This window comes from Castor canadensis, chromosome 6, assembly GCF_047511655.1.
Source record: "Castor canadensis chromosome 6, mCasCan1.hap1v2, whole genome shotgun sequence".
Classification (NCBI taxonomy): Eukaryota; Metazoa; Chordata; class Mammalia; order Rodentia; family Castoridae; genus Castor; species Castor canadensis.
In genome coordinates this window covers 26622236-26826127 of record NC_133391.1, presented here as the reverse complement: position 1 = coordinate 26826127, position 203892 = coordinate 26622236, and the positions used below count along the sequence as shown (strand labels likewise).

Here is a 203892-nt window from a genome sequence, read left to right as displayed (position 1 = left end):
TACATCTCATTTGAAGAACAAACCAAATTGCTTAGACTATCACATTTGCTCTCACTTTAGGAGATGTTTGGACTTGCTTCTTACTTTGTAATTAACCTTTATATTTCTTGTTTGTTATGGTTCTTTACATTAATTTTAGTTAGCTTTCAAATGCTTTGTAGCTAAAGCTTCAAAATACTTTCATTTACTATATATCATCATACATAGAAATGTGTGAAAATTGGGAAGTATGATAGGAAGTGAAATTGCTAATAAAGAATTTTTGGCATTGTGCAACCTTTATTTCACCTATAAGAAACTAACCAAAACTAAATAAATGAATGTACAACATGATTTAGACATGGATGAAATCAAAGATTAGCTTTCCACAAAGGGAAGAAAATCCAAGTGTTAAGTACAAATTCTCTGTGAAGAGAAATAATAACTCCAAATTATTGTCATAGAATTCCCCACAAACTCACATCAACACAATGGAAATCATATTCAAAAAGCAGAAGACACATAAGAAAATTAGTCACCTGAGTGCCCACAGAATAAACAGATAATTAGATTTATGAGGCAAAAAGGCCAATTAACCATGATGTAGCTGTTAAAAGAAACAGAAAATAAAAGTGTAAATAAAAGACTGACTGAAATGAGTAGGCATATATGAGAAAGAATCTATCAGAACTTTTGGAAAGGAAAAATATAGTTGCTGAAATTTGAAACTCCATGAACTAGAACACATTAAACACAACTGCAAAGAATAATGTAAGATGGATACAAAGAAAGGATCTAGTGGCACATGGGGGTGGGAGGAGATATAAAATAAGTGTTAAGAGATAGGGAATATAGAATATTGCAATATATCTATTCAGAATCTCAGAATGAGACTGTCGAAGGAATGCAATAGAGGTGAGAGGTGAAGAAACAATAGCTGATAATAGTCCAAAATTCATTTAGGACATGACTCCATAAGGACAGGAAGTAGTGGCATGTATGTATATCAAGTAGAATACCTAAAAAGAAAGCTAGATAGGAAGGTACAACACACACACACACACACACACACACACACACGCATGCATACACACAAGAGACATGAAAGTAGATACAAAATAATACATACGACAGCGAAAATGCCACACACCAGAGGAAATATCAATCTTAAAAGCATCAAGAGAGGAAAGCAAAATTATTTACAAAGGAGAAATAAGTAGATGAAAGAATTCTCAACAGCAACAATGGCAGCCAAAAGTCACTGGAATATCTTCAAAATGCTGAGTGAAATTTACTGTTAATCTCTGATTCCAAATCCAGAAAAATTATATTTCCAGAACAAAAATGGAATCGAGACATTTTTACATAATCAATACCTTTTTTTTCTGACACTTTCAATAGATGAACTTTTAACGCATACTTGCAAAGGAAAAAAGATGGCTCACTAGGAAATTCCAGGGTGCAGGACAAATGATGACCAACATGGTTAGCATTTTGTTAATATGAAGAAACCTACTCTGTATAATATAATGATAACAATAAATAACAATAAATTTCTGGAATTAAAGACACATTTAAATACTAGACAATAACATACAAATCAGGCTACAGATGATCAGAGTTAAACTGTTCTGAGGTTCGTATGTTGTTTTGAGAAGTCTAAGGCATTAATTTTAAAAATCCTCAAGTAAAATATCCACAGCAAGGTTTCTAGAGCAACTAACCATGAAGTGCTTACTATGTCTAAATACTTTCTATTAATTTACTCAGTTAAACCCCCACAAGGATCGCTGATAATCAGTTCACACACACACACACACACACACACACACACACACACACACACACACACAAAGTCATAGAGCAAGTATATGGTGAAGATTGCATTTGGACCCAATCAGCCTGACTCCAGAGGATAGGACTTTGACATTATGTTTTATAGTACCTTAAAGACTCTAAAAGAATAGAAACAGGATGTAGAAATTCCAAATTAGTCGAAAAAGGGAAAGAAATGAATGAACAAACAAGCATTAACAGGTACAGCTGAGTGGTAGAACACTTGCTTAGCATGCACGAAGTCCTGGGTTTAACCTCCAAAAAGCAAAAAAAGAAGAAATTAAAACAGTTGATCATCCTTCCTACCTTGTGCATTAAAAGTGAGGGGGCTTACAAATACAAATAGAAAGGTGGAAGTAAAGACTGAAAGACTGAAGGGGGAACATTTGAGTGTGTAAATAATCACAATCTAAATAGTCTGAACTCTCCTGTTAAAAAGACAAAGTAGGTTTTTTTTTTCCTTTTAATATAGCTATATGTGCCAATAATGAGCAGGCTGAGACAGAAATTAGGAAATAATCCTACCCACAATAGCCTCAAAAAATACGTAGAAATAAAGCTAAGCAAGGATGTGAAAGGCCTTTGTAGTGAAAACTGCAGAACACTGAAGAAATTGGAGAAGACACCAGAAGACAGAAAAACCTCCCAAATTCATGGTCAGCAGAACCAACATTGTGAAAAAGGGTATACTCCCAAAAGCAATCTACAGATTCAACACAATTCCTATGTCAATGGAATAGCATAGAAGTCCCAAACATAAACCCATACTGCCATTGTCATCTGAATTTTGACAAAGGTTCAAAAAACCACACTGGGAAGAAAGACAGCCTATTCAACAAATGATGCTGGGAAAAAGGATATCCACACATTGAAGACTGAAACTAGATCCCTCTACTTTCTATAAAAAAAATTCAAACTGGATCAAAGATCTTAATGTAAGACCTACAGTCTTCAAGCTACTACAGTAAAAATAGGGAAACACTTAAAAACATAGCATAGGCAAAAACTTTTGTATCAGACTCCAGCAGCTCAAGAAGTAATGGCAAGAATTGACAAATTGGATTGCATCAAGTTAAAAGGTTTCTGTGCATCAAAGGAAACTATTTTATCCCTACAGAATGGGATAAAATCTTTGCCAGTTATTTATCTGACAAGGGATTAATATATAAAGAGCTAAAAAAAAAAAAAACTGAGTGTGGTCACTCATGCCTGTAATTCCAGTGCTTGGGCAGGAGGATTCTGACTTCAAGGCCAGCCTGGGATACATAGGGAAGGTTTGCATCAAAAAAAAAAAAAGCTCAAACATTAAATATTAAAAGAATAAGTATTCCAATTAAGAAGAGGGCAAACAAATTGGATAGGACGTTCTCAAAAGAAGAAAAACAAATGGCAATAAATACATGAAGAAGTATGCAACATCTGTAGCCATAAAGGATATGTAAATTAAAATGATATTGAGATTCCATCTCACCCCATCAGAATGGCTGTCATCAGGAAACAAGCAACAACAAATGCTGGTGAGGATTCAGGGAAAATGAACCCTTATACTTCTTTGGTGGGAAAGTAAATTAGCATAGCCACTATGGAAAGCAGTATGAAAGTTCCTCAAAAAAACTGAAACTAGAACTACCATATGATCCTGCTATGCCACTCCAGGGCATCTACCCAAACGAAAGTCAGCCACATACAGTAGAAATATCTGCACACCCATGTTTATTGCAGCTCCATTCACAATAGCAAAGCAATGGAATCAGCCCAGGTGCCCATCAACCAATGACTTGATTAAAATATTTACATATATATACATATCTGTAATTTATATATATGTTTATATATAATGTTTATATCTATCTAATGAAGTGTTATTCACCCATAAAGATGAATGAAATCATGACATTAGCAGAGAAATGAATAGAACTAAAGACTACCATATTAAGTTAAATAAACCAGATTCACAAAGACAGATGCATATTTTCTCTCCTATGTAGAATGTAGACATATATGTCTACATATATATAATTATTATATAATATATATTACAACATGACTATAAAAGGGGGAGCTAGGAGAGGGGAAGGGGGAAAGGAGAGGATGATAAGGTGTAACTATGATGGAAATACATTTTGTATATATGTATGAAAATAGCATAATGAAACCCATTAAAATTTGTAAAAGAAAACAAGGGGAGAAGAAAGAGTAAGAAAGGGGGAGAATATGATAAAAAATACCTTATATATGTATAGAAACATCACAGTAATGTACACAATAAAAATATATAGCTATATACTATTTACAAACAAAAGGATGAGGCAAAATTAAGGTACATCAATTATATAATATTTAAAAAGATTAGTATAGATATATTGACATCACACTCCATGGAATTAAAGATTTATAAAAGCATTATGGTGGATAGAAGCACTAAACGATGATAAAAATCTATAAGGAGCAATTAATAAATCCATCAATGTGGTGAGAATGTTTCAATACCTATCCAACTATTGAAAACATTTCTATCATCTATCTCCCTCCCTCTCCCACCCCCTCTCCATATATATTTATATATGTGTATATATATATGTATGTATGAGTATATAAGTATATTTCTATAAATGACATATATTAATTAGAGAAAACACAATCTCATCAAACCCATGGGAAATATTTATACATATTTTGAAAGACTTATATCATCTGGACCAGGGGTTGACAAATTTTTTTCTGTAACAGGCCATATAGTAAATACCTTAGCTTTGCAGCAGTGGTCTCTGTTACAGCCATTCACTTCCACCAGTGTATAGCTCAAAGCAAACATAGACAATATATAAGCAAATGACCAAAGTCCCTTGCTTTATTTAGACATGTGAATTTGAATTTTATGTAAATCTCACACATCAAGGTATTAAGCTTCATATCTTTCACCCATTTAAAATGTGCCAACCATTGTTAGCTTGCCAGATACAGGGAAACAGGTGGCAGGCTAGGTTGGCCCACAGGCAGTGGTTTACCAACCCCTAACCTAGACTCACCTCTGATTATAAGGCAATAAAGTTAGAAATCAATAGTAGACTATTTTATTTTTATTGTCTTGCAGTGCTGGGGACAAATCTAGGGAAATTTTTTTTTTTAAGATTTAAGTGTAAAATTAAATTTTAAATGATGGTACATTTCTGAAGATTTCTTTAAACAAAAGAGATGTACAAATAACTCAGGGATCAAAGATGAAATCATTACAAAAACTTTAAAATACTTAGAACTCTAAGACAAATAAATTACAGTATATTCAGATAACAGAATATTCTATAGCAGTGAACCCAAGGAAGCAACAGCTAGGTTCCGCCATGTAGATTATACTTAGAAATATAAACTTGAGTGAAAAAAGTCACAGAACTTAGGTGCAATAAGATACCCTTTCTACAAAGCTTAGAAATAAGCAAAAGCAAATGATATATTATTTTAGGTCATGCATCTTTGTCAATAACTTGTTTGCAAACAAAGAAATATTTATCATAATATTCAGGATCATGGTAACTTTTGAGAGCCAAGAGGCAGTGGTATGGGGAAACTAACAGAGATAAATTGCCATGGTATTTGAAGGCAGCTCAGAGGTGCTTGTCTTAATTACTATCCTTGTTCCTCCAGGAAGAAAAGATTGTGAAATTCCATATGGCAGGGAGGACCTTAATGCAGGGAGACAGCTACTGCTAGGGAAAGCCTGGATAAGACAGAATGACAGAAGAAGGACAAGGCAATTGTTACCCTAATTCATGGTCAACCATGATCCAGTCATGTCCTCTTACTTACCTGGACTGAAGTCATAGGAATTCCTCTTTGCCTGCTATCCCAGACCTTGATAAACTGGTGCTAAAGCACTGCTTTTTCAATAGGACCACAGATAATCTCCTTCTAATTTTAAATGTGGACATCTATTTTTATGACAAAGTTTATTTCCTCTGGAAATTGTAGTGCTTCTGTAGAATTGAGGGAAATGTAATTTTTGAATCTGAGAGCTATTGATCCATATGCTAGTAACACCTGAATATTCTTTAAAATGCAAAAGAGATGTCATTTGTACTGTTTTTAAGATAATAGTGCTGTTTATTCCATACAACTTCCAAAGCTGCTATTGAAAGCAGCATTTATCCCATTATTTACAGCTTTTCCTAAGCAAGCTAGATCCTACTTGAATCTAAACCAGAAAGCAGATGAGAATCAAAGTGAAATAATAGCCAGGTGCCTGTGTCTCACACCTGTAATCCCATCTATTTGGGAGGGTAAGATTGGGAGGATTGCATTTTAGGGCCATCCTGGACCCACAGTTGTTCATGGTATGCCCATCTCCAAAATAACAAGAGCAAAAGGGATTGGAAGTGTGGCTCAAGTTCTGAGTTCAAAGAGCAGTACCACCACCACCACCCCCCAAAAAATAATACCAGTGGGAAGAACTAGAAAAAGTTCAAAAGTTCTCGTATCTTAAATTATAGCATAGCCATACATTAATTCTATCTCACAATTGCAAAGAATGATGTAGTGACATTAACTACTAACCAGCATAGGCAACAAGATATATGTATAGCTGTTGATGGGGAGAAAATAGGCAAGTTGCAATATACCAGATAGCATAATGTGCAAAAAACCAATAATAATAGCTTGAGCAATATAAGTCAACATTTTACTAGCATTTTTATGGCGGTGGGGGGGAGAGTAACATTGTAAATTAGGAGTTACAATCACTATTTCAACTGATATCTTTCTAAAGTATTTGAGTTTTCAAACTATGGACTTACATTATTTTGTAGCAGAGAAGCTGTAACAGTAATATTTTTGTATCTATTGTGAGTTTGTGTGGTTCTGAATTTTTACTCCTACTGGAACTCAGGCAGTTTTTTTTTTTTAATAAACGTCCTCTTTATTTTACCAAATATAATTTATCAGTTAAGTTGACATTTGTCAATTCAGTTATAGTAACTATAAATAATTCTCTTAAGACACAGTTCTGTAACTTTTGAAGTATACGAGAGTAAACCAATATTGCTCCTTGCAGCCAGGCAGTTGGTGCAATCAAGAGGAAAGAAACAAACCTTTCATTGCAGTAACTTCATTTTCCTTCCCTCTCAACCCACAGTCCTCCTCTGCTCACACACTCCTCGAGCCTAAGGTACACCAACTTTTCTAGGCAAAGGAGGAGGGTCACTCCGGTCTCCAGGACAGACTGGCCAAACTCCACACAAGAGGATGGGGTGAGTGGCTGGGAAAGGGGTGGCTGGGGATCACAGGGGCACAGCCTCGGTGTTTGGTGCCTGTACAAGAGTCTGTGTGCAAGTATTTTGAGGTGGAGGGAAAGATGAAAGGAGGTGAGAGAGACAAGCAGAAACAAGCCCAGGTTGGTGTTAATGAACTCGGCTGGACAGAACTCCGACTACATAACCTCTACGATTCCTTCCTATTCTAAGGTTCTATGATTCCAGAGATGGCCTGGGAGAAAATGGAACAGGAGAAAAGTTTTTGGAGGTTCAAGACGAAGCTTCCCAGGATAGGCTTGGTGTTGGTAGAAACAGGGCATTACCCACACCTTCCCTTGCAGGCAGAGACTTTAAAGTACACAGGGGAACTACTGATGAATGGATGAAGAAAATGTGGTATCTATACACAATGGAATTTTATGCAGCCATGAAGAAGAATGAAATGTTATCATTTGCTGGTAAATGGATGGAATTGGAGAACATCATTCTGAGTGAGGTTAGCCTGGCCCAAAAGACCAAAAATCGTTATGTTCTCCCTCATTTGCAGACATTTGATCAAGGGCAAACACAACAAGGGGATTGGACTTTGATCACATGATAAAGCGAGAGCACACATAGGTAAGACACCTAAAAAACTAGATAGCATTTGTTGCCCTCAATGCAGAGAAACTAAAGCAGATACTTTAAAGCAACTGAAGCTAATAGGAGAAGGGATCAGGAACTAGAGAACAGGTTAGATCAAGAAGAATTAACTTAGAAGGTAACACACACACACAGGAAATCAATGTGAGTCAACTCCCTGTATAGCTATTCTTATCTCAATTAGCAAAAACCCTTGTTCCTTCCTATTATTGCTTATACTCTCTCTTCAACAAAATTAGAGATAAGGGCAAAATAGTTTCTGCCGGGTAACGAGGGGGTGGGGGGGAGAGGGAGGGGGTGGGGGAAGGGGGGAGAAATGACCCAAACATTGTATGCACATATGAATAAAATAAAAGTAAAGTACACAGAGGAGGGCTTATGGGGAGGTTCCTAACAGACAGGTTAGTAAAAGCCTGCATTCCAATGCCCATATTTGCATCTTGGAGTGTGGACAGCTTTCTGAGCTGTTTGGAGTAATGTATGGGGAAGAGGCAGAGGCTCCAGTTTTCTCCCAATTTTCTGTTAGGCAGAGAGATGTAGAAACATCCAGTTGAGGTCCAGCTTGCTGGTTGTAAATCCTCTTTGGGGTGTATGGTGAGGAGTTTAGGGACAAAAACACTGGTTGAGCAATGGGGCTGATAGTTCAAGCTGCGGTCATCACAGCAAAGTTAAGTTCTGGAGGGAGAACAAGGCAGTACCTTGCTTGGTGAAGTAGCAAAATACCTACAATGAGAGAACTTTCTCTGCCAGACTGAAAGGGGCACATGGCCTCTGAAACCTGGGGAATGAAGTGAGGTTGGAGCTGTGATTCCTTACCACTGGCTATCCAGTGCCAGCACAGTACCCCTAATACATAGTAGGTACCCAATAAATATTGCTCAGTGAATGTCTCAGACCATGCCTGCAGAAGAGCTCATCTTGGGGAGGCTGCATATTTGTTGAATGAGTGAATGAATGATGAATGTCTGCAGGCAGGAGCCAAGAGAGAGGAGAACTGACCTCCATGGCACAATAGGAGTGCTTTTAGGAAGTGATAGAGGCCAAGGTGACCACGTGATGTGTATTAAGGAGAAACAGAAGCAATACACTAAAACACTCCTGGTTGCCTCAACCTCCAAGACATTCTCCACATGTTCTCATTTTGTCCCTACTCTTGGAACTCCACCTGGCAAGCTCTGAGGGAAAAGGGAGTGCTCAGAGACAAAGAGAGGAGGGTTGATTGTTTTCAATGTCCCTTTCTAAAGTCTAAAGTCGCAATATTTTGTAACTTTGGGTTGGCTGAGATAGAAAAACTGTAGACTATTTTTAAATTTCTCTCGGATGTGCTCATTGGTATTGCAAACACAGACTCTGTTTCCTTTCGCTGGCACCCAAACTTTCTTCATTGACAGCAGAATGCTCAGGAGGCAGAAAACAAAACAAAAACAAAACAAAATTCCCAATAAGAATTTAGAAGGTTTCAAAAAGCAGATACACATCTATGAATAACTACCTCACTCAGATATGCCTAGTGCACAAGGTAACTTCAACAATTTCAAAGATAATTTTCCTGATCATAGTGCACAAATCCAAGTTGTGGCAGACAAACGCAAATATATCCTCCAGACTCCAAGTACAAGTTCACCTGAAAGGACTCAAAAATATGTACACAGGGGTACACATCCTGAAAATCTCTAAGGTATACAAAAACTCTTGACTTTCCAAATACACTGAAGTTTCCCCTCCCTTTAATGAACAGTTTTAAAATGGAAAGTTGTCAAAGCATGTTCACATGCTCTCATCTTCTGAAGTACAGAATTTCATATCTTATCAGTCATATTACAGCATTCATTAGAGCATTCATGGCTCTGCTGTATAGATACACAAACTCCCATCCAAAAATCTTGAACGTGATTTTTAAATTTTTGTTTAAAGGTAATCTATGCTTGGACTATGCTTTCATCACACCCTCAGCAGGGTCTGTAATTAGCACATTATTTCTGCAGCAAACCACATTCACACAAATTAAAAGCATAAGCAGCCTCACACCACATCAGATAAACTTGCTGGCAAAACTGGTCAAGTCAAATTAGGCTTTTCTACCGAGTAGAATTTGAAAGCAAGAAAACCAACAAAACAAAAAGTTGGGTTTTTTTTAAATGTCATTTGATTCAACATTGCAGATGATCTATCTTTCAGCTGTACAGCTGCTAGCAGAGTCTAAGGGGTAACTGAGTTGTTTGTCCTGGTCATTGAAGCCCTGGATGGCTATCATTTTGTATGTTTAATGGCTGCTTCTTGAAGTCGTTCTGCCTCCTCTGTGCAGTTAGGCATCCTACCATCCATGTTGTCACTGAGACTTTTTCTACACCTTTCCAGCCCTAATAATTCATTACTTCTACTGTGACTGAAAAGAGAGATAATGCAATTATTATAATCATGTATGAAATTAAAATAGGCACCCACAAGTTGTTGTATGGTAAGATACATAAAATTTGCTCACATTTTTTATAACACCTATTTCCATGACTTTAGAGGCTTTTATTGTTGTTTGCTAATGGCTTTCACCTGCAGTCACATTTCTTGAGATTATTATCTTTAAAAAAGTAACTCCAACTTCCTGCTCTAGAAGAGCGAGAAAAAAATGTATCATTTCCTTTTGTAAATATCTCCTACTTTCAGGGAAGGATATTTGGTAAAACCATGTTATTCCTAATATAGTCATAAATAACAAGATGTAAAGCTTATTCACCCTTACACATAAAAAATAGGTCATGACAATAAAATAGTATTTTAAAAAGTACAACCCCAGGATGACATTAGTAAACAATCACAGTCAGTTGCCATCATTTTTCTTCTCTGCTCAACTTAGTCCCTTCCATATTCTTCCCAATACAAGGATTTATCCTTGCTCATTAGTGCTCCCAGCATGAGCCTCCCACACCTCGGATTTGTACAGCTCTTTCGTGGCAGTTCACACTTACCACTACAATACACAAGAAATCTGGGGAGCAGGAAGAGGGCACTGCTGGAAATCAACACAGGGGCATCCATGACCCACAGTTTCAGGAGGCACAGCTGGTAAAAACTCCAATTGCAAATGCTAAGAGAACAAGGCAATAAAAGTCCTAGTCCAGAAGAGAGAACCCAGAAACCTGCCCAGGTGAGTCAAGCACTCTCTGAAGCATGTTAAGGCCTCTGAGTCACCCATTCAGCCAGGTATCTGCCTAGTATGGGGACAGACCCTGGGGATATAAAAAGGAGAACGAGATGAGCCGTGCCCTTGAGGGCATTCAGTTAAGCAATTAGACCTAAACAAATCAGGACACCATGTTGTAACACCACCTGTACTATCAGGCACCATCAGAAAAAGCAGGGCCAACTCTGCTGTGCAAATCAGGAGCGACCTCACAGATAACTCACTCTGCTGCTTTCACTTTGTGCCTTCCAAGTTCCTCCAGCACTCTGGAACGTTCCACTACAGCCTCTTATTAGCACTTGCTGCCTCCTTGCCCTGGATCGCCCTTCTTCCAGAAACCTAAATGGCTCCCTCCCTCACCTTATTTGAGTCTCAGCTTAACCACTACCTCACCAAAAGTCTTCATATTTAAACTGTGTTCCCATAATACACACACACACACACACACACACACACCCCTCTCGTTACTTCTCTCCCTCTCTCCCCCAATTTTATTACATTGAATTTTTCCCCCACAGCACTTATCACAATCCACACATCTTGTATAATAATGTATTGCCTGTTTCCCTCATGTAAATTCTGTGAGAGCAGCGATTTGTCAGTGTTATTTATTATTATATCCCCAGTGCTGGGCAGAGCTGAGTGAATCAATGAATGAATGAGGGGAAATTTGAGCCAAGTTATGTAGCAGTTTGTCAAGGGAATGAGCAGGGGGCAGGGATGGGCACAGATGTACAGAGGCACAGGGATTTAAAAAAATCCAAGGCAACTTTAAAGGAATTTAAAGAGGGAAATGAAATGATCTGTACCTGGCACACAGTGGATTTAAGTAAAATGTTATGAAATAAGTAAGTGAATGAGTGAATAAATGCTTGAATTGATGATCAGGATTGTGCTTTGGAAATGGAAGATAGGAGTAGAAACAACTTTAGAAGTTAGTGTTTCATAGAGAGAAAATCACTTTGGCCTGAACTGGGAAGGTGGAAAGAGAGAAGGCACGTGTGAGAAGCCCGTAGACTTGCCACCTGACAGAATGTGCAGGAGTCAATGTTGGAAGAGGATGCTGATCTGAGAATCCAGATGGGTGACAGGGCATTGAGTATGGGGTCACACCAGGTTTGGTGAAACTGGGCTGCAGTAGGCAGATCATCCACCCCATGTGGGACATTTGTGGATGGAAGGACTTTTGTTATAGGCACAGAAAATTCAAAGATAGCTGAAGGTGTAGACCTAGCAAAAAGTCAAGACAGAAGATAGGATTGGAATAGTCCAGATGCCTTCTCTTCAAAATTATATATAAAAATAAGAAGACAAAAATGCCAAGCCCATTTAAGAAGCCAAGAGCAGAGCGGGAAAAAGGAAATTGTACAGAAAACTAAAAAGTAGCTAATAGGGTGATAATGAAGCAAGTTAGTAATAGGGAAAGTACCCAAGCCAGGTCATGCAGAACAGGTGGCCTCCTAACAGAGCAGCTCACAGGGAATAGGTGAACTAGTTCTACTGAGAACTGCCCGAAAATGCCCCTTTTGAAATAGCATTTTCATCTGGACCCAAACTGGGGCAGGTGCATAAGGCACATGTGCAGTCAGTTACCAAAAACCACATCTACGAACCACCCAAATCTCCTCCCCTTGCTGTATAAATATCCATCCAAACCAAGGTACCAGCACTGTTGAGCTATAAATGCTGCTCTTAAGCCACCCTACTCAGAGCCCACTCGCTCCCTTCCTTGGGGAGTGTACTTCCCTGCTTTCACTCTCTCACTCTCAGCAAAACTCTGCTATTACTTTGCAATCCATGCATCTTCATCCAGTTCTTTGTTTGGGATGCTAAGGACCGAGGTCTTCTGGAACCACCACCAGTAACAATAAGAGGAAAAGAGGATATGTGAGTCCCATAACACACACCATGCATCTTGCTCACCATGGAAGCCCCAGTGTCCTGGCACATAGCAGTGACTCAAATTCTTGTAAATAAAACGGAATTAGGAGGGCTGGCAGAGTGGCTCGAGTGGTAGAGTACCTGCTTACCAAGTGTGAAGCCCTGAGTTTGAAACCCCAGTGCTATCACAAAAAAAAAGAACCAAAAGGAATTAGAGAAAGAAAGAAGGAAGGAGAAAGAAAGAAAAAGAGAGAGGGAAAGAAAGAAAGAAGGAAGGAAGGAGGGAAGGAAAGAGGGAGGAACAGAAGGAAACTTGGAAATGACTAACAGTAACATTACAAAGATATCAAGAAAGATAACACAAAGAATTCAAACTGCCCCTTATTAGGGGATTATAATTGATTTTACATGGCATATATTATTCAATTTTCACAACAACTCAGCAAAGGAAGGGTTGTTATTAGCATCCCCACTTTACAGATGAGAAAATGAGGCACAAAGAGGGGATCATGCTGTGTCAGGGTTACACAGGAAGTCAATGAAAGAAGCAAGATTTTACAGCCCAGCCACCCTGCTTCAAAGCCCTTGTTAGTGCAGAGGAATGACTATGTTTTGTGAGGGAGCTGGCCAGAGCCAGGTGAGTGGCAGCACGCTGAGGCCAGAAGGTGAAGGGAAGGGGAGAAAAAAGTGGAGAGAACCAATGTAGAATACAGGCCCAAGGATCCTCTCTGAGAAGAGAGGATGGAGGAGTGGCTGGAAGGAGAGGAGTGACAGAAGCTGTTTGTGTTTTTAATGAGCAAGTCTGGAGGATGTGGACCGAATAGATTCTGTTTACATCACACTCCAGAATTGCTAAGGAAAAACCAGAGGGTTGGATGAAAAGATATGCAAGTTCCTTCCAACACAGATTCCACTACTCTACAACTTAGAAATTCTTGCTCAGGGGAGCCAGATGGAAGGTTGCACTTGATAAAATGAGCTGGAGAAAAAAATCATTCAGAGCACTTTTAAATAGAAACCTAAGGGCCTATTGATTCTAATTCCTTTAAAATTCATGAGCTTTTAATGCCTTCCCATTCTGTTCTGTAACATTTTTTTATCCTTAGAGAAATCTGAAGTTTTTTATTGTCTTTAGACTTGGCCTAATGACTCATTTCTGCTTTCCTTTCTCAAGTGAGGAGGAAAGGTGTCAAGGTCTCACAGTAGCTCATGCCTATAATCCCAGCTATGAGGGAAGCATAGGTAGGATGACCATGTTCAAGGCTGGCCCCAGGCAAAAACCAGGAGACCCTACCTGAAATATAACTAAGCAAAAGATGGCTGGGGGTGTGGCTCAAGTGGTAGAGTACCTGCTTAGCAAGCCCTGAGTTAAAAAAACCCAGTACAACCAAAAAAAAAAGGGGGATGTCAAAGTGATCTGGGTTTATATTCCTTTTCTCCATTGCCTTTTGCCCTCTGTAATCTGCCCCTCCTTTCACAGAGGGAGAAAAATTAAGTGCAGGGAGTAATAAAAAGTCACCATGTTTCTTTCAGGATATGTCCTAAACTAATAAAATCACTTGTGCTGCTTCCTGAAATTATCTTAGTATGGTTTGAAAGACATCAGCATTTCTTCTAACCTGAAATCTTCCCCTTATGCTAAACTTCATTCCTCCTTGTCCTATAAGCAACTGCAACAGATGCGTCACTCTCGGAAATTCCACCGGAACTACATTTTTCCTTCTACAGCACTGTGAGAAGCCCTTTCCCAGCATACATCCTCCAATTCCATGTATTTTTCATGTTTTTGCACATCTCTCTTTCCAGCTGTTCCTTTTCCAAGCCACACAATGTCAATTTTCAAATATCCATCAGTAGGACTTAGGATGGGGTAAAATTGGCAGAGAGAGACAGACAGACAGAGACAGAGAGACAGAGAGAGACAGAGAGAACTCTTTTTTTTTTTTTCCTAGCTTTGGGGTATATTTTCATACTTACCAGAATTGGCATAAATTGGCATAAACCCAATTCTGGAAGTTACACTTGGAAGATATGTCTCAAAAGAAATTAGAAAGCTCCTCACTTGGCAAATCTTTACTCCATGTACATTTCTGTTTTGGGCAGTCCTCCACATTGTAGACAAATACCATTATCTCTTAGATAAATGCAAATAATTGTCATGGAAAGAGCTTTATTTTCTTCTCTAAAGTATTGTATCTTTCTAGCTCACAATTTCCTATAGCAGAGTGATAATTAAAATGATTCAAGTTCAAAGGCATTCTTTTTTAAAATTCCTGATGAGCTAACTTCAGACAAGAATGAATACACAGAAATGGCGACGATATCGTTAAGTGGATCAGGTTCTAATGTGAATAAGAGTTGAAAATAAGATGTGTCTACCTCATATCAATAATTGATTCTATTCACATTTTCCCTCACACGTGTGAATCAAAATCCCAGCATTCATAATCACAGTTATTTCAGCAGACATGTGTGCCAAGCTGCAAGGAACAGACCCATACCAGGATAACACCTCATTAGAAAGAGACCTAAAACATTTTGTGCCAGCAGATACTTCCCTAGACGTAGCAGAAGCCTCGATATCTCCAAATCAAAATAATGATTTGCGCCTTCATCTTCACAGGATGTGCTTTTAAAACCATAAAACATTTCAGACACTCAGCAGTGTTCTGAAGCAGCCTACATCTTCAGTTTTCAAATATTGACAACTCTGATGATTATCAAGTAAGCATTCCTCCATTTCGCTTTTGGGAAAATTATTTTTACATTATTTGTTACAATAAGAAATCATCTCTGTTTTAAACTAGAAAGATGTTTCATTGGAAAAGTTTTCAATTTTCAAGAAATTAGTCCTATCAAATATGGAAAATTTTGCTTAAAATAATTCATTGACTAATGCAAACTTTTTGTCTATTAACAGGTCTCTGTTCAAGCCAGATGTGGTATTTCACACCTGTAGTCCCCGTTGATGGAGAGGCTGAGGAAAAATCACTTGGCCGGGGGGAGGTTAGGGCCATCTAAGGCAACATAATGACTGTGCATCTAAATAACAGAAATAAAATTATATCTATTTTATGAAGACTAAAAAAAGCTAGAATATGTAGCTTATGCCATCTAATAGTTAAATTCGTCTGTATGTGAGATTCATTTGTAAAAGGAAATTTTTCTTTACTGAGTTTTGAATAGAACCATTTCCTGTATTCCTGGGGCACAATAGTTTCTAGTTTTTTGACAAGACTTATCTCCTAGAGCCTTTGAGACTCTTTCCAAATGGTCAGTGGGAAGAAACTTCCCTTTATTTTTTTTTGAGCAAAAAAGCCAGAATGACTCTCAGGCTGCCCTGCTCCATCCTGACCTCCTGTCCTTCCCCACTCTTAACTCCCAGGAGTCCTGCCAAAGATTACCAACTGGTTTTAATCCAACTTCAACTTTTTATCTGAGGACTTGGAAGGCACCCTAGACTTTTAAAACTTCTTTCTCTTGCTTTATAAAACACAAGATAAAAAGATTATTATAAAATATTGACATTCAAACATTTAAATGGCTTTAGCCATGCTGTTTTTGGCATAATCCTCTAGGGAACTGTTCCCAAAGCACTTCAAGAAATGCAGAATTTTCTAGAAATGGATTTGGACTGTATGCAATAGACATAAGAAAACCATGTTTTCCCGCTAAGGTGGAAAACATCTGTTTTGCTGATGGACCTGATTCTACTTTAACAGAGTAACTTTCCAGATGTTTAGAAAACTCTAAACAATTGCATCCTTTCTGATCTGCTCTAGCTCAAAATTGATTTGCTACAAAAACACATAGGTCTGCGACATAAATGCAAGTAGTAATATTTATCTTAACCAGTCTGTAACACCTAAATATTTTAAGATGGCCTTGGATTAATGGTATTCCACAGATTCTTGTCTTTCTAAAGCATGTGTACAGATATGTATACACAGTCTGTTGGAAGGGGATACAATGTTAATAGAAAATTACTCCTAATCTTCTTAGCATAAATAACTGCTACATATGGGTGATTTATGCTCATTGGTTATTTTCCCAGCTTTTTCATTAATTTAAATTAAATAGTGCTCCAGCAGTATATAAGCATACCCAGCCCATATATAATTCTTCTTCTTTTTTTTTTTTAAGGACTCCAAATAGCATGAAAATTACTTTATACACTTTTTTTTTCAATCATGCCAACTTCTAGTTTCTACTCTAGCTATTTCTTCCTAGTGATTCTCTCTTGCTGTTTTGTTATTATTGTTCATTTCCTTAATTTAAAGACTATTTTAATTTTGTTCTTTTAGGGTCACCTGCCAAATAATGCATCATATCTTTTTTTCTGCCTTACTACACCTGCTGATTTCACTATGTGAGCTTTAGTCCAACCTGTTTAGATCTAAACCTTCTATGTTTTTGTTCTGTTTATGGTTTATTTGATTGGTTTGTGGTGCTGGGTATCAGGTCTTGGGCCTTGTACATGCTTGACAGTCCACCACTGAGCTATGTCCCCATAGCTCAAGTGTTCTGCTCAAACTTCCCCCTCCTTCCTTACACCATCATAAGGAGATCATATTCCCATGTCTACTCTGATCCAGAAAAATGGATGTTTGAAAAGGAAATTCTAAATAGAACAAAGCAAGACTATTATGCATTAAAGTGCCTGGTGTACTCTCCTTATGATTATTTTCCAGACTTTTGTATATTTTTCTATTTGACATAAGTTCCTAAACACCAAGAATTTGTTCCTTTAGATGCTAAAGTTGGTCAATCATTTTTAATAAGTACACTTTTGTAGATTACATCCTGTTTTCCTTTGTTATTACCTGTGCCTAAAATAGAAAACTTGTCATGCATTTAATTCTCATTTATTACAAAAGTCTCACATTTGCTTGGATTTGAGGAGCATTGTGTCCCAGGAACTGTGCTAAGTTAATACAGGTAGATATGTAAAATAGCATATATTTATGTTTATTTTATGAAATCTCAAGAACTCTATGTAGTAGCTATTATTACCTCCATATTACAATTGACAAAACAGAAATTCAGGGAGGGAGGGAGGAAGAGAAATAATTTAGATAAATTTACATAGGTAAAAGGTTATTAATTATTTAGCTCCAAAGCTAAACAAATAAATAACATGAAAGATAAACATAAGCCATTCTAACTCCTTTCTTTCCCATTTTTCTCCATTGTGACTACTTCTAAGGAAAACTTTAAAATAAAATGGATCTTCAGTAAATCTTCAATTTTCCCTCCAAACCTAACTTTTGGTGGTCAAACACTTACAGAAGCTCTACTTTGGACACCTCTCTCATCCAGGATGTATAACTAGATATCCTCAAGCCACACTAAATTCTGATTCTCCCTTCATCAAATCTTGCATCTTGTTGCTACATAATTCTTGAGTTTTCTTTTGATTAGCTAACTACTTTCCCCTAACACTGAAAAGCCAAAAGAATCTCAAAGAAATACCTATCCACAATTTTATGGGCAAAACATCTCTTCACCTAATGTCATCAAAAGGCTTGGACTGAAACAGAAGCATGGGGCAACTTCTCAGTAGGAATCTGGTGTCCACTTCCAATCAGAGTGCCCTGGGCTATGCTGCCTCACCTGTACTTTCTAAGATTAATCTCAGTTAAGGTAAACAAATGGCTTCAAGTTTTTCTTACATTAATTTCTATGTTGAAGCCAGAATTATTACTATAATGAATGGTAGGGTCCAAACATGAAAAGTAAGTTAATTATTATTGTCTATTCATACATGCACCAAAGATATAATCTTCCTTGGAAATTATAATGTCTACACTTCTGTAGCTTACATACTTTGACTTAATAATTAACTCATTAAACAAACAGTTATTATCTACTGAATAGAAGGCTACTGATAGTATAGAGATTATAATCATTTATATAAATGATTAAAAGTTAAAGTGTATGAGATGTTGTCAAAAATAAAAAGATATTTCAAGCTATCAGAATAGAGAAAGACTATGAGTAACTGGAGCATTAATGATAATTTTGACATATTAATGCTTATATTTAATCCTATATTTTACTTACAGAAACAATAACCAAATCCATGTGGTTTGTTCAGGCACTGTGTAGGCTGTTTATAGCATGGTAAAATGGATTCTAATTGCTTTTTTCTGCGTCAAAATACTCTATTACAACTTGTTTAAACAATAGTGAGATATTTCACTCCAAAAGATGTCCGAAGATAGGCATTTCATGAGTAAGGAAAAGGGTGTGGCAATCTCATAAAAGACAGAGATTTTTCCCACAATTTCCTTTTGCCACTTTCATGATCACATCTACAATCTGGTACTCATACAAAAACTCCAAAAAAGGTAAAGGAGCTATTCTCTTCAGGAGTCTTTCCCTGTTACAAGGAAGGAAATCATTTCCAAATGTCCCCAGCTAATTTCCCCAAGTCTCTCTCACCAGATTTGATTCACACACCAGTACCTGGAATAATCAATAATGGTGGGAAGTAGGATTGCCCCTCTCCTCTATGGTGACCATGGCAGACACTGATCCTCACTATCCCCCAAGACCTCGATATAAATAAGCAGTATGCTTGCATTGATGACAGAAGTTTCAAATTACCACTTCCTGCACAACTATTACAATAATTTTCTATTTGTCAGCGATGACCAAAATAATTTTCTATTTGTCAGTGGATGACCAAAGTCTCATCCAAAAGCTATCTTAATCTTATGTTGGAGGCCAAGAAACAATAAGCATTTCATAGAAGGAAACAGTGATTAACTAAGGTAATGTTGTGCTTTGATTCCTTGTTGTTTGGCTCCATCTGTGATCCTAAAATTTTGCTGAGTCAGTGGGTTCCAAATGGGAACTCCAGAATGAAAACTAGCCCACATGACATCATTACTGGGGTGTCAGATCAAAGTTCACCAACAGTGGAATTAAATTAACACCCCAGCCTCTGAAAACATGTACAGTCAATGTAGCACTCAATTTGTATTTACTGTGGTAATTTCTTCTTTTGTAGTTTTTCCCTCCCCCCACCCCACGTAATGCAATTACAACAGGTTTCACCTTTCTAGTTCCTTTATGTAGATGAAGCCCATCCTATTGCTTCATCTTTGTCTCCTCCATTCACCCCCCTCCTTCCCACAAGTATCTCCCCCCCTCCGTTCCACCACTGTACCTATTTTACAGTCCTGTCTTTCATTATTAATTTCAAAGTCAAGGTTCAAAGGGGTTTCTCACTGTATCCCAGCTGTGAGTATGCTTTACTTTGGTCAGTTCACCCCCGTCTCTGACTCTCCCTTACCCCTTCTCTCCCACCCCACATTGTTCATCAGCTTTCAATACAGACCTCTATGTTCTCTACCTGTGCAGATGGGAAGTATTTCAATTTTATTGATGCTCTATCATTCTCTTTTCTTTTCCCTCCTCCATGGAGTTCCATAGTGTGCTTCCACTATTGCTTACATACTCTGCCCATAGATGTGTGTCCAATCATGTGTGCTTTTGTGTATACATTTGTCTTTTGGATCTCTCTTCCATGTATGAAAGAAAACATGTGGCCTTTGTCTTTCTGAACCTGGCTTAACATGATGTCCTCCAATTCCATCCATTTACCGTCAAACTACATGGCATCATTTTTCCTTATGGCTGAATAAAACTCTATTGTAATATATATATATATATATATATCACTATATAGATAGATTACAATAGATTACAATAGATATATATTGTGTATGTGTGTGTATATATATATGCATATATATATATATATATATATAGTGGTAATTTCTCATACTATTATCTGTTACAATAGATATATATTGTATATATATATATATATATATATATAGTTGCAATTTCTTATACTGTTATCTTTACACCCAGAGTCTAACTTTCACTTGACTAAGACCAGACATTAAAGAGGTAACTCTATCATTTTCTATGTGTTATGAGAGAACTGTTTTGTTTTGTTTTTTCTAGGCAGGTGCTCTACCACTTGGATAACACACCTATCCCCTTTTGCTTTAGTTGGGTCTTGCATTTTTGCCCAGGGATGGCCTTGGACTGAGATCTTCCTACCTATGCTTCCCTCATAGTTGGGATTACAGGCCTGTACCAACACACACAATTTTTTTGTAGGGATGGGGTTTTGCTAACTTTTTGCTCAGGCAGGCCTTGAACTGTCATCCTCCAGATCTCTGCCTCCCAAGTAGATAGGATAGCAGGCTTGAGCCACTATACCCAGCCAAGAGAACTATTTTAATAATTAAAAAGTATAAAAAAATTGTTTTTATGTTATTTTGGGACCACTGAAATCTTAATACAAATATTTTATTTAAAGTTCTTCATTTACACTGTGATATTTCTGAAACTATATTTCAATCAACTTCTACCCCACTACAAACCACCCAAAACTTAGTAACTTTAAACAACAGTAGTCATTTATTTTGCTCATGAATCTGCGATTTGAGCAATGCTTGGTAGGGGAGGCGAATGTCACTTCCTCCACAGCATCATTTAAGGCAGCTCCACTTCCTCGAGGGCTCACTGACATTTGACATAGTTAGTTTCTTAATCAGTTGGGCTACTATAACAAAAACATCACAGATTGGATGGTTCTAACATGTATTTCTCATAGTTCTGAAGACTACAAGTCTGAGATCAGAGGGCCAGCATGTCAGGTTCACGGCAAAGGCCCTCTCCCTGGTTAACAGATATCTGCCCTCTTCTATCTTTACACAGTAGAGAGAAAGACACCAAACTCTTCCCTTCTCATCAATGTACAAATCCCATCGTGAGGCTCCATCCTCATAACCTAATGTCCCAAAGACTCCATCTCCAAATCATCACATTGGGGTTGGGACTCTAAGATATGGATTGGGGGTGGGAGGACTCAAACATTCAGTCCATAGTAGCTCATGAGTTGCAAACTCAGCCAGGGCTGTTGGCTGGGTACTTGGCTCTTTCCCCACCCCGTAAGCTTCTTCACATGAACCTCACCACAAGCATGCTTGGGTTGCCTCACAATATGGCAGTTGGTTCCAGAAGCATGTATTCCAATAGGAAGATGAAAGCATCAGGGTCTTCAGGCTTGGGCCCAGAACTTATCACAGCATCAATCCTGCTAATATTCTCAGTTGAGCAGTCAGGTAGACCCTGTCCAGACTTAAACAAATAGACATGAATTCCTCCTTTGCTTGAGAAGAGTGTCACAAAAATTTGGCAATATTTAATCTCCACAGGCGAAAAGAAGATTTGGTTCTATTTTCAAAGTTTATTCCAATGGAAATGCTGTGTTTTCATAATATAATACAGCCAAATCCTGAACCTTACCAGTTTTGTAAGTCAAAACCTCAATGAAAGTATATCAGAGTTCAAGGATAAACATTAAAATAATTTTCATCCTTGCAAATGTTCTAGATGAAAGCCTTAATTAGAAACATCAGTACTGCCTAAAGCTAAATTTAATACTTTACATTTTATAAATGTGAGTGTTGCATATTATTTTCGCTATTTATTTCATTTAGGATTTAGGTATCAGAAAGTCATAACTTGACTTATTTGTCTTTAAGGTTAATTGGAATGCTTTTCTGTTTGGGTTCTGAGATTAATAACAAATTCTAATTATAGAACAATAATTTTTCTAAGTCTTTTTTTATGATATCACTTTACCCTTATACTGAGAAAGATATTTTATCACACTTTTATGGACAACAAAGTCTTGGTATGGTAAATAATTTTTTTCATGATTACTGAAGATATTAGCAACAGAGTCATGACTGAAGTTTAGTGTTTAACTCATGTTTTTCAACTCAGAAAGCTGGCCAGAACAAATTCTCCCCAGGAAACAATACTGGCGTCATATTTAATAAGGCAATAAAGAAATGTTCTTTGCTATAGTTCTTCATTTTGATTAAATTATTCTTAATTAGCAATTGGTGTTTTCTTTTTCAAAAGCAGAATTTTAATTCTCCATCTGCTAAATAGCCTTAGATTGTGTTTTGAAAATGTAGCATAAAAGTAAACTAGAATAGGGAATTTTTCTTTATAGAGTTCAATGGAACATAGAAGATAACTTCTGGGAATAAAGAAATAAGAGTTTTTATTATACAGAGAGAGACTAGTACTAACTCAATATATAAGACACACTAAGATAGTTTTCAATTAGCTTCATTTTATGAGGATGATGTGCTTGGATTTTATAGAAATTGAAAGATTTCATGCTACCGCAAATGACAAATCTTATGGGGTTTTCTATTTATCATTATGCTGCTGAAAAGGAGGAAGCCAGTTGATTTCTTTGATTTGTGAGGAAACTCTGTGTTCTCTAGTTTTACAGGCATCATTAATATTGCTTGTCAGTTACTGTTCGGCAACAGTGTGCAAGGTTAGGCAAGAACAGTCAAGGCAATGAAGTGAGAGGATACCCCAGCAGTGCTGGTGTCTGTCCTTCCACCTACGAGCTAGTCAGAGTTCCTGGTGCCATCAGCTAGAGGGCTACTTCCTCCTCAAAGGTTCTAACGACACCATTTGGTTTTCTACCTAGCCTTTATTTTATCTATCCAATGACTTCTTCACCTTCTCACGCTCTTATGTCCTCTTTCTACCAAGAGAGTACAGGTGCTCTGTAGCATGTGGCTCCTGTTATAATTCTACATTATCATAATTTTACTGTAAGTCTACATTTCCTGGTTATGGTTCTTACTATTTGTATCTCTGGTCAAAACTTCTCACTGAGAGCCAGGCATGGTGGATCACACTGTAATCCCAACTATTTGGGAGGCAGAGGCAGGAGGATGGAAAGTTCCAAACCAGCCTGGCCAAAAGTAGCTAGGTGCAAAACAAGATAAAAACAAAAGGACTAGAGATGTGACTCAAGTGGTAGAGCACTTGTGTGTTCAACTGTCAACACTGAAAAAAAAAAAAAAACACAGAAAACTTCTCACTGAGTTCCATACCTTTAAGCCAACTTTCTCCCTATGTATTCTGTAGGAATGACAAACTCCTCAACCCCCAAATTAGAATCACCATTCTTCCTAACTCATTGAGAGTGGCTCCCCTTCACCTCTCTCCATTAAGTGCCTGTGCCTCATCAATTCCACCTTGACATATCCTCCTGTTTGCCCATCCTTTCATCTTCATCACCACTAAGATAGTTCAGGCCTGCTCTTAGCTCCTCCTCCAGGTTGTGTAAAGTTCTCTTTTCATGTTGAATCACTGGCAGCTTAATTCTGAGCCATCCCTAAGATGCCAAATGTCTGAACCAAAAATACTAATAAGATGGTGTAAGATGACACTGATCAAGTGTCAGCCTTCATTGGCTTGAGAGTAATAAACTCTCCATGATGTGATGGTTGCTTTCATCTTTATTGTTATCTTCCTCCACTGATTCCCTGAAATGATTCATAATTTCCTGAAAGATCCATATTTTGCTCGTTGCACATACATACCTCTTAAGTGAACTGCTTTCTCTTCTATTCATTGGTATAGAGAGTCTCTGCTTGCCAAGATCTAGTGCAAACATGACCTTCTCTTTGAAGCTCTCACCTTTCCTACTCTGCTGCCAGGTTGATTGCTCCCTGCATTGTGCTAGGAATTGTGCCTAAATCAAACAAAACTTTTGTAATTGCACTAACAATAATTATCCTTTATATGTCTTTCTTTTGTAGAAAAGAATGAGTGTTTCGAGAGCAGACACCATGACTTACTTACCAGGAACATCTACTTGCAGGACCCTCCACAAAAACCTGCTGATGAAGCTGTGTAGAATAACTGAAAGAAAAACGTGAAAATAAGCTACATTAAATATAGAATGCTTGTTAATTTCTAAAATTATGTTTAGAATGTAAGAATCACAGGATACTCTTGACAGAGAAAAGGCTTAAATTCAAATATCTAGTAAAAGTAGTAATTGGAAATCCATTCACAGTAAAAACAAAACTTGTCTACTGGGTTTTAATGCTCAGTGCCAGATGCTACCCTACATAACAATTAAAGCTAGAAACTTGCAGGAAAAAATGTTCTGGAAAAAACGAAAACCAAAATAATCGATATTCCAAACAATTGTAGAGGCAGGAGACACAGCAAATTGTTTGCCATGGTATACAAGCTCAATACTCATAAAATAGTAATACAGAACTATGTGAAACAAAGAAAATAACCCAGTAGGAGAAGATGAGCCAAAATTATAGATTATAATATTAGCAGTGACACTAGAAGTGTCCAGGCCCTGTGCTGGAACTCTCTATATATTAATTACTTCATTCTGTCCTCACAATAATCTTGCAGTTAGATACTATTACTATTTATCCCACTTTACAGATGATGAGTTTAAATCTTATAAGGGTTAATTTAATTAAATTGTCAAGGTCATATAGTCTGGTAAGTGACTGAACCAGGTTGCAAGGTTTGAGTTGGGAGGAGATGTTCTTATATATTACACTGAAACAGACAGTTCCTAACTGTATTTCTCCAGTAAAGACAAATTAGGGGTCACATCAAAAACCAAACTCCATATAATAGTAATTATAATAGTAAACTATTATAGTAATTATAATAGTTGAATGAGACTAAATTTTGCAACTATACTCTTGGGATCATGAATCCAACAGGTGGGAGTGGTGTTTTCCTGGGAAATGTGTTTCCCCTCTTGATCATCAATCCACTCAACAAACCTCAGGTCCACATCTGAGAATGGTCAACAAGCCATAGTTAGAGACAGGAGAAGAGATAAGTTCTTTTATCTCTTGGACTAGGAAGTGGCTGATTTTTGTCTCCCAATAAAGGAACACTTGAAATGGTTTTGGTGGAATTGATAAATTGCCCTTGGTACATAGATTTAGTCAAGGCATCTGCCTGACCAAAGAAGGGGACTGGAATAGGAGTATAGGAAGAAGCTGTCATTAATTCTCAGGGTTGTATACTCCTTCTACAAGTTAAGAAATTTCAGTGAGATCCCAGTAAAAGTTACAGTCTGCTTTTACCAGCTTGGCGAGGAGTTAAAAGGAATTAGAAACAAGTCTATGGTCTTGCTTAGGGCAGAGCAAAAGAGGAGGAAAGGTATGGAGGTAATAAAACAGTGAACAGGGAAGGCAACTATGCCCTGCAAAGCAGATGTCTCTTGAGAGTTGATGGCAACAGAACAGTGCTGTAGATACAAAGTAGAGAAGGCTGGATTCAATCAATTAATAAATGATGCATTTGAGAACAGCTGCCACACAGACCATGGCATATAAATGTTTGTAATTATGGTGGACATAAGTTGATCATTGTGAATAAATATAACCCTACTGTCACAGGATGTTGAGATTTAGATCACCAAATCACATTACTTGTATTAATGGATTGGTTTTGTATCTCCTTGATGTCTTCAAAAGGAAGCTCCAATTTTTTTGCACGTTACAAACAAGGCCATTCGTGAAAGGCCCCATTGCCTTGTCCTCTCTCACTAGTCTTCTGCCCCACCCCCTCCTTTCCTCTGGCTCCCCCTGCTGTGGTTTTAGGAGATTCACATGTGATTTTTCTTTTGTGAGAAGCCATGTATGCTGGAGGCTAGGTCTTCCAATAATTTGCAAGCCAATTCGATTAAAATTGCAATTAGCAAGGCCAGCAGAAAAGACTTAAGAAGAAAAATTTGATAATATGTTATTTTCCTTCCTCAGTTACATTCATTCACGTTATTACTGATCCTTTCATGTATGATATGAATTAAATCAATCACCCTTATAGAGATGACATTTGTTGTTTCCAACATGTATTAAAGAATATTTATTTTCACATGTTTACCGATTTTCTTAAAATGAAACATTTCCGGTGCTGCTTTTTTTCTCTTTTTAAATTACAATTATTAATGCCTATTAATTGTATGTATTAATGGGTTTCAGCGTGACATTTCTATGCATGCATGTATATTGCTTTGGTCGTATCCACCCTTCTAACTACTCTCTCTTACATTCCCCTCTTTCCCCTTTCCCCCTCTGGACCTGATATCATTCCCTAGTAATCACTCAATCACTCTACACTTGCAGGTCTTTATTTTTTTAATTCTAGTTTCCACATACAAGTGAAAACACAGGATACTTTCTGCATTTGACTTATTTCACTCAATGTAATAGCCTCTAGTTCGATTCATTTTCCTACAAATAACGTAATTTTATTCTTCAGTGTGGCTGAATAATACTCCATTAGGTATATATACCATCTTTTCAATGTCTGTTCATCAGTTGACAAGCACCTAGGCTGATCCCACAGATTGCTATTATGAACAGTGAAGTGATAAACATGGATGTGCAGGTGTCTCTGCTGAATGCTGACTTTTGAGTATATACTTTGAGTATATACCCGAGTGGAATAGTTGGACCATATGGTAGTTCTTTCTAGTTTTCTGAGGAAGCTCTGTACTGTTTCCCTAGGTCTGTAGTAATTTACATTCCTACCAACAACGTGTAAAGCTTCCTTGCTCCACACAAGCATTTGTCGTTTTGAGTTTTTTTCTTTCTTTCTTTTTTTTTTTTTTCAATGGTACTAGCTTTTGAATTCAGGGCCTTGTGCTTGTTAGGAAAGTTCTCTACTGCTTGAGCCAGACCACCAGCCCTTTTTACTTTTAAGTTGTTTTTCAGATAAGGTCTCATGTCTACAGCCATACCACCCTGAACGCACCCGATCTCATCAGATAAGGTCTCACATATTTTGCCCAGGAAGGCCTCAGATAGCACTCCTCCTACCTACGCCTCTATGTAGCTATGATTTCAGATGTGCACCATCATACCCAGCTTATTTGCTGAGATGGGAGTTCCCTAACTTTTTGCCTGGGATAGCTTTGAACCAAAATACTTCTGATGCCTACCTCCTGAGTAACTGGGATTATAAACCTGAGTCTCTTTGCCTGGCTTAATTTTTTGTTAATAGCCATCTGACTAGTGTAAGATGGAATTTCAGTGTAGATTTGATTTGGATTTCTCTGATAGCTAAAGATGTTGAACATTTTATTGCATATTTATTGGGCATTTGGATTTGTTCTTTTGAAAAGTGTCTATTCAGGTCATTTGTCCATTTATTGACAGGATTACTTATTCTTTTTTTTGTTAACTTTTTTGAATTCTTGAAATATTCTGGAACATTGGTCCTCTGTCAAATATATGGCTGACAAAGATTCTCTCCCATTTTGTAGGCTTTCTTTTCACTCTGTTGATCACTTCCTTTGCTGTGCAGAAGCTTTTCAACTTGGTATAATCCATATGTTCATTCTTGCTTTTACTTCCTGAGTTAATAGAGCCCTATTCAGAAAGTCTTTACTGATCCCTATAAATATTTCCCCTACTCTTTCCTGGAGTATTTTCAAACTTTCAGGTCTTACATAAGCTCTAAGATCCATTTGGAATTGATTTTTGTACAAGGTGAGCAAAAGGAATTTAGTTTTAGTTTTCTACATGTGGATATTCAGTTTTCCCAGCACCATTTGTTAGAGGTTATCTTTTCTTCAACATATGTTTATGGTACCTTGATGTGGAATCCATTGGCTATAGATTACAGGTTATTTCTGTGTCCTCTATTTGCTTTATTCTATTAGTTTTCATGTCTGCTTTTGGGCCAATACAATGCTGTTATTGTGACTATGGTTCTGTAGTATAATTTGAAGTCAAATATTGTGATACCTCCAGCATTGCTCTTTTTGCTCAGGATTGCTTTGCTTATTCTGGGTCTTTTGTGCCTCCTTATGAACGTGGATTGTTTTTCTTAGCTCTATAAAGAATGTCATTGGTATTTTGATGGCACTGCATTGATCTGAAGATCACTTTCAGTAGTATGGCCATTTTAACAATATTAATTCTCCCTATCCATGAACACAGGAGGTCTTTCCATTTTTGAGTGTCTTATTCAATTACTTTCTTCAGTGTTTTATAATTTTCATTATAGAGGTCTTTCAACTCCTTAGTTGTATTTCTAAGTTTTTTTTTTTTTTTTAGGCTATTGTGAATCCAGTGGTTTTCCTGGTTTCTTTTTCAGTGAGTTCATGATTGGTATAAAGGAAACCTACTGATTTTGTATGTTGATTTTATATCCTGCTATTTTCCTGAATTGGTTTATCAGTTCTAAGGTCTTTTGGTGAAGTCTTTAGAGTTTTCTAACAGTAGCATAACATCATGTGCAAGTCGGAGGAGTCACTTTCAGACCAAATCCTCATACTGGATTTAAATCTCCTGCAGCTGGACCTGCTGGTCTGTTGTTGCCTTTGAGGTTGCTTGCACTCTCCTGGTCCTGACACCATCCTGTTCGACCACCCCTGGAGAGCCAGGGTAGAGCTTCTGCCCTGCTTCCTACTTTTCTGTGAATTGCCTTTCTGCTTCTCCATGCTTTGTAGGGTTCTCATGACCACTTTTTTGATTCCCAGAGCTCTTCCTCTCCTCGGATATACAGGAATATATTTTCTCATTGTTGCCCTAACTCTTCTCATTTGCAGAGTTTCTGGAAGGATACTTCCGTTCTGCCATCTTACGCTAGAACTCTGATCCAGGTGTTCTCCCTGCCCCCCCACCTTATCTCCTGCTCAAAAAAACAAAGTGCACTTTCCCCTTAATTAAAATAAGGCTGAATGAGAGTACTTCAGGAAACAGATTTGATTAGTTTTCCACTTCATACTGATGGTGTCCTCAACACAGCTCTTTATAAATAGGTCTTTCAGGGTCATGTAAGTTTCTAGAACTGTCATTCTATCTTTGGAGATAAAGAATGTATTGAAGTGATCCTTAACTTAATTATGAAATTTCATCAACCTTTAAACAAATTTGAATTATAGCACTCTGTAGTAGAGATTGGGTTTAAATTATCAAGGGAAAATACTCACCACTTTGTCTGTTGTATCCAATTCTACTGTTCTGCTAGTATTTCTCTGCATAATAATGATTATGGATGGCTCATCAATCATGTACTTCCACACCCTTTCCTTCTAATTCAAAATGATGTTTTATGTAGCTACATTAACAATCTTATAACAATTTTCTCTTTACCACTAATCGAATAAATAGTCTTGCTGCACTTTTACACCAAATCTGTATCTGAAAAACTATTACATTATTATTCTTTTTTTTTAACATTCACTCATGTCAGTGTTAATAGACTTTGTATGACATCAGACTCCATATTAATATTTAATTTGGAATGGTTGTTTTAAGATTTTTCTTTTTCATTGTAAAATATTTCATACATTTGAGAAGGCGTAGAGGTGATTATCATATGAAAACAAGCATATCATTAGTCATCAGAGAAATGTAAATCAAAACCCACAATGAAGAACACTTCCTACTCAATAGGATGTCTGTAACCAAAAAGACAGACAGTAACGCTTGTTGGTGAAGACGTGAAGAATTTAGAACCCTTCATATTATTCATGAAAATGTAAAATGATGCTCCTATTTTGTAAAACAGTTTGGCAGATCCTCAAAATGTTACACTTTGAGTCATCAGGTGATCTAGTTACTCTACTTCTAAGTGATGTAAACATATGTAAACAAAAGAACTTGTACACAACTATTCATAGCAGCACTGTTTATAATAGCCAAAAGTGGAACAATCCAAACATCCATCAACTGATGAATGAATAAATAAAATAATGTATCAAAAACTGTAATATTATTTTGGTGAAAAAGGAACTCTGTATTGATACATGCTACGACACGGATCAATCCTGAAAGCATTATGTTAGGTGAAAGAAGCCCATCAAGAAAAACCTCATGTCGTATGACTCCATTTATATAAACAGCCCAAACTAGGTAGATCCACAGAGACAGAAAGTAGATGAATAGTTGCTTGGGGTTGTATAGTGTTACAAGAAACTGGATAGGACTGTTGGTGGGTATGTGCGAGGTTTCCTTTCAGGATAACGAAACTGTTCTGCAATGAATTTTGGTGAGAGTTGTACAAATTCATGAATATACTAAAACCTATTGAACTTTACTATTTAAATTGGGGAATATGTATGCTATGTGAACTATATTTCAATAAAACTGCTGAAAAATAAAAGGAAAAATTAAAAAAAAACCACTGCTTCATTATATAAAGAATATGTAGCAGACACTCATTAAAATATCTCCGAGGTTTCTCTACATAATTATGTAAGGTGTGTGTAGCAGACGCCCATTAAAATGCCTTCAAGTTTAGAAATAGAAGCCAGTCTCACAAAGACAAGTATTCCATGTTTCTCTCATATGTGGAATGGAGGGGGGGAACAAGAGAGTAAAAGTAGGACTATTTGGAATATGGAAGAGAGGATAAGAAAGAAAATAGAGGGGATGAATATGATTAGAGTACATTATATGCATGGATGGAAATGTCATAGTGAAAACCCTTACCCTGTACAATTATTATGCACTAACAGAAAACATGTTGTTCTGCCTTTAAGGAGGAAAAATATATTTTGGCTTACTGTTTCCAAGGTTTCCTGGTTGCTTGGCCCTTTTGCTTTGGGCCTATGACAAGGCAGTATGTTGAGGTGGGGTGTGCATGATGGAGTAAATATTCTCACCTTGTGATCACTGGGGAGCAGAGAAGGGAGGAGAGAAGAAGGGGCCAGCATCTCAATGTACTCTTCAAGGCCACGCCCCGATGACCTACCTCCTCCAACTAGTCCCACCTCCTAAAGTTTCCACCACCTCCCAGTAGTACCACCAGCTGGGGACCAAGCCCTTCAACACATAACTTTTAGGGGACATTTAACACCTAAACCATAATATGCTATAATGAAAAAATAGCATTCACAGCTTGCTTTTTATACTTTGCATGGTATTTAAAATGTTTAAATTTGTCCATGGAAACACACATAGATTTAGTTTATCTACTTAAATTCTGTATAGTATTCCATTGAACTAAAAGTACACAATTAATATCTATTATAGTAGTGATGAAAATTTATGTCCTTTCCAAACTTTCATTACTTACAAAATACTGGGAAAATATTCCCTGGACATGTTTTGAAGGGCACATCTGCAAATACTTATCTAAAGTATACACCTGAAATTGAATATTTCTGGGTTAGAAGTTACGATTAATTTAAATAAAGTTTAAGTTTAATTACAAAACATGTTTGGGAATGCTATCTCCTTCCACCCTGGTCATCTCTTTGTATCATCATTTCAAATTTTTGTCAATCTGATGATGGTGAAATAATATCACATTTTAATTTTATTTTCTTGAATTCAAGTGAGATTGCCTTTTCATGTATTGATTGGTTTTTGAGTATTCTTTGTGTAGTTTTCTCCCCCTTATCTTTTCAAGGATTCTTCATATATTCCACACAATAATCCTTTGTTACTTATATGTGTTTTAACAGCCTTTCCCAATTTTGCTTTATAATTGAGTTTTTAAATAACATCTTTATCAGATTCAGACTGTAAGTTTTTATGTCATTAAACTCAATGCATTTCCTGATTGCCAGTGCTTTTAGTGACATGAACATACTCTGCTCTATATTTCTAAACATTTTAAGGTTTTGATTATCACATATAGACCTTAATCTACTGATTTTGTTATTGTTTGACATAGAGAAATATTTTTATCCTTTTCTTCAAATGGCCATTCTTAGCTGGGCACCTGTGACTTGTAATCCTAGCTACTTGAGAGTCTGGGATCCAGAAGATCACAATCCCAAGCCAACCCATGCCAAAAAGTTAGCAAGACCCTATCTCAACCAGTAGCTGGGTGCAGTGTGCAGCTGTCACCCTGGCTATGGTGGGAAGCTTAAAATAAGAAGTTCGGAGTCTAGGCTGGTTAGAGCCAAAAGCAAGTCCTTGTCTCCAAAATAAACAAAGCAAAAATGGCTGGAGGCTGACAAATGAATTAAGAAAATGTGGTATTTATACACAATGGAATTTTATGCAGCCATGAAGAAGAACGAAATGTTATCATTTGCTGGTAAATGGATGGAATTGGAGAACATCATTCTGAGTGAGGTTAGCCTGGCCCAAAAGACCAAAAATTGTATGTTCTCCCTCATATGAGGACATTAGATCAAGGGCAAACACAAGCGGATTGGACTTTGATCACATGATAAAGCAAGAGCAAACTTGGAAGGTATGAGGATAGGTAAGACACCCAAAAAACTAGATAGCATTTGTTGCCTTTAATGCAGAGAAACTAAAGCAGATACTTCAAAGCGACAGAGGCCAATAGGAAAAGGGGACCAGGAACTAGAGAAAATGTTAGTTCGGGAAGAATTAACTTAGAAGGTAACAAACATGCACAGGAAATCAATGCAAGTCAACTCCCTGTATAGCTATCCTTATCTCAACCAGCAAAAACCCTTGTTCCTTCCTATTATTGCTTATACTCTCTCTTCAACAAAATTAGAGATAAGGGCAAAATACTTTCTGCCTGGTAGCGAGGGGGTTGGGGGGGAGAGGGAATGGGAGGGGGGAAGGGGGTAGAAATGACCCAAACATTGTATGCACATATGAATAAAAGAAAAAAATGGCTGGAGGTGTGGCTTGAGAGTATCTATCTTGCAAACACAAACCCCTGAGTTCAAACCCCAGCAGTGCCAAAAAAAAAAAGGCAGGCTACTTGTCTCAGAACACATTCCCTAGTGGTTTATAACTATTTATATATAAAGTCTCCTGTGTGAACTTTTGTCTATTTCTGCATTATTTATTCTTCACCCTTAATCTATTTGTCTTTTCTTATGTTAATATAATAATGTTCTATTACTATATCATACGAGCCTCTAGCTTGCTATTTTTGTACCCTATCACTATTGCATTGACCAAGCATTTTTGAGGCAGAATACTTGGAGAAATAAATTTCTCAAGATGATAAGATGTTGGCGTTGACTCTGGAATGTTATTTGGATTAATTCACAGTAGTACCTGTTAGCGATATGTGTAGCTATCTAAAAATGTTTGGAAAATGGACAGTGGCTATGATTTGAGTTTACAGAGAAAATTAACTGGATTTTACCATATCTACTAGGTAGAGAGATTTTCATCTGGAGTTGCACACAACTCCATTAAAACACATGTGCTATGAGAGACACATGGAACCCTTTTTCAGGCTTTTAGATATAATATAAAATGGTATATCCATGCAAAAAGAATTTAAAGGCAAAATTCAATTCTAAGATACTAGCACAAATTAATTATAATATGAATATCTATGGTATATAGTAAACATGGATATATTTCTATGAGACAGGAATTTCTTCTTGGATTCTTGGCAAGTAGAAAATGTTATCATTGGGTTACTTTTTTTTGGGTGGGGTGGGTGGTACTAGGATTTGAACTCAGGGCCTGAAGTTTGCTAGGCAGGCACTCTTACCACTTGAGTCATTCCACCAGTCCTTAAACATGCAAATATTTTCTACCTTTAAGTGTTTCCACAAAACATCTCTGAATAAGGAGCCAGAGATATAGCTCAGTGGGTTTGCCTACCATGCTGGAGTCCCTATGTCCCATTCCAGCATTACAAACAAAATAAAATAGACTGAAATACACAAATAGAAAAATTAAGGACATGAGAAAATCTTAACTACTAATTAGAATCAGTTACATTGAACATTTTACCCCTGAGTTCTTTTTTGTTTTGTTTTGTTTGTAGCATTGGTGTTTGAACTCAGGGCCTTTTGCTTGCTAGGCAGGTGCTGTACCACTTGAGTCACTCCATCTGCCCTACTCCTGAGTTCTTGAAAATTGTCTATGGGAAAATTTCATATGAATACTACATCATTAATTAAAGCCTAACATTTCTCAAGATGATTTTCCCATGTGAATTTCCCTTTTGAGATTCCTTATTTCTGTCATATGTACAATTGTCTTTATATTTTTCCAGTTTCAAAGTCTTGTTATCATGATTTCTTTTACCTCTAGAACTCTATCTGTTGTACAATGACTCCCTACCCCAAAGACATCCCAGAACCTATAAAGATGCTATGTTATATAGCAAAGGGGAATTACAGTTGTCAAACAACTGGTCTTAAAATAAGGAAATTATTCTAGATGTATGAGTTGGCCCAATGTAGTGACAAAGGTCCTTTATGTGAGGAAGATAGAGACAGAAGTCGGTGTGAGAGTGATGCAGCTTCAGAAAGACTCAACAAGGTATTTCTGGCTATGAAGATGAAATAGACCCGTGAACTGAGGAATGGTGCAGCCTAAGAGCAAGGAAGCAGATCCTCCCCTACAGTCTCTAGAAGGAAGACAGCTGAATCGAGACAACTTGATTTTAGCCCAGTGAACTTCTGACCATCCAGCATGGAAAGATAACATATTTTCATTGTTCTAAACCATCAAGTTTGTGGCAATTTGTTAAAGCAACTACAGGAGACTAAATACAATACAATCACTCATCATATCTTCATTGTTCATACTTTACACTAACTCTCACTTGTCTTCTTCATCTCTACTTCAAAAGGCAGTATCTAGTTTGGATCTTCATTTGTTAGCTCCTGGATGTTATAATAGATTCCTAAGAATTAAGGATATAGTTTTATATCATACATCAGGAGACCTTTCTTTTAATCTGCCTCTGCTATTAATTAGTTTATAAACTCAGGAAATCTGCCTGCCGACTTTCTTTATCCTCCTCTCTGGATACACGCACACACACACACACACAATCAGAAATGGAGCAAATGAACAAGATGACTATTAAATTACATTTTAGATATTGTTATGTCCATTGCATAATCTGCTTTTTACTTCTGCAAATCTTCAATCCATCCTATACATCAATCCAGAATTCTTAAAATCTGCATGGTATAAATCACACTGTTACAGAGAAGCTCGCATTGGCTTTTTATTGCTTAGAAATTAAATAAGTTTCTACAAAAGACCTTTTACAACTTTGACACTGCCTCATGTTTCTGTGACACTTTTTTCTTTGCCAGAATTTCCTCCTCACATCAGCAAAGCATGTCTTCTTGTTCATACCTCACACACATTCTGTTCAGTCTTCTTCTTTCCTCTAATATTCACCCCACTCTTATTTAGTTATCAGAGCCCTGCATTTTTTTGTAAGAGGCCAAGTACCTGCCACTGCCTGTGCTGTCTTACTTCTCCCCTACAATCACTGCCTACATTTGGTTTTTCAAATTAAATCATCACAAGAACTGCCAGACATGGTGACACATCCCTGTAATCTCAGCACTTGAGAGGCTGAGGCAACCAGATTGAGTTTGAGGCCAGTCTCAAACTTGGTCTTAAAAAAAGAAACAAACATTATCATGAGAATTTACAGGATTGAGGATGGTAAAGGAACAATAGAAGAGACATAAGGGAAAAGAACAACTTGTTCAAAGGGGTAAAGCTTTGCCTTTCAAGTTTCTGGAGGAAGTAGAAAATGAATATGCTTAGAACTGACCCAGTACTACTGCATTATTAGTTCTCCATTTGTGGTTATGTCTTTCTTTCTTCCCTCCCTCCCTCCCTCCCCCCTTCTTTCCTTCCCTCCTTCCTTCCTTCTCCCCTCTCTCTGTTTCTCATGAGCCCTTAATGACAGTCATTTCTGATATTTCTATTTATCCCCCATCACTTAGGAAAACTTTTATGTCTTGACAACAAAAGCTACTCACTTGTTTGCTCTGTGTTGCAATACACAAATGATAACAAGATTAACATCCCAAATCGAGTTTCAGCTTTCACAATTCATAAGGATGTCAAATTTTTAATGAGAATTTAATCAATGAACTCATCAGTCACATGTTTACTTAAAGCCCACTTGGGTTCAGTATATGTTAGCTAAATTATTCCCTGATGTTGGACCATGTAGACTCTCACCTCATCTCCCTCATTTCTTGGCTTTCAAAGCCAGCCTTCTTAGCAGCACATTTTTGGTATGTGCCAAACATGACTCATCCATCTTGAATTTCTCTTGTTTCTGGGAAGGCTCTTCTCCTACTAGCAGTCCAAAGCCAACTTCATTGCTAACTGTACAGTCACAACCATATGTCCAGGGCAGGCAGCTTAGCATAGCAAGACAGTGGCCTTGAATGAATTCAAGAAGTGACTCATTATCCAGGAAAGCAATGTTTGTCTTTCTCTCTCTCTCCCTCTCTCTTCCCTCTCCCTCCTTCCCTCCCCATTTCTTCCTCTGTTCCTTCCTTCTTCTGTTCCTTCCTTCCTCCTTCCCTCCCTCTTTCTTCTTTTTTCTTTCTTTATGTCTTTCTTTCCTTTCTCTCTCTTTCTTTCTTTCATTCATGCTGGGACTCTAACTCAGGGCATTGCTCATGCCAGGCAAGCATTCTACCACTAAGCTACATCCCTGCCCCATTAAGGGTAATAGAAAGTAATCTAAAAATTGATTACACCTTATGAGAAACTTACAGAGTTCTTTAACTAACTCACAATAGTATTTAGTTGGATTCTTTGCCTGAAAATGTGTCCAAACCAACTATTCAGCCAATATTTGCAGTTCTGACTACACCATCATATCCATGGGGGACTCCATAACTTTATCATTGTATTCTGAAATCAGAAGGATTTCTGTATGATAAGTTTGCACTTCTACATTACAGGATACCAATAGCAGAGTTGTTATGATGGAGGTGAGCGCTTGGCTTCTGTCTGGGGTAACGATTTTAATCCCAAGGGAACCTTAAATCTTGGTCTGATGTCTCAGAGTGAAAATCGAACACAGTAATTTCAAGAATTGTTATATGTAGCTAAGTACTTAAATCCTTCTAATGTTATTCTCTTTTTATAGCTTTTTCTTTTCTAGTTTTCTCTTTTCTTTTTTCCTCCATTTTTAAATTTATTTCCACGTACATATTGCAGCAACTGTCAGAGTATGCAGATGCCTCCTTCTTTGGCTGATTCGTGACATACCTTTTCTCAAATATAACCTGATAAGGGCACTGTATTAGAAATATCATTCACTCTTCTTTCTTAGTCATATATTTAAAAAATTTTTCAAACATCCTGTATCTTTCTCATACAAATTCCTTTGCCTTGTCAATGTTTTTCTTGCTCACTCAGAACATACATTCCTATGTGACATTATAAAACTGGTTAAGAAAATTATGGTCTCAAAATTCAAAAACCATGATTATATCTTGGACCTAATATACTGCTAGCCAGTTATTTCTATAAAATCTATCTATCTATCTATCTGTCTATCTATCTATCTCCATAAAAATGCATTACCATCCTTAAGCCATGCATTGTATATGGATATAGCCACAGTCAGACATATAAATTAACTATTGCTACACAGCCACAATTTCTTGCATCTCTATTTTCTCACAATCTCTCTCCCTCTTCTCTCTCCTTCTTAATCGTGGTTATCACCATCGGGACCCTGGCACACTGCGTTATTGATTATTGTGCCCAACAGTATCTTCAACAGCATATGGATTCAGTGTTTTACCATAATGAACAGAACTGCAACTTACAGAACAGTGCAAATTATTCTTTTATAGGATGTTATCTCGCTTGATATAGAATAAGGCTTATATTGTTTTCAGAAAGTCCTCTTTCTTCTAAGAATACTCAATTCTTTTTTATTTTTTTATTCCTTGGTAATGCTCTACTCTCTTCATGACATGCTTGCTCTCTCTTGAGAAAGCACAAGTAACTTGATAGCTCCTTACAATCCCTCCTGGAAATAGGCTTGGCTATTTAAGAAGCTTTACAGCAAAGCAAGTACAAGACAAGTAAACCTCTCAAAGCAAAATTTCAATACACAATCATGCTGTAAAGAACTAGAACTGCTAGAGGCATGGGTCAAGTGGTAGAGCACCAGACTAGTAAGCACAAAAAAACCCTCTAAAAAACAAAAGAACTAGAGCTGAAGATAGAAATAAAGAAGCCATACAACCATCTCCTACCACAAATATATTAAAGCTACCTGTATATGAAAGATGAACATCTCCAGAGTCATCAAACCCTGTCCAAGGTAACTCAGGCTACATAGTCCCCTGGCAAAACTGACTGGCCTTGTGTTTTCATGCCTAAATGGGACAAGAAAGATCCCTGAAAGGGAGTCAATTGCCTGTGATGTTTTGAAAAACTCAGTCTGCCTTTATGCCAGCAGTATAGCTCCCGGGATATAGGCAAAATCTGAATAATAAATGAGATATTAATAAAGAAGATATGAATAACAATGGAAAGATAGAGTATAAAATGAAAATGTGGACAAGAGCATTGTCAACTTCAAAGTAATATTGACAGTGGTTCAGAAGGAGTAAAACAACCTAAAATGAAATCCCACAACCAAGAAGAATCCTAATCTCAGAGCCACAACCTAGGGCTCTTGCTAGAGAGGCAGTCTGCTAATAGGTCTGAAGAGTCCCTGCAAAGCTAGCAGGGTATGTTGGCTCATGCCTGTAATCTCAGCTACTTTTGGAGGCAGAGGTAGGAGAACCATGATGCAAAGCCAACCCAGGCAAAGTTAGCAAGACCCTATCTCAAAAACAAACTAAAAATGAGATGGGGTCTTGGCTTAAGTGGTAGATTACTTGACTAGCAAGAGCAGGGCCCTCAGTTCAATCTTCAGTACCACAAAAGAAGGAGGAGAAGAAGGAGAACATGGTCCTTACTGGTCTTTACTTGGTCTATTTTTCACAGTTATGTATGCATCAAGCAACCTTGGAGTGATGAGGTAATGTCTTCTCCTGAATAAAGAACAGCTTTGTCACTCTTGACTCTGAAAGTATCAAATTCCTCAAGCACAGTGTTCCTGTCTCCAGTGTGTGTGTGGGTATCCATATAGGCCTCCCTTTGTTATCCTCACAGATTTTAGGATTTGTGGGAAAGCTGGCATAAGCAAACATGAAACTCATGCTGCCTGTTAGGTCACAAGTGACAAAGCCCTTTGTCTCTGACTCAAGTCCTGTATCTTTTGCCAGCATCCATGATAGCAAGAGGGTCACCATTAGCTTAAAAGTAGAGTTAAAATACTATACCATTCACCCCATACCAGCTCTGTCCCTAGAACTCACAACAGTATGCTGCAAAGAAGGATCACTCAATTTGCTAAATGCATTCCTTACTTTAAAAAATATTTGAATTTGGTTTACCTTACTGTTAACTTCATTTATGATCACCAAATTAGTTCAATCACAAGTCATATCATATATTACCTATTAAAAGCTTGTGCTGGATGTCCACTGCTCAAACAAATAAAATAGAATTAATGAGATTTCCATCAAGAAATGCTTCTAATGATGTCTAAACATTCATCAAATCAGATGTCAATAAGTTTCATAGACTATTTAAGAAAAAGCTACAAAATCTTGTGCTACATATAATGTTTTTATTTCATGTGTATAATATCAAAGCTAGCCACATAGTGAATAGTAATTAATAAAAGAATGAAAAAAGATGTCTCACCATTAATTTTTCAGTGTACTCAGAACAGGATCCAGGCCAGAGACCTTGGGAAAATAAGGAACTCAATTTTCTCCTTCATTCTAGGGAAGGCATTGATCCCTTCTGAGGTTCTGAGTTTTGGTGAAACCTCAAAAGTTCTGAGGAAACCTCAATTTCATCTCTCACTTGTGTTTGCAATTGATTTACCAATAGGACAAATAAACTCTGATTAGTGATACCTTTTAACAGAATCATTATCCATATATACACTAAAAGATAAAACATTTTAGACTTGAAACGTCATTTGAAGGATGAGTTTTGTGCACCAGGCTGCATGCTATATCTTTCCACAGAAATGATGATACATAATCTCTTAGCAACACAGGGCCAGTGTTAAGTCCTTGTAACTAGCTCATTGTGTTTTTCTCAATATGTCATCCTTTTTTGCATGTGGGTTCCATACCTTTCTAAATACTGAGTAATTTGTGGGAAGGTTAACCTTTTTCTTTTTTTTTTCCTGGTGACAGGTTTTAAATTTGTTTAACTGAAATAGAGAACTTCTTCATTTCAAACAATGTAAAACTGTAAGGTTCCAGCAGTGGCATAACACAGGAGCAAAACTTCTGTGAGCAAAATGGATCGTCAGTGGTTAATCTAAATCTTTAAAAATGATGATTGCCTTAAAATGATCTTAGTGAATAATATTCTCCAGATGTCAAACTGTATTAAAGATGAAAAGTACTTTATTACAAAGAGAGCAAAATGGGACCCTGTAGATAACCTCATTACACTTTTTACCACTAGTCTTTCTCCAAACAATTCAACTCACACAGGATTCTGGGGCCTTAGGATTTAAGACTATTACAGCCATTAAAATCTCATCTTTATAAATGAGTGTCAAAGAAGCCATTTAAATTATTCAAATCATTACATTAGGCTTAAAAAATGTCCTTTGAAGAAGAAAAAGAAACATAGAGATATATAAATATTTCTAGCATCCAATAACAATGCAAGACTTCTTACATGTATATCTTATGCCATCACATAACCAATTTAACAACCATTATGCAGATTTGCCTCACTTAAGCTCTGAAACAGAATTTTTTCAAAGATGATCAATGATCTCACGACAAGCAAATAAAATTGTCTTTCTTTGTCTTCATTTTTAAAGCATGTTATACGATTGGTAGTCACACCTGCTTTCTTGAATATTCTTTCTACATTTAGAATTCATTGTAATCATCTCTTCACTAGTCTGTCTCCAGTGGACACTGGTGGACTGAATCAGATCCTTGATGGTATTCATTTTATTTTATGATGTTTTGTGCAGTGCTGTGGATGAAGCCCCAGAGCCACACATATGAGAGGCAAATTCTCTACCACTGAACTATAATCCCAGCTCTGTTTCTTATTCTTTAAGTAAACAGAGCATCCCTGATCTACCATCCCTGATGGTTTGAAAAAGCAATATGCATTCAGTAGAAACTACTCTTTGAATTTTGATTTTTTTTCCAGGCTAGCTATAGTTGGTACCATAGTCTCCCATGATTCTGGGTAGCATCTCAAGCTGCAGCCCTTAGTCAGCCATGGGATCCCCAGGAGAAACAACACAGTGCAATGTGCTGCTAAGTATAATGTTGGGTAGGTGCTATGGTTTGAATATGTGCTCCCAAACTTTATGTGTTGTACTCCTAATCCCCAATATGATGGCATTAGGAGGTGAGGCTTAGTGACAGGTGATTAGATCAGAGGGGTTGAACTCTTCTGAATGTATTAACAATTTTGTTTTCTGAGTAATCTGGGTTGTCATAGGACTGGATAAGTTACTGGGAGAGATTATTATAAAGTGAGGTCATCTTTCATGGTTTTTTCCTCTCTGCACACATCCACCTGCTTTTCCGTTTTCCTCCATGAGTTGAAGCACCTTGAGGCCCTCACCAGATGTGGCCACCTGAGGTAAGACTTCCCAGACTCCAGAATCAGGAGCCAAAATAAATCTCTTTTTTTTTTTTAAAAGTAAAGTAACCAATCTCAGGTATTCTGTTATAACAACAACAAAAAATGGTCCAAGATAGTAAGTTAGGTGTATTAAATGCATTTCCAACTTTTGTTATTTTTAAGTAGCAATGGGTTTATTGTGACATAATCACATCATAAGTCAAGAAGCACCCATCTTTGTATAATTTTGCTTAAGTTCTTAGAACATTTTAAATTACTAATAAATGTAGTTTGGATAAGTAAATTAGTAGCCCCTTATATTCAATCCTCAACTTAGAGCTCTTTTACCACTATACCTACTTCTTTGGCTTTCATTCAATTATATCTGTCACCCATCCACTCCCTCTGGATCTTGGATTGTTCAGCTCCAACAGATTGCTGGATATTCCTCTTTGGATTCTCTACAAGTTCATTATTGCAACATGCATAAAATTAAATTCTCAAATTCAGCTCATCTTTGAAATACAGCAAATTTAAAAGGTATTTGCTGAACACCTCTATGTACAAAGCACTGGACTAGGCAATGCCAGTGCTATGTACAGAAGTGAATTGGTCTTTGTCATCACAAAGTTTACAGACCAGGAAAAGAAGAGAACACTTACAAATTATAACCTAGGGAGGACTGAAAGATTGGAACTATCGTACAGGCACTAACTCTTTGGGAAGCTTGAAGGTTTCATCTTGAGCAAGATATGAGCTTCAAAAGAAATTCTTTAGTATATTTTTGCTCCATGTTTACTCCAGAATCATCCATTGGTTCTTCACCATTGGCCTCAATTCCCTAATTACATACAAAATTGTGGCACAATTATTGGCCCATGACCTCCTTTCTCATTTGCTTTACCATCTTTGGATTTAACATGGAGAGGTAGACTATGTATTTCTCTTACCTCTGGGCTCTAACTTGTGATCCCAGGACTCTGGCATCCTGGTTGCCTTCTATGCTCCCAAGCTACCTCAAGTTGCTTTTAAATTTGGAAGACGCATGTTAAGAGAAAGCTAAAAAATCAAATTTCATGAAATACTTTACAAAAGAATTGATTTAAATGTTAAAGAATGAATTTGACTTTAATAGTTCAATAGAGTGGGAAAATTAAAGTACAGGAACTCATATGAGTAAAGACATGAGAGAAAACCTAAGGGCAGAAAGATAGGATAGAGTAATTTGTGCTTAGGTCTATTTGGTTTCCAGCTTCTTATTCTACTCACAAGTAAACCCACTGAACCAACATTATCTTTATACTCAAAGACCAATCCTGACATTAGGGAAAAGGAATAATATTGTGCCAGAAAAGGGGAGTTTGGAGATGGAAAAGAGAGTAAATGTATAGTGAAATAAAGCAAAAAATGCCTTGGGGGTGGCATGCTATGTTGGTCCATGGACTGCTCTACTACCGGAAGCCTAAAGACTAAAGCAAGTGCGCATGCTCTCTTCTCCTTGGCATTGCCCTGACATTGTTGCTGTGCCAATTTCTTCCTGCTGCTACTGTCACCCCCACTACACTCCTAAGGCCCTTTTCATCCCAGCTATGGTCATGGATTGTTTCAATCCAACTGTGTGCTACAGAGGTGAACAGACAGGGTAGAGGAATATCATAGCATTAAGGAAGGAAAAATGAAATGTTTTTTAAATAAGGTAGAATTTGCCTTGAGCTTTGAAAAAAAGGCAGGGGGAGTAAGTTTTTAAAGGCAGAGAAGTTTTATAAAGGAGAGCTTTGTGAGTTTGAAAAAAAATGTCAACTATGGAATTACAAAGTATGTTTGGGAGTCATACAATTTTTAGCAGGTGATAAGGATTCATTCAAAGAACTACTGACATTATGTTTGTCTTGGAGCTAAATATCTATTTAAATTTCATGACAAAAAAGAAGAATTAACATAAACAATAGCCTTTATAAAGTTGGAATAATTTCTCTTTTCTTCCCTCTTGAAAAGAGTTGAGTGAGAATTGTCTTCAACTCAACATACATTGAGACATTTCTTCTTTATAGGGTTTTTACAGAGAAAAGTAAGGCACACTTGTAACTAGAATAGGCAAAATAAAGACATTTATCACCGTGATTCAAAACCCAGCAGATACAGCCAATGCAGTGACTTTGGAAGGCAGCAGTGTGGTCTTTTTCATAGGGACACAGCCAGTCCATATAGAGCCTTTTTGTGAGTGAGAAAAAGATACTTGGTTTAGTTTGGATCTGAAATGTCCCCCAAAGATCCAGGTATTAAAAGCTTAGACCTCAGCTTTGTGCTGTTGGGAGGTGGTAAAAACTTTAAGAGGTGGGGCCTACTGGAAGGTCTTCTTGTCTTTGACGGGAATAGTGGGCCCCAGCCCCTTCTTCTTCCTCTTCTTTACTTCCTGACTATGATGTAAGTGGTTTTGTTCTACCACACCATACCACACATTCCACCATAATATGCCCCCATACCCCCAAAATAACAGGGTCAATTGATCATGGGCTGAAAACCCCCCAAACTGTGAGTCAAGATAAAACTTTGATCCTTTTAAGTTATTATCTCAGGTATTTGTTACAGTTACAGAGAATGGACTAATGAAATTTCTTCATTCATACACAGGCTCTGATAGGCATACAAATCAGCAAGCTAAGTATGAATTGACCTTTCTCCTCAATCACCTAAAAGCCAGGAAGCCCTCAGGTTTAGGAAATCTAGCTAGATTTAAAGTGAATATGTGAATGGATCATCCTTCTCTCCAGACTAACAAGAGGACAGACAGAGAATTCAAGGGATATTTCTAGTCTATTTTCTGGTGCAAAAAGATATAAGTCTGGATTCACTATTCCCCTGCCTATTTCTCTTGTTTTCTTGAGATTGCATTAGTTGTAGCCTTGAGTGTTTAAAAAGATCAAATCCATTTATTTAACGTCTCAATCAATACTGGTCCCAGCATTATCCAAAGAACAGATTCTCCGTAGGCTGTGTTGACTATGGTTTTCAGGAGTTCAAGGAAAATTTATGAGTACAATTATGTTGTCATTATTAAGGAAACACATTCAAGATGTACTAAAATAGCTGAAAAGAAGTATAGTTCCCTAATTTATGCACACAGATGAGCCTGAATTTACTAGATAAAGAATTTATAGTTTGGGGAGGTAGATTTCAGCTTGTAAGAATTTCTATCCTTCAACTCACTCTAATAGCTAGCTGGTTATAGAAAGCTGGTATTGAGAAACTCTGAAAGATGATAATGTCATAAATATTGAATTACAAAATTCAATTACTGACTTTCTCAACTAATAATATTGGCTTGTATGATTTAATTCAATTTATAAATAGTCATTTAAAATATATTCTCCTGTTACACATAGTAAAATATGACTTTGTAGGAAGGTTATAAAATAGGATGCAGCTACATATAAACAATGCTTTGTACTCACAATAGTAGGAATCAAATGTACTTTTCAGCATTCATAGTTGTCAGATAAGGTAAAGCATTTTATATTTTATGACATTGTTTAACTACATGGAAAATTGTTATTCTGTATTGTTGTCTGTGATACTCATTTGCAATTATATGTAAACCTACCCACATTTTTTTAGGTTGTAAACTACTGAAAAAATTCATGTTAGGGTTTTATGTTATGCTATGACATTGATCACACTTCACATGTTGGCATTTCCCCTCTATGTTTCAAATGGCTTAATCTCTATTACCTTAACATCTATTAGACAAATGAGAACAATAACCTCATAATTACTAGATTGAACAAATTCTTTGCTACTCTCTTCCTAATACAGATCCTTCATTTTGTTCTCCATTCTATCTTGTGACTAGATTAAGATAAGTCCTAAAAGCAAATTTGTGCTCAAAATATTTCCCATTCTTGGATGTGTCTTTTGGTGTTCTCTCTACCTCATCAAATACTACCTCTAATTCAAACCTAGCTCCAGCCTCTCTGACTAGTCTTCCCGTGTTCCCAATCTGTCCTCTCTCCTTTGAATTCTCATACACGTTGTTTACTTAATTTTGATGTCATCCTATCCTATGTTGTCTAATATGTCTGAGCCTTGTTTCCCTGTCAATTCTATAAATCTCAGATAGGAAATGAGCCTTATCACGTTTTGTTCCTGTATAGAGCTTGGGTAGAGCTAAGCAGAGAATTGGTGCTACTCAATTTAATTCAGCAAATTTGAGTCCCTTTCCCTCCAACATACAATGGGGTAAGTTCCCAGGATGTCATTTCTCTTCTACCACTACAAAACATATACATATATCATGTCACCACTTACTAGATTTGATCATCCCTTAACCATAGTCTACCACTCAACCTCAGCTAAAGAAGGAGATACATATAATTAAAATGTGTCAAAGGAAATTTAATTATGATTCACTTTCCTCAAGAAACTGATTATTACTGGGCAGGAAATTAAGTGTTTGAGAAAGTATAGCCAGCACCAAGATGTGTGAACACAGACTAATTATGGACTGCTTCACCAAATCCATGAAAAGGAACATGAAGCTCTTGAAGTTGAAGAGACTGGATGCCTATCACAAATCTTCACATTAAGAAAAAATCATATCTGGAGGACATTGTGTGAGGTTAAATAAGCGAGGCATAGAAGGGCATATGCTAGATGATTTCACTTATAAGAGGTATGTAAAATGGTCAACTCATAGTAGCAAAGAGTAGAATGATGGTTGGAAGGGCCTGGGGGAGGGGAAAATGGGGACCTGTTGCTCTGTGGGAATCAAGTTTCAGTTATGCAAGATGAGTAAATTCTAGAGATCTGCTGTACAATGTAGTGCCTATAACTAACGAGATGGCATTTTGCACTTAAAAATTTGTTAAGAGAGTAGATTTCCTGATAATTATTATCTTATTTTGGGGGAGACTTGGATTTGAACTCAGGGCTTTGTGCTTACAAAGTAGGCACTCTGTCACTTGAGCCACACCTCCAGTCAATAATTACTTTTAAAATACACACGAAAAGACAGAAAAACTTTTGTAGATGATAGCTATATTTTGTACTTTTACTGTAGTCATGGAATTCCAGGTGTATAGAAATGTACAAACTCATCAGATTGAATACATTAAACATGTAGCTTTTTAAAATCTCAATTATACCTCAATACAGTCATTAGAAGCATATAAAAAAAGAAAAAAAATAGAATGACACACAGGATTAAGTACAGATGATATAAATTTATGAATAACAGATGAAACATGGATCACCATGAAGTTAATAATATATAGTAAAAACAATGTCTATATGGCAGCCTTCATTTTATTTTTTTTTACTTGTTTCATTATTCATATGTGCATACAAGGTTTGGGTCATTTCTCCCCCCTGCCCCCACCCCCTCTCTTACCACCCACTCCGTCCCCTCCCTCTGCCTCCCACCCCCTCAATACCCAGCAGAAACTATTTTGCCCTTATCTCTAATTTTGTTGAAGAGAGAGTATAAGCAATAATAGGAAGGAACAAGGGTTTTTGCTAGCTTAGATAAGGATAGCTATACAGGGAGTTGACTCACATTAATTTCCTGTGCGTGTGTGTTACCTTCTAGGTTAATTCTTTTTGATCTAACCTTTTCTCTAGTTCCTGGACCCCTTCTCCGATTGGCCTCAGTTGCTTTTAAGGTACCTGCTTTAGTTTCTCTGTGTTAAGGGCAACAAATGCTAACTAATTTTTTAGGTGTATACCTATCCTCATATCTCCTTTGTGTGCTCTCGCTTTTATCATGTGCTCAATGTCCAATCCCCTTGTTGTGTTTGCCCTTGATCTAATGTCCAAGTATGAGAGAGAACATATGATTTTTGGTCTTTTGGGCCAGGCTAACCTCACTCAGAATGATGTTCTCCAATTCCATCCATTTACCAGCAAATGATAACATTTCATTCTTCTTCATGGCAGCATAAAATTCCATTGTGTATAGATACCACATTTTCTTGATCCATTCGTCAGTAGTGGGGCATCTTGGCTGTTTCCATAACTTGGCTACTGTGAATAGTGCCGCAATAAACATGGGTGTGCAGGTGCCTCTGGAGTAACCTGTGTCACATTCTTTTGGGTATATCCCCAAGAGTGGTATTGCTGGATCAAATGGTAGATCAATGTTTAGCTTTTTAAGTAGCCTCCAAATTTTATTTCAGAGTGGTTGTACTAGTTTACATTCCCACCAACAGTGTATGAGAGTTCCTTTTTCCCTGCATCCTCGCCAACACCTGTTGTTCGTGGTGTTGCTAATGATGGTTATTCTAACAGGGGTGAGGTGGAATCTTAGTGTGGTTTTAATTTGCATTTCCTTTATTGCTAGAGATGGTGAGCATTTTTTCATGTGTTTTCTGGCCATTTGAATTTCTTCTTTTGAGAAAGTTCTGTTTAGTTCACTTGCCCATTTCTTTATTGGTTCATTTGTTTTAGGAGAATTTAGTTTTTTAAGTTCCCTATATATTCTGGTTATCAGTCCTTTGTCTGATGTGTAGCTGGCAAATATTTTCTCCCACTCTGTGGGTTTCTCTTCAGTTTAGAGACCATTTCTTTTGATGAACAGAAACTTTTTAGTTTTATGAGGTCCCATTTATCTATGCTATCTCTTAGTTGCTGTGCTGCTGGGGTTTCGTTGAGAAAATTCTTACCTATACCTACTAACTCCAGAGTATTTCTTACTCTTTCCTCTATCAACTTTAGAGTTTGTGGTCTGATATTAAGATCCTTGATCCGCTTTGAGATAATATTGGTATAGGGTGATATACATGGATCTAGTTTCAGTTTTTTGCAGACTGCTAACCAGTTTTCCCAGCAGTTTTTGTTGAAGAGGCTGCTATTTCTCCATCGTATACTTTTAGCTCCTTTGTCAAAGACAAGTTGGTTATAGTTGTGTGGCTTCATATCTGGGTCCTTTATTCTGTTCCACTGGTCTTCATGTCTGTTTTTGTGCCAGTACCATGCTGTTTTTATCGTTATTGCTTTGTAATACAGTTTGAAGTCAGGTATTGTGATACCTCCAGCCTTGTTCTTTTGACTGAGTATTATCTTGGCTATTCATGGCCTCTTGTGTTTCCATATGAATTTCACAGTAGATTTTTCAATCTCTTTAATGAATGTCATTGGAATTTTGATGGGAATTGCATTAAATATGTAGATTACTTTGGGGAGTATCGACATTTTTACTATGTTGATTCTACCAATCCATGAGCATGGGAGATCTCTCCACTTTCTATAGTCTTCCTCAATCTCTTTCTTCAGAAGTTTATAGTTTTCCTTGTAGAGGTCATTCACATCTTCTGTTAGGTTTACACCTAGGTATTTGATTTTTTTTTTGAGGCTATTGTAACTGGAATTGTTTTCATACATGCTTTTTTCGTTTGCTCATTGTTAGTGTATAGAAATGCTAATGATTTTTCTATGTTGATTTTATATTCTGCTACCTTGCTAGAGCTATTGATGATGTCTAGAAGCTTCTGAGTAGAGTTTTTTTGGGTCTTTAAGGTATAGGATGATGTCATCTGCAAATAGGGATATTTTGACAGTTTCTTTACCTATTTGTATTCCTTTTATTCCTTCTTCTTGCCTAATTGCTCTGGCTAGGAATTCCAGTACTATGTTGAATAGGAGTGGAGATAGTGGGCATCCTTGTCTGGTTCCTGATTTTAGAGGGAATGGTTTCAGTTTTTCTCTGTTAAGTATAATGCTGGCTGTAGGTTTGTCATATATAGCTTTTATAATGTTGAGGTACTTTCCTTCTATTCCTAGTTTTCTTAGAGCTTTTATCATGAAATGGTGTTGGATCTTTTCAAAGGCTTTTTCTGCATCTATTGAGATGATCAAGTGGTTTTTGTCTTTGCTTCTGTTAATGTGGTTTATTACGTTTATTGGTTTTCATATGTTGAACCACCCCTGCATTCCTGGGATGAAGCCTACTTGGTCGTGGTGAATAATCTTTTTGATGTGTTGTTGAATTCTGTTTGCCATTATTTTGTTGAGGATTTTTGCATCAATGTTCATTAAGGAGATTGGCCTATAGTTCTCCTTTTTGGAGGTGTCTTTGCCTGGTTTTGGGATAAGTGTAATACTGGCTTCATAAAATGTGTTTGGCAGTTTTCCTTCCCTTTCTATTTTGTGGAACAGTTTAAGGAGGGTTGGTATCAGTTCTTCTTTAAAGGTCTGATAGAATTCAGCAGAGAATCCATCAGGTCCTGGACTTTTCTTTTTGGGGAGACTCTTGATTGCTGCTTCAATTTCATTTTGTGTTATAGATCTATTCAGGTGATTAATTTCCTCTTGGTTCAGTTTTGGATGATCATATGTATCTAGAAATCTGTTCATTTCTTTAAGATTTTCAAATTTATTTGAATATAGGTTCTCGAAGTAGTCTCTGATGATTTCCTGGACTTCCATGGTGTTTGTTATTATCTTCCCTTTTGCATTTCTGATTCTACTAATTTGGGTTGTTTCTCTCCTCATTTTAGTCAGGTTTGCCAGGGGTCTATCGATCTTGTTTATTTTTTCAAAGAACCAACTTTTTGTTTCATTAATTCTTTGTATGGTTTTTTTGGTTTCTATTTCATTGATTTCAGCTCTTATTTTTATTATTTCTCTCCTTCTATTTGTTTTGGGATTTGCTTGTTCTTGTTTTTCTAGGAGTTTGAGATGTATCATTAGGTGACTGAGTTGGGATCTTTCAGTCTTTGTAATATATGCACTCATGGCTATAAACTTTCCTCTCAGGACTGCCTTAGCTGTGTCCCATAGGTTCCAGTAGGTTGTGTTTTCATTTTCATTGACTTCCAGGAACTTTTTAATTTCCTCTTTTATTTAATTGATGATCCATTGTTCATTAAGTAATGAATTTAGTTTCCAGCTCTTTGCATGTTTTTTGTCTTTACTTTTGTTGTTGAGTTCTACTTTTACTGCATTGTGATCAGATAGTATGCACAGTATAATTTCTATTTTCTTATATTTGCTGAGGCTTGCTTTGTGCCCTAGGATATGATCTATTTTGGAGAATGTTCCATGGGCTGCTAAGAAGAATGTATATTGTGTAGAAGTTGGATGAAATGTTCTGTAGACATCAAGTAGGTCCATTTGATCTATGGCATATTTTAGATCTTGGATTTCTTTATGGATTTTTTGTTTGGATGACCTATCTATTGATGATAATGGGGTGTTAAAGTCTCCCACAACCACTGTGTTGGCGTTAATATATGTTTTTAGGTCTTTCAGGGTATGTTTGATGAAATTGGGTGTGTTGACATTGGGTGCATACAGGTTGATGATTATTATTTCCTTTTGGTCTATTTCCCCTTTTATTAGTATGGAATGTCCTTCTTTATCTCGTTTGATCAATGTAGGTTTGAAGTCTACTTTGTGTCAGAGATAAGTATTGCTACTCCTGCCTGTTTTCGGGGGCTATTGGCTTGACAAATCTTCTTCCAACCTTTCATCCTAAGCCTATGCTTATTTCTGTCAGTGTGATGGGTCTCCTGTAAGCAACAAATTGTTGGATCTTCCTTTTTAATCCATTTCGTCAAACGGTGCCTTTTGATGGGTGAATTAAGTCCGTTAATATTAAGTGTTAGTACTGATAGATATGTGGTGATTCCTGTCATTTAGTTGTCTTAGTTGTTTGAAGGTTTGATTGTGTGTACCTAAGTTGAGGTTACTCTGTACTTTCTTGCTTTTTCTTTTCCTGTGGTTTGGTGATGCCTGTCTTTTCATGGTTAAGTTGGGTTTCACTTTCTACGTGCAGAATCCCTTGAAGAATCTTTTGTAGTGGTGGCTTTGTGGTCACATATTGTTTTAGTTTCTGCTTATCATGGAAGACTTTTATTGCTCCATCTATTTTGAATGATAGCTTTGCTGGGTAGAGTATCCTGGGGTTGAAGTTATTTTCATTCAGTGCCCGGAAGATCTCACCCCACGCTCTTCTTGCTTTTAATGTTTCTGTTGAGAAGTCTGCTGTGATTTTAATGGGTTTACCTTTGTATGTTACTTGTTTTTTCTCTCTTACAGCCTTCAATATTCTTTCCCTAGTTTCTGAGCTTGTTGTTTTAATGATAATATGCTGTGGGGTAGTTCTATTTTGATCTGGTCTGTTTGGTGTCCTGGAGGCCTCTTGCATCTGTATGGGAATATCTTTCTCTAGATTTGGGAAATTTTCTGTTATTATTTTGTTGAATATATTACACATTCCCTTTGCTTGCACCTCTTCTCCTTCTTCGATGCCCATGATTCTCAAGTTTGGTCTTTTGATGGAGTCGGTGAGTTCTTGCATTTTCTTTTCACAGGTCTTGAGTTGTTTAATTAATAGTTCTTCGGTTTTTCCTTTGATTACCATTTCATCTTCATGTTCTGAGATTCTGCCTTCCGTTTGTTCTATTCTGCTGGATTGGCCTTCCGTTTTGTTTTGCAGTTCTGTTTCGTTCTTTTTTCTGAGGTTATCCATATCCTAGGTGGTTTCCTCTTTAATGCTGTCTATTTTTGTCTTAAGTTCATTTATCTGTTAATTCATTGTGTTCTCTGTTTCACTTTGGTGTTTATACAGTGCTTCTATGGTTTCCTTTATTTCTTCTTTTGCTTTTTCAAATTCTCTATTTCTGTTGTCTTGGAATTTCTTGAGTGTCTCCTGTACATTTTGGTTGACCCTATCCAGTATCATCTCTATAAAATTCTCATTGAGTACTTGTAGTATGTCTTCTTTTAAATTATTCTTGTGGGCATCATTGGGTTCTTTGGCATAGTTTATCTTCATTTTCTTGGAGTCTGGATCTGAGTATCTGTTTTCTTCATTTCCCTCTGGTTCTTGTACTAATTTTTTGCTGTGGGGAAACTGGTTTCCCTGTTTTTTCTGTCTTCCTGTCATTGTCCTTGGTGTTGTTACTGTCCCTGGACTGTGTGCAATTAAGTATTTTCTAGCTTGTAATAATAACAGTGGTAAGATTTAGAATGGAAGGGTAAGAGGAGATGGAAAGCAAGAAGTTAAAGAAAAGGGAAAAACACATAAACAGACAAGTAGGAGAAAACGAAACAAGGAATCAAACAAGAAAGTTACAAAAGTATAAACAGGGAGCATTAGTGTACTAATCGACAGTAAGCTTGTCCGCGTCTTCCCAAGCTGTCTGGGCACGGGTGACTGGAGGCCCGGGGGCCCTCCTGGTTTCTCCGTTAACTTGAATTGGAGATGCTCTATGCTGGCTGGAGGTGTGGAGGGGTCAAAGTTTTGCGTCTTCTCGGTGGTTTTGCCTGCAAGGTGTGTCTCCAGTGTCTCTCCAAGAGTTCACATAGGAGGCACACTTTCTGCTTCCTCCCTCTAGCCACCATCTTGGAAAAAAACCTCGCTTTTTCTTTTTAAACCTTGATAGTCTCACTGAGGTCCCTTCTGTTTCTCACCAGTATGACACAGTGATACTGGAAATGGCCAACAATATCTGAGCTATGCTGAGAAGTCTCAAGGGGTAACTTCAGAAGAGCACCACCTGTATGAAGTGCTTCTTAAAATGCAGAAGCTACAGACTCTGAACTCAAGATCCTGCTTCCCAGTTTACCCGGCCGCTGCTCGGCCACTCTGACTGCGAGCCGCAGCCATCCCCAGCCAGGGCTTTCCATTACGCCTCCTCGCTGCCACCTCGGTCCAGCCCCTGCGGGCCGCTCAGTGAAGAGGAGGAGGAGCTGGCAGGCTTCATTTTAAATGATGTCACCTTAATCCTCATGTTTACCCTTTCCTGTAGTAGAATCATTTTCATTTTACAGAGGAGGAAACTGAAGCACAGAAAGGTAAAGGTGCACAGTTAGTCCATGACAGAGCTAGGAGTCAAACTTAAGCAACCTGGTATGAGCTCTGGAGTTTGAAGACATGATATTCCTTGTTTGTTTGTTTAAGACAGGATCTCACCATATAGCCCAAGCAGGCCTTAAGCTCACAGTCTTCCTGCCTCAGCCCCTCAAGTACTGGGATCAAAGATGTGTGCCAACCTGCCCAGCTCAGGCTACTCTCTTAATCATTGTGTTAACAATTTGGTGGTAGCTACTGCTCATTCAGCATCCATAAGATTGCCCAGGCAATGTCCAACTCACAAAGCTATAACTCACTGAAAACCACTCTGAACTAAATTCTTCCACATTTCTTTTTACAGCAGACATATTATAAGATGCCCCTAGTTAGTGACATGCTTGTATAAACCCTTTCCATTGAATATGGGAAGGAAACTGGAACTTCTTAGTGGCCAAGAGAGTATGGCAAAGGGGTGAGAATGCCATGCTCTGATCAGCTTATGTGGCATTTAGATTCAGTCTGAGCAGACTGGAGAAGGACTCTCTTTCTGGCCTTCAGAGACAAGCAACTATGCTATGAACTTCCTCTCAAGAGGGTTATATGGCAGGGAGCTGTACTTGCCCTAGACAGGTGAGTGGCTTTCAACCAACAACCAACAAAAATACATAGCTTGCAATCATTGCTAATGACTTAGATGAGTTTGGAAGCAAATTCTCCCCCAGTCAAGCCATATGAAAACAGCCTCTTGGATGCCTTGAAGACTTATGTGACTGTTGAGAGGGAAAATTCTAAGATGCTCCCCAAGAGTCTCACCCTCTAGTAAACACAAATCTTCCCTCAAGGAGAACCTATGGAAGGAATGACTGGGGCATTCCTTGAGGGATAGGAAATGTGAGGAATATTTGACACAAGGGAGATTCATCATTGCTGGCTTGAAGGTAGTGGAGGTTGTGTGATGAAGAATGCAAGAAGTCTCTATGAGCTGAGGGCAGCCTGCATGGAAACACAGCTCTCACTTTTATAACTACAGGAATGAGGCTCTGCTAGGCAAAGGACCTTGAGGTCCAACACACACAAAAAGCTGGTTGGCACCTTGATTTTAGCTATTTGAGATCCTGAACACAGAATCCAGTCACACTGTGTGCAGACTTTGGTCTAATGAGGTAATAAGTAGGTGCTGTTTCCAGTTGCTAAGTTTGGGGTACATTATTTGGTTTTTCACAGCCGTAGAAAATGAATACACTTTTCACATTTGTAATTGACATAGGCTACCATTTCAATGAAATAAAAGTGAAAGTACCCAGTATAGAGCCTGGAATCTAAAAGATACTAAATATTTGTGGGACTTGTTTCCTACTGAGCCTCTGCAACACAGAATTGCTTCTATCATTGTCAAACTGATTAAGTGACATTTGTAGGTAAAAATATTCACATTCAAGACAAGTGAAAAATACTATGCAGTAGTCTAAGTAATCTATTAAACTAGAACACAAATGTTTTATTGCTCATGTATGAGAATTCAGGAATCAAAACAGAAAAGTAATTCAGCTTTATCAGCATGTCTTAGAACAGGAGTGAAAAGAACTGAAGTTACCAGCTTGGCTTGTGAATGACAGAAATTTAACATTTCAATTGTATCCTGCAATATTTTAAATGATTCTACAATATTGTTATTTCTTCAGCTTCCCAGCCTTTCACTTACTAAAGTGCAAGAATAATGAGATCATGGGAAAGGTTTCAACAAATTGTCTCATAACTGAGTCATAAAACTTGGCAGCTGTGAATCTGTCATGTATATAACGTGATTTCTGGGTGGAGAATTCAAATGCTTAAATTTTGGCCTGTGTGTCACAGATAATTTCAGCATCAGCTCCAAGGTTTTGGGATACATTCCAAGGTGTGTCTCGTCTGAAATTTAGAAATCCTCCTGCAGTTTAAAGCTTCTTACTTTCAGCTTTAAAGAAGTCATGCATCAAATTGATACAATTTGAAATGTGTTTGACCCTGGAGATGGTTTCACATTATTTGTGAAAATAAATGATTTTTGCACACATGCTTAATGGTCTATGTGTTTTATTGATTCTACACAACCCATCCCCATCCTTTTACAATTACAGTGATTTTATAGACCAGTAGGTCTAACAGGAAATGATTAGTCCCATGGTTCTTGAAATTTTTAGCTGATCTTGACCATTTCAAATCCCAAGTATTATGACTGAACTGAGTATATTTAAATTTAATTTTTGAGAGCAGAGAAAGAGCCAGCATACTACAGGCTGATTTCATCAGAGTTACAACTGACATTTGAGCATGAAAGAAAGGTACTTTATGTAGGAAAGAGTCCTTTTTTTTTTTCAGGAGCACATTATAGCAATGAACAAAGGGACTTTATCAAGTTTAAGTTTGTGCTAGAAAGAGGCAAGGTAAGGTAGAATGTTCCAGAACTCTTACTCATGAAAAAAAAATTTTTATGTTTTCTATGGAGATAAACTTGCACTTTATAAAATAAAGTAAATTTCTGAAGCAGTGGCCTGTTTTAGATTGTGAACTTATCATAATTCAAATTTAATTTTTGTAAGCAGATACATTCGCCTTGAATGGAAAAACAAACAGTTTGGTATTCAGATAATATCAAACAAATGTTATCTACCTTTTTTCTTTTTTTACTTTTAAAGATCAACTGCATTTGCCATTCAAATCTCTAGTTCTGCCTTTAGAAGTTCCTCTCTGTTCTGCAAGGCATTATTCTGCTTCAGAAAGGTGAAGATTCAGTTTCTTGCTTTAAAAAAATTTTATCTTCAGATTGTGACTGGTCCTGTACTAAACTCAGTTTACAAACTGAACATTTTATACCAATGCCTGCCCCAAAAAGCTAGTTCATACTTCGATACAGAGAATATAAGAAAACTCTTGCCGTTGGGGGGTTTGGGGGGGTTGGGAGGGTTGGGGGGGTTCCAATTCTGAGAAATCATTTCCTGTTAGGATGACCTATTGGTCCCCAAGACCACTCTCTAATTCTAGAGGGATGTATATGAGTTTTGTACAATCAGCAAAATATGGAACTTACACTGCATCAAGAGACTTTATATATTGGAAAAATAGAAGATTCTGGAAAAGCTCCTCCATGTATAGTATGACAGTTAAGAGATTCTGAAAGCTCAAAAGAAATGACTGGAAGAGAAGAATGATGACTCAAGCTATGAAAAGATAAACCCAGTTAAAGTATTAAAAACAAGCCTCCCTGGGTTCTCCAATTATCTCTTAAATTGAATTTCTTCTATTTGCTTTGTAAGTCTCATTACTTTTCTACCTCTCAGATCAGCAAACAGAATTTATTATCTTCTCTAAAGCACCACCCTTTAACTATCCAGAGCAACCTGGAGCTCCCTCTCTCTCCCTGCCTGTGGGCAGTCAATCACCAAATTCTATTGCTGGAAGCTTCCAGACACTTGACAGATCCCTCCCCCCTCGCTTCATTACCACTGGCTTTAGGACAAACTCTAATCCATCTTGTCTGAAACACTGAACAGCCTCCTCTAATTGATCTCCCTGCCCCTACCATCCAAATGCCTTCCCTCCCCATACTCCCACCAGTTTCCATTCTGCCAGATGATCTAAAATTCAAGTCTTATCTTTCCATTTCCTTGAGTGATTTCCCATCGTAAAAACAAAATCTGAAGTCTTTTGCACGACATGAAAAGTGTTCCTGATTTGACTTCTACAGGCTCCACTAGCTTCTTGTTCCATACTTGGATGACTTTCCTATAAACTTTTCTCTTAGCCTCTGTTACCTTTTCTCCCTTGTCTGTTCCATCTCTACTTTTCCTTCTTTTTGTTCTGTCAATCCCATTTCTTTCCCTCATCCATCTGCAAATTAATGTGAAAATACAGAGCCTGCCCTCAGGAATCCTGCAACCCAGTGGAGTTCAGAGGGGTGTAAGAGCAGGTTGCATTTGAATGTAAAGCAAGCAAGAGTTGTATGGGACTGTGCTGTGGGGGTTCAGAGAGGGAAGCAAAACTAGGGTTTATGCATTGCATCTGCTGTAACAGTGGTTTTCTTAGAAAAAATGAAAAACTACAGACCACAGAGCTGACCCAATATAATACTTAAGCTACTCCTTGAACATCTGTATTTAAATGTATTAATACTATAAACATAACAGTATTGTTTACTTAGTCCTTGTTACAGCATGGATAAGTGACTGTATTTATTTACTCCTTCACTGTTTTTTGCTGGGTATTAGTATTCAGTAAGTACTGGCTTCATGTATAAACATAATGTTAAAATTTATGTGTTTTATATTTTGTTCTGATTCATTCTTTCCTTCTTTGCTTCCTTCCTTCCTTCCCTTTCTTTCAAAGTACTGGAGTTTGAACTAGGAACCATGTGCTTGCCACAAGGTAGCCACCTACCAGAGCCATAGCCCCAGCCCTTTTTACTTTCATTATTTTTTAAATAGCATGTTGTGTGTTTTTGCCCTGGTCAGTCTGGATTGCTGTCCTCCTATTCACACTTCCCATTATATAGCTGGGATGACAGGCTTATGTCACCATGTCCAGTTTATTAGTGGAGATGGGGTCTCATGAACTCTTTTGCCCAGTCTGACCTCAATCGCTGCCTCCCAAGTAGCTAGGATTACAGGCTTGTGTCACCATGCCCTGCTTCTTCAATAAGTCAGCCACATTTATTTCATATTGTGGCATGGTTTTTAAAGTACTCACTGAAGTCTATGGTGGCATTTGCTGTACCGCATTGTGAGATCTCCAATTAATTTCTGAATAGTTGCCTGTTACATATCAGTATTCAGTGACAAGAGGACATTTCTTTTGATATTTGTAATTTTCATTTGTCAAGGCTAAAGGTTAAAAGCTTTTCATGTTCAAAATATATGCCCTCTGTGGGGAGCAGATTATGAGAAGCCTATGAGGACTGGACACAAGACACTCTTCACAATGTTCTGTAGGCTGAGTTTGGCACAGTCCCAGCCACAGAAACAGGCTACAGGAAGTTATTTATGTTCAGAGAACGCAAGTTTCTCCTGTTACAATGTCACGCCCCTCCCCAAGAACTGCCACTCCACCCTGTTTACCACTGTATATAAAAGACCTGCTGAAGGAGGATGCGAGGGGTTCTTTTTGGCTTTTGGCTTTTGGCTTTTTGATGTGGGAGGCTTTGGAAGGGAAAAGGATTGCTGAAGGGAAAAGGATTTCTGAGGGGAAAAGGATTGCTGAAGGGAAAATGAATTGCTGAAGGGGAATTGCTAGCAAGTCTGAGGGCCAAGATTTTAAGAAAGGTAAAGAGAGAACATGGGACAGTGCAAGTCTGGGGCAAATACTTTAAGAGAGATAATGCTAAAGAAAAGCTAAGAGAAAACATGGGACAGAGCGAGTCTAAGGAAAGAGACTATAAAGAACAGAAAAGAAGACTTTAAAAGCAAGGTTTTAAGGAAAGACTTTAGAAGCAAGGTTTTGAAGAACTGTAAAGGAGTAAAGCCTTAAAGAATAAAGATAGAGAAAAGAAGCAGAGTAAATGAAGAGAATAATAGAGAAAAGGATTAAGTGAGTGTTGTGCATCTCCACCCGAGTGCCCAACATACCTGATCCCACTTTCTGTCTGTCTGTCTATCCTGTGTCCTCTCTGCATCTCCCGTCTCTGCCTAGTTAGCCCCAGTTAGGTTCAGTAATAACCAGGAGCGAGAAAAAGCTCCGTCCAGCCCTCTGGTGTATTTACATGAATCAAATAGTACATTTTCCCTCACATGGCCAATTTCAACACATGTTTGATAATGTGCCTTCATCCCTACTTCCATTACACAAATTTCATTAAAAACAGAAGATATATTTTCTACACCAGCAAATGTCAGCTAATAGAATTCTTCCATTTAGGGGATTAGGGCTAAATCCTAACTTTACAGTTGAGTTGGACTATGATGGATGATTTTAAGTAACACAGATAGGACTGAGTGAGGAAAGATAGGTCTGTGAGGAAATTTCATGAAGGCAGGAAAGTTCAGAGCATAATTGTGTACCTGCTGCAATTCAGGAAGGCTACAATCTGTGTATAAAAAGAATTTTGGGTGATAAAACTGAAAAGCTCTATTGGAGTAAGGTCATGGAGGTCCTGAACGACAGACTATGGATATAGAAGTTTATTTTGTAAAAAGAAAATTCAGAGCTACAGAGCTTTTTTTTTTTTTTTTTTTTTTTTTTTTTTTTACAGAATAGAAATAATATCACCAAAGTCGCCCTTCAAAAAAGATTAACCTGGCAACAGAATTTTAAATGAATTAGGAGAGAGCTGGAGGTGGAAGACTCCCGCAGAGAGGTCAGCAGTGCAGACAATGTACCATAAAGGACATGAGAATCTAAATAGAGCAGTTGCACTGATAGCACACAGGAGGAGCAGAAGGAAAAGATGGGCAGAAATGGAGTCAACAGAATTTTTTAGTTATTTGGATCTGGAAGGCAAAGGAGAGAAGAGATAAACCGTGGCCTTGTACTGGAGAGAATGGTGACCTGTGCATTAGGACAGAATGAGTATGTCCACTTCAGGATGTGTTAGGGTCCGAGAATCCTATTCCTCCAAGAGACAGAGAGTCACGCGTGAATGTAATCAACAAAGCAGAGTTTATTGAGCTGGCAAGCCAGGGTCAAGCTCCCACACAGACACACAGGTCCGATTGGGCAGACAAGACCCCGAGCCTCTTTAGGGAAGATCTTATATAGGCCCCTACTGGCCGTTACAGCAAAAGCCCGCACAGTACATAGCCAATGAGTTTGTAACACCACATACATTTCCAGCCTATCCATTTAAGAGTACATTACTTCTTAGCCTATAGATTCAAGGGTCAGTATTCATGCACACGGTTATATTTAGCAAGCAAGCAGGGCACATCTTGCACGTACTTCTAGTCGTCTTTCGCAATCTGCTCACATTCCTTACATTCTACCTGCCCCCATCCTGTTTATCTTATCCTGCACGGGGCATCCTGTGCTGGCTTTACTGGTTTCTGCTATGGGGATCTGCTGGGGCAAAGGGCACATCCTTTCATTCCCCAGTTTTCTTTGGGCTATATTGAGGAATTATTCTCAAGGGGATGAAGAGCCTGGCATTGTTGGTGAAGGACCAGAAGTTGGACAGTGTTAATTCAGTTTTTGATGAAAGTCACAAGTTGGTTTAGAATACAAGGTCCTATTGTTAGAGTAGAGACTGATTGTCGCACACGCCGCAAGGTAAAAAGGGCTCCTGGATGATTTGTTTTGTAGAGTCTGACTCCCCAGGATTTACCCAATTTCCAATTTGTCGCCTTTTTTTCTAAATCAGTGAAATTTATCATAATGGGATTACAATTGGGGGGAGTTGGGCATCCCTTATTTATAGGTCTAGGTTGGTGGTATGTAATACCAGATTGAGAGACTCTACTTAACTGAATAAGGTTACCGAGGTCCAGTTTGCTGAAGTTTGAGTTTGAAGGAATTGTCCTTGTGGTGGGACACCCTTCTTGTTGGCAGGAAGTCTTCCTTCACAGCTACCGGGTCCGCCAGTCTGATGTGGGTGTAGTGGACCCAGGTGATGATCCCATTCTAGGAGGGCTGTGGAGCATCTGGGGTGTTTTTGTTTTCGGAGCATCCCGTATCAGCCGGAGCTTGAGTGGATTTGTGGGATGCTGTTGTGCAGTCTAATTTCCCTGCTCCTCCTGAGGACATGCCCGTCTCACATGGGAGTGGTGTACCCATGGTGCAATTCCATTGACCTTGAGGGCGGTGGGGGTAGTAAGCAGTACAACATTAAGGTCCTTTTATCTAGGCTCTAGGGTTTTGGACTGATGCCTTTTAACCCATACCATGTTACCCGGGACTATGCCATGTTCCGGAGTTGGGACCCTCTCAGTAGTATGGTACGCTTGAATTAAGGGCCATATTTGTTGTTGCACCTTAGCTAGAGCCTGTAGCATAGTCAGGTAATTTGGGGCCAGATTACCTAGTCCCAGGCTTAAGGTCCTTTGAATGATGGGGAGTGGAGCCCCATAAAGGATCTCAAAGGGGGTTAGCCCGTGGACATAAGGGGAGTTTCGGACTCAGAAGATGGCCAAGGGAAGGAGTGTCACCCAATCACCGCCAGTCTCCAGGGCCAATTTGGCTAAAGTCTCCTTTAGTGTCCTATTCATCCTTTTTATTTGCCCTGAGCTCTGGGGGTTATATTCACAATGTAGTTTTCAATTGGCCCCCATAGCCTGGGCTAGTCCCTGCAGGACTTTACTAACGAAAGCCGGACTGTTATCTGACCCAATTGCCTCAGGCACCCCGTACCTGGGTATGATTTTTTCTAGTAAGGCTTTTGCCACTACCTGACTCGTCTCCCTCTTTGTAGGAAATACCTCCACCCAGCCTGAAAAGGTATCTATGAACACTAGCAAATATTTGTACCCAAACTTCTCAGGTTTTACTTCGGTAAAATTTACTTTCCAGCTTTTTTTCGGGGCCCTCCCCCGTTCCCGAATACCTGTGTGGTGTCCCTCCCTTCGTCCTGGTTTTATAGCTGTACAGCTAGCACAATCCTCCACAATTTGACGGATGGCCGCGGTCTGGTTCGGAAATCGGAGTTGTGCAGATGTCAGTAAGTCTAGCAACTTTCTCCGCCCCAAGTGGGTGGACTTATGTAAGTTAGCTAACAGGAATCGGCTGAGTTTTTTGGGCAGGATTAGCTTGCCTTTTAAGTCGCTTTTCCATTTATCCTCCCTTTTTTTAGTGAGGGAGTGGGCTCTCATCCAAGTGAAATCCTCTGAGGAGTACTCTGGTTGGGGAGGTAGCGAAGGGAGCTCGGGGACAGGCACATCTATAGCCGCAACCATGGAGGGACTCACCATTGCTGTTCTCCTAGCTTTTTGATCCGCCCTGTTGTTACCGACAGCTTCCAGAGTCTTGGCAGACTGATGGCCTGGGACATACATCACTGCCACTGCCTTTGGTTTTTTTCAGTGCTATTAATAGACGCTGGACTTCGGCCAGGTTTTTTAAGCCTTTTCCTTCTGCTGTGCAAAATCCCCTTTCACGATAGATGGCTCCGTGGACGTGGATGGTACCGAAAGCATAGCGGCTATCGGTGTAGATATTGACTTGTTCTTTTTTTTGGCCCTTTCCAGGGCCTCGGCCAAGGCAATTAATTTTGCCTTTTGGGCTGAGGTTCCAGGTGGGAGGGCGCTGCTCCATACCGTGTTTTTTTTTTTGGTCGACCACTGCTGCCCCTGCCCTTCGGACTCTATTTTGGACAAAACTGCTTTCATCAGTGTACAAGTTTAATTTACAGCCGGACAGTGGGGTGTCCTTTAGATCAACCCATACCTGGGTAACTTCGGAGAGGAACTCCTTGCAGTCATGGACAGGTGTCTGTAGTTCCGGGTTGGGCAACAGGGTGGCAGGGTTCAGAGTTACGGGATCTGTGAAGGTGATCCGAGGGGAATCCAGCAAGAGCCCCTGGTAGTGGGTGAGCCTGGCATTCATCATCCATTTCCCAGGGGGTTGTTTAAGGACTCCCTCCACCGGGTGAGGGGCCGTGACCCGGAGGGCCTGTCTAAAGGTTAATTTGTCTGCTTCTCTCACTAACATGGCAACGGCCGCTATGATGCGGAGGCAGGGGGGCCATCCTGATGCTACTGCATCTAATTTTTTGGAAAGATATGCCACGGGTCTCTTCCAGGGACCTAACTGTTGGGCCAGGACTCCTTTGGCTACCCCCTTTTTTTTATCAACAAACAGAGTGAACAATTTTGTGGGGTCTGGTAGGGTCAAGGCAGGGGCCTGGAGAAGGGCGGCCTTTAGCTGGTCAAAGGCCCGCTGTTGTTCCTCTCCCCACCTCCAATCCGGAGCCTCTTTGGTGGCCTCATATAGGGGTCTGGCTATCTCCGCAAATCCCGGAATCCAGAGTCTACAGAACCCTGTGGAGCCAAGGAACTCTCTCACTCCCTTTTTTTTGGAGTTTTCCTTGTGGTAAAGACCTTCTCTGTTATCTGTAACATTTTCCTAATGGTTATCTCCCCTAAGTTTTTCTGTTTATTGAGTTTTCTCCTAATGTCTGGAGCTGCCTGATTAATGAATGAGAATACCACAGCAGACCGGTGGATCTCCGCCTCGGGGTCAATAGGGGTGTACTGATGGTATGCCTCATAGAGGCGCTCTAAGAAACTGGCCAGGCTTTTATTTTCCCCTTGGACAACTGCCTTTACCTTTGCAAAGTTGGTGGGCCTCCTAGCGGCCGCTCGGAGACCTGCCATAAGAGTCTGGCGGTAGATTTGGAGACGCTCCCTACCTTCTGCGGTCCCGAAATCCCAATCAGGGTGGCGTAGGGGGAAGGCCCAGTCTATGGCCGGTTGGAGGGTGTGGGTCTCCCGTTGTCCCCCAAGACGTTCTTTTTAGCTTCGTGGAGGATGCGCTCCCGCTCCTCCGTCGTAAAAAGAGTATTGAGCAGCTGGTGACAGTCGTCCCATGTGGGGCGGTGTGTATGCATGACGGACTCCAGGAGATCTATGAGACACTTAGGGTCTTCTGAAAAGGGTGGGTTTTGTGTCCTCCAGTTATATAGATCACTGGAGGAGAAGGGCCAGTACTGAAACTGTTGCCCCCACTCCCGGTCCTCCTTGGCCTACCGTCTGGACTGGAAATGTGGGGACAGTTTCCTCCCCATGTGTTGATGAGGAGGGCCCATCTTCTCCCTCCCTTTTCCGTACCCCTCGGGGGCGGAGTCTTTAACCCATTCCTCCTCCGGCTGTCGGTCCTGTTGAGGAGGATGAGGAAATTTCCTCCTCTGGAGCACTGGCCTGACCAGGGGGAGTCATGTATGGGGGCAGCCGATCTTCCTCTACCCCCGCGAGGGATGGATAAAGGGGGAAACTCTCTGGTAAGACCGGGGGTGGTAAAGAGGGTGTCCTATTTTGAGGACTGGCCAGGGAGGGAAGGGGAGGTTTCTCTTCCTCTTTTATGACCAAGGCAGGCGTGACTGGGGTTTTAGCCCCGGGAGCCGAACTGGAGGGGTGAGTCAGAAAAGCTGTTAACCAAGGGGGAGGGTTCCCCACTAAATCTTCCCAAACCAAAATGTAGGGGACCTGATCTGGGTGGCCTTGATTGCCTGGTCGGAAAACGACAGCCTTGACCTTAGTGATCAGGTCTAGGGAGAGGGAACCTTGAATGGGCCATCCGACTCCGAAGGTGGGCCATTCTGCAGAACAAAGGGTGTCGAACTTACCTTTCTTAATGACCAGACCCGCATTTAATGCCTTTTTTTGACTTCTGGAAAGGGAGAGAGAATCAAAGACTTTGGGGTTGCTTGTCCCTGTCCCATTGTGGGATGAGAAGCAACCACCAGGAGAGATAGAACAAAAAGGGTGAAAGCAACAATAACTGCACACACACAGAACACTCTCCACCACTCACTTGGACCAGTCCTTCTCTCACGCTGGTGTGCACCCCATTCAATCTCCTCACCATCCAATTTGGATATCAGGCCAAAAGGCGTCCACTTGACGGGTGGTCGGTCGACTAGTTCAATTAGTTCTTCACCTGGTGCCAGGATTCCTGAAATGCTCGAGCCCAAATGAGAGGAAAGCCTCTCCCAGCAGGACCTCGTGGTCCCCTTAACGAGATTCCCAGAATGAATCTCCCCGGGGATTGGCCAAATCCCCACCACGGCCCAAACGGGAACAATCATCTACCAATTAGTTCCCTCCAAATGAGAATCTCGGACTCTCCCAATGCCTAGGACTTGGAATCACCTCTGCTTTCTCGTGGACGGTCTGCCTTCTCGAAAAAGGGGATCTTGGTGGAACCTCCAAATGTTAGGGTCCGAGAATCCTATTCCTCTGAGAGACAGAGAGTCACACGTGAATGCAATCAACAAAGCAGAGTTTATTGAGCTGGCAAGCCAGGGTCAAGCTCCCACGCAGACACACAGGTCCGATTGGGCAGACAAGACCCCGAGCCTCTTTAGGGAAGATCTTATATAGGCCCCTACCAGCCGTTACAGCAAAAGCCCGCACAGTACATAGCCAATGAGTTTGTAACACCACATACATTTCCAGCCTATCCATTTAAGAGTACATTACTTCTTAGCCTATAGATTCAAGGGTCAGTATTCGCGCACACGGTTACATTTAGCAAGCAAGCAGGACACATCTTGCACGTACTTCTAGTCATCTTTCGCAATCTGCTCACATTCCTCACATTCTACCTGCCCCCATCCTGTTTATCTTATCCTGCACGGGGCATCCTGTGCTGGCTTTACTGGTTTCTGCTATGGGGATCCTCTGGGGCAAAGGGCACATCCTTTCAGATGCACGCCATCACTTGAGGTGGGGTGTCAGCTGATACACAGATTGAACTCTCGAGTAGGCCATTCAGAGTTTAGGAGCAGAAATCAAGAAGGAGGCCAAGTCTGGAAATGTGATTTAGTGGTTGTGGCAGCCACGTGCATGTGCCTAACAAACAAACTTCCTGCTCCAGAGCAAGGAATTAACTGAGAGCCCCAGGCATTGGACTTTAAACTCACCTTAGCTTTTTCAGCTGAGGATGTGAAACTACAGACAGCTTCTTGCCCTGACTACTTGCAGTGGAATACTAATGCTGATCATTTCCCAAGCAGACAAAGAAATTTGCTGCTGGTCAACTTCAGCTGCAAGACTCACCAGTACCCCTGCTGAACCTCCTGCTGACCATACTGCAGTTTAGCAGACTTCCATCCAACCTTTCTCTTTCTCCTCTTCCCCCTCTTCTGGTCCTCCTGTTTTTGGTGATACTGAGGTTTGAACTCAAGACTGCATGCTTATTAGGCAGGCATGCTAACACTTGAGCCACACTCCAGTCCTTTTTGCTCTGGTTACTCTGGACATAGGGTCTCACTTTTTGTCCAAGCTGCCCCGGGCAAAACTATGACCCTCCTACTTTATACTTCCTGCTGTTGCTGGGATGATGGGCGAGCTCCACCATGACCAGTTTTTTCCATTGAGATGGAGTTTCGAAAACTCCCTCCCTAGGCTGGGAGGGAAATGAAATTACAATTCTCCTTTCTCCAGATCTCAGCCTCTCAAGTAGCTAGGATTGCAGGTATGAACCACAGGTGCCCAACCTCTCTTTTATCCAATCTTTTCTTATTATCTACTTCACTTGGGTTCAGACTTACCTATCTCTCAGTTGTCTCTAGCTACTCTCCATTTTTAAAAAAATCATAGCCATTCCATATCAGCCATAAAATCATTTAATGCTGTCTTAGTTTCCACTTTGCACAGCACCTAGATTCACACAAGAGTTATTTGAAAAGAGGTGATCAATATTCCATATGCCGTTTTGTGTATTGGAATTAATATTCAAAATCAATCTTGAATCATTAAAGCAGTTAGAGTACTGAATTTGATCATACATTATAAAATCAGGTTTAGTAGAGTATGTCTTTAAGTGAGAATGTTTTTCGTGTATGTTTAAAAGGTTACTTTAAATGAAATATTTGGAAAGTTATAAGAAATACTAGTGGATAGATATATTTAACCTCCAGTAAATATTCAGAGTTAAGAAACATTGAGTTGGAATTACAGATAAGAGTGACCATAACACAATGTAAAAATCTATAAAGCAAACACTATCTTTCATTTTCCAGCTCCTCAGAAAGATGTGGGCTGTTCTTTGGCACTCGTCAACTAGTCTTTAAGACTTTAAACATTAATAGTTCCAGTATTTAAAAATAAATTCTGGAGCTCGGGATGTAGCTCAGTGGTATAGCATTTGCCTACCATGTTCAATGGTCAACCCCAGCATGGCAATAATAATAATAAATTCTGCTGATACATATAAAAACAACAAAACCCACTATCTGACTGACTACCCATTATAGCATATTGCAATAAATTGAGCCAACACTACTCCTTTTATTGTTGGCAGAAAACACTTTTAAGATTTCTCTTACTTCATTGTTACAAAAGAAAATTCATGCTCTCTAAAAAGGTATAACTTAGAATCCATCAGAACAAAATGGCTTAATCAGTATTAGACTATCATCTGAATCATTCAAGCAATTATAGTTTTCAAGTTTATTGACATGAGTTTTCTAAAATTCAATGTAAAGGCAAGAACTTTTGCTTTGCTGCTAGAGATATGGTAGGGTATGTCTTCAGAGGTTAGAATTTATCATTAAAGAAAAAAATTGTATGGAAAAAACTTCACTCAAAGGACTTGCGTTTCTTTCCATTCCTGGGGATTGTTTACTTTCTTTTTTTTATTAGGCTGTGGTTTAGAAACCTAATATGTTGTTAACTCTGCCTCCATTGGATGCCTTTCACTCAGGAGACTAACAAACAATGTTAGCAGGAACATCTGTGGATCTTTTGAAAGGCAGCCAATGATGTGGAGTTCCCTTGGCCAGACAAGTCATGGGATTGGAGCCTAGTCCGGGACTAAACTTAAAGACAAAGAGATTAGTTCTGACATCTCAAATGGAACACATGGGGAAATGCGAGACTTAGAAAAATTAATATTGTCTAATTTTTTTTACAGTTAAAGTGAATAGAAAGTTAGGATTATGGCTAGCTAGAAAGGTCTAAAATGACATATGTGTAATAAAAATAAAAGAATGAATTATTTTGTGAAAGGCTTGGATCATATAAAACTGACTGGAGAAAAGACTATTTATTCTGGTACTGCTCAAACATGATGGTTCACTAGCTATAGAACATATAAACATATTTGATAGTGAAACTTTTAACTGCTTTTAGAAATAATGCATCCCTCACTAGTTCAGACAACCTTTGGATATTGAGGATTCCCTCTCTGTAACATTTCGCATTTCAGTTCTTTTCTGGTTTGTCTTATTCCTTTGGTGACTCAATCAGAAGTCTTCAAAAGTTTCCCACTGACTCTTCAATTCCCTGAAAATTTTGATTCCTTGTGCTGTTATATTGATTTGTTGATAGTAATTGCTCCCACAGCTTCGATCTGTCTGTATGTATTTCATGTGCCCATTCATTCTTCTGTTTCTGTCTTGCTCTCTGCCATTCTAACTCCTATATCCCAAAACTTACCCCAACCACTTACTTAGACAATTCTTTTTAATATATTAAAAAAATCAGCTTTATTCATTGAAACAGAGTTCATCTATAGTTTGAATAAAACAATTCTATGTTTTTAGTATGCTCACTGGTCAAAATTCACATTAAAGACATTCAAGATACAGTTTTTTGCTACCTGATGTAATGATGTATGTGGGAGGTGTGCTTTTTTTCAATGTTTAAGACTGAGGCTGATCATCTAGCAAATATGGATTTATAATAAACTTATGTTGTTTCAGGGAGGAGTTTTGACATTTTCTCAGAAATCTGTAAAGATTTCTTTATTTCTGTCATATTAAACAAGACTTTTAACTATTAACCATGTGAGGTAAGGCAAACCTGTAATCCCAGCCATGTGAGAGGCAGAGGTGGAATGAAAGTGGTCCAAGGTTGGCCCTGAGAAAAACCACAAGACCCTATCTGAAAAGCAAACTAAAACGAAAGGGATGGGGGTGTGGATCAAATGGTAACATACTTACCTAGCAAACACAAAGCCCTGAGTTCAAACCCTAATACCATAACCCCCCTGCCAAAAGGCTTCTAAACATTGATGCTATGAAGATCATCAGTACTAATAAATGGGCATTATCTTTCTCCTTAATGTATAATTTGTAAAGTAATTTATTGAAAAATTCAAGATGTTCCTTTGTTTCTACTCTACTGCATAAGAGTATCACCCTGAACAACTGTGTGACTTGCCACACTGTTATATGTCAACCACACTTCATTGTCCTTAGTCCACCATGGAAGAGCTGATATGAATGATGCTGACGTCACACAGAAGGTCCTCTCATAGACCTGATTAAGCCACAACTAGTCACAAGCTATCACAGAATCAGTAGGAATAAAGAATGCAAAAAAGCACACATTGAATATAATATACCTCTCCAATTTAATCTCCTGCTCATTTTAAATGTATAAGTAAATGACGTCATTATTTTGACTTTGGGTTTTTCTCTATAAAATACTCTGAGTAATGTCTAAAGAGTAAGTGTCTTGCTAGTTTCTATTATGAATCCTGTGATATTCATTAAGACCTCATTAGGGGAGGGCAGGGTACTGCGGTTCACATCTGTAATCCAGCTACTTGGGAGGCAGAGAAAGAAAGATCATGGTTTGAGGACAGCTGGGCAATGTTAGCAAGAAGCTCTCTCAAAATCAAGCTAAGCGTGACACCATATATGTATATGTATATACACACATATATAGTCCCCACTACTCAGGAGGTGGAGATAAGAGGATCGTGGGTTGAGGCTAGCCTGGGAAAAAGTATCAAATCCTATGTGAAAACAAACTAAAAGCAAAAGTGCCACCAATAATAAGAAAACTATTTTGTTTATTTGTTTGTTTTTTGAGACAGGGTCTATGTAACCCCTTGCTGGCCTCAAAATCTCTTTTTGTCCAGGCTGCTCTTGAACTTATGATCCTCATGCCTCAGCCTCATGAGAACTTGAATTACAGTCATGATCCACCACATGTGGAAGACCTCATTTTCGATGAAGTAACTTTTCACACTCATTCCATCTGTAATTTTTTCATTACAAACTCTCTGGTGTTTTCCAAGGTGTTTATTTTGGACTAAGATCTTTCCACATTCATTACATTTGTACTCTTTAGTGTTAAATAAAGTTTGAATGCAGCTAAAGGTGTAGGTGTTCTTCACAGGGTCTTTTCCTAGTATACATTCTCCTATATACAGCAAGGTCTGTGGTATAAGAAAGACAGTGCGCTGCTCGAACATATGTGAATTTTGTTCTCTAATATGAAGACTCACGTGACTTTCAGACTTCATGTTTTAATAGAGTTCTTTTTATAGTCATTATGTTGTAGAACTTCTGTTCTTTATGAATTTTTTGATGCTTGAGTACTGGTGAAAGACTGCTGTGTCCTTTATATTTGTAGGGTTTCTCTTCAGTGGGGATTCTCTTATTTTGATGAAGATTTGACCACTTGTTAAAGAATTTCCCATATTGTTTAAATGTGTAACTTGTTTTCTCCATTATGATTTTTCTGATGCTAAAGAAGGTTTGAACACTTATTAAAGGTTTTGACACATCATCTTCATTTGTAGGGGTTTTTTCCCAGTAGAAACACTGTCATGTTGAATAATACATGAGCACTATTTAAAGGCACAGTCACATTCTTTACACTTGTAGGGCTTCTCTTTACCATGATGTTCTGATATTGAATAAGATGGAAAGACTCATTAAATGTTTTGCCGTGTGTTCTGCTCTTCAAAGGTTTCTCCCCAGTATGAATTACCTAGTGTTTATTTAGAGTTGACTAAAGACATTCCAATTTTTCTAAAGTTTTTTCCCGTATGAATTTTCTGATGTTTAGTGATATTTGAGAAGAGGTTGAATGTTTTACCACATTCATTACATTTGTGAATGAATGTGATATATCTTTGATCATAAATTTTGACTTTGATGAAGATTGTCACATGTGTTACATTTGTAATCACTATGTGCATTATAACATACTTTCTGCCCTTGGCCTCACCTATCTTTTCCCAGTTTTTCTCAAGTGTAAATTTCCAAGGCTACATATTTTCTCAGTCTCAGTTTTTGGAATATATCTTGTTCTGATGAAAGATCTTTTGGAGTAGGAATTTTGGAGTTGGCTGATCTGGCTTTGTTTCTAGATGATTTAGTTTTGTTGCAGATTTTCTTTTGCATGTCAGGGAAGGAGCTGAGAGAGCTCTGGATCTATGGCAACCTTGGCATCAAAGCCAATTCCCTTGTATTTTGTAGCATCTCCTTTTGCCTATTCTACTGAAATATGGGATTTATCCAAGTTCACAGTCCTCACGTCAGCTCTGTGAATTAAACCATTATGATGTTGGATCATGAAGGTAAGATAAGAAGGAAGTGGACTTCAGGCAATGAGTCCATGCATGCATTCAGAGGTCCACCTGGAAGAGAAACATGAAATGCCAACAAACCTCAATCATGCTAAGGGTTAGATAAGTTTTTGAGCTATTGTTAGATCTAATTATATTCTCAGTGTGTTGCTGCTGTGCTGTTATGCATATAATTTATTTCTCACTATAGTTGTGAACTTTTAAAAGATAGTATAAGACTGTGACTTGGCTCAAGTGCTAGAGCACTTGCCTAGCAAGTATGAGGTCCTGAATTCCTTCCTCAGTACTACCAAAAAAGTTATATATGTTGGATTTTTATAGTACACACATATAAAACCAATTTGATTTTATTTTTATTCTGATAATATATATTATTTCTACATTTCTATTTTTCTTTGAGATGGGGGTCTTATTTTGTTAAACTCTCTATCCTCCTGCCTCAGCCTTCTGAGGAGCTAGAATTCCAGGTGTGTACCACTGTAATTAGCAACTCTTCTCTCTCTCTTTCTCTCTCTCTCTCTCTCTTGTAGTACTGGGATTTGAACTCAGGGCCTCATACTTACTAGGCAAGCACTCTACCACTTGAGCCACTCCACCAGCCCTAGCTCATCTCCTTTTGCTCCTCACATCTAACAAAAATAAAATCTTATCAACATAGACAGATACCTCCTTCTTAATTTCTTCTCTTCCCCTGTATTCTTAGGTACTTCATATTCATCTCGTCCTGTTTTTTCACAATTTCTTTTATGTCAATTTTGATGACATCTCTCCTATGCAATCCTCAAATACCAAGGCTCCTTGGAAACTTTTCTAAGTTTTCTTTGTTCACATACTCTTCTTGCTTGAGACAGTTTTTCTTCTCTTGTAGCTTTTATTATCTTGTACATGAATGTACAAATTTCAAAACATGGCTGAAAATTCCTTAATACTTTAACACTGTCAAAAGTGTTAGAATTCTGGTAATATCTGCACAGGAAATGTTTAATTCCTTTATATTCACTGGCTACCACTTTCAGGAGAGCTCTTTTCTAAAGTAATGCTTCGATGTAATTAATAGGTCATTGTATAAGTTATCTATTGCCTCACAGAAACCATGCCACAACATGGGGACTTTAAACAATAGCAATCACTTATTTTGCACATAAATGTGCTTAGGTAGATGGCTTATCTCTGCTGGGTGGTTCAATTGGAGGATAGAGGGTCCACTTTCAATACGGATCATATATATGCCTGGCAAGTTGATACTGGCCATTGAGTGGGAGATCAGTATCACTGGGGTCAGGGGACTCAGTCCCTTTTTACAAGGTTGCTCCATTGACTTCTTAGGCATCATCCCAGTCACTGTTCTAATACTAAACTTTCCAAAACAACAAACCACCGTGCATGCTGTTTTTATGGCCTTCTCTTACTTGAAGCAGTCACAATGGCTTGTGTGGGCTCAAGGGAACACTACCTCTTGGGTGGTGGCAAGGTTGTAGAAGAACATATGGATAAGAGATCCCACTGCAGCTGCCTTTTAAAAACCACAATCTCCTTCAGTGACTAAAGCACCAAGTCACTATCTATAGGTTAATTCTGGATCATTGCATGATCCAAAAGGCAAGTCACATGCCTCTTCAGTTCTAGTCAGAGCAATTTTTTGTCCATCTCTCCCCAGATGTTTAATGGTAATAGAAAATTACTTTGATTTTCTACATAAGAATAGCAAATGTACTGCATTAATAAGTATATATACTCATACATATGTATCTATACGTATACTCATTTTGGGTAAATTCTCATTGAAAATCAAATCTATGCCCCTGTTAGTCAATCAGTATGTCATTTTCCCTACAGTTTTTGAAGAAGCAAGCAAACAAAAATTCTCCAACATGACTTCAGAGAATGAATACTATATAAGTGAGATGGTCAAATAGATAATCTTACTCAGTTTACGTTCTTTCCATGAGGTGATCAGTTTTTAGAAGTGGGTATCAATTTCCTAGAATATGAACTGTGCTCCTCAGTTTATTCTGTTGAAGAGTAAGTTTTAAAATATTAGAAAGAATTACCATCAGCAACTATTGAATCAAGAACCAGTGACGCTTAAAAATTAATACACAATGTTTCCTTCTCAAAATTGGGTGTAGCTTTATCTTGAACTCAGCATGACTACCAAAATCCAGCGGAATACAGTTTTCAGGATCATCTATAACAGGCAGAAAATAACAAATCAACATGAGACATTCCCAGGGTCACAAAAATTTTACTGTTTCATAAAAGACAAAAGAAAGGAAAACATGTTATTTTGCTATTCTCTTCCAAATACAAATTATTTAAAATATCATTTTGTTTTTTCCCAAAAAAGTATTCAGTGACTAAAACTCACACAATCAGGTTCCCACTAAGTCCAGCTGCCTGGGTTGTGGATCCTTTGATGGCTCTGTGAGTTTAGGGACTTGCTGTTTTTAGCTTGGTGGTCTAGGGAAATAATTTAAAAACCACTTTGCTTCCCTTTTTTTGTTTCAGTATGCATTTACTCCATGATACCAATTTTAGAGAAAACAAATCAAATAAAATTCTTCAAATGGTAAGCCAAGATATTTATGATGTACTTTATCCTAAACTTTATACACTCTTAAGTTTGTGAGCTATAAGATTTCTCTCATAGATTTAAATGTTTTTATTATGTGCAGGTATTTTGGGAACAATACTACGAATACGAATTATGTGGTGAGAGTTGTTTACTTGATATACAGCACACAAAAAATGAGTTGGACACTGAAAAACACTGCCAGTAAACTGATTATCTTACTTAGGTACATGAGTTCCATACTTAGATGCAGTGGGTTCAAATCCTAGCTTACCTAGGATTCTCATTGTGAAATGAGAATGTTTAAAAATATCTACCTTGTAGAGTTGGCAGAATTAAATGAAAGAATTCCTTTAAATCCTGTTTGCACAGTGCTGGCATTAAACAGGACTTGGTGGCTATGACTCATTGTTATTACTGTCAAGTTCAACTACCACTTCCTCTTGAAGCCAGTCTCCCAAATCTTTCCAAATATTTCAGGAAAAACTGTCCTTTTCTTTCGGTAACACTTCAACACTTTGTTCATACCTCCCTTACAATGTGTCTGTTATGGATTTTGCTTGGTATATAACTATGTCTTTTTCATTGAAGACTGGGCTTCTTTTTTTTCTTGGTGGTACTGGGGTTTGAACTCGGGCCTCATGCTTGCTAGGCAGGTGCTCTACCACTTGGGCCATTCCACAAGCACAAGAGTGGGCTTTTGAGGGCAGGGACATTTTGTCTGCATCTTGTGTCTTCTTCAGCACATTTCCCAAAACCTAATGTCGTGTTTGTACACACTGGACTTGAAATGAATGTTTAAGTTAAAGAGACAGGCTCATTCTCATCCTTCAAGGCTCATGTCAAAAGTCACTTCTCTGCTAAGGTGGTCTAAAACAGCTTCCCTACCCCTTCCAGAAAGTAACTCTGTGAACTTATTGTTTTATTTCTTTCACAGTCCATGTTTGGAAATTATTTAATAAACACAGTCCCTTTCTTACATCCTTTGCCTGTGCCATTGCAGATTACCATGCCAGAGAGCCCTGACTGCAGACATAAGCCCAAATGAATTTCCAAACTAATCATGTCAGGAGGAAGGAAAGCCTTAAGCAGCTGCTGAAGCCAGGATCGAAAAAGAGCTAGGGAGCCTTCAGTCTACCTGGATGGTTTTCAACAAATTCTGCTTACATGGAGGGGGTCTGTTAAATAATGTGCCCCAGGGATGCACTGCTTCTTACTAAACATAATGAAAGATTAGGTCTGGCTCACTAGAAAATAGCAAGGAAAACACAACTTTTGAATGATGCAAACAAACATTTGAATTAACTTTATGGGATATAATACAGGAGATAGTCTTCCACTTGGCTTATTCCCAAATATGTCTCCGAGTCTGACGAATGACCTCGTGCCTTGAAACTGATCCAAAAGATCTATACAGTCTGTGGTAGACATAACCTGATAATCTCCACAGAAGAAGAGTTTCTTGTTCTTTTACAGCTTGGAGATTATAGGCATCTCCACCAATGATATCAAGTACGGCATATATCAAGGTTTAGCCAGGAAGTAAATCATTTTTGGCATAAAACCGTGACCTCATTGTTAAAGAAATTACATGGGTTATGTCATAGTATGAAAGTATCAATTTAATTTCTTGTTAAAATAAAAATCTTGACTCTCTCAAAGTCTACATTCAATCCATCAGCATATTTTGTCAGATCCTGACTCTTTCTCACCACCTCCCCTGCTATTATTTTGATCCAAATTTCCATCATTTGTCCTACAATGCTTAATAGCCTCCTGTGTTGCTGAGTCAATCTCAGATCATCTCAGTCTTTTGTTCAAAACTTTGTGGTTGGCTTCTCATCTCACCCTAAGTAATGGCAAAAGTCCTTACTATGTTCACGAATGTTGACATCATTAACCTTGTTACTGCACTCATTTTGTCTCCTATCCTTTTCCTCCAACACTCCACTCAGGTGACTGTCTTTCTCCTGTCTTCCTTCAAAAGTTCTTCATGCAAATATCCTAATGGCTTACTCCTTCATTTCCTTCAGGAATTTGTTAAAATGTGACATTTAACATATCATTGATACCCACAATTCCGTTATTTTTCTCCACAGTTTTATCACAATGTTCTACAACCCATGTATTATTCAATTATTAATTTACTGTATGTCTGCCCCCACTGAAATGTAAGTTCCATGAAAGCAGAAACTTTTCTGTTTTGTTCACAGTTTTCTTCCTAATCTCCAAAAATACTGCCCAGAATACAGTAGCGCTCAGTAAATAATTTTTCAATACATTATAACTGCTACTTCTTTGGCTCTTTCTCTAGATTCTAAGACTGTGTCTTCTCATCTGAGTGCCCCACTAATGTTCTTCAAATGAATTAATTGAAATGTTTTGAAAAGAAATCTATAGTTTCAGTTGTTATTTTGAAATTCATGTTGTACACACCAAGTAGCAATTAATGGCACAGATGGTGTTATTTTTAAGCCTGCTTGCTTGACTAGATGAAGAAAATAATCATAATTAAAAAGCAAACAATGTTCATGGTGAATATTGACTTCTAATCTTCTTATTTTAAAATTAAAATTATGCTCTGAAATGTACTGAGTGAAGCAGACCATTAGCTCTCTAACTATTGAACTCATATTGCTTAGCCTCATTCAAAACTTCGTCTTTGCATTCTCTTATTTTATTTTTTCTGTTTCTACGTACAAAGGAAAAAGAAAAACATTCATCCACATAGAATGGCGTGGAGGACAGAAGTGAGAAAGCCTGCACTTTAAGAGGATTAAGTGAACAAAGAAGATAATTAACTCGCTGAGGCCCCACAGAAAATTGTGGGAGAGTAGGAACAGCAGTTCGAGTTTCTATTATCCTAAGAAACATTGATTTCATCAAATAGCTACAAATTCCTGTTTCTGAGTTCATTTGGGACTCTAAGTATTGACACACATTTAAAAAATATTTAGCCTTAAACATGACACAAAGAAAATAAATCAATAATTTACAAAAGTGAATTGTTCATAAATGTAGACTAATATTTAAGGCCAAAATGCATTGAATTTTTTGTTTCTATCTTTAAAATCATTCAGAATAGCCATAAAATTCTAAATAACAAAATTTCAGTTGGGAAAATGAAGAGAATGGAGCGATACTAGAATTCTCTAATACAAACTTTTAAAATCAGGGCTGATGGTGTAGCTTAGTGACAGCAAAGGTGCCTAGGCAGGAGGTCTTGGGGTCAATCCCAGGCACGCTAAACAACCAACAAACCAGAAAGGAAACTATGCTTAAAATTGGTTTTATAGCCATTTCTAGGTTACTTTCCCTAGGTGGGGAAATTACAAGTGATTTTAGCTTTTCTTTTTTTAACTTTTAAAGTACTCCAAAATTGTGTATAGAATATGTATTTGTGATCAGAAAAAAATTAAAAATTGCTATGGGTTTATATATTTTTCCCTAATCTACTAATTACCCCTGAATATAATATTCAGTCCTAAAGTTTAGACATTAGAAATGTACTTCACGTGTTCAAAAGCAGGTTGATCTTGTATAAAAACAGCTCTGAATCCACCAGACTTGACTCATTTCCTGAGCACTATTTATTGTAAATTGGAAATGTAATGCCAGGCAGATACATCATCATCCAAGTAAAGTGAAACATAAAGAGGAATCATTTTTGACAAGCAATCAAGCTTTGAAAATGAAGGACTACAGAAAGAGAAAACAACCCTGGGAGAACAGGAGATTTCTTTCATGCTTATAACATGCCAAATGCAAACAGTGGTGGAAAATAGAAGGAGGAGTTTTTTGTTGTTTTAAATCTTGCCAAAGGATCTATTATCCTCTCAAATCTTAGGAATATTCATTAATATCCCTGAATACATTATTTCAGTCAAGATTTAGAATCATTTTGTCACAGGTATGTACCATTAGGACATTTCCCAAAGGAAAATCTCTCTTCCCATCACCCTCTAACCTTTGGATGTTTGGCTCAAATTGACCCCTGTGATTGTCAAGTTTTAGGTCTCTTCTGATATGGAGTTGTATACATAGAAGAGTGGAAATTCCCCAAGTCTTCAATAACCCTAGTTAGACTACGTTTTACTTTCTGTGGGTATCAACTTCACGTCTCAAGGTTTAAACCAAGAATAAAAGCAAAAGGAAATTCAAAGGTGAATTTCCTTTCATGTGGTGGCCGGGGCTAATTGGAACAGAAGTGGTTGAGATGATACCAATAAACAAGAAATGTAATAAGAAAATTGATTTGAATTCTAGATAATTAAAACTACAGTTTTATTAATGTGTATTAAAATACCTTCTAAATATAAACAATATTACAACTTGTTAGTTGAAAAATAAAAATATTTATGGAAATTATGCTCAATCCTACAGAAGTACATCAGCAAATTAGTGTAATACGTGTGAAGAGTTTGCCATCTAGTGGCTAAGAGAAAAATGCATTTTTATGCAGGATGGTAAAAATTTGTTTAAGCCAATTACATTCCTCACTGGGCTATTAAATAATCAAGCATATTATCTTAATTAGGAATCAAGTAAATTAAGATATAGGAATATCTGGTGTTTTTTAAATGTGTAAATATTTCTTCAAATAAGTTACATCACCTTTTCTGTTTAGAAGTATAATGTATGCCATTGCAGAAAATTTCTAAACCACAGAAAATACAGAGAAGAAAATAAAATTTATAACCCTGTCACCTAGAGTCACCACAGTTGACATCTGAATGAATTTTCTTCAATCCTTTTCCTATGCTTTCAGACTTTTTTCATGTAATCAATATCATAGAAAGTATTCAGTTTTAAGTAGTGTTTAAAATACAATGTCATGGGGTTCGGGATTTACCTCAGTGGAAGGGTGCTTGCCTGGCAAATTCCAAGGCACTGAGTTCAGTTCCCAGCACCGAAAAAAAGGAAAAATAGAAAAAAAAGGAAAGGAAAAAACAATGTCACATTATGTGTTTTAAATATGTGACTAAAGTTTGCTCTATTTTGAGTGAAATTTTTAAAATGGGAGATAATAAAAGATGCATATTCATGGATAGGCAACAGTATCTTTTGTTCAGGAAATTGCAAGTAGGTCAGTGCTGTTGGAAAATGAAGTTAGAAGTTCACAGCTAAGTGAGAATGGTATGGAGAAGAGTTAGCAGGGCGTGGAGATCAGATCAGAAAGAACCATGGGCATACCAGCTAGCTACATTATCTGTCGATGTGGATAACCATTGAGGAATTTGGGGTAACGGACTGACATCATTGGATTTATACACCACAAAATTATAACAAAAATAATTTGATATACTGATGTAGAGGACAGATTAATAGAGTAGCTGTCAAAGCTGACTACACTTTAGAACCACATAGGGAGTTTTTTAAAATGATGATTCCCAGATCCCAGTCCAAGTGAATTAAACCAAGATCTTCAGGAATGACATATTTTTCAAAGTTTCTTAGATGATCCTATTATGCTGCTTGATGTACAAATCACTAAACTAAAGAAAGATGAAACTGACAAATACATGTGTGCTTAAACTGAGTAACAGGGTGTGTAGTGAAGTTATTTAAGGGGTATAACTGACACAGTTTGATAATCACAAGATATGAAATATAAAACGATCAAGAATCATTCTCTAATGATATTTTGATAAATAGTGGTGTCAGCAGGAAAGACAACAGATGGATATGTGTAGAAGGTGATTCAGAGGATTCTATTGACCTTTAGTTTCATCACCAGTAGCATGTACACTTAGGGTGTATTTTCTGTTTACCCTCTTCTAAGCTCCGGTAAAGATACTGGGTCTTGCTGGGCACCAGTGGCTCACACCTGTAATCCTAGCTACTTGGGAGACTGACATTGGGAAGTTCGAGGTTTGAGGCCAGTCTGGGCAAATAGTGCACAAGACTCTATTTCCAAAATAACCAGAGCAAAATGGACTGGAGGTGTGGCTCAAGTGGTAGAGCACCTGCTTTGCAAGTGTGAAGCCCTGAGTTCAAATCTCCACACCACCAAAAAAAAAAAAAAAAAGGAAAAATAAAACAGGTAAACAGGTCCTGTCTGGGGGTGGTTACAGTGGGAGGGAGGATGTACTTTGCATATGTGTATGAAAATAGAACAATGAAACCTTTTTGAAATTGTGCCAAGAATTGGGGTAAGGGGAATAAGGGCCAATGATGGAGGAAGTGAATCTAATTAAGTTATATTGTTATTACATATGTAAATGTCACAATGTATCATCCTGTATAACCATTATATGCTAATAAATAAAAATTTAAAAAGTTATTAATGGCTTCAAAAACCACATTTGAAGTAGTTAGAAAAAACTTCCTCAAGACAGAGCCCACGAAATGGAAAAACCACATCCCACCAAGGGCAGTGGAAAAGATGTAACTCAAGAGAAGAAATGGCCAGGCATGGTGGTGTATGCTATAGTCCCAGGTAGTATGGAGGCAGAGGCAGGAGGATCAACTTAAGCCCAGGAGTTCAAGGCCAGCCTGAACTACAGAACGACACCTTGTCTCAAATATGTGATTGGAACAAAGAAAAGAAATAATTAGAAACAACTGAGTTTTTGACATACTCAAATTTATTCTTCTAGGGCTTGAGGACTTGGTTCAATGGTAAGAGTACCTGCCTAGCAAATCTATAGCACCAAGAAAGAAAAATCTTTCTATCTTCTTGAGTACATGAGTGCTCCGATAACCTGTATTTCCCAGCCCACCTTGTGGCTATGTATAGTGACTTAAATTCTTATCTATGAAATCTGAATGGAAGTGATGTATACAGGGTTCTTGTAGATAAGACTTTCAGATTTGTATTGCAGTCTGAGTATCTTTCTGTCTAATCTTCCTTTCCCTCTTCTAAGTGTCAGGACAGCATTATGGTCCTTCAGGACCTTCCCTGCTCCTCTTTTCTCTTCAACTACAGGTATTTTCTCTACTGCATCTACCTCTTGCACTTTTTCCCCACTTGACCCCCCCCCCCCCCCGCCTTTTTTGGTAGTATTGGCGTTTGAGCCCAGGGCCTTGTACTTGCTATGTAGGAGCTCTACCACTTGAACCATGCCCCCTATCCCAGATAGGGTCTCCTGCTTTTTGTTAGGATCTGGCCTTAGACCCTGATCCTCCTACCTGTGCCTCCTGTGTATCTGGGATTACAGATGTGAAACACGACACCTGGCTCTTTTGTTCTGGTATTACAGGCACAAACCACTATGCATAGCCCTATCTCTTGAATTTCTAATTCCTTCTTGGTATCTGCTCTTCAGAAGATGCAAATAGACATATCCAGTAAGTTTTTAGTTCAGTTGCAGTAATTTTTAGTTTTAGAATTTCAATTTGATTCCTTTTAATGATTTCTATTGCTCTGCTGAGATTTTTTCTTTGTATATTCATTGCGTGTGTATTTCCCTCAAGGCCTTATTTGTGGTTATAACCTCTGTTTTAAAGTCTTTTCTGATGATTCTAGTATCTGGGCCATCTCTGGGTAGTTTTGCATTGATTGTTTTTCTTTTAAGTATTCTTCACTTTTTTTCTGCTGCTTAAAATGGCTAGTAATTTTGGAGTTTATTATGGGTTTTATGAATCACTTGGGAGTCTGGGAAGCTCTTATTAAAAGTATTTATTTTGATCAAAATACATTCCATGAATATATGAAAATGACATAATGAAACCCATTAAAATCTTAAACAGAAATACATATTTAATGACCAGTTGTTATTTTAACTTAAATGCATCTTTATTTACCTTTATTAGTAATGCAGCAATCCATTTAATTAGTAAATAATCATTTGTTGAGCATTTATTAAATGTCATTAAATTTTCTGGCAATAGAGTACAAATGAGGAAGTCATAACCATTGCCATTAGGGAGTACAATTAAATGATGTGTGTGAGAAAGGAGGGGAGGGGAGGGGAAGAGAGAGGAAAGAAGGGAGAAGAGGAGGGGAAGGGAGGGAAGAGGAGGGAGAGAGAATATGAATGAGAATGGTAGAATTAACTGTGGGGTGAGGTTGGTGCAAAGGAGAAATAAAAATGAGAAACATATATAGTAGGTGCTGTACTGTAAATACATGAAGAAAGTGCAAAGAAAATAGAATGAAGACCTAGTTCAAGTGGCCATTCAAATACTTGATTTGAATCTCAAAACAAGATCCAAGAAATTTGACACAAAATGATGAAACATCCAGACATGCAAATGTATGTGAATGATTAAATTCAAATGATTAAATTCAAATGATTAAATATTTATTGGCATATTATTTATATATATGTTATCTATACACACATACATACACACCAACATGTCATAGCCTTGGAGATAAAGTAATGAATAAAACGTAAATATCTATTTTTGGCTTAAATTCTAAAATTAAGAAAGGAGAAAACTTGCCCAGAAAAAGTGCTTTCCTGCTTAGGAAAACTTATAAGTAATCACTGCACAGTTTGCATTGGGCTGCCTGCAGAAAGACCAGAGTTTCTATTTATATTTACTTAAAAGTACTTCTAATATTTCTATTTTTGTCTGTTTTATAACGTACATGCATGTAACTTCCAATTTTTATCTATATACCGGGAGTATAAGCTCAAGATTAACTGATGCAAGCAGTCATTGGAGGTTTACTACCCTACTCCTTCAATGACAAAAAAAAAAAAAAAATCCTTGAATTTAAGTGTATATAAAGCCACATTAACACCCATTTCTAAAACACTAGCAATAAAGGGAAGTTATACAGAAGGGATGGCTGGGTAAATTACTTTTCTCAAGCGTCTTATTTGCACACAATCCCAGAGGAGCTGCCTATATAGTTTTAAACAAGAAAAATAAAAGTTGCTAGGCACTGTGTGCTGGTTTGGGCCGCCTGGGAGCATGGCTTTGGTGTGATATTCGGAAGCCAAGCACACAGTTGGACCGCTTCGTGTGGAGACCACAAGGGTCGCGAGATCCAGCACGCGAGAGAAAATAGCTTTTGGACCTCGCCAGCTCTACCCGGCCCAGGGACAGTAAGCGCGAACACTAGAGCTAAGAGTCCTGACACCACCCTGCAGTCCCCCAGCGCCGCCAAACGCCGAACACGGACGGCGTGACGTCAGCGTCACGTGCAAACGTACGCTGAGCGCGCGCCTGCGCGCTCCTGCCTTTCGCCTGCCAGGCGAACCCGCCTTCCCGCCGGATCGTCACTTCCGGCGGACGCACTACGTCATCTGTGTCGTCACATCCTGCCGATACCGGTGTGGACGGTGCGGATCGCCGCTGGGCCGGTTCTCCTGTTCTCCCCCTCCCCTACTTTCCTCCCTCCCTCCCTTTCCCTCCCTCGGCGGCTGTCGATGGGCCGTGGCTGACTCCTGGCCCTTCCCTAACCCCGTCCTGACTCGGTGCCACCCGATTGGCCTCCCTTTCCTGTTTTCCGGCCCAGTCCCAGTGTCAGGGCGGGGGGCCTTGTGGAGCCTGAGGCGCTGCAGAGGAGAAAAAGGACAACGACCACCCTCGGCTCACTAGCCGGATCGACGGGTTCGCCGCCGCCATGGCAATGAGGCAGACGCCGCTCACCTGCTCAGGCCACACGCGGCCCGTGGTTGATTTGGCCTTCAGCGGCATCACGCCTTATGGCTATTTCTTAATCAGCGCTTGCAAAGGTGAGCTGGGCGGCTGATGGGTCCCTGACGACTGGGACTGGACGGAAGGGAGCGAGGCCTCGTGATTTATGGGTGGTTGGGATCAGAATGAACCTTCGATTAAAGTGAGGGCCAGCGCTGGTCTGATGTAGTGTTTGGGATCCGCTGCCGGAGCCCAGCGGCCTCTTTCTACTCCCAACCAACGCTTCTTCTCGTTTTTAATTGTTTTTTGAGGGGAAGCTGGACTTGCACCTTTCTAGATACTCCGAGCAACAAACACTGTAAATATCTTTCAGGGATTTAGGGAAAGGAGAAATTAGGCCAGGCCGAGCAATGCTTTACCAAGACGTTCGCTCCTAACCTCGTTAGATATTCCTTTGTAGCATTCGCCTTTCAAATAGGAAAATGTGTTTTAAGGTTAGTTTGTCCAACAAAAAGACTCGCATCTAGGTTGTTTTGACGCTGATGAGTAGTCCTACCGAATCGCAAATGCTTCTCAGAGAGAATGGCGGGTTCAGCTCTCAAGTTCATGTGTTTCTGGATATTCCTTGGTGACCCCAGTGAGTGGGAATAAACAAAAACATTTTCCACTTTGTTATTCAATAAAATCATTAGGGTCTTAGATTTCTAGTAATTTGTACTTAGAAGCCATATCTATTTTAAAATATTTTCTAGATGGTAAACCCATGTTACGCCAGGGAGATACTGGAGACTGGATTGGAACATTTTTGGGTCATAAAGGTGCTGTTTGGGGTGCAACATTGAATAAAGATGCCACCAAAGCCGCAACAGCAGCTGCAGATTTCACAGCGTAAGTAATCAAAATGACTAATTTTGTATTCTGTGGATTATTTCCTGAAATAATTAATGTTCAATCAACAGCTGCCATATAGAACATGGTGTTTGATCTCACCAGGACTCCATCCTGGTCCTGTGTACTTCTTTGTCTTGGACGATTCTGAAAATTTTCAGAGGTTTAAATGACTTGTTTTTTATGTCTGTGATTTCTAACCAGGAATCTGCATTATTACTAATAGCAGTCCAAATGATGAATGTTGGTGAAGTCATTTACAAGTATTTCTCTATATATGCTTTGGTGATACATAACAATAAACCCCAGATTTTTTTCCTCTTAAATACTAACTGCCTTTCAACATATTTTAACCTGCATCTTAAACTTAACTATCCTGTATGTCCCACATTTTCTGAGGTGGAAATCTAAATCATTCTTGAGTTTCCTGACATACAGATTATCACCTCTTTTCATCCTACCAGTGGAATATCTCCTGACTACAGTGTTTCTGCATGTGTCTGCCACTGTTCAGGATCATTTTTAACTATCACCACTAGGGATTTCTTCTTTGTGTATTCTATATCGCTGCTAATTGTCTTCCAAAAAACAAATTTCATCATTTCTTCTTGTCTTCCCTTTGCTATTTTAGTGGCTTGTCATTCTGGGTGTAGATACCATACTCAGGAAAGTTTTTAAAATACTCAAATAAGTGAGCCCTAGAAATTCTGATTTAGTTGGTCTGGGGATGGGATCCCCATTTGTTGATTTTTTTCCCTTCCAGAATGTTCATCTTGGTTGAGGTGCAGCCTTTCAAGTACTGGCCTAACAGACCCATTTTAGTTGTTGGCACTTACATTTTGGCCTGGTCCTCGTTCATCACATCACATTTTGGCTCAGCACATTGTAAACCCTACAGTCTTAGCGGCACTAAACTCACCGTTGCAGAACGCACTTTAACCATTCTAACTTTTGGTTTGCATGTATATTAAGCCCACTTGCAGTGAGCCTCTTTCCTCCTTTGGGCACATGTCATATATTTTATATAATTTTGGTATCTCTAGGTCCTACTGTTGTGTTTAAACTAAGGCAGGCAACGTCAAGAGCTGTTGTACACACACAGACTTTGACTTAAGAGCCTGGAGAGTAAAAGTGTTGAGTTTTTTTTTTTGAACAGAATTTCACACTGCAGAGCAATTAAAAATGTCTTGCCACTTTGTTTTAAGCAAATTAAACATACCAAGTTTAGAAAGAAAAAATGAAGGTGGATTAATTGGCTTTGTGCACTTGTTGAAACTCAGTCCTGTTGTACAGGACACAGTGGTACACAGTGAATATTACTTCATCTGAATTTTAAAATGAATTTAAAGCTTTAAAACAGTATTAACTTGGAGATTTAATTAGGTCAGTAAGAAAAGTTATAAATACAGTTTGAAATTTATTTCTGTGCCTCCAATGAATAAATAGCTATTATGTCATTATGTACAACCGTATTATGTCATGCATAGCTGTCCTAAGGCTTTTATGCTCTGCCCTGTTTTGATGTTACATAATTCTGATAAACTTTTTGGCTTCATATGAATCTTTCCATGTCAATATTTTCAGGCAAATAGCTGTTTTAGGCGACTTACATGACAAAGCACTTGTGATCATTAGCCATAAGAGGTGAAAATATGAAGTAAAAGTGATTCTCTGATAGGGATGTCTTGCTGTGGAACTCTGGAACTTAAAATTATGGTATCTACTCCCTTCTGTGTGCTCATACTGTACCCCTGTTGAAACTTAGGCAGTTTTACAGTACTTACTATTATTTTCTCTTAATCTGCCATTGGTTCTTATTGTTAGAGGTCATGTTTAGTATCCCTGGTTTATTACCACTTTATATTTGCCAAATAAGTAATTTGAAGTACAGAGGATTAATGAATTATAGATCTTGATATTGCTTCTGGAACATTTGTGTCTATAATTGCCATAAGTTTAGTACTTTTTTTCTTTACTACTTCAAAGTTTGTTTTTCATTCAGTTTAATATGAACATAGTCATTGGGGATGAATTTTGTTGGCTTTATAATGAACGTAGAGAATTGGATTAACATATACCACTCTAGATTTCAGGTATTTGGTGAGTAGGTTTTAAAGTTTTCGTTACAGATCTGTCATGGTGACATGCCTGTAATTCCAGTATTCCCAGCACACAGGAGGCTGAGATAGGAGGACCAAAAGTCCGGGATACCATAATGAGGTCTCAAGGAAAAGAAGAATCATTATTATAATTAGGCCACAATGTGTTAGTAATATGCAAATGGTTAATAAATTGCTATTTTAAATATAATAAAGTTATAAGTCTAGACATTGCAAATAATAGTGTTTAAAGAGATGAAGTTTTGATTTGCAGTTCTAGAAAAATTTTTGTTATCCTCAATTCCGTTAGTATTAGTAATCTGGCCCTAACAATGTTAATAACATAAGTAGAATGCTTTTTCTCCTCCTGCTTCATGATCTTATTCTGATTTTCTGTTGTGCAAAGGTTGTTAAGGAAGAATGCTTGTTTCATGGTTAAATCCATGAAGACTCTTGCTTTGTAATCTGACCATATTATATTTATTGCCATCCTCAGGAAAAAAACAAAAAGCAAGAGACAGAAATTTGTAAGCCCATGATAATTACTTTGAACTGGGGAGAGAAAAGTGTGAAAAAATGACATTTTTAACTACTGAACAGAATCTTGAAAACTTAAGACTTTTATCTTGCTGGGAGAGGAGCAATTTTCTTTGTTTAGGTCACTTAGAGAACATTGCTAATTAAACAGAAGTATACATTTGAGGATGTGCCTGTGGATAGTGTTGTTTTGTGCTTTCTTAACATTTCGAACCTTAGTGTTTGTATTTATGAGTGGTACTAAATAGTGCATGAACTCTGGAGGCAGATGGGTTGTATTGTGTTTGAATCCTGGCTCTGTCATTTAATGGCTGTGTGATGTCAGGGACTCATCTAATCTCTTTCTGAGTATTGTCATTTGAAAAACTAAAATAGTAACTGGTTCCTCTCTCCTAGGTTGGCTGTAGATATTAGGTAAATTAATGTTTTAAAAAACTTTGAACATTGTCCCAAATCTGATAAGTTACCACCCCTTCTAGACCAAAATTATGGATGTTATTTGAAGTGCTGGACATTTACATCAAATCGATTTGACTTCATTCAAGCAAAGTAGAATAGATTCAAACATTAGGGAAGTTTTTTGTTATTGTTATTTTCTCTTTGATAGTGGAAAAGATGTAATAAGTATTGGCACTAAGTAGGCCAGTTAACTAGGTGTTAAGATCTTGTGCTAGTTATGTTATTCATTTTCAGTTTGAGTTTAGGTTTTTTTTTTATTTCTGTAAAATGATGCGAAGAACATTGAGGTTATTGAGGGATGGGGGAAATCTTTATCTTTAGGATGTAGCATAGTGTCTGTTACATAGTAAGTACTTAGTAAATGGTCGCTAAGACTTGTTCCCTCTTTTTTTTGTCTGCTGTGAGATGTGGAAGTGTGTGTTCATGTGTGTTTATTCTCCCCTTGTAACAACTTGCATGGGGTTTGCTTTGATAGAACTTGACCAGCTAGAGAAGCTCCTCACAACTTGCCTAATTGGTCCTAGTTGGTGCAAATTATTTTTAGGAACATCTTTCCCCCAATTCTTCTGTTTCTTAGAAAACGCATCTAGGTTACGATTATCTACAGGGGAAATTTTGTTCCTATTATTTTTGGAGAAATTATATTAAGAGAACAGGTCTGTGAGTCAGTTTAGAATGCTGTCTTGAAGTAAGTCTGGCACTTGAGTCTAGTGAAACACTATCGTCTTTGGTTTTTTTTTTAATTTTTTCACTTATAAAGCTAATGTTAGCCTTATGTGATCCTCTTCTATATACCTCCACCTTTCCTCTCCTCAAAGTCATGGGTGGAGACCATCAAAGTAAAGATCCTCTCTCTGCTCCATTCAGTGCTTATATAGATGTAGCATTGGCACAGGAGTTCATAGAAAACGCCTATGTTTTGTCCCCACTGAAATTCATTGGTCTCCAATGTAATGGTGTTGAGAGGTGGTGTGACATTTTAGAGCTAATTAGGTCTTGGGGGTATTGCCCTCACAAATGGGTTAATGTCTTTTTCCAGAGACTGAATTAGTTCTCGGCAGGAGTGGCTTGTTACAAAGCAGGCCTGCCCACCTCCCTTTGGTCTTTCATACATGCTGTCCTTCCATGTGCACTCTCTTCCACTTCCTGACTTCTGCCATGATAGGATGCAGCGTGAGGTCCTCACTGGAAGCAAGGATTTCAATAACCATGAACCAAAACAACCCTTTTTTCTTTATAAATTACCCAGTGTGTTAGTTGAATTTCTGTCACTGTAACAAATACCTCAGGTGATCAGCTTTCAGAGGAAAAAGGTTTATTTTGGCTCAGTTTTAGAGTTGTCAGTCTATGGTCGATTGAACTTGTTGCCTTGTACTTGTGGCAACACATAATGACAGGAGCATGTGGTAGAGCAACGAGTTTTGTACTTTATGGCCTGGAATTAAAGAGTTCAGGGTTGCATAGTCAGTCCCCTTCTAGGGCATGCCCTCATTGACCTAAAAGCCTCCATTAGACCCCTCCACCCCTTCCCAGTAACACCAAAATGGGGACCAAGTCTTTAAAATAGGCTCTTGGAGGCATGCCAGATCCAACCTGTAGTTCCTGGCCTCAGGTTATTTGGTATAGCAACAGATTACAGCAGTGATCAAGTTGTATATTATTGTTATTATTATTAGTGCCAGGGCCTTGTGCTAAGCATGTGCTCTACGACTTGAGCCACAACCCCAGTCCTGAATAAGGCTTTTGATAAGTCAAAAATGTTATCACTTTGTTGATAATTTGGTCAACATGTTAAGGTAATGGGGCACTTTTTTTTCCCTCTAAGATAGCTTGTTAAAGCTTCAAATAAGTGAGTTAGGCATCTTCTCTTTTGAAACTTACAGTAGGTCTGTTCTCAGGTTAGGAAAAGAATCAAACAGATAGCATTAAGTATTATGTGCAAGAAACTGAGTTTATATATATACACATATGTGTGTATATGTCAATAGTTTAGGGAGATGATGAGTACTTCCTGTGTTATGCAGAAAATAAATGCTGTGAATTAAATGATGAAAGATTTCTAATGGTGCTGCATTCTATCTTAGAGTTTGAGTCCTGCAGCCAGCTTGTTTATGTCACTTTCTTGCCTGAAAACTGAATAATACATTGGAAAACGTGTATTATCCCAGATTCTTTTTAGTATTATAAACCATTTTTAGGACTCTTTCTGTGAGTAATGGAGATATGTTAGAGTTACAAGTGACTGGAACATGATCTGTGAGAGAATGTCATACCTATATGGTAGGTAGTACAGCTTCTAAATAGTAGGAACAGACTCTTGGTATATTAGCCCTTGGTTGTTAGTACTTTGGTCACTCCAGTGGTCTCTTTTCTCCTCACTAGTGAATGCACATGGTCTAAGCAGGAGCTTAAGATTTTTTTCTTTTTGGTATTATTGGGGCTTGAACTCAGAATCTGATGCTTGCCAGGCAGGTGCTCTACCACTTCAGCCATGCCATTAGTCCAATAGCTTAAGATTTTAAGTAGTTTTTGGAAGAAGAAATTAGTATTTCAGAGGATATTGCCCTGAGTTCTCTTCAGATGCATGTGGAAAACTAGGGTAGAAATTGCAGAAACATTTGACATTTTCGTCACTTTTGATGCCTCTGTCATCCTAATCCATGTCAACTCTTACTGTAGCTATACAGTATTTTCAGTGCAGTTAAGAGTGAACATATACTGAACATATACTGAAACAAAAAGCCGAACAAAATTAAGCACAGTAATCAATGTAAGCTGAGTTCTGTGGACAAACTGAAAGGAATGGTTAATTATTGGAGGTACAGATAGAAAATTGTGTGGAAAGATAGCATTTGAAATGAGCTCTGTGGATGAGTAGGGCATTCATAGCTGAGAAAATAAAATACAGACTTAAGAATATGAAGTGGAACACAGCTGGCCTGGAAGAAAATGCATGGCTTGTTTGAGGAATGATTGATAATCTGGTGTGGCAAATTCAGGAAAATAATCCAAAATGAGGTTGGGGCTGGAGAGTTAAACTGGAATAGGAGGAATTGAGCTGGTTTCCTGTGCAAAGAGAAATGGATACTTGGCAGTGTGGTAGTACTATTCAGAGTTTGCCATGGTTTCTCTTGGAACATATATTTCTACTCCCTCACATGACCCCAGTTTATAATGTACAGGGTTTGACACTGAATCAGTTATGTGCTATTAATGGTGGTCCACAATAGTCTTTTCCTTCTTTTTCCCCTGTGTGTTTCTCCTTAAGACTGCTAGCTCTGCTCCTTAGGTTTTCTGGAATAATTAGCAGTGTATTTTTTTCTGTGTTTTATAGCCATATAGAACACATTTATTAAACGTTATTTAATGCATATGTTTCCAGTTAAAGCGCTATTGAACAAGAAATTCTATGGAATTTGTTTTCTCTCTCATTTGTACCCTTAACACAGAGTCTAGAATAATTTAATATGTTTGCCATATTTATATTGTGTTTATGGTTAAACAACAGAAAAGAATGCCTTTGCCCTTTTCTGCTTTTTTTTATTTCTCTCTACCATCTCACATCCCACTTTGTTCCTAAAAGTAAATGTCATATACCTTAAAGTAGAAATCTCTGCAGCATTTTTTGTTTTCTTTTATTATTCATATGTGCATACAAGGCTTGGTTCATTTCTTCCCCCCTGCCCCCACCCCCTTTCTTTTGTTTTTTGATACAAGATTTCACTATGTAGCCTAGGCTGGCCTGGAACTCATGATGTCATACTATTTCAGCCTCCTGTGTGCTGGGACTATAGATATATGCCACCATGACTGGTTCTCCACTATTTGGACTTAAAATTTTATGTAACCTGGTCAAGGTCTTTCATTCTTCAGTAATTTTTTTTTTTTTTTTTTTTGTGGTGCTAAACTTAGGGTCTTGTGCTTGCTAGGGCAGGTGCTTTCCCACTTGAGCCATTCTCCCAGCCCTTGCTGGTGAATCTGAAAAGAATTCCTTCTTTTTTAATTTTTGTTTTGCACCTGCATGTGAGTAGAAAATACAGAAATGGCATGGCAAAAGTAAAAATTCTTTAAAATATTTTTCAGGCTTAGTAAAAGGGTATTAATTGTAGCTATAGGTCAAAATAAAAGTAAGATTGGGTTGGTTCATGAATTTCATCTGCTTAAATCCTTCAGATCTTTTTCACTGTCAAAAAAATTAGGATTGTAAGGCTTTTAAGGAGAAATTTAAAAATATTTTCTCAATTCTAACAATGAAAGATAGTAGACAAAGGAGATTTATAATGCGTTTACATATAAGTTCACATATCTGACTTATTTGGTAGTCAAGATTACAATTTTATCCTTTTAATATATGAATGCTGTATAATGTTCTCTTAATTTCTTTTCTTCATTTTTAGCAAAGTGTGGGATGCTGTCTCAGGAGATGAACTGATGACCCTAGCTCATAAACACATTGTCAAGAGTGTGGATTTCACACAGGTATCAGGAGGGGAATTTGAGTTGGGGATGTAGCTCAGCGATAGGGTGCTTGCATGTGTAGGGCTCTGGGTTCCATTCCCAGCAAGGAAAAAGAAACAATGAAAGAGAAAGAGGTAGTGGGAGGGAGGAAGAGAAAGAAAATGAAATTTATTTCAGTGACTTAAATTTCTGTTATATAATATGGTAATGATTTATATTTGTTTTATGTGTTTGTTATCTATTTTTTGTGGAATATTTGGCATATGTTGGTTTATAGTTGCTTTGGTTATATATTAAGCTTTACAAATTTTTTCTTCTTGGTTAATTCTGTGAAGTTCTTAGATACCCTGGAACTCTTGTGTCAATTCTCCAGCAATAGGAATAGCAACCATCTAAAAACCCCAAATAACCTGTCTTGACACTCCAGGAAGGTAGAACTTAAACTTGGGATCAAAGACATGCTTCTGAGGAGGAAGTGTAGCAGAATCAAGGCAGAGGGAAAACTCATGTGGCAGGTGGTGTAGGGTAGTATATCTGAGCCGGGAACTCAGTCCTTGGTGCTTTTGAAAAGGGCACCTGTTCCCCAGTGTCTTCTCACAGGGAATCACTTCTGTACTGTAGCATCTTTGTGACCTTTGTAGCATATTTGGATATTCTTTGATATTGAAGTATCAAGGAGAAATAACTATTAAAGTGGCTTATTACTATTTTACTTTCTTGTGTTTTCAGGATAGTAATTATTTGTTAACTGGGGGACAGGATAAACTGTTACGCATATATGACTTGAATAAACCTGAAGCAGGTAAGCATAATTTATGTGTCAGTTTGTTTTCATTTAAATAACAAAGGAGTATATAAATATGGAATATAAAAACTGACCACAAAGAAGAAAAATAAAACATCGTCCAATATTAATTGCTCTTAATTATCTTTAGTTTTTGGCTTATACCCTCCTAGTCTTTTTTATTAAAAAAATTTTTTAGCAGATACCCATTTTAATGTTGGTTTGTTTGTTACATTACTCTTGGGTAAGCTTTTTACCATTTAAAAATTTAGTATGGTAAAGTTTTTTCCATGAAATTATGTTCTGTAAAGGTATAGGTTAGTGTTAGGGTCTTTTGGTAAATGACAATTTTTTGTTCCAATATAGGAACATGAATATGTGTTCTCATAAACATCAAGTTTGAATTGTGCTGGGGTTTGAAAAGCTGCAGTCTAATTTAAGATGTATTTTCCCTTTTTATATTTAAATTGTTTTCATATTGCCCAATTTAGAAAGTAGATGTTAAATATATTTCAAATTATTTCATCTAAAGAACCCAAGGAAATCAGTGGCCATACTTCTGGTATTAAAAAAGCCCTGTGGTGCAGTGAGGATAAGCAGATTCTTTCAGCTGATGATAAAACTGTTCGGTATGTAATTTTTCTTTAAAGTTTGAAAAGTCTTTTACCTTAGAGCTTATAAGTATCGTTTTTATCATTATCAAACAGAAAAATTGTCTGAACATTGAAATTTATGTTATACATAGGCCACTTTCATTTGGCCTGTTTACTCTTACATACATAGTGTTGAATTCGGAAGAAGCTTAGTTAAACTACTGACACCCATATAAGCAGGTGTTCTTAAGCTAGGACTGTGGACAGGCTGGCTATGTAGGGCTCATGGAGCCCTTAAACTTCTATATGAAAAACTGTGTGTGTTAACACTTGATGCATTTTTCTATGGAAAGATTTGTAATCATCATCATGTGGCCAAAAACAGTGTTCATCATGATTTAGGAAAATGGTAGAATTGATTATGTTAGGACTTAAGTGTTTTAATAGCACAGTTTTGCTAAGTTGTTTGGAAGATGAATTTAGGTTTTAAGTTGATTTCACAAGCAAGCTACCAAAAGATTTTGGCATTTTGTAGAAACTCGATTTCTCTTGTCTGTAATTCATGATTTGTAATGAAAGTTATTTTACAACAATTGTGATTATCCTATCATGGACAGATTATTCTATCTTCAGATGTAATTAGAATTTAACCCTTTTTTCTTAAGTGTGTAAATATTACCGTATTTTCCTGTTTCCTTTTTGCAGCCTTTGGGATCATGCTACGATGACAGAAGTGAAATCTCTCAATTTTAATATGTCTGTTAGCAGTATGGAATATATTCCTGAGGGACAGATCCTGGTTATTACTTATGGACGATCTATTGCTTTTCATAGTGCAGTAAGGTATGGCCAAGAAATTCTTTCATTCTCTGTTTTTGGGTAACAAAGGACAGTTAGCTTACTAAAAAAATGAAAACATGAAAAATACCTAAGAACGTTTAAAAAAATGTTAGCCAAACACTTTGAAAACACTTTTATTAACTATGTTACATTATAGCTTGTACTGAATTGTGTATTAGTTCCTGTGCTTTAGCAGTGCAGTGTGTGCTGTGGTACGTCTCTGTCCTATGAGTAGAATTACCAGTTTTACAAAGGGAAGAAATGTTTTTGTTTTTGTGATACTGGGGGTTTCAACTCAGGGCCTTGTACCTAGTACTCTACAACTTCAGCCACTCCCCTGCTTTGTATTGCTTCAGTTATTTTTCAAATAAGGTATCATGTTTTTTGCCTGGATGGTGATCCTCCTCTTTGCACCTGTCATGTAACTGGATGACAGGTAGCCTACCACCATGACAAGCTTTTTATTGGTTGAAATGGGTCTTCCTAACTTTTGCTGGGGCTGGTTTCAAATCTTGATCCTCCATATCTCACTAAGGAGTAGCTGGGATCACAGGCATGAGCTTCCATACTTGGCCAAAGTTCTTATTTATGCATGATACCTGATTGATATCTATGAAGATTATACCATATTACATTCTGACCTCAGTCTTAATGTTTTGTCTAAAGGGCTACTGGCACAGCTAATCTTAACTGAATGGGAGAAAAAAAGAATAGAATTGGAAATTTTTTAAAAAGTTGAGGATTTCATATATATGCATAGTGAATTGATACTAGGATACATTTTGCCTGGAGCCTTCAAATTGTACAACTATACTACTGCTTATTCCTGGAGTTTGGCAGGCAACCCTGCTATAGACTGTTGCCTCAAATCTCACTGGTAGCTGAGATTTGCTGGCCTGCTTAATATTTGAACATCCGAGCCAGCAAGTTGCTCTTCAGTTACACTTCATAACTCATGGCTAACTTTAATTTTCATGCTTTATGTTGTGTGTTGGGAATAGGTGACAATATGTAGAGGCTAGAATGTTACAAGCGTTTCATAGTTTTCAATGTTGAACTGAAAAAGAGCCAATGTCCAAACTGTAATTGATTTTCAGATGGAGTTATTGTTAAACATGAATTTTTTTATATAATTACAGTCTCAGATTTAATTAATCTTTTGCTGTCTGGTAGTAAAAACATGTTTATAGGAATTTCAGATTTTGTGCCATTTTCTTGTTTCAGAAGTCTAAAATCCTCAACAACTGAGAAAACATACAAATAGTCCTTTATGTGAAAATACTTACTTACTGGTAACTTTTTTTGTTGGTAGTTTTTTTATTTGTTTGTTTTGTTAGGTGGTGCTGTGGGTTGAACTCAGGGCTTTGCATGTGGTAGGCAAACACCTACCACTGAACTCTATCCCCAGCCCTTGGTTTCACTGAGACAGGCTCTTCCTGTGTAGCTCAGGCTGGCCTGGACCCATGATCCTCCTGTTTCCTCCCCAAGGCTGGGGAGTACCACCATGTGGTACCACCATACCTAGCCTACAAGCCTTTTTATGTTTACTAAGGTGGTTGTTGTCATAGAGAAATTAAGAAATACCAAATGAAAGTTTTTAAACATTAAAAAGAAAAAAAATCCCAGCTGGGTGTGATGTCACATAACTATAATTCCAGCACTTCAGAAGCTTCTGAGGAAGAAGGATTGTGAGTTCAAGACCCTGGGCTACATAAGGAAACTCTATCTCAAAAAATAAAAAAAAAAATCCCAGTATATTGTCCAAATTATTTTAATTAGCCAAGATACTGATTTCCAGGAACCATCTACTGCTTACCATGTGGCTATCCCCCTATTGAAATGTCTTCGTGTTCCTCCCACTTGGATGTAACATCCTTCTGAATTGTTCTGCTCATGTTAGAATTCTTTTTTTTCATATCACTGTTTATATTTGACTGAATATTAATGGTTAATGGTTCCTTTGGTTTCAGAGTTTAGAAACAGTTTTAAGTATAATTATTTTAAAATTTGTAAACATTTTCATTTTTTTTTCCAGTTTGGAGCCAATTAAATCCTTTGAAGCTCCTGCAACCATCAATTCTGCATCCCTTCATCCTGAGAAAGAATTCCTTGTTGCAGGTGGTGAAGATTTTAAACTTTATAAGTATGATTATAATAGTGGGGAAGAGTTAGGTGAGTTCTTCGCATATTCCTCCTGTAAAATGTTGTGGTTATATTCGTCAGATGTTGAGTTCCAGGAAAGAACACCAAACATCTCATTTCTAGCATGTTGAAAACTTGGTCCTTATAAATGCAGAAATAAAGGTGTTTTATCCATTTTATTCTTAACTCGATTTACCTTTTAATTGAAGTTCATCTATATGCTGATGTTTTATATTATTTTGCAGTGATTTTCAAACTTTATTGGGAGGGGACAGTCTTGTTAAAGATATGTACTAAATAGATACAAGAGAATTCGTTCATCCTAAAGTATAGTGTAGGTGCATACCCCATCTACCCAGCTCCCCTTCATTTTTTGCCAACTAGGTGTCCCCATAATTCTATGGAGAATAGCGTGTATGGGGGAGTTACTATGGCTTATTTTAGTGGTACTATTTTAGTATCTACTTCTACCCTTCCCAAATAGTTTTTGCTTTTAGTTCAAAATAATTTGTTTTTTGTAATTTTTTTGTCTGTAAGTTGCCACTTTTTTTTGTTATCTGTTTCCAGCTGTCCTTCTTTACCACCCATACTGCTAAGTTTGCAGAATTATCTGCTAAGAACAAAAGGCAACTTTATGTCTTGTTTCTTGGGAAAAACTGATGTATTTGGTTTGCGTAGATATGTTTTGGTCACATGTTACATTCTTTGTGAAGATGAGCAAATGGGTTGGAGATGTAGCATAGTGGTAGAGCATGGTCTAGCATTCCCAAGGCCCTGGTCCTCATTCCCAGCACCAAAAGAGAGCGGGGCTGGAGAGTGAGGGGAAGAGGAGGGAGAGGAAGAGAAAACTGAATTGAATTATTTGCCTGAGATCTGAGGTCACAGTTGATGAATTTTGGACTTGGACCTAGCCATTCTAATTTTGCAACCAAATGTTCTTTTTATTGTGAGCTGGGGACTGAACTCAGTGCCTTGCATATGCTAGGAATGCATGCTACCACTGAGCTATACCCCCAGTCTCTCTACTCTTACAACTTTCTTTTTCCTTCTGGGGAAAACCAGGAATGTTGATCTAGTAGAGAGCTGTGAGGGCTAATAAGGTGTTGAGGCATTAGAACATAAATGAGGGAGGTTCATAAATAGGAGCATGACTTAAATAGAAGACACTCCTCATCTGTACATTATCTCATAGATTCCAGATTAAAATTTTAAGGACCAGTTTTTTGATCCTACTTCTCAGTGTTTTGGTAGCAGAATGATGATTAGTGGAATCTCGATATCCTGGTAGAAAATGAATAGGCAGAATGTGGAAAAGAGCTCCATCTGGTGGCTCTCTGTAGTCATAATAAGAATTGGTCCCCAGTAAATAGTGAGTTTAAGATGTGGAAATTGGGATTGAACTGATACACTTTAGATCTGTGTTGTGTAGACTATGGCATTTTTTATTAACCCTTCCACTCTTAATGGGATATGAAGCTTCATTTTCTTTTTTGAAAGACAGTTTGACACTATGATGTGTGCTGTGTTTGGGAAGGGGATAATCTTAGGGAAAAATGATAGACATGATATAGCACTTTATGATGAGAATTGCTGCTTTCTCTTTTTTTTTTTTTGTTGTACTGGCAGTTGAATCTAGGGCCTCATATTTGCTAGGCAAGTGCCCTTCCACTTGGGCTATTAATAGGGTCTCTAATTATGCTGGACAGGAGGATCTGGATCTTATACCCATCCTTCTGCCTCTGACTCCCAAGTAGCTGGGATTATAGGTGTTTACTGTTATACCCTCTACTTCATTTTTAATTAAATACAGTTCTTTGTATTTGCTCCGATGAGTTTTGTATCTCTCCAATAATATGGAGAGTTTTTTCTTTACTATATCAAAGCTTAACCTAACAATTAATTATTGAAATCTAGTAACCCTCATCTTCATCTTCTTTTGCAGAATCCTACAAAGGACATTTTGGTCCCATTCACTGTGTGAGATTTAGTCCTGATGGAGAACTCTATGCCAGTGGTTCTGAAGATGGAACTTTGAGACTATGGCAAACTGTGGTAGGAAAAACCTATGGCCTTTGGAAATGTGTGCTTCCTGGTAAGAATTTTACTCCTGCTTATCAAATTAAAATGCATGATTTGTATTTTTTTATTGTTAATTCCATTTAAATGTTTCCATTTCCCAGAGTTTTATAAAATAATATAGTTTAAACAGAGAAGCCAGAATTATAAATTGGCTACTGTGTTTCATTGGTTTAATTTTTTTTTTTGTCAGTCTGTTTTAATTCTAAAACTTTAGCTCATTTGGTGAATAGAATGAATTTTATTCAAATTTGTTAGATAGGAGTATGAAGAATTTACAAGCAATGTATATATAATCTTTCAATAATACTATTGAATCTTTACTAACAGAGCAGGTATATTTTTAATTAAAAAAACTAGTTACTAATCTGAGCAATTGAAGTATAAATCTTAAAACTAATTTTTGAAGAAAGACATAATGTTTTAGAATCACAATGTTTCAAAAAGGGAATTATTTCTATTACAGCTTGTTGCTTGGAATTGTCTTATTCTTCTAGCTTATTAAATAGCAATTACTTGTGATAATGTATTCACTAGTCAATCATCATTGCTTTTTTATTTCTTTCATAGAAGAAGATAGTGGTGAGCTGGCAAAGCCAAAGATGAATTTTCCAGAGACAACAGAAGAGGAGCTAGGTAAACGCAAATGAATTGACTTCTGTAAGAGTCCCGGTGGATTTAAAACTGAGGTGTATGTGCATAAACATTGAGGTGCCTGCTGCAGAGTAATGGGTGCTGAGGTGTAGTATGGGTGTGACTAATGTGGTTACTGTACAGAATTTCAGATTCTAACGTAGGAGACAGATTCTGCTTTAGCAAATTACTTAGATAAAGTAATTGTAAGGGGAATCAAGAAAGGCTTTCTGGAAAAGTGACATTTAAACTGCAACCTGAGGATGAACAGTAGTGAAGGGTTAGTTATGAGATGGAGGCTGGTAAGGACAGGATGGAAGAGTTCGTTAACAGGAAAACAGAAGAAACAAAACATTAAGGCTCAAAACCAATCAGGAGCACAAGATATGAGGAACCAGAAAAACTTCACTGTGTCTCTTTGATAAGAGCAAGGGCAAAATGAGGCTGGAGAAGCTTTGTTAAGGGCCTCACTCAACTGCTGTGTTAGAACTTGGACAGCTTTGTATTGAGACAATAAGAAACCTTTGCATTTCAAACAGGAATAATAATAAATTTCGATTTAAGTTTTTAAAGATTGTTAGGCTGTAGAGTGGAGAAGGAATTAGACTGGAGTCATTTTAGTGTAGATGAACAGTCATGTGATTTTGAATAAGAGAATGGTGACGAGAGCAGTTGTCTTTATTGTATGTAGAAGAAGTCCTGGCAATACTTGACAGTTGTCTTCAGCTAGAAGATAGGGCATAAGAAGCAAATTTCAGATTGCTGTCATGAGAAACTGGAAACAATGATTGGGAAAATTAGGAATGTGTTTGCCATTTACTCAATTAGATTGCTTAATAACTTTTTTCTGTTTATCAGCTTTTTTGCAAAATAAAAAAAAAAACTTCATGTTTGATTATTAATGTTTTGATTGAGTGGCATTAATACTAGGATTTAAATCACTAAAAGAATGGGCCAGATCTTACAAAAGCATAATTTGAATTCAGTGCTTATTGGATACTTGGTGTCAGTAGAAATTTAGCTTAGAAAAATAGAACATTTGGTTACATTATGGAGTAGACAAGTTAATGGATGAGATACATGAACTCTTTCCCGCTGGTTCTTTTGGTGGCATGAGTCCAGTCATTAATGGTATGTGCAAATTGCTTTCCATTTCTACTCCCTCACAAAACTGTTCTTAAAGAAAACAAACAAAAAAACCCAAAGCCTTTAATTCCTTCATTACATGGAAACAGATTTGCTTCTTTTCTTTAGTAAATTGATTATAGTTTTGTTTTTTAATTGTAGAAGAAATTGCTTCAGAGAATTCAGATTCCATCTATTCGTCAACTCCTGAAGTTAAGGCCTGAGCATCAAGCATGTGCCACAGATAGTATATAACTTATGGACTAAATAAACAAGCAGAGAAAAGCATCAGCCTTCCAGAGTTACTCTCTGCTTACAGCAAACCTGGCAGTAAATAATGGGGAATATGGATTAGCTCCAGTGCTCCAACAACTAACTTGGTGTTGCCTGTGAGTGAAAACTCAGTGTCAGATGAAGACAAGTGGAGTCAAGCTCTCGTAGTACAACAGCCTGTTGTGTTTTTAATGAATATGTGCAAGCCAACATCCAATTTCTTACTATAATTAAATTTCTTCTAACTGTTTATGTTATTATGGAGAAGAAAAATATATTGGCTTATTTTTCTGACTTTTCCCTTAAAGCAGAATGCCTTTTTTTTTTCTTTGCTTTAGTTGTAAAGAAGAGGGAATACATAATAAAGTAAATGGTTTGATTTGTCTTTCTTTGTACAAGGCTTCTGAATATCTAATTATTTTTAGTTGTCTAAATAAAATGTCTCTAAAAGAAAACAATGTTTTGTTTCTTTGGGACAATGATAAGATTTGAATTTTATAAACAGAAGTAGCAAGAAAGTTTTTCTATGTCATAGTAAAAGGCAATTTGATTATAGAATCTGTAGTAAACATTTCCTAATTTTGAAATCCAGTTACTTACTAACTTTTGAAATTTTTATGTTCTTTGCTGGAGTTACATTTACCTCTCCTTCCAGATTGGATAGAAATGCTTGACCTGCCTTTTTAAATGATGCATGCTAGGTATCAGAAAAAAAACTTTAAAGCAATTAGAAATAGCAGAAAACTCACTTAAAATTCCATCAGTCTCCAAAAAATGTATAAAGTTGACTGCCAATGCACAGTAGTGCCTCTCTGTGTGTATGTATAATAGATACAAATAATTTTATGAAAACAGGGTAGCTGTTGATGGCAATGTTTATTTTAAAATGTATCAAATTTTACTTTACTTCATCCTTTAAGTTTGGGTCATATTCAAAGAGCCTTTTTACCAACCATCTAATAAATTGGATCAACTGAATTTTAGACTGGTAATTTATTTACTTTTTTAAAATACCGAGGGAATGTTAAATTAGAAATTTCATACCAATAACATCTGCCAGTTGCTTTTTCTTTCCTAATTGGTCTTTTGAAAACCTTTGATAACTTTTCCAGAAATGAAAAACTAACCAAAGATTAGGGTTTATTTGTGAGGATTTGTGATAGCCATAAGAAGGCACTGTCAGCCTTTGTAAGCTGGGTTCTGTCAGAGGCAGAGCTGATTGATGAGGCACCTAGGGCTCACAGTATTTTTGTCTGCTTGTTACATGCCTGATTCTCTGCTTTGTAGCAGTATTATTAATGTATCAAGAGTTACTCAGACTTACCAGAGTTTGACTTGATCCTACATAAAGCAGAGATTTATATGCACTACATTGGACCCGAAGTTGCTTGGTGTTTATAAAATCAGTGAACAAAGGGAATTTCTTCTACTTTGATGTCATGAAGTAAAGATCTGTACAGATACAGCTCCTTGTGTATTGGTTACCTTTTGCTGTTGTAACAAATTTCTGGAAATTTGTGGCATGAGACAACACATTTTATAGTCAGTGGGTCCTACAACTCATAGAAGTCTTGCTGGGATAAAATCCATGTGTTCCTTCTGGATGCTCTAGGGGTAGTCAATTTTCATGCCTTTTGTAGCTTCTAGAAGCCAGCTTCATCCCTTGGCTCATGGTCGCTAGCACTGTAGCATCTTCTAATGGTCCCTAGCATTGGAGCATCCTCTAAACTGATGAGTCTCCTGCTGTTCTGTTTCACTTACATGGACATTTGTGATTACATGGGGCCTACCTGGAAATGTAAGACAGTCTTCCTATTTCCTAGTCATCAACTTAATCATAGCTGCAAAGTTCCCTTTGATATATAAAGTAATGTATTTCCATATTTGGGGTATTAAGATATGGTCACTTTTGGAGGACTGTTGTTTTGCCTACTACACTTTGTAATGATAGAATCCTACAATAGAATTTAACAAAATGTTCAGGTATCTCCTAAATTTGCTCTTACCAGAATCTCAATCCTATATATTTCTTTTTTGTTCTTGACTTAAATCTTGAGCAGCATTTGATAGTTGTCCTCTACCTTGTTTTTGGAGTATTTTGTTTCCTGTTTCCATGAAACTGTACTGCTGGTTTTTTTCTTTTTCTTTTTTTTTTTTTAATGCCTGTATGTGTCAGTTCTTTCTTTCTTGCCAATACATCTGGCTGTGTTCTGATACCTTCCAAATTGTATCCAGCCTGCTACTCTGAGCTTCAGAGTTTAGTGTGATAGTTGAATGCTCCACTTAATAAGCATCTCAGACTTAACCTGTCTAACACAAACCTTAATTTTTCAAACCAAATTTCTTTTCTCCCTCAATTTGTTTTCCAGGAACTGGCAGTACCTTAAGCTTGTTCAAATTAAAAGATGCGAAGATCCCTGACTCCATTCTTGAGAGTCCATTGTGCATTCTTATCCTTGTGTCTTGTATATGTGCAAGTCCTCTGGGCTCTCTTGAGTCTGTCCTTTGCCTTGTTTTCATGACCAACCTAGGCCAAGCTGCCTCTTACTTAAATGGGTGTAGTATTTTCCCAGCTGCTCCTTCTTACCCCTACCTGGCTCTCATCCCACCCACATTGTACACAGTGGGAAAGGTTAATGCTTTTAAGACTTGAGTGAATTGTTTAAACCTGTAACAGTTTTCTGACTACACAGCATTTTTATTACCTGGCTCCTGCTTTCTGTGATGTTTTTATTCCTTGCTCTGCACTAGCCACAGTGGTCTCATTTCTGTCACAAGCCCTTTTCACTTGCTCTTTATGCCACTTGGTTTACTTTTTACCTACTGTACAGCTACCCTTTATGATTCAGTTCTCAAGTCCTTCAGTATCCTTTCTCTTGTCACTTGCTCTTTTACCCTATTTAGTGCTAGCACAGATGGAATTACTTTGTATGTTTTCATCTTCACCAATTTTACTCTTTTTGCCTAGAAAGGTGGCTGGTATGTTGTAAGTGCTCAATAGTTGCTTAAAAAAAAAAAAATCACCACATTAACACCAAATCAGATCAGACCAGAATGACTGTTTTCTAATTGTTCCACATGCATGTGGCACACCATCAACTCCACTGAAGAGTTGAATGGGACAGGAACTCATAGCCCTTGCCTGTCCAGTGACCCATGTATGGCTTCTGCTGATGAGAGACTTTGGCCCTCAGGACGGGCCTAGTGCAGCTCATCTGATAATCTCTGTCCATGGTGCTTCCAGTTCCATTCTCCCTCTGTGGCCTCCTCTAGGATATACTGTCCAATAAGTCATGGTATCCTAACTTACTGGCTAATTTTCATAATTTACTTTCCTGGGAATCATTTCTTAGTTTTAGTGTCCTCCAGAGATTTCTTCCAGGAAACCAGGATGGGATGTAGTCAGTCAATTCTTTGGAGCATATTTCATGCCAGTAAACAAGGTTATACATTTTTTTAACAGTTACAAATTAGTAAAGATGTTCCATGTTGTGTAATAACTGATAGGTTATCTTTTTAGTTGTTCAGGTTCAGTGGAAGTTTTAGTCACCTTTTCTTCTTTGAGACCAAGGTTGAAAAAAATTAATGTAATTTTTCAGAAGACAGCAACAAAAAGAGACATCAAGAATGGAGATTGTCCTGCTGTAACAAAATACCCGAGGGTGGGTCATTACAAATAACAAACTTGTTTTCTCACGTTGTGGAGGCTAAGTCCAAGATGGAATTGGTTTTCTGGATAAGGGCTGCATCCTCCAGAGGAGAGGAACAGTGTCATCACATGGTTGAAGGGGGGAAGAACAAGATCACTTAACCTTTTTTATAGGGGCCTTAATTCCATTCTCAAGGCAGGAGCCCTCATGGTCTAATCACCTCTTAATGAAAACATTTTACTACTGTCACATTGGTAAGACTAGCATTTTGGAGAGGATATATTCAAACTATAGGATACACCAAGAAGAAGTATTTCTCTAGTAGGTCCCTTGCTTATGTTTTGGCACCTGGGAGATTAATATTTTAAAACAAAAAGTGATTCCTTTTGCATTACCATATAAAATACCTTGTGTGTTGGTGTCTCACAGTAAGGGGTTACCTGAACAAAAACTACACTCTCAGAGACTTAGCTTTTGTTTGCTCTCTATAGGAATGCACATTTATCAGTATGACAGTGTCACCTAAACACTTAAGACCAATAAAATTCCTGTAACAGGTTTATCTAGAAACAGCCTAAGTTTGCATCTAAGTGATAGCTGATCTCATAATACTTCTTAGGGGGAATCACTTCAGTGGTAGAAAGGAGCTTGGTTGAGGAGAAAATGATTGATTTTAGTTTAAGGATGAGTTTGGAAGTAATAGGATGTACCTTATGTCAGTTTGTGTTAAATTATCTTTTACTATTCCATATTTTCCAGTAACCCAATGAGTTGGTAATATCCACTCTTTATATGTGGGAAATCTGAATTTTAGAAAGGTTAAATGGCTAATAAGTTTGACTGCCTGAGATTTAAGCTATTCTTTTGCACTTACAGACCAATCTCTCTAAGCCTCAGCTTCTTTACCTGTACAAGAAGATAACAGTTTTCACCCATAGACTATTAGAAGAAATATCTCCTAAATTTATTTTTTGAAATATCAAATAATATAAAATGATTAACTCATAGGAAGCACCTAATATTGCTAGCATTATATAGTCTGTCAATAATTCTTAGACTTTAGGATTTCATGGCCAACAGATCTTTTTAAAAAGAAGAAAGGCAAGTTAGAATGGTCTTTTCTTGCCAAGTGTGCCTATTAAAATAGAAAAAAATTAGCATCATCTTCATCAAAGAAAGAACATTTAAAAAAATCCAAATTGGTGGTTAACATCAGTCTCAGGATGAAGGACTTTTTTTTTAAATGGAATAAATCTATCTTCGTGAGTCAATATATACAGTCTCAGAATAAAGAACGTTTTCACTTGGAATAAATTTAGCTTCATGAAAGAGTCAATATATACGCTATTTTTCTTATTTTACCAAAACCATAGAATTGATACTGTATCAAATGAAATTGGACTGGATAAAAGGATAGATTATACCTGCACACACACACACACACACACACACACACCCTAGATTTTTTTTATATACAGTGCAATCTAAATTCCTTCACTGCAAATATTCATAGCCTAGTGTGTGTCAATTACCCTTCTAGACCCTGTGGAACTTAAAATGTAGATTAATTCTATCTCCAAAGCAGGTAGATTTCTTAGAAGTTTTAAGATAAATGTATTACACATTCCAGAGTTTTCATTTTAGTGGTAGAGGAATGTGGGTGGGAAAACAATTTACCTAGCAACTTCATATTAAAAAATCCATAAACAGGAGTGGCATGCAAAATACATGTGAATAAAACATCCTTAATCCTTTAAAGGCATTTACTTAAAAAGAAATCCTTAATACTTTAAAGACAAATGTCCTTTACTTAAAAAAAATTTTTTTTGGCGGTTCTAAGGTTTGAGCTCGATCCTGCAGTTGTGCTCATACCACTGGAGCCATGCCAAGAGCCCTTTCTGCTTTGGTTATTTTTCCCATATGGTCATGTATTTGCCCAGACTGACCTGGACCCCATACTCCTACCTCCAGCAGGGATTACAAATGTGTTGCACAGCGCCCGGCTTAATGTAAGCATTTTTAAACGGCTTTGGCGCGTTACTTTCGGGCGCTAGTAGAACTCCAGTGCCGCACCTTGAATGGGGAGAAGTTGGCAGCACATCCCCTAGAGGTCCGGGCTACGTGGAAACCGCCAGGGACTCAGTGGCGGGAGGGGCGAGGGAGGGGCGTGGCTAGCGCGGCGTGTCAGGGGCGTGGCGGAGTGGCCCCGGCGGGGGGCGGGGCGAGCGCGGCGCGCGCGGCCGGAAGGAGGAAGTCCTGACGCGCCATGGCCGCGCACAATCCGGGTACCGAGTTCGGTAAGGGCTCGCGGTCGTCCTCCCCTTCTGTCCCGTGTCCCCACCGCGTGCTGGGCTGCGGGTCCCGGGCTCGCGAAAGACCCTGAGGCAGGCCGGAGCTGGGGCTTCCCCGTGGCGCGCGCTAACTCCTCTCGAGAGGCGGAAGGCGCAGCCAGCTTCATTGCTTGCTTGCTTCTGTGCGCTCACTTTCTCGATCTCTGGTTGCAAACACCACAAAACCCGAGGCAAAACTGGCTAAAAACCTTCCCTCCCCCGTTAATAACATACTTGTGCCATTTAAGGCTGGATTTCCGTAGATACTTGTAACCCAACTATGTCCCCAAAGTGGCCGTGCTGCTGGACAAGTTGTGGCTCTGTGCAAAAAGTGTAACATTGCAGATTCTGTGTGATTTTTAGATTTTTCAGCTTGTTAGTAGTTCAGATATTACTGGTAAGGAACCTTCAGATTTCTCAAGATGTAAGAATTTTTAGTTAAGACGTAGCAAAACTACGACATAGCCCAAAGTTAACGGCTTCAGAATTACGTTTGTCTTTATGTCCTGAATCTTTAACTTCATAGCTCTGTAATTTGGGACAAGGTCCTTGCGCACTCTGTGGTGACCTTCAGCAGGAAAATAGTTATTACACAGGTGCTTCCCGCATAAGGTGGTTTGGGGATTAAGTGAGAGGCTACATGTTTGATCCATTGTGGGTCCCTCCTAAATATTCAGTAAGTGTTTATATTAATGTGCAGAAGATTCTGGTTTTAGGGGCTAATTTTGAGAAAACTAGCAGTCATGTGAAACACACACTGTTATTTTTTCCCCTTTAAATGTGACTGTTCTAATTAAACACTCTAGACTTGAGCTGTTGGAATTTTTGCTGAATGGTTAGAAAGTTTGTTTTGACAGTTTCCTCACCAAGTCATTCTATTTTGGTCATTGCCCTCTAGCAAATTATTATTATTATTATTATTATTATTATTTGGTTTTTAAAATAACCTTTATTAAGTTAACATGTGCATTACAGGAAACAAACACATGAAGCAAAGAACAAAATCACCCATAGCCACAAGCAGTACAGTTGAACTGTCCTAAATCCTGTGTACACATAACGATCCATTTTAGGTAACTCCCTCTAGCAAATTATATTTTAAACTGGAGTTTTATCTCTGGAACACAAACTTTAGCAATAAATGAGTATACCCTAGATTGGAGGATCATTGAAGATGGCTGGTAGGGAATACAGTTGGGGTGTTGACCTTACCCTGTTGTTTCCAGGGATGTAACTATGCACATTGGATATATCATAATTATTCACAAACCTAAAAGTTTTAAACTTTTTTCTTCCCCCACACCCCAACGGGGTCTTGTATTATCTAGAAAATACAGTTAGCACAAAAAAAGATTATAGAATCCAGTCATTGTTACTTGTTTTAGTGTACTATATATATTTCTAGTTCATAAACTGTTTTTTCCCTGGTACTGGGGATCCAACCCAAGACCTTACACATGCTAGGCAAATGCTGTACCACTGAGCTACACATTCAGGTTAGTTCGTGGACTTTTTTTTTTAAATAGATTTCTCGTGAGACTAAACCTGATCGTTATGATAAAACCCTGCAAAAGCAAAGTTCTTTTGGCATGACATTTGGACATGTGTGAGAGGTTTTCCAAATAGGAATTGAACCCTCTACTTTCAGTGTTAGGAGATGGGGCCCAGCATTCTGAGACTTCTCAACTCCTGACTGGTTCTGGAGCACACATGAGAAAGAAAGGCCTTTGTGCATGTAATACTCTGTGTAGAGAAATATTTTATTTACCATGTAGTAGGGAAGAAAACAGTATTTTTATTCAATTATAATATTTATTATGATGGGATTTTTATCCGTTCATGAAGTTTTGACTATTAGCCAACATAAACATTTTTTTGGGTATACTTTTTGTTTTTTAAACTTTGAAAAATATCTCAAACTTTTAGGAAAGTTTTGAGTGCAGTACAAAGAAAATTTCCCAGGTTGGAAGTGTGGTGTGGTTCAAGTGGTAGGGTGCCTGCCTAATAGATGAAGGGCCCTGAGAACCATTTGAAGCCATTTGAAGAAAATGGGTGACTGACATCATGCCCACCACCCCTGGATACTTTAGTGTGTCTACACGTGGGGAATTTTCCTCAGTAGCTGCACCACTGTGTTGTCAAAATGAGAACAGTAGCCTTGACACCTCACTGCTGCCTAATCCACAGGGTTGACATTTACCAGTTGCCCAAATAATGTCCTTTACTTCAGAAAGATTCATTTCAGAATCACACATTGCCTTTAGTTGTCATGTCTCTTTAGACTTCTGTTCTAGAATAATTGCTCGGTCTTTCATTAACTTGCAGTCTTTATACTTTTGCAACATACAGGCCAGTGATTTCATAGAATGTTCCTCAGCTTCTATTGACATATTTTTTCATGGTTAGACGTAACTTGTAGCTTTGTCTTTGGTATGAATGCCACAGGAATGTTACTGTATTCTCATTGCATCTGTTGATAGCTTATGATTTTGATTTGTCTCATTTGTTGATATTTTGATCATTCAATTAAAATGGTGCCTGTCAGGCATCTTTACTATAAACTTACTTATTAACCTTTGCGGATTTAATATGTACTTTGAAACTACTTAAGTGTTCCTATTCTTGGCAAACTTTCAATTTACTTGTTTACTTATTTGTGTTAGTATGTATTTGAGGTTTCCAGTTTGCCCAAATGAGTTATAATTGTTACTTCTTCAGGTTTTGCTAACAGTAGCCCCTTCAAGCCGGTTTCTCTTTTCTACATGCTTCTTCCTCCAATAATCTAAAAAAATATTTCTATACTGTCTGATTCAACAAGGCATTTCTGGTGTATCTTATAATTTTGCTGTCCCTGCGCAGGAGTCAGCCTGTTCTTCAAGGAGCATTTTTTCCTCATGACATTTAGAATCCAAGATTTGAGCACTGGGTGTGCTCATGGGTGCCTAGAATGTCTCTGTTCCTAATCCCTTTCATTGTGCACACACGTACACTTCTATATCTATCTATCTGTATCTCACTATACGTGGAAAGTAAGGGTCCACACTGATACCTCCAGCCCTCCTTACAGCACAGGGTATATTTTCATAGTTGAAAGACTCTATGTGGGGGGCCCTACTTCCCTGACCCCCAGTAAATGTTTCTTCTCAACTTTCTTAGGGTTTGACCCCTAAGTTGAGCAGCTCTCCCATGAGGGCGCCTTCCCCATCTTGCCTGTGCTCCAGTTCCCTGCAGCAGGCTCCAGCTTCCTTGGGATATGTCCATTACCCTTGTAGTTGTCATGTGCCCCCCCCCCCCCCCCCCCGGGCCAGGCTGCCTCTCAATGGAGACAACCCCCCCCCCATATCCCGCTTGTGCTTCTGCAGCTCTCCATGTCTGCCTACCATTTGTGCAGATTTTTTCCTCATGCCTGGACTCTGGGTGACCCCCTGCGTCACCAAACAGGTACCTGTTTGGGCGGGCATCCCCTACTCTGGATATTGGGTTGCCCATCCAAATGGGTGGGTCCAAATACCTATCTCGTTTACTCCTCCCCATCTCTGCCCCAGTGGTTAATGACAGTAGTTTAGAAAGAAAAAGAGAAGGGGAAGGGGACCAGAGTGCATTTTTAACTTATTTTTGTACTCCACATAAGAATATCATGTGGAGTGCGTGCTCTTCTGGCATGTGTACTTGCTGCTCATGGTAATGGTTACCAAGGGAGCCTGACCTGGACTCCGCTGTTGCAGATCATGCACCATGACAAGATGAACACCAGAACGTAGTGGACAGGTAAAGATAAATTCACAGGCAGTCCAGGGGAGATGGTTTTGAAAAGGGTGTTTCTGATGGAATAGTGTCTACAAAGACATTGAGCAAAAACAGCCTGATGCGTTTCATTAAACACAGGAACCCAATTTTCAGATCTCCTTTTCCTTGTCCTAGTCATTTTCCTTTTCCTTCCCTTCTCTTTCCTTCCCCTCTCCTCATCTTCTCCTTTCCCCTTCCTCTTTCCCTTTTCCTTCCTTTCCTTTCTTCTTTTCTCCTTTTTGTTTTCTTCTTTTGGTGGTACTGGGGTTTGAACTCAGAGCCTTCTACTTGCTAGGCAGGTGCTCTACTACTCAAGCCACATCCTTTTTTTTTTTTTTTTTCTTTAGTAATTGTTTTGATAGGGTCTTGTGTTCCACCCCTCCCCCTCAACCCTGGTATGTCCTTGGATCGCTATCCTCCTGTCTATGTCTCCTTGTAGCTGGGATGACAGATACGCACCACCACGCCCAGCTTGTTTGTTGAGATGGGTCTTCCCAACTTTTTTCCTGGGCTGGACTCAAACTGTTTTCCTCTCAATATCTGTCTTTTGAGTACCTAGGATTACAAGTATGCTCCATTACGCCAAGCCCCAATTTTCAGATTTGTAGTGCAGTCTTCTCATTATACTGTAATGGGTAAGAGTAATATTTTAGTGAAAAAAAAGAACGATATTCTCTGTATGAAATACAGAGCCAATGTGGTGATTCTATACATTTTTAGATTTTAAATGGAGCCTCCTTTTATGAATGCTTACTTTTATTCTGCCTTTGTATCTTTTACCTTATGCTTGTAAGCATAAATGATAAAGCTGTTTTTTATTCTTCTGATACTGTTTTGATGAATAAAGTAACAATTTGAGTTTGTTGTATAATTCAATAATTAAAAGTCCTCTGGTACCTGCTAAGTTAAAAAAAAATTTTTTTAAAGCATCTCAGCCCTGTGGACTTTAATTATTTGGAAGGAAGACAAACTTCAAGCACTCATTGAAAATGGGATGCCTCTGCCAGGAGAGAAAGACTGGTAAATGAGACAGCGACAGAGCCCTGGAGGATGCGATTTAAACATGTCACTAGAAATTGTTTAAGTGGAGAGTTCTGGCCCTTTTAAAACACTGTCTGTCACTTGAGGATTGGGTCACCTTGAAATGTGTTCATCTTTGAGTTAAAGGCATAAAAAGACACTTTGAAATTTTCAGTCAACTTTGGCGTGTGTCGTGTGTGTCTGTGGATGTACCTCTCCTCCACCTGCCTCAGCTGCAGCAGTCAGTTCCCTGGAAACTAAAGTGGTTGCAAAAGAAGGATAAATGTTTAATCTCAGCTCCAGCAAACTCTACAGATTTTTAAAATGTTGAGACACTCGGGTGGCAAGTTCTGGCTCTCTTTGCATAGTCAAGCCTTCCTTCCCCAAAGCATTGCCTGAGATAAAAGTAGCTACCGGTAATTACTTCTTAAAAAGATGGCACTCAATTGGTACTGAGTTTCTTTTAGAATGTAATTAATGATGTTAAGATTGTGGTCTTCACTCTGGAAAAATATCCAGATTAATTGCTCATAACCCTGAATCCAATATGCTTTTCAATGGAACACACTTTTGTCCACACAAGATGTGCGTGTGTGTGTGTGTATGAGAGAGACAGTAAGTACAATTTCATTCAAATTTCTACAGTTTGACTTGAACTAGGAATCTGGCATGCCTAAACTATAGTGAGTCCTTATCTTTGATGTAGAAATCCTTGAATAAAGATTATTACTTAAAATATTTCAAATACTGTAAGAAAATTTTAAGAGTGCCCATATGTATAAGGCTAACTTTAAAAAAAAGTGTATCACAGAATTTCTTAGAAGGAAGCCATTTTAGCTTTCAGCCCAACATCCAGTGTTATAAGTGAGTAAACTGAGACCTGGGAAGTTAAACTGTGGTCTCATGGCTGCCTAGAGACCCTCGGGAGCCAAGCTCAGGCTCTGTGATTCATCTCAGTACATGCATCTGCTAGCTGTCTGCTCCTGGTATCAGTCACCCGAGATGCTGATTAAAAATGCAGCTTCCTGAGCCCCCAGATGGCTTTGATGTTCTGCATTGTAGGGAGAACGCCAGGAATCTGCTTGTCCATAAGCTCCCAGATGAGCACTGCATGTTCAGAGCCCACAGTAATTTGTGGAGTAGACCCAGATGAATGAGAGACTCCCATCTTTACTTAGTATTATTTTTTGGCCAATCTTGTCACTCTTCCCTTTCTCTTAATATCTTTATATATGATATAATTTTGTATTTGATAAGCAAAGTTTTTAGAGGCAAATATGGGGAGAAGTTAGCCTGAAGTAAGTAAAGAAATGCAATAAAATGAATGTGAAGGCATGTCAGAAAACTCAGGAAGGTGAGGTAGTAGAAGTGCGTCTGTGTGAGGGGTACATAGTGTCTTTTATTCATATGATGCCAGTGGCTGGTGGGAAAATATGGTCAGTGTTTTAATGATGATTTTGGAAATTGACATGACAGGATGGTTTCTGTAGTCTCTGAGACTGGAGGGAGAACTGTTAAAGATCTCCCACTAGCTGAAGATGTGAGATTGTCTATTTGGTGGAAAAAATTTTCATTTTCCTTGGTGAGTATGAGTTGTGTTTGTATTGTGGATTTGGAGGGAGAGAAGGTTGTCACAGTCCTCATTGTATGTGGTAAAGGAGCTCAAGCTCTTGTAAGGGACTTTTTTCCCTGTTAGTATGTATGAAGATACTTAAGTGCTTAATTTTCCAAAGAAGAAATTTATTTTAGTTTTGTATTTTTATTATTTTGTTCCCCTCGCCCTTTCAAAAAAATTTTGACTCCTGAGGCAGGAAGATCCAGAGTTCAAGGCCAAGCTAGGCTACATAGTGAGATCCTGTCTCAAAAAAAAAAACAAAAAACCCAGGAGTAGGGATGGTGGCAATGCAGACCTGGCAAAGAGAAGCCACAAAGTGCTTAAGTGTCATCTCCTATCATCTTAAAAAGAGTGAGTATAATACAATGAGATGTGTTGAGAAAAATACCACATTCATGTAACTTTTCTTACAGCTTGTTATAATTGTTCCTTTTATTATTTTGTTTTTTATCTTCAGTTTTTATGTTAAGAGATCATCTGCATTTTTGTAATGAACTTAAAAATGTACACATTTGATCAGAATTGTTTATTATTTAGCAAATGAAGCATTAAATGATAACAGTTTTTACTCCCAAACTTTAACATTGTATTCATTATATTTGAAGTTATTTAGCTTTCTCATGGAGAAAAAGAAACCCAGGCATAAACCTTTACATTATCTGCCTGCTAGGCCTGTAGCACAATTTTAATAATATTGTTTTTACTGATACTTGAGCCATTGCTAAGAAGTGGACAGAGAAATAGTCAACAAGTCCAGTCCTATAAGACAGGAATTTTGGTCTTTGATCCACTGCTCAATCATTTCAAGATCTGATTTATATTACCCTGTAGCTCTTCTGGTTTATTACTGGGCAGCTGATGGCACAATTTCTTCTTTGTAGGATGCTGTGGCTTATTCATAAAGAACTTGAAAAATTCTTACGCTGAATATTATCTTCTTATTACAACCCCTTGGTTCAAGTCTTTTTGTTCAGTATGCTGTTATCTGTTCTCAATACGGAAACCACATGAAACCAGAATGTGAGGAAGAAATCATGCCCATGGTGATCAACAGTAACACCGCCTTCTCTCATCTGTTCTTTAACTCATCAACTACTCTTCTCTCAAATGGGATAATCATACTCTTCATCATACTCACCACATAACTCCCCTTCTCTAGCTAAATCACCCACAAGAAATGTACTTCAATCTTGATCTTGCTGCAAGTTCTTTGCCTAGTGTAGTTTTTTGAACCCCTGATATATCAGTGAGCAGAATGTTGGATGCTGCATAGTCCTCACTGTGATGACTCCTAGTCATCACACTTGTGTTGACTAGTGTTCAGCTCACATGCCTACTGTTCTTAATCTCCTACTGTGCTTAATTTCTGAGTTAAACTTCATCATAGGGATGTATGTATACATACGCAAAAGCACAGTATCTGTTTCAATACCGTGCTAGGTTTCAGGTCAGGCATCCCAGAATAAGGGGGAACTATTGTACTTTTAGCTGATGAGTCAGGAGTTAATAAATACAATGTTGACTCATCAATCATTTCAAATAGGGCATCTGTATATCCTGAAGATGGGCCAATTTGCATTCCTTGACAGGAAATAATGCAGTGTGCTTCTCAGTGATACTTAATTAGAGGAAAGGAAGGGCCTCTAAAGTAGGTTCCCCAACTTCTATTGCTTTTGAATCTTCAATAGAAAGAAAATAGTGTGAGCTCACAGTAGTTAGTTTGCATGTATGTGTTGAATGAGTGAGCTGGAGATTATAATGCAGGTTAAGTAACCTTATCCAAATACTTAGGAGATGAAGTGTTCTAGATTTTTTACTTTTATTTAATTTGGACTATTTGTATATACATCTCACTGTGTAGCCCAGGTTGGCCTCTCATTCACAGTCTTCCTGCCTCAGCTTCCCAAATGCTGGAATTATAGATATGAACCACCACACTCTGCTTTGGGACCATTTTAAGTAAAATATGTGTTACTTGAACATAAGTACTGCAATGCAGAGACAGTTGATCTCAAGACGGTAATAAAGTCAATAAAGTGGCTACTTAGTGACTAATGGGCAAGCATATACAGTGTGGACAAAGGGATTGATGTCTCAGGTGTGATTCACTGGGATGGTACAAGATTTTATTACGCTATTCAGAATGGCAAGAAATTTAAAACTTGTTTATTTCTGGAATTTTTCATTTAGTATTTTTGGATCTTGGTTGACTGAAGGTAACTGAAAGCATGGAATGTGAATTTGTGGATAGTGGGGTCTATATAGTACCATGGGAAACCTGAACTAGGCAAAGACCTAATAGGATTTTTTTTTCTTTCTTTTCTTTTCTTTTTTTCTGAGATGGGGCTTCACTCTGGTGCAGGCTGGCTCCCAATTCCTAGGCTCAAGTAATCCTCCTGCCTCAGCCTCTCAAGTAGCTATAGGCACATGACACTGCATTCACCTCTAATAGGGGTTTTATCAGTGAAAATGCGACTACAGATCTGTCTTCAGGACGAAGAAAGAATTGTAATTTTGGATTACAAATGAATGTTGTCTTTGACTAATATGTAGTATTACGCTCGTAATTACATAATACTCTGAAGTTGTGGGCTGCAGTGATTGCCATGTAGAATCCAGAAAATAAGCATTGGTGCTGATGATGCTGAAGAGTGTCTTAAAGAAAACTGGAGTTCTCTCTACGTCATAAAGTTGCATCATTTTAGTGCTTGAGAATAGTTAAGTTTCTTACTGGTAAAGGTGAAGTTAGGTGTCCTGTGGAATGAGTGTCAGAGAATCTGCACTTGGGCATGTATGTTTCCTTGAATGCATTCTTGTTCATCCGGGAAGGATACAGGATTGGGACCCAGGCACTTTGCTCCTAGTTCTGGTAGTATCTGGCCATTGACTTTGAACAGGGACTTCAGTGCACTGGCTGGTACTTTTCAAACACATGACATGAATATAACATACGTGCCACTTTGAGGGTGGAAGTTGATAATGGGGGAGGCTATGAATGTGTGTAGACAAGGGGACATGTAAGAAACCTCTGAACATTCCTCAGTTTTTCTGCAAATCTAAAACGGCTCTAAAAGTTGTCTTAAAAAGAAAATGAAACAAAACAAAAAACAGACATATGATCTCTGAGAATGCTTCCAGTTCTGAATTTCCTCAAGTGTTCTGATTATTATTTGAAGTACCATGCAGTGGAGTTGTAGGTCAGTGGTGTTTCCTAGGCTTGGAGTTTAGACCTTTCCCTTGGTCTCTGATCAGCACCATCCTCCCTGGCTTTGAAGACTGCAGTTAATATCCCCACCCCCCTTTTTTTTTGATTGAGTGTGACTGGACATAGTATATATTTTCCTTCTCTTTTAGATGGCTTATGAATGTGCACATTGACTTTTTAAGTCTTTATGAGAATAGAACCTCTGTTTTGTATTTATTCATGTGTATGACAGAGTACTGGTTATAGTCCTGATGTTTCTTCCATGAAAATATCTTGGTGGATTCATATCTTCCTCTTCTATTCCTAAATAAGCTCATTCTATCACACAGAAATGACAATGGTAGCATGGTGAGTGGTTTCTCTACCTCTGGGCCGTATTATTGACCCTAGGAAAATCCATATTAAACCTTTTTTTGGTGGTGTTTGTTCAAGTAGAACAAGTTATGTTTACCTTCTTAGATTTGCTTTTTTTGATTATTTGGTTCCTTTATAATATACTTCCATTTCACTTAAAGTAGATAATCTTACTTAGTAAGATAGATATAGTCTTTGTCTTCAAAGACTATATCAGAGGAAATAGTTGAGTTAATAGGGATAGCCAAATAATGTTGTGAGGAAGTACATGAATGAGGTTAACCAGATGGGAATTCTCAAGACTAGAAATATAAATGTCTGATAAATTCTGATAAAATTGTAAGTAAAATAATTAAGTTAATATGATTTTCACTTTGGAGATTATATATACAGCATTCTAGAAATAATTTGGGAATCATAGAGAGCTGTTTCCATTATAGCTCTGACAGTACTGTGTAACTTTGAACATGTCATTTAGTCTCTGAGCTTCATTTTCCTCAATCTGTAAAGTGCTCCTAATCCCCACCTTGCAGAATGAGTGTGACTATTATATGAGAAATGTAAGTCCCCTTAGTTTGATGAGTGATCAGCAAATGGTAGCCATTATTCAGTAATTCCAACTGCTCCTATATTGTCTTGGTGAAATAGTGGCTTTCATTATTTCACCTCCTCTTTGGTCTCTTCTGCTGGACTTTTCACCCCCCCAATCTTGTGAAGTACTTGGCTTTCTCTTATGGAACCTACTAATTCCAGCCATGTTTGTAATAGTGATGGCTTACTCTTCTTGAGGGCAGGAGCTGTGTTTGTTAGGCCTCTGTATCTCTCACATCATTCAGAATAGTATTTTCATGACATAGGTAATTTTTATTAGTATTAACTCAATGAACAAAACATTGCTGTTTTTTCTAGGAATTTATAGTGGCCTTTTAGCTGTGTGGCACACCAGGCCATACACTTTGCTCTGTTTTATTGCAAATTTTGGTCATTTTACCCATTTCCTGTTATTACCCCTTTCCTCCTCTCCGCCCCTGTACATCCACTTTACTCTTGGCAGAGCTTGGTCTTTGATCTTGTTCTTTGGGGCTGTTGCTTCCATTTGGAAGCCCGTGGACATTACCTCCTCTGCTATTGGAAATTATCTCTGGCCTTAGATGTTAACCTTAAGTCCCACCACTTTCATGAACCCTTTTCTTACTCCTTTTGTTTTGGTTGTGCTTGGAATTAAACCCAGGATCTTGGGCATGCTGGACAAGTAATTTACCACTAGCTACAGAGGTTTAAAAATGAGAAGCAACAACAACAACAACAAATTACTTTAAAGTACACCTGTTCCTATATTTGTCTTTTGGAGTGTGTGGTGGACATTTCAGAGGCAGGTAGTGAGAAGAACAGGAACCAGGGCCTGGCTCAGCCTGTTTGTACCCTTTGTCCTGAGTAATTGAGAGTCAACTGATGTCAGGAATAGCCCTTGGCAGGTAGGGAGAATTTTGTCTCTGAAACGCCAGCCTCTTGTTACATGCTTTCCCCACTAGGTATCTGAATTTCTTTTCTTAGAACAGAAAATTCAGTTCCCACTAAAGTGTGAAAGACTGATGCTATAAAAAGCTGTTTTTCCTGGAAAAGGAACCTTAATAGGTACCCAGGAATGACATTTTAATTGTGCAATTTAAAATATTTAACTACAGGTAGTATTGGGCTATAGGTGGTCTGTTTGCTGTCTCAGAAATCTTGCCCCTTTGGCTTCTGTTCACTCTGTTTTTTTGTACACCTGACCTTAAGGACTTTGTTCAGCTTTCTGGTTTTGCAGTTGTTAAATCCTGCCCTGCAGACAAGAGCAGGTTTCTCTGTGAGGGTCAAACATGACCCAACTCCTTTAGAGAGCTCACCTGATCATGTGACTTCCACACAGCTTGGGGTTCACCTGGGTCTCTGGAGCAGGCTGCAGGGAGCCTGTGTTCTTGCCATGCAGTGCAAGGGAGGATGCCACAGAATTATTGCTGCACTAACTCAAACTTCTGAGTGGGCACATCTAATGACTTTGCTTTTAGAGGAGAGGGGTGCTTTCTCATTTTTTGATGACTTGTCACAGAGCATCTGAACGCAGTGGGAAAAATCAGCTACCTTGTCAAAACCTGTGGCACAAAAGAACTTCTTGAGGAGAAATTGCTGGAGATCAGGTGCTGTGGGAAGCAGTGTTTTGAATCAGTGCCCAGCAGGTGGTGATTTCCACTCTAATTCTGCTTGGAACAGATATTCCAGGCAATGTTGGCAGTCACTGTGCTCCATAATGGAGTGAACGGGGGTTTGTTTGTTTGTTGTGGGAGACAGTATCCACTCAAGCCCTGTCTGCTTACAGTCAGAGGGTTTTAGTGCATGGTATGTGCCTGCTGTTGGAGGGGTACACCTACAGTCTAAGATCCTTCTGCCTATGCATGTGCTTAAATACATATTTAATCACAGATAAAGGCACTCCTGGAGAGCATGAAGCTGGTAGGTAGGAATATGGAGAGCATTTGACTTTTTCTGAAAATCAAAGGGTACTGAGAAACTGATATAAGACATATGGAATATGTATAGTAGCTACACAATAAATATATTTTCTTTCTTTGTCATTGCAAACAGCTCACTTCAGTTTCAAAGGATGACCTCTTATCCCAACTTGGGAATTTGATTATTTAGTTCAACACTGCCCACTTCTGTGAAGAAATATAAACATTGGAGCGGTTACTCTTTTTTTTTTGTATGTGTGTGTTTGTGGTACTGAGGTTTGAACTTAGGGCCTCACACTTGCTAGGCAGGTGCTTTACCACTTGCTTAATTAAAATTAAATGTAGCCCCTTTTAGGAAAGGAGATTGGACTTTGAAGTCAGATGAATTCAAATCCTAATTCTTTTTTTTTTTGCAGTACTGGTGTTTGAACTCAGGGCCTACACCTTAAGCCACTCCACCAGCCATTTTTGTGAAGGTTTTTTTGACAAAGGGTCTCTTGAACTGTTTTCCCGGGCTGGCTTCAAACAACGATGCTCCTGATTTCTGCCTCTTCAGTAGCTAGGATTAGAGGCGTGAACCATGGGTGCCCGGCTCAAATCCTAATTTTCCTACCTATGATTTTTGAGTTTTTATATTAGAGTAGTTGTGAAGATTAAGTGTGGTATGTGTAGAACAACTGGCATGGTGACTGGAAGGTAGTAAGTCACAACAGGAACTACTTACCCTTTGCTTTACACAAAATATTGGAAAGTGCTGGCCTTAAAATTAAGGTAAAGAATAAGCAATATGGTGTTTGCTGACAGAAAATAGAACAGGGAGTTGGTGAGGGAGAAATTCAGAGGGTCTGGGGTCGTAGGCCCAGAGTATGCTGGGATGCAGTGGGAGTTGAAATTAGATGTGTATTCAATATGTTTACATGGATTTGCTTTCCTTCAATGGAAATGTGATTAAAAGTGGTTATCATTGGGTCTCCTGCCCTCCTCTGAGAAGTTATACATCCCAGGTTCTTTTATTTTTCTGGTACTTATCTTGATCAGCCACTTCAAAACTTAGTCAATATCCAGACAATAGTGTGTTAATTCAATAAGACTCATTCGTGACGTATTATAACCTTTAACATGAATAATCAGGGAGAAATGTGCATGCACAATTGGTTGAGAAGGACAATTTTGGGGGACCAAAATAGACATTGCTTCAAAATTCAAACATACACATTTTAATAAAAATGGAAGTGATTCTCAGTAGGTCATTTCAGAAATATTTGATGAAAAAGGAGGAATAATATAAAGTCACAGATGTTAGAAAATGAAAGTTAACACCTTCATAAAACATGTTATTCATAACTTATTATACCTTACCTTAGAGATAAAACTTAAAAGTAATTGGTCCTTGGAGACATAATGAATTACCTCACATCCATGGTAAATGTAATAGATTTTTCCTGAAGTGAGGTTTTCAGGGGATAGTATATGCTGATATTAGGACATTGAGTTGCTGGGCAGTTGGTAATAGGGGAATGAATAGGTTTCGGCAAAAGTAGGCACAGATATTATGTAATCTTTTATTTTTTATTCATTTATTCACATGTGCATACATTCTTTGGGTCATTTCTCTCCCCTGTGCCCTCCTCACTTCCAGGCAGAACCTGTTCTGCCCTTATCTCTAATTTTATTGAAGAGAAGACATAGCATAATAAGAAAGACAAAGCGTTTTTGCTAGTTGAGTTAAGGATAGCTATACAGAGAGATTCCTAGCAATGCTTCCATGTACAAATGTGTTACAACCTGAATTGATTCATCTCTAACTGATCTTTATGCTAGTTCCTGATCCCCTTTTCATGTTGGCCTCTGTCACTTTAAGGTTTCTGTATTAGTTCCTTTGCAGTGGGGACATCAAACACTTTCATGTTTTGCATTTTCTACCTATCTCCATACCTTCCATTTGTGCTCTCCCCTTGTCATGTCACCCAAGTGCAACAACATTGCAGTATTTGCCCTAGATCTAAAGTCTGCAAATGAGGGAGAACATGCGATTTTTGGTCTTCTGAGCCTGGCTAACCTCGCTGAGAATGATGTTCTTCAGTTCCACCCATTTAGTTGTGAATGATAAAATTTCATCTGTCTTCATGGCTGAGTAAAATTCCATTGTGTATAAATACCAAATTTTCTTACTCCATTTGTCAGTAGTGGGGCATCTTGGTTGTTTCCATAACTTGACTATTGTGAATAGTGCTGCAATAAACATGGGTGTGCAGGTGCCTCTGGAGTAACCTGTGTTGCATTCCTTTGGGTATATCCCCAGGAGTGGGATTGCTGGATCATATGGCAGATCTATGTTTAGATTTTTAAGAAGCCTCCAAATTTTTTTTCAGAGTGGTCACACTAGCTCGCATTCCCATCAGCAGTATACTAGGGTTCCTTTTTCTCCACATCCTCGCCAATACCTATTGTTGGCGGTGTTTTTGATGACGGCTATAGTAACAAGGGTGAGGTGGAATATTAGTGTGGTTTTGATTTGCATTTCCTTTATGGCTAGAGATGGTGAGCATTTTTTCATGTGTTTTTTGGCCATTTGAATTTCTTCTTTTAAGAAAGTTCTGTTTAGTTCAGTTATCCTTATTTTTATTGGTTCATTGATTTTGGGGGAGTTTAGTTGCTTAAGTTCGCTGTATATTCTGGTTATCAGTCCTTTGTCTGATGTGTAGCTGGCAAATATTTTCTCCCACTCTGTGGGTGGTCTCTTCAGTTTAGAGACCATTTCTTTTGTTGTGCAGAAGCTTTTTAATTTTATGAAGTCCCATTTGTCCATTCTTTCTCTTAGTTGCTGAGTTGCTGGGGTTCTACTGAGGAAGTCCTTGCCTATACCTATTGCTTCCAGAGTGTTTCCTGCTCCTTCCTATACTAACTTCAGAGTTTCAGGTCTGACATTAAGGTCCTTGATCCATTTTGAGTTGATTCTAATACAGGGTGATAAACATGGATCTAGTTTCAGTTTCTTGCAGACAGATACCACTTTTCCCAGCAACATTTGTTGAAGAGACTGTCTTTTCTCCATCATATATTTTTGGCACCTTTGTCAAAAATGAGGTGAGTATAGTTGTGTGGATTCATATCCGGGTTCTCTGTTCTGTTCCACTGGTCTTCATGTCTGTTTTTGTGCCAGTACCATGCTGTTTTTATTGCTATTGCTTTGTAATATATTTTGAAGTCGGGTATTGTGATACCTCCAGCATTGCTCTTTTTGCTGAGTATTGCCTTGGCTATTCATGGTCTCTTATGTTTCCAAATGAACTTTAGGGTAGATTTTTCAATCTCTGTGATGAATGTTGTTGGGATTTTGATGGGAATTGTATTAAACATGTAGATTGCTTTTGGTAGTATAGCCATTTTTACTATGTTGATTCTACCAATCCATGAGCAAGGGAGATCTTTCCATCTTCTGTAGTTTTCCTTGATCTCTTTCTTCAAGGGTTTGTAGTTCTCCTTATAGAGGTCATTCACATCCTTTGTTAAGTTTACTCCTAGGTATTTGATTTTTTTTTTTGAGGCTATTGTGAATAGAATTGTTTCCATATATTCCTTCTCTTTGTTCGTTGTTGGTGTATAGAAAAGCTAATGATTTTTCTAAGTTGATTTTGTATCCTGCCACTTTGCTATAGCTGTTTATGGTATCTAGGAGTTTTTGGGTAGAGTTTTTTGGGTCTTTAAGGTATAAGATCATATTGTCTGCAAATAGGGATATTTTGACAGTTTCTTTTACCTAATTGTATTCCTTTTATTTCTTCTTCTTGCCTAGTTGCTTTGGCTAGGAATTCCAGTACTATGTTGAATAGGAGTGGGGATATTGGGCACCCTTGTCTCAGTCCTTATTTTAGGGGAAATGGTTTTAGTTTTTCACCATTAAGTATGATGTTGGCTGTAGGTTTTTCATATATAGCCTTTACAATGTTTAGGTACATTCCTTCTATTCCTAGTTTTCTTAGAGCTTTTATCATTAAGTGGTGTGGGATCTTGTTGAAGGCTTTTTCTGAATCTGTTGAGATGATCAAGTGGTTTTTGTCTTTGCTTCTATTAATGTGCTGTATTACATTTATAGATTTGTGTATGTTGAACCACCCCTGCATTCCTGGGATGAAGCAGTCTTGGTCATGGTGGGTGATCTTTTTGATGTGTTGTTGGATTCAGTTTGCCATTATTTTATTGAGGATTTTTGCATCGATGTTCATTAAGGAAATTGGCCTGTAGTTCTCCTTTTTGGAGGTATCTTTGTCTGGTTTTGGGATGAGAGTAATATTGGCTTCATAAAATGGGTTAGGCAGTGTTCCTTCCCTTTCTATTTTATGGAACAGTTTAAGGAAGGTTGGTATTAGTTCTTCTTTAAACGTCTGATAGAACTCAGCAGGGAATCCATCAAGTCCTGGACTTTTCTTTTTTGGGAGACTCTTGACTGCTGCTTCAATTTCATTTTGTGTTATAGTTCTATTCAGGTGATTAGTATCCACTTGGTTCAGTTTTGGATGGTTGTAGGTATCTCGAAATCTGTCCATTTCTTCAAGATTTTCAAATTTATTAGAATACAGATTTTCAAAGTAGTCTCTGATGATTTCCTGGATTTCCATGGTGTGTGTTGTTATCTCCCCTCTTGCATTTCTGATTTTACTGGTTTTGGTTTTTTCTCTCCTCATTTTAGTCAGGTTTGCCAGAGGTCTGTCAATCTTATTTATTTTTTCAAAGAACTAGCTTTTTGTTTCATTGATTCTTTTTATGTTTTTTTTTTTGTTGTTGTTTCTATTTCATTGATTTCAGCCCTTTTATTATTTCTCTCCTTCTGCTTTTTTTGGGATTTGCTTGTTCTTGTTTTTCTAGGAGTTTGAGATGTAGCATTAGGTCATTGATTTGAGATCTTTCTGACCTTTTAATATATGCACTCATGACTATAAACTTTCCTCTTTGGACTGCCTTTGCTGTGTCTTGTAGGTTCTGGTAGGTTGTGTTTTCATTTTCATTAACTTCCAGAAACATTGTCATTTCCTTTTTTATTTCATCAATGACGCATTGATTATTGAACAATGTGTTGTTCAGCTTCCAGTTGTTTGCATGTTTTTTTACTGTTGTTTTTGTTGTTGATTTGTAGTTTTAATGTATTATGATCAGATAGAATGCATGGGATTATTTCTATTTTCTTATATTTGCTGAGCCTTGATTTTTGCCCTAAGGTTCAATCAATTTTGGAGAAGGTTCCATGAGCTACTGAGAAGAATGTATATTGTGTAGAAGTTAGATGAAATATTCTGTAGGCATCAGCTAGGTCCATTTGATCTATGATGTGATTTAGTTCTAGAATTTCTTTATTGATTTTTTGTTTGGATGACCTAGCTATTAGTGATGGGGGGTATTAAAGTCTCCCACTACCACTGTGTTGGAGTCTATACATGTTTTTAGGTCCTTTAGAGTATGTTTGATGAAACTGGGTGCATTGATGTTAGGTGCATATAGGTTGATAATTATTTCCTTTTGGTGTATTTCCCCTTTTATTAGTATGTAGTGTCCTTCTTTATCTTGTTTGACCAATGTAAGTTTGAAGTCTATTTTGTCTGAGGTAAAATTGCTACCCCTGCCTGTTTTCAGGGGCCATTTCCTGGTAAATCTTTTTCCAGCCTTTCACCCTCAGCCAGTGCTTGGTTCTGTTGATGAGGTGGGTCTCCTGTATGCAGGAGATTGTTGGATCTTCCTATTTAATTCAGTTTGCCAAGCGGTATCTTTTGATGGGGAAATTTAATCCATTAACATTCAGTGTTAGTATTGATAGGTATGTGGTGATCCCTGTCATGTAGTTGTCTTTGTTGTTTAAGGGCTTGATTGTGTGTAGCTGAATCATTGTTACTCTCTACTTTCTTGACTTTTCTTCTCCTGTGGTTTGGTACTGCCTGCCATTTCATGGTTTTGTTTGCTTTCACTTTCCGTGTGCAGAATTCCTTGAAGAATGTTTTGTAGTGGTGGCTTGGTGGTCATATATTGTTTTAGTTTCTGCTTATCATGGAAAACTTTTATTGTTCTGTCTTTTTTGAATGATAGTTTTTGCTGGGTAGAGTATCTTAGGGTTGAAGTTATTTTCATTCAGTTCCCTGAGGACCTCACTCCATGCTCTTCTTGCTTTTAAGGTTTCTGTTGAGAAATCTGTGATTTTGGTGGGTTTACCTTTGTATGTTATTTGTTTTTTCTCTCATACAACCTTCAATATTCTTTCTCTATTCTCTGTGCTTGTTGTTTTAATTATAATAACATGTTATGGGGTAGTTCTATTTTGGTCAAATCCATTTGGTGTCCTGGAGGCTTCCTGTACCTGAATAGGCATAGTGGTTTCTAGATTTGGGAAAATTTCTGTTACTATTTTGTTGAATATATTATGAATTCCTTTTGCTTGTACCTCTTCTCCTTCTTCAATGCCCATGATTCTCAGGTTTGGTGTTTTGATGAAGTCAATGAGTTCTTGCATATTCCTTTCACAGGACTTGAGCTGTCTCACTAATAGTTCTTCAGTTTTTCCTTTAATTACCATTTCATCTTCAAGTTCTGAGATTCTGTCTTCTGCTTGTTCTATTCTGCTTGAGTGGCCTTCCATTTTGTTTTGTATTTCTGTTTCATTCTTTTTTTCTGAGGTTTCCCATATTATGGGTCACTTCCTCTTTAATATTGTCAGTTTTTATCCTTAATTCATTTGTCTCTCTATTTATGTTGTTTTCTGTTTCACTTTGGTGTTTATTTAGGGCTCCTATGATTTCATTTATTTGTTTTTTTGTTTTCTTATATTCTTTATTTTTGTTGTCTTGAAATTTCTTCAGTGCCTCCTGTATGTTTTGGTTGACCATGTCTGGTAACATCTCTATGAAGTTCTCACTGATTACTTGCAGAATTTCTTCTTTCAGAGTGTTCTTGTGGGCTTCGTTGGGTTCCTTGGTATAGTTTATCTTTGTTTTGTTGGAGACTGGATCTGGGTTTCTGTTTTCTTCATTTCCCTCTGAGTCCTGTACTAATTTATTTTGGGGGGGAGAATGGTTTCCATCCCTTTTTCATCTTCCCATCATTCCACTTGGTACTGTTTCTGTCCCTGGTCTATGTGTAACTTAGTATCAGCTAACTTACAATAGTAAAACTAAGAAAACCAAGAAAGAAGGAGAAAAAAAATTTTTTAAAAAGAAAGAAAAAAAGAACCAAAGAAATCAACGAGGAGAGATGGTGTACAATCTAACAGTGAACAAGATAAACAAACACTTAAGGAAAAGAAAAAAGAGAAAAAAAAAATCCCCGGTTCAGGAACAGTAGAATTTCAGTCTTAGTAGTTCTGGTGTTACTCCTTTAGTGTCCAGTTCTGTTTGTCTGTGTCTCCTAGGCAGGTTTGGAGCCACCATCTGGTGGTGCTAGAGCCCTCCTATGGTGGGTGCTGACCTGGTGGACCTGCAGGGTGGAGACCTGGCGGGCAGGCAGGCGGTGGTGGTGTGGGCCTGTTCTTTCAGTGTATCTTGATGTGGAGAAGCCTTCCACGTGCTAGGGGTTCAGGGTGCCAAAGTTTCAGCTCTCCCTGGTGCTTTACCTCAAGCAAATGTGTCTCCAGCTTCTCAGCAAGGTCCCTGATTCCTGGAGCTCATGCGGTCTGCGTCTGTGTCCCAGTCGCCATTTTGGATCCTCTCTTATGTAATCTTTAATTTCCACAAATATATTGTGGAAATTGTGGAGCTCCTCATTTTGCTTAAGTTTAAATGGAATAATTTTATTATTATTCTTAGTTTGATCTATTCTAGAGCATTAAAATAATATTTGTGATATTTTTATAGGATTAATTTTGTGCAAGTTGTGTTAGTATGTTAAGTCTCCTTGCAACAACATCCAGCAGAGGTAGCAGCTTTATTAATAATATCTCTTGGCTGATGGCATTTTTGACATTCTACATTTTTAATTTAGGAATGTCATTTGTTAAGTCTTTCATTGAGAGAGAAGTCATTCACTGAGAAGGAAGAGTTCTCAGGTTTTCTCTGAAGCTCTTGGCTCCTAGAACAATTGAGCAAATCTTTTCAAAGGACTGATAAGTGAATCTTTACACAACAGGGGGCCAAATTTTCCAGCTTTCTGATGAATTTCTTTGTGCCCTAACGACCCTTTTGGAACACTGGGCACATTAGTGCCGTAGAGAAATCTAATCAGACGTTTTCAGAGACCACATTAAATAGGAAGACTACATATTTGGACTAGGGAGGTAGCTCAGTGCTAGAGCACTTCCCTAGCATGCTCAAGACTCTTGATTTGATCCTCAGTTTGTCCCCCCTCCCCAAAAGACTACATATTTGGGAAAAAAAGAAGTGTGGTTCTAATGTTAGGTCTTCATGAGAGCATTACAGTATTAAAAATCAAGCTCTTGACAATGAAATGTCTTGTGATATGGGAACTTTTGTCTGTTCACAAATTTATGTAAGATGCAAAGTAGGAAAGAGATTAATTTTTAGGGTAATAGGTTTTAGGAGTATTATTAATTCAAGGATTAACTTGAACTCACAGCATTGGTGGGTGTTTGTGTGTTCAGGGGTGTGCAGGTGTGTCCTTTCTGAACTGAACAAGCATGCATGAACACATAAGGATTCCTAACTTGCTATCTCTGGCACAGGAACAGGCTTAGGTAGAGGATGCAGAGCCTTTACTTAAGTTGGCTAACAGAATGAGCCCATTTCATAAAGACAGAGGAAGACTAGGTAGAGTATAAAAGAAACTGAAAGGCCTTTTTATCTTCTAGCTTTGGAAGTGTTTTTTCCCATCCTGAAAAAGCAAAGGGTGTGGAAGGCAGTGAGATCATAGTCATAATCTAAGTGTCCATAATGTCTTCATGGTCTATAAGAAAGGAGAAGCGTTTTTGTGTTTTTGTTTTGTTTTGTTAAGGAATGTAATAGTCTACATTCTAATGAAATTTCTACATTAGAGGGAAAAGATGAAACAGCAGGATGGAGCTTAGAGAATTTTAGAAGGTATTTGGGACTCTTAACTTTCGATGTACTCCTGGCATCAAATCTCTTGGGAGAACTATTAGAGTTCTTAGAGCTCAGTCCTCAGAGCTTACAGAAGTGTCTGGCACTACCTTGGGTACCCCCTTTTATGTTAGCTGAATGAATGAATGTAAATTGTAGTCGGAATTGCATTTATCAGGAGGTTCTCTGTCCCTTATCTGTCCCATATTTTAATTTTAGATTATTGATTTTGGGTGGAGTTACCTGTAGTCTCTGTAACCAAGCTTGTAGTCATTTGCTCTAGGAATGCTGGGATCCTGTGCAACTTAGGCATGGACTGGAAGAGAATCTGGTCCAGAGAAGGTCTGTATCTGCGACCCCACAGGCTTTGCCCTCATGGGAAAGGGCACATCTGTGGGTGGGCCAGAACAGGCTCTAAAGGATGGGCCCATCTTAACCAGGTTGAATGTTGTGATCTCATAAGAGTAATATAAAGTCAGTTTTGTCTGGTGGCCTGTGCTGCTGACATGTGAACATGTTTTCTATGTGAACAGTACTAGAGACATTCTGACCTTTTCAATTGTGTCTGAGGTTGTGTGGCTGTGTCAGGCTGACTTTGTGGTATTGCTCAGCTGTCCAAGATTGGTCATGAAGGCGGGGAAGATACCCCAGGGAGGTGTTGCTAGTGTCTAGACTGCAGCACAGTTGCTTTGCTGGTTCACCTCTTCTAGTCTGCCTGCTTTCCACCTGTCCTGTAGACCACTACTTGCCAGTTCTCTGAACTATATTTTGTTTTCTTTACTCAGTAAGAAATCTCATGCACTTTGTGCAAATTTTAAGTGTTAATGAAATATAAATCTTATTTCTGAGGAGAAATACTTCTATCAATTAGGTATATATTGTTATTTTTTCAACATATACCAACAGATATTCTTTGTATTATGTTATCTTTTAAAACATTAAAAAATCACATGGTTATGCAGATTACTTAATTTCACTGGGTCATGTGTCCTAATCAGTTCTCCATGATAGTACATAGTGATGTCCCTAATTTTTTTTAATGGCTGCATTGTATTTCATACTATATGTTTGCTGTATTTTATTGAACCTGGGTGTGGATCTTGACAGTACTACCATAATCATCTCTTAGAATCTACATTTGCATAGCCAATGTTAGTATTTTTATGGAACATACTATGAATGTTGATTTTTTTTTTAAGAAAACACTACAACCATGTTTAGAAAATTTTAGTGACCCCCTAATCCCTAGTAGGATAAAGTGTAGACCAAGGCTGTCTCATAAACCTATAATAGTATGTCACAAAGTAATTTCAATTTTTCCCATAGATACATTATAAAACAAGGAAATAGGTGGAAATATTTTCATAACAGTTTATTCAATCATCCCAAATATTATGATTTTACTATGTAATCAATATTACAACATAATTAAAGAGACATTTTGTATTCTTTTTGTAATAAATCTTTGAAATCTATGTATTTTATACTTCAAGTATATGCTAATTTGGATTATCCATAATTTCAAGTTCTCTATAGGCACATGGGTCCCATGGCTACTGACTGGATAGTACAGGTGTGGACATCTAATACTGAAGGTTTTCTACAAATGAGTCACTGTCAATAACTTAGCCATTATGCTTTTGCTTCTGACAGCTCTGAATCCCATAAACCTGTAGCACTTCCCTATTTTCCTGAAACTTGCCTGTTCTTTGGTCAGGGTTTCTCAACCCTGGCACTGTTGAGTTTTTGGGGAGAATTTTGTTGTGGGAGAATGTCCCATGCTTTGTAGAATGTTGTGCAGCATTCCTGGCCTCTGTCCATTAGATGGAAGTGTCACATCTCTGTAGACCCTCAGCTGTGACTACCAGAAATGATGCTAGACTGAGAACCAGTGCTTCAAGTCAGCCTCAGATCTCTACTTATCCACCTTGGCAAGCCGACTGTGACCTAGCCTTCCTCTAAACTTGATTTAGTATTCAGCCAGTATTGATTTAGTATTCCATATAAGTTATATGGAAAAGCCTTTCATGATCCAAAAAGTTTGAGACATGTAGATAAAAGAAAATTTAACAGGCTTTCTTATTGTTATTTGGTTTTGAAACAGGGTCTCATCGTGTTACCCAAAGGTGGCCTGAAACTCGTTACTTAGAGCAGGCTTGCCTCAGACTTTCAGTCTTCCTGCATTAGCCTCCCAACTGCTGGGATTGCAGGTGTGCTCCACCATACCTGGCAAGAGTTTTTAAATGGGATTTATTTTTTATTGATCCTCTCTGGTGTCTCCAACCCAGTCTGCAGACCAGCAGATTGCCCAACATTGAGAGAATAGATTTTTCTGGTTGCTGGAGAACCAAAAAATGCTAAGTTTCTGTTACATTTTGTTTGTGTCCTTAGCTAGGATTGGTATCAGTGCAATAGTGGCCTCATAGAATGAGTTTAGATGTATTCATTCTTAGTTTGAGGAGCATTGGTGTTAGTTTTTCTGTAGAGATCTGGTAGAATTCAGCAGTAAATCTGTTTGCTCTTGGACTTTTCTTTGTTGAGAGACTTCTATTTGCATCAAATCCCATTAATTATTATTGATCTGATTAGGTTTTTTGTATCTTGGTTCAGTTTTGGTAGGTAATATGTGTCTAGAAATTTATTCTAGACTTTTCAATTCTAAATTTTCCAAAAAATTCCTAACGATCATTTGGATCTCATTGGTGTCTGTGGTGGTATGTCCCTTTTCATCTTTAAATCTCTTAATTTAGAGCCTCTCTTTGGTTTGGTTAGTTTTCCTAAGCATTTTTCAGTTTTGTGAATATTCAAGGAACCAATTCTTTGTTTCATTTTGTTCTTTTAGTCTCTATTTCATTAATTTCAATTCAGTTGTATTTGTTTATTATTTCTTTATTGATAGTTTTGGAGTTTGGTTTATTCTTGTTTTTCTAAGATCTTGGGATATATCATTATGTTATTTATTTGAAATGTTTTTAATTTTTTAAGATAGGCACTCATAGCTATAACTTCCTTCTTAGAACTGTCTTTGCTATATCCCACAGATTCTGATATATTGTATTTCCATTTTCATTTGATTCTAGGAATTTTTATATTTCCTCCTTGATTTCTTCAGCAACTCACATATTGTTCAAAAATGCATTTTTCTATATCCATGTATTTATATAGTTTCTTTTGTTACTGATTTCCAGTTTCATTCCATTATGATCTGATAAGATGTAAGAAATTACAGTATTTTTTGTGTTAGTTCTCATTTGCTTTTTGGCCTAAAATATGTTCTGTTTTTGAGAAAATTCCACCAGCTGCTAAAAAGAATGAGTAGTCTGTAGATGACTGTTAAATCTATTTGATTTATAGATTAGTTTAACTCTGAACTTTGTTGAGTTTTATCTGGGTGACCTATTTATTAGAGTTTCTGTTGATATTTGTCTGGGTGATCTTTCTGTTGGTGAGTGTGGAGTATTGATAACATCTACTATTATTGTATTGAATCCTGTCTGTCTCTCTGTGTTCAGTAGCATTTGTTTTTTATGAAATTAGATGCACCAGCATTTGGTGCATTATATACATATATGTATAAACAATTGTTCTATAGTCTTGGCTTACTATTCCCTTTATCAATACCTAATGACCTTCTTTGTCTCTTCTGACAAATTTCGGCTTCAAGTCTACTTTATTTAATAAGCTACTCCTTCATGTTTCCAGATTCTGTTTGCTTGGAATACCACTTTCTGACCTTTCACTTCCAGTGTGTGTCTGTCATTGCCACTGAGATCTGTTTCTTGCAGACAGCAAACAGTTTGATCTTGTTTTTTTAAACCAAATTGTCAGTCTGTGTTTTTTAATTGAGGAATTAAAACCATTTATATTGAGGGTTATGTTTTCAAGGAATGTATGAATGAATTCCTGTCATGTTGTTTTTCTAATGTTTGAGTCTTTCCTAATACTCACTTGTTTATGTAATATTCTAGTGGGATTTACTCCTTCCTGTACTTTTATGGTTGTGTTTATTTTCCTCTTCGGTGTGTAGGATTCTTTAAGTATAATCTGCATTCCTGATGTAATGATCATGAATTCCTTTATGCTTATCTTATGTATCTTTTCATTCTGAAGGATAACTTTGTTGGATATAGTACTTTAGGGTGGCAGTTATTTTCTTTGGGGGCTTGAAATGCATTATTCCTTTCCTGGTCTTTTAGAGTTTCTGTTGAGAAATCTGCTAATGGGTTTGCCTTTATAAATGTGTTGATGCTTCTGTCTCACAACTTTCAATATTCTTTCTTTGTTATTTCTTGCCACTTTAACTATAATATGGCATGAGTTTTTTTTGTTTTTTTGGTTTTTTTTTCCTAGTACTGTCTACCTGGGGGTTCTAAATGTCTTCTGTTACCTGGATGTCCATATCTTTACCAAGATTTGAGAAATTTTCTACCATTTCATAGGTTTTCAGTGTGTTTAGTTTGTGTTACATCACATTCTTTTACACCAAAAATATATGTTTGGCGTTATAATCATGTCTTAGATGTTTTGCATGTTTTGTTCAGAATTTCTTTATTGTCTGAGTGTGATAATTTTCAGCCTTGTTTTCAAACTCTGAAATTCTTCTGCTTGGTTTAGTCTGTGATGAAGCTTTCAACTGAGCTTTTTATTTGACTTACTGAGATTTTTATTTATGAGATTTCTGCTTTTTTTTTTTTTAAATTTCTCTCTTTGTTGAACTTCTCACTACTATCCTGTATTGTTTTCCTTAATTCATTTAATTGTTTTTCTATATTTTCTTGGCATTCATTATCTTTTTAAGAATCATTCTTTTGAATTAATTATCTGGTATTTCATCTACTTCAGTATCTTTGGAGTCCATTGTTAGAGAATTATGATCAAACAATCATAAGGAGTCATGTTGCCTTGCTTTTTCATATTTTCTGTATTTCTGTGTTGAATTTTGAGTATGCATTGTTGTGGATATCTCTCTCACTTTTACATAAGGAACTTTTTAGGAATAGCCTTACCTTGATGATATATGTCCTAGAATATTGAATTGGTGTTAAGTGTTGAATATATTTTCAGTTGGGTTTTGTTGGAATAACTTTGTTTCTCTGCTCACTAATGTAAGTTAGGACAGAACCAAAGTCCCCTACACTGGAGTTTACTCCAGACTGAGTAATTTCATGTACCCCCCAGGGCTGGGCTGACACTGAGATCTTCTGTGTCACATCTGGATCTCAGGTACTCTGTGAAGCTCACACAGAGGGTGGGTCAACAAGCTCTGTTCTAATAACCAGAGTCTATGGGTTTTACGAATTCTTTGTTTGTCCAGTATTGAACTTCATTGCATCCCCTCAGTAACCCACCTTGAAAAAAGCCATTTTCTGGTTCTTTGAGTTTGAGTCTCTATGAAAGCAGAAAGTGCTGCTTGATTCTAATCCACCATAAGATATGGATATTTTTTTGGCTGTGTGTGTGTGTGTGTGTGTGTGTGTGTGTGTGTGTGTGTGTTTGTGGTACTGGGGATCGAACCCAGGGCCTTGTGCATACCAAGCAACACTCAACCACTGAGCTACATCCCTGGACCAAGACTTGAATCTTTTAATGCCAGCATTAACCCTACTAGCAATAGCTGATGAATTGAGAAGTATTATTTGCAGAAATGAGCAATTGATTTCTAAAGAGTAGCAATAGTTGGGAAATGGCTACTGTCTCCAGGATAGATGAAGAATAAAGGAAAGTAGTAACATTTTACAAACCATCTTGTAATACTACTCTTTAAAGGTAGGAAAATACATGTACCTTGTAATATGGAGCCACAGTGTTTTTCACTGTGATGATATATTCTGAAAGTGTTATAATCCATTTGGCTATGGATACAAGACGTGGGAAATGAAAGCTAAATGGAGGAAAAGTGTAAGAGAGCAGATGAGATGTACAGAGGTCAAGTTGGCTTTTGGCTTGTGGCCAACCATCTAAATTATAGCTTTTCAGGGGATGTAGTAAGTTCATTTCTCACTTGGACTTGGATTAATACCCTAAAGTATGGTCTGGTGAGTGAATGTATGTGGGAAGGGGGTTAGAAATTAGGGACAGAGTAGAAGTGAGGAGCTGTGTCATTATAGCAAGGCCATGTGGCCTGTGGCATTGTTGTCAGATTTTTGGAGTCTTGGTTTGTTGAATATCCATTTGGGTTCTCAGGATTGACTTACCCAGCAGAACCTTCGAAGAGCTGGGGAGTGTCCAGCAGGGGCATAGATGCCTAAAGTAGTCACTCAGGGTTTGTTGGATGTTAGATTTTTTTTTTTTGTTTAGTCATGTGCATACAATGTTTGGGTCATTTCTTCCCCCTACCCCCCCACCCCCTCCCTGTCCGCTCCCTCTCCCCTCCACCTCCTTGCTTCCAGGCAGAAACTGTTCTTATCTCTAATTTTGTTGAAGAGAGAGTGTAAACAATAATAAGAAAAACAAAGCATTTTTGCTAGTTGAGATAAGGATAGCTATAGAGGGAGATTCCTAGGGATGTTAGATTTTGAGAAGAAGACTATTTCTAGACCCTGTGTGCTCTCAGATAAGGATGGAGAGTCTCAGGATAGTTTCTGTTTTCTATTTTTGAGCTAGGAGCTGGGAAAGGCTAAGTCTGTTCATGCCCTGTGTAAAGTGAATGTCTAATGAGCCTGACTAGATCAGGCATGCGTTGAAATCATGGAATCTTTTTGTTCTAACCAATGTAATCCTGTCCAAGGTTAAGGTTGAGAGTTAGACATGATCGAGTGATATTTTGCTACTTTGAATATCTGATATAAAAAATAAATATACCACTATGGAAAGGGCACAGATGTATATTGATCAACTGTTTTCTTTTTTATTAGGATACATTAGTTGTATAAAGGAGTTTTACTGTGGTATTTTCATACATGCATACAATATATCTCAATTAAATTCACTCTTTCTATCACTTCCGCACATCTCTCTACCCCTTTCTTGAAAGTTTCATTTTTTTGTTTTCATACTCATTCTAGAAAATGAACTCTGGCTCTACTGAAAGCTGAATGGAAAAAATAATAATAAATATGGGACACTTATTTGAGAAAAATTTATCTGATAGAGGGTTTGGAACCCACCATAATGACTTCATATACCTATATGAAAAAGAACAATGAAATCTCTTGGGATTGCTTGAAGCAGAGTAGGTGGGGGGTTGAGGGGAAAGATGGTGGGGCGATCTAACCAAGAACAACATAAGCCTATTTGGAATTTTCAAAGTCCCACTGTACAATGAACATATCCTAATGAAAAAATTTCAAAAAAGAGAAAACCACCATAATGGCATGCTAAGAGAAACGGTGGGATTTTCTTCATTGAGGAGTGTTAAAAAAGTATTATTACCTTCCAATTATGGTTTCATGTCTATTCTCCCTAAAGGTATGTGTACTTGAAACCCCTTCTGGCCCCATAAGAAGAAGATTCTATGGTCCCGATGAGATTGTGTGTATTAGAATCAGTTCTCCTAGAAAGGAGACACTAAAGGGTACTTGAATGAAATATTAAAAGTTATGAAGGACATAACAAAGGCCAATCAGTCCTTTCTTTTCCCCAGACCCCATAATATGAGAACAAGGGTTATTTGATGAAATTAAAGAGTAGCAAATTAAGTGCTAATAAAATGAGATAGTCACTTATATAATTCATTGCCATGGGAGGTCACAGAGGCAAATTCTGTGCCTGAATTAAATATGGGGCTGGATAATTTTATGACCATTAATGACATTTTTAGCAGGGAAGCTGATACTGTGAGAGAAGCAGTCCTATTACATTCTTCAGTAGTTGGCTCGCCGGGACTTGAGGCAAGTAGTATCTGAGAAGTGTGAGAGCAGGCCTCGTGGGTTCTAACCTTAGGTGGGAATTGTACTAAAAATGAGTTTTCTGAGGTGAGTGTACCCAGGCATCCCATTCGTGCTTTCATTCTATCTTTTGTTGTGGGGTCCAAAAGGCCTTTCCAGTCAGGAGCAGTTGAGAAAGACATCACCCAGAATCAGATCATTTCTCAGGCTTTGAAAACCATTCATCTTATTTATTGAATGCCACCCATGTGTCAGGTACTTTGTTTGGAGTTTTAAAAATCTGTTGGGTGTATGAACAGTTTGACACATCAGTGTCATTCCAAGTGAAAGGACTGCAAAGCTGCATGGAAGCAAAGGAACACTCAACCTGTGAGGCTTAGGGAAGGCTCCCAGTGAGGCTAACTTTTGAAGTGAATCTTACTGAGTAAGTAGGAGTTCATTCTTTAGACAAGATAAGGAAGGGCATCATAGACAGAAGGGCAAACAGAGAGAGAATTAATATAATGTGTCAAGGAACCTCAGTTATTTAGGCACACTGGACCCTGGAGTTAGAGAAAGGAGAAGAAGAGGACCAAGAGATGGGGAGTGCCCTGGGTTTGCTGAGATTTTTCTCTAACAGCAAAACTTCCAGCGGTGGCAATAGTGGGGCTTGAGGAGGGGAGAAACTTTTGAGTTTTGTTTTTTTTAGTTCTCGGGACTGAACCTAGTGCCTTGTGTTTGCTAGGCAAGTGCTTTATCATTTGAGCCATTTGTATTTTGTTTGGGTGGTCAAAAAAAATAAAAAAGAGCCTCCCTTATGATTGGGTGGAGGTAGTTTCTTCTAGGTCTCAGACAAATGGAATGAGTCTCCTGTGTCCAGTTGATCTTATGCCTTTGGGTTCTCTTAGAACCAACTCAGTCTTTGGGTGGGAGGAAGAGACAGAAGTCAGCTTGACCCAGGCTCTCATTTTCTTTGTGGAGTTGGCTCAGCAAACAAGCAGGAAAGCATATGGTATTTTTTGGAGCAGGAGCAGATGGACTGAAATGTTAAAAATCTGTTTTATTAAATGATTGCAGCTAACAAAATAATTTAATAAGAAAAAAAAAGAAACCACCCAAACTCCGACATTTCTTTAGTGATACTGAAATTAGAATATCATTATTCCACACTATTAATATTGATACCTTTAAGAAGAAGCAAATAGAAATGGGAAAATGTCTTTTGTAAATACTGGTTTTCTTGGTGGTTTCATCTTTGTAGTGGATGTGAATACTTTATAATTATTTGTGTTGTTAACCAAGTAAAAGTATGTGATTAGAAGTTTTCTCCATTACATTAGAGAGTTGTATAATTAAACTTTTTTTTTCTCTCTAATTAATAACTTTCCCCATAGTAGTCTTTTAAGAATCTTCTAAGAAAATGATTCTTCAGGGCTGGGGTCATGACCAAACGGTAGAGTGCCTGCCTAGCAAGTGCAAGTCCTGAGTCCAAACCCCAGTACCTTCAGAAAAGAAAGAAAATGATTCTTCAAAATCAGGAGTACCTAGAGGAATATAGAAATGAGATTAGTTACAGAACTGAAGTGGGCACATGCCTAATTTACTATGAGGCTACCTGTTACTGAGTCCATGTGTGAAGTTGAAATACACATGCACCAGATGCTGTTTGGTGTGAGACTTTCAAAGATATATAAGATTGTGACTCACATTACAGTTAGTACAAGAAACAATTCTACCACAACCCTCCGATGAATTACATACAAGTTCCATGGAAGAGGCACATCCAAATGTTAGTGCTGTCTAGATTGCTGGTTGTGTTTTCACCAAAGGTAACATTAGGCTGGTTACAGTCAAATGGAAGAAAGAGTAGAGTGAGGTAGGAGAGCATTTTGGAACAGAAGCAGCAGAGTTGTCTCCTGGAACTTTGAGTGGCTTTTTTCTTTCCCTTTTTTTAGCTTCTGGTATATGAATGCTGTGATTTCTAATGCATTTTGAAAAATTCTCCTTTAATGGTCTGTATCATATCAGCATCTAGTAGATATTAATCTTTTCAGCAAGGGGGCAGTGATCAGGGATACCCTGAAACCCCAGCATTAATTCATGTAACTTTTTATTAATCATTTGCTCTCCTGGACTGGACACTCACAAGTAAGTCTTTGCTGTCAGAAGGGAAGAACATGACAGGAGGAACACAGCACCCCCATTGCTATTGTCTGTAGTGGATCAATACAGGTTCTTCTAGTTTGGATGTACTTGACTTTGCATGAAGTGTGCCTTGTGGTGACTGGCGTCCTTCAACTTTATTTATTTGTTGTGTGTGAAAAAGAATCTTAAGTTTTGAAAGAGCATTGATATCAAATGATGAATATATCCTTTCAAGGACCCTGTAACTAGAGGTGATTGTATTTAATAAAACTTTTCACTTTCAAAAAGTGTTGTTCTTTCCCCTCTAGACCTTAGCTGGATCTCCAAAATACAAGTGAATCAGCCAGCCGTCCTGAGGCGGGCAGAACAAATCCAGGCTCGCAGAATGGTGAAAAAGGAGTGGCAGGTAAGGGTTCTTCTTGAGCGTTCTGTCCTTGTATTTCACAATGCATGGTCTCTTTCCTCAAGGCCGCAATATTGAATTTCACTCAAGATGCATCTAAACTTAAAAGATTGCAGCTGTCCATGACTTATTTTAATAATTCATACATGATGATGATGGGTTGGAGAAAGATAACACATTTATCCAAACAAGTTAAAAATCTTATTACTCTTGAGTGGCAAAACTGCAAATGAATTTGAGGCATCTTTATTCATGAGTGAATTAAATAGCATATTTTCTCAACACATTTATTCAGTTTTTTTAGACATGCCTTCTTTGGTCATCTTCTATTTTAATTTTAAAACCATAACATCTACACCTGATGTGTCCTCAGGGTGAGACCCTGAGGTTTCGTAGTTGACTTTTGGCCATCATGTTTACTATACTATTTTCATAAATCATTTTTCAAAATTCCAAAAATGATGTTGCACAGAGTACTTGTCGTCAGCATATTCCTCAGTGTAGCAGCCAAAGACTAAAAGAAATTCATTTCACAAGGGGGAAATGAAATCCTTTTCAGTGGCATTTCACATTTTGGTCATCCTTTGAAATATGCTGATTGAAAAGATGAAAAGAAAATCATCAAACTCTGTTGTGAAATATGAATATTGTTTTGAAAATGCAGTTGGATTAAATTGGGAAAAAAAACCAAGAAACTTAGAAAAAAATTTACAATAATATTTCCTCTCTGATACCAGGGCAGGAGATGAAAGTAAGTTAGAAACCTTCCTAAGTTTCGTTTAAGATGGAACAGTGATGTGTGGGGAGTCTTGTTCTAGTTGGGGTTTCAACTTTGTATATCTGTGGAGGAAAAAAAAAAATTGAGGCCATTCTTCTTTCTTGTTGTTTCTTTTTATTCTGTTTGATTTTGTTCTTTGTTTTGTAATATTCTGGGTAACATTCATCTTGTTAGTCACTTGAGCTAGTTTTTGTCCTGTGTCAGAGTATGCCTGAGATGTCGTAGATCTCAGCTACGAGTGCTCATATTTGTCTAGTGATTCCCTATTAACAGCTATGGTGGAGATTAATTTTGTTTTTTATTTCCTTTGTTTTTACTTTTTTTCCCAACAGGCTGCTTGGCTCCTGAAAGCTGTTACTTTTATAGATCTTACTACACTTTCAGGTGATGGCACATCTTCCAATATTCAAAGGCTCTGTTATAAAGCCAAATACCCAATCAGAGAAGATCTCTTAAAAGCTTTAAATGTGCATGACAGAGGTAATGTATAATGCATATGGAGTTATCTGCTTATAATACTGATTACTAATGTAAGGGGACTTAAGATTCAGCTGCTAATATAATAGTAGTGATAAAACAGGTGATATAAACTCTGGTCGTGTATACAGACAAATAATTGAGATTGTTCTTTGAAAATCACAAGAAAGAGAATCTGCATCTTGTTTTTAGGTTAGTTCTTTGTATCTATGGATTGAAGTTGCTGGTTGAGAGTTTCCTTATATTTCTTTTCAATTCTTCAGTTTCGGAAATTTTCTATCTAGTGACTGTAAACCACTGATTCTGATTCCCTAGTCACATGTGAAAGAGCCAGTCTCATTACTTAATAATTACATCTCATACATAAAGTATTTGGTGAGTAAATGAAATACTTTTGAGAATAAAATGCAAATGGGAAATATTGCATGCTTATATATTAGGCTAGATGTTTCAGAAAAAGTCATATTCACTTCCTTAGTATACACAAGAGAAAGAACTTTGTAAAGTTGCCAGAAGTTTAGAACCTTAAACATTTTAGAAATGGAGACTTTGAGAGCCAATACCCTGTTTTTCTAAGTGACAAGACCAAGATATGGAAGGCTGAGGGAGATTTCTAAGATGTCTTATTCCTTTCTGGACTGGTGTTAAATGCTGGATCCCCTCTCCATGGGAGGATGCCTCATGGGTCCAGAGTGCCCTTCTGTTCTAATGCCATTAGAGAGAGTGGACAAGCCCAGTGCAGGTACCACAAATCATTGGTAGAATACTAGCACACCTAACCAGCTTGCAGCTTTGGAAAGTACCACCTTATTGGTACTGGAGATGTTTCTTAGTGGTAGAGTACAAATTCCCTATGTTCAGTCTCCAGCATCACAAAGAAAAAAAAAAAAAACAGAATAAAGTGACACTTAAATGAAACAACTTTGTATGAACTCTAAGTATAAGTAACTATTTAATTTTTTTTTAAATTTAAGAGCTTGTACCTTAAAATGAGGGCTCCAATTTCTTACAGAAGAGAGAGGAGGTTTAGTTAAATGTCATTTTACTGTACTACTCTGTAAATTTCACTTACATTTTTCTTCATCCATAGCTGTTTGGATGCCATACAAACCCAGACTTTGTTATTTACAAGAAATAAAATATTTTTGTTGAGTCATGATGACCAAGTCTATTATTTAGGAATTTAAAAAAATTCAGTATCATGTTAACTTCAAGGATCAGTTTGTCAGAGTTGTTTCTATGATTATAATGATCAGCAAATGATCCATGTTTTCAGAATTAGAAGGAAATATGGAAAGTAAAACCCTTTTGATTTGTTGTAGCATTGTAGGGAATTATTTTTTTCTCTCATTTTGATTTCTGCTAGAGTTGTAGTATAAATAATAATTGAAAGCATACCATGTGAGTTGAACTTCATATGAAGTGGGCTGCTGTGATTTCTTCTCTCACAGATATCACTACAGCTGCCGTGTGTGTCTACCCTGCCCGGGTGTGTGACGCTGTCGAAGCACTGAAGGCTGCGGGTTGTGACATCCCTGTGGCATCAGGTAAGGTTTGTTGTTGTCTTTCAACAAGTTGTCAGTTTTTTTAACCCAGTCAGTGGGGGATTTTATACATAGTTTTATGGTATGACTTAAACTAATTGTATACTAATTGTATTGATTCATGATTTTAGTATTTTTTTAATTATTTAGGAAAAGGGTACATGGATTTGATATGAAGCCATGGAAATTTTTTAAAGCTCCAGTTTAGTGAAATATGTGTCTGTGAACAGACGAATGGATGGATGGAGGGATGTGCAGATACATAATTAGAGTGTAGTTTTTAAAAAGGATAGAAGAAAATTCTGGTGCTTTAAAAGAGCAGCATATGAAGATCACTAACTTGTCTTATTAAGGAAGCTTCAAAAGAAACATGACATACTATATTTATCTGCATCTCCATTTGTGAGGGTTCCCAAAGTATTTGGCAGCTACGTCTTTAGACTTTAATTTTCTATCAGGCACACTCAGTTCAGATCTTCCTCTATATAACAGAGGGGTGTGCTTTCCCTAAGGTAGCAGACCCAAGGAATTTAATAACATCAAGGAAAGACAATTATGTTTAAAACAGGGATGGAATGAATGGTATGCACATAAAAATGTTGGTGACACTTTTTCAAAACTTCAACTATAGCTTCATTTTCCTTTAATTTATTCTTGGCTCTCCTCTTCTAGCTCTGCTCTGCACTGACACTGATTAGGCGCTTTTCCCTCTCACACCCCTTTATTCTCCTTTGCTGCTTGTTTTAAGATAGGCCATGGGAAGAACCTATATTACAATCTGATTAGTACAGCTAAAGAAGTTCATTTGTGAGTAAATCAAGATGGCCAGCTTACCAAAAGTAGGATCCAGAGTCAGACAAGGCTACACCCATTATTTTTTGGCTGTCACTGTGATGATAACATTTTTTTCCAGTGGTACTAGGGTTTGAACTCAGGGCTTTGCACTTACAAAGCAGGCACTGTACCACTTGAGCTACCAGACATTTTTGCTCTTGTTATTTTGGAAATAGGGTCTTGCTTTTTTGTCCAGTCTGGCCTGGACTGCAATCCTTCTGTTTTAAGCTTCCCACTCTGCTGGTATGATAGGCACATGCCACCATGCCCAACTATTGGTTCAGATGGGAGTCTCACAAACTGTTTGCCTGGGCTGGCCTGGAACTTCTGTTCTCACCTACCTGAGTAGTTAGGATTATAGGCATGAGCCACCAGCACCCAGGAATAACAAATTTTCTTAATTGATCGTTACTTAATATACTTCATAAACTTCTCTGCAGCAATTTAATTTCAGGTCTTCCAGATAATATAAAGTTAATATTTGTCCTAAAACTAATATAATAGGAGATAACATGCTGTTACTTCACACATGTGTTGTACATAATGTAAGTGATGTTAAGGCCATTAATACTTTGGTTTCTGTGCAGTTTTATATAGAGGGGCTCCGAAATGCTTTGTTGAGCTACTGACCATTGAAATTTGTTTTTCTTCCCTCTCTTCCCCCTCCCTCATTTCATCCTTCTTTTTAACTTCTACTAGTGGCCACTGGCTTTCCAGCTGGACAGACTCATTTAAAGACACGGTTAGAAGAGATCAGACTGGCTGTGGAAGATGGAGCTAAGGAGATTGATGTGGTAATTAACAGGACCTTGGTGCTGACAGGCCAATGGGAAGGTGGGTGCATGGGCCAGCATCTTCCTGGTGAATTGGGTGGGGATCTGGTCAGAGGCAGCTTGGTTTGAATCTCTTCTGGGTGACATGTTATCTGATCAGTGAGTCATGTGAACAGAAGCATGGTGAGATTGCTCATCCTGGTGCCTATTACAAATCTAGGTGGTTGCCTGTCTGCATGAGCCTCATTTCTCCCTTTGGGTGCTCATGTGAGTGGTTATTTCCATGCAGTAGATTCATAAACTTTTTTTAAAGATTTATTTTATTAATATGCTTTTCTTTTAGAAGGGGATAGTTACTACTATTCTGTACTTCTTTATTACTCCATACATAAATCATTACAGGAAAATCTCTTATGCAAAGTTTAGTATGGTAGGGAAAGCATCCTTTTTTATGTTTTTATTTGTGAACTTTGAGGATGTGGTATTATTAGTAAGTTTACTAAGTCCTTGTTTACCTCTGGCATTCTGATGCATAGCTCCTATAAATATTATTTCATATTCATCTTTGAGATTAATGATTTGCTCTCATACTAGATTAAAATAAGATATTGCCCATTCTAGTAACAAGATATTTTTTATAATCAAATTATTTTGTATACTAAAGATGAGGACATTGATGACTAAAATAAATGCAGTTTTCTTTGAAAAAAGTAATTATAATGAGTAATCACATTGTTTTAATGAAACCACAAGTTGAAGCTAATGATATTTTTTCTTTTGATACCTATATGCCAAGCAAAACACATGTTTTTGTGTAATTATAGAAGTTCTACACGTCAGTAACTTTCTAGCTCTTTTCTCTTTGTATGTACACGTCAGCCACCTCTATTTTTTTTAAAATTTAAAAATTATAGTTAATATATTTTTCCTTAACCTGCTTATTGGACTTGCCAATACCTCATGAATATCTTTTGTGCTCGGTCCATGTATGCAGTAGTCCCTTATGCACAGGGTATTTTTCTATGACCCCCCTCAATAGATGCCCAGATAGCATCTACAAATACTATATATACAATGTTTTTTCTTATACATATGTACCTATGATGGCTTAATATGTAAATTAGGCACACTAATATTAATAATAAAATAGCATAATTAGAATAATATATGTAGTAAAAATTAAGTGACTGTGGTCTTTCTCTTTCACACATTCATTGTCTCCATGTCTTTCAAAATACCTTTTTTTATTAGCATATAATAGTTACACAGGGGGGAATTCATTTTGATATTTGCATATGTGCTTACAATGTATTTTAGATTGATCTTCTCCATCATTTTCTCTCATCTCCTCCTCTTCCCCTTCTTAGAACAATTTCACAGGTTTCATCGCTTCGTTTTCATGCACATACACAAAGTACACCCACCATATTCGCCCTCTTACACCCTGTCGGTTTACCATCCTCCTTCTCACTGGTACCTGCCCCTGGACAGGACCTGTTCTACCTTCCTTTTCTTCATTTTTAAAAGTGATATTGATTCTTGCAAAATATCTTCGTGCACTATTGCCCTGTAATCAGTCTTGTGGTAATGTGAGGATAGAATGCCTATCTGATGATACGAAGTTAGATGAGTGTTGAAGGCATTATGACGAGGGCTAGGCTACAGCTATCTAAGGGTTTCTTGAACATGAACACTGCCATCGTAAGTGTGAATTTGATAACTGAGTGGCTACTAAGTCACTAAGAGGCAGGTAGCATACGTAGTGTGAATGTGCTGAACAGAGAGGAGCACATCCTGGTTGGAGCAGTTGGGCAGCACGAGATCTCATTACCTTGCTCAGAATGAGGGGCAATTGAAAACTTGAATTGTTTATTTCTGGAATTTCCTAGTTAACATTTTTAGGCCATTGTTAACTCCTGGTAACTGAAACTGCAAAAAGTAAAATTATACACAAGAGAGAAGACTCCTGTATTTATCTGTAAACGCTTTATCTGTGAATCCTAATTCTATTGTTTATCAATTATGAATTGCTTTTTTGTTAGGAAGTAGTAAAGATTTAGGCAGTGGTTTAAACGCTCAAGTATTTATTCTCTTATTTGAAGTCCGGGGGAGGTATTTCCAGAGTATTATGGTAACCCCACAGAGTTCTTGGATACCTTGGCTAATTTCATTTCCCAGTTCCAAAGCACATGACATCTTGTCATATGCAGGGCACTTCATTGTCTAAGAGAGCTTCTGAAAGTCCAACTTTTACACCCTTGGGTGTAAAGATGGCAGTAGGGGAGGTGAGATGTCCCATCTGAATGTCTTTTGCAATACTCATTTATATCCTATTGACCTGAACTGAGTTATAATTGTGGCTACTATGATTGGTTGCAAGTGAAGTTGATAAATGTGTTTTTTAACTTGGAATGTTATCTAAGTTTCCATATATTCTTATTCCTGTTGTCTTACCCTTCCCGCATCTATATTTACCAACTTGTTTAATCTTCACCAGATTTGAATTCTTGAAGTTCACACATATATTTTTGTTCCTTTTGTTTGAGTTCCATTTCTTGTGTGATTTGGACAGTTACAATCATTCTTAAAAGGATTATAGGTATCCTTGTCCCAATGTATTAATTCTGCTATATCTGCTTTTAGTTGCAGATTTCAGTTAAGATTTAGAGTAAGAAGGAAAGGTGACTACACATAATATTTAAAAGAAATCTGGAAATATACTGATTTAGTTGGACTAAAACCTGTGTGCCTTTATGTCTTTTTGTTAGCACATGTAAGTGTAGGTGTATAGTTTATATTATAACTTGTGCTCTTGTCTCTTGAATACTACTAATTAGAAAATAAAATATAACAGGAGGTGGGTTTTGATGTAATTGGCTGTTCCCTAATGAACTAGGAATGGTTTTTTTTAAAAAAAACGGTAATTGTCCAGTAATAGACATTCATATAAAATATACTACTACATTTTTGTTCAAGAGCATACTTTTCTATTAACTTTTTTAATAGTGTTAACAGCCTCTTACCCAAAACAAATTGAAAAGCAACATTTAATACTAGAAATTTATTTCTAAATAGAAACCTGCAGTGACTTAGGTCTTTCTTCACTGAAGTATTTTGTCTTAATTTTAATTATCAATTTGATTGCATGTTGTATTTTTCAGTGTCATGTTTTAACATTAGGTGTTTTCTAAAATAGGGATCTAAAATTAACATTTTAGGGTATACTGATGAAAATGCCTGTCATGTTGTTACATTTTCAAATCTAGGGTCTTTTGACCTGCCACTGGGTTTGTAGGATGCTTTGTAAAGCATAGTAGAAAGAATTACATCTTTTAGGCCTAACCATTTAGAGTGCCTTCTAAACATGTCTCTTGGCCACATAGGCCACAGTGAAGGGTCTGAGCTCAGGGAGGAAAGTGGAGAAGGGCTTGCCTTCCTTTCTTTGGGTTCTCCTTGGTGACCATTGGATGTCTCTGCTTTCCTCAGACATCTAACTCTTCAACCACCTGCAGTTCCTTCATTGTTGCCAGATGCCCTGCCTGCTACTTCTCGGGGCAGTGAGCACCATCAGATGGTTGCTCCTCAGAGACTGTCAGTGCTTTGCCTCCTGCCTTTATTTTTTTCCCCTAACTCAATGGCTCTTCTGCATCTTTTGAGTCTTACTCCACATACTGGTTATTGTTCTTCTCCCATACCTCCATCTTCTTTCTTGTGATTCATTCCCATCAAGTGTTTAAGCACAATTATACTTTTATCCATTAAAAACACCTCACATGCCAACATTCCCTTTTATATCCTTTACTCCTCTTCATGACTGAAGTTCTTATGAGTTGTACTTCTTTGTTTTGATGAATTCTAACCAAGATAATAGTAACTTCTCATCTCACTAGACCCAAGGGATGTCCTTCAGTTGTTTGTTTTACTTTATTCATCACTGTTTGGCAGATTGAACTTTTTTTTCCTCCTGGAAACTGTGTGTTGTCATGACTTTGTGACTTTATATCCCTGAGAATTTACTTTCTGTTTCTGATTTCTCTTGCTTCTTGCTTGCAAGCTCCTCTCCTCTGTCATTCCTGTCCTTCCTGATGTGTTCTGTTCCAGCATGACCTCTCCTCACACTCTGCTTACTATTCCTTAGAAAGCCAATTTCAGTTACACTCCCTCTGACCAAGGCTAACAGGCCTCTGAACACCAGAACCTGGGTCTGCCCAGCTCCTAACTTATTCCATTTTCCCACTAAACCATGATGCTTTTCATCCATCATTTTCATGGAAGTACACATCTAAAAATCAGTGAATCCTATTAAGGTTAGAGAATCCACCCATTTTAGAAAGAAGCCTATTAAAATATCTATATTTCCCTTTATTGATAATTTTTATTAAACACATAATATTTTCTTGATTATTCAGAAATATTTGTCAGTGGTTGTATTATCCTGGAATATGGTGATGCTTTCTCTGGAAATCCTAAGATGATTCACCCCACAGTTGACAGTCCAGACTGCTGTGCTTTTTGATGTATAGGCCTTTTTATTTGGTATTATCCTGGTTCTTTTAGCCTGATACATTGCTGTTAAGCTTTTTTCTGCCAGGTTATATGTAGCTCTATGGCATGCTATCCTTTCCTGCTAGTACCTCTCTTGAGCCTTTCCATATGGATACAGAAATGCATACCTGTACTTCTCACTTGGGATGGTAGTTTTAACTGGATGGGATGAGGAGGTTACTGTTGGTTCTCAGAGTAACTTGACAAACATTTTCAAAGTACAGCTCTTCTTACAGAATCCCGCACATGCCCCAGGCATGTGAAATGTCAGAATGGAGGGTTGGGTGTGAGTGAACAGAGACTCCTAGATTGTTAGAATGACAATCCCTGCACAGATACTTGGCATCCTCCTCATAAGTAAGTACTCCTCCTAGGATTGGTATGTGTAATGCAATACTTTTTTATGGTGCTGTTAAAGTTGACATTGAAGTTGCATTTCTTCTCCTTGAAGAAAGCCTTTGCCAGAAGTTGCTCATCATCTTACAAACCTTATTGAGCAGGTTTTGAAAATTATCTAGAAAGAGATACTCTTTTCACTTTTCTCATGACCTCTCTCTGTACATATATGTACCTAATGTGACATGGAAACGCTATCAGGAATCTAACTTGCTTAGCTCAGGACCTCGAGTTAGCTCTACTGGCTCTGGGGACTCAGTCTGTACTGGAGCACTAGCAGACATGGCTCCCAAGGTGACTGAGGCTGTCTGTAACATTTTCTCAGCATAATGTGCTCGGTGTAGCAGTTGGAGGAGGTATCTGACACCTGTATCCCCAGCCACATGCATTTTCAACTCTTTCAGTTGTTCACCCCTGAGTTGCTCACCTAAACTTGATTTGTGGAATGGATAGCCCCTCCCCCTGCCATTATTAAGAGTTTTAGGGCAAGAGAATGAAATTCCAGGGTCAAAGCCACAGCAGCATCTATCCTTCATTTTCCTATATGAAGTAGGTCCTAAAACTCAAATCCAGTAAATAGTTTGGTTTTTTTCCTATTTGTTTATTTTTACAGAAGAACAGTAGACAGAACACCTCAGAAAATAAATTATTTTTCTTTCTTTTATAGAGCTGTTAATAATAAAAGCTCATCAGAAAAACCATTTCAAAATCTATAGGCACTTTTTAGGGGAGGAATCACATAATCTATAATCTGTAGTTTCTCTGTTTTGCGGGTTGTTTATAACAGAAATTCTGGAGATACTTATGGCAGCTGTATGCTTTTATGGTTTTTGTTTTTATGCTATGATTTTTCAAAACTTCAAATACTATTGACAAAAATGTGTGAGTTTTATTTCTTATAGGTGTTTTACTGCTCGGTGATTTAGCCCATCTCTGTTTTAGTCTTAAAAGTTTAATTAGTTGCTTTGGTGGATGAAACTGTGTTCTTGAACATTTTGTGACTTTTTTAGTATAAAAGGTTGCTGAACAATTTTATATTAAGTGTTTTACTGTACATATAATTATCTTAAGAGTTATTTTCAGGCCATTCTTGTATAGTGTTGAACATCTTTCTGGTACTCAAAAATAATTGCTAAGATATGTTCGTTAGTAACTATTTTTTAACTGCCTTTGAATAGCCTGAAATATAAAAGGAATTTATGACTTTAGATAGGAGACATAGTCTCTAAACACTTGGATTCTTAAGTAACAATTCCATACATACAAGTTTTACTAACTTGGTTTTGTGTGTCTGTAGCAGTGCTTTTCTAAAAATGTAATTCCAGCAGCATCAAGATTAAGAATAGACTTTCCTTTTAGATGGAAGATGGAGAGAAACAAGATAACTTCAGAGAAAAATAAAATGCAATAGTTCCTGCTGGCAACTGGGGGCAGTGTTGCAGAGCATAGAGCCTGTTTGCCAGCCTGTTTTGGATGCTGAGGAAAAGGTTGATGGATGGGTTGAAGTTAGGAGTAAGAATTTCTGGTATGCTGTTGCACAGTGGAGTGATAGAACAATTATTTACTGCATATTTCAAAGAGCTAGAAGAAAGAATTTTGGACATTTTCACCAGAAAGAAATGACAAATATATGAGGAGGTAGGTTTGTTTACTCTGCTTTAAACATTGTATCATGTATACATGCATCAAATATCACATAGTACCTGTTAACATGTAGTTTTGTTTTGAGTGGTACTAGGGTTTGAACTCAGGGCCTCATGCTTGCTAGGGAGGCACTGTACCACTTGAATCCTCAGCCAGGCCTGTTTTGTGTTGGGTATTTTCGAGATAGGTCTCTTGAACTATTTGCCCGGGCTGGCTTTGAACTGCTATTCTTTTGATCTCTGCCTCCTCAGTAGCTGTGATTACAAGATAAGCCACCAGCTCCTGGCTTAAGATGTATGATTTTTATAACTTATGTATCAGTTAAAAATAAATTAAGACAAAACAAAAGAAACAGATGCAATAGAACCCTTTGCTCCTTGCCGACCCCTTGGATCTGTACTCCGATGCACACAGGCCTTTGTAGAGGGACTGGGTTCTCAGATTTCTGTTGTGAACACCCCACTGTCAACAGCCTCACGTGTTTTTCAACTGGAATGATGAGCAGAGGTCAGGTTCTGACTTCCATTCTCATCAGTGTGATGGTAGTGGAACGACCGAGGGGGACAGACACAAGACAGCTCCTGCAAAATGGGTGAGAATATTGATTGAGCATCTGCAGAGTAATATATGCTGGTTTCTAGTGTACCCACTTTCACTGCTCCTGAAGACCTCGTTATTGTCAGGTTTGTAAGGTGGCACTATGCCTGCCACCTTTCTAGTGTATGTGTTTTGTTAAAGTTTGCATTATTCTGACTAATTTGGATGTGGTATTTGAATTTATTTTCATTTGTCAGTCATCTTTGATAATAGTTTTCCAAATTATTATTTTTCTGCTATGTGGCAAGAATTGTTCTGTTCTTTTTTTTTTTTTTTGGTGGTACTGGGACTTGAACTCAGGGATTCGTACTTGCAAAGCAGATGCTCTACCACTTGAGCCACATCTCCAGTTCTTTTTTAAAAAATTTCTCTTTTGAAATGAGGAATTTTCAAGTTTGTAATATTTGAATTTTTAATAATGAACATATATTACATGTAAGTGTGTGAGCAGAAAAATAAAGACTCCTGGGGATAGAGTCATGATGTATGCAAAGATTTAAGTATAAGGACTTTACTAAAGTATAAAAATAGCAAAAAATCTAGAACCTCAAGCATCTAATAATAGGAAATGATTGAATAAATTTTTATGTCTGTGATAAAAGATTGGCCTTAAAAATTGTGCTAGAGACCTGTATTTATAAATATGGAAAGATATGTATAATATAAAGACATGTATAATATATTGAAGGGGAAAAAGATTATGAAAGTAATATGTTCCATATATAAGTATTTTTTTATACTTTTAAGAACCATGGAATATTTGATAGTCTCAAAAGCCCTCTCATAAGAAAAATTCCTAGATGCTAAACAAATTGTAACATATCTTTGTAGTTCTTATTTTTGAACAATTTTAAACTTAGAGAAAAGTTGTAAAAAATAAATACACAAAACTCTACTTTGCTTATTATTTAGATTCCCCAATTATAAAATTCCATGTTATTTACCTTTTTGCCTTACTTGTATTCTTTTTTTGTGGGTATATGTGCACTGAATATGTTTTTCCGAACTGTCTGAAAATACGCTGCAAATCTTTTGGCTCATTACTCTTAAATATTTTGGTGTATATTTCCTGAAAACAAGGACACTCTTGTACTAAGCCCCAATACCGCATCAAATACTACTGTGAAATACACACTGGATTTAGTGTATTGTCCCAGTAGCGTTCTTTACAAGGTCTGGAATCCCTTTAGATGTCTCTTTCGCCTTTTTTAGTCTGGATAGTCTTCAGTCTTTCCTTGTTTTTGAAGATTATAGACATATTATTTTGTGACACCTGCCTCAAGTTGTGTTTGCTTGGTATTTCTGTTTTCATTATTTTGGGAGTCATAAGATGCTAATTTGTCCAGTTACTTATGATGTTACATTTTTACTTGGCTAAGATTGTTTCTGCCAAGTTTCTCCATTGTAAAATTAGTAACATTTTGTATTTTAATAAGTAGTTAATACAGATGATGAATCGAGATATTTTGAGAGATGTTAATATCCTGTTTCTTATCTAATTTTTATTCACTATTTTAGCATTGATAATTCTTCAGTTATTACTAGAATGGTTGCCAAATGATGATTTTCTACTTCTTTCATTTCTTCTATACTTATTAGTTAGCTTTACCTTGCTTCTCTTCCTTCTCTTTTTTCTTCCTTTCCTGTTTGTATGCTCAGAGATTCCTCTTCAATTGACTGTAATCCTTTTCTATCATTTTTTGATGCTTACATGGTCCCACATTTGGCCAGTTTGCTTTAAACTGGCTCCTACTGCCATGATTTTGTAAGAACTTTCCTGCTTTCTTGTGAAAGATGGTTCATGACTGTCTTTGACTATCTCTGTCTCAGCTCCACAATCAGCCATTTCTCCAAAGAGCTCTGATTCCTGTCATCGAAGAATTCAAAATATGGGTGCTGAGTGTACGCATCGGTATCAGGATGTTATTGTTTCTAGGCTCTCATTGGTCAGATGTAGGAAATACCTGTTTGTACGTATATACATAGCACACAAACACATACATTGTAGCTCCATTCATCTCTCTCTTTCTCTCTTTCTCACTCCTATCTCTCTTTCTCTGTCCTATCTCTCTATCTATCTATCTTAAAACCCATGAGGTCACACTGATAAACCTCCATTACAACACAGTATCACCCAGGATTATTCTCAATTCCTCCTTTCCAGGTTTTGGCCCTTCTTTCTTGTCAGTGAGAAATCTTGCTCCCACTATCTTCAATGCACTAGCCTATTTGATCAGTATTAACCTGATCAGTTGTGCTGCATATGACAGTCTCTAGACCCCGTGGGCTTTACGCCTGGCCTAGTACTTCTGGCTGCACTCACCAAGACTTCCCCTACCCAGAATTCCCAATCCTCATTAGTAAGTGAGAAAATGTAACCCTCATTTTCCCTGACAAAGTGAATTGCAAGTACCTCCTCACCCTGTCCTAGCTTCTGAGCTGGCAATATGAAAGCCAAGAGTGTCCCTAGGTCCTGGTGACATGCCAGTCCCTGTTTTCCTTGACTTTCATGGCAGTGACCAGCTAAGCATATCCCCGCCTCTCTCCTGCTGACACCATACACAAAATGACTCAGAATTGTCTAAGCCAGTAATGAGGCAATTTGGTCATAGTTAAAACAGCTTAAGCTTTCAGAGTAAATTAAAGTTTATCTTCATTTTACACATATGTGCTTATTATTAAAAGTAGATCTGAAGCATAATTAACTGATCACCTTCATAATCACTTGAATAAATAGTTTTGCTATTTGAGAATTGTTTTAGCTGTGAAAGTGAAGCTCTCCTATCCAGTCTTGGGAAGAAAAATGATGCTTGTAGAGGCTCAGTTACTTTCCCAAGTAACACAACTAATTAGTGACCAGCCAGATGCTGAAAAGCCATGATTCAAACCTATAAACTCTGTAATCCAACACCCTTTTCTGTTTCTATCTAGAAGGCTAACAGGGCAATTTATAAATTGTTTTTAGTATATTAAATCATACAAAGGTAAGTATATGTTTCTCAATGAACTTGGAACTTTTCCTTCTTTTTCTGAGAATGAAAATCAGGTTTTAGTATTATGATGCCCAAGTGTCAAGTGAATGGTTTGAACTAGATGGGAGTTGACCTCCCTTTAGGTTCTAGGTTTTGGTTATTCTATTACATGAAGTACTTCAGAGTATTTCTACAATGTGTATGCCCATGTATGCATGTGTGTGTGCTGGGACAGAAGCAGAAACATTTGAGGAATAAAATCTTTTTCAGCATTAGAAGACAGGAATTCTGACATCTATCCTTCTATGGACTAGAGATGAGATTTTGGGCAAGCATCCATGTCTGTACCTTTCATTTCACATCCAAAATAACTACTTCTCAGAGAATGTTGAAATGATGAGTAGAAAACTGAGCATTTTAAAGAGAAGATGTTTTGAAAACTTAGAGGCTTTCTCATTCCTTTGAGTAATTATTTCTCATTTAGAATTTTTTGGAATTAGGATCTCTTTAACTCATTACTTCACTTTCAATTTCCTCCACTTGTATAGTTCAGTAGCAAATATAGTAAATTCACACTCTTCTCTTTTCCTGCTAATTTAGGAGAAAATTCATCCATTAATTTTCCTATTGTTAAGCTCATTTATATTGAAAGGAACACATCAGTTGAATATGGTAAGAGACATAATTTGAGCTTGACTAGGTTACATTTCATCCTTCAAGTTGCTTTGATTTGCATATACCATCTGTCAGGTTTCAAGGTGTCTATCACTAATGTCAAGGTGTACAAAACCATCTAAATACCAATAATGCTTCTTTGTGGCTTCATTGGCTTGTGTTGGAATAAAATGTTTTCTTTTTTCTTATATGTAATATCTACAAACTCTAATTGTGTTTTCATAAATTTCAGGGCAGTGCTTGATTTTATTCTTTGAAGTTATTTTAAATATAAAATATTTCTGGAAGTATATGAGAAAAATACAGACAACTACTATAAAGGAAGAAATGCTTACTAAATGCCTGGCTTTGCTTTAGCGACTAGTCACATGTATTATTTAATCTTCTCAGTGATAATGTGTGCATACTTAGTCCCCCTAACTAATTAGGCTTAGAGAAATTGAGTAATTTCTATGTGCTTACATACCTGGCAGGTAGCAATAACTGTCTTACCTGTCTGTTCTATTCAAAGGAGTTTGGGTCCTGAGTTAAAAAAAAAATTGCAATATATAGTAAACTCTGCCCGTACTGCTTTCCTAGTACCCTAAAGTGGTGAAATTTCATGTTTAAGAAATATAAATGACAGTGCCCTCTTCTTTTTTTGACTGTCTAGTTTCTATCACTAATGTCAAAGTGCGTAAAACTTCCTAAACACTAATAATACTTCTTTATGGCTTTCTTGATTTGTGCTGGAATCGCTAGCACATGGGTACTAGAGACTATACACTGAACTTAATAAGGTGTCAGCAACATCAGTAACAACACCATTACCAACAATAGAAAACAAGTAGCTGACTTTCCCATGTCCTCACTGTTTTATATGTATTAATGTATTTAGTGGTCAGAAAAACTTCAATGAGGGGTATGAACTCCGTTTACCCCCATTTTATAGATGAGGAACCTAGCACAAAGGTTGAGAGCTAAGTAACTTGTCCAAACCAAACAAATTAGTTGTAGAGCTAAGGAGTAGCATTATGCTGTGCTTCCTCAGTAAATATTTTTAATAATGGAGATATGAGTTGAAAATGAGTGAAACCAATTATGAGTAAGTTAAGCTGAAAATGAATTGATTAGGAGGACCTAGAAGCTCTCTGAATAAGAAGCCTGGAGAACCAGGCTTGCAGAACAGGCAGAACCACAGAAGACTGGGGAACAGAGAGTACAGCCAGCTTGTACCCTGGGAAATGTCTGGTCACAGCACCATTGCTGGTACTTCTGTTCCTGGTCATTGCTGGCACCTCACTGCTGGTGGTGGCTGGTGGGCCGCACAACCTGTGGGCCCTGGGATCTACTGTTGCTGGTGCTACATAATAAACACTCTAACTATTCTTTAATCTTTGCATCATTCAAGTTTCAAAGGCCCTATTCACCACTGCCATGTGGTGAATTAAAATGACTTGAGAAATGGGCAGCTAAAGAACGGAAGCATGCTGGTTGTGTAGACCTGGCTCATGCCTTGTGGGTCGTGGATTATAGAGCATAACTCCCAAATGGCACAAAATAGGTGTTTTTCTGGTTAGTTTTAAGTATAGATAAATAAACCTACTGGTTTTTAAAAGGTAGCACTTTTTTAAAAAGAATGGTGGTTTTGTTCATAAATGTCATGCTCAGTGTTTTAAGAATTTGTTACATAGGCCAAAATTCACTTTAACAAATGCTGTAATAACATATTTTTGAGCCTTATCTGATAGCTCACTGTACTCTACACAGGGAGTTGGGTCAGGCCATAAAATAAGATTTGACTTTTATACACATCACTTAATAGAAACTCATTTTACTAGAATTCTGAACTTAATAATAATGAATAAACTTTTTGAATGTTTACAGTACATCAGACAGTATGCAAAGTACTTCATACATATCTTCTTTTTTAATCCTCGTGATAAATGTTGTGAAGTAAATATTATTGACATGTTAAGGATGGAACTGAGACTGAGAGAAATATCTTGCCTAAGATCCCACAGAAGTGATGCATCTAGGTTTTAAATGCATGTTGTCTGGTTTTAACATCTACTTGCAATGGCAATACTTTTTTGCAGAAGGGAATCATTAAATCATAAGTTAACTTTGGATTAGTGTTCTTGAGTTGTTAGGTCAGGAAATTACCTTGTCACTTGTTCTCAGAGAACAATTTTCTGCTTTTAGATTCAGTAACTTGAGAAATATCATTCCCGCCAAGATTCACTTTCTGAGTTAAGAGAATGTAAATTGTTATTGCTACCTAGGCTCTTGCTGCTTGTGACATTCGTACACAAGGTGTCATGTTAGAATACATAGGTCGGACGATTTTATCACAGGTTAGGGCAAGTGGGAGGGTAATGTAATGTAGGTGGCATTGCATCTCAAGTTTTCTCTAGCACCTGAAACTTACTATTAAGAATTTCAGGAAATACCCAATCCTTTCTTGAAAAGTCTGTGGGTACTATCTCCTGGTGTTAACAAACTTCTAGAATATTTGCTCTTATTGTATCAATTTTCACTTTTAAGCTTCAAGTTAGGTTCAGGTTTGCTAGGATTAAGGAAGCAAGTTTTGTTCATTTTGTTATAACTTTTAGGGTTTTGACTGAGTTTGCTGACTTGAGACTAATTTTTAGTCAGTCTTTTGCATGTGCTTTTCTATGAACTATGGAACTGTCAACACAGCATTAAGAATGCTATCCCTGACCCTTATTGTGCTCAGCTTAGTTAATCTGCTTATATAACTTCATATGAGACACACACACACACCCACACACACCCCCACCCACCCACCCACCCCACAAATAAAATAAGCACTCCATCTTGGTTCTAATAGTGTGACAACAGCATGAGTTCAGGAAATGAAGGTGCATGGGCTGATACAGAATAAAAGCCAAAATGTAGAATCATTGACAAGAGGTTAAATAACTTTTCAAAAATTTAATACTCATTATATTGGTTTTGTTTACTAAAATTCTACCACCTTTTCCTCATTGTTGTTATATATACTTTTCTTGGTGATTGTGTATGTGTGCTTTAAGTCAGTTTTATAAAAAAAAAAATCAATCTGGTGCTTGCTTCAGCAGCACATACACTAAAATTGGAATGATACAGAGAAGATTAGCATGGCCCTTGCACAAGGATGACACGCAAATTTGTGAAGTGTTCCATATTTTAAAAAAAAATCAATCTGCTTTCTGGGTGGTACATGGAGCTGTAGAAAGGCGAATGTCGCATGGGATCAGGATAAATAGATTAAAGGATATGTCACTGAACACCACTACTAATAGCTTTATGCTCATCAATCTGATACTACTTGGCCAGGCTCAATGCCTATGTAAATAAATGTATACTCTGGTAGAGAGTGGGGCACATGGTTCTGTCTGAGTTGTCATTAGCAGAGCGCTTGGGAAAGTTCTGCTTTATATTCCAACAAGAGAACCTATTACCTACAAGTTGTAGAATTATTAGGGAACTGAGGAGTTTTTTTTTTCTTTAGTTTTCAAAGTGGTATACTACTGTATGTATGGTAAATAAGTTTGTTTCTTTCTTCTGTCACCATCATATAGAAAAGGTAGAAATTATTTATAATTTGCATATCATTGTAATGATATTTAAAAAGCTCTCTGACTCTGGACCTTAGGCCAGGGCTTGGAAATAGTTTCATTGTAGGCATTCCTTTTAACTGCAACAGAATGCTCTAGGCAACATTAGGTTGTGGTGATGCTTAGCAAGTGACAAATGTTTTATGTTTCCTAAGTCTGAAGTGGGTTCTACCAGCCCCACACAGCTGCCAAATTATGTTATCACTTGTTTGCTCTGTAACTGCCTCAATTATTTTCTTCCTCAGCCCTGTATGATGAGGTTCGTCAGTTTCGCAAGGCCTGTGGGGAGGCTCATCTCAAAACCATCTTAGCAACAGGAGAACTCGGCTCTCTTACTAATGTCTACAAAGCCAGTATGATAGCAATGATGGCAGGTAAGCATTTTATATTCAAGTAATGTTTTGGACTGGATTAATATTTTTAGGAGAAATAAGTAAATGAAAACATTTGGCTATTATTGAACGTGCCAACCAGTTGGGGGGGGTTTTGAGGGGGAAGTGAGGTATTTTTTGAATACCTGTTCAATATGAAATGGTCAAAAACTCTAGACTTCCACATTTTTTATGATATTTCATTGTTGCACTATCCTTACAAGGCAGTAGATGGCTCTCTTGTTAGTGAATTACCTTTTGTGTTATTTGATTATTCATACATCAACATTTGTTAGACAGGAATTTCTTTAGCTCTGACTTTTTTCTGTGAATTTAAGCTTTGGGTTTTTCTCAGAGATGTGTATCCATTCTATCCGAGGCAGCCTCTACTTTTGCCTGTGTTAAAAAAAATAGTGTGCTATTTTTATAACACTTTCAAACATAAGTTGACTTATTCCTTAGCTCCATGGTCTGTCCTTTCAGACATTCAGACTTGAAACCTGGTAGTCATGCCTGACTCTTTCCTCACCTTCACATACGTCAGTGAACAAATCCTGAGAGTGCTGCTTCTTTACCATGCCTACTACATCTCTCCATTCTGAGCTCTGCTGTCTGCGACCACCATCGCCTTGCGCATTACTTTAGGTCATTTCCTGTTCCTACTTTGGCCTATCTCATGTGTTTTCTACCTTTTTGCAAAATCTTTTAAAAATGCTAATTTGATTATGGTGCTGCTTACTTAAAATCATTTAATCACTTCTCTTCCTTTTCCAGGCAGAGTGTAAATTCCTTAATCCTTATTTTGAAAAAGTCTTCTAGGACCCACCCTGTCTGCCTTTGACACCATTTTTCCTTTACCCAATAGGTTCCAGACATACAGAGTTGCTTACAGTTTCCTGCAGGTGGTACCATACAACCCCCTTTGTGCCTTTGTGCATGCTGTGCCCCCTGCCTAGGATGCCTTTTGCCAAAGAGACTAGAGGAATATTTTCAATATTACTTCTCCCTGTTTAGGACTATTTCACAGCACCACTTCCTCCCTCACCACTTGGCATATTTTCTCACCTCTGTACCCCAGATCATTCTGTTAAAATCTGTGTTGGATAACATCATAGTGTGCTGTGATTGGGTTCTGGATTTCCAGGTACTCTACTAGGGACCCCACATTTGGATAATAATACTTGGCTTTTCTGATCTTAAATCTGGGACACCCATGGCAATCACACTCTAATTTTTTATACTCGTGTATTTTTTTGCATTTTTGGGAGAGTGGGGAGTGATACTGAGGTTTGAACTCACGGCCTCATGCCTGTAGGCAGGCCTCTACCACTTGAGCCACTACACCAGCCTTCTTGTGTATTTTTTGAATACTCTGTCAGGCCTAGGTAGATCATTCCCCAGTACTCTGCTGAATCTATGAGGTATTAATGGTGCTATTGCCCTGGTCCCTGCTTCTGGATCCAGAAAATATCTGCTCTGGTTGTCTTATTTAGAGCCACATCTATGAACACTTCGAACAGTGATTCATTAGGGATGTTGGCATGCAAAGGTCCACAGTAGTAGAAGACTCACTGCTATGCTGAGGAACCTAGGTAAAGCCCTTGGAGCTTTAGGTAGACACGTAGCTTCCCTTTCGTGCTTGCCAGGACAAGGGATCATTAGCCCAGGCAGCAGATGACCGTTTTAAACAGATACCAACAGCCACTTACTGTACACATGGTCACTGCACTGCTGGTTTGCAAGTGAGGCTGAGGCACTTATCAGGGCCACAACTGAGTCAGTGTTGAGGCATCTGTTACCTTAACTGTAGCACAGGCTGCAAGGAAAGGCTGAGAGGTCAGTCAGTCCTGTCTACCCATTGTGTCTGCTGCTCATGATGGGCGTGTGACATTAGGCCATTGTCCTTTGGAAGCCTCTGTTCTCCTCCACTGATCCACACGCAGGGAAGCATGCTACTTCTCCCACTCCTGTCTGCTTGTTTCACTGTCCATGCTGTCTGTGTGCTTCCTCTTTGTCATCTGATCAGAGCACCTTGAGTGACATGCCTGTGGTATGCTTTATCAGATGCCTTTCACATTCCTTAATCTTCACATTAGTCCTGGAGTTGATGAAGAAACCTGAGACTAAGTCACAAAGTTAATAAATCATACAGAGTGATCATTTGAACCCAGGTCCTCGGACTCCAGGGTTTTTGCTTTTTCACTTACAACAGCAGTTTCCCGAGGCATCATGCTAGATCTTACATGCTAGATCTTATTTTATATGAATAAAAGATACCATCTTTGAGCAGTATAATATATGAAAGTATCATGGTCCATAGTTAATTCTGTTGGGATATAGAATAGAATGGAAGCATTTTTGGAGAATTTTTTAATAAAAAAGTTTATATTCTTGTTTTAATTTTATAGTAGCACACAAGATAATCTCCAAAGAAAATAATTTAAAATTTTCTGTCTAAATTCACGTTGTTTCCTGCTGTCATTGTTTTCTTTGATTTTTTTAAAAATTGAGGTAAATTTGAACTCAGTAAATTGAGATGTTAAATGTATGTATACACCTATAACCACTATTTCCATCAAATAGAACATTTCTGTCATCCCAGAAATATCTTGTGTGCCCCATAGTCATCTCCACGCTGTTCACCTGCTGCCCCCCGTGCAACCTCTGATCCGATTCTATCACCACACATCAGCTTTGTTGATTGTAGATCATCACATAATCACATATGTGATTTTATGCTTTCCCACCCTCATACTTGCATAAGATTAATAGCTGTGAGATCTTAAAAAGTTTACTTTATAAGTATTATAAGTATTATATAATATAAATATACTGAATTGCTGAACTTACTGGTATAGAGTTGTTTGTAATAGTCTTAGTCTGAGTCTGACATCTGTAGGATCTGTAGTTATATCTCATTCTTTCTTCTTGATGTTGGTTATTATTTTTTCTTATTGTTTTTATTCTCTTCCACTCTTCCCTTCTTTTCCTTCCAAAAAGAATCTTACAAGGAGTTTTCCAATTTTGTTAATTTTTTTCAAGGACCCAACTTTTTACTTTTACTTTTTCATTGTCAGGTATTTTCTAATTTCCTTTTTGAGTTCTCTTGTGATTTAAAATGTTATTAAAAGTGTTATTTAGGGCTGGTGGAGTGGCTCAAGTGGTAGAACGCCTGCTTAGCAAGCAGGAGGCCCTGAGTTCAAACCCCCAGTGCCAGCAAAAAAAAAAAAAAAAAAAAGTGTTATTTATATTGAGATGTTTAATTTCCAAATATTTAGTGCTTTTCTGGATTTTTATTTTTATTTAGAATTTAGAATTTTATTATGCTCAGAATACCTATTGTAAGACTCCTGTCTTTCAAAATTAATGAGTTGTTTTATAGCTCATTTTAGGGTACCTTTGTGTATATGCTTCAAGTACCCTTAAAAGAATGTGGATTTGCAGATCTTGGTGTAAATGTCAATGCCACCAAGACATCAGGTCAGGTTAGTTGATGCTTTTTCAGGTGCTTTTTACTACACCTGCTTTTCAGGTGGTTCTATTTACTACAGGGAGGGCATTAAAATCTCCAACTCTGATTGTGGATTCGTCTCCACATGTATGTTTCTTGAAAGCATCAGTTTTTTTTTTTCCCACATATTTTGGAGCTCTGGGTATATATACTTTTAGGATTGTTTTGTTTACCTGTTGAATCAGCAAGTTCTTTATTATGAAGTGTTTGTCTTTATCTCAGGTACTAGTCCTTGTCTGAATGTCCACTTCATGTAATAATCCAGCCATGCCAGTTTCTTGTGCTTAGCACCTAAAATGATATATATCTGTGGGTATATATTTAAATATATATATATTATATATATATATAATCTGTGGGTATATATTGGAAATCCTGATTTCCAATAGCATGAATGGAGCTAGAGATCAGTATGTTAAGTCAAATAAGCCAGGCATAGAGACAGGTACTACATGACCTCACTCATACATGGATCTAAGAGTTGAGAGTAGAATGGTGGCTGGAGAGAGTAAGGAGGGAAAGAGCCATGAGAAAGGTTGATTGGCAGGAACTAAGTTATAGTGAATAGAAGCAAACAATTCTGAGGTGCTGTAGGCCACTAAGGTCACTATAGATAACATTTCAAAAAGCTAGAAGGAAAGATTTTGAAAACTTGTACTATTAAGAGAGGATAATTTTGTAGAAGATATGTTTAATCAAATTTAAGCATTATACAGTGTATATATGTATCAGAATATTTCTTATTACCCCATTAATATGTATAATTTTTATGTTTTTATGAATCAGTTAAAATAAGTTTAATGTGAAAAAAAAAGTATCTATCTTAAGGATCTTTTTAAAAATTTATGGTGATGATCTCTGCTTTTTAGCTAGAGTGAACTGTATGTTTGTATTCCATATATTTATTGAAATGTAAGTTATATCCCATATGAGTTATAATTTAAGCCTGTCATTTTGGAAGTTATTTTCTATTTTTTGTGTGTGTGTGCATGTGTGTGTGCCTGTGTGTGTATGTATTTTTTTTAATTATTCATTTATTCACATGTGCATACATTGTTTGGGTCATTTCTCCCCTTCTGACCCCTCCCCCACCCTCTCCCCGCTTCCTATTGGTTTTTAATTTACTTTTTGTTCCTCTTTTCTCATTATCTTTTGGGTTCACCAGATGTTTATGGCACTTCTTTTTATTTCTTCTATTGGACCCTTACCTGTAATCTCTTAATATTTTAAGTGATTGCCCCAGCAAGTATAATTTGCATCCATAATTTATCCCAGTCTATTTAGAATGAATGTTGTTCCACTTTAGAATTATGTCACAATTATGAGACCTGTTCACAGTACTTTAATTTGCATCTTCATCAGTCCTTTTTGAGTTATTTTAATTTTCTTCTACATATATTATAGACTCCACATTACAGTGAGGGAATTTTTTTTTTTTTTTTTGGTGGTGGTGGTACTGGAGTTTGAACTCAGGGCCTTGCATTTGCTATAGGCAGACATCCTAACACATGAGCCATGCCTTCAGCCTTTTTTGTTTTAGTTAATTTTGGATAGGGGCTGACATTTTTGCATAGGGCCAGCCTCAGAATGCTATCCTCCAGCCTCTGCCTCCTGTATAGCTTGGACCACAGGCACATGCCACCCTGCCTGGCTTATTTGTTAAGAAGGGATCCTGGTAACTTTTTGTTCAGGCTGGCCTCGAACCATGACCTTTCTAATATCTGTCTCCCAAGTATAGCTGGGATTACAGGCATGAGTCACTGCTCCTGGTGACAACAGTGATAGAATTTAACAGTCATATATGTTAAGTTAATTAAAAAAAGAAAAAAACTAAGCTAAGCTGTTTTTCAAAATTTCCTTATGTGTATATCATTTCTTCTTACCTTTGTTTCTTTCTGTAGCTCTAAGTTTCCATCTTGTGTGATTTAACCTGGAAGTCTTCCATGGACATTTTTTGTAGCACAAGTTTGCTGGTGATGAATTCTTTCAGGTTTTGCTCATCTGAAAAATGTCTTCATTTCAACACTATATTTCAAGGATAGTTTGCTGGATGTAGAAATCTGAGTGGGCAGATTATTTCATTCCATTTCTTCTTTCCCTGCATGTAAAGTCTCATCTTACCTTGAGTGTGGTCAAGGAGCATAGTCTGCTTATCTTTCTTTTTCACAAGCTCAACCATGATGTGCCAAAATCCTATTTTCTGTGTATTTACATTGCATGGAGTTTGTCACTTCATGATCTGTAAGTTGAAGTTTTCCTCCAGTTGAAGACTTTATAAACCAAATGTTTTTATTCATTTGTTTGTTTTCTGAGACAGGGTCTCAGTCCAGGCTGGCCTCAAACTTGAGATTCTCCTGTCTCAGCCTCCCAAGTGCTGAGATTGTGGCGGGTGCCACCATGCCCAGCTGAGAACTGTTTTTGTCAAATGTAGTTTTCTCTCCCTTTCTATCAGTCTTTCCTTCCAGTACCATGAGTATGTCAATATTAGACTGCTTCTTTTGTCCCATAGGTTACTCAAATCCTGCTTATTTTAATCTTTTCTCTTTCCCTTTGTTCTTAGAACTGGCTAATTTATTTATTTTTTTTTCATTTTTCTTTTATTATTCATATGTGCATACAAGGATTGGTTCATTTCTCCCCCCTGCCCCCACCCCCTCCCTTACCACCCACTCCGCCCCCTCCCTCTCCCCCCACCTCAATACCCAGCAGAAACTATTTTGCCCTTATTTCTAATTTTGTTGTAGAGAGAGTATAAGCAATAATAGGAAGGAACAAGGGTTTTTTGCTGGTTGAGATAAGGATAGCTATACAGGACATTGACTCACATTGATTTCCTGTGCGTGGGTGTTACCTTCTAGGTTAATTCTTTTTGATCTAACCTTTTCTCTAGTTCCTGGTCCCCTTTTCCTATTGGCCTCAGTTGCTTTAAGGTTTCTGCTTTAGTTTCTCTGCGTTAAGGGCAACAAATGCTAGCTAGTTTTTTAGATGTCTTACCTATCCTCACCCCTCCCTTGTGTGCTCTCGCTTTTATCATGTGCTCATAGTCCAATCCCCTTGTTGTGTTTGCCCTTGATCTAATGTCCACATATGAGGGAGAACATACGATTTCTGGTTTTTTGAGCCAGGCTAACCTCACTCAGAATGATGTTCTCCAATTCCATCCATTTACCAGCGAATTATAACATTTCGTTCTTCTTCATGGCTCCATAAAATTCCATTGTGTATAGATACCACATTTTCTTAATCCATTCGTCAGTGGTGGGACATCTTGGCTGTTTCCATAACTTGGCTATTGTGAATAGTGCTGCAATAAACATGGATGTGCAGGTGCCTCTGGAGTAACAGTCTTTTGGGTATATCCCCAAGAGTGGTATTGCTGGATCAAATGGTAGATCGATGTCCAGCTTTTTAAGTAGCCTCCAGATTTTTTTCCAGAGTGGTTGTACTAGTCTACATTCCCACCAACAGTGTAAGAGGGTTCCTTTTTCCCCGCATCCTCACCAACACCTGTTGTTGGTGGTGTTGCTGATGATGGCTATTCTAACAGGGGTGAGGTGGAATCTTAGCGTGGTTTTAATTTGCATTTCTTTTATTGCTAGAGATGGTGAGCATTTTTTCATGTGTTTTCTGGCCATTTGAATTTCTTCTTTTGAGAAAGTTCTGTTTAGTTCACGTGCCCATTTCTTTATTGGTTCATTAGTTTTGGGAGAATTTAGTTTTTTAAGTTCTCTGTATATTCTGGTTATCAGTCCTTTGTCTGATGTATAGTTGGCAAATATTTTCTCCCACTCTATGGGTGTTCTCTTCAGTTTAGAGACCATTTCTTTTGATGAACAGAAGCTTTTTAATTTTATGAGGTCCCATTTATCTATGCTATCTCTTAGTTGCTGTGCTGCTGGGGTTTTATTGAGAAAGTTCTTACCTATACCTACTAACTCCAGAGTATTTCCTACTCTTTCTTGTATCAACTTAAGAGTTTGGGGTCTGATATTAAGATCCTTGATCCATTTTGAGTTAATCTTGGTATAGGGTGATATACATGGATTTAGTTTCAGTTTTTTGCAGACTGCTAACCAGTTTTCCCAGCAGTTTTTGTTGAAGAGGCTGCTATTTCTTCATCGTATATTTTTAGCTCCTTTGTCAAAGATAAGTTGCTTATAGTTGTGTGGCTTCATATCTGGATCTTCTATTCTGTTCCACTGGTCTTCATGTCTGTTTTTGTGCCAGTACCATGCTGTTTTTATTGTTATTGCTTTGTAATATAGTTTGAAGTCAGGTATTGTGACACCTCCTGCATTGTTCTTTTGACTGAGTATTGCCTTGGCTATTCGTGGCCTCTTGTGCTTCCACATAAATTTAACAGTAGATTTTTCAATCTCTTTAATGAATGTCATTGGAATTTTGATGGGAATTGCATTAAACATGCAGATTACTTTGGGGAGTATCGACATTTTTTACTATGTTGATTCTACCAATCCATGAGCATGGGAGATCTCTCCACTTTCTATAGTCTTCCTCAATCTCTTTCTTCAGAAGTGTATAGTTTTCCTTGTAGAGGTCTTTCACATCTTTTGTTAGGTTTACACCTAGGTATTTGATTTTGTTTGAGGCTATTGTAAATGGAATTGTTTTCATATATTCTTTCTCAGTTTGTTCATTATTAGTGTATAGAAATGCTAATGATTTTTCTATGTTGATTTTATATCCTACTACCTTGCTATAGCTATTGATGATGTCTAGAAGCTTCTGAGTAGAGTTTTTTGGGTCTTTAAGGTATAGGATCATGTCGTCTGCAAATAGGGATATTTTGACAGTTTCTTTACCTATTTGTATTCCTTTTATTCCTTCTTCTTGCCTAATTGCTCTGGCTAGGAATTCCAGTACTATGTTGAATAGGAGTGGAGATAGTGGGCATCCTTGTCTGGTTCCTGATTTTAGAGGGAATGGTTTTAATTTTTCTCCGTTAAGTATAATGCTGGCTGTAGGTTTGTCATATATAGCTTTTATAATGTTGAGGAACTTTCCTTCTATTCCTAGTTTTCTTAGAGCTTTTATCATGAAATGATGTTGGATCTTATCAAAGGCTTTTTCTGCATCTATTGAGATGATTAAGTGGGTTTTGTCTTTGCTTCTGTTAATGTGGTTTATTACGTTTATTGATTTTCGAATGTTGAACCACCCCTGCATCCCTGTGATGAAGCCTACTTGATCGTGTGTGAATAATCTTTTTGATGTGTTGCTGAATTCGGTTTGCCATTATTTTGTTGAGGATTTTTGCATCAATAGAACTGGCTAATTTACTTGGATCTTCCACTGGCCTTTATTTTGTAGTCTGCTTTTTATTCTCTCCAGTGAAATTTATGCTATTGCACATTTTTAGTTTAAAATTTCCATTTGATTTTGTTTCATTTTTGTTTCTCTGCTGAGAAGTCCCCATTTTTTTACTCGTTGATCATCATGTTTTCATATAAATCTTTGAACATATTTATAATAATTTAAAGTCCTTAGCTGCTAATGGGTACATCTGAATTATGTCAGGATTTATGTCTTGAGCTACAAGTTTTCCAGTGCCTGGAACTATTCCATTCAGCTTTATTGTTATTTGTAGCAGGAAGACAAGTCTGATAACATTCTGTTATGTCTGGAATTCTTCATCAATACTTGTGGTTTTCCATTTATTTTAAATCAAATTCTCAAAAGTAAAAGGAGTTTTATCATTTACATTAGTCGTAATTTATTTTGTAATTTTGATAACCATTTAGATTGTTGCAAAAATAATTCTTTTCGAGAAGGAATAGGTAGACATACCTAATTACATTAGTATGGTGTTATACATCATTGTAAGTGAAAACTTAAAGAAAGCATTTGCATTTTTGGTCAGTGCTATGGTTTGAATGTCCCCTCCAGAACTCATGTTGAAACTTATTCCCCAGTGTAAAAGTAGTAAGAGGTGGAACCATTGAGAGGCATTTAGGTCTGTCCTCACAAAAGGAATGGATTAATTACAGTGACTGTGTGTTTGTAATACATTTGGCTCCATCTCCTGATCTCCTACACTTGCTTGATCTTCTGTCATGTTATGGTGCAGCACAGAGACCCTTGTCAGATGCCAAACCTTGTTCTTCCAGTTCCCAGTCTCCAGAACTTTGAGGCAAATTAACGTTTATTATTTATAGTTTCCCAGTCTGTGGTACTCTGTTATAGCTGCAGAAAGTGGACTAAAAGAGTCAACCAAATGCTTAGCAGTCTGCTTTTGTTTTAGTCTTTTTTATTGGTCTTTCAGAACGTTTTAGGGAAAGGAGCAGTCAGAAATAACAAGACCTGGGCTCTTATTCTGTTGTGCACATTTTGTGACCTTGAACAAATGTGTTAATATGACTATCAAACAAATGAAATAGGGTTTATGGATGCATTGTAAACTATACATTAAGTTCCTTGCAAGTTATTAAAAATATCAGCATACCTTCTATCCCATCCTACATCAGAGAAAAAAAGGAAATATAATGGAATCTTTTTTTCTAGACTATTACAAGTTATATTCAGAGCCTCACTTTTCAAACCATTTGGCATAGCTGTTGAGATACATGATTGGAACTGGATTTCTTTCATACTGGTTCCAAAGCTTACTATATTAGTGAGATTATTTAATGAATCTTAGGTATGAACTTATAAAAAAGTATAAAAATTTGATTGAGACCTATAATTAGGTGTGGTCCAGTTAATTGTATTTTTATGGCATATTCTCAGCCATTTTTATCTGCCCTCTCTCCCAGTTTTTATACCTTGAGAGCTATAGCGGTCATACTAGGTTTTCAGACATGTAGCCAAATAAAATATCTCACTGCAAATCACACAGCTGTTACAAGTATGTAGAAACAAACCAGGAAGCAGACAAAAAAATGAAAATATTCTGAGTAGATGACAAATATGTAATATAGTCTACAATACAACAATAATAGCTAAAATTTCATATTTACTCTTTTGCCAGGACCTATTTTCAAGGCTTCATGCATTTTTACAGTTAATCTTCATAATAATGCTATGGAGTAATACTCTTATGTGATAAAAAATAAGAAAATCAATTAAAAGGATTTTTTTTTTTTTTTTGCTAGGGGTATGGCTTAAGTGGTAGAGTGCCTACAAGCTTGAGGCCCTGAATTCAAATCCCAGTACCGGCCTCCACCAGTAAAAAAAAGAAAAAAGGCTTGTAAAAATTCAGAGGTGATTCTAGAGGTACAGGAGATTGAGGGAGAGAGAACCTTTTGCTTTGTTTTTTTGCTCAAAGAAAAATGGAACTTCCATTTGGGTTAGTGGAAATAATGGTGATAGAAATACAACCAAAGGAGGAAAGCAAGGAGTCAACAGTTTGAAGGGAACATAATCAAGGGAGAAAAATGAAAGCCATCCTTTTTTCATCGAGCAATCCAAGAAAAAGGTGATAGGAAACAAGATAGAGAAACATGCTTCGAGAAAAGAGAAGTCTAAAGCAGGTCAATTGACTGCTAAGAGATTTCAGTCCAGTAGGTGCACACATTAAGAATAATGCCAGAATGTACAAAAGTGGCTTTATCTTTCAGTAGCTGTGGACTGTTCTCACACACGCAACAGTTAACAAGCTCTGCTCCGAAGTTATTCTAGACCTTATCTTTGAAAATAATACAGGCATGATAAATAAGGTTGAAGTAGAAAAGCACTAAAGATGCAATCATAATGTCATCAGGTTTGAACTGCTGATGAAGATCTGTGGGAAGAGCACTAACACAAAAATACAGGGCTTGAGAACAGCAAGCCTTGAAGGAATGCAAAATGAGGTTCAAACTTGGCCAGAATTTTGCAATGCATGGGAAATCAAAATGAAAAAAAATGTAGGAACCAGGGGGAGGGAATATTCAAAATTCAACCTAATAAGATCAAAGTAGTACAAAGACAATGAGATGAAACAGAGAAGTAAGAGGAAATATAAGGGAAGTCATTGAATGATACAATAAAGGGGGAAATAGTAGAAAATTTGCTTTGACTATAGGAAACTTTTCAAGAATAAAAGCATTTAGTGACTAAGAGCAAGTTAACATCTACAATTTTTTAAAAATTTCAATGTGAATGAAATAGTAAAATAACATGGAAGATATATTTTCTGAAGAGTTGCACAACTCACACTGAGTCTTTTGTCTTCTGCTGCAAATCTTTCTGTACTCAAGGAGTATTGATCCAGATGGCACATCTATACCCCTATGGTGTTTCAGCCTGTTGTTTTTTTTAATAATATCTTGCCTTTCATAAGAAAAGTAGTTTATGAAAAGTTGTACTACAATTGAAGGTTCCTCACTGGAGAAAACATAAGAATATAGAAGTGTGTTTGGTTAAGAGTTTAAATGATTTAAAATATAGCTTTATTTATAGTTTCTTAAACTAGACCTGGAAATGAAAGCAACTTATGGGGGAAAACTAATTGACTTGCTATCTCATCCATGGAAGAAATTTAAGTTCAGGCCCCAAGCAAAAGTTTCAGGAAGTTTACCTCCTACCCACCTCTCACCATCCTTTGTCGAGTGTGAAATAAAGAGCTCTAGAGAGGAAAGAAGTTAGCAGTTCTCTGGCATCCCAGCTGAACAGGAACTACTGAGCATTTTAGTGTGTGCCTATCATGTTAAGGAAAAGGTTACCTGGATGGCATACACTTGAACATAAAGCATCTTTGCTTTTTCATGGTGGACTTCTGGGGGAGTAAAGAAAAGGGAAAGGACTTGTAATCTTTGTTTTTTATGTGGTGTACATTAGTCTGTGTAAAATTTTACTGTATAAAATTTTTTAAAAAGGCAACCCAGCTTACTCCAAAACCACAAAACTGCTTTCTCCAGGCCTAACTTGCCTGGAAGGGGGCAAGCACACATAAGACCTAGGAAGTGCTTGTTGATAGATTTACCTGTCAGGCGTATGTGCAGAGGCTGTGTCAGATATCTTTATAAACAACACATATAAAAATCAATTCTTTAAAAAGCCATGATTTCTCATTAAAAGAAACATGAAGGGATTTTTTTTTCTAAGTGTCATTCTGGTTCATGATATAGAGTTTTAGGCCTTGTGTATGCATTGCAGATTCTGTTATTCTTTTGTCTCATTCCTAACACTAAATTACATGTGCTAGGATGTTATTGACCTGTTCACAAACTCAAAATGCTGGGAAATTGGAATCCTAAATGGATCCCTTAGTCCACTGTACACATTTTTTGAATGAATACATACATTTGTTAAATGAATGAAACTAAATAAACCATGTGAAGTTGGTAGGTTTTAAGTTCTTTTCATAATAATGCCAAGAGAAAGGTAGAAAAGGTATCTTTTTATCATCTTTTGTTACCACCTTCATCATCATCTGAAGCTCAAGAGTGACTGGACCAAAGTCACATGGAGTGAGTGGTAGACCCCTAGTTGGCTCCAAATTCCAGGGTTTTATTATTGTGCAGCCCTTCTCTTTTCCACCCTGCAGTTGATTTGTCTGTAGGATGTTACTGTAAGCTCTGTTGAACCTTTCTGGGCACATCTAGAGTCCTTGGATGAGATTTCTATGTTGCCCTGTGCTTTCCTATTGAGGACAAGAGAAGGGAAACAACAGAAAGGCACGTTGTTTGGAGAAAAAGTAAAGGGGCTGGTGGATACAAAAAAATGAATGAGCAAAATTAAAGCCCATATGTCCATAGTAAACACTTATTGGAATGAAAAGGAAGGGTGCCCAAAGCAGAAGGGTCCACCCTCAGACAGCTTCCACTGTGTTTTACATTATCTGCTCTGCTCATGACCCTGTAATGATGGACCTAGAAAATTAGCAGGGTCCTGACTTACAATTTCCACTTGGGTTCTGTACTACAGTTTTTGTTTGTTTGCAGATTCCCTTGTCTAGGGTCTAAGAGAATAGCTAGGGATAGATAGTGAAAGTAGATCTCTATTCCACCTAATGAAGTTGCAGAACATGTGTTAGAAATGCTTACAGGACAAGTGGGAAGGAACAGAATAGATCAGATGGAAGTGTCTGGGAGAATAGTAATAATAGAGGAGCATATTTAGAGAGAAATCTTAGCATAGGATGAGGGAAATTAAAACCTTCCCATGAAGACAGTTGAGTTGAAAAGAAAGTGGACATCTAATGAAGGAAGAGAAAAATCATTGGGTTGTGAGCTATGTTCAAGTGCTTGTAAGACTTTCCTGAAAAAGAAGGACTTTTTTTCTCTATTACCCAAGATGATAGGACAAATTGTGTAAGTACTAGGAAGATGGATTTGGGTCTAATTATTATGAGAAGAATTTTGTTGAAGTTCAAGTTATTTAGAAACAGAATGACTCATATGAGGAGATAAGAGGAAGTTCAAGCATATGCTGACTAATGATGGTTCCAAGCTATTGCTAGGCATAGCATACTTAGAAGTCAGTGGAGTTGCCTTCTGTATCATAGTCATTGTGATCCTCTGCAGAAGAGAAAACATTTTATACATACAGATACAAGTGTGTCTGTGTGTAATAAATGTTAGCATATGGATCACAATTCAGTAATATGTGTCTGAAAATGCAGAAATAATGGGAAGAAAGGAATGAATGTATTTGTTTCTTGGGCATACTGTAACAAAGTACTACAAACTGGATTGCCTAAAACAAGAGAAATTATTCTTACAGTTCTGGAGAGTAGCAGCCCCCATCAAGGGTAGGCAGGGCCAGGCTCCCTTCAAAACCTGCCTGGAAGAATCCTTCCCTGCCTCTTCTACCTTCTGGGGTTTGCTAGCAATGCTTGGTCTCCCTTGGCTTGTAAATGCATTGCTCCAATCTCTACCTCTGTCATCACATGGCCTCTTTGTCTGTCTCTGTCGGTGGGTGTCTCTTCCCTTTTTTAAAATAATGGTTCACCTTACTCTTAGTATGACTTCATTTTAACTAATTACATTTGCAGGAACCCTGTTTCCAAATAAGGTCACTTTCTGCAGTAGTGGGAGTTGGAGTTTTGATATATCTTTTGGGGTAGGGGGATAAAATTTAACCCATAGCAAAAAGAGTAGTAAGATTCTTGTTTCTGGTTCTATTATTTTTGTATAAAGACCTGAAGAAGTTAGAGTCAAGGCAGGAAACTTGAATTCAGGTACAAAAGATTGATTTTTTCCCTCTAAGCAGTGCTGTATGGTTTTGTGGATTGGGGAAATCTAGTAGATATTAAATATTTTTATCTGCAAAAGGCATTTGGTAAGGTTCTCAATGGGAGATTAATGGCTAAAATAAAGAATGAGGCATTAGGAGATAAATTTGCTTATGAGCAGGAGACAGAGACTAACGGTAGCAGGAAATACTTTTTAGATTGGAAAGGAGTGACATACAGCACAAGCCAGGAATCAGTTTTGGGACCTGTGGGTTTTTCACTTTATTTTTATTGGACTTTGTAATAAAAATACAGATCTTCAAACAGTCCAAGACAGAGTGAGTAATGCTACAAGCATCAGTAATCAAAAGTTATTCTCGATCATAAACTAAATGACTGATAATAAATACTGACACAAGACTACACAATGTACCATAATATTATAAAGTGCAGCAAGCTATTCTCCTGTGTTCTCTTTTCTTCTGCACGGGTGAATATTTCTTTATTTACTTTTTAAAAAAATGTCAGGTTTCTAGGTTTTACTTTATATGCCAAATAAAAGGAAATTTTTTTAAGTTGGAAAGATTGTTAACTGAAGGAAAAATTGGTTGAAGCAAGAGAAAGGTTATATTGCCATTTCAAGTATAAAGAACTGAGGGACCCTGTGTGTTAAATTGCTCAGCAAGCTTTTCAGTAAAAAGACTTAAGAAGTGAGGGGGCGGTATTGAAACCATCAGCTTATTCTGCAGTCATGACTTTAATGGAAGCATATACAAAAAGTCATTGTTAGAATGATGAAACTACATATCCAAGGGAGTGAAATACTGTATGGAACTTTTCCCTTTTCTTTTTCAATTTTAACATGACTTTGAAAAAAATCTATAAAGTTCAGTGATTGCACATGTAATTTTTGTCTTCCCAGGAACTAGTTAAGTGTGTGGGAAATACACTTTTCAAATTGTAATTTAACCTCCAACTCCTTTTGTCTAAGTCACTAAAATGTCTTTACAATTTCATCTCTGTTTCCCTGTTATCTACGTAAGAAATAGACCAAATGATGTCCCAAAGTTAACTTGTGGGGCCTGAGGAAGTAGTATAGAGGTAGAGCACTGGCCTAGCATGTGTAGTGTTCAATACCCAGCACTACAGGAAAAAATTTAACTTATAAAAGTTGGAATGTTTAGAAAACTATTAAGGGTATAAAGTATATTAAAAAGATTTATTAACCTCAAATCTTTCATTTTGTAGGTGAGAAATCAAGATCCAGAAAGGTCACATTCACAAGGAACTAAATAAATAGGCCAATACATAAACTAAAACAAGGAACTAAAGTCAAATAGCTTAGAACAAGCGTCTCCATCCAATTGTACATCAACATTTCCTGTAGGGCTTCGTAAATAAATGGTTGGAAACATCCAACCACCAGAGATTCTGGTTTTAACTGGTCTTGAGTGAAGCCCAAGGAATTTGTACTTTTTGAAAAATGCTTCATAAATTTTCCCTGAGTGCTTCTGTTGTGTGGGCAGGAGTGAGAACTGCTAATGTAGAATCTGGGTTTCCCATGTTCAACTCACACTTGTAGCTTAGAAATGACTTAAAAACAGAATGCCAGATTCTGAGGGAAATCTTAGGCATGGACAGCCCACAACTAACAAACCAAATTGTTCTAGTAGTTATTTACTTTCCAAGTTGCTTGTTTGATATGCTGAACCTCTGTTGACAGAGAAACCAAATTATACATGGTAATTTAGTCTCTAGGCCAGCCCAGAGGTTAGCCCTGCATCAGTAGTTCTGTAGGTCCTACCCAGCACATATAACAGTGTTTTTGTAAGGACATGGATTTATGTTTCTAACTTAGGTCTCTAAGAACATTCATTGTTCTTCACTGCCATGAAAGCAGCACCAAGGTTTCTTCTTCCATCTTCAGTGTATGAGGTTTAAGATTTGAGGGGACTTGCCCAATTCCAAACTGTGGTGAGGAGAGGAAGGAAATGAAGAATTGAGGGGTGATAAGGACTAGAGTGAAGACAGGACCAAAGTAGAAGAGAGGGTCAGGGTTTCTGCCATCTAAACATTTGGGGATATTTCTTCCCCTTCAATACACTCACCCAGCACATATTTAATGAACATACACTATTTACCAGACTCTAGGCATTGGAGAAGGCTTAGGAGACTGGAGAGAGAAAAATAAGTATGGTATAATTACTGGCATTTAAAAAGTGACCTGTCTCTTAGTTTGATGAGAAAAAAATTGAGTATATAATTGCCCTGGGGGAATGAAGGAACTATAGAGACACCTTTTCCAAGCCCCATGGAAACACAGCTCACCCCGTCTAGAGAAGTCATAGAAGAATTCACAAAGCAAGTGACAGTTGTTAGGGGCAGCTGTGAAGAAAGGCATTTCAGACAGAAAAATCACTTTCTCTTTTTTACAGAGACATGCATGACCTTGTCATGGTGCGCAAGCTGCTCTGGTTGGGTGGGGAATAGATGGAGACCTAGCAGGAAAGGTGGGGGAATGAAGCTGATAAATAGCTCTGAGCTTAGTGCCATCTAAAGAATCTGGGCTTCCTTGTTTGGGGTCTGGAACATCTTCAACCTGAGCTGTGAGTAATTCCTACCCATTTACTCATTCAGCCACAGAGTTTATAGGATATCTGCTGTGTGCCAGACATGGAAGACAAAGATTATCATGACACCCTTCAGACACTTTGCAATTGTGGAGCAGTGATTGATTTTTGATCATAGGGGCACAAGCTTTGGTTAGTGTGTTTCAGCTAGAGCAGGGGAACCAGGAGGAGCCTGTGATAACAGTCTGGCTGGCCTGGAGTTGAACAGGCCTTTCAGTGGGCAGGAAGGCAGCAAAGGGACATGTATGAGGGCAAAATAATAGCAAGAATGCCCACAACTTGCTCAGCAGGGGAGGGAGAGGAAGGACTAACTCGTAATGGTGCCACTTGTCAGCACAGGGAATTTAAGAGATGTTTTTCCCAGCCCCAGGACCAGAGCCTCTACTTCCCTTTATAAACTCTCACCTGTTCATTCTCTTATAGGTTTATTATAGAACCAACGCAGCATGGTCTCACCACCTCTCTACTTTTCTGTTTCTGTAATAAGAGAAAAACAGTAACATTCTTAAGCAAATCTGATTAAGGTTATAAAGTAAAAGGCCATTTTTCTGTTTAGAAAACATTACCAAGAATGAAGAGCCTGTGCTCTTAGAGTGATGACTGAGGAGGAAAAGGAAATCCAAGCTTTTCCTTAAATGATCACCCTGATGCCTTTCTTTTTGGTGACCCCGGAATGAGGGCTAGTAGTAGTATGCTTTTTGTAAAAAATTCATCACCAACTGGGGCATGGAAAGTAAGTCTGCTATGCTAAGAAGCTGCTAAATTGGGCAGGGACAACAGAGGAGGCACTGAATAGTGGATGAAATTGGGAAGAACTTAGATCATCCATGTCACACAAAGCCAGCAAAAAGCTGTTTGTAGACTGTTAGCTGCTCTCACACTGGTTTGATATTAACATTCTAGTGAATAATTAAAACGTGCCTGTTTATTTTTTAATAAAAAGGAAAAGCATGTAAGTTACCTCAGAGTTTGTAATGATACCTGTAGTTGCATATATCAGACATTGAGGTTTTTACTAGAATTGTGGACCAGATGACTTAGAAAATTCAAAAGCAGGTGTTCTTTGTATCACTCTACCATCTAATTTTACAGTATTTGATACTATAGTGCCTTTCAAAATTATAAAACAAAATGCTTAAAACTGCTTTGGGGTATTTCCAGTATAGTTGGTATTTCCTAAATTGAGTGGTTATTAAATATATTTTTATGCTGGAATTATTTTTGAAGTACCTTTCTCATTTCATTTTCTCTCTAACAGCATATACTTAGACACAACTCATACTGCTTCTTCTTGCCTTGCTTTTCAAAATTCAGGTTCCCATGAGGTGATCAGGCTCTTTCCTATAATAGAATATACTTTTCTAATAAACCTGCCCCTTTCCACTGAGTGGTTTTTTTTGGTTGGTGTCCTTCAGGGCTAGAGTGGAAAAGTTCAGTTTTTTTACTCAAGTGACTTAGAGAGAACAGCAGCTCACCCTGAGACCAGACAAAGATTCATGCTCAGTAACAAAGAGAAAGACACATGTTTGTGAAGCCACAGTCCAGCGGTCTTGTGTGAGTCATTTGATGGTCTTCAGGGCGTTCGGCACTTTAGTAACTAGACATGTGGGATTCTTGGGCCCCACCAATTTCTGAAAGACTGGCTTAAATTTATGTCTGTTAGTAGGAGGATGGATAAGCAGAAACTAAATGGCATTGAAGGAAGAGTTTGCTGAGGAGGGTGAGGTTACAAGTTGGGAGAATATTAAGTTTGAACATGTTATTTCCTGTTTTTCAGAGTTAGCAGTGGATGGCATGCCAGAGGAGGAGGCATTTTGTTGGAGACTTATTGTATGAGTTCAGACATAATGCTTTTCCCAGTGCCCCAAATAATGTTCAGATAAAATTAGTATAATGGTACTAATTGTAGCAGCTGGATTATTTTTCAACTCTAAATTGTTTCCTGGAGAAATTACAAATGTAGAAAGAGGTGCCAAGTAAGACCCAATATATACAGATGTCACTCTTGTCCTTGACCAGGAACTACTTAAGGCTTTGACAGAAAACTTGGGAATGCCGCTTGCTCCTCAGTGCTGCCTTATACAGTTTTCCCATTTCTTTTCTTTTTAAAAAATTTTACTTTTTACTTAGAAAAATTTTGTATATTGAAGGTTTATAGTGTGCTTTGATAAACATCATGAAATAATTACTACAGTCAAGTTGGTTACCATACCTATCTTCTACAGTGGCTTTGTCTGTATGTGTCTTGAATACACATAAGGCCTACTTACCACAAATTTCAAGTGTATAATAATAAAATTAATTGTAGTTACCATGCTATATATCTCCTTCTCTTATTTCCTATGCTAGGTGTTGTCTATAACTATTCTCTAACTCTTTACTCTAATACTACCTTTCTTGGATGGGCAATTGTGCAGTATTTTTCTTTTCTTTCCTATAGACCTTGCTCTCCTAGGTCCTGTAGTAGTTTCTTGGCTCTTGGCTGCACCCTCCTTCGTTACCCCAACCCCCACCACTTTTGTGGTGCTGGTAATGGAACCCAGGGCCTCATGTTTGCTAGGCATGGGCTCTACCACTGAGCTACACCCCCAGCCCTCATTTCATTTATTTACTAGTTCTTCACCTTGTCCCCACCTTGCCCCACCTCTGTTGTACAGTACCCTAGAGAGATGAGTTTGGCTTTACTATGTAATATAAAGGGCCTGACTTCAGTATGTGAACTGTTCATAACCCACCTTATCTCCCACACAGTTCTGGAGGCAGGAAGTCTGAGCTCAAGGTGTGGACAGGGTTTGTTCCTTTTGAGGGCTGTGAGAGAGAATCTGTTCATGTTTCTCTTGACTTCTGATGGTTTGCTGGCCATCTTTGGCATTTCTTGACTGGTGGATGTATGACTGATTTCTGCCTTCATGTTCACATAATGTTCTCCCTGAGTGTGGTCTCTATCACAAGGCATTCCTTTTATTAGGACATTAGGTATATTGGATGGGGGCCCACCCTCCTCCACTATGATTTCATCTTAACTAATTACATCTGTAGTGAGCCTGTTTTCCCAAATAAGGTCATCTTTAGCCATGCTGGGGGTTAGGACTTCACCTTATGAATTGGGGTGAATATCATTCAACCCATCATAACAAATGAGTTCAAAGCGAGGAAAGCAAATTAAGAATTTAGGAAGAATCTTTTGGCTCATGTACCTAAGGGCTGAGGGCTTTTTGTAGGTAAGAGAGAAGCTTCAAGATTATATTGCTCTACTGATGTAGGCTAGATGCCAGCTAAACACAGCCATAAAGTAGTAGTGGAGAGGAATCTGGAAGATGGTAGAGTTGTGATGAGTTTATGGCTATGGAAGGTCAGATGTGTCCTGGACTTCCTGTGTCCTAACAAAACATTGTTATGCAGAGGGCCTAGGAAGGCTAGGAGGACTATACACTAAAGGTAAAACTTGCTCTAGGCTGGTCTGGAACTTACTGCCATATTAAAACTTGAGAAATACATTTGATTTTCAGCCAGCTATGAATTTAGAAACTTTTGAAACATAATCCATTTCTAGGTTGGAGAATTACATTAGTAAACTGTTCCATTAAATAAAGGTAGAAAATATAACTGGTTTATCTTTATAGTCAACTAGCAGATTAATATAAGCAGATTATTTGAATCTGAGTCTAAAACCAAGCATTCAAAATACAACTAGATAGAAAAAAAAAATCAAAAGCACATACAGTTCCCCCCATAGACCCTACGTAAGACAAAGGGAACCCTTACAGAAAACAAAATAAGAAAGGCCTTCTCTGTTCAGTGATGACCTTGGTTCCCTACCAAATTTTATTTCTTTAATTTATTATTCCTAGCTTTTTACACATGAAGAATGCTCACCATCCCTGGCATAAAGGAAATACAAATCAAAACCACCTTAAGATTCTACCTCACTCCTGTTAGATGGCTATCATCAAGAACACCACCACCAACAAATGTTGGCAAGGATGTGGTGAAAAGGGAACATTCATACACTGCTGGTGGGAATGTAAATTAGTACAACTACTTTGGAAAATAGTATGGAGGCTTCTTAAAACACTAAAATTAGAACTATATGATCTAGTAATACCACTCCTAGAGATATACCTGAAGGAACATAAGTCAGATTACAATAAAGACACCTGTACACCCATGTTTATTGCAGCATTATTCATAATAGTTAAGCTATGGAAACAGCCCAAATGTCTCACAACTGATAAATGGATTAAGAAAATGTGGTATTTATATACAATGGAATTTTATTCAGCTATAAAGAAGAATGAAATTTTGTTGTTTGTAAGTAAATGGATGGAACTAGAGAACATCATCTTAAGTGCAGATAGCCAGGTTCAGAAAACCAAAGGCCACATGTTTTCTCTCATATGTGAAATAATAGACCCAATACAAATACAAGCAATATTATGAAAACAGGTCACACTAAGGAGAGGTCACTAACAGGAGAGGGAGGGTAAAAGAAGGAAGTTGTGTCTTTAATTTATAAATCTACAAGTCTGTTTCCTGAAATCCTTAATAATAGGTGACATATTTTTCAAAATTTTGTTAATGCTTTTAAAAAAGTTTTTTTAAGGAAGCTAATGAGGAAAAGGTATGCTTCCTAGTATTTTCTGACATAGGAAAGAAAAGTACTGGATACCTTCTAGAATTTTTATCAGTGTTCACTTTGACTTATTAAATTATATAAGCTCTTTAAACAAGAGGGTGCTTGCAAATATATCCATTGTACAGTGACAGTAAATGACTTATTAGGACTTTCCTTCTTTGTAACATTCCTATAAGATTAAGGCAGATTATGCTTCTTATTTTTTTTTAAGAATTAGGGAAACCCTAATATAAATTAAGATAGAGATGCCTTGGGAGTTTCCAAAATCATGCTAGCAACCATTGATTTATAAAGATCATGGTGTGTGTGTTTCTTAGTGCAAGGGGTTAGAAAACTTTTGATAATTTAATGGGATTCATGAACTTGTTTTAAGAATCAGAGTCTGAGTAACTAGATAAAAAAGAAATAGAGCAACTGAGGATTTGGTTTCATGACCTATAGAGTTCAAATTAAATTTTGCTAAAAGACAGTTTAGAAATATAAAAGATTAAGTTTTCTTTCTTTTCATGCCATCTACTTCAAAACACGTTTTCGTTAGCTAGTCGCCATAATGAACTCAGCAGCAAATGCCCTTGCATGATTTGGAGTACTGGAAAAGTAGTGTCAGAAGTGAAGAGGGTACTCTGAAGACCAGATTGCCTCCAGCCAAGCAAAGAAAGAAAGATTGTGTGTTTTGGAACTATATGATTTATGAATTGGTGTTTTGGTAGACAGTATTTCCATGAAAATCTCTGACAAAGGGATCTCATGGTCAGAGAACTTTGGGGCATGCCGCATACCATACACCCCTTTAAGCCATTGTGCATGTGGATTTTGTTGGCAATAATGGGTTCTTACTGCACCCTTAGGCTTCTGTTTCCAGGGTCACGGTCCTGCCTCAAGTCTAGCTTGAATTCTCCTTCTGCCCCAACCTCCAATCAGCATGAACCATAAGATCCTAACCAATCAGATCATGCTGAGTCTCACTGAGGGTATTTAAGCCCTTGCCTCTCTCTCTCCCTCCTTCCCACTCTCTCTCTCTCTCTCTCTCTCTCTCTCTCTCCCCTCTCCACCTCGGCTGTCTCCCTTTCCCACCTGGCAATAAAGAATCTCTTGGCCAGATCATTCCTCTCCACGTGGTCACTTTTGGGGCCTACATTTGGTGCCTTGACTTGGATCGGGTCTCCCCACTAATTCTGGTGGGACCCCGATTCTGACTCATCCCACGACCACCCTGAGGACATGACTGGCCAGGACTCATCCTCCCAATCGCCCTTGCTCACATCCAACACCAGACATCCTTTGGTGAGTCCACATACCTTTCTTGGGCTCCCTTTGTGGTCTCTCCCATCAGTGCCTCTGGGGTTTGAGCATTTCCCCTGTTTGGCTATCTCTGGGACTCAGATGGTAGAGGGGTTCCCTTCCCTCTCATCTGTCTTGGGTCTATTGTTGTGGGTCTTGGAGACTCCCCCATCCAAAAAGCCTAGTGCCAGGTGACCCATAGCCCCAGGCCCTTTGGCCTTGCACGCCACTAGAACTCAGTGATGACTGATTCTCGTGGGCCTTGTGCTGTTCTTGGGTATTTGAGTCGTGTGGGGACACCCCACGATTCATAATATCCTCCCATTATAGCCCTCTGGGACCGGGTCCCACAATGGGAGCCACTGCGTTCTCTTAGCCGTCTGACTCCCCACTGAGATGCCTCCTCAATAATTTAGACACCTTGGGTTTGACCCCAGATATAAAACCAAAAATTTGATCAGATTTTGCACTCAAATCTGGTCCACTTATCTTTTAGACAATCAAAGTCACTGCCCCTCTTCGGGTCTTTAGATCGCAATCTCCTGCAGGACCTATATAACTACTGTGAGTGACCAGGATGATGGGGAAAGATTCCATTATGTCCAAGCTTTTCATACCTCTGTCTAAATCTGGCTCTCTGCACCACTTGCAAACCTAAACATGTACTTCAAACCCTCCCTCTGTACTTTCTGCTCCCCTGCGCAGATTCTATCAGCCTGTAAACCAGTTTCTAAATCAGCCAGTTCCTCTCCAAACCTCCTCCTTCCCCATGTAAGCAGACTTCTTGCACTGCTTACCATACCTATCTCCTCCTGTCTTCTCGAAAAACTTTCCCCATCATGGAGTTAAGCAAGCCACTCCTTGCCAACTCTGGCCTCAAGGCAATTCCAGCTCTGGAAGATCTCATGCTCCCTTCCTGTGGGCTGAGACCAAGCCCCGGATTTATTCGGCAACCGGAGAGTGGAGGTTTCGTTTTGCTGAAAGCATGCCAATACCAATCAATGGGAGCAACCTAGAGACACAGGTGATGGCTAATCCCTCAGGCGTGTGTCATGCCTCCAGGCTCTGCCTTCCCCTCCCTTACCTAAGATGTCAGTGCACCTTTTCTGCCTCCTCTATGGTCTCACCATGTGTCCTTTGTCTCTGTCTGCCTTCCCCTCCCTGGGCTTACTGGGACCCTGCCTCCCATGAAAAACTTGTAACATGGTACCTTATGACTTAAGTTATTCCAACTAGTTTGCCAGGCCTCTCAGTCTAAAGTAACTTTAAGTCAGCTGCTTTACAAAAATGCTTACAAAAAACTGCAGCTGCCATGCTCACGCTGTAACTTCGTCCCCACAAGGGGAGGAGGAAAGCAAACAGGCACACCTGTGCACAGGATGCTGGCTTCTGGACACAGCAAAGACGCCTGCCATAGCTAAGGAAATCCATAGAGAGGACCCAGTACATCCTGGGCCGCCAGCCACATGTGGTGATGGCTGCAGCCTGCCACCACTTCCCCTAGAATAAAATGTGTGCACAGTACACAGGAAGGGGGGAGGGGTGACAGGCCGCAGGATCAGGCCTAGGCAGTCAGGGTCATTTGTCCCAGGTGTGTGTGGAGGGAGTGGCCTTGCACAAGTCCTGCTCCTAGCCCCACCTCACACCTCAGGGCATCATACCCAGCCCTTGTAAGCCAATTGTTAGCTCAAGGTTATAGTTCCAGAAATAACAAAATAGACATTACTGTGGTCTCTAAACTTCTCATTTAGAATTTTCTATACCTTTGGCCTCAACATAAATTTTTCCCTCCAAATATTAACACTTGTTGTCCCGTATGGTAGTTATTGGCCTGAAATGTCCTCTGAATGCCCTTCTCTAACTTTACAAATGATTTATTTGTTAAAAAGGTAGCCTTATTAAAGAGGCTGCCTGCTGTTAGCTATCCTAACGTTTTGTTCCTTCTAGATGGGACCTGCACCTTCCAGTCTTCTGGCTGGTAGATGTTAGAAGCTTTGTACTGAGGCCTGGCCTCAGTATGCCTTGGGTGACCAAGAGAAGTGGCCTTCACAGGGTTCCTTAAATTACAATACCATACTCCAATTAGACCTTTTCTATAAAAGTAAAAAAGTAAACTGAGGTCCTCTATACAAATTTCTACCTTCTAAGCCACTCCAGTACTCAGAACCTCTTAACGAGTGCTTCCCTCTTCAACAGTCAATGGTAGGAAGAGGGCAAGTCGTATGTCCCCTTCCAGTTATCAGATCTAAGGGAAATTTTAAAACATCTAAACAGCTGTACTGATGCCCAGACAAATACATCCAAGCCTTTATCTCTGTGATCCAAAACTTTCAACTGACATGAAAGGATATTATGCTTCTACTAGACCAGACTCTTTCCTCATTAGAAAAGCAATGGGTTCTGGCCCAGGCCACTCAGGTTGGAAATGATTATATGGCTCAAGCAGTAGAGTGCCGCTTTACAAGCATAAAGTCCTTAGTCCAAGCCCAGTACAGCCAAAGTAAGTAATAATAATAATAAAATTTGGGGCTGAGGAAGTAGCTCAATGGGAGAATGTCTGCCCAGCATGTGCAAAGCCCTGGGTTCAATTCCCCAGTGTTACTAAAAAAATAAAAAAATGGTAAAGAAGATAAGTGGCATTAATGTCACTTCAGCCATCTCATAGTAGAAAAACGTAGTTTAACCTAGACTAGTTCCCTCATTTTTCAAGTGAGGAAACTGAGGCCCAGAACAGTTCAGAGACTTGCTCTCCAGAGTGTCAGGTGTCAATGTAAAATAACAACTTTACTATACAGCAACAACCAAAAAAAAAAAAAAAAAACAATCCTCTTACCTTTCTACAGCATCTTAAGGATGCTATCAGAAAGCATACCACGGTGGACTCAGAGTCACAGGTGAGAGAGGTTCTCCTCAAAGATAAATTTCTAACAGTCAGCCCCAGATATTTGTAAAAAATTCAGACCCTGGCTGAAGGGAAAAGTCATTGAACTAAGTAATACGGCTAGCCATGTCTGTATTTACGGCTATGTCTGTGTGTCCGGGACCTTCCTAACAGGAGAGAAAAAGGTAAGAGACACCATGGCCTCATTGCTGCTCTCAGAGAGGGCCTCACCCAACTGGGGCCTGTATCCTGAACTTGCTACAATGGTGGACAGGAGGGGCACTTCTGCAGAGAATGCTTAAGAGGGGACAGCCTGGGAGACAGCCCCGTCCCCGAACCGGGACCCTGCCCTCTGCAAGGGTAACCACTGGAGGGCTAAGTGCCCCCATCACCAATGGAAGGCAAGGTGCCTCCTCCTATGGGTTGATGGGTGATGGGTCCCAGCTTCCTGTCCATACTCCACTTCTTGGCATCAATGTTGAGGAGCCATAATGGCAGAAAAACAAAAGGTCATTTTCCTCCTAGACAGTGGAACCTGTTTCTCTATTTTACCTTTTTCTCCTGGTCCCCGGTCCAATGACAAAAGTCATCGTTCAGGGCAAATCTGGCCAGCCCCTAGAGCGCTAGTTTACCTGGCCTCTGGCCTGCTCTTGGGGAGACCTCCTCTTCTGTCACTCTTTCCTCATAGTACCTAAAACTCCAGTGTCCCTGCTGGGACTTACTATCTCAATTAAAAGCTCAAATTCTCCTTATGCCCCAACCTCCAATCAGCATGAAACATAAGATCCTAACCAATCAGATCATGCCAAGTCTCACTGAGGGTATTTAAGCCCTTGCCGCCGCCCCCCCCCCATCAGCTCTCTGCCTCTCCCACCCAGCAATAAAGAATCTCTTGGCCAGATCACTCCTCTCCGCGTGGTCACTTTTGGGGCCTACAGATTTAGAAAATGCCTGAAGGTTTGCAAAAAGGAAATTCATGCACTTTTTTTTTTTTTAGTTGTGAAGATATTCTTTTTTTATTGTTTATTCACTTATTCACCTGTGCATAGTTTGTTTGGGCCATCTCCTCCCCCTGCTCCCAGTCCCCTTCTTCTCTTCCCCACCCCCCTCACTTCCAGCAAAATGTACTTTCGATTAAGCCCATCATACCGAATTTAAGTCTGGCAAAGTTCCTCTTGTGTCATTATTAATATCGAATCCCCAAACATAGAGTGAATACTTAGTAGGCTCTGTCAGGTCCTGTAGACATGGAGATTATGCTGTGTGGAAGTATAAATTTTTAAGCTGACAAGATTACAGTGAGCACAGATATAGAAACATATATGTGGTCCAGTCTTAGAAAACCTCCCATGCAATCTCTGTACACAGCATTCCCTCTCTATTCCTGTGGCTAATGTTGGAAATCCTGCTTGTTAGATCCTTACACTTGAGTTTAAGTCTGTTCAACTTTAAATCTGTTTGAAGAAAGCAACATGTTTGGCAATGTGCAGCATTATTTGTAGAAAACTAGTTAAGTAGGTAGATAGAAGTAGATGTGGACTCCGTGAAATTATTCAATTAAAAAAAAAAGCCAGTGAAACCACAGGTTACAGTCCTTTTTCTCTCCTTGCCCCATTCTCCTGCCAGAGAAATGAAGTCAGGGACTTGTCCAACTAGAATCAGAAACTCTTCAAAAATAGAGAGAATTTCTCTTGAGGCCAAAAACAGTGTTGCCAATCAAGATATTTTGTGATAATGCTGAAAAAAATAAAAGGAAACCAGACGAAAATAAAATTTGAGGAAAGTACTGGGGTTTGAATTCAAGTCTGCATGCTAGTTAGGCAGGTGCTGTACTACCTGAGCCATGCCCCCAACCCTTTTTTGCATTAGTTATTTTTCAGGTAGGGTTTCTGCCAGGGTCAGCCTTACATGGTGATCCTCCTACTTAAGCTGTCCATGTAGCTAGGATCACATGCTTGTGCCACTACATCGATTTGTTTTTTGAGATGAGGTCTCTCAAACTTTTTGTCTGGGCTAGCCTCTTAACTGTGATTTCCTGATCTCTGCCTCCCAAGTAGGGATTACAGGTATGCTTTCCATGCCTGGTCCTGAGAGCTGAAGAAATTTAACACAGATTTGTTCATTTAAACTGACTGGAATTAGAACTAAAATTAGAAATATGGAGTCAGAACTTTGCCTGTCAGTCAATGTGCAGCCCTAGGTTAGGGTGGCCTTTGTTCCCTTCAGACCATACCCCTCATGGATTCCAAACCTGTCATGGCCTCCTGCTTGTGCCTCCTGTCTTCCCCAGCTCATTGTCCTCATCTTTTAGCACATTTGTCTGCCTCTCTCTGTAAGGAGTAGCACCCAGCCCAGGGCAGAGGCTTATTTATCATTGTCAAGCAGCAGCCTAGAACTCAGTAGTTACAAACATCTCAAGAAGGCCAGCCAAAGGAGGTGAGGAAAGATCCCAAAAGCTGGGAAGTATATGCCTGAACTGCCATTACGGATTTCTGAAGATTCCTTCTTGGTTCCTTTAGCCTTAAAATACACTTTCCTCCTATGGTGTTTCCAGGTCTCCTCAGCAAGGCCTCTTTAATAGGAACCTGAAGTATCATGTAACTGCTTTATTTTTTGACATGTGTCAGCACACAGTAAAAGCTGCATAAGTGGTAAAGTGCCTGCCTAGCAAGTGCGAGGCCCTGAGTTCAAGCTTCAGTACTGCCAAGAACAAACAAACAAAACCAAAACTAACAGTAGACATGTTAAGAAAGTACTTTTATTCTGTGCTCTGGTAATGAAAGTCTTCTCAAAAATAAATGGCCTTTAATCAAACCTATTACTTTTGTAATAAGAAGTTCCATGAGAGACATATCAAGCCTCTGTATTAAATATATAGTATAAGTTATTTGTCTGAAATACACACAATTACTGTCTGATTATATACAATTTCTATTTGGAAGTTCTAGAGAAGGAGCTTATAGCCCTTCTGCTATAAGGGAAATATAGGTATGAACATATATATATATATATATATGTCTGTAGATAAAAAAAATATATATGTATATGTATATATGTATGTATGTTCATATTTTTTTCATGGACAAGGAGTGCCTTAGGAAAAAAGAGTATGTGACAACCAGGGAGATCCTACATGCAAAGTAGGTACAGCTTGCGGGCCTGGTCAGTATTCATTCATGACTCCTGTGGTGTCTAGTTCAGGACCTTTCCTCCTGCCCTGTTCACAGATTTCTTTTTATTCCTCTTTTCTCCTTGCCTCATGTGTCTTAAGGAATTTGTGAATTACTTCATACCAGTGATGATACATAATGCAACCTGTGAAAGTTTATGGCGTACCTTTTTTTTTTTTTTCCTGAGTGTACCTTTCTTCCAGTTGAAGTTTTTTGGATTTTGTAAGCTTCCTCTTTTGCCAGCATATATATTTCTTTTGTTGAGGCATCAAGGTCACTGGTGGTAGCTGAGTAAAAAGAAATAAAGATAAAAATGAAGGTGTGACTAGTTGAGAAATAGAGACAGGATTTAAACTTGAAAATTGTTTGTGGAACAAGAGAGAGGCAACATTGTCTTTCTAGATGGAAGGGTAGTGGGAGGGAAGTGGGATTACAGGAACCCAGACGGCCAACCCACGAACTCCCCATGGTAAATGCCTTCCATTCAGACCCTTTTCAAGGTTCACCCATCTGTAGATCTACTAATAGGAAACATGGAGTTCTTCACTGCTGTGAAACAATCACCTGGAGATAAAGCTCCCCTCAGAAAAATTAACACAAATTCTTTTGTGAAAGACAGGTCACTGTAAAAAGTAACTTTACATACTTATCATCAATTGTTGGGGGAAAAAAGATTTATGATGACATTGAGGTATGATAATCTCAAATATGTTCTGCATTGTTTTTAAAAGCTTTGTGTTTAAAATTCATAGCACTTTCTAATCCTGATAAAGTAGCCTAATTTTGTAGCTTGCTTTGTTCAGTAAAATGTATTTCTAAATCCATTTTAAGCAGTGATTTCTTCAATTTGAGTAATTTTCTCTCAAGTTAATAGATTCCATACAAGCATACCTGACTTTTAGTGTTAGCATATATTACATATTCCAAAGTTGCTGGTGACAATAGAAAGCACAATCAAAATGAAATTCAGTTGTTTAAAGCATACCTTGCTTGTTACTTTGTTAAAAAACGTTTCTTCATTTTATTCTTCTTTCCCAAAGTATAATGATACCAAATCATAATTTATCTTATATTCAGTTTCAGTTTCCCTCTTATCTTACCACACAAGTGAAGGAGAAAGGGATGTGTTAGGTATGTCCTGTTATTTTAAGATAAGAGATCTTTGAAACTCCCTTATCAATAGAGGACATTTGCCTAATATGGTAAATCCCTGCATCAGTAAGTCCATCCATAGGGGCTGGCCAAAAGGGAAAAGCATTTTGATTTTGAGGCATCAGTAATTTGGTTGATAGATCAGTGTTTTTATTCTATAAAGAGTCTAAAACACTTTAATATTTTATCTAAACTGTTATGTATATAGTATACATTATAATTATGCATAATAATAATGTCTGTGACTATTTTTATCAGGTTTTGACCTGATTGCCATGAACCTTATTTTTTTTTTCTTTTCAGCAGTGCCACTGACTCTCTGAAAAACATGGGGGACAGATAATATGATGGTGACAGATAAATATTTTTTTCTAAATTAGGTGGCCAGACCAAGAGAAAATACATAATTTGGATAATTAAATCAGTGCCCTCTATAGTGGGCAGAGTCCCACAGGGAAGCCTTATGTGCACCTTTGTTTCCCCATTTCCTGGAAGTCTAGTACATCATAAGTGCTCAGTAATTATTAGTAGCATAGATGTTTAATGGTTGGAAAGAGGTTGGGCTGAGTTGAGCACAAATGTGTGAACACTGTGACATGAGTTTGTAAGTATAGTTTTAGAGTTACTCCTGTGTGTCTGAAAGCTGAAGTCAGGTCAGTTCCAGAACAAGATTAAGGGGCCAGCCAGTTGGGCATTTTTCCAGTGTGCTAATCTCTAAGAGGCATGGAAACCACTGAAAATGTTTAAGACAGAGAACCTGGTATTTATTAGAATCCTTTGCTGTCTATGAATTGGGCCTAGTTGTAGGCATTCCAGGGCCTTGCCCACATATTAACCAAACAGTTGTTCTCAGCTCTCTCTGGAAGGTCTGTTCAGCTAATTACAGAGTTGTTGTTTTGCTAAGTGAAATATTCATATTTGGAGGCAAAGTCAAATTGGATGGACAAGAGAATAGTCATCTACTGTTACAGGTCTCTTGCTGGCCTTCTTAGTAAATTTTAAACCCATATTTAAAGGATGTTGTCTTTAAAGTGTATCAAATCATTAGCTTACACAGACTGATTACTTCTTTAGGTGTCTCTTTGAAGCCCCGGAGCGCAGAGCACTGTTGTCTCATAGAGATTTGCAGCTTAAATTGTTTTAGTAGCTACATTTTTTTTTTTTTTAGTAAATCAGAATTTTTTTATTAGCTACAGGTAAAAAGAAACAGTTATAATAATAATTATAACAATACCTATTATTTAACCCAGTGAGTCCACACTGTCATTTCAGGTGTAATTCATTTAAAAATTGTAGAGATATCTTACAATTCATTTTTTGTACTAAATCTTCAAAGCTCCGTGTGTGTTTGACACTTATAACACATCTCAATTTGGAATAACCACATGTCAGTTGCTCAGTAACCCTATATGGCGAGTGACCACTACAAGAGACCATGCAGCCTTGTCATTCACAGGCTAGAGCCAGCCTGCATTACTGAGTGGTCCTCAAAGACCCTTTAACCAAAGCGTGAAATTCCTAGTCCTGATACCACTCTTTAAAAGGTTTATTCAGAAGCAGTGATTATAAATGAGTTGAAGTATTTTTCTTCAAAATTAATGTTTTAGGTAGTTTAATGCTTGAATATAAGTGCTGTTCATTTGACTGTTCTTATCTGCTGAGTAAATTAACTTTGATAGATAACCATGTCAAAGATATGTGCTCAGTAATGGGCTACATTTCGATGATTAGAAAGAAGGCCTGGATTATGCATGTTATATTTGGTAGCTAATAAGAAATGACTTAAGAGAAGACTAGAAGCAGCCTTAAAATTTGAGTTCAGGAAGAGGGTTAAGGTAGCAATGATTATCAGATAATTGGTCATTTTACTTGGAGTTCATTTTACTGGGTAGGTTTTTTTATTTTTTTTGTCTCCTTTCTTCCTTGTGAACACATTCCCTTTTTTTTTTAATTGAGGTATAATTCATGCACAATAAAGTATATCCTTTAATTTGTACATTTCAGGGTTTTTTGGGTTTTTTTAACATATTCACAAATTGCAGCAGTCACCACTGTCAAATTCCAGGAGCCTTTGTTTAGGTTCATTTGCCTACAGCTCCTTCTTAGACAACCTGATTCAGAAGCATGCAGAGAAAGAGAGAGGTGAGAACTAAGGAGACATTTTGTTATTTTCTTGGTTCAAAATACTGGCAAATGGCCTTATAAACACTTGAATTAAAGAATCTTTTTTTTCCAAATTTGTAAAAAACAAAACATACAAAAAAACAAGTTGCTTGCAAGATTAGTTTAAATACACTCTTATTTAAGTTATTTCCATTCATTAGTAACTCCCTTCCAGCATTGCTACAGTTCTGAAGTTCACTTTGAACAACCTTAATTTTAAAAGTGAAAGGTGACTCCTGTCATCTAAGGTATAACTGAAGGATTCTTATTTTGATCTAAAGCAAACCACATATCTTTGAATGGCTAGCATAATTGTTTTTAGAATATTCTGCTGGTGACATTACTCTCAGTTACCAAGGATTGTCAAGTCAGAGTCCCTACCTTGTAGTCTTATTTCAATTCTTATAGACCATTGTCTTATTTTAAATGCCCACATCTTTTTTTTCATTGAGGAGAGGCCCACTGCAAGGAATTTGGTTATCATGAGCTAAACTTACTCCTGGGGTATTGGGAATATTTTCTAACCCTGAAACTGTGATTGCATTCCGATTGCCATTCTGTTTGAACATACCTCACTGCTTAATTATGGTGCTCTGTTGCCTTGCTTGCATGGTGGACTAGACCCATGGAGAAGTATTTCTGTAACTCCCTATTCAGGTTGAAGGAAACAACTGGAGAGAGCAGGCGTTTTTGTTTTGTTTTGTTTTCTTTCCTTATGCTTTTCTTCTTTGCATGTCTCTCAGAAAACATCTCCTCCCTTTCTCACATGGATAGCTGTTATCCCTGGATGATGTAAGCATATCTTTGTGGAATGATTGTCTCCAGATTGAAGAGTGGAGTCATATTGCTTCCTTCACAGGGGCTTCTGGCTTCCTTCTTTACTGTGGTCAGTTCTTCAAGCATAAAACTGGATCTTTATATCTCACCCCAAATTATTTTCAAACCTATACTGAGCAAATGAATGTAGTATTTGAAGATTCTGTTTTAATTTGGGGCTTCACATTTTTATATACTCTGTTTATTAGAAAAAAGTGTCTCATTGCAGATTGCAAGTATAAATTAGTGTCAGAATTACTGAACAAAACTCTCTTGCTAACTTTAATCGGTAATTTCTTAGAGGGTGCTAGAAAACATGGGGCTAATGAATAATGTGCCCAGAAGCTCTTATTACAGGGTTGGCATGAATTCTACTTAATGACAAGCTTTCTCAAGCAGCAGTTGATTTTAAATCTTATGTTTCATTAGTAAAGTATAAAATGTTAATAACACTGTCCATTGTGTTGTTCTTTTGTAACATAGCAGCAAAAAGCTTCCATGTTCACCAAGACTGTTTTCAAGAACTTACTAAATAACTTCCTATATCATAAATAGGATTTGTTCAGGAAATAAAAATGTGTGTTTTCCTATTGTTAGCTATATGTTTTTCTAATAATCACATCTGAAACTTATTATACAGTAATAGCCTTAAGATATTATTTTTTTAAATGTACTACTTTGGTCTTAATACTAGTTTTTAATCTCTTCTTGTTTCTATGAAGTCTGAATGGGATTTTCAAAATTGAATAATAATTTGATCCGTTAATCTTTTGAAGCTAGTAATTTTATTTTCCTCTCTTTGCAGTCTCTGAGGTTCGTAAATGAATAGAGCTTCATTACTGCAGTCTGCATTTAATAACCATTATCCATTATCTTGTAATTAAGACTCCCTGTAACGAATCATGAGGACAATGCAAAAATACATAGTACATTTCTTTAATGAACTGGAAAATGTTCATCTTGTTCTATTTAGTAATGAGTTGCTGAATAGTCATTAAATCCACTGGAGAATAGAGCTAGATGGATTTTGAAGACTGTCTTGAGTTTGTGGTTAATCTATTAGAATTAAAATTTCATCTTCTATTTTTATCAACAGCTGATTAGAAGTCATTCTGTTTGACCAAATTGATTAGAAGACCATATACAAGGGCAGCTGTTGTTTAATGAAAGTTTTTAATGAAACTGTACCATGGAGACTTGTAATTATAGGCCTTAGAAAAGCTTTGAGTAGCTTTAGACCACAAAAAAGTATTGTGCTAAAGATTTCAAATTAAGAAAATAAGAAAATATAATTTAATATAATGCTATAAACTTATTAATTTTAATTTCACCTAATCGCAGTTGAATTTTAGTCTCTTGAGTGAGTTAGTTTTGACTTCTTGAGGCCTTTCATCTCCTAGTTTAATCATTTCTTTGAACTTGTGAGCACTGATGAAGGAGCATCATATGTATAGCTTATTTTAACTGTGAGATATTTTCTCATAAGGTTTTGTCCCCCAAGCTGAGCAGAGGTAAGCTTGGTTAATGTTGGATTTACATGTGCTCTGAGGAGAGACTATAGTGCTCCGTGGTGTTGGTAATTTGGAAGGTAGCATTTATTTCTCTAAGGTAATTTTGCTTTAGCAGAGGGGCAAGGGAAGCAATATTAAAATGAGAAGTAAAACAAAAGTGCATGCCTACTTAGTCCCACCAGAAAATCCATTGTTCTTTTGATAGTAGTAAAGTACTAGTGTACTTTCTAAAATATTTTGTGGAATTAAACCTAGATCTTTTCCCTGGATTTAAAGAAATAGGCAGTGCCTACATGCTGGAACTATGTGCTTTCTGACTATTGTTCTTCCTCAACAAATTGAATGCAGACTGTCAATCTTAAAACACTGAATTCAGGTGTTCAGACCTCATGTTGCCTAAAGGACAGAGGTCAAGCAATATTTGCAGGTTCAAAGCCATCTGTAACATTTTAATAAAAGGGCATTTTTGGAAACATACTTCACCTCCCACAACAGCTTCCTGACGTGTGCATGTGCTCCTTATTGTTTAGATGTGCCTTCTCCTTTTGGACTTTTGCTGTTTTTTTCTAATAGTGAGTTTCTTCCATTTGCCATCTCATCTTCACATTTTATTTCTCCTTCAAGGTCTATAACAAACCCCACCTGTTCTTTAAAGCCTTTCTGTATTATTGTAGCTGACATGGATTCCTTGATCCTTTCTTATTCTTATTGACCATGACAGTACTTACTTAGCACAGGTCCAGAATACCTTACATGCTAGAACACCACTTATTTCAGTCCACACTTGATTTCTAGACAGTAAGACTTGCCTTGATACTTAAGGACTTCCAGGTCCAGCTTTGACATACAAAGAGCTTGCAAGTTTCACTCCTGTTCACAGAGCAAGAAAAAGCTGAAGAAACTAAAAATCAGTGACTTTTCTCAGAGGCAACAAAGAACTGAGGTTCCAAAGCAAACCACCATCTCTCATTCGGTAAAGATAGTAAAATCCTGGTCACAACAGAGATCTGTGTACATGGAGCAGAAACTGGTAGGGATGCATAAGCAATCATTATGACAGTTTTTGGAGGCTGAGTGTGGTCTCTGTAGTTTTGTGGATTCTACCTCTGAAAACCCCCTAGGCTGTCAAAGTGAAAAGGTTCCTTTTGGCTGTGGCAGGGGAAGGGCAAGATGGTTATTGTGAAATATGCCCAGAATATTCTGTATAGCAAAGCCCATTTTCCAGGGCAAAAGTCTTTACCAGTCTTCTTCCACTTGGCATAAGGGCATTTTCCCTCTAATCTTCCTGCCCCACAGAAGTAGGAAGAAAAGCTACAGAATATTTGTGAAAGCTGTAGCCCAGGGACACCGGCTGACTAAAACACTGAAACAATAGACCTAAGGTTGTATAATACTTTGTCTCCCTCACCCATCGCCGTCAGACCCACATGAGTCCAGTGTAATAGGAGTCATGGAGCACATGGGCTGTCTCTGAACTCATGAGAAATAAAATTATTGAAATGATTATAATTTGTAGCTATAAAAGCAGTACATGAGGAAAATTTATAGTGTTAAATATATTAGGAAGAATTGTCTATAATGAATAATGGAAGCTTTCACCTTAGGAAAGAAGAGAAATTTAAGCCTAAAGAGAACGGAAGAAAAGAAATAGAAGTTGGAACAGAAGCCAATGAAATTGACAACAAAAACAGTAGTGATAAATACTTAACAACCTAAATGCTGCTTCTTTGAAAAGATCAGTGAAATTAATAAACCTCTAGTGAGGCTAACAAGAAGAAAAGAGAAAACACAAATTACTCTTATTGGGAATGAAAGAGGGGTGGACATTAAAAATATCATATAGGCATGTCTGAACACCTTTCTGCCCACAAATTTGATAACTTGGGTGGATCAATTCCCTGAAAGACATAAACAACCAAACTCACAAAGAGAAATAATCTGAATGGGCCTTTATCTGGCTAGAAATGATTTTAATTTTAATTGAATTTTATAAAATATTCACATAATGTATTTTATTTAATAATTTAGCAAATTATTAAAGGGTAGTAATTATAACCTTCTAAAAGAAAACAGTAGCTATAGATAGCTTCACTGGTGAACTATTTCAAACATTAAGTAAGAAATAATACTTTTCCACAATCTCTTCTAGAAAGTAGAACAGAGATACTCGTTTTATGAGACCATCATTACCCAGATACCAAAACCTAATAAAAGACAGTACAAGAAAGAAAAACTATAGATTGATATCTTTCACGAACAACTATTATATAAGAACTTTTGTGAATGTCATAATATACCCCCAGTACAATAATAATATAATTAAAAAATAATAAAAATAAAAGTTTTCTACAAATTATTAACAAAACTGCTTTGACCATGAATAACAAGAATTATATACCATGATCAAATACAATTTACTCCAGGTATGCAATTCTGATTTAAGATAATGTAACCCACCATATCAATAAACTGAGGAAGAAAAATCATGTCATTTTATCATTTAACACATAAAAATTGTTTGGCAAATTCCAGTACCCATTTTTAATAAAAACTCTCAACAAATGATGAATGGTAGGGAATATCCTCAACTTACTATAAAATATCTGCAAGCAAACTTCAACCAACATACTTAATGATGAGACACTGCAATAGTGGAGAAACCAGGCAAGCACTACCCCCACCAAGTGCTTGAGGTCAGTTTCAACTGATCAAGTGATCATGGTGATAGTATGTACCTTTGATATGATGTGATAAAAATGGCACTTTACCTCTATGATCTTCCTTCCAGGACCTACTACCCCAGTCTAATCATGAGAAAAATATCAGACAAGTCCCAATCAAGAGACATTGTACAAAACACCTGACTAGTACTTTCAAAACTGTCAAAGTCATCAAAGTAAGGAAAATCTAAGAAACTATCACAGCCAAGAGGAATCTATAGAAACATGACAAATGTAGTACCCTGGATGGAATTGGATACTGAATAAAAGGAAGGAAATCAAAAGCATGGACTTTGGTGAATAAGATCAGCATTGGTTCCCTTCTTCTAACAATTAGTAATATACATCCTATTGTAAGATGGTAATAATAAGGGAAACTGGTATAGGGTATCTGGGAATTGTACCACCTCTGTAATTTCTCTATAAATCTAAATCTGTCCTAAAGTCAAGTTTATCTAAATGTAATTAATCTACTTAGTAAAACAATTTTTATTCTAACACCCCTGCCCAGTTTTATTACTGGAACTGAACTGAAACACAAAATTGTTTTCCCTTCCTTATTAGTCAGCTAAAGGTGGAAAATCCTGTAGTTTGTTTTTCCTTGATAGCTATGGCTGGCCATCCATCCATTCTAAAATTATTTGTTGAATTTCTCCTGTGTGTCATGCTCTGGGGATATAGAAGTATATATGAAAGTTATAGCATGTGACCCCAAACATGGTTACAATGCAGTCATAAAAGGGGAACAAAGAAGTAAATAAGTTTGGGGGCCACTGATCCTACCATGGTAGGCACTATGCTTTGCTCCTCCCAAACATACTAGGAAGAGTCTCCATCATTACCCTGCCTCTGAACTCTTCCAAAGGAGGTTGGCTCTTTTGATTAATTTTAGATGCTGTGATTTTTAACAAAAGTGATTGTTTTTAGACCTGCAATTGTGGCCTTGGTTCTTTGTCTTAATCTAACATGCTTAAAAGAATTTAGATAATATTCAGTGTTATCCCAAAAAACTTTTAAGTAAATCAGAAGATAATGTCACGTATTAGGCACACACATTCCGGTCTCACTGTGAATTCTTTTGAGAATTCACTTGCTTATGTCTTTGTGGAGGCTTTACTCTCTTGTCTTTGATGGTCTTATTTCTGCATTGTAGGGACCAGGCATCAGTTCTGTATTCCACCATTCATTCATTGGTAGTAGACTCAGCACATGCCTATACTGAGACCTTTGTACTCGTTCCTTGCTTGTAACACTGTTTTCCAGATTCCCTTCAATCATGAGGCAGAGATGCTGTCAAGATGACTCCTAAAAGTAGCTTTTCCTCCCTAGGTATTATTCTATACCTTACTTCACTAGGGCAAGAACTTTGTTTTGTTTACTGGTCTTCATTTACATTCATATAATACTTGACAGTTTCAAAGTGCTTTCACCTAGATGATCTCTTTTGATGCCTTGTGCAGCTCTTTGAAGCAAGAAAGAACTTTTTAGACCTATTTTACAAATGAGGAGTTTAGGAGATTGAATTTTCAAGGCAACCATAAAAGCCAGAACTGAAACCAGATCTCCTGACTTCTGGCTCATCAAGTGAATCCTAGAGTTCATGCTTCTTCCCCAACTGCACTTAGAGGGCAAGCCTTGAGTAATTTAGTTTCATATTTTCCACATGCTTACTTGCAGCGTGTTTAATAAAGTGTGGCTATTTGAACTTTCCCATCCATGGAATAGGTGTGGAAGTATCTTTTCCAATTGAAACTAGAGGGGAAGGTTTACCTCTTCCTTCTTCCTTCTCTTCACATTCTATCTTCCATTTCTTTAATGGAGTTTGGAGACTCTCAGATTAGTTTTAGGTATGGTTCTAGAGATTGAGTGGGCTGGTTACTGTAACCTTGTACACAAATCACCTAAGAACCTTGTTTATATTAGATTATGATTCATTTGGGCTGGTGTATACTCTGAAAGCCTGCCTGTTTTTTCATTAAAAAATTAATTTATTTAAATTGACATATAAAATTGTCCTAGTTATGGGGAATCATATGATGTTTCAGTACATGTATACATTGGGCAGTATTCAAACCTGGATAAACATACCTGTCTCCTTAAACATTTATCAGTGCATAGTGGTGAAACATTCAAAACCTTTCAAACGCTAGCTTTTAAAAAGAATACATATAGTAAGTACATTATTGTGATCTGTGTCAGCCTATGATGTAATAGAACACCAGAAATTATTTCTCTTCTCCAACTGTAACTTAGTACCTTTTGACCTTTCCCCCTCCCTGTGCCATCTCTGGTGGTCCCATGCTGCTTATAAAACGTTCATATTTTGAGTGTTATGGGGCTAAGTAACCACATGAAAGATGGATTCTGTATTTAGCTGGCTGTGTGGCCCTGGGTAAGTTTCTTAGACACAACACTAACATATGGGGTTAAGCTAGATTGCCTTGGCTAAAATTGCACACACACACACACGCACGCACACTTGTCCTTTGTGACCTCAAGCAAGCCACTTTTCTGTGCCTGTTTAAAGATGAAGATGCCATTAGTACTTAGTCACTAATTACCTGGATTTGTAACGCAGAGCTTGATACTCACTGCATTTTTACTGTTACCATTTTTTTTGTTTCCTCCTACTCTCTTAAACTATTCAGATAAGCTTAAGATATATTTGAGAAAAGGAAGTTGGTGAAAATATTTGCAAAGTATGAAATAACATGGTTTCATGAAAATCCTAATCTGGTTAGAAGACATAGTGCTTTCACTAATGAACAGTGCAATAGAAATCCTGGCAATTTTTCTTGTGTTGCCACAACTGTACTGTGGACTTTCTAGCATGCCTGAGAAAAATGAGAAGAAAATGAGTAGGCACTTCAGTTTTCAAGTAAAATGTTTTGAAACATGATATTGAGCACAGGGCATAAAATTGTTTTTATTCATCTCAGTCATGCATTAAATAAGCCAGCTTGATTTTAATTGGTGATGTGTGAATATGGAGGCGTGAGTACCAGAGGCCCATATGAGCACCCATTGGACACATAATTTAATTCATCTGATTATAAGGAGAGAAGAAAGGATGGGTGAGATTATTTTAAACTAGATTACATTTTAGTTTTTCAAATTAATGAAAAGTTGTGTACCTCTGGGGGAAATTTGCACAACTCATTTCTTTCATTGACTTACATGTAAAACAATGAATTTTTAATTAACCCGGGAGTTTTTCTTGCTTTTGTTTTAGGATCAGATTTTATTAAGACCTCTACAGGAAAAGAAACAGTAAATGCCACCTTCTCAGTAGCTGTAGTAATGCTACGGGCCATTAGAGACTTCTTTTGGAAAACTGGAAACAAGGTATATTATTGCCAGCAAATCTTTCTTCAGCATAAAGATGTTATTTATAGTGCTCCTTATAGCCACCATGATAACTGTCTTTATATGCAGAAGGTGCGAATGAGTTACCTTTATTAAGATAAATGTTTAATTTACCTTTCATTATAAGAGAACACGCTTATGGAGAAAAGTGAGTGTGAGTGTGGGAGTAAGTATGTTTCATCAAGATGTAAACTCACTTTATGTCTTTTTATTAACCGAAGACAATTTTATCACTGACAAGAGATTCCTAAATGGGTTCTTTAACGAACTAATTCTGCTGTGACACAGAGGCTTTCTGGCAAGGTGTTGGCCAGTGAAAACAGGTTAATGTGAAATTAAACTTCCTTGAGGAATGGAAAGAATTGCAGAGTAACATTTATTGAATGATAAGCTGTGGTGGTGATATGAAAAGTATGCAATATAATGGGAAATAATCTTTTCCTGTCATTATTGAAGGACACACATAAATTGGTTTTTCTGTTGGGGAAACCCCCGGTCCAGAAAAACTTATTACTTTTAATAATATGAGGTGAAGAGAAAATTCTTGAGGAGATGAACTTATTAAACAAAATAATGAAATGCTGTGAAACAGCAGGGAAAAGGTAGCTAGACGTTATATAGCTCTTGAATTAAATATCCATTTTTGCGTTTTATGGCAGTTGGATGTGCTTTTTGGAAGACTTAAGCTGAGGAGGGTGTATGCTAGCTTTTGTCAGCTTTTTCAAAAATAATACATATTTTTCGAAACATGAAGTTAAAAGGAAAAAATGTATATCCAGTGTTTTTATAAAATGAGTTTGAATTTTCCTTTTCATTTCAAGTTGCTTGTCTAGTTGCAAATGATCTCAAAGGAATTTTTACATCATTGGAGAGAAAGGGGGGTGTGTATCTGTGTGTATATGTCTGTGTTTAATGAGACTTTCTCTTCCTGAGAGACATCTTTTAAAAACCAGTAGATTTCTGCAAAGGTGAACCTACAAAAGATCTTTAATCCTTTTCCTAATAGGTGCGATGACTTTATATGTGACTATATAGATTCAGTTTATTTTGGAATTGGAGACTTTTTTGAAATGTACTGATTGTGAGGGGAAATAAATGCCTTCTAGAATTTTCTCCTTCAGAATAACCTGACATTTTGGCTAGACACAGTATTTTATGCCTGTAATTCCACGTACACGGGAGACATTAGGAGGAGGATGATGGCCGGGGAAGACTAGGCAAAAACACAAGACCCTATCCAAAAAATAAATAAAGTAAAATGACTGAGGGTGTGACTCAAGTGATAGAGTCTCTGCTTAGAAGTGTGAGGCCCTGAGTTTAAACCTCGGCATGGCCAAAGAAAAATAAAAAATAAAGAGAATAACCTCACATGTTAAGTACAAATAAGAAAAATATCTATTGTGACTTACATACGACAGCTGATCCGACTTGAGGCACTCAGTAGTCTTCCTGTGTTTTTTTCTTTAAAAAACCATTTTTTAAAGAAAAGCTGTAAAAATGAATCTATCTTTAGTCCTTCAGTTGAAACTGCCACCACTCATTGGGCCAGTGGTTCTCATTCTCAGCCAAAGAACAAAATCAGATGTGAAATGTTATCTGTGTGGATGCCTGGGCTCCCATCCCTGGCAGTCCCGGGTCTGAAGAACTTCTCTGGTATCTGTTTGATAACTCCAACGTTAGGGCTGAAACATGCCATTGGAGACCAAAGACACTTCTATTGAGTAGTTAACTGTGTACCATGTTAATACTAGGAATGCAAAAAATGAACATACCCCTTACAAGAGAGCTCTTAAATAAGAAAATAATGTCAGAGAAAGTTTTAAGTGCTTAGTGTTCCAAACCATATTTCAGAGGGACATTTTGCTATCTCTCATCCTTTCTTTTTGATTGTATCAGTTCTTCCCTCAGTTAATAAAGTCCAACTCAGTTTTAAGGAGAGGACAAGTACAGGTCAAATCACATACATTTAATCACATTCGATTTCAAACAAAGAGGATCTGTGTATGTACCAGTAAACCAGTTACAGCCTTTAGATTGCTGGCAACATGCACGGTCAGCCTTCATACTGTAAAGTTTCTAATGCATTGATTTAAGTGGCATTTGCCAACGTGATAGGCTGCCTTCCAGACCATGATTAGTGTCACTCCTGAGAAGCAGAGGTTTAATATTTCATAACTGATTTCATTACAGATTTATGTTTTCCATATTCTCTCCCTTTAAAAAAAAGATTAGCTTATGCAAGAGCCTCTCTTTGGAAACATTGCCCAACAGAGTTGCTGATGCCAACTGAACTATGTAGAAAATCTATATGAAGCACTGGCTGATTGACAGGAAAGCTCCTATGATTAACATGCATGCTAATATCAGCTAATTGATTTTCTATGGTTAGAAGTGCTGCACTGCTTCTGAATAGTTGTGTGATATATGATGGAGGTGGAGAAACAGTTAGGAGACTGTTACTGATTTTCCTTGTGAGAAGTGGTGAAGGTCTAGACTGAACTGTCCAAGTGAGAGTAGAAAGGAAAGGTTATATACAGACATCCAGAAGGCAAAGCGAGAGGACTGACAGGACTTGACTACCAAATAGGTGTGATGTGCCCAGGGAATGGTAGAATCCAGATTCACTGTGAGGTTTCTGGCTTGGGTTTAGAATAGGACCATTCATCTTTTGTTTCCCTTCTCTAGCAGTCTGATGCTATCTACCAAGAAAAGCCCTAGTGATAAAATGCAAATGCTTTAGTTCTTGGGCTATGGGATGTGATGTGAAGGCTCCCATCTATATAGACTCTGCTTATTTGGATAGACAACCTCCTGGAACAAGTATGTCTATATGATCAGTATGGAACATACTTTTCCTTTCCGAATGAATACAGGATATCATTTATAAACATTACATATTGGCTGAATTTGGCTATTTGAGTCAATTTTTAAAAACTTCGAAGTATGAAGAGCCTCTGTACTATCTTTACCCACTAGGCTTGTACCACTGGTTTTCCTGTTTTATAGAACTCTGTGTTGTTTAACAACCTCAGAAAAAAAAAGAAGTCCCTGCAGTTAAATCAATTAAAACTATTGTCAACTCTCCTTGCAGAATAGCTTCTGCTTTAGCTAAGGTAAACTTGTGGCCTCTCAGGTTCTATTCTCCTACTTTAAATGCACATCTGCTTTTGAATCTCATGATGAAGTCTGAAATGTGACTGTGCAGACTTACTTGTAGAAATCTAGAGTGAGTCTTTGTGTGATGTATTTTCCTGTGTACTGATACCTTTCTTGTCTCTTCCAAGTTAGTAGATACTGTCTAGAGGTTGAAGTTTATGACTTTCCAACAAGTGAAATGTTAAAGTGGGTTATTAGCCCTCATTAGTGTCTCACAGAAGAGAGATGTTGTTCCCATTTCATCTTGAAAAGTTGTTTTGTAGTGTCAATGAGCATGAGTCAATGGTGTAAGTGCTTTTGCTGGGTGAAGTGAAAAAGATTTTTAAAAAAGGAGAGAATCGAGACCTATAAACACAGTGTCATTTTGAAAAGCAGCCAAACAGCAATAGCCATTGTTTTGTTGTCTCTCCTTTTTTTTAGGTAGGCTTTAAACCCGCAGGAGGCATCCGCACTGCCAAGGACTCTCTTGCGTGGCTCTCTCTCATAAAGGAGGAACTAGGAGATGAGTGGCTAAAGCCGGAGCTCTTTCGAATAGGGGCCAGTGCTTTGCTTTCAGACATCGAGAGGCAGGTGAGTAATAATCCAGTGTGCAAGGGATTTTGAGATCTGAGAACTAAAGATGAATACTCAATCTGGTTTACCACCTCATACCCAAGCCTCCATCTGAAGTAGGTCACTGGAGATTCTGCTGAGACACATAGTAGTAAAATTTTAAAATGATTACTTACTATGTGATCATCTAACTGTTAACTGATGGGTGTGATTAAATAGTAATTACTAATGAATGAAATGGATTTTCCTCAGATTTACCATCATGTGACTGGAAGGTATGCGGCTTATCATGATCTTCCAATGTCTTGAATCAGCAGCCAACCCAGAGAAGTTCCTTGCAGCAGTCTTCAACAATGATTTTTCTACAGAATTGCTAAGATGCATCATTTCAAAATAGGGGAGTAGGTAACTGACTTTTTCCTGTGATATTTCCACTGAATTTAACCCAAAGAACGGAATAGGAAATAACAGCAAAAGCACCTGATCCATCTGGTGCTCATCAACACCTCCGAGATGCTTTTAATCACTGCATGGCATTATTAATTTTGTGAAGATGCCCCTAAAAACTCAGTAAAATGTTCACAGAAGCTTGAACAACATCACATTCTAAGGGGAAAAAAAATGTTGACCTGCCCAAGAAGTCTACTTTTGGGAGAAAAAAAAAAGTCACCTCCTTGAGCTGCTGCTGTAACAGCTTCAGGAGACACTGATTTGGCACTGATATCCCCGATGGAAAGCTATCTTTAGTTTTGAAGATGGATGGTCTCTTTTATTAATCACTTTACAAATGAAATTTCTGACATTGTTACATGGAACTATGAATATCATTGAATTTCTTATACACAAAAGGCTGTGTTTGTTTGTTTGTTTGGTTGGTTGGTTAGTTAGTTTTTTGAGACAAGGGCTCTTTGTGTAGCACAAGCTGGCCTCAAACCTGTGATCCTCCTGCCTCAGCCTCCCGAGTGCTAGGATTACTGGCGCGTGGCACCATGCCTGGCATAGTTGTTTAATTTTTTAAAAACCAATTTAAATTGTAGCACTACATATTGACAAGTTAATCCATTAAACATAAAAAGGTTTTATCACTAACTTTCTGAATCTCTCAAGTAAATTCCTCAGGTATATATCTCAGATAAAGCATTTCGGTACATTATTAATGAATACCACTTTTGCATATATTCTGAAACCCTTAAGGTTTTCTGATATAGTGAATTAAGGGAAAATAGCAAACACCAACATAACACTGTGTGTTAAGCTCTGTACTTCTATCAATTTGTTTAGTTCGATTAATCTCTGTAATACCAAGGTAAGTACAGTAAGGTTTTTAATCCTTACAATAGAAAGTACTGATATTAGCATCCTTTTCTACAGATGAGAGACAGAGGACCAGAACTTAAGCACCCTGCCAAAGGTTGCTCAAAATTAGCCCAAGGGCTAGAGGTATAGTTCAGTGGTTAGAGCTCCTGCCTA

General features: G+C 37.7%; 2 protein-coding genes, 1 long non-coding RNA gene, 1 other non-coding gene and 1 pseudogene across 4 annotated transcripts; 3 read left to right on the top strand and 2 right to left on the bottom strand.

Annotated features, from left to right (window-relative positions):
- Positions 1–60382: 60382 nt before the first annotated feature.
- On the bottom strand, positions 60383–62435 carry LOC141423858 (uncharacterized). Its single transcript, XR_012448628.1, has 2 exons — positions 62282–62435; positions 60383–61532 (listed from the first exon to the last, which is right to left on the bottom strand). It is a non-coding gene; the product is annotated as an uncharacterized lncRNA (long non-coding RNA).
- A 21055-nt stretch (positions 62436–83490) lies between these two features.
- Positions 83491–101718, top strand: Strap (serine/threonine kinase receptor associated protein). Its single transcript, XM_020180387.2, has 10 exons — positions 83491–83931; positions 84586–84721; positions 92214–92295; positions 93004–93076; positions 93591–93687; positions 94357–94494; positions 96527–96663; positions 98576–98725; positions 99280–99345; positions 100630–101718. Exons 1-10 carry the CDS (start codon positions 83820–83822, stop codon positions 100689–100691), a joined length of 1053 nt encoding a protein of 350 aa, XP_020035976.1. The 5' UTR covers positions 83491–83819; the 3' UTR covers positions 100692–101718.
- Positions 101719–106572: 4854 nt separating this feature from the next.
- Dera (deoxyribose-phosphate aldolase) lies at positions 106573–203120 on the top strand. The gene is made up of 9 exons (XM_020180383.2): positions 106573–106687; positions 138459–138556; positions 139664–139811; positions 141260–141355; positions 142886–143020; positions 157636–157764; positions 198581–198693; positions 202291–202440; positions 202675–203120. Exons 1-9 carry the CDS (start codon positions 106657–106659, stop codon positions 202729–202731), a joined length of 957 nt encoding a protein of 318 aa, XP_020035972.2. The 5' UTR covers positions 106573–106656; the 3' UTR covers positions 202732–203120.
- LOC109697025 (adenylate kinase isoenzyme 6 pseudogene) lies at positions 113863–114440 on the bottom strand (annotated as a pseudogene).
- Positions 156856–156962, top strand: LOC141424387 (U6 spliceosomal RNA). Its single transcript, XR_012449324.1, has one exon. It is a non-coding gene; the product is annotated as a U6 spliceosomal RNA (small nuclear RNA).
- Positions 203121–203892: the final 772 nt, after the last annotated feature.

Bases quoted from the DNA above. Each gene is read 5' to 3' on its own strand.
- Strap (XM_020180387.2), top strand. From the start codon at position 83,820: ATGGCAATGAGGCAGACGCCGCTCACCTGCTCAGGCCACACGCGGCCC. The intron at 94,495-96,526 runs GTATGGCCAAGA...TTTTTTTTCCAG, and splicing joins GCTTTTCATAGTGCAGTAAG to TTTGGAGCCAATTAAATCCT. The intron at 98,726-99,279 runs GTAAGAATTTTA...TTTCTTTCATAG, and splicing joins TTGGAAATGTGTGCTTCCTG to AAGAAGATAGTGGTGAGCTG.
- Dera (XM_020180383.2), top strand. From the start codon at position 106,657: ATGGCCGCGCACAATCCGGGTACCGAGTTCG. The intron at 157,765-198,580 runs GTAAGCATTTTA...CTTTTGTTTTAG, and splicing joins TATGATAGCAATGATGGCAG to GATCAGATTTTATTAAGACC. The intron at 198,694-202,290 runs GTATATTATTGC...CCTTTTTTTTAG, and splicing joins TTTGGAAAACTGGAAACAAG to GTAGGCTTTAAACCCGCAGG.